The sequence below is a fragment of the Natrix helvetica genome (genome assembly GCF_964273705.1).
Source record: "Natrix helvetica genome assembly, chromosome: 2".
NCBI lineage: Eukaryota > Metazoa > Chordata > Lepidosauria > Squamata > Natricidae > Natrix > Natrix helvetica.
The window spans coordinates 113,720,880-113,933,426 of NC_138552.1; the positions used below are offsets into that span (position 1 = coordinate 113,720,880).

General features: G+C 42.8%; 2 protein-coding genes across 8 annotated transcripts; both read left to right on the forward strand.

Annotated features, from left to right (window-relative positions):
- The first annotated feature begins 14,320 nt into the window (after positions 1-14,320).
- Positions 14,321-67,089, forward strand: GPR156 (G protein-coupled receptor 156). Its single transcript, XM_081943851.1, has 10 exons — positions 14,321-14,431; positions 15,514-15,650; positions 17,043-17,178; positions 20,592-20,702; positions 36,293-36,423; positions 49,689-49,767; positions 51,462-51,560; positions 54,128-54,364; positions 55,915-56,076; positions 64,072-67,089. The coding sequence occupies exons 1-10, from the start codon at positions 14,336-14,338 to the stop codon at positions 65,299-65,301; spliced, it is 2,418 nt and encodes an 805-aa protein (XP_081799977.1). The 5' UTR covers positions 14,321-14,335; the 3' UTR covers positions 65,302-67,089.
- Positions 67,090-70,065: 2,976 nt separating this feature from the next.
- On the forward strand, positions 70,066-199,503 carry GSK3B (glycogen synthase kinase 3 beta). Of its 7 annotated transcripts, XM_081941664.1 has the most exons (14): positions 70,066-72,408; positions 100,335-100,528; positions 131,655-131,693; positions 131,871-131,954; positions 132,705-132,815; positions 137,618-137,748; positions 146,953-147,059; positions 154,813-154,910; positions 162,644-162,739; positions 175,328-175,366; positions 178,350-178,436; positions 179,811-179,997; positions 182,294-182,392; positions 195,337-199,503. In XM_081941664.1, exons 1-14 carry the CDS (start codon positions 72,321-72,323, stop codon positions 195,402-195,404), a joined length of 1,428 nt encoding a protein of 475 aa, XP_081797790.1. In that variant the 5' UTR covers positions 70,066-72,320; the 3' UTR covers positions 195,405-199,503. The 7 variants fall into 7 exon arrangements, with proteins under 7 accessions (XP_081797790.1, XP_081797792.1, XP_081797793.1 ...); XM_081941666.1 differs by lacking the exon at positions 175,328-175,366 and having other exon boundaries at positions 70,067-72,408; XM_081941667.1 differs by lacking the exon at positions 178,350-178,436 and having other exon boundaries at positions 70,071-72,408.
- Positions 199,504-212,547: the final 13,044 nt, after the last annotated feature.

The following is a 212,547-nucleotide window of genomic DNA, read 5'->3' on the forward strand; positions in this document are numbered from 1 at the left end:
GTGTGTCTGTCTCTGTCTCTCCCTCTGTCTCTCTCCCCTCCCTTCCTCTCTCTCTGTCACTCTGTGTATGTGGGTGTGTCTGTCTCTCACTCATTCACTTAATCACTCACTCTGTGTGTGTCTCTATCTTTCTCTCCCTCCCTCCCCCTCTCTGTCTCTGTGTGTGTGTGTGTGTGTGTGTCTGTCAGTCTCTCTGATTCCCTCCCTCACTCCCTCTCTCTGTCTGTCTGTCTGTCTCACTCACACACACACACTGTGGTCACCTTGTTGAGTGTTCCAATCACATTTGAAACACTCAACAACTGGCTTGCATTTATGGTATTTTGCAGCATTCTGCAGTCATAGGACCAAAATATATGCTTTTAACCATATATTTTGGTCCTATGACTGCAGAATGCTGCAAAATACCATAAATGCAGGCCAGTTGTTGAGTGTTTCAAATGTGATTGGAACACTCAACAAGGTGACCACAGTGTGTGTGTGTGTGTGTGAGTGAGACAGACAGACAGAGAGAGAGAGGAACAGAGAGGGAGTGAGAGAGGGAATCAGAGAGAGACTGACAGAGTCTGACAGAATCAGAGAGGTACTTTTAACTACCTGGCAGCGGCGTTTTTCCTTGGCTCCTCAGAACATCCTAAGACTTCGGAGGGAAGCCTCCAGCCCGGAGCAGGAGCAAAGCCCCTTTTCCAACTGGCCTTTCATCGCTTGGAGGGCTTTGGAGGGAAGCTTCTGCATAAGCCCGGCCGAGTGACAACAAGTTCCCACCGTTACGAAGCCTCGGAGGCTGTAATTTTCTGAGCTGTGCGCGCCTGCCTGTTTTCCACGGCGTGGAGCAGCAGCGAGGTTTGTGTGGCCGGCAATCACTCCAAATGCCATCCGGGAAGACGAGGAACGTGAGGGGGGACCGTTGACGGCCTCCGCAATCATCGCTCGCCTGCAGAGCCTCGCTGCTGCTCCACGCCGTGGAAAACAGGCGCGCGCGCACAGCTCAGAAAATTACAGCCTCCGAGACTTCGTAACGGTGGGAACTTGTTGTCACTCGGCCGGGCTTATGCAGAAGCTTCCCTCCGAAGCGTTCTGAGCCTCGGAGGCTGTAATTTTCTGAGCTGTGCGCGCGCGCCTGTTTTCCACGGCGTGGAGCAGCAGCGAGGCTCTGCGAGGCGAGCGATGATTGCGGAGGCCGTCAACGGTCCCCCCTCGCGTTCCTCGTCTTCCCGGATGGCATCCTGAGTCATTGCCGGCCTCGCAGAGCCTCGCTGCTGCTCCACGCCGTGGAAAACAGGCGCGCGCGCACAGCTCAGAAAATTACAGCCTCCGAGACTTCGTAACGGTGGGAACTTGTTGTCACTCGGCCGGGCTTATGCAGAAGCTTCCCTCCGAAGCGTTCTGAGCCTCGGAGGCTGTAATTTTCTGAGCTGTGCGCGCGCGCCTGTTTTCCACGGCGTGGAGCAGCAGCGAGGCTCTGCGAGGCGAGCGATGATTGCGGAGGCCGTCAACGGTCCCCCCTCGCGTTCCTCGTCTTCCCGGATGGCATCCTGAGTCATTGCCGGCCTCGCAGAGCCTCGCTGCTGCTCCACGCCGTGGAAAACAGGCGCGCGCGCACAGCTCAGAAAATTACAGCCTCCGAGACTTCGTAACGGTGGGAACTTGTTGTCACTCGGCTGGGCTTATGCAGAAGCTTCCCTCCGAAGCGTTCTGAGCCTCGGAGGCTGTAATTTTCTGAGCTGTGCGCGCGCGCCTGTTTTCCACGGCGTGGAGCAGCAGCGAGGCTCTGCGAGGCGAGCGATGATTGCGGAGGCCGTCAACGGTCCCCCCTCGCGTTCCTCGTCTTCCCGGATGGCATCCTGAGTCATTGCCGGCCTCGCAGAGCCTCGCTGCTGCTCCACGCCGTGGAAAACAGGCGCGCGCGCACAGCTCAGAAAATTACAGCCTCCGAGACTTCGTAACGGCGGGAACTTGTTGTCACTCACCCGGGCTTCTGCAGAAGCTTCCCTCCAAAGCCCTCCAAGCGAGGAAAGGCCAGTTGGGAAACGGGCCAGAAGACAAGGAACAGCAGTGGCGGCGGGGAGTCAGCCCCGATGCAAAAAAAACGCCAAGGGGGCGGGGCCGGAAATTACTTCCGGGTTCATTCTTCAACCGGTTCGCACGATCCGGTGCGATCCGGTAGAAACCCACCACTGCTCTGGATCCTGGGGAGGGTGAACCCCCCCCCCATGCAAGGGCATTGTGCGCGCATGTTGGTGGGCACTCATGCGTGTGCTATCATGCGTGCGTGCGCAATTTTGGCACACCTTTACAATTTGTCATCACTGTTCTAGGCTGTTCTGTCATTGAAATCCTCAGGAGAAAAGGAATGCAGGAGAGATGAAAACTTGTACAAATTATAACTTCATAACTTCAAACAGGTTTTTAACAGAGTCCTAAGTGGAGAACTTCTATAAAGCAAATCGTTTGTGAGCATTTAGAAAACAATATATAGAAGATAATAATGAAAATAATGGATTTATGAAAAAATAAATCGTGCCTAACTAACCTGACCATTTTTGATGGAGAACAAACAATTTAGTTGACTGTGGGAATACAATAGGGATGAAGTGCCCATAGGTTTCCTTTGGTAAGAAAAAATCAAAGTGGCTCCATCTTAACCAATTCATTGATTAATGACACTATAGTATATAAGAGTCTGTAACCATTCCCCTTTTTCTTGCAATGGCTAATTGGGTTTATTTTCCAATATCCTGTAGACATTGGCCTGGTTCTGAATGTTCATCTATTTGCTTTGGCAGAACATTGCAGTCAGTTTCCATGTAGTGTCCTACTCCAATTTAAAAATCTGAACTTCTAAAAATGTGTAAATCCAAACTTTTAGAAGAATTTGATTTTTTAGGAGACCTCAAACATATGTCTGATTCCTGATTTGGAGGCAGATGCAGGGAGAGGAAAATGTCAGGAGAACAAGCATAACAGTTTAGCAAATCTGACTCTTCCAGGAAAGACCTTTTCAGCCCTTGTGTCATTAGCATGCTAATCTGAGCAGACCACATTTTGCAATGATTTTTCTGATTGGACTCAGAAAAAAGACAACTTGTCCTGGTAAATTAGCATTGTTTTGTACTTTTGATCTCTCTCTCTCTCTCTCTCTCTCTCTCTCTCTCTCTCTCTCTCTCTCTCTCTCTCTCTCTCTTTGGTGGTACCAGCAGAATTGTAGCTTCTTGGCTCAGGATTTGGTTGATTTTATTTATATTGCTATAAAAATAATAATACTTACTATTTTCATTATTATTTAAATGTATATGTCATCTGATTCCCAGTGACTGGACAGTTTAGAAATTGTTCAAAACATTTAAAAACAAGGAAGTAACATGACATCAACAACAAAAGAATAACGATGGCAGAAATGACAAAAATAGATCGGAACCCCCTCCAAAAAGGGGGTTCAATCACCCTCACCAAAGTTACATTCCAATATTAGGGGAAACCTCATTACGGAGGGCAGGTGCTGCTTCAGAGAAGGCACACTTCCACGGTCCTAAAATATAGCAATATTTAATAGAAAGAACCTGAGATTCTTCCAGCAGATGCTAGGCAGATACTATGGAAGACAGGCAGTCCCTCAAGTAACCAAGTCTGCCAGTTGGATTTTATATGTAGCAACCAGCATCTTGAATTACGACATGCTCATCACTACCTATACGACTGTATTCTGAACCAGTTGAAGCTTCTGAATGAACTTTAAGGGCAACCCCTTGTGCAATACATGGTAGCTGTCAACTATGAGGTGAGCAGAGTGTATATTTTCTTAAAGATGCCATTCCTGATTCATAATAAGCAAACTAATGTCTTAATACAAAAACCAGTGATTTAATAACAGCCTCATTAGGCATTCTTCATTAGGCAATATTTATTAGCAGCCATTTCTTTGCTCTCTTTGCTTCTGAACTTTTCCCGTTCCTTTCCTCTCCTCAGTCTGTGTCATAAATCACCTTACCCAATAGATACATCCATCTCAACCCAGCTACTGTAATCTGAGATCCAGCTCCGCCGACGGTATGCGTGAAATGTCACACGGAGAGTTGACATCCAGCTCCCCTCACTTCAAAAGCAATCTCTGTGAGCAAAAACAATTTGAGTACAAGTATAGGATTCAAGGCTACCTCCCCCCCCCCAGGCTTGTTTGCATTTTTTTCATGGAATCTTTCAATAAGGTGATCTGCCTGGATATTTCTACTCTTTACCCAAGATGCCTCTGACAAGGGGTAGCCCTTCCACTGGAGTACTGGAGTTGTCTCCTGTGCCACCTCGAATCAAGGATGCGTTGCACCTCATAATGGGTTTGGCCCCTTATGACCATAGGGCCTGGGGGCTCCCGGGGCAGTGGTCTCAGGGTGGATCTAACCACGGGTTTTAAGAGACTACTATGGAATACTGGGTGTATCTTCCCTAGCAGTCGGGGCAGTTTCAGTTGCACTGAGACTGGGTTGATGATCTTTACCATGGCGAATGGTCCCACAAACTTTGATCCCAGTTTCTTGCTAGGAGTCTTAACTCAAATATTTTGTGGAGAGGTAAACCTTCTCTCCCACCAGGAATGGTTGTTGCGGAGCTTAGTGTTTATCTGTCTTTCTTATAGGTTTGTGCTGCTTTAACTTGCACTTTTTTGACATTCTCCCAAGTTGCTTTTAGCATTGACATCCAGTCAGTCAAGCTGACTGAGGAAGAGGGATCCCTTGGATACTCAGGCATTGGGACGAAGTCCATGCCGCTCAATACTGTGAACGGTGTTAGTCCTGTGCTGCTGTGAACAGCGTTGTATGCGACCTCAGAGAAAGACAGAAAGTCTGCCCAATTGGACTGCTGATAGTTCACGTAGCACCTCAGGTACTGCTCCACCATAGCGTTCAGTCTCTCTGCCCCACCTATTGGTGCTTGGGTGAACAGCCAAGCTAAGGCCCTGGGATGACCCAATGGCCTGCAGGAACTTCCTCCAGAACTTAGCCGTGAACTGGGCCCCTCTGAGATAATTCTTTGAGGTACTCCATGCAGGCGGTAGATGTGCTTCAGGAAAAGTTTAGCCAGTTTGTGAGCTGAGGGTAGTCCTCTGCAGAGTATGAAGTACGCCTTTTTGGAGAACAGGTCTATTACAGTCCAAATCACCATGTATTGGTGATTATCATCACTTCTGAGTGCAGTGAATTCATTGTGCAACCATATATTATGTACCAGAACATTTTTTTCTAAACCGTTAAACTGTTTTTCTAATTATATGTTTGCCATATTATTAATTATAAAGAAAAATACTTTCCCAAAAAGTGTTTTGAATATTCTTCCTGATTTAATCTATGCATACTGAGACCCCATGATTCAAAATAATTTTGTTAACATTTATTTACTAAGGGCTGAGTAAAAACATTTTCTTGCTCTCATAGCAAACTTGAGTCATCCATTCATTCGTTAATAGGAAATGTAATAGTTTCCTTTCTGATCTCCTTAAGTGGCTAATCTATTGAAATATTTATTGGTCTGCTCTGCTCAGAACAAAGCAGAACAATAAGTTAATCTAGTCACATTATTTTAGAGCAACATGAAGGGTGCACCATGATTATTATTATTATTTCTATAGAATGTGCACCCTATTTAGATTGTAAAGTTTCTAATGTCTGCGATTGTGGCATTGGGATTTAGAGAATACAAATTTCACATTAGAGTATAGAAAGAGTAAGTTATATCCCTTCTATACCTGGTCCTCAGGCATTTGAAACTTTTATCAATGTGATGTTTGGCAAGTGTGTTGGCTTCCAATTCTTACAAAGCTCCATTACTGCTTTCAAGGAAATCGTCCTTTAGGAAAATAATTATAAAGCCTATACCAGTATTAAATTGAGCTAGAATTCATTAGACAATGTAAACAGCAGAAATCCCACTAGCTCATCAGTGTGCAAGAGTATCTCTATCCCACCAAACTATCACATTTCTATTAATAGTACATTTATTCTGACTCTTTTTTTCTCCTTTCAAAACCAGCCTCCAAGCACCTGATGAAGTGGAATGTGATCCATGAAAGCTGATAAATAATAAATTGGTTAATCTTCAAGTATCACAAGACTCTTTTTTTTTTTTTATTAATATCTGATTTGCTCTAGCAATTACCATAAGCACTTCCATGCAACATGATGCTGTATTCCAACAAGTAAAGAGGACTGGTTAAAATTTGATATGAGGAATTCAATATAAGTTTAATCACAGTTATTTATACATGATTGTTCCCCACATATTTAATAATTTCTTCTTTCTTTTACACTATAAACTCTAATTTAGCAGCAGCTGATGGAATCTGAGGATTCAAAGTTTTAATGAGCTCAGTCTCCACGGCCAGATGAATTGCATTCTAGACAAGTACTGAAGGAGCTAGCAAAATGATTGCAGAACTGCTCTCAGTAGTCTTCCAGAATTGCTAGCAAACTAGTGAGTTCCCACAAGACTGTAGATGAACAGTTGTTGTTCCTATCTTTAACAACTGGAGGGAGGGAAGGAGAAGATAGGTGATTATAGATCTATCAGCTTCATATCCTTGAACAGCATATTTGTGAGCACTTGGATAAGAATAACAAAAGCCAGCATGGATGATTTAAAAATAAATTATACCAGCCTAACCTTATCCCAAAAGCTGATTTGGTGTAATGGTTAAACAGAGGCTGTGAGTTTGTAGTCCCACATCAGGCACAAAGACAAGAGGGTGACCTTGGACCAGTCTCTCTCAGCCCTAGGAAGTCGGCAATGGCACAGCACTTCCAAAAATGCTGCCAAGAAAACTGCAGGGACCAGCCCAAGAAATTGTCAGCACTGACTGAAAGACACTAAAACACACAAACACACACACACACCCCCCCTCATATCTTAAAAGAGTTACTGGCTTAACATCAGAGGAGTTTCATGAATTCCAATGAAATCCTCATTAAAATGGTAAAATATGGCTAGATGATACAATTTCAAATGGACTCATAGCTGGCTGAATGAAATCCCTCAGAGTACTCATAAATAACTTCATAATCAGCTCTGAGAATCTGATTAAGTGAAGAACTACAGACTTTGTCATCAATTTTGGGCTATTTTTATTAATGACCTGGATGAAGGGGTAATGTTTTGGTATTCACAGAGTCTGGGAAGGAGGAGATAGTATGTAAATCAAAGAAAGTTTTAATTATGTATATTCCTCTTACCAGTGAGCTCTGTTCTGGACACCACAGCCTAAAAAGTACATTGACAGACTGAAGTGAGTTCCAAATTTGAAAGAGAGTTGCTAAAATGAGAGGTTTGGAAACCAAGTCCTCTATAGTACATATTTAAAGGAAGGGGATATGTTTAGCCTATAGAAAAGAAAACGGGAGAGAGAGCTGAGGGGAGATTGGAAGTCAGGAAAGCTAAGGCTCAAAATGAACTAAGATTTGCAACAAATGTCAAAAATAATAAAAAAGATTTTTCAACCTGTAATAAACAAGGAAAAAGTCAAGGAAATGATTGGTCCACAAATGGGACAAGATGGTAAAAAGGTGATGGGGAGCAGGGAGAAAGTAGAACTGCTTAATTCATTCTTTGTCTGTGTCTTTAGACAAAGAGAAAAACAGATCAACCTACCAAAAACAGTCCCACAGAAGACAGAATAGGAATACAAGTTAAAATAGGCAAGAAAATGGTAAGAGAACACCTGTCCACTCTAGGCGATCTCAAATAACCAGGACCAGATGGATTACAATCCAGAGTTCTGAAGGAGCTGGCAGACGTAATCTTGGAACCACTGAACCGTATCTTTCAAAGATCCTGGAGCACCAGGGAACTACCAGAACTGGAAAAGAGCTGATAAGGTCCCAATCTTCAAAGAGGGGGAAATGAATCCAGGAAACTACAAACCAGTCATCCTGACAACAATACCTGGGAAGATCTTGGCAAAGTTAATCAAGTAACTGATCTGTGAACACTTAGAAACAAGCAAGGCTATTAACTAGAAGCCAACATAGGTTTGTCAAAAACATCATGTCAGACAAAGCTTATTGCATTCTTTACAAAGTGACTAAATCAGTGAATCAGGGAAATACTGTGGACATAGCTTATTTAGACTTCAGTAAGGCATTTGACAAAGCAGACAACAATCTACTTCTTGATAAAATAGAAAAATGTGGAATTGACAGCATCACCACCAGATGGATTCGCAATTGGCTGACCAATCATGCTCAATGTGTAGTCCTTAGAAACAAGCAAGGCTATTAACTAGAAGCCAACATAGGTTTGTCAAAAACATCATGTCAGACAAAGCTTATTGCATTCTTTACAAAGTGACTAAATCAGTGAATCAGGGAAATACTGTGGACATAGCTTATTTAGACTTCAGTAAGGCATTTGACAAAGCAGACAACAATCTACTTCTTGATAAAATAGAAAAATGTGGAATTGACAGCATCACCACCAGATGGATTCGCAATTGGCTGACCAATCATGCTCAATGTGTAGTCCTCAATGGACAGAAGCACGCAGTAGAGTACCATAAATCTTGTCTTGGACTCAATACTCTTCAACATCTTCACAATCTGTTTAGATGAGGGGATAAAAGGAAAACTCATTAAATTTGCAGACAACATCATACTGGGGGGAATAGCCAACACCCTAGAAGATGAGTGAACTCCACTAGATAGTTGCATGATGCAAGTTTTTTAAGGACATCAGTTGTTTTTCTTTGGATTCTTTTTTACAATACCTGCTCAGAGTTATGGAAGTGAGATGAGTGGACGTCTCAATTATTTAACCAACCAACCACCATCATAGATCAGATCAAAAGTCTAGTAACTATTTAAATACTTGCACACAAAACAGGAAGGACCCGGGTTCCTGTTATTAGTCAGAAGGTGGTATTTAAGGCAAGTTGCTGTTTGGAATAGTGAAAGTTAACTAAGCCATCAAGTAGTTGCTATTGATTTTACTGCCCTTTATACTCTTAGTCTTTTAAAATTTACTAAAATTTATATTCCAATACATCTGAACTCTGATACTGTATATATTTACCAAACATATCAAACTGCTAAGCTTAACCAACTGGAAAATAAGCATGCATACAGATTATAACTGAATAAATCTAACTTTAATAAATGTTTGATACGGGATATAACCTGTAAAAGAAAAATAAGGCAAACAAAGCCATGGATGTGTAGATGACTAGGCTGAGGCTGAGGGAGTGGTCAAACACATCATAAGTCTTGAATCCCTTCACATCCACAAAACGGGTGGGTTTCAGCTGGCTTTACTGCTGGTTCGCTTGTGGCATGCTTTGCGCATGTGCAATTCAATTAAAATTGTTCTGCGCATGCTCAGAACCCAAAAAGAAGATGGCGGCAGCAACCGGGGTATCAGTTCAGGGACGTGGCAGGCTGGGTCGCTGCCGGTTCCAGCGACCCAGGCTGCCATACCACTACCAGATCGGCTGAACTGGGCTGAACTGGTAGGAACCCACCACTGCCACAAAGATCTAAGTTGAGTCCACCATGAAGTCCATTGACTCTTATCTACCATCAATTTCCTTTGACTATTAGTAATTCAGATTCTTGTAGAGAGCATAAGTTTGCAATAAACCTTTATATTCATGTCTTGACTTCTGATTTCCTGTGCTTAACAGAAAGTGCCCTCCATCCATTATAACTACAGTATATCCCTTTAATAGTCCCCAAGAATTTAATTGGATACAACAAACTCCAAACTTGTTAGCATTATTCTTGCACCTTGTGGAATTCTATGTCTCCCAAACCTATCTGAAACAAAAAAGAAACAAAACAGATTCAAAGCTAGGATTTTACAGGAATTTTAATATTAAACCATTTACGTAAATGTCTAGATCACTAGAGACAATTATTTTTGTACAGATGAATCAGGTGTCTGTAAGCTACAGTATCACCACTAATAACCATTTGTCAAGAAATATATTCACAGCTATTTACCTTAATTATGTATTAGTATCAAAGGAGAGGCAGATGGGCAACCTGGTGAGATGTTATTAACTTTTTTTTAAAGAGGAAGAAATGGAATGCAAGTCAGAAGAGTCTAGTGGGGACTGGGGAGTATATTTTGATCGTTGAAGGGGAAGAGAAAGACAGTAAAATATACTGGAATCATATAATTAACAACCACTGTGCTTATTTGTTTATTTGTTTATTTGTTTATTTGTTTATTTGTTTATTTGTTTATTTGTTTATTTGTTTATTTGTTTATTTGTTTATTTGTTTATTTGTTTATTTGTTTATTTGTTTATTTATTTATTTATTTATTTATTTATTTATTTATTTATTTATTTATTTATTATTTATTAAATTTGTCTACATCCTAAAACTATCTAAACTCTAGTCCAGTGATGGCCAACCTTTTTGTTGTTGGGTTCCAAAAATGCGAGGGGGCATGCACAATAGCATGCGCATGTGCCGGCACTCATAATGCAAAGTGCGTCCCACATGCGTATGTGCGCACAAGAAATGTTCCTTTCCATGGCTGTGCTGCAATTCTTGTGAAATAGAGGAACCAGTGGTGGGTTCCTACTGGTTCGTCCGAACTGATAGTGGTTTGGCGGCCTGGGTCGCTGGAACCGGCAGCAACTCAGGCCTGCCATGTCGCTGAACCGATTCTCTGGGCGGCGCCATAGAAACAGCCATCTTGTTTTTTGCTTCTGAGCATGCACAGAACAATTTATATTGCACTGTGCATGCGTGCAAAGCGTTCATGGTGCATGCACAAGCAAACCGGCAGTAGTGACTGCTGGAACCCACCCCTGAGAGGAACCAATAAGGTAATAACAAAGAAGTGGGACATGAGAGGGGGTGAATGCTTAGCAAGTTTGGGTGACAATAAGGGCTTGACTTAAAGATTTAGGGGTGATAGTAGCTTATAGGTGCTCAGAAAGCGTGTGACCAGCCTGGGCCTATCAACTCAGCCTGGAAAAGAAGGATGTGGTGTAAGTTTAGCTGAGGGATGGGTGGTAGAATGATTGTAAAAGTATGTTTTTTCATTATTTGGGTGTGATCTCTTACCCGTGTGTGTTGAGATCCACCAGATTTTGCAAAACTTCAATAAAATTGCTTTATATTCCAACAACTTTGAGTTTTGAGTTTGACTCCTTACAGTACTGAATAAAAGTTAATTAAAATAGCAATTCCAATTCACAATTCAGCTAATACTAGAAGCAATAGACTACAATTATGGAAAAAAGGATTGCCCAATACAGTTAAACATTCTCTTTCTAGGGAAATACAACCCCACCAAGACCAGAGATGGTAAAGACCTAGGGTGAGCACTTTTAAGGTATAACCCAGACATTGATGTTAGGGTATCCTTATAAAGGCCCTTATAAATCTGGAAGAACAGAGGTATGGTTTGGGTAAGTTTTGCTCAGGTTGTATTACCCACCCTTGTTTTATTAGTATTCCATAGCCATCTGTGCGGTACGTATTTTACAGGGAAAGAATGCCTGTTTTTTTAATCTATATTTAGGATTATAAATCCAGTATTTTATGGACAGTGACACAGACCACTCTTGCTGGATTTATCAGAGTTGTAGCTAAAAAATATTGAGTGGCCATATAAATCTAATTAATATATATTTTAGCCCTGAGTTTTTATATATTAATGTGACTTTTATATATGCAGTTTTATTGGATTATTGTATGCCCCCAGAGTCAACTATAGTGAGAAGAGCAGCCATATAAATCTGTAATACATTTGAAGGACATCCGATTAATGGGGTTAACGTTCATCTCAATGTGTTGCGCATCAAGCATTTGGCTAAATGTTATTTACTCCTAAAGTGTCTTGTAAGGAAAGAGCCCATAGAGGGATTTAAAGCATGATTTAATTAATTCCGAATTCCATTCAGTCTCATGCATTTGAATCACCACATGGGAAACAGAGGTGCTATTCAGCAGGTTCCGACCTGTTCTGGAGAACCTGTAGCGAAAATTTTGAGTAGTTTGGAGGAACGGTAAATACCACCTCAGACTGGCCCCGCTCCCATCTATTCTCTGCCTCCCAGGTTCCAGCTGATCGGGAGGGAATGGGGATTTTGCAATAACCTCCCTCCGGAGTGCGGAGGGAATGGAGATTTTACAGTATCCTTCCCTTGCCCCGCTCTTCCCGCCACGCCCCGCCCACAGAACCTGGAGTAAAAAAAATTGAATCCCAGAATGTACAAAACCAATCATTTTATTTTATTAGTCTAAACCGGGCAGCCATTAGTCCTAAAAATACACGAGAGGCAAACGCGACTCTAGGCCACGCATATCTCAGAATCTTCCATTCATTATTGAAGCTGCTCGTTTCTCTTCAAATAGCAACCCAGCTTCAGGCTTGATATTCCAATTCGAGTCTACCAGCCCCCATTTGAAGCCTTTGGTTTCCCCTAAAGAAGCGGTCAGCCGCTCCCGAGCAGTTTGAACCAAGCCCCTCTTGTTCAGTTGATGCCTCTGCCCGCAATATCGTCGCCTGACGGGATTGGCCGAAGCGCGCACGCAGCTTCGCTCACAGAAGGAACGAGGTGGACAGGCGGGGAATGCGGAGTCCCCGGGCTGGAAGAACCGGCGAAAAGATCAACGAGCCTGCGCGCCGGCTTGGTTAGATCGCGAGGATGAGAGGAATAGACTCAGCTCAGTCTTGCCCCTCCCGCCAGCATTATTCCCCCCCCTTTTTTTTTCCATTTAAAAAGACGAGTAAGAGATGTTCGTGTCCTTTCTGCTTTCTATCGATTCAATACAATATCAGACAGACGCAAAGCAGGAGGAACCAGGTTGTTAAAAGAGAAAGCTAATGCAAAGAGGCAATTCGGCAAAAAGGCGAGCGAAAGTTCCACGAAATCGTTGCAAATTTCAGGCAAGCGAATTAAAGACAATGAAACCGGGCGGAGTGGAGAAGAATGGAAGAAAGGTTTGACCGATGGGGGAGACACGTCTTTCCTGAGTTTTGCAAAGTTGCAGAGATCGTGCTCCTTCAAACCTGAAAATCTGGGTTAATTGGCAACAAATTCTCCCCCAGTGTTATAGTTCTCCATCGTACGTTTGTTTCAGAGATCATGCTGGACCTCTCAGCACTCTCTTTTGTTCTTTCTGCTAGCATGATATGAGTTACAGTACTTTGTCTGAATATCCTCCCCCCTCCATTCTCGCATAATATCAAGTCGGGGCAAATTAGCAGCAGGAAATAAAGATTATATCTGATACCACATCTACACTCATAATAAGCAACATTCTCAAGGTCAGCTATGTAATTGTAGGGACCAATAGGGACAGTTCTCCATTTTTGTTACACGCCCCTGCCCGGAGAAAGGCTGCTGCTGCTGCTGCTTTCCAGCGCAGGAGACTTTTTCGATGGCTGCAGGGTGAGGAAAGGGAGAAGGAGCGAGCTTGGCCAAACGCTGCCCTCCACCTGAGCTCTCCTGCCTTAGCCTTCAATTGCGGGACATACGTCGGCAGCAGGGAGCAGAGTTAAGGGTTACACGGGGAACCTCGCATGTCAGACAAGGGCTGCTGTGACCAAAACTTAACTGAACCCTAGAGTGAATACAGCTGCAGAAGGTAAACCAAGACTTTTCTTTTTATCTCTCTCATGCTGTGCTAGGTCAAATAATTTTTACAAATATGTTTACACAATTTCGTGTGTGTGTGTGAGAGAGGTCTCTTAACAATTTCTGTCACACTCATTTAATTTGGATTCCTGAGCCAGGCTGGAGTCCTGATTCCTAACTAATGAGATTGAGACCCTCTGGCATTACTCAGGCATCACTTTTGTTTTTTGTCATTTGATAGTACAGCAAATAAATACAGTTTTCAGTTTCAAAATACCTGATTTTTGTAGTTCACTTTTCATACTTTGCAAAAATCAGCATTTTAAAAGTAAATATGTACAATAGCTAGTTTTTTTGGATAAAGAATGAGAGAGCCATGTGGGTGAACAAAGACTTCATTCAGCTATTTTCAATTTTTTCTTATGCATTTGTTAAAATTTATAGATAGAAGATAGATAGATAGATAGATGATAGATAGATAGATAGATAGATAGATAGATAGATAGATAGATAGATAGATAGATACTAAATGAGAGGCTGAGTTAAATTGTTACAGTCTAATAATTTTGCTCATGATTTTTATTAGTGAACTCAGGACTTTTATAAAGATAGAGAAATTTCTATCAAGTAATTCTCAACTGTCACTGCATATATCTGAGTCTCAGTTTTTGAGATCAACCTTGTTTCCTATACCAGACCTAACTAAGCTCTGCTCAGATCATGTGGTTGAATCAAGGTTTAGAATGTGCTGTGGAGATGGAGTTAAATTATTCCAAGTTATATGGCAATAACGACTATGAGAGCCAAGAACAACAGAAACTGATTCTGAAGGATCTCTGTACTTCAACAATTGTAAGTATCTATGAATAATGAACTATAAAGCCAAACACACACACAAGGTACAGTTGGATCATTCAAATTGTGCATGTGTGTGCGTGTGTGCACAAATAATTTTCAGTACTCATAGAACAATAAAATGTTCTTGCAGACTCTTAAACTATATAGTCTGAAAATAACAGGAAAATATCAGCTGTATTGGCTGCCCTCTCTGGAGTTATAATACTGAAGGTTTTCTCTTCGGGCAGAAGCCATTTTTGATGGAATAGAATGGGCATTATATAAACTGTACCAAACATTAGCATCATTCAAAGAAGTTCAAAAATTGAACAGTTGAATTAGTGTATACTGTATAGACATACTCCGTAAAATGTAAGAACATTCAGAGAAAAGTGCAGCATGAAATGTGACAGTTTTCTGTTGTTGAAAAAGTTGTTAAACAGCATGGGCCAAATATGGAGCTTTTGGAGCATCTGTGTATTGTAATCTCCCAGCAAGAGAGGTCTGAAATCTATTGGGCCTCCTGCTTCTAGATAAAATAACCGATGCAGCTGAAATCTGCATTACACGTTGCCATTTGAGAATTTGTTTAATCTCTTCACAGGCATGTGGACTCTTATGTAGGGAAAGGAGATAAAGAATTAATATGCAGTATTTTTGCCATAATCAAGCCCTAAATACTTCAAAACATTAAGTCACTTAAAATCATGCTGCCTCAGTGTTTTTTGACCAGGTCAATTTAGGGAGTGGCTTAATTGTGTGGTGACATCATGTTTAGTCTACATTCTAAACAAATGCAAGAGTTGTGTGAAACACATCCAGTATTATAGAAATAATATGAGTTATTGACTCAGTTATAAAACTGATAATTTTTAAAAGTAGAAAATATAGGATTTTGCACAATGAAGTACCGGTATATTTTTTTCTCTTACCCAGAAAAGGCTATGACAAAGGCACTTCTGTTCTTGGTATAAGATATAAAATATTGCAATGGATTCACAGTGGAGGACAGTGGATTCTTGGGAGGCACTTTACTTTTTTTGGAGAGAAATTTCCAAAGCAGTTTTTACTCCTTTCATCTTACTTTTTTTCTTCAGCGTTTTGCAGAGACCGGCTGTAAGAATGCCTCTTCCTTTTCAGTGGCCCTCTTGGCAATTGTCTGGGCCTTTAACACCAGTGGAATTCTGCTCAGTTTTTTCTTAATTGTCTTCACAATTCACTTCAGAAAAAATAGGTAAGGCCAAGTCAATCCTATGTTTTTACTCTCTGGGCAAGATCTTCTGATTCTTTGTCATTGAAGAATTTCTCAAGAGAAGAATCTTGTTTTTGTTTACAGCAGTTCTATACATTTTAGTGTTTCAGGATCTGCAGTAAACGTGACTCTGGATTCCTTATTGTCACTCGTGAGAGTGAAGTCAAACTATCAAACACAACAAGAGGGCAATAAATGGGCCTTGGTAAGGCGCTGAAAGTTTTAAGTGCCAAATTTTCAATAAATGCTAACCTAATGAAAATTTAAAACTAAGGAAAGAGCGGGTTTTTACATTTATTTACTTATATAGGCAGTTGTATTATTCTGCCTAGTCTCCCTAGAGAAAATATTACAATATGTGTATTTCATTAATTCTTACATTTCTGAACTGCATATGTAGCAGAAAATAATTTCCTAGGTAGTCCCAAACAAAAAAATGGCTTGAAAGTTTCAGGAGCAACTATTACATGAAATAATTGAAAGCAGAATATGCCAATCACTCCACATGCCAAATGCTGAGTAGTAGCAGCAGGTGTTCAATGGTTTGAACTGTATCCTTACAACCTGGGTGTTGTGTTCAGATTTGAATGATAAGGTTGTCTCCTTACCAGTGGTGGGTTCCTACTGGTTTGGACCAGTTCAGCCGAACTGGTAGTGGTTTGGTGGCCTGGGTCTCTGAAACCCGCAGCGACCCAGGCCTGCCATGTCCCTGAACTGGTTCTCTGGGCAGCGCCATTGTTTTTTGCTTCTGTACATGCACAGAGCAATTTGCGAGTGAGGATTAGAACCTCCTATTTCCTCAAGTAGCAAAACATCTAACTTGTGGTTGGTGGGATGTTTTTTTCAATGATTAACATGGGCAACGTAAGTTTATACATTTTGCCCTTTAAAATGCCACCAAAATACAAAAAAAGTGCTGCATTTTTCCCTCTGTCCATTCTGGAATGAAAAAGCGCTGGTAGGCTGCACTAGGTTCACAGTTTTTGCATCGTTGCTTTAAAAGATAATTCAGGCTTGAAGAAACAACAACTAAGTATGATGGTCAATTATCCTAAATTTCTTGACAACTTTAGAAACCTCTGACAATAGGATCCTTCTGCACCAGAATTAGAGATGGGGATTAGGGAATTCCGTTCTTAGTGGAAGAAAATGTCATTTTTAAGATGATACTTCAGGGAATGTAATTAACTTGGAAGGAGAGAGCATTTCAGTTCTGGCTGATACTTTTTCAGTCAGGAAGAAAAGCAGAGTAGTGAAATCCAGGTACAGTGTCTCGAGAAACAAACTTTTGTAGCACATATTGAAAGGAAAGTCTAATGCACTTATTTCTTCCAATAACTCTTTTTCTCGTGTTGTCTCCTTTATCTTCTACAGGATTGTGAAAATGTCTAGTCCAAACTTGAATGTCGTGACTCTCCTGGGGAGTGGCTTGACTTACGGTACTGTATATCTCTTTGGAATTGAAAAACAAAATCCTTTGAGCAGACCATCCTTAGAGATGCTGATTCAAGTAGGTGAATGCACATTTTGAGAACAATCTTGAGATTTATTATGTATTGATTGTTGGAAGAAATGTCCATCTGGGTTCAGTTCCAAGTGGAGAGAAAGACACTGGAAACATGGAAGCTGCTTGGAAAGATGGTTTAATGGTGCACAGACCATATGGTTTGAGATCCTGGGCAAAAGAAAAAGCACATGGGTGGAAGAGAGAGATAAATTTGTACCCTCTCTTGGGCCCCGTCTTGAAGCTTCCTGTTCCTGTGTTAGACAAGTATTCTGAATGGTTGTCAGACTCCCATGGGGCCATGCAGGGGTAACTTTGTAGTGTCTTGAGTTCCAAGCTTGGTTGAATCTTGCTGGGTGATGTAATTTCCCCAGGTGCCTTGTAGTGATTCTGTTGCTAGATGGGTATGTCACGATGTTAAAAGGTTTGCTAGGCATGAACTGACATTCAAGAGTTAAACTAAGAAAGCTTTATTGCGCAGGTCATAAAACAAAAAGTTCTTATCTGAAAGTGATTTATTGCGCATGCGTTTACACATTCCAAAATTCCTTTCTTCTTTGTTCGGCTACCAACTTGGCAACCGGAGATTTTCATTATCAAAATGTAACAATTAGTTATTTTCTGTTTTATTTTATTATTAAAGTTTGTTTATTAATTAGAATACTTCTTAAAGGCTTTTATTTTATTTTTTTAATATCTCAAAAGATATGCGGAAGGGAATCAGCCTCGGTCCATTGATCTCAGATTTCCCCAGGGCATTTTTCCCCTGACAGGGTAGAGGGCTAATCCTACCTTTGTTGGATCTTGGGTGAGAGCATTTGCTTATGAATAGACCTAGCTATCTCTTTATCTCTTAAGTGCTGGTATCTGTTGTGGGCTATTGAGAAGGGTGAGGGCTATTAAGAGTGAGTCTGCTTCTTGCCTAAAAAACATGTTTCTCCCATTTCTCATCCAGGGAAATATAATATTCAGCCTTTTTAATATTTCCTAGAATATTTCATTCTTCTAGGAGAGGGGTGGGTGCTAACTTCCTACATGATCTTAGTGACATAGTTACACAGCAGATTACTGATATACAGAGGAATATGTGGAAATGAATAAAATTTTATTTTTCAATATTTTCCTTTCAGAAGCAACCTTTCCAAAGCCCTTCAAACATTTTTTAAAATTTCTAGCGTTTAGAATTCCATGTTCCTGTCAATAAGCACATAATGTAAAAAGAATTTTTTTTAAATGGAAGGAGAAAAAAAGAAAAGAAAAAAGCCTTTCCAAAAACTAAGTAGATTTGGGTGTACTTGAGTTAAGGTGAGAGACATTTGTAAAATACGCCTAATAGTAATCTGAGTAGTTTCTTACGTTTCTATCTGACAGCACATAATCACACCAACTGGGTAAAGAGCCACATTTGTGGGTATATAGAGAACCCTCCCTCCACCCCCATTTTCATCAGGCTCACCTATTGTTTTCTCTGTATTTGTTCCTGAGGAGTACTAGTGAGGTTTTGTTACACCAATAGACCCTTCCCAGTTTAGCTCCATTTAGTTTTCTGTATCTTCTGCTGCCATCTGGTGCTATGTGCAATGTTGCAGCTGAAGTATGGTAATCCTAAAAGTGGAAATTTTGTTATCCAGATCATAGTTGTCTCAAAGGTGCTTCTTCAAAAGGCAAATGGACTGTTTCTTTCCCAGAGGAGGAGGAAGAAGTTTCACTTCTCATCCAAGAAGCTTAATAAATTCTGGCTAGATGGTGGGGATGATGGAAGGATTAGTTCTGACAAGATGGGTGGGGGTCGAAGGATCATATTTCTTTGCAGTCATCTGATCATTAGCATTCTCCCTGAGAGCTCTTGGGGCCACTAGGGGGTTGATCTGTGCCCTCAGGGTCATCTGTTTCACAGTGCAAATGGGATGGGATCTTCTTGGAACTGCTGAAAGGAAAGCTCTGTAGACAGGAGGTGTGTCTTATCCTTCCCCCTCTGTTGAGCAACCCTGTTGAGACAAGGTTGCTCAGTGTTAACATAAATTACCTCTTTTACTCCTCTTTCAAATCAATGGCCCTCTCTATCCACAACGTGGGTAAATATATGGCAATATATGGCCATAACTATTCTCATATTTTTTTTGGTGCAGACATTTGTGAGAGAAGGGCAGAAAGCCTTCCGCGCCACCCATTGAAGAAATGGGTAACAAAGTCTGCAGATTTCATATAGCTTCAGGCTTTAAACAAAAAAGAGAATGTAAGATTCTCCCACTTGTGGGTTTGGGATGACATGAAGTAACTGCGACACAGCAGTAAAATAGTGTTGCTATGGTATGTTTATGCCATAGTCAGGAGCAGATGATGCACAAATTAAATCTTCATATACGTATACATGAACAGTTCATCATTAATGATCTTTTTGGAGACGGGGTTGGACAAGAATCAAACATACCACTTATATTTAATATGTATATCTCAGTTCTCCAAATTTGCAATACTGCATCTGCGTACTTCAAATTTGCATAAGTAAGGAGCAAAGTTCAGAGCAAGGTTTGATTGACTTCCACTCTGCCTGGGCAAGCCCCATCTGATTTTAAAAATATTGTAACCCTTTTGCTGAAATTGCTGGTGTTTCTCGGGAGGGAGTTCAAATCCATAGCTGGAGAACTCCTGTGCTAGCAAGTGATCAGAAGAAACAGGTTTATATTAGCATTACCATTTCTTGTGCCTGGTCATCTGCTAAATCATTGGCTAGGTTCAGATAATTTACTAGGCTACAACCAAACAAATTACCGTAAGTTTTGGTGTTACATAAATATAGCCACTATAGTCTGCAATGATAATTTATAACTGATGTGAATCCAGTCATTCTGGCTTTGTTCTGTAAATAACAGGGGTCTAGTACTTTGGGTGAATGTAGTTCAGTAGGTTCTTCATCCCAAATAAACTTTAGGAATAAACATTCAGACAGTCAGTTAATACAGAGATATATGTGCCAGGTATGAATTATGATGCAGCTCCTCACTTCATACTCAGGTTCTGATATTGCAGCCCTTCACCTCATACTTGTGTTCTGATGCAAATCACAGGCACTCACAGGCATTGTGGTTCTTGTTTTATCCCTTGTCCCATCCCTCCCTCGTAGATACTTAGGTGTACATGTTTTTAAGACAAGTTTTTAAATGTGACTTCCTCTATAACAGATTACAGTAACTATTGTCTATGCAGTTGTGGTTACAGCTTGAGTTTTAGGAACAACTTGGAGCTTTAATTATGAATTTGCTGGGTCAGTTATCTTTTGTTTGTATACTATACTTGCTCTTTTGAAAATGTGCTGTGTCTTCTAGAATAGGTTGCATATCACTCATCTAGGAATATTCCAAATCTCCCCTACCATGTAATTTTATATTTAGACTGATGGATCTTTCCCATTCCAACAGGTGAGAATTTGTATATTATACATAAGTGGTTCCTTTGTTTTGGGTCCTGTCCTGGGAAAGAGTTGGCGTTTATACAGAGTATTCACTCAAAAGGTTCCGGACAAAAGAGTGGTAAGTCTTGCACACAGAAAGAAGAGCAAAGCTGGACTTTTTGGTGATACAGTAGTTCTTGTTGTTACCATGCTGAAGTTTGTGGGCAGCTGCTTTTATTAAACTTGTTCTTGCTTGAGCATACTTCTGAGCACAAAGTTGATCAGTATCTACTGTAACCCAACTGTTTTCCGGTAGGCTCGAGGGAGGGGCGACTCCTAGGATATTCTCACAGCCTGAGATTGAGGGAAATCTCTTTTACTTCCTCCTTTCCCTGTTGGATCCCAGTTCCTCTCAGTCTTTTGGTCCAAGCACTGTGTTTTTTGGTTCCCAGAGAGTGAGTGAAATCTTTTAAAACAATTGTTTTTGATTTGATCCATTGGCTACTTTAAATTCCAACCTTTCTGAGCTGTAACCGTGTTTCTCTGAAAATACAACGTCCTGAAACTAAAGCCTTGCCACATTTTTCGGGTGGGCAAAAATATAAGCCCCCGGCCTGAAAATAAGCCCCCTGGACAACTCCCCCATCCGGCGAGGCAGAGCACCGCTCACCGACCTAGTGGTATCCCGAAGGTGCCAAGCCCCGGGAGCCAGGGGGGGGCGGAAGAAAGGCACTCACGTTGCTTGGTACCTTCGGGATACCGCTGGGGAGTGGCGTTCTGCCTGGCTGGAGGGGTGAGTTGCCGGGTGGCTGCCCCCTTGCGAGTGGGCTCCCCAAGAGTGGGGCACAGCCTCAGGGCAAAGCAACCACGAGGTGACCATGCTCACGAGCAGCCACCTGGCAAACCCCTTCTATAGCCGGGCAGAGCACCATTCACTGACCTAGGGAGTATCCCTAAGGCACCAAGCCATGTGGCACTCTGCCTGCCCCCCAGCTCCCGCGGCTTGGCACATTCGGGATATCCCCTAGGTTATTGCATGGAGCTCTGCCCAGCTGGAGAGAAGGGTTGCGCGAGTGCCTGCTCCGCCCCCAGCTCTCATGCCTTCCAGCCTCACCATGCCCTGGGCCAGCTGTCCTTGCAGCCACCGCTGAGCTCCGAGCAAAACTTCTTGTCCGGCTTCCAAACTCTGGAACTTGGCTTCTGATTCTTCCAGCAGTGGCTACTCTAGGAGTGTTTTCTATGGTTATGGGCAGGCTGCCAGAAGAAAACACTCCTAGAGTGGCCGCTGCAGAGCGCCACATGGCTTGGTGCCTTAGGTATAGTCCCTAGGTCAGTGAATGGTGCTCTACCTGGCTGGAGAAGGGGTTTACTGGGTGGCTGCTCGTGAGCATGGTCACCTCATGGCTGCTTCGCCCCTGAGGTTGTGCCTGGCTCTTCGGGAGCCGACTCGCAAGGGAGCAGCCGCCCGGCAACCCCAAAACAATAAGCCCTCCCCCTCTAATAAGCCCAAGGCCATATTTTGTGGGTCAAAAAATATAAGACCCTGTTGTATTTTCGGGGAAATATGGTACTTGAAGGAACAGGGTCCTCCGTCTCGCAGCAAGCCGGGGGGGGGGGGGAGGCTAATTGGCTTCATGCCTTTTTCCCCGAGTAGTTTGGAGTTCTGACCGATCCCTGGTACACTGGGGGTGTCAGGCTCCACTTCTGCAGCTTCCCGAGAAGGGCTGCCAGGGGAGATGCCGTTTGGGCGGTGGGGCGGCTTAATTAGCCTCAGGAAGCTGCGCCTGGGCGAAACCAGCCGCGGCAAGTATTTTCAAGCCACGGCTAAAGGAAAAAAGCCGTTTAAAACGCATGAACATCTCCGGGGGCCATTTTGAAAGCGTGTGAGTGGAGGTGGCCATTTTGGAAGCGCGCACATGGTGGCGGCCATTTTCTAGCTCCAATTTCACTTAATTGCACCGCGGCCACAGTCAGGCCGGCAAGCTCCAACCCAGGCAGCCCAATATTGACTCACACGAAGCCCTTGCGCAGGCTGGTGACTTGGGGCACTGAACCTTCTAAGGCATGTGAGTGGCACTGATGGAGAGCAGGCAGACCACTCCACAGGCCCAGGGGAGGGCTCAACTTGTAGCCGAGGAGGGGGAGATGGTTGGGCCTACAGCAAGGGCTGCAACAGCTAAACCTTCAGTGCCCCAACGCCCCTCCAGGGCAACCCAGAAAGATGAGAGCCGGCGTCAGAAGGCCCTGAGAAGAGGATCGCTAGGGCTGAACAACAAGCCCAGGCCAACAAGCCCTCTTCTCCTGCCAGGTCCAGGTCGCCTCTTAGGCATGAATCACATCATTCGGCCTCGCCCCCCCAGAGGGTTCAGCCCTTCCTCTCCCTCTGTCTCCCCCACAGGGGCATGCAGGCAATCTGGCCTGGAAGTTTCTCCTTCCCCTCCTGTTTCGCCCCATGGGCCCAGGGAGGTGGTCAGGGATCCTTTGGAGGGTTTTCCTTTGGAGGATTTTCTTTCCCCCTACTCCTGCCCCGGTTCATTCGGAGGATAAGTTTGAGGATCTTGAATCGCTCCCTGACAGCATCAAGAGACTGATTTCCTCAGCCTTTCAAAGGGTATTGTTTCTGCAGTTTCCTTGAGGGAACGTCAGTCTCCTAGGGTTTCTAGGTCCCAGGTTCCCCACCAGGCCAGGAGTTAATCTGACCGTGGACATCAAACTAGGCCTCCTTCCCCTTCAGTAGTCAGTGAGGGTTCAGTGTTAGGGGATGACCCCCGTCAGGATATGGGGTTCTCAGAGGACAAAGAGACTGTCCTCCCGGACCCCCCAGCCTTTCCTAACCTTTTTACTCCTCCATTGTTTAAGCCTTTGTTACACAAAGCCAGAAAGACTACTAAGGTCGGGACAGGGGATCCTGCCATTCCTCCTCCTCGAGACCCTAATTTGGTCATGTTCTCCAATACAGCAACCAACAAGGAGAAGGTTTCAGCCCCCCTTTTTTTCTAGAGGTGGTCAAAAATCATTGGGTTTGCCCTTCTACTTTCCCCAACCTGGGCAGCAACAACCGGTGTTTTTACAACATGGAGCAGGCCTTCTCTCAGGCGCTCCAATTGCCCAATGTAGACACACCAATAGCCACCCTAGCCAACGCCTCATCCGTTGTTTCAGGGGATGTGCCTGATAAGTTGAAATTGGAGGACAAGCGGGCGGAACTTATGTTACGTAAAAATTTCAGCGCCTCCGCGTGGGCTGTAATGTCTGCTGCAGCTGCCTCTTATTTCAACCGATCAGCGGTCATGCGGCTCCGTCAATTACAGGATCTCATCCCTGTTCAGGACGAGCGGCTTCACCAAGATATCACTAAGATAATTGCAGCCACGCAGTTTTCAGCTGATGCCACTCTTGATGCTGTGAAGTACTCGTCCCGAGCTTTAGCCACCTTGGTGACCTCCAGGCAGTTGCTATGGTTACGTAACTGGCAAATGGACAACAAGTCCAAGTGGAGCCTGGCAGCTGTCCCGTACACTGGGACTAACCTATTCGGGGGCTGCTTAGACCCAATTCTCGTAGAGAATAAGGATAAGAAGAAGGTCCTGCCTACCAACACCAAGAAGACAGACAACTGTCCGGCCTCTTACCGTAGGCAATCCTTTAGGGCCCCTGAACAGGAGTATCATCAACAGAGATACACCCCTTATAGATCTGCTAGGCAGTTCCAGAGACTTTACTACCAGGACAGGGGAAGGTACCAAGGTCAATCCATGCAGCCCTTTCGTGGGGGGGGGGGCAGGAGCGGCGGCTGCTTCTGCAAAGGGAAATTACTCCAACCCGGGATTTCCCATAGGCGGTAGCCTGGAACTCTTCACGGATCAGTGGGACCGCGTGACATCAGATGCCTGGGTAAGGACCACGGTCAGAAATGGACTCTGGCTGGAGTTCCTCTCCATGCCCCCGACCTTCTTCAGAACCTTTCCACCATCCTGGGATCCAGAACGCCGCCGTCTGATGTCATTAGCCATACAACATCTGCTAGACATCAGGGTGGTAGAACCGATGATGGAACGCGGGTTGGGTCACTATTCCAACCTGTTTGTTGTTCCGAAGAGCTCGGGGGGCTGGAGGGCGATTCTGGACCTCAAGCACCTCAATCGGTACCTAGTGTACAGGCGCTTCAAGATGTCACCCCTCAGGTCCATTCTGCAGGGCATCAGGTGGGGGGACTATCTAGCTTCAGTGGATCTGACAGAAGCTTACCTCCACATCCCCATCCTTCCTGCCCATTGCAGGTTCCTTCGTTTTTCCCACAACGGGCTCCATTTCCATTACAGGGCCCTTCCCTTTGGCTTAGCTTCAGACCCGCGCACATTCATGAAGGTTCTGGCAGCATTGGTGGCTCACCTCCGCTCAGTCCCTGTGAGACTACAATGCTACCTGGACGACGTGCTTGTGCAAGCTCAATTCCTAGTCCCGGCCCTTCATGACCTCAACCTCACAATTCGGACCCTACAGGCCTTGGGGTTTTCTGTCAACTTCCTCAAAAGTCATCTTTCACCCTCAACAAAGGTCCTTCACCTGGGGGCGATAATAGACTCCTTGGAAGGCAAGGTTCGACTATCCTCAGAGTGTCTTGTCAATCTGCAGGCCCTGGGAAGGCAAGTACGCACAAGGCGATCAGTTTCATTCCTGACCTTGTCTCGCTTTCTGGGCAAGATGATGTCATACATAAGAATCGTCCCTTGGGCACGACTTCATTCCCGAACTCTGCAGTGGGTCCTCATCCCATTCCATCGGAAACGCATGAGCAACTCCCCATAACTCATCCATCTATCGGCAGATTTGCATCTCTCCCTGCGGTGGTGGCTGTCCCCAGCTCTGCATCACAGTTTGGAGTTTTGGGAGCCGGATTGGGTGACCATCACTACGGATGCGAGCCTGTTTGGTGGGGGAGCACTCATGGGTGCCAGGATGGCACAGCGCTGGTGGACTCGGTTGGACCTTCGCCACAATATAAACTGGCTGGAGTTGAAGGCCGCCCGGCTGGCACTACAACTGTTCAAAGGTTCGATAGAGGGCTGCCACGTCTTTCTGATGACTGACAATGTGGCCACAAAAGCACATATAAACCGTCAAGCGGGGACTCATTCCAGAGCCCTTTGGCTGGAAGCACTGAAGCTCAGTTCCTGGGCTGAGAGACATCTTGCATCAGTGGTGTTGGAGCACGTCTTGGGCACGGCCAACCACCACGGCGATTGGTTAAGCCGCGTGACTGTGGACCACGGGTAGTGGCAGATTCTACCCGATATCTTCCAGAAGATTTGCCAGAAGTTCGGCGACCCGTTGGTGGACTTAGCGACTCCGGCAAATGCTCAACTCCTGAGATTCTTCTCTTGATTCCTGAACCGGGCCGCTCTCCAGAGCAAGTGGCCTCCTGGCCTATTTTATGCCTTTCCCCCGCTCCCTTTGATATCAGGGACCCTGAGGAAGGTAGTGGTAGAGAAGGCAGACATCATTCTGATAGCGCCTCACTGACCAGATGGCTGTGGTTTGCGGACCTCGTCCAGCTATCCATCTCTCTCCCTTGGAGAATTCCTCGCGAGGAGCTCTCTCTGCGCCAGGGGGTCTTGATCCATCCGGAGCCCCAGTGGCCCCACCTGACTGCCTGGTGCTTGAGTGGAGCCTCCTAAGGAGCACCAACTTGTCAGCCCAAGTTATAACCACCATCGAGGCTTCCAGACATCCCTCCACCACTTGGATATATAATTACACGTGGGCGGCATTTGTCAAATGGTTTCTCCAAAGGCTTCGGTGGCACAAATTCTGGATTTCCTCCAGAAGGGTCTGGGCAGGGGTCTTTCCCATAATACCTTGTGATGCCAAGTGGCCGTTCTGGCCTTGGTGCTTCCAGGGGAGAACCATTTGTCCCTCGCCCACCATTCCCTGATTAAGAGATTTTTGAGGGGAGCCGCTAATTTACACCACCCCCGATTCATAGATTCCCAATTTGGGACCTCCCCCTATAGGGCCTTGACGGGGGGCCCCTTTGAGTCTTTGCACACTGTCCACCTTATATTCCTATCTCTTAAGGTGGTGTTGCTTGTTGCCATAACTTCGGCCAGGCGCATTTCCGAGCTGGGGGCCCTGTCCTCCAAGGACGACCTCTGCCAATTTCACCAGGATAGGGTAGTCCTAAAGGATGGACCCTACCTTCCTTCCTAAGGTCAATTCGCCCTTCCATCGGGTGCAGGAGATCATCCTTCCCAATTTCTGCCCGGCTCCATCCCATGAGAGGGAGCGACTCTGCACTGGCTAGACGTTCATCGCGCCTTGCGCATTTATCTACGGCACATGTCTGCATTCCAAAGGTCTGAGGCCCTGTTCATTTCATTTCAGACTGGTTTTCTGGGGGCCAGGGTTTCCTCTGCCACCATTGGCAGGTGGTTACGACAGGCCATCTCTACGACCTATGAGTTTTTGGGCTGCCCCCCCCCTTTGGGGATCACGGCCCACTCCAAAAGGAGCACCGCTACTACAGCAGTGTGGGCCACGAGGGCTTCATTCAAAGACATTTGTCGGGCGGCTACTTGGTCATTCCCAACTCCGTTCATCCGCCACTACCGGCTGGATGCCTTTGCATCGGCCGAGGTGTCCTTTGGGCGTAGGGTGCTACAACAGGTTGCAACTGCTCCTCCCCCCGAAGCCTAGTGTTGTTCCCCCTCAGGGACTGAGCTTGGGTATGTCCCAGGAGTCGCCCCTCCCTCGAGCCTACCAGAAAAAGAACGTTGGTCCTTACCTGAACGTTTCTTTTTGGTAGGCGAGAGGGAGAGGCGACATCCCACCCCAGTTAGTGATAGAAGGTAGTCAATCGGGGTGAGGTGCGGGGTGGTGGTGGTTTGCCCTTGCTGTGTCTGTTTTTTTGGCAGTACGTTATAGTCATGAGACTTAGAGGAATTGTGAGCCAACAGGGAAAGGAGAAAGTTAAAAGAGATTTCCCTCAGTCTTTGGATCAATCAGGCTGTGAGAATATCCCTCCCTCATGCCCACCAAAAAGAAACATTCAGGTAAGGACCAACGTTCTTTCTGGGAAAAATGCACACAATTTTATTAGTAAATTTAACTGTAATTCTACATGGCTTATATTTAGACACAGAAACCAGATACAATTAGACTGTGGTTTTATTATTCATTTTTTGTCTCATCTTTCCTCCCAATCACTGGTTCAAGCAAGCCATTACTTTGCTCACCCTCATAAATAGGAAGGCTCTATTGTGTTCTTCAAAACTGGAGTAGTTGCAAAAAGGAAAAGGCGCCTGGTTGAAAGAAGCAAATATAGTGCTTTGCTCAGAAGAATGGTTCTTGTCATAATAAGAATTCATATTATGTTGACAAATGAACAGATACATGGACACGCAATATACTGAATAAGAATAGGGTTGTTAGCAATTTCTTTTAATTTTCTGTGGAAAGGAGGGGAGAAGTTTTGTTAGTTCAGGAGTTGGGGCATTTGCGAGAGCAAGATGCCCTGTGAAACTGACCTATAGAACGTTTCTACTGTCATCCTGAGGGAAAAGGGCGTTGGTCCTTACCTGATACACCTATTCTCATAGTGGGGGAGTAGCATCCAGACTGGGTTGACTTCATCTGCTCATTGATTGGACTGAGACTGACAAGACTGTTAAGCCACGCCCCTGTTGCTAGGCAGACCCAGCTTCCGGCGAAGGACTTCTATCAGACTCGATGTGTCATCTTCTCCAGACAAGTGTTCAGATCTCTAATATCATTTTTATTTTTGAAAAACAACTAGTAGCAGTAATTTAACAATCAAATAATACACTGCCAAATCCAGGGAGGGGCTGGATGCTACTCCCCCACTATGAGAATAGGTGTATCAGGTAAGGACCAACGCCCTTTCTCCATAGTGGGGGGAGTAGCATCCAGACTGGGACGTACCAAAGCCAAGGTGTCCCCCGGGAGGGCCTATACATGGTATATCAAGACCTACACGTGGTCTGCTGAATCAGGCGTCTATGAACAGACTGTAGCACCCTGTGTCCAAAGGCAGAGTTTGCAGAAGCAAAAGAGTCTAATTTATAATTCTTTATGAATGGTGAAGGAGATGTTCACGTAGCCACCCTACAAATCTCTGTCAAAGAAGCTTGGGTAGCCCAGGTGGCTGAAGTAGCCGCACTTCTTTTTTTTATTATTAAATATTTAATTGGTTTTTTAAAACATTTATGGGGAGAGGGTACAAAGGTACATAGAAAATTTTGGCAGCTCCCGTGCTAGTGGTAGAAATCCCTCCAAATCTCACAATTTTTTCAATTTGAAAACAACATACAAAAGATAAGCATAAACAGAATTCTTAAATTATATCAATCATGTGTTCAATCATCTCGTTCTTTGTCACTTTCTAGTATATCAACAATTACAATAATATTTCAAATACATTTATTTTTGTGATCTGAGCATTTTCGATATTGCTCCCTCCTCCCTGTCTCCAGATGGAGCCATGCCCCCCCTCCCCCATATCCTGTACATTGCTGCATTTTTCACCACCTCCCTTATTTTCATCCTCTAGGAGAGAAAAATGTTTTTTAGTGAAGGCTTCAGCCTCTTCCACTGTGTTAATTCTAATTCTGTTTCCCTCCCAGAAAATCAGCATTCCCTCTGGCAATAACCATCTGAACCAAACTCCTTTATTGTATAATTTCTTTGATAAGGAGGAATACTTCCTCCTCCTTTCTCTAATTTTTTTTCAGAATTTGCTTAAGAATGGTAATTTCTTCATCTTGGTATTTTAATGGTCCCTCCTTTGGGCCCCTAGCACCTCATCCCTCGTGGTCCTCCTAAGAAATTTAACATGTACCTCCCTTGGAACGTTATGGGTTCTAGCATATACTGAATTGATCCTATAGACCAGATCCATATCCCACCACAACTGTTCTTTATTTGTCTTGATATATTCTGCTAAAATTGTACTCATGATATCTTTAAGATTTTCATTCTCTGTTTCTGGTAGGTTCTGGAATCTGAGAAAAAAGGACATTCTTTCAAGTTCTATTTTTGCCATAAAGTTATCCAGTTCTAAATTTCCCTTCTGGACTGCCTTAACCTCCCTATCCAGCCCAGCCGCCCCCTCCTCCAACACCACAATTCTCTGTTTATTTTCTGTAATATGATGTTGTACCCCTCTGAGTTCGTCTTTGAGATCTGCCACCTCCTTCTTCAGCTTGTTTTGACTCCTCATAATTTCCTGAAACATTTGGTTGACAGATAATTCTTTTGAGCTCTCTCCAGCCCCTTCTTTTTGTAACAATGAAGTAGTTTTAGTCTTCTGCATGCTTGGACTGGAGGTTGCTGAGGCAGAAGCCGAGAATGTCTTGCCCGTTGGTGGCTTTTTAGGTCCCATTTGTCTGAATTCAGAGATGATAAGTCTTTTACAAAGAAAATGGCATCAGCGGAGTGCGCAGCCTGGCCGATCCAAGGTGGCAGGCAAATCCGAAAGTGAGAAGTTAGTTCTCCTTTACTGTTCCAAGGCACGGAGATACACCAAAAAGGGGAAAGTCAAATAATCAAAATCCAGAAAGACCACGCAATAGGAGAGGTCCAGAGCACCTTCAGGGGAGGTTTTAAGACAATACCAGAGATTTTTTTTTCCAAAGGTAGTTTCAAAAGGCAGAGTTCATTTATAAGTACAAAAACGAAGAAGGGGGGGAAGCCATCTTGACTCCTCCTTTCGCAGGGAGAAGAGCAAAAGTTTCCATTTTTTAAGAAAACAGCTCAGCAATCCCCTCTTGCAACTGTGATTTCGATCTTTCTCACATAGTTAATTCAAGTGGCAAGTCAGCCTTTGTTCTCTCTCCATTCCGATGTGGAGATAGTTTGAATGCCGCTTTGTCTGAGGGGGGGGGAATGAAAAACACCCCCCTCTAATCTTCGGTTTAAATAGATTGAACACGAATTTACAATAGTCTGCTGCTTATCTGTTAACGATAGTTAAGGAGATTGGGAAGGATCCTCCACCACCAACATTTCGGCTACTCTTCCCCTGCTTGACTCATTTCTCCCGGAGCCCATTCGGCGAAGGGGCAAACATGCTCCCCCTTTTCGCTCCCTGGCTCCTGGGGTGAAGCTGGAAACACCCCCACTGGCTGCCGCTGACTCTGGGGGGTTCCGGCAAGCCGCCCTGCGGCAGGAGACCCCTCCAAGGTTCCCTGTGCTCCTGAACGGAGCCCACCGAAAAGATGAGCGGCGGACAAGACGTCCGTTGCCTACGGGAACCAGAAGTCAGATCGGAACCGGAAGTCGGATCAAGTAGCCGCACTTCTTGTAGAGTGGGTGGTAATTGTCCCTAGTACACGGGCCCCCTTTGATATGCAGCCGCATACAGGCCCGCAACCATCTGCCTATGGTGGTAGATGTCACCTTGTTCCCCAGGGATCCCGGCTGGAAAGAAACAAATAATGCTTTGGACTTACTAGTTGACAATGTTCTCTTAAGATAAATTCTTAGGGCCCCCCTCACATCCAAGGTGTGCCATTTCTCCTCTAAAGGATGAGAAGCATCCGGACAGAAATTAGGCAGGACCAATTCCTGAGATTGATGAAAACAGGAGCATACTTTGGGTATGAAAGAGGGATCCAGCCTCAAAACCACTCTGTCATAATGAAAAATACATAAATTATCCCTGGTAGACAATGCCTGTAGCTCAGATATCCTCCTAGCGGAGGTGATGGCCATAAAAAGTGTTAGAAACCTGAGATACCTTCCGTAACGGTTCAAAGGGGGCACCCGTAAGAGCGTCCAGCACCTTGTGTAAATCCCAAGAAGGGTATCTATGTATTGTGGGTGGCTTAAGGTTAGAAGCCCCCTTTAGAAACCGTCTGACCATAGGATGTTGAGTCAGTGATTGTGACCTCCCACAAAGTAACACAGAAAATATTGCCGATACTTGTCTCCTAATGGTATTAGCAGCTAGCCCTTTATCCAGTCCCGCTTGAAGAAAGTCCAAGACCTGTGGAATTGTGGCCCATATCGGGTCAAGGTTCTTGCCGGCACACCATGTGCAGAAGGAACACCAGGTAGAGCTGTAGATGCGCTCCGTGGACGATCTGCAGGCAGCCTGAATAGTCTGTAAGACCCTGGAGGAATATTTGTTCTCCCTCAGAATGCTCCGCTCAAGCGCCAAGCGGTCAACTGGAGCCATTGAGGGTCCGGATGCTCCAGCGACCCCAAGCTGAGGGAAATCATTTCCTGAGGGATCCTCCAGGGTCTGTCCGCCAATAAAGACCGGAGATCGGTGAACCAAGGCCTCCGGGGCCAATGGGGAGCAATCATCACCACTTCCGCCCCCTCCCCTATGATCTTCTGTATGATCCTGGGAATCCGGGGCAATGGGGGGAAGGAGTCCCGGGGGCCATTTGTAACAGAGAGTGTCTACCCCTTTCATGTTCGGTGAGGCCCAGTCTCTTGGCCTCCACCATGAGGGACTTTGACCTGGTCCCACCCTGCCTGTTTATATGCGCCGTGGTGGCTATATTGTCGGTAAGGATAAGTACGTGTCTGCCACTGACAGAATGGCAAAACTGTTTGAGAACCAGGCGGACCGCCTTGAGTTCCAACCAATTGATGTTGTGAGCTAGCTCCATTGTCCCTGTGCCATCTGCTCCTGTAGATGGGCCCCCCATCTGAACAGACTGGCATCCATTGTGACTGTCACCTGGTCTGGAGTCCTGAAGTATTCCCCCTTGAAGACCACTGGGGACTTCCACCATATTAGGGAACGGGATACTTCCCCTGGCAAGGTGACCTTGGCCTGGGAGCAGATCATGAGCCTTCACTAAAATGGTAAAAGAAACCATTGAAGGTCTCTGGTGTGCAGACGTGCCCAAGGGTCAATGCCAATGGCTGATACCAGAGTACCTAACAACTTGGACAATGTGGCCAAGGACACCCGTCTCTCCCTGATGTCCTGGGAAGCCAACTCCCTAAGATTTTGCTACCTCTCAGTCAACAGAAAATCAGTGCCTGACACTGTGTCTATCAAGGACCCTAGATGAACCAGCCTTGTGGTAGGTTGCAAGTGGCTTTTCACTATATTTATAGAAAAGCCATGGGCTCTTAAGGTTGACATGGTAATGTCCAGATCTCTCCTAGCATCCTTGACAGAGGCGGATTGTAACAATATATCATCTAAATAGCACTGGAGCTGTATTGGTACCTGTCTCAGGTATGCTTCCAGTGCTGCCAGTACCTTTGTAAAGGCCCTAGTACAGATGACAATCCGAATGGTAATGCCCTGTACTGAAAGTGGTGCTCTAGGCAACAAAACCTAAGATACTGTCTGTGTTTAGGTGTTATAGGTATATGCAGGTAGGCTTCAGAAAGATCTATAGAAGTGAGGAAATCCCCCTGCCTTATACCCCCAAGGATAGAATGCAATGAATGCATTTTAAACCTCTGATAGCGTACAAAGCGGTTTAGGTGCTTGACGTCGAGAATAGCTCTCCAGCCGCCCGATGCCTTTGGGATCACGAAAAGAATAGAATAATAACCTTGACCCTGTTCTGGAGGCACAGGATGGATAGCCCTAATATCCAATAGGTGTTGAATGGCTTCTTGCATAAGCTGCCTCCTGGTCGGGTTATTTGACACTGGACAAATCTGGAAAAACCTCGGAGGGCTGGAGAGGAATTCAAGGGAGAGCCCTGATCTAATAGTGGATTGAACCCATGCATCTGAGGAGGATAAACCCCAACGATCGGCGAAATACGCCAAGGGTCCCCTGATGGGTGGGGAGCTGGGCCTAGACCTAGTTTCTGCAGTAGGAGCGGCCTCCCCCCCCTCGAAAGGGACGCTTCTGCTGTCTACCTTTCTGCTGTCAATCTGGCTGGTATTTCTGCCTGAAACTGTCTGAACCCTGAGTACCCAAACTTGGCATCCCGAAAGGAAGACCCATAATCCTGACCCTGAAAGGAGGACCTGTAATCTTGAGCATGAAAGGAAGACTGCCAGGGATACGGTGCAGCCCAGAAATTGCTCTTTCTAGGTGCGGTGGGAAGCACCTTCTGCTTGTCCTTGTTCTCTACTAAGAAGGGATCAAGAGCAGAACCAAAAAGGGACCCCCTAGCAAAGGGCGCTGACGCCAGAGGCCATTTATGATGTACGTCCGCTTGCCACTGACGTAACCATAGCAATATGCAAGATGCTACAGAGGATGCAATTGCCCTAGAGGCAAACCTGGCTGCGGCCAAGGTAGCATCTGAGGAGAATTGAATGGCTGCCACCAACTTGTTGATGTCCTGGTGGGATCTGACATCTGCTATCGTGATTCGTTGTTGGAGATCTGCAACCAAAGCAAAGAAGATCAATTAAAGAAAGAAGCGGTCGTGACCGCTCTCACTGGCCAGGCCGCTGCCTGATGATCTCTCTGTAAAGTGAAGTCCGCCTTTTGTCCTCAGGTTTTAGGGCATCCTCTGGTGCCCCAGGCCTATTTGCAGAGGTATGCAAGGCAGTCACCGGTCCATCAATAGTAGGTTGCAATAGTACCTGGGCCATGTCTTTGTCAACATTGAAAAATGTCTTGTCATTCGAGGTGGGAATGGGGCCCGAAGTGGGAGACAGGCCAGAAAAGGTAGGTTTGGACGGAGGTATGCCTTCTTATAAATACGTTCAAGCGCCCTGTCCTTTTGGCACTCGAACTTGGAACTGGGCTTGGAGGCTTTTTTTCTGTGGGGAGAATTGGAGAGGTGCTTGGTCTTTTTGCTTGCCTTTTGCCCCCTCCCCCTTTGAGTTTTCTCTGGCAATTGGCCAGATGCCAGTTTGGGGACTTCTGCAGTCTCCTTGGGACTATTAGCCACATCTACGAGGACCTGGTACCCCTCAGTGTCCGTGCTGCTATTTGCGGCCGCCATTTTAAAACGCAGCTTGAAACTTGCAAAACGGCGATTCGCGCCAAAACAAACTGAAGGCAGCAGCGCACGATTGTCTTAACTACCCCAAACGGCCCTTTTCAATGGAAGGTGCTCAGGTATTTCTCTGCCTCTCTGTCAGCCTTCCCAGATGAATTAGAAGAAGCACGGGCACTCGGCGGCATTTTTGACAGCTGCGGTTTGTCGCTCGATCTTTCTTTTAAAAAGGGAACAGCAGAGCGCTCCAGCGCTAATCTCTGCTGTCAAAGGCACCTTCCAGGCAGGCTATGAAGCCTAGTCCAGAGATCTGTCCAACTGGTCAGCGTCTCCTCAGAATGACAGTTGTCTGAGGGAGCTCCGCAATACCCACAAAGGGCTAAAGACACAATTGACACCCCCCCACAATTGGGGCTTGTGGTGAGATCCCTGGTCTACTCACAACGTGTTGAAATTAATTTCCAATAATATTCTATTTAGCCTCTATATTCAAGTTTTAAGTAGAATCCTTCTGGAGCTGTAAATGACACATCCATCCTCATTGAAGAAAAGAGTTGGAAGCTGGGTCTGCTTAGCAACAGAGGTGTGGCTTAACAGTCTTGTCAGACTCAGTCCAATCAATGAGCGGATGAAGTCAATCCAGTCTGGATGCTACTCCCCCCACTATGGAGAAACTGTTGGTTAGCACTGTGTTGAATCATAGACTTTGAAGCATCTTAATGGTGAATTCCAATTTACCTCAGTGACAATATTTGCAGTCTACATCAAATGCCAGCTAACTCCCGAAAAGTTACTTCAATGTCTAAGCAGTATGGTTCTTTGTTAGATTTCATCTGTTTTATATCTTACAACATTATGATCTGATTAGAATTAATTTCTATATTTATTTATTTTAATTATACCCCATTTTATTCATATATGTGTGATTATCATCAGCATTTCCAGCAAAAGTCATGACTGACTAGGTCCTCATTATATAATTTTTGCATAAAGTGGAAAAATGCAATTATAATTTGTAGTTTTGATTAGAAAAAATGGGATAATGGAAAAAGTTAGCTTTCTTTTGTGATCATAGAGTAAGAGTTAATTTAATAATTGTGCTTATGTTTGCTGGAAAGGCAATTCAAAGTTTTATCTTCCTATTTCTTTTTGTTCTTCCTTTCTGCACTTCTGTATTTTCTTTTCTTTTCTGGTTTTTCTTTTAATTTGTTTGTGATGGTTTTTATGTTCTATGTAATATTTTTAATAAAAATTATTTAAAAAATATTTCCAGTAAAAATCAACCAGTTGTTTCTTACAATCTAATTTTAGATAGATGTTTCATTTCTGTCTATTTTGGACATATCTTGTTTCAATCTAGTTTGTATAATTGTGAGCCTGTCTAAGCAAATTTCCTATTTTTCCTTTCCTTTCCTGTTTTTTTTTTTTTTTTTTGCAAAGGCTTGCTTGACTTAACAAGTTTTATTGCTATACTTTATAATTCCCTTAGAAGAGAGTAATTATGCTTGCATCAGTTTTTGCTATTGTTATTAATTCTATATATTGTATGTGTTACTTATACTTTATCCCACTATACTAAATCACTCTATATTTCTAACTTCTATAATTCTGTGGAGAAAGCAAGTGCCATCATCAGATTATTGACCTTGAGGGATTGGATTTGAAAGGAGGGCTTCAGAGGTGAACAATCCACATTGGTCCTTTAGCAGACTGATTTACTAAAGAAACAATCAGACTGATAATTACAAAATCTAAAGAAAAATGCTGCATTTTTTGTAAAGAAATTATGAATACCGCATGAAATGGGCATATTGAATTATTTGCATTTCAGATTATCAAAGATTTTCAGCTGCTGGTGATGTTATCCCTGTTAGTTCTGGCTGATATTATCCTGCTCTTAATATGGATCTCCTTGGACTCAGTCCAGTGTCTCCAAAATCTTAATGTAGATGTGAAGGTAAGGTAAAGATTCAAATTAGAGGATTGAATATCAAATAATAAATGTTATCCTTTTTGTTTTGAATCATGATAGAAAATGTACACATTGTCTATTATTATAAAAATGGGATATTTTTGCTCTCCATGTGTATGTGAAGCATCTCTGAACATAATTAATGCAAGATATTAATGGATAATTTCTGAGTTAAAAATTGACAAGGCAAACCAGCGATTATACATATACATAGAGTTAAGAATATACTACATTTTATTTATTTTATGTATTAGCTAACACCAGGCTTGTATTCTGCTTAAAATCTTTAGTAACCTCTGATATTCAGTTTCTAAAATCATCACTTTTGTTTTAATTTGCAATACTAGAATAGCCAAAATAAGACTCTTTCCCGGGAGAAGTTGTTAATTTTTACAATAAATTCCAAAACTTTAGAGTTGAACTATCCCAAATGTATCTGGACCCTTAATCCATTTCTAACTTTCCTAGACCAAAAACATCATGTAGGTTTTTGTTGTTTATTTTAAATTCTTTTAAGTTTGCAAGCTTAATTTTATTTTTATTTTTTTGTTCGGGGTTGAAGATAAATTCATCTAATGATGGCTTTTCAAACTTACCATTCGAAAGGTCTCTGATAGCTTTAATATAATCAATAGGCAATTTCCAAAAGTGATGACAGAACTATAAGTTCATCAGAATTCTCTTTTAAGTAGTATAAAAGGCACTGAGATTTTAAAAAGGCACGTAGATAATTACTAATCTCAGGGGGAAAAAACATTTTTTTTGCAAGAAATTTTTATTTTTATTAAACAAACAACACAAAAAATCATCATCTTACATTACATCTTGTAGAAAGTGTGTCAATTGGTTACAATTAGCTTTCGTGCATCTCTTCCACAGTCATTACTTATATTCATATCAGATGTCAAAGATTCTTAATAAATCTTACTATCAACATAGCATAGTTCTCATTTGACTGAAGTTGTTTTAGTGTCCTTTTGCCTAAAATAATCCATAGTTAAAAACACAACCAGCTGATGGCATTTCATTAGTTATTACAAAAATCATCCAAAACCTTAAGCCTTTATAACTCTATGGTGGGCCGGCTGCTGGAAGACACTCTTTCCGGAAGACTCTCTGTGCAGAAGACTCTGTCCGGAAGACTCTCTGTCCGGCAGCCGGCCCACCATAGAGAGCACTCCTAGAGCGGCCGATGCTGGAAGATTCGGCAGCCGAGTTTTGGAGTTTGGAAGTTATGCTAGGAGTGTGTAAATAATCCATAATGACAATAAGGTACACATATGTGTTAGCTTGATGAGAAGAAAGTGGATATGAACAGTAAAGGATTTTCATAAATGATTTTGTTAACAAATATTAATGACAACAATAATAATGAAATGATAAGAGATATAGTTAATGATATATATATGTACTGGTTTAACGTAAGGAATTTGGATATAAATTGCAAACAGTGACTTGGGGAAAAAAGGGCTTAGAAATTATGTTAATTAATTATTATTTTGAATATGTTATAAAGGTGTAATGTTATTGGATATATGAAAGTTGATAACAAAAAATTAACTAAGTTTTATAATTAGTAAGTAATAATTTAGTAACTTTTAGATTGTTATGTTAAATAAATAATCGATAATGGCAATAAGGTAGACATATTGGTTTGAAGAAAATGGATATAAACAGTAAAGGATCTTCTGTTAACCAATATTAACTATAACAACTAATAATGGAATGATAATTATAAGGGATACAGTTAATGATATATATATGTAATATCATAACAAAAGGAACCTGGACATAAATTGTAAACAGTGACTTGGAAAAAAAAGGCTTAGAAACTTTGTGAACTAATCTTTATTTAGAATATGTTATAAAGGCTTAAGGTTATTGGATGATTTTTGTAATAACTAATGAAATGCCATCAGGTGGTTGTGTTTTTAACTATGGATTATTTTAGGTAAAAGGACACTAAAACAACTTCAGTCAAATGAGAACTATGCTATGTTGAGAGTAAGACTCATTAAGAATCTTTGACATTTGATATGAATATAAGTAATGACTGTGGAAGAGATGCACGAAAGCTAATTGTAACCAATTGACACACTTTCTATAAGATGTAATGTAAGATGATGATTTTTTTGTGTTGTTCGTTTAATAAAAACAAAAATTTCTTGCAAAAAATGTTTTTCCCCCTGAGATTAGTAATTATCTACGTGCCTTTTTAAAATCTCAGTGCCTTTTATACTACTTAAAGAGAATCTGATGAACTTATAGTTCTCTCATCACTTTTGGAAATTGCCTATTGATTATGCCTATTGATTATATTAAAGCTATCAGAGACCTTTTGAATGGTAAGTTTGAAAAGTCGTCATTAGATGAATTTATCTTCAACCCCGAACCCCCCCCCCCAAAAAAAACTAAAATTAAGCTTGCAAACTTAAAAGAATTTAAAATAAACAACAAAAACCTACATGATGTTTTTGGTCTAGGAAAGTTAGAAATGGATTAAGGGTCCAAATACATTTGGGATAGTTTTACTCTAAAGTTTTGGAATTTAAAGTTTTGGAACCTAGCGGTATCCCGAAAGCGGCAAGCAACGTGAGCGCCTTTTCCTCCCCCTCCCAGCTCCTGCGGCTTGGTGCCTTCGGGATACCGCTAGGTCAGTGAGCGGTACTCTGCCTGGCTGGGATGGGTGGGTTGTCCAGGTGGTTTATTTTCAGGGATGGGCTTATATTTTTGCCCACGCGAAAAATGTGGCAAGGAGTTAACTTCGGGACAGGTTGTATTTTTGGAGAAACACGGTATTACTTACTAATTATAAGATTTAGTTAATTTTTTGTCATCAACTTTCATATATCCAATAACATTACACCTTTATAACATATTCAAAATAAGAATTAATTAACAAAATTTCTAAGCCTTTTTTCCAAGTCACTGTTTGCAATTTATATCCAAATTCCTTATGTTAGACCAGTACACATATATATCATTAACTATATCTCTTACCATTTCATTATTGTTGTTATCATTAATATTTGTTAACAAAATCATTTACTACTTATATCCAACTTCCTCATCTCCAGCCAACATAAATATGTTACTATTTATTTAACAAAGCAATCTAAAAATTACTACTTACTAATCACCAACCTTAGCTACTTTTTTATTATCAACTTTCAAATATCAACCTGTATCCTTCCAGAAGGCATATAGTCTTATTTCATTTTCCATTTGTGGAATTAGTCTTCTGTTTATTTCCTTAATAAAGTTTTTATGAACATCTCTCCGCACCTTGTTACTTGTTGCATCTCTCAGGTAGTCTCGGCACCCTCCATTTGCTACTTTAATTAATTTATCTTTGGTTGTCGATTGTGCTTCTGGTAAGGTTTCTCTCCTTAAAACCATCATTTTCCCCCTTTTTTCTTCTTCTGTACCTTTAAATTTGGGGTAGAGCTCCAGTCCTTCAAATTCCCTTTTCCATACTCCCATTTTTTCGCTTTCAACCACTTTCACTCCACAAATCAAATCAAATCAAATCAAATCAAATCAGGCCCTACTGAAGATCACTTCCTCTTTAACCAGTAGAGGGATGCGATGGCTCAGTGGCTAAGATGCTGAACTTGTTGGTCAGAAAGGTAGGAGGAGCTTCCGGGGAAATGGCTGCTGACTTCTGAGCTCCGTACTACCACGGAGCTCTCTGACGGGGGAGGGGCGCCCCCGGCCCTCTTTCCATCGTGAGGGTCGGGAATTAAGAGCAGCGACCACCCTGGCTTTCCATAGAGCCTTAATTGGCCCTCCAGGGTGGTCAAACAGCCAGGAGAGATGAGGAGATAGCCCCAGCTGGAGCCGAAATGAGAGTTGGAGGTGGAGTCGGTATTGGAGCTTCAGCTGGAGGTCGGCGATGGCGACGGCGACTGCGGAGATAGAGGTAGAGGCAGGACGAACGGGTGGCGGCAGTGGCGTCATCCCAGCGACCCGGGCGGCGCGACGACGACATCGGCGATGCAAGCAAGGCCGAATTGGAGGGTGAGGACCGTTGGAAGGCCGATCGGGGGTTGCACGAGGCTCGAGACGCTGGAGGCCGAAAGAAGGCCTGCGGGAGAGCCGTAGGCTGGCCGGAGCAGCACTCGGGCCAGGACTAACAGCGGGGGGGGGGGGGCGCTGAAGCAGGGGGAGGCAGGCTACGATGGGTCTAGTCCTTAAAGATCTATGCTGGAGCCTGGCAGAAGGAGAGAGACCTGTGGCACCAGGGGCAGGACGGGTTTGTGCCCAGGAGACCGGCAGGAGGCTTCCATTGGCAGGAGGTTTAGTGCCAGGAAGAGAAAGGATTTATCAACCCCTGCCATCTGCCATCTACCTGCCTTGGCTATCTATAACTACCTGCCCACTTGTTATTTCGACTATCTATAACCACTGACTACTGTGCGTTCCTGCGTGACTAACCCCCACCATCTTTCACCCGTTTACCATCAAATTTACCATCAATTTTACCATCAAACTTCATCAAATATCTACTTAGACTGTCTGCCCACCCACACCACAGATTGCCTCCTGGCCTCCACCATTTACCATCTACTTTCCACCTATTCACTATCTATCTACCATCCACTTATCATCCACGTACTGACTTACCATCTGATGTGGAACCTGGCTTGCTGACTCAATTTAACATCTACAGCACCCTGGCCCTTGCTGCAGCTCCCCCCAGTATATACTCGAGGTCAGACTTGCTCCTGCTGCGGGAGTCCCCCCTCTCGCAGACATGGCCCTTTGCCCTTTCAAGGGCCCATCTTAATGACGGGTTTGTTAACCCCGAGAGGTGGAGGAAGCGAAGACTTAGGGGGTTTTTAACCAGATGTTTTTATCCATTTTAGGGGGCACCAGGGTGGGTGGGAGGGATAATCAGGCCAGGAGGGGGACTTTTGCCAGGCGAACAGGTAAGGTCAAGGGGGAAGTGAGCGGAGTGGGGGGGGAAGGGAAAATGACATTCCTATAGAGGGTTGTTTTATTCCAACGGTCGTGGGGAGGGGTGGGTGCGAGGACGGAAGAAAATCTCGCAGTCGGTTGGGAGACCGTGGCTGCTGGACACGCCCGGTCGCTCGTACCAACCCCCGCAGCCTAGGTGGCCAGGGCCTACAGAGCCAGGGCCTGAGGCTGATGCTCTGCAATGCAAGGTCCGCTGTTAACAAGGCCCCCCTCATTAATGAGTTGATCTCAGAGGGGAACCGGACCTTGCAGGGATAACGGAGACCTGGTTGGGCCACGAGGGTGGTTTACCTCTCGTGGAGATGTGCCCGCCAGGCTACCGTGCATTCCATCAGCCGCGGGCCCTGGGTAAGGGTGGTGGGGTGGCGGTAATTATACAGGAGAGTCTGGAACCGAGAGAGTTCACTGTGCCGCAGATATCCGGTTGTGAGTCCCTTGGTGTGAAATGGGGCCCCGGGAGGCAGTTGGGCTTGCTGATTGTATACTTGGCTCCTTGCTATACATCAGCGGCCCTGCCTGAGCTCCTCGAGCTGATCGCGGAGACGGCGGTTGATACCCCCAAACTTGTGGTTATGGGGGATTTCAACCTGCTGTCGACGGGTGAAGCATCCGAGGTGGCTTGGGAGTTCATGGCTTCCATGACAGCCATGGACCTGACCCAATTAATTCAGGGCCCCACACACGAAGGTGGGCACACACTGGACCTTGTTTTTGTCTCTGGACAGTGGACGAGTGATCTGGGAATAGGGGATTTGGTTATTACACCCCTGTCATGGTCAGATCACTCATTTCTCCGGCTCGACTTCCCCGGTGCTACCCCCCACCACGGGGAGGCGGAACCTGACTGTCCCAGATGGTTCCGCCCCAGGCGACTGATGGAACCTGACAGGTTCCAGACGGAGCTTGGGCCACTTCCTGTAGCCCTGACCCACTCCCGGATGGAGGATCTAGTGGCCGCTTGGAATAGGGCGGCTGCTGGGGCCTTGGACCGGGTAGTGCCTTTGCGGCCTCTCCTGCGGCAACGAACCACCCTGGCTCCTTGGTTTACCGAGGAGCTGAGGGTGATGAAACACCACAAGAGATGCCTAGAAAGCAAGTGGAGGTCCTCACGCTCCGAATCTGACCGAACATAGGTAAGATCCTATTTACGGACCTACCTTGTGGCACTGAGAGCGGCCAAACGTAGACACTCTTATTGCGTCCGCAGATAACCGCCCTGCCGCCCTGTTTCGGGCGACCAGCTCCCTCTTATCACAGAGGCCGCGGGAAGCCCCTTTGCAGGGTAGAGCAGAGGAGTTTGGGGAATATCTGCAGGACAAAATCGCTCAGCTCCGGAGTGGATGGGCCCCCTTCAGTGGCCCAGGGGAGACATCGGAAGCAAGTCTTTTTTTTTTTAATTAAAAGAGTTTTGTACAAACAGATTTTCCCCCTTTTCACCCCCCCCGCCATACAATGTAAATCTCATACAAATGCTATGCCCCCCCCCAACCCCCCGCAAAAATTCTCATTCAAATATTATACCAAATACTTTGCCCCCTCCCCTCCCCCGTCTTAAAGTAAATTACTCATATTGTATCCCCTCTCCTCCCAACAAACACAATATAAATTTCTCTTAGATTAATAATAGCACATTGATCCCATCTTCTAAGCTAATTTAACATATATAACTCTTAATATAAATTTCTCCTAAAATAACATTGTTTCGTTAATCCCATCTTCTAATTTATTCATACATATATAATGCCCCGCCCTCCACCCTAACCCTCCCCCACCTCCCACAGAAACCCACCCCCCTGACTTCCGCTGTATACCACTCTAACAATTCCAAACATCCCATATATTATTTACTCTGATCATCTATCAATCTAAACATTCTTACCTAAAGGCTACATAATAACTCCTAGTCTGGTATTTATTCTCTATATAATCAATCCATTTTACCCATTCCTGTGTATAATCCTCCTGTTTCTGAGCTTTTAAGAAAGCTGAAATTTTTGCCATTTCGGCGAACCCCGCCACCTTCTGAATCCATTGATCAATTGTCGGTAAAAAATCTTTTTTCCAATGTTGCGCAATCAACAACCTAGCTGCTGTAACCATATGCAAGGCCAATTTTGTTTCCCCTTTGGTGAAATCCTTAACTATACCTAGTAAAAACATTTGCGGAGTGAAGCAAGTCTTGAGGCACCACGCTGGGAGGAGTTTGACTCTGTTGCCCCTGAGGATTTGGACAGGTTACGTGGGCAACTGCGAGCCACTACATGTTTATTGGACCCGTGTCCCTCCTGGCTTGTACTGGCATCCTGGGAGTTTACACGAGGCTGGCTCCTGGGTCTTATGAACGCTTCATTGGAGGAGGGGTCCTTGCCGGTCGCCTTGAAAGAGGCGGTGGTGAGGCCCCTACTCAAGGGGCCTTCCCTGGACCTGGTGGAGCTAGCTAATTATCGTCCCGTCTCCAACCTTCCCTTTTTAGCGAAGGTTGTAGAGAGTGTGGTGGCACAACAGTTCCCACGTCACCTGGAGGAAACCGACTATCTAGACCCACGCCAGTCCGGCTTCCGGCCCGGTCACAGCACGGAGACGGCCATGTTGGGGTTGATGGATGATCTCTGGAGGGCCAGAGATAGGGGTTGTTCCTCTATCCTGGTCCTATTAGATCTATCAGCGGCCTTTGATACCATCGACCATGGTATCCTATTGCGCCGGCTGGAGGGGATGGGAGTAGGGGGCACCGTTTTGTGGTGGTTCTGCTCCTACCTCTCCGACCGGACGCAATGTGCGTTGGCAGGGGAGCAGAGGTCGACCCTGAGGCCACTCACTTGTGGGGTGCCGCAGGGGTCGGTCCTCTCGCCCCTCCTGTTCAACACATACATGAAGCCGCTGGGTGAGATCATCCGTGGTTTTGGGTTTGGATACCATCTGTACGCTGATGACACACAGCTGTACATTTCCACCCCAAACCACCCCAACGAGGCCGTCGAAATGATGTCCCGGTGCTTGGAAGCCGTTCGGGTCTGGATGGGGGACAACAGACTCAGACTCAACCCCTCCAAGACTGAGTGGCTGTGGCTACCAGCACCCCGGTTCAACCAGTGGATTCCATCGCTGGCCATAGGGGGCGAACAACTGCCCCCCGTGGAACGGGCGCACAATTTGGGCGTCCTCCTTGATGCCCGGCTGTCGATGGATGACCATGTGGCAGCCGTGGCAAGGGGGGCGTTCCACCAGGTTCGCCTGGTGCGCCAATTGCGCCCCTTATTGGATCGGGACGCCTTACGCACGGTCACTCATGCGCTGGTGACGTCTCGCCTGGACTACTGCAACGCTCTCTACATGGGGCTCCCCTTGAGATGCACCCGAAGACTATAGCTAGTTCAGAATGCGGCCGCGCGGGCCATCATGGGGGGACAAGATACTCCCATATAACACCACTCCTGCGTGAGCTGCACTGGCTGCCTGTGGTTTTTCGGGTGCGTTTCAAGGTGTTGGTTACTATCTTCAAAGCGCTCCATGGCACGGGACCTAGTTACCTGCGGGATCGCATCTCACCTCATACATCCCTACGACCAATCCGCTCTCACAGGGAGGGACTCCTCCGGGTGCCGTCCACTAAGCAGTGTCAACGGGCGGCGCCCAGGAGCAGAGCCTTCTCTGCGATGGGCCCAACCCTCTGGAATGACCCCCCCCCGATATTAGAACTACCACCGACCTCCGCTCCTTCCGACAGAAGCTTAAGACCCACCCAATTAGCTGGCTTAACTGATTTATAGTCCCATTTTAACCTCCTGGCAAACATCTTATTGGGTAGTTTTTAAGGGTATTTAAATGTTTATTTGTATTTTAATTTAAATACTGTACAGTCCACATCCTACCTCCTCCGCGTACCTATTTGTATATTTAATTTATATCTATATTTTGTATTCATACTGTTTTAATATGACTGTACACCACCCCGAGTCCTGTTTAGGAAAGGGTGCGGTTTATAAATTAAAGTTTATTATTTATTATTATTATTAGTTTTCTTATCTTTGTATTCATTTTTTCTTCAATTTTTGGTGCTCCATCTCCATCATTTTTTTCTAGTAAAAACTCTTATCTTCTTCAGTTACCTCCAGTAAATTTTGAATTCCATGCCAAATATTTTGCAAAATTAAAGTTTCCTCTTCTGAAAATTGATCCATATTTCTAAATTATAAATTGCTGCCACTCTAGCTTTCCAGACTTTTTTTTTATATTTAACTTAAACGCAAGATCATTTGTAATCTTCACAAGAAAGAGGTTCCATTATTTTCCCCCTCTTCCAGTGCCGATAAGGCTCTCAAAGGACACCTGTGTAAACACTTCGTGCCCTTGGCTCTTATCACTTTTAATTACGGAACTTTGAAGTACAGAGTCAGTGAAATCAAAGGAGAAACAGGAATGAATGCGTAGTTTCAGAAACTCTAGCCTCCCAGTGGCAATATTGCTTCCTTTCACTCTCTGATATTGTCTCAGACTTAAGGGAAACAAAGTTCTTAAATGGAGTTTAATAGCAAATAATAAATTTTTTTGTTAGAGTAGAGAAGGGGATTTTAATCCTTAAATTAAAAAGTAAAGCAAGAAAAAGTCAAAGAAAACCGGTCCGTTCACTTTAAGAAGAGGAGAGAGAAAAAAAGTTGCGAGCATTTCAATCCACAAAGTGTAATTACAAAAGACAAAAAAGCATACTATCCAAAACAATCTAATACAGGTCAATTTCGCCGCTTACTTCTTCTGCTTAAGGATTTATTTTAGCATAAAAAAAGATTTTTGGGGGCAGTCTTTTTCAAAACAGAAAGGATTCCTCACCAGATGGACACACTTACTCTTTCCGTTTCCTTCCATTCTGGAGCCGTCCCAACTTCATCAGCCTAGTTTGCCTTTTGTTGCCAGCTTGAAAACCTTCTCTTGGATCAATCAGGGACTTTGCGGGTCCTTGAGATCAGCAAGACGTAGTCTTCCTGTTCCGTCTCTTCGGGACGGTTTAGGTCCGATTGGACCACCCAGCAGCAAAAGTATCAGCGGCGGTCTCGGAGCATCGAGACTGCACGTCTGTACCGTCGCGATGTTGGCTCCTCCCAGGAAAAATAAAACATTTGAAATAGGACAGGTAGGGTTACAGACTATAGGAGGTGAGAAATATGAATCTTTTGGATCACGTATCCCTATTTTGAAAATACCCTTCCCCAGAACAATTACAAAACCAGTTAACCATCAAATTCCACATGTGCCGGGAAGCAAACATATAAGTTTGTCCCATTAAATGTTCAAGGAGGAAGGTCGAACTAGGTTTACTTTTAATGATGATTCCTGCATTCTTAAGCTTGGGATTGTGAAGAAATTCAATTGCTAGGAATGAATGTTGGTATATGTATAGTAAACTGAATGCCTCTGCACATGTCCAGAATAAATTAATTATTATGAAATATAGTTTCTCTCAACTGTAAGCCAAGATTTGCAGAACAGAAGGATTCGTCGGAGCCATGAGAAAAATAATTTAAATGTTAAGTTGGAATTTTAGAATCTGTGAAGCAGTTGTATAAGAAAATGCCCAGGAAACTTTCTGGATCTTAATATTTACATCGATTTTTCTGTCATTGCTGAGTTCATGGAGAATATCTATGCGATTACTAAGAGTTAAACCTGACCTGATAGTACGTAATCACTATTGCATAATCCCAGGGAATCCCTTCCAACTGCAAGAATAATTTGTGCTGTGCTCTACTTGAACTAAGTTCAAAAAAACTCAGTAGCAGCCATATGAACTTGCTTGATGAGGGAATCATTGAACTAGTTGCATTCTTGAATGTAGTGAGGAGGAATCAAAGGAATGCGCTTAGATCTCTGTTTCTGTGCTAAGAATTGTTAAATCACAAAATCTTTTTGTGAGATTTTCCAGTAGCAGACAGAAAGCACCCCCAAAAAAAGTTTTTCCCCTTTTCCAGTTCTGAGCTTTGTAAAATCCAATGATTTTAACAACATTAGATAACTATTAAAGATAATTGGCCTAGAAAAGACACAATACTTCCTCCTTAGAATGCTTTATTTTGAAATGAAAGTGCAGCACTAGTTTTGTTTTTCTCTGCCTGTGCATTTAATAATAAATTACAGAAATCACTAGCACATAGTAAGAGAAGTAAATGATAAGGTGTATGAATGAAAAATAGGGTTCGTGGATCTAAAAGAAAGGGAGAGAATATAATAGAGCTGTATGTAGGTAGTCGGGTCTTGTGGAAGGAGGTTGAATACATGTAGTAAACAGTAGGTTTAGCTTTAATTATGAACGAAAGGGCTAAACATATACTTGAAATAATAAATTGGTGTCACCTAGATTCTTGTGAGTATTAGAAAGAAGGAATCCTTTGGTAGGTCATAGTTGCATTGTTGTACTCCAGTGAATGATAATGAAAGAACCAAAAAGTACTCAGAAGATATGAATGGATGCTATGACAAAACTAGGTAATATAAAAAAAAGCAAGTCATTATGCCATTTGTAGACCCAAGAATGAATGAGAATTGTGACTGGGAAATGAGAAAAAGGACTTTGGGGTTTGAATGTATGATTTAAACAAAAATCTGTTCATTCATCTATGTAGAAAAGGAATGAAGTGGAAAGTATTATTGGCTGGCTTCAACACCCCCCCCCCCCACACACACACTTTAAAATGTTGGCAGACTAGCAGCTTCTTTAGCTAGCTATGGATATATTTTCATTTTATTCAGCTTCTGTTATTGTTTTCTTATTCTTGAAATCCTATTTTATCTTATTTGAATTTCTCTTAAGATTTTATCTATTTTATAAATTTAAACTCCTGCCCTGTAACTTATAGGCATCTGACACTATGGATAAGAAAACAACAACAGCACAGAACCAGCTCTGGACCTTTGAAACCAGTCAAAGTAACAAAACAACTGTAGATTAATGAACTCTTCATTTCAAAAGTTTTCTACTGAGGATAATCTCCAGTAAGCAGTTACAAAGTACTCTCCCAGCAATCGGATTAAATGTCTAATTTTCTTCTCTGTAATGAAAATTATGGATCCTTTGCACACTGGCTATTCTGAAGAATATATTGCCTTTTAACTATTTGATTATTTCTGTAAAAAGTGGGAATCTGAAGAAAACCTTTGATGTCTTTAGAGGATTCTCTCAAGAAAAACACAAATTATTCCCAACCCTCTAATTAATAAGCAACTAGTAAACACCAAATGTTGTGTCCCTTCAAGCTCATAAAAGGAATCTGATATATTAATATGAACATTTAATAATTTATTACATTTCTATAAAGCCCCATCTCACTTAAATGAGTTTACAACACTATAATAAAATAAATTCTGGCCTTTTGTAATAACAGTATAACTGTGGGAAGATGAATTTCCATAGACTGTCCCTTTTTTCTAAGCTAACTACTTCATAGCCATTGACCTTTGTGCATATTAAATTGAACTATAATTGCCAGACAGTGATTCAGGGGTTTTGCTTTTTTTAGCAAACCAACAATAACAAAATGTGAGAACCTTTCTAAATAACATTACATCAGCTCATACACTCCAAATTGCTTCATCTACCTTGGACAGTGGCCAGGTTTCTTCTGCTTTATCTCTGACCTTGACACCAGGAAGTGTAGATAAATGTTTTACCAACACAAAGAAAATATTGCTTGGTCCTTTTGAAAGGGAACCGGTTATCTCTTACAGTATGATGACTAAAGAAGAACAGATATTATTCAAAATTGAAGGGCTTGCCCAAGCCATGAAACTGGTCCAAGGGAAAGTAAAGCAGGAAATCTAGTTTCCTAGAGCCCCCAGAATTACAAGGTTTATAAATGGATACTGTTAATGCTGTCCCTGGTGTGTCAATTCCAGGTAGACCAAATTAAAACTACGGACCAGATGAGCTAATTCTATTTTAATGTAAGGCTGCAATAACAGAATCTTGTAAGCCCGAAAGTACACATCTCCTGCCATCTCCTTTACTGCCTGAAAACTTCTGAGCTTCTTAATCTGCCCGTTATATAACTGCAGACTATGCCCTATCTTATCTGACCACCCCCTAGACAGAATCTCTTCTCCTGTGTTCCAAAGTCATTTCCACATACCATTACAAGTGCCACAAGTGACCATGCATCTGTACACTCATATCACTTTTGAACCTGATCATATAATTGGAGTCATGTGAATAGCTATCAATAGCTTCTAGAGTCAGTTGACTCAGGCATGGTGTTTTAATTATAAATGTCTAACTTTCCTCTCACAGATTGCTTTCTGGATGGGACAAACTGGAGAATTATCTGTCCCAATTTATTTGGAATTATCCTAACACTGGTTTTACATTGGTAAGCAGTTTAAAAGCCTGATTTGGCACTAGTGAGAGGTTTACTATACAAGGTTCTATCTAGTACACTTTAATTTCATACAATGTTTTTAGTCTACTAACTTCTTTAAAATTAGATTGTTGCTGGATAAGGATCATTTGTCACTGTCTCTTCACGTGGATATTCCCATCGAAGTTTGGGACAGTGACACTGGGCCCAGACATTCTTAGCTTAGATGGCCTGAAGAAACTGCGAGGCAACTGCTTCTTGCCTTTGAGCTCTATGGGCTTGAGAGATCAAATTCTTCAGGAGCATTAGCCAATATAATGTTCTGATATACAACCTCTGGAGTTCATTATTAACACATTTGCACTTTGTGAGCTTTTGTTTTAGGCAGACACCCTAGGCTAGAACTGCATGCAAGCTATGGTAGATCTGATGATAACTTTCAAATGTTACAAATTCAGTAACTGTCCCATTCAGGAATCAGCTATTTGATCTTAAAAGAGGTTATAAAACCGAATAAAAAGAATCATTTTTTTACACATGCTACATATATACAGCTAGGAAAAACTTTTTCCAGCTACAAAAAATAGAAATGCACCTTTTCTGGAAGATAATTTCAAGCACTTCAATCAACCTGATGGCTCAGCCAGAAACTAAAATTCTGCCTAAAATGGAAAGAATTCTATAACATGCTACGCAAGTTCTCCTCTACTAGCCCTCTGTCTCAATATATGCTCAGTAGTTCAGTACTTAGTACACAACATGTCAATCTTATATTCACAAAATAGCTTTAATATTTAGATTTCTTAGTATTGTACTGTCTTCATGTATAGTGTTATGGTATTAATACATTTATTTTTATAGATTTTACTCCTTTCTAAGATTGCTTTTTAATCAGTATTTTGTAACATCTTACAGCAATTTTACAAAATGTTGATCATGGCTGGAATAGTTTCAATTTGATTATGATTTTAAAATGAGTGAATGAAAGAAAGAGATACATTTGTATCCAAAAGAATGCATGGAAGAACAATGAAAGAGGATATGAAAGCTGCTTGGCAACGAGTGAAACGAATGTTACAACTTGTTACAAAAGCCTGTAGTTTACATAGACAGGTAAAAGTTGAACCTTGTAAAGTAGGGATTAGTTATTTTCAGATTAGACAGAACTGTTAGGTAAACATGAAGCAAGGTGAATTCAATACTCAACAGGACAAGAATGACCAAGAGTCCATTGATGTGAAAGAGAAGCAGGAAAGGATTAGACAAATTTGGGCTGACAACTTAATTACTATGCCAAAATTTATATGTTGCTTCCTTTTCTGATTCTAGGTAGTTTACAACATATGAAATAAAATAATATTATAAAAGCCATCCATAAAATCCAATATAAAGCAACATTATTAAAAGTATAAGTAAATGTCCCTTCAAACAAGCCCAATTGTTCTGTTCAAGAAGTGTTTTCATAACATTCTGAAACCTTATCAGAAAAATGCACTTAACATTGGTGGACAAGCTATTGAGGGGCTACTATTGATACTCGCTGAGTAACTCCCCACCACCACCTCCGTTCCTTTTCAAGTTTTTAATTTCTTTCTTTTAATAGTATCTTAGAATTATATTCTATGATAGGAAAATGGAAATAAAGTGTTAGAATTTTCAACATTTTGCAAACTAAGAGATTCTTAGCTATATATTTTAATTTTCAGCATGTCATTGACAAAGGCTTGAACTGCATACTGAGATATGGATACATCTGTAAATCTCTCTATTCTGAATTTTGGTTTATTCTTCTTCTGGGATTTAAGGTATGTAATTTATTCCAATATCTCATTGGTAAGAGCTTAAGCTCCATTGTCTGTTATGCCTAGATACTTTAAAGATTAAGTTTATTTAATTTAGGCACCGTTTTTTGTACAAATATTCATAGATTCATTATGCAAAGTTGAAAAAAATATTTTTTAAAACATCACATTTTTTAGCCAAAACTCTCAGAAATGCATTCATCTGTTGCATGGAAGTTAGCTGGATAGAACCCTGATTGATGGGTGTTGCTTCCTCAAGACAAGGAACATTTCTTATATCTTCATTCCCTCTACTTCTATAAGGACATTGAATTCAAAGCAACTTGTAATAAATCCTAAAACTTTATAAGACAAGCTTAAAATAATTGCTACCACCTACCTTTTTCATTCAACCATAATGCATCTTATAAAAGGGCAGGGGAATAATAGGTTACCAAAGCCCTCCAAATTGTACCACCAAAATTTGGGGACAAAACTCTGTGTTTTGTTCACTAATATGGACTTGATGTTCACCAGCATCAACCAAAATCCTGGACCTTCAGCAGTTTGGCTTCTTGGTCCTTGAAATAGGTTCAGCAGGTAACCAGCAGCCAACTGAAGGTAGCCTTTCCCTTGGAATGACCGATCTTTTTCTGGTAAAATAGCATTTGTAATGCAAAAGGATTAAGTTAAGGGATTGTAGTGTAATTTCCTTCCCAATCTGCTCTCTACCACCCAAGTAAAGTACCAATGTTCCATCATCAAACTGGAGAGTTACTTCACATCTCATGGTTGTCGGAGGAGAGTATCTTACTATTTTTGCATTAAGAATGCTGTTTTAACACACCCACCCCCACACCCAGACAAAAGGGTCATTCCAATGGAAAGACTACCTTCAGTTGGCTGCTAGTTATCCGCTGAACCTATTCCAAGGGTCAGGTAGCCAGAATGCTGAAGGCCCTGGATTTTTGTTGATGCTAATAAATGTCAAGTCCATATTAGTGAACAAATGGATCTAGCATGTATTACTAAAACCTGGTTCAGCAACTAACAAAATCACCCTTTCTGAAATCTTGCTCACATTTGAGTTTACATCTGCTTTGAATGCCAAGATAGGGGAGGTTTGGTGGTTTGGTGGAGGTTTGGAATACTGTGGTGCAATGTTCCCTCTAATTTTTTTTCAGTGTGAGCAGAAAAGTATAGTGTTTGAGTGGCACATTTTTATGCCTGAGCACCTGAATTTTTTTCACAAATGTCACCTAAGACAACAACGAAATCAGTATTATTTGAAACTCAAAGTTATGTTTCTTCAAGGTACTCGCTTAATTAAAAGTGTTATATAATGTCAGTATCACTTAACAACGCTCCTGCTTAGCAACCAAAATGTTTGCTCAGGAACTCTGGCATTTGAAGCACGCAAGTCTTAAAGCTGTCAAGTTACAAGACCCTTGCACCCCTAACCCTTTAGGAAAAAAAACCCCAGGGGTCTTCAAACCTGACAGCTTTAAGACTTGTGGACTTCAACTCCCAGAATTCCTCATCCAGTCATGTTGGCTCAGGAACTCTGGCATTGAAGTGTGCAAGTCTTAAAGCTGTCAAGTTGCAAGACCCTTGCACCCCTAACCCTTTAGAAAAAAAATACCCAGGGTCTTCAAACCTGACAGCTTGAAGACTTGTGGACTTCAACTCCCAGAATTCCTTCTCCAGTCATGTTGCGGCGACGTCATCTGCGTGGATCCATCTTCGGTTTTTTTCACAGGGGGCAGGGCTGCTGCTGAAGATGCCGACGAGCCCCTGCCGCCACCAGAATAACAGCTGCCTCCTCCTCCTCCTCCAACAGCACCACTACATTTGGAGTGAAGCCGCCAAAGCTCCCACTGGGGCCCCCTCCCCTCGGAGGACCGCGTTACCCCTGCTGCCTTTTCCGCCGCCGCCATGCTTTTGAGAAGCCATGAGGCCTTTTTCCCCTGCTCCTTCCACAACTCTGGAGGGGATTCTGGGGTCAACAAGGAACACTGGGAAATAAAAGGGATGAAGAGATTAGAGCATTGATGGAGAAAGATTAGAAGTAAACTTGATCAAACTTGCATATAAGTGCCTATATGGAGCCAATGAAGGCAGAGATGCATTCTTACTTCATCCTTATAGCAACTTTCTTTTTGGGGGGACTGAGAGTTAGCAAGATCTGCCCACAGGCTCTTATGAAAATTTGGTCAATATTTGGTCACAACATGGCTCAAATTTACATAAGTCCTGGCTCTGTATGGGTAGTTTGTATGAACCAGACAGAAGTAGAATCTTGCAAAGTGATCTGGAAGTCATTCTATGTGGCAGACTTCAGTGAAGAGAATAGGGCGTTGGGCAGCATGAGCTCCATCACAGGTGAACTGGATGCCTATCCCTCCTAATATTATCCAGGGGTGAATATTAGACTATGGCTATTGTTCCATCATAGCATTTTCATTTTGCACCAAGTGAGCAGCAAGGATATTTCATGAAATTTTATCAATGTATGATTAGATTAACAGAATGGAAGTTTAGACTTAACTCATATTTGAACCTACTAATTTTTTTTTCTTGTTATTTTTCAGGGAATCCTACTGATGTATGGAATTTATCTTGCGGGTTTAACAGATAATCTCAGTTGCCCGCCAGTTAATCAGTCCCTGACACTCATAAGTGCGGTAGCCATTATTTTCCTCTTTATTGGAATTATGCTGGTGGTCAATAATTTTTTCTACTTGTGGCACAATCTGGTGTATGGATTAACTTCAGGAGGAATCTTTGTCTGTATGACTTCAATAAATTGTTTGATCTTTATCCCACAGGTAAGAAAGCAGATGAGTGGTATTGCAAATTACTTTTCCCCAGAGTCTTGCATATAAATGGAATTCCTGACATAAAGTGAATATACAAATTAATTAAAAATGGTTAATTGTATATCCTCAGCTCATAATAAATGTATTCTGTTTCCTGTAAGCTCATGACAGGACTCTCATACTGGGACTTGCAAATATATTTTTCTTAGCTGTGCTGAACAGTGATTCAAGGATTTATGTAGTTGGGTGCCATACCACATATCCTACTTTAGCACTACATAGATAGTTGTAGAATTGTAAAATGATAAGAGGAGGAATAATAAAAAACCTCATAGTATACACTTCCTTAATTTTAATGTTAGAATTTCATTAAAATGTATTTAAAAATTGAAATACTATAGGAGAAATGCATTAATTAGTTTAAATGTAGTTCTTGTTCCTTTATATAATTGTACCCATTTTTGAAGTAAGATTTCTCCAAAGGTGAAGTATCTCTTTTAGTCTGAAAAAAATGCAAGTACAATTTAAATGAGGAGGACATAAACACACTTTCCCTCTTGTGAGCAACTGCCATTGATTTGTAAGATCAGGATAGACGACAGAAAGAGAAATAAATAACATGCCAATTGAATTGGACTGTGGACTCACAGTATCCTCCTCCTGTTTAGGCACCATAGGTTCCACACTGTAAAGGAAATAAGGCTGAACCAATTTTGCAAAAGCAAAGTTCAGGTCAGCCAGGATATCAATGGTAAAAATCTAGAGTTTTGCTAATAATTAAAAATCATTTAAAATCTGAAATCTGTCCTATGAAATTCAACAGTCATGGTTTTACAACCCAGCAGTCTGTGCCTCCTTGTAACATCAGAATTCCTTGAATGCTACTTGTGAGTGCTAATAGTTGACCTTTATAAAATGTGACATTACTTGCTTAAGAGCAACTAAATTGCACTGAGCTTTGGTAGCAAAAACGTTCAATTCCAAGTCACTGTCTAATAACCTCATGGAAACCGTGGGCTCTCCTCAGTTGATTTCAGTATAGTTGTTCATATATTTTAGTGTGGCCTATTTATTTGAATATGTCTTAAATATTTGGCTTTATCTCCCGTTGTCTGTAAAATGCAATAAAATTTGAGAGATAGGTTGTTGTTTAATATGGATGAATTCTCAGGTATTCGTTAGAGTTTATTTCATATATGTGATTCAAACATTTTGTACACTACTGTGAAACATTTTGATGCTATAGCTGCCAAGTGACCTGCTCCATTGCTTTGTTGCCTTTCTTTAAATAGTGAAAAGGCTTGCAGTAAAATACTTTGTCCCAGAAAAGTATGTGTGTGTGTGTGTGTGTGTGTGTGTGTGTGTGACCTTCCAAATGAAAAGTGTGCACGTGTACAAGGGAGTGAGATCTTTACCTATAGGGACAAAACGACTCAGCAGTTTCAAGAGTCCCCCCCCCCTTTTCTCCATAGCTTTCACTTTTTGACTACTGTACTCTCTGTATCTTGATTCTTACTTCTGATTTGGTTGAGCTTTAATTCTATTGTAATGTTCAGCAGATCAGACAGTGGAAGACTTTTGAAAAACAAGAAATTGATACCAGCAACCTGGCCAAATATTTTACAGGTTCCAACAAAAATTTCCACTCTACAATGTACAGCGATGAAGAGATATACCAGCTGCTTGGGGAAAAAAATACCATGATACAGCAGCTTGCAGAGGTGGGAAATATTTACATACTGTAATTAGTAAAAAGAATGAAAATACAGCATCTCATCACTCTGCAACCATTCTCACATGCTATATGAACATAATTAAAATATAGAATAAAAACTGAGCTCCAGATCTGAAAATAAGATAAAATAGGACAAAAACAAGAAAAAGGATTAAACTGATTTAAAAGGTAAAGGTTTCCCTGTCAGTCATGTCAGACTCTAGGTCATGGTGCTTATCTCTGTTTCTTGGCTGAGGAAGCCAATGTTGTCTGAAGACCATTTCTGTGGTCATGTGGCCCGCATGGCTATTTACCAAAGGCGCAGGGAACACTGTTACCTTCTCACCCAAGTGGCACCAATTTACTTGCATTTGCATGGTTTAAAACTGCTAAGTGGGCAGAAGCTGGGGCAAGTAACAGGAGTGATAAATACAGCAGACTTGGGGAGGGGGGAAACTATTATAGCCCATGGTATTTTTTCCATGCCAGACATTTTAGAATGGTCAGAAAAATGTACAGGTGATCAGGAATCTATATTAAAAAACTCTTTGCTATCTAGACACTTGCAACATCATAAATCATAAAAGAACATGCTCATCTCAAAGAGGATATAGATACAAATTGCTGAATAAAAAATTGTGCGAGAAGGCAGCTGCTGCACATACCTATCTCTGCATGGAGATAGACTATATTCATATTTCTCAATACTTATTTAGTGAAGGATAATTTGAGAAAGAGCGTTGGTCCTTACCTGAACGCTTATTTTCGGTGGTGAAGGTGGGAGGGACTACGACTGGGTTTGATACAGCCTGATTGGTCCAAAGACTGAGGGATTTTTCTTTAAGTGTCCTCCTTTCCCTCCTGGCCCCCAGTTCCCGAGGTTGCATGGAAAAGCTGATATTTATATGTAAGGAAATAACCGTGGAAAACAACACACAGAACACAACAGCAATAGCAATAAACCATAATTAACAACCCCCCCCGACCCCTCTATACTTTGGGCGGGAAAGTAGTCCCTCCCACCTTCACCACCGAAAATAAGCGTTCAGGTAAGGACCAACGCTCTTTTTCCGGTGGTTTCGGTGGGAGGGACTACGACTGGGACATACCCAAGCTACGTCCCAGGGTGGGTAGAACTCAACGTGGGAGGGGGGTTCGCCACTTGTTGGAGTACTCTACGGCCGAAGGCCGCATCCCCCGAGGTGAAATGATCGAGGCGGTAGTGCCTGACGAAGGGAGAGGGCGAGGCCCAGGTGGCCGCCCTACAAATATCCTCCAGTGGAGCCCTAGTCGCCCAGGCGGCAGTGGTGGGCGCGCTCCTAGTAGAGTGTGCCGTTATACCCTGAGGGGGAGTCAGGTGCAAGGCCTGGTATGCTTCCGAAATTGCCTGCCGGACCCACCTGCCAATGGTGGCAGAGGATACCCTAGCCCCCAGGGTCCCTGGTAGGAAGGACAGAAATAAGGCTTCCGACCGTCTAAAAGAGGAGGTGCGCCTGAGATAAATGCGGAGAGCCCTCCTGACATCCAAACGATGCCAACTGACCTCCTTCTCGTGGACAGGAGCCGGACAAAAATTAGGTAATATGATCTCTTGAGATCGATGGAAAACAGAATTGACTTTTGGCAGGAAGACCGGGTCCAGTCTGAGGACGACCCTATCTTGGTGAAACTGACACAAGTCCTCCTTGGATGACAAGGCGCCCAGCTCGGAAATGCGTCTGGCCGAAGTAACGGCCACTAGAAAAACTACCTTTAAGGTAAGGAATCTGAGATGTACTGTCCTCAGGGGCTCGAAGGGGGCCCCAGTCATTGCCCTAAGGACTAGCGCCAAGTCCCAGGTGGGGAACCTATGTACCGGGGGGGACATAGATTAGCAGCGCCCTTGAGGTACCTCTTAACCAACGCTGACTGAGGCAGAGAACCCGTCCCCACCCCCGAAAGAATGGAAGACAGGGCCGCTGTCTGCCTCTTTAATGTATTGTGGGACAGCCCGCGATCTAGCCCGTGTTGTAGGAATTCCAGGACCTCCGCGACCGAGGCCGAGGTCGGGTCAATGTTAAACCTCCCACACCAGGTAGCAAAGGTCGACCACGTTGAGTTGTAAATACGCGTGGTCGAGGGGTGTCTAGAAGCCTCGATGGTAGATATTACTTTGGCTGAAAGATTAACGCCCCTTAGGAGGCTCCGCTCAATAGCCAAGCGGTCAGCTGGAGCCACTCGGGCTCCGGATGGCAAAGAACCCCTTGGAATAAGGTTACCTCCCCCTGTGGAATCCGCCAATGGGGAGCTACGGACAGTTGGATAAGGTCCGCGAACCACGGGCGTCTCGGCCAAAACGGAGCTATCAGAATGACTAGGGCCTTCTCCAAAACAATTTTCCTCAGGGTGCCCTGAATCAAGGGAATGGGAGGAAAGGCATAAAGGAGGCCGGGAGGCCACGGGCACCGCAGAGCGTCCGTGTTCTCCGCATGTCGAGCTGGGAAGCGGGAAAAGAAGCGTGGGAGCTGAGCGTTGCTCGGACTGGCAAAAAGGTCCACCAGAGGAGTCCCGAATCGGTGGCATATCTTGTGAAATATGGTCGGGTCGAGCTGCCACTCGCCGTGATCCACGGTCGCTCGACTCAGCCAGTCCGCCTGGTGGTTGGCAATGCCCGAAATGTGTTCTGAGATGATCGAGGCCAGATTCTTCTCCACCCACCTGCCTAGTTTTCGAGCCTCCAACCATAGACTTTTGGAGTGTGTCACCCCCTTGACGATTTATGTGCGCTTTCGCTGCCACATTGTCCGTCAAGAGAAGGACGTGACGGTTGTGAATATGGACCCGGAAATGAAGAAGGGCCAGGCGAGCCGCCTTGAGTTCTAGCCAATTGATGTTGTGGCACAGGTCGGATTTGGACCAACGTCCCTGTGCCAGGCTGGACTCCATCACCGCGCCCCAGCCGAAGAGGCTCGCGTCTGTTGTTATGGTGACTCTGTCCGGTTCCCAGAACTCGGCCCCGCGATTCAAGATTGGTTTCAACCACCACTTCAGAGACCACCGGAGATCCGGCGGAATCCGAATGGGTCGCGGAGAGTTGCTGAGCAATTGTCTCTGGAATGGGATTAGAGTCCACTGCAGCGTTCTGGAATGGAGGCGGGCCCACGGAACGATTCCGATGCAGGACACCATCTTGCCTAACAGTTGTGCCAGGGTCAAGATGGAAACGGACCGTCTTGAGTGAACGAGTCGGGCGAGTTTCTGAAGGCTTGAAAGCCGGTCTGGAGAGAGTCGGACCAGACCCGCCCTTGAGTCTATTACTGTGCCTAAGTGAAGTATGGTCGTTGAAGGAGACAGGTGGCTCTTGGGAAAGTTTATGGAAAAACCTAGGTTTTGAAGGAATTGAAAGGTGACCTGAACATCCCTCGCTGCTTGAGACTGGGACTGGGTGAGGACGAGAACGTCGTCGAGGTAGCAATTGAGTCTCAACGGTCTCGAGCGAAGGTGAGCCGCCATTGCCGCCAGGACCTTCGTGAAGGTACGGGGAGCTGATGCTAACCCGAAGGGGAGGGCCCTGTACTGGAAGTGTTGCTCCCCGTGTAAGAACCGGAGAAATTTTCGATGGGATTGCCGATTTGGGATATGTAAGTATGCTTCGGTTAAATCTATGGATGCCATGAAATCCCCTCGTCTGATGCTGAGGAGGATTGACTTGAGCGAAGACATCTTGAAGCGCCGGTATACTATGTAAGAGTTGAGGCGCTTCAAGTCTAAGATCGCTCTCCATCCCCCGGAGCTCTTCGGGACCACGAATAGGTTGGAGTACACTCCTTGGCCCCGCTCCCCCTGAGGAACCGGTTCGACAGCTCGAATTTCGAGAAGGTGCTGAATTGCGAGAAGCGTGAGGCGTCGTTTCTCCGGGTCCCTGGGGAGGGGGAAGGTTCTGAAGAGCGTCGGGGGAGGGACCAGGAACTCCAGCCGGAGTCCTTCCCTGACAGTCGATCTGACCCAGGCATCTGAGGTGATCCGATCCCACTGGTCCGCGAAGGACGCCAGGCGGCCGCCTATGGGCAGATTTGAGTCATTTGCCCCTGCGGAAGGGACGGCCGCCCCCTCCGCGAAAGGGCCGTTTGGATTGACCCTGATACCTGTTCCTGTCCTGGTAATAATTCCGTTGATACTGCCTATCATACCTGTAGGGGGTGAATCTGTTTTGACGGAAATCCTGATCTGAAGCCCTATAGGAGGATGACCTACGGAAGGTTGAAGGGCGGTTATCTGTCTTTTTTGTGTTGGACGGAAGGACCTTTTTCTTGTCCTTGTTCTCGACAAGAATAGGATCCAGCGAGGATCCAAAAAGGTTGGGGCCTGTGAATGGTGCCCCCGCCAGACTCCATTTGGACTTATTGTCCATTTGCCAATTTCGGAGCCATAAAAGCCTCCGCGTAGTCACAGAGGTGGCTAGGGCTCTGGACGAAAATTTAATGGAGTCGAGGGTAGCGTCCGCCGAGAACTGGGCGGCTGAAATGATTTTGGCAATGTCCTGATGAAGGCGCTCGTCTTCTAGAGGAATGCGGTCTTGCAGTTGCCTAAGCCACATGACTGATGTACGATTAAAATAAGAAGCTGCTGCGGCTGCCTTAATAGCCCATGCCGAAGCATTAAAGTTTTTGCGTAGGGCAAGTTCTGCTCTCTTATCCTCCGGTTTTAATTTATGGGCCACATCGCCCGTGACCACGGAGGAAGCGTTGGCTAACAAGGCCACTGGGGCATCTACTGTGGGCAGTTGAAGAGCCTGTGTGAAGGCCTTCTCCATATTGTAGTAGCTTTTGTCGCTACTGCTGGGATTAGGAAGAGAAGAAGGCTTAGCCCACTGATCCTGAACTACCTCCAGAACAAGGGGAGGTGCAGGTACCTCTTCCTTCTCCGTGTTGGGATTGATAAACATGGCCAAATTGGGGTCCTTACGCTGGTAAGCCGGAGGGGGCCCCGTGCCAATTTGAGTGGTCTTTTTTGCTTTGCGCAGCATAGGTTTAAATGCCAGAGGAGGGAAAAGACCTGGAAAGCCTGGTGTTTCTGGGGTGTCCTCCTCATCTTCAGAAAATCCTAGAGTGACATGCGCAGGTTCCCCCAAAAAGGAGCCCTCGCTGACCACAGAAGGGGAAGCTGCCCTAGACCTCTCCAGACTTCTATCAGCAATCTGAGGTCTGCTACTTGTAGCAGTCACAGGGTGAGGCCTACCCTGGGGAGGATCCCTGTGAGCCAGGCCTGAGGAAATGCCCTTATAAATTGCAGTAGAAATAAGTCTTTTAATATTGGGAGGCAAGTTCTCCAATTCCTCCAGATCCTCCTCTGAAGGACCCCGGGAGGGATCCTGTGGAGCCAACTGAGCTGGTGGTAAATAGTCTCCAGATCCCCCTTCTCTTGGATCCTCCATTCTTCTTCTGGGGGAAATGGATGGGGAGGGAGAGGTCACTTCCCTCCTGGGCCTGGCAGGGGAGACTGAAGGGGATGAAGGATGTAGCCCCTGGTAGGAGAGTCTGAGGCCTGAGACCGTGCCCCCATAGGAGATCTAGATCTAATAGGGGAGTCATGCCTAGAAGCCAGCGCTCGCTTCTCAGCCCTGGCCACCTGTTTTTCCAGGGCCCTTTGTCTTCTAGACTCGTCCCTGGCAGTTGCTCTGGAAGGACGTTGCTCTGCAGAGGGCTTGGGGCCTGCTGTTCTGGGCCTAAGCCTGCCCTGGCTCTCCTCCACCCTTTCGCTGGCTTGTGTATCAGAAATAGTGGAAGCCATGCCTCACTCACGTGTCCAGTAGAGTTGTGCTTCGGTCTCAGGTCAAGAAACCTCGTTGCAGCCGCTCACGAGGCTCAGCGTGCCTTTCCCTTGTCCTGCAGGCCTGCTTGCTCAGATAGCTGTACGCGGGAATGAGGCCACCGCCCACGAGGTCGCACCAAAATGGCCGCCGCGCCTCGTGGGTGAAGAAGTTAAGCTGCCCAGCTTGATGGAAAAGGCTCTGAGGGAATTAGCCTCACTACGAGCTAAAACGCAGCCTGGGAGAGCTTCAGCTGCCTCGCTGGCTGCGAGCAGCGCTTAAACTGACCTCTTTTTTTCTTTTTTTCCTTTCGCTCTGTAAACAGACCGGGAAGCTCTTTGAAGCCGCGGCAAGCCGCGCGGCAGCTCTTTGAAGTAGCGGTGAGCTGATCGGCTTGATAAGCGCCGATTTGCAAGCTCCCAACCGCCGGAGAGATTTACAATAGTTTAAACAGCGATCTGAGGCTTTCCCTGACTAAGGGGTTGAAGCCTCAAGTCAAGCCTCGCTCTTTTTCGGCGCCGCTGTAATGGCACTCTTAAAGAGCCCCCACCCTCAGGAATTTCCTGAGAGTGCAATTTGAACCTCGCAACTTTAAGGCAGAGGATCAAGATAATTTTATTTTTAAATCTCCAATTGTATATCAATTAAATAGTCAACCTCATAGGAGCCAAACTAGCTTGGACCAAAGACTGAGGGAACTGGGGGCCAGGAGGGAAAGGAGGACACTTAAAGAAAAATCCCTCAGTCTTTGGACCAATCAGGCTGTATCAAACCCAGTCGTAGTCCCTCCCACCGAAACCACCGGAAAAGTTAGCCTTTTATAGGATTTTTCAATGCATACCAAAAAAATAGTTCATTGTCATTCCAGTAGTATGTGAGGAATTCAGCAAATACTCTACCGTCATGGATTTTTGCTCCCGTGATGGAAATGGTTTAAATATAGCCACTTCTCTGGCAGATGTGGCATATAATCAACTCATTGAAAATTTTACCATCTATCTTCACTTAGCAAACAAGATAGAAAATCCTTGGAATAAAGGGAGCCGCAAGATACTTTTTACAGCAACATTTCCAAGAGTAGAGCCCTAGGTAAAATAGGTAGTTCTCCTGAGCAAGTAGAACCAATCTTAGAATATGCTTTTTGGCTTCATTTGGTTGCAACATGTCAGAAGAACACATTATCTATGGAGATTCTGAATCTTTCAGGTCATGGTTATCCCAAAGGTGCTTTTTCAAAAGGCAACTGGAGTTTTATTTTTCCTTGAAGATCTTTTGCTTCTCCTCCAAGAAGCTTCATCAGTTTCAATTCTGAACTGAAGGAGCGTCTTGGATGAGAAGCGAAATGTTTACAAGAAAAAACGAAGTCCAGTTGCCTTTCAAAAAGCACCTTTGGGACAATTGAGTAGATAAGTCTTTGAATACATAATCAATGCTTACTGTATGTCATTTTAATCAAGCAAATCTAAGTGGCTTATGAAATAAATGAAGCACTTCATAAAAAGGAATCATAGCCCCACATATTAAGTGGAGATTTTAGCATTTGATTTGTCATTTAGTCCATTGTATGGCATTTCAGATTAGGTTCGGATGAAAGGAATACATTCTCCAGTATATTCCAAATATTTGAAGACTGATGTTAAAATGGAAAATGAGCAAGTGCCGTGGGTACCTTGGTACTCAACTACTTTGAAACTCATCAAATTTGGTATTCAATGCATTTTGATGGAAATTTTTGTCCTAATAATTATTCGTTTGGTATTCAATGCATAAGTTACAACTTGTTGATGTCAGCTGCCTTGTGACTCACTATATTATTACTTATGGGAAAAAATGTTTAGTACTCATTTTTGGTACTCCTCCTGCCTCCCAGAACCAAGGTACCACTGTATCTTGTTTATAGTTGCATTTCATTAACAAAATAGTGCACACAAGGTTAGTGCTTTGTGTTTGCCAAAGGCCTTTAATATAAGATTGATAAGCAATATTCTGTTTTTCTCCTCCTGTGTTTCTTGTTTGTTATGTACATTTATTATGTGTATCATTATTAGCCAACATGATAATTTTTGTTGAAGTATAACGTTTATTTTTTTATGCTGGCTCATTCTTTTGCATAGCAGGCCTGTCTTAATTTTTTGAAACACTCGTTTTATGTGAACTATAATTGTGTTTTGGTGCATTTAAATCAAAATATTTATCATAGTTTATTTAAAACAGAAAGATACAGCAATTGCAAATCTTCAAGAGCAAATGAACAGTGTTAAGGAGAAGTTGATGAAACTGGTGGCTATAGAGGATAACCAAAGTGTTGCTGGTTCTCCATTACTTTCAACCTCCTTTTTATTGCCTTCTCACTCGACAGCTAATTTTTCTTCAATGGCAACTGAAAATCTACCCTTTTCACTTAGCCAGGAGCTGAAACCATGGCAGAATTCTAAGCTCTCAAATTCACAATATGTAGCAGGATTAGTTACTGAAAAAAGATCTATGGATGACTCAGAACATACAGATCGAGATAACATATCATTAGACATTACTGCTAAGTGCCAACTAGTGAATAAGAAGCATTCAGGTGCTAAGTATGATGAAGAGCAATGGTTTTCCCAGTCCAGCACTTTACGTGCTAGAGAGAGGCTACATGAACACAGTTTCAGCACATTGAGCAAAGGAGCAAGGCAACCACATTTTTCAGCACTGAAGCAAAAGCAAAGCCCCGACGTAAGTTCTGAGAGCAAAACAAAATTTCAAGAAAACTTGCAGGATCTGAGCGTGAATCACATTACTACAATGCAGCCATCTTCCAAGGGACCCAAGTACAATTATGAAAGGAGAATGAGGTTGCAACCAAAGGAGATTCAGAAGAAAGTCCCCTTCAACGTTTCTGGTTCCATGGCCTCCGGTATTCAGTGTGGTGTGAATAAATCAGCCAACAGAAGGCAAAGAATGAGCAGATTAATAGAATATCCTTGGCTAGCACCAAGAAGCACCATGGATGGAGATTATTTGCATCAGCCTCCACCTTTGCCATCATTGGTGCTCAAGAACCCACTTGAAACTAAGCCTGACAGTGGGTTTCAATCATCATACAATCAAGGCTCTTGCTTGCTGCTAGACAATCATCCAGTAGGGAACTCTGCATCTACATTTTATCCCAAAAACTTGAGGGATGTTCATTATCAGCAGAAAGATTTTCTGACAAGAGCTATTCCAGGCCTGTCTCCCTTCCAGCATTTTTACTTTGATTCTAGCAGCAGTTCTTCCGGGGAGAGAACGTATTGCCATCAAACACAGGCTTGTGAAGTTTGCCACTGCAGTCTCTCCTCTTCTAGTGACAGCTGCATGATTGACACAGATCCTGAATGCAGTATGTTAGATTATGCAAAACTTTACAGCAAAACTAAACAAATTGTGAATTTTAATGAAGATTTGGAACCCACTTACGTATAAAAATAAAATTTGAATTTACCATTCATTTCTGCTTTTGGAGTAAATGAGAATATCCTCAAAAGCATGGCTTCTCCTGTAAATTGTTTGAGCCTATAAAAATTAGTCACATAGAAGCTCAGTTAACACCTAAAGAATAATACCAATTTCAGTTGATTTGCTAGACCTCTTCTAAAAAGTTCAGTATCCATCTAGCCATTCATTCATTCATTGCTTTTTTCTAGCACTTGTGCAAAAGGAAGAAAAGAAACATGAAGAAAAGATCTTAATTACCAGAAACCAGCATAGTTTATCAAGAACTCTTTCCTGACTAATTAAGAGACAGGTATCAAATGAGCGGCCATAAGGAACATTTCTAGATCTACTTTTCAGTCTTTTGATTAAAGATTTGGACGAAGGGGCAGAATTATTATTAAAGTTGCAGATACAAAATTGAAAGGGAGAATCAGTACCATGGAAGACTGAAATACAATTCAAAATTACCAAATTTGAGAAATACATTGATAGCATCAAAATGAAATTTAACACAGGGAAGTGCAGTGTTCCTTACTTAGGAAACAAAAATCCAAGGAATTTCTAAATCCTAAGGAATATCTAGTTTGGTTGTGAAAAGTATCTTGGAGTAGTAACGTCTTGTAAGCTGAGGATGAGTCATCAGTATGATATGGCTATATAAAATAATTACAGGCTGAAGTCTATATTTAGCACTATGGAAGACTGACATGGAGATAGTGACGTGGTCCCTTTTTTCTCTACACACGTATAACATATCTGTGTAGAAGGGATTACTCAGCCAGGTGAGACCATTTCTTTGTCATTATTTTTTACTTAGCAAGCTTTCCAAATTGCGTTACAGAATTATAAATTCTCTGAAAATTTTTAGCTGTGTTGCTACTCGGAACAACTGATAGTAAGAGTTCTCTAATCTTACATCTGCATAACGGGAAATAATGATGTATCTACATATATATTTGGCAGAAAATTAGTTATGTGGGTACACAAATTAATTGGGATATATAATCACACTATTTCTAGGTGTCCTCTGCTAGGAATCCTGTATCCTTGGCAATGGGTCAACTATCTGAATGATGACCAATGATGTCAAAAGCCCCCCCCCCCATGCTGAATCTTGGCCTAGCCTAGACCCAGAAAGAAAAGTATTGTGCATCTGCTAGCTCAAGGGAGTCCATCTTCTGCTGTTTCTTTGGAGTCCCCGCCAAGCTGAAGGAACATGGATTGATATATTCATTAGATTGTTTAAATTGTTTTTTATTACATAATTCAAGGCAGCAAACATTCTATTTTCCTCGCAACAATCTTGTGAGGTAGGTTGAGCTGAGGAAGAGTGACTGATGCAGTCACCCAGCCAACTTTTCATATGAAGGTGGGATTAGAACTTAACTATTCTGGTTGCTACATTAGCACCTTAACTACTATTTTTTCTTCATAATTGTATATTGTTTATTTTTGTATTTAACAAAAATAAACTATCCATTTGATAGAAAATTTCTTTTGTTTAAAGGAAGTTGTTGCATCTCAGAAATACAAATTGCTTGACTATGAACTAGTAGATGATTTTCTCAATGGGAAATGCTCCAGTCATATGAAAAGCTTTTACAGAATCAGGTTTGCCACCAAAAGGTTTTAAAATCAGGTGAAACTCACTTAACCAACTTACTTAACAATAGAAATTCTGATCCCCATCTTAGTTATAAGTTGAGAACTACCTGCATGTGAAAAAAATGCATGTGAAGAATTAAGTCTAGTACCGGTATTTAAAAATTACCTGAGATAAACTAAATTCAGATCTAACTACGTTAACAGTGCTAAATTTATTTCCTTCAAGATGAGATCTGTGCATGGAAGGTTACACTGTTACCTTTCAAGTTTGCATGCACCACTTTTTTTTACTTATAAATCTATTGTCCACTGGGCCAATACAGCAGAAGCATTTTCTTTATCCAAAAGTATTACTTAATGTTTTCTATAACATTAAGAGTTGGTTGAACTGATACTCTCAGAGCTTCCGTCATTTCCATTCACAGGTTCTCATTTGATTCAGTCACTCTCCCACGGTGTATCATCTAACAGCATGGTTTAAGAAATCAAGTCTATTTACATAGTCTGCATTTGCAGAATTTTCTTTTCTTTCTTCCTTGGACTGGAAAAAGGGGTGAAAAAGCTACTAAGGCCTTCAGAGTTTTGAAATTCTTTCTTCAAAGTGGAGGAAGAAAGACTATGGTAATAGGGTTGGGGTGTTCTTTGCAATGTCATTATTCCTACCTAAATTTAACAGGAAGGGAAATTGTCACTACCTGGTAAGCCTTGGAAATAGTTCTGTCACGTCCTTACTCAAGGCAGACAATGTGCATCACAAGCTCATTGGTCCAGTACATTTCTTTTGATTCCCTGTAGCAGCAAATTGCCAACTACCAAACTTGTACTGTATCTTCCTGTCTTGCATAGTATAACTAATCTTGCAAGGACTTCTAATGTCTGTGATTGCTTATCAGATTCAGGTAAATCGTAAATTAATTAAACAATGAGCCACAATTTATTTGTAAGGCAAAACTTACCCAATTCAGTCTGAATTAAAGCAGATTTCTTACGGTGAATTGGTTTCAAAAGATAAGGCAAGCATTGTTAGTAAATACCACTTCATAGTGCTTTACAATCCTCTCTCAGTGGTTTACGAATGTCAGCATATTGCCGCCAACAAATTGGTCCTCATTTTACTGATCTCGGAAGGTTGGAAGGCTGAGTCAATCTTGAACCAGTCAGGATCAAACTCCTGGCAGTCAGCAGAGTTAGCCTGCAATACTGCATTTTAACTACTGCACCACCATGGCTAAAGATGATGGTAAGGATGAAAAATTCCTGGAGACCAATAGAGCATTCCAATCAGAGTTCAAAGGACAAGGCAGAAATACAGATAAGATGAATAAAATGATTAAGGAACCAGAAGAATAATGTAGCCTGAGGCATACATGTATGGGTTGTAACACGATGTAACTCCAGCAGCCATTGAAACATTCTAAGCCTTTGCCTAAACATGGCCAATTCTTTCCAGATGTAATTAACTTACACTTCAAGCTATATGTGATTTATGAGCCACGACACTCATATGCATTCCTTTCTATCTTCTATCTGAAAACTAACAAAGGGATTGACATAAGTTCAACATGGTCTGTGGGAGCAGAGGCAGGAGTGTTTGAAACAATCCTTTTAGTGCCCAAACTTGAGTTCTCCGCTTCTGTTTGGCTAACCTCTCCCTTTGCCTGTCTGAATAACTGATTCTAGCAGACCATTTCATATATAAACTCACAGCTTAAAATGAGAGAATTAATTGTACGAGATAACGATTAACCCAATCAAATTTGATCTCTTTTTACAATACAGCAATTGATAACTCTTAAGGGAATATTTACCTTCTAGTTTGCCATGGGCACTAATGCTGACTATTACAAGACAATACGCTCCAATCTATTATGTCTATTCATTTAAGTTTATTCATTTTCTGCTATCTGTCTTGTTACCCCTTGTATTATCCTTCATTCCAATGTAATAATCCCCTTCTTCACTGTCAGGCTGTAGAAGAGAACAGTGTTTTAATCAATATCTTCATAAATGACTTAGATGGGGGAATAGAAGGGGAACTCATCAAATTTGCAGATGACACTAGACTGGCAGGAATAGCCAACACCCCTGGAGACAAGCTCAGGATCCAAAAAGATCTTGATAAACTTGAACAATGGGTCCTATCCAACAAAATGAATTTTAATGTGGAGAAAAGCGAAGTTTTACATTTAGGAAGGAAAAACCAAAGTTATAAGTACAGATTAGGTGAGATTTGGCTCAAAAACAGAGGCATAGATTCAAGATCTCGTGAAGTATTAGTACCACTTTATAAAAACCCTAGGAAGTCCACACCTGGATACTGCAACCAATTTTGGTCACCATGCTACTACAAAAAAGATGTTGAGACTTTGGGAAAAGTTTAAAGAGCAGAGCAACTAAGATGATCAAAGGCCTGGAGACTAGAAGATATGAAGAACAGCTGCAGGATTTAGGTTTGGCTAGTCTAAAGAAAAGAACAATCAGGTGGCATGATAACAGTATTCCAGTATTGGAGGGGCTGCCACAAAGAAGAGGGGGTCAAATTATTCTACAAAGCACTGGTGGGCAGAACAAGAAACAATAGTTGGAAACTAATCAAAGAGAGAAGCAACCTGGAATGAAGGAGAAACTTCCTAACAGTGAGGATAATTAACCAGTGGAACAGCTTGCCTTCAGAAATCGTTGGTGCTCCATCACTGGAGATTTTTAAGAAGAGACTAGACAGTCATTTATCTGAAATAATATAGGTTCTCCTGCTTGGGCAGGGGGCTGGACTAGACGACCTCCAAAGTCCCTTCCAGCTCTATTCTATTTTATAAAAGATGATCTGGGCTGAAAAAGAGTGACTGGTACAAAGTCACCAATCAACTCTCATGCTTAAGGAGGCGCTATAATCGGCTCCATGTTTCTAGACGGTGCCTTACCTCATTTCTTACAGAGCTTAGTTTAGAATTGCTTGACTAACAATTCTAAACTGTTGCCATTCTGTAAACTTGTTCTACTATGCTGAATAGTAGAAAGATTTCTACAAGGCATGATATGATCAATGCAAAACATAGGGTAAACTCTTGATGATTTCCAATTACTGGTATATTTGTGTTAATGCAGTATAAAATTACAGTTCATTTGCAGTAATGTTCTACCATTGACTGAATCAAATTCTGGTCAACCACAATTCCAAGCTTTATCCCATTCAATTTTGTGTTATGTATTTCACAGCCATTCTTTCACCTCTCATTGATAAAAATATGAATGGAACAACACACCACTCCGTATCTCCTTTCAGTTTGATGAACTAAAGTTCAAAGTCTTTATTGTCATTGTACATCATGTATGCAACGAAATTGGTTCTAATGAACGCTTTTCAAGAGTGTTGAGCCAACAACAGTATTCACCTCATCAAAGCCATTATTATGTATTTTACTAATCTCAGCTTCTGAGGTGGTGGTAGATGTCATGCCCTTGATCAAAAATGAGGTAAGGTTAGCCTCCCAAGACTTGTTCTTGGCAAACCAACTCTGACCTGGCATGAGAAGTTTCTGGACAATGCACAAAATCTCTTAGACGGTGCAGCTACTTGGTATGGTCTTCTCAAGAGTTAACGCATCAACACTTGTGATTTATAAGGTTAACATTTAGAGGCATCGTACCCTCGAGGCAAGGCAAGTGCAGAGGTAAAGCATAGAAGAGAGCTGGTGTCCACATTCCTCCTTCGGCAGCATCGGCCAAGAAATCGTGGAAAGCAAAGTGCTTAGCTAAGCAGACCCACCTTGAGTCATGGTGGAACTTCCCTTCTCCCCTCAAACCGCGGCATGACTAAGACTAACTCGGTTATCAGCACGAAGGGCGACAATTGCACTTTACTGCGTCCCCTAAAGCGATACCGATACATTTGCACTCAGTCGACGCCCCCACCGGAGCAGGCGACACACGGCCATCAATACACCGCAAGTGCCACCAAGAGAAAACCCGAGTGACAGCTTTGCTTTCGGGGCGACGGAAGGACTCCGTCCGGCCTGCGGCGCCTACCAGACGATGCCTCCAATAGGCGCCGTAGATCTGCCGAAAAGTTCCCGTTGAAGCCCCGCCCATTTCGCATCAGCCTCCTCTCCGGGTTCGTCCAAATGCCGTGGGAAGTATCCGTGGGTTCCATTGGTTCTGCAGCGGTGATAATTCAGGCTCCGGCGTTCCTCATTGGTTCCCAGAAAGGAAAGAATGCGCGGCCCGATTATTTTCGTAGCCGTTCTGTCATTGGCTGATTATATAGCGCGGATGCTTCCTTTCCACCGGCGGCGATTGGTCCCGATGTAGTGCTAGAAGGGAGGGCTCTGTGCGTTCACTTTCTCCTGATTGGATTTTCCTCCGAAGCTGTTCGGGTCAGAGACCGTTCGGGTGTTCGGCTCGGCATCCACGGAAGACGCTTAGCAAGGCTGCGTAACTCGGCTTTGAGGGGAACGCGTGCGTAACACCGACGAGAACGAAGGAAAGGAAGCCGAGCGAAGGGGTGGCGGAGGCGGGGCCAGCGCCAGCAACGCCGCAGCCGGCTGAGTCGGGAAGATCTGCCGCTTTCAGCCGCCGCCGCAGCACCATGGACCACCCCGCCGTCCTCCAACTGCACTGCAGCGCCGTCCGCCTGAGCCGCCCCTCCGGACGCGATTTGCCCGCCCCACGGGCGCTATGAGAACTCCGGAGACATTCGGCCCCCGCGTTGTCGAGCGAGAGACGGAGTGACGAGGCAGGTAGGCAGGAAGGAAGGAACCCGCTCCTCAAGCCACCCCTCCCCCGCGCCCTTCCTGCCCCCGCCGCCTCTCCTCATACGGCCCCGGCGGTTTGGCCGCCACTCTGCCAGATTCTTTTTGCTAGCGGACGCGCCGTTCCTCGCGTCATATTCCTCCGCCGGGAAATAGTCCGTCCCTTCTCTGTGTCTCCCCAGCGCCCCCACCCCGAGGAGGGGGAAAAAAAGAAAGGACTTCTCCTGGCCGTCGCCTTCTCACGTGACTGACTCGCTAGCTAGGAAGGAAGGAAGGCGAGCGAGGAAGGAAGGAAGAAAGGCGTAGCATCGAAAAGCCGAGCGGTGCTGCTTCTATTTCCTGCCCCTCGAATCAGAAAGGGGCGGGGAGTGACTGGATTGTAGGGCTGGGCGGAGGCGGCCGCGAGCCCAGGCGCTGCCGCTGCTACTGCTGCTAGGAATGAAGAGGATGGTGGCCTGCTTGCGATAAAGCGAAGCGGAAAAGGGGCTGGGAGAGACTCAAAGGGGGGGCGCCCTCCTTCCAGGGTGGGGCCCCCGATCTTTACACTCTGCTTTTCTTCTCTTCGCTGAGAGGACGAAACGGGGCGGAGAAAAGGAAGAGAAACCCGGAGGAGAAAGTCGATCCGATAGGGAGGAAAACTAACCGCTAACAACCATGTCAGGGCGCCCGAGAACCACCTCCTTTGCAGAAAGCTGCAAACCGGTGCAGCAGCCTTCAGCCTTTGGCAGCATGAAAGTTAGCAGTGAGTATTGTTTTCCATCTTCTGGCCTTTTTACATCAGCTCTCCCAGAAGGAAGCATGTGGTTTTTATATTTACGAATATTTCATTTTTTTGTTTCTCTGCGTTCAGAATTGTCAGATCCTTAATGTCTTTTCAGCAGCTCCCTTCTGTTTCCCCATCCACCGACCCATACCTTGATTAGGCCTATCCTTCCATCTAGGAAGAAAAAAAGGTCTTTTCTTGCTTTTCCAGTATATTTTATCTGTATTCCATGGTATGTTACCACAGGTTTTTATCTTACAGAAGTGGCAGTGGCCTCATTCTGTACACATTTTGTGTAATTTTTAAAGATTGGATTATGCAGAGGTATCTGGAATTATGTATTTGATTCATGTCACAAGCTTTTAAATGATTAGGCAATGAATACATTATTTTCTTCGATTCTATTTCATGTATGGTAAGTAAGAAAAATATGTACAGTTTAAAGATTTTGCATGTAGAATATAAATTTGGTGGTGCAATACTTTTCAAAGTTAAGGCCTGTGTTCCACTTGTTTTGAGATCTCACTGTTTCATACTTGACAAATAATTGGGATTTTGTGGTAAATCAACTTTAAAGTGTATTAATCATGATGTGTATGGCAATGAATACTTTACTGATCTTTATATAATTCTATTTTTCCTATTGTCAGAAAACTGGATAAAACTTTTTAAAAATACTGTGGTATGGCTAGTTCTATTTCAAAGCAGTGATGTGCAACAACACTTTAAACAGGCTACTTCCTTTCTTTTGAGAGTGCCTCCGCAATGCAATGATTACCAACATAATTCTAGACATCCTATTTTATTAGAATAAATGACCTTAGTACTTGCTATTAAAGATTGTTACTTTTGAAAAAAATGCAAATATTATTTTCTGAGAAATCTTATTTTTGTTTGAAGAGGCTGACCTGCAAAAAACTAAATATGTAACACTGCAAGTCAGACAATCAATGAACTAAAATGTGTGACAGCCCCCTCTTCGTTTTTGAAGTTTCATGGAGTAGGTAGAACATGTTTATGAAGCCTCCGGTAAACTGTTGACTTGGTGAATTACTAGTTACACAGGTTTGAATTAAAGATTAAATTCTACTCCTAATTTAAAATCTAGATTGTATTTCAGTTTTTTAAAAGCACTGCTGACAATTAACATGTTTTGTAGAGAAATCATACAATCTTTGATACTTTTAAATCATAGAATATTGTATATATTACTACTTATTCCATGTGAATATTAGATGTGAGCCCTTAAGGAATTACATTTTCATTCTCAAAACTTTACATCATCATCTTAATAGCATAATATATCAGTTTGCAATTCTGAAAGTGTCCAACCAATTTATTGATGGGAGAAAGTTAAAGCTGACCACAAAAAATGTAAAATTGTACCTTTTTCTGTCAATTATAATAGAGAAATGTGACATTGGTTTTTATGGTAATTTCTTCGTTTGAAATAACAGTTGCATGACACACAACCTGTTATTCAGAAACAGCCTCTATTGACTTAAACCAGCGGTTCTCAACCTGTGGGTTGGGACCCCTTTGGGGGTCGAACAAGCCTTTCACAGGGGTTGCCTAAGACCATCGGAAAACACATATTTTTGATGGTCATAGGAACCGAGACACCAATTTTATGGTTGGGGTTCACCACAACATGAGGAACTGGATTAAAGGGTCGCGGCATTGGGAAGGTTGAGAACCACTGACTTAAACTATAATCTGTGTAGTAGTTTATGCAGATTGTGAATATAGTGAGTATCTGACCTTTCTCAGTCCAGAGATTTTTAGTCATGAGGTGACTCGTTAAGGAATTTCCCAGCCAGAATGGTAATTTTTGGGAATGCTGGTATTTCAAATCGGTACATTTCAAGGGTGCTATGGTTGCCTGTTGGAGAATCATATGTAGAAGTGAAACCTAAGTCAGATAATGCCCGAATTTACAATTTGCAACAAGTCTGGTTTTCTTTTTTAAAAAATTGTTAATATTGTATCTGATTTGCATCCGAAACTAAGCCATAATGGATAAATTCATTTTTCATGCTGAAGCCAAAATCAAACAAGTCACACTGTGACATAATGCTTTGGTTCACACACTGCTTTTAAAAATGTTTGAATTAAATATGAGTGGGTCACATACAGTACAGCATCCAGAGAAGTCCAAGATTGTGATACTGCAGTTACAGCAATGCAGTTCAGCCCATTAAAAAAGGGAGTTTGCAACAACAAAAACACCCTGTATAATGAAACAGGTGTGTTATTAAAACAGTATTCCTATTTTTAGTACCATCTAAGGAAAAAGAACCTCAAGGAGGGATTTCTGCACAATCTTTAGTGATTATCACACACCTTATAGCATTTGGAGATGAAAAATATCAAATGTGGCACTTGGTCATAAAAGAGATTGGCCATTCTTTAATTTAACTGGTTACAATAATAAAGCACAGTTTTGATCAAACTATATCATAGCAAACCTCATGTTTCCATAGGGAATTAATTTGGATCAGGATATGTATACAGGATATTTTCAGGAAGTAATTGAGTGAAAGGGGATATTTAATTCTCTCCACCAATAGCTTTGGATCTGTTGTGGTTGAATAGAGATATTTTTGTCCTGCCTCACTTTGATGAATAAATCTTCTGGCATAACTTGCAGTTTTTATTTTTAAGCAACCAAGTACTTTAATTTTGAATTGTGATGAAGCAAAGGATCTCAATCTAATTTTTTTTCAATAAAATATTTAGAATTTAAAAAATATATATCCATAGTAATTTCTGTTAATAATAAGGAAATTATTTAGCATTTACATACATGTATGTTATCCAATATTATACATACCTGCCCATTATGTTGTTTCTTTCATAAGCATAAAATATTTTAAGAAAAAAATGAAAGTTTATTAATAGTAGGGCTTCAGCCTATTTAAATACATTTTCAGTGAGAAATACCAATATATCATTTCTGACTAACTTATTGAAATATTAATAAATTAAATATAAGTAATACATTTGAAATCAGCATACTTGATAAGTCAATATGTGCATCATCATTTCTCATTTGTGAGAAATGGAAGAATGCCAACTGCAGTTTGTATATTCACAGGTCTTAAGATAAATAAAATATGTTTTCCAATTAGTCTATGGTGATGTTTCATTCAGTGTTCTTTTAACTGATTAGTAAAACAGATGCATCCACTAAATCTTACACATGTAATATTTTGATGTAAAACTGCATGTGTTGCATCTTTTGGAATCGAATAGAATCAGACAGTTTTACTCTAAAGGCAGTGATGCTTTAGACCAGGGGTCCCAACCCCCAGGCTGGATTTTGGCAGATTTAAACACCGACAGCACGATCTAGCTCCCATGCATGTGCAAATGAAGCTTCATGTGCTTGCCTACAGCTTGCACAGACTGATTCCCTATGGGCCATGGACCATTATCAATACATAAAGTTTGCATCTTTTTCTGATAAAGTGGGGTCCCCAAACCTTGGCCCACAGCCCGATACCAGTCTGTGGCCTTTTGGGGACCAGTCTGCAAAGTGGTGGGCAACCTTTGTTTGCACATATGCGGGAGCTATGTTTCACACATGAAACCATCTCTTCTTCCCTACTGCCATCGCCACTATCATTCTATGGAGCAAGATAGGTTGGGAACCGCTACTTTAGACTATTAATCCTTAGCTCTGCTTAGTGTAGTTTATAGAATTTTTAGTCCAGAAAATAGAGCCTTTCCCAATTTGGGCGCTAGCAATATCAGTTTCGAGTAGAGAATTCTAGAGATGGAAGTGTGTCTTGAGTTGGAGAAGGCTGTTGGAAGTATTAGATTGGTTATCCTAATCTCAACTTCATTTCTTTTGCATTTTAAACAATTGTGTTATATCCTTTAATACTTTTTAAAAGAAAATCTGGGATAACTAAATTTATATATACACAGGTGTATAAATGCCTGCCCACACACACATATTTCTCAACTTGAGGTCATGCTGTTGATGTTTAAATCTGCCAGAATCCATTGTGCATTTTACAGTTAGCATATGAACTCAGTTGATTTGGAGTGTGAAATAGTAGTTATGCACTAGTGGTTTCACAGTCAGATAAATGGAGTATCACAGGTTTTAGGTAAAGTGAAGTGAATGAACTTTTGAAATAAATACTTTTAAATCATATGAGGCATAATTCCTATATATTTAGTAACCATTTGCTTATTGATGAAGTATAGCATGATTCAAACTTTCACTTAATATTTCAAGTTATGTGGAGTTAGTGCTCTCTAAGAAATGTACCATTTTTGTATCATCATTTAGTTCTTTATCAATTTTCTTGTGATGCCCGTGTTTCCCTGAAAATAATATGGGGTGTTATTTTCTTTTGGGTCACAAAATAAACACTAGGGCTTATTTTGGGGGGGGGGTTTCTTCCCCCCCCCCCAAATGTACGGGAGGCCCACCTCTTCTGTTTGTTCGTGGCAAAGCAGGAGGCCTCATAGTATACTAGTGCCACTGCTGCCAGGCAGAGTGGTGGAGCAGGTGGAGGTAAGCTGGTATGGAGCACCTCCACCCCCCTGCTTACTTTGTGGCTGCGAGTAACCAGACAGCGAGTAACCAGACAGAATGGTTGGCCTGCTGGCTGCTCTTAAGTAGCGCTTCTTATGTGGGTAGGGCTTATATTAGGTGCATTCATAAAAATATGTTACTGCTTATTTTCAGGATAGGTCTTGTTTTCAGGGAAACAGGGTAGATTTAATTTATTTTAATCTCACCTTTATTATTTTTATAAATAACTCAAGGTGGTAAATATGCCTAATATTCCTTCCTCCTATTTTTCCCAAACAACAATCCTGTTAGGTAGGTTGGGCTGAGAAACAGCAACTGGCTCAAAGTCACCCAGCTAGCTTTTTTGACATATATTTTTTGACATTTATGCAGCAAGAAATTGTTCTGTGTGTAAAGCTGATCTATACATTATACAGGTTTTTTGAATCCTGGCATGAAGTGTGTGATTATACATTTTCCTTATTACTACAGTGGAATGTAAGAATGAATTTATCAGATGGTGGGAGATTTGTACTTTCAAATTTGAAAGATTCTCTTAATGTATCCTTACAATACGGTATCTTAGAATCATAAGGTTAGAAAGGAATTTGGATGTCTTCTAGTCAACCCACAGGAGTCCTCATACTATTCCAGGCAAACTGTTGTCCCATCTTTTCATGTAAATCTCCAAAGCTGGTGCATCCACAATTCTGGGAGCTATTTCATTGATTAATTGTTTTCACTGTCAGGAAATTCCTCCTTATTTTTGGTTGGATCTCCTCCGATGAGCTTCCACCCATGAGCTTCCACCCATTGCTTCTTATCCTTCCCTCAGGGGCTATGGAGAATACATAGATACCTTCTGTGGCAGCTTTTCAAGTACTAGAAGACTGCTATCCTGTCTTCCCTCAATCTTCTCTTTGTTAATTAAACATACCTAGTAAGCTAAACATACCCAAGTGGAAGTAATTCATCTTGCTGTGTTTCTTGTCTGTTTTGCTTGAGCGGCTGACAATTACAATGTACAAAATAATTTTATCACTCGTGTGATAAATTAGAAGTACCGTATTTTTCAGAGTATTTCCTCAAAAAAGAGGCTGAAAATCTGGGTGCATCTTATACACTGAATACAGCATATTTTGCCTCCTGAAACTCTGCCCCCTTCACCAAAAATGGCTGTGCATAGCTTGTAGGAGACTTTCAGAATGCTCCTGGAGGCTGAGGAGGGCAGAAACGAGCAAAAAAGGGCAGTTTTTGCTCAATTTTGACCCCCCAGCCCCCAGGAACACTATAAGCTTTCTAAAGGCTATCCATGCCCTTTTTAAAATGAAAAATGGGCTGTTTTTTGCTTGTTTTGGGGGGGGGCCACTCCCCAGGAGCACTCTATAAACCTCCTTCATGCCCCACCCCCCCTTTTTTAAAAAAAGCAGGCCGTTTTTGGGAGGTTTGCAGAGTGCAAAAACTTTTTAAAAAACATTTTCCTCTTGAAAACCTTGCTGCGTCTTATACTCCGGTGCTTCTTATACTCCGAAAAATACAGTAAGATTCTTTCCTTCTTTTTCTTTCTTACTTTTACATATTATTGTATTTATCAATATGATTTAAAATTAGCATTATTAAAGTTGGGTATTTTGTGGAAACTTACACAAATTTCTTAGGTATCTTTTAGGCTTTGACCATTCAAACCAGATAATGGGCTGATTTGTTTGATCAGGTTGCCCTAGGTCTGGTATTGACCAATGAGCATTTCCTAGGGCAGGATCGATGACAACATCCTATATATGCTCCCAGCCCACCGGGAAGGCAGCCTTAATCCTACTGTAGGTGCTACTGCCCAGCTACAACTTCTTTGTCTCTGGTTGGGTACTAGTAATATTGCAAAAATATGTCTTCCCTGCCACACCGCACAGATACAAGTTGCTGCTCTTCATGGTTACTTTATCCTTGGCTGCTGGATCAGGTCTTTTGAAAAGATTCACTGAAAAGCTGGAGTTTTTTTTCCTTTTTTTTTCCTTTTACAAATTCATTGCTGGAAAGGTCCAAAGGTACATCTTTCTTTTCTCTTCTTAAAACCAGACAAAGTTCTGCTAATTTCTTGTTTTTAGTTCAAATGATTACAATAACGGTAAAACTGGTATTTTCTTTACTATTATTATATTGAAACCATGCAGGAGGCTGTCAAATCTGAGGGTGAGCATGTGGAGGGAGATTCATAGAAAAAGTATAAAAGTGAAAACATGCATCCTCAAAGATGTATCTATGGAAAGGAAAGTGATTAGTGTATAGATTCCAATCATGATTGGACGAGTAAGGAACTAGAAAAGTCACCTGTTGGGGACCAAAATAAGCCATGTTCCAGATAATAGCAGACTGTCACTACAGCCAAAATGAAAGAAGGATTGAAATCTGGAGGGGTATTGTTTAAGTTGATTTTCTTTCTAGATGGTTTACATGTATGAGTCAAGTAGCCTAAGGCTCCTGTAAAAAGCCCTACAACAGATAGTTTTACAGAATGAACAATGAGGTTAATTGTTTTGGATAGAAAATCAATTATATATTTATAATACTAATTAATTGTTTAAAATGTATGTTCTATGTAGAATTTTGGTTAGTGAAATTTTTGGCCAAGTTTAAAAAAATGAAGATGGCTAGTACATTTGATTAAGTTTAATTGTAGACTTAAAGAGTTTATGAGTTTAAGTTTTATCATAGGTACTGTATAAAGGCCAATTCAAATGTAAAAATTGTGGTTACATATAAACTTGAAAGATCTTAGATGTAGGTTTCCAGATCACAAGAAATAATCTCAAAAATTTAAAAACATCAATTAAAATAAAATGCAAACTATGTAATCAGAATAGTTTATGAAACTTGTGAATTTTATCGATTGGTTTTCTCAAAAATCTGGAATACCAGCAAATTGTATACTGTAGTAGCAGGTGTATATATACATTGCATATATATTCTCAGATCAAGATAAAATCTGTTTTTTTCTTTGCTCACATTTGTAATGACTTGGATCTGTACTGTCTGTACTGTACAGTATTGTGATGGAGAGTAGTATAGAAAACTTAAATTCATATAAATGAGGAATGAGTGTGTTTGTGTGTGTAATATGTTAAATGGTAGAAAAATGTCAGTCACTCGTCTGCAGTTTTTTGCCAAGGTTTTAAAAATGGCTTCCATTGCTTCCTTCCTAAGGCTGAACGAAAGTGACTGGCTCAGGGTCACTCAGTTGGCTCAATGACTAAGGGCGCGTCTAGAATCATGGTCTCCTGGCAGACTGACAGGGTTCCTGCCAGTTCTAACCTCTTTTGTAGAAGAGGTTCCACAAATCTACAGTTCCGTTTAGAACCGGTTCCAACTCCCTCCCCCCGCCTGTCCACACATCATCAAGATGCAGGGTGAGAGGAGGAATTTGGGGAGTTGAAGTCCACAAGTCTTAAAGTTGTCATGTTTGAACACCCCTGGGATTTTTTTTCTAAAGGGTTAGGGGTGCAGGGGTCTTGTAACTTGACAGCTTTAAGACTTGCGTGCTTCAATGCCAGAGTTCCTGAGCCAACATGATTGGAGGAGGAATTCTGGGAGTTGAAGTCCACAAGTCTTAAAGCTGTCAAGTTTGAACACCCCTGGGGTTTTTTTCTAAAGGGTTAGGGGTGCAAGGGTCTTATAACTTGACAGCTTTAAGACTTGCGTGCTTCAAATGCCAGAGTTTCTGAGCCAACATTTTGGTTGCTAAGCAAGAGCGTTGTTAAGTGAGTTTCACCACATTTTACAAGCTGGCCATGCCCACCCAGTCACATGACTGCCAAGCCACTCCCACCCAATCTCATGGCTGGCAAGCCACTCCCACCCAGTCACATGGCCGGCAAGCCATTCCCACAAAGCAGGCCACACCTACAGAAGAGGTTCTAAAAAATTTGAAACCCACCAGTGTCTCCTGGTGTCCAGTCTGCTACCTTAACTACTACGCAAGACTGGCTCTCATATTCATTTAGACTACAGGGATTTGTGCTTAGTATATACCTTACAACAATTCTATAATTGTGTTTTCACAGTCAACCAATTAAATCTCTGGGTCTTAGTATATTCCATAGTAAAAGATAAGCAGTACTCTGGATATGGATATTGGCTATTTAGAGTGTCAATATGCTGCAATTTTTCTGTTGCCTACATTGTATGATTGAATGGAAACACTTAATTTCTACACATTACCTAGGGTCAGTACCACTATTTATGCAGTCACAAGTTTCCTATTAGGGATGGATGATTATATCAGTTTTCTTTTCTCATTGCAAATATTTTGGTCCTCTTTCCATATCAGTTTGTTGATATCAGAAAAAAATCATATAGAGGACAACTTCCGGTCCCCGAAGGTGACGGACATGTGCGTCCGCCGCTCGTCTCTTCGGTGGGCTCCTTTTAGGAGCACAGGGGGCCTTGGAGGGGCTCCCTGCCGCAGAGCGGCTTGTTGGGACCCCCTGGATCGGCGGCAGCCGCAGGGGGGTTTCCAGCCTCGCCCCAGGAGCTGGGGAGCATGGGGGGTGCATGGTGGCGTTTTCCGCTGTCGCTGTGCGCCTTCGCTGATCGGATTCCGGAAGGAAAGAATCAATTAGATGTTACAGCTGAAGAGCGGTGAGGTGAGAGGTTTCCCTCAATCTCCTGTAAATCTATTTAACTGATGAACAGCAGCTTCTCCAAATTGTGGATTCAATCTTTTGAAGTGTTAAGATTGGAGGTGGGGATTTTCAACCACCCCCTCGGAAAAAGCGGCACTTGGAATATCTCTCTCTCAGAGGAGAGAGAGAGAGTTAAAAGCTAACTTTCACTTCCTCTAACAACGGGAGAATGATTTTTGCTACAATTGCAAGGGATGACTGCTGAGTTGTTTTTTATAAACTATCTTATGAAAACTTTGGACATGTTGCTCCCTGGTCCCCTGTGAAGGTGGAGCCAAGATGGCCAACTTCCTCCTCCTTCTTTGCTTTTACGAATGAAGTTTCCCCTTTGAAAGAATTTCTGGCTTTATATTATTCTACACCCTGGAGATCTCCTGGAACCTCTCTTCTTATGTGGCTTGTTTGCCTCCACGATCTCTCCCAGCTGTGTATTCTACCATTTCTTTTGCATAAGACTTATAGCTATCTCTGAACTTACTATGGGACCTAAAAAAGCCACCGCCTGGTAAGGCATCTTCGGCCCCGACATCTTCTACGTCTAGTCCGATTACACAACAGACACAAATGGCTTCAGTTCTACAACCTAAAACAACTGAAGAGAGTTCAACGGACTTATCTGTTGCCCAAATGTTTCAAACTATTTTGAAGGGACAGGACGAACTGAAAAAACAATTGGCAGATTTAAATGAACAGCTCAGAGAAACGCAACAACAAGCAACACAAAACAAACAGAGAATAGGTGTGTTGGAGGAAGACACGACTGGGTTGAGGGAGGAGGTTAAGACCGTCCAGAAGGAGAATAGAGAATTTGAAAATCATATGATAAAGGTGGAATTTGAAAGAATGTCTTTTTTTCTTAGATTTCAAAACTTACCAGAGACAGAAAATGAAGACCTTAAGGAGATTATGACCACAATTTTATCAGAATATATTAAAAGAGACAAACAACAGCTATGGTGGGATATTGATTTGATTTATAGGATCAATTCAGCATATGCTAGAACACACAACGTTCCAAGGGAAGTACGTTAAATTTCTTAGAAAGACTACAAGAGGGGGGGGGGGAAACCATTAAAATATAAAGACAAAGAAATAGCCATTCTTAAACAAATTCCGAAGAAAGTAAGAGATAAGAGGAAGAAATATTCCTCTTTATCAAAGAAATTATATGATAAAGGAGTTTGGTTTAGATGGTTATTGCCAGAAGGCATGTTGATCTTTTGGGAGGGCAATAGAATTAGAATCAACACAGTTGTGGAGGCAGAGGCCTTCATTAAAAAATACATTGCCTTTCTAGATGGAACAGGGGACAGTACACAAGATATGAAGGAGGGAGGGGTCGTGGCTCTGCCAGAGGACAGGGGGGAGGAAGCAACATCGAGAACACTCAGGTCACAAAAATAAGTTTGAAATATTATTGCAATTGTTGTTATAATGTAATTGTTGGAAGTCACATATAAGATGATTGAATATATTGTTGATATAATGTAAAATAAAAAGCTGCCAATGTTTATCTTTTAATTTTTTATCTTTATTTTTTTTTCTGTAAAAGTTGTGAGATTTGGGGGGGGGATTTCTACCTTTCGCACGATGTAGCTGTCAAAATTATGTATACCTACCTACCCCTTCCTATAAATATTTGTAAAAACCAATAAATTCTTTAAAAAAGAAAAAGAAAAAAATCATATATTTGTTTCAATGCATTATTTTAAAGACACGTTTTTATACATGCTTTTCCTTTTGAAATACTATTTATCTCTCCATCCCACTATAAAATAGGAAAACTAGTGCAGTTTTTAAATAGATTTAATATGTAGATTACTGTTGTGAAATATACCAAAAAAATCAGGCTAGGATTGGCAGAAAAAAAAGACTCGTTTATTCTTGCCCAGATATTGCAAAATGCAGTGGCTAGGTTGTTAGCAGCTGTAGCCAGAGGGAATCATATTACACTGCTCATGAGGGAGCTGCAGTGCTTGCCAGTTTACTTCTGGGCCCATTTCAAGATATCGTACTGACTTTGACCTTTAAAGCCCTCAACAACTCAGGAGTTCATAGTGACAGGGAACACCTACTTGATTTTGTTTTAAGATCTTGCTGGAGAGATGCTTCTTGAATTTTATATATTCTAATAGCAAAACTTCCCTGAATGTATATCCCGTTTATGAAATTAGAATTCAATTACAACTATTTAATTTAGGTTGTGTTATACACTGTAGATTTTATAATTTTCTTTTGTTTCATCACATATGTTGATTACCTTTTTGGTGGCTTATCTGCTTGTATATGTATTTAATGATCTTTTGGTATCTTAACTTTGTAGGCTATCCTGGTGCATTTTGATTAGTAATTTTAAAATCAAATCTGGTGCTGAAGGAGAAATCACTTATCTATTTCTCCTCTTAAATCCTCCATAGAAGAAATTGTGTGGGTGTTGATGGAAGGGAGTGTCTTCAGTTTGAATGAAAATGTTTACAACACAGGGTTGCTATCTCCTATGCTATCTCCTGCTATCTTAACTATTCATTAGTTGTATTCCCAATCATGATTATTCTTTCCCATTATATATCATATGTTGTTTCTTCTGTCCTGGCTTTGTCTTCTTTGTATTCATGACATTAAAACTATGAAAATATTAGGCGACCCCTGTGAAAGGGTCATTCGACCCCCAAAGGGGTCCCGACCCACAGGTTGAGAACCACTGGTTTAAGTGCTATTGCTATATTTATTTATGCATTTTTCCTTTGTAGCTGTTCTTTTCCAGGTTCATTAAAAAATTAAGTGGAGCTTTTACTCAAGCTTCCAACATTAAAAAAAATAACACAGATGTAATACTGTCTTAATTTATAAGGTCTCATTTTGTCTTTTCTGACAAGAACAGATAACTGAGCCATTCTATTATATGTTGCTTACTGACAAATGTGTTTCTCCAACTACCAACTATCAAATCATATTAAGCATTGGAATGAAGTTGAAGACTATTGACTTAGATAATCAAGATCTTTCCAACTTCGTTGTTGGTTAAGATAGTGTGGTTGCCTTGCATTCCATTAATATGGGGGCAAAATCAGGTGGCAGACAAACCATCCTGATGGAATTCGTTCCATGTTTCACTGTCAATGTACATACAAAAGGATGGAGTTGTTTCAAAACTGGTCTGCAATCTTGCTGATTTTGACTTCCCAGCATGGATATCACTGTAGTCATTTTACTAGGCATTTTCCAAGTAATGCAAATATCTTTCACATTTATGAAAATCTATTTGTATAACTAGCAGAAGGTAGCTGTGATTTTCAAAAGTTATTTGTTATCATTTGAGAAAAACAATGGTGTGTTTGCAATCAAGGTCTGAGTTTTGTAGCACGATAAGACACTGCTTGAGGTATGATACTTTTTCTCACTTTCTCAAATGGCATCTTATACATGCTCTTTTGTTTAAATGAGAAATTAACTCATTTATCAAAATTAAGTAGTAGAGACAGCAAGTTCAATCTTCACGCTTTTAATTGTAGTATTTAATAGTCAAAGATATCTCTTGATTTTTATAATATTTCTAACAACAAGGGAGCCAAAGGTAGGCTATCTCTCTATACTTCCTCTCTCACACAAATAAAGAAATAAGAGAATGCAATGGGATCAGTTTTTGGTGGCCACCATTGCAGTAGAAGTTCACAGATGTCCTCTATATATTTTAATTGGACTATTGTCAGTTGTTGTGGGATTGACAAATTGATTTAGAAGCAGAATTTTCCATCTTGATGAAGTCTACTCTATGCTGATAAATTAATACATTTATCCCACATCATCTTGAGACCCAAGTCACACTTACATGGTCTGCTTGGACCTGACATAAGGTACTATCAGCTTATCTTGTGTTACTGAAGTTGATGTCTAAAACTTTTAACTAAATAATTTTTCAATCCAGTTTCTAATTCCTTGTCAATTATAGTGTCGCACCTCTTGAATATCAGATAGATCAGTGATGGCGAACCATTTTTGGCACACGTGCCACAAGTGGGGGGAGCGCAGGGGGGTCAAGTGCGGGTGTGACGCACCCATAATGCAATGCGCGACCCCCCCAGTGCGCATGCGCGCAAAACGCGCAACCCCTCCATTTTTACATGGTTTTTTTGCCCTCCCCATGCTCCAGGGGCTTTATAGGAGCCTGGGGAGGGCGAAAAGAGCCTCCCCCGACCCCCCGGAGGCCCTCCGGAGGCTTCAGGGACTGTCCAGAGGCTTCCCTGAAGCCTTCGGAGCGCTTAAAACCACCCTCCGAGCAAACCGGAAGTCGCGTGCCATAGGTTCGCCATCACGGAGATAGATCTTTGGCTTCTACTGGTAAGAGTACCTGTTTTGTACTTGAATAAGAAGAAAGCAGAGGAATTCCAGGATTGGAGACTAGTCAAGAAAGTAAAAAAAGAAACACTGTTAAAGAAGGCAGTGGAAACCTACTTCTGTATCATATTCTTTTGCATCGTAAACTGCATGGATGGTTTATGATATCAAACTCAAATGACACTTTATTTTTTACCTTTACTTTACTCTAAAAGTATTTTTTTTACCCAGAAGAACCGATTTTGAACCGATAAAACAATTGTCAATGCCAACATCTAATAATGGCTTATATCACATGATTAATTTGTGTTGTTAACAAATTATAATTTTTCTTATATAATCTTAATAACTAAGGCAATTCTTTTAATATATATTTATACTTTTGTTATATTTATAATAATTAAGTCATTTAAAAATATATATATAATCTCCATTCTTAAATTGTTTGTGAACTCTTGGGGTATATATGTCATCACAGTTTGAGGACTCATGCTCCAGTCCTTCTATTCTGAAGCTCCTTAGTTTTGGCAGAAGGACCCACTGGAACTCCTTTTCAGCTAGCATCCTGCGCATTAATCTGCAGCTTCAGTTTCTTGAGAAAAAGCAGGAATTCTAGGTCTTGATTCTCTATCTCTATGATTTTAAATAGTAAGCATGTTTGACAACTTGAAATTTAAGTTGGCAGTATTATCTGATTTCTTGGCAGTAATTAATGATATCAAAGTTGAGCAATAGCTTGTAGAGAATTTGATAACTTCACAGTTAATACTTTTTTGTTTAGTTTATTAGTAACAAAGTGCAGAATCTGAATCTGATCACTTTCCTAAACAATAACTGTGGAACTATATTTGCAAGATACAACAAGAAGAAACAATTTTTATGTAGCCATTCCATATATATGTATTATTTTAATAGAATTTTTTTATTGTAGTAATAAAATCTAATGCAAACTAAAGGAAAGAAAAGAGATTATAAAAAAGAAATAATAAATGCAAGTAAAAAAGAGAATATCAGGAAAGAGAAAATTAATATATAAAGAAGTTACATCCAACCTTCATCACAAGTATAAACAGATTTAGTCAGTCTTCATTGCCTCAAAAGTTACAAATATTTAACTCTTCAGTATCTCAACTCTTACCTATAAACATCTACAAAATATTATCTTTTCAGTCCTGGTGTCAGCAAAAGTCTACAAGTTGCCAGAGATAACAGTGTGTCTTGTTTTAACCTTGATCAAATCAACCCACTTTATATTACTTCATTTTAGTCTTATTCTTTAGTTCATTCAAATATTGTCATAAGATTTGATTTCATTTCTTCCTCTCTCATTCCAGAGTTCTTCAAGACTTTAACAAGACACTTCTATAAATCCAGTAGGAAAAAAAAAAGATCCCAGTCACTATTGGTTTGACATTTGTATTTCCCTTTTAAATTTTAAAGCCTTCTTTTGTAAATGTGAAACATCCTTTTTTCCATTGTGGGAGGGGGAGTGGTCACCTGTGGGTATTCTCATAGCCTGATTGGTCCAAAAGACTGAGAGCAAACGCTTAAATACTCCTGGCTTTCCTTTCCTTCCAGTTCCTCTCAGTCTTTTTGGTCCAATCACTGAGAATCTAGTATAGGTAGGAAAATTATTGGATATTTACTTTGATTTGGTCTGTTTTGGCTAATTGGGCATTTTAAATTGTTTCCTAACAACTTTAAATTTGCAGCTGTGGCCCAAAGGGACAGCGTCTGCCCCTAAACGTTGGGGGGGGACCTCTTGGGGGCTCCTGCCTCCCTTCTGTGGGCGCAGAGCCTAGCCCGACTCCCGGGGCTGCGGGGGTGCCGGCTCTAGCCAGCTGCAGCCGCGCCGAGGCTTTTCTTTTAAAAACTGAGCTTTCGGCGCCACGTGGACTCAGCAGCGGCTGGAGAAGCCGCTGCTTGCCGGAATGAGCGATTTTTCGCTCGGGGAGGCTTTTTGACTTCTGCGGTGTGCAGGCGAGTGGGGGGAGTGCGTGCGGGCCTGCCGCGAGGCCCCTGGGTGCCGCTGAGCTTGTATTGTTGCAGCTGGAGGCCGGAGAGTTGAAAGTGAGCTTTTTGGCCGTTTTCTTTGCCGCGTTTGTTCCGGCGGCCATTTTGAATCGCGCCACGTGCGCGCAGCTCCCATTGAGCTTGGGGAGCATTGAGGCCTAGGCACAGGCGGGCAGCCTGATAGAGGCCTTGCTGCAACAAAGGTCCAGGCTCCGAAAGGGCCTACAGCGGCCTTCTGATCGCGATTTCCAGTCTCCTGGACACGTGAGTAGGCGATGGAAAAGGGCGCGATTCTTCCCCAGGACCAGGCCGGGGGCCCGGCAGGAGGGGGGCAAAGGCAGGAGGCCGGGGATCCCTTGGGTGCCCCAGGGACGGCCCAGAGACCATCCAGGGCCTCCACCAGGGAGGAGGCAAGGAGGCCTAGGGCATTGGAAAAGACCTTTGCCAGGGCCGAAAGGCAGGCCAGGTCTACAGGGCGGGCCTCAGCCAGCAGGTCTCGTTCGCTCATCAGGCCTAGATCGTGCCAATCCTCTCCTAGAGGATTCAGCCCCTCATCTCCCTCTGTGTCTCCACCCAGGTCCCACAGAGATTCCAGGCGGAGGGAGTCTCCCTCTCCTTCCCACTCTATCTCACCAAGGTTGGCGAGGGGGGAGGAGGAGGATCCCTTGGAGGGAACTTCCAGGGGACCTGTTTCCTCACGTAGGTTGGCCCCCCAAGGACCTAGCTCTTCTTATGGAGGGGGGGAGGATTTGGAGCATCTCCCAGAGAACATTAAAAGGCTTATTTCGACTGCTATTACTAGGGGCATTGCACAGAGAGACAGGGGCTCCTTCTCTGCTAGGTCTCAGTACAGGGCATCGTCTCCGTCTATGGTAAGCGAGGCCTCAGCCCTGGGAGAGGAGACTCCCCATGGTATGGGGTTCTCTGAGGATGAGGAGACTGCTAGGCCCGAGAGTCCTCCGCCCAAAGGTCTTTTTCACCCGGCCATGTTCAAGATCCTTCTAAGCAAGGCTAGGAAGACCACCAAGGTGGGCACAGGTGACCCCACGGTTCCTCCTCCAAGGGACCCGGATATGGCCATGTTTTCAAACACGGCCACTAACAAGGCTGAGATTCCGGCACCCCCTTTGTTCATGGAGGTTCTGACCAATCAGTGGTCTTGCCCTTCCAATTTCCCTAACCCCGGGAGCAATGACCGTCGCTTCTATAATGTGGAGCAGACCTTTACGAAGGCCATTCAGCTGCCCTCCATTGACGCCCCGGTGGCCACCCTAGTGTCTTCTTCCCCAGTGGTGTCTGGGGACGCGGCGGATAAGTTGAAGCCCGAGGACAAACGGGCAGAACTTACCTTGCGGAAAATTTTTAACGCCACAGCGTGGGCCATTAAGGCGGCAGCTGCTGCGTCTTACTTCAACAGGGCTACGGTCATGTGGCTACACCAACTCCAGGATCGCATCCCGATCCAGGACGAACGGTTGCACCAAGATCTGTTCAAGATCGTTGCGGCTGCCGAATTTTCTGCTGATGCGACTTTGGACGCAGTGAAGTTCACATCCAGCGCCCTGGCCACTTTGGTGACCTCTCGCCATCTCCTGTGGCTGCATAATTGGCAGATAGATAATAAGGCTAAATGGGATCTGGCGGCCGCCCCTTTCAAGGGCCCCACCCTCTTTGGGGAGGCTCTCGACCCGATCCTTGTCAAAAATAAGGACAAGAAAAAGGTCCTCCCATCTTCTACCAAAAAGTCAGAGAATAGGGCTCATCCTTACCGCAGGCAGTCTTATAGAGCATCTGAGTTTGATCACCAACAAAAGCTTTTCTTCTTTCAGGTCGGACAGACAGTTTTCGCGACAGCCCTATCAGGACAGGAATAGGTTCCAGCATCAGTCCCGGCGGCCCTTTCGGGGGGGCGGCGGTCGCCCGTACCGTAGGGGGAAGTGACTCGAACCCGAGTCGTCCCATAGGCGGCCGCCTGTTCCTCTACGCGGATCATTGGGACGACATCACGTCAGACGCATGGGTGAGGTCCACAGTTCGCCAAGGACTCAGGTTAGAATTTCTCTCCACACCCCCGAACTCATTCAGGTCGTTCCCTCCGTCCCGGAGCCTGGAGCGCCGCCGCCTGATGGAGCAGGCAATCAAACATCTCCTGGACATTCAGGTGGTGGAATTAGTCCCCCGTTTGGAGAGGGGGCTGGGCCACTACTCCAACCTATTCGTGGTTCCGAAGAGTTCGGGGGGTTGGCGAGCAATTCTGGACCTCAAACGTCTGAACCGTTTCCTAGTGTACAGACGTTTCAAAATGTCATCACTCAAGTCTATTCTTCAGGGCATCAGGAAAGGGGACTTCCTGGCATCGGTAGACCTCACAGAGGCCTATCTTCACATCCCAATCTTCCCGTGTCACCGCAGGTTCTTACGGTTCTCACACGGGAACCAACATTATCAGTACAGGGCTCTTCCGTTTGGCCTGGCCTCGGCCCCCCGCACTTTACGAAGGTGCTGGCGGCAATGGCAGCGCACCTTCGGGCTGTCCCAGTCAGATTACAATGTTACCTGGACGATGTTTTGGTCCAGGCGGGGTCCCTTCCGCGGGCGATTTCAGACCTCAAGCTCACCATCCGGACTCTTCAGTCCCTGGGGTTCTCGGTGAACTTCCCCAAGAGCCATCTGTCTCCCTCCACTCGCATCCTTCATCTGGGGACGGTGATAGACTTGGAGGAGGGGGTGGTGCGTCTGTCTCAGGACCGTCAGGACGGGTTGCACCAGCTGGCGGAAAAGGTCCGCGTAAGTCGGTCCATTTCTGTCCTCACGTTATCACAGTTGCTGGGCAAGATGGTGTCGTGCATTGGGATAGTTCCGTGGGCCAGGCTCCACCTCCGTCCTCTGCAGTGGGAGCTCATTCCGTTCCAGAGGGACCGGATGAGCAACTCACTTCGCACCCTTCGTCTTCCGGCGGGGGTGCGCGCTTCCCTTCGGTGGTGGACGTCACCGGCCATCCAGTTGGGCTGTCCCTTCTGGGAACCGGACAGGGTGACAGTCACCACGGACGCGAGCTTGTTCGGGTGGGGAGCTCTGGTGGGTTCCCGCCTGGCTCAGGGCAGGTGGACCCAGACAGACCTCCGACACAATATAAATTGGTTAGAACTGAAGGCGGCCAGGCTCGCCCTCCAACACTTCCGGTCCTCGGTGGAGGGCTGGCACGTGCTCCTTCTGACGGACAATGTGGCCACCAAGGCCCACATCAATCGTCAGGGGGGGACGCGGTCTCGAGCACTCTGGCTGGAGGCTCTGAGGCTGGGCGCCTGGGGAGAGAAACACCTCTTGTCCTTGGTCTCGGAACACATCTCCGACCTCTCGAACCATCAGGCGGATTGGCTGAGTCGAGCCACTCTGGACAATGGCGAGTGGCAGATCCACCCGGACCTGTTCCGGAGGATTTGCCAGCGGTTTGGCGCGCCCCTGGTGGATCTTTTCGCGTCTCCGACGAACGCACATCTGCCCCGGTTCTTCACTCGCTTTCAGTCCCGGGGGGCGGAGGGGACGGACGCTCTCAGGAGCAGGTGGCCAGCGGGTCTCCTGTACCCCTTTCCCCCTATTCCGCTCATCCTGGGGGTTATCAGGAAGGTGGTGGCGGAGAAAGCTCTGGTCATAGTGGTGGCCCCCTATTGGCCCAGGCGGCCTTGGTTTGCGGATCTCACCCAGCTATCGGTGGCTCCTTCGTGGAGGATTCCACGAGAGGAGGTGATCTTGCGCCAGGGGGTCCTGATCCATCCGGAGCCCCAGTGGCTTCATCTAACCGCATGGTTGTTGAACGGGGATTGCTGAGGGCGGCTCAACTGTCCTCGGGGGTCATCCGCACCATTGAGGCTTCCAGGCGTCCGTCCACAAATCGTATCTACAACTCGACTTGGGATGCGTTCGTGAAGTGGTGCTCCCACAATCAGGTCTCCTCGACTAGGGCCACCATTCCTAATGTTTTAGATTTCTTGCAGAAGGGCTTAGAGAGCGGTCTGTCTCACAACACCTTGCGGCGCCAAGTGGCTGCTCTATCGTCAGTTCTGGGGGGAGTGGGTTCCTCTTCGCTAGCTCATCTTCCCCTTATCAAGAGGTTTCTCAAGGGGGCGGCTAATCTCCGGCCTCCCCCTATCCACAGGTTCCCCACGTGGGACCTGCCCCTGGTCCTCAAAGCCTTAACGGGGGCCCCGTTCGAGCCACTTAGGTCGGTTCATCTCAGGTTCTTGTCCCTTAAGATAGTTTTCCTTGTGGCGATTACGTCCGCCCGGCGTATCTCGGAGTTGGGCGCTTTATCATCCAAAGATGACCTCTGCCATTTTCATTCGGATGGGGTGGTGCTTCGGCTTGACCCTACCTTTCTTCCGAAGGTAAACACTCCGTTTCACAAGGCCCAGGAGATTGTTCTGCCGGACTTTTGCCCGGGTCCGTCTTCGGATAGGGAACGGCTCTGGCATCGTCTTGATGTTCGTCGAGCCTTGCGCATTTACCTCCGGTGGACGGCTGAGTTCCGCAGGTCGGAGGCCTTATTTGTGTCCTTTCAACCCAGGACCTTGGGCGCTAGGGTGTCTTCGGCCACTATTGGCCGTTGGCTGCGTCAGGCCATTCAGGAGGTGTATGCGGCAGCAGGGCGTCCCGTTCCCTCGGGGATAACGGCCCACTCCACTAGAAGTGCCGCGACTACGGTGGCGTGGGCCACTAGGGCCCCCCTTGAGGACATCTGCCGGGCCGCCACTTGGGCGTCCCCGACACCGTTTATCAGACATTATCGTCTGGATTTGTTCGCTTCGGCGGATGCTGCCTTTGGGAGAAGTGTGTTACAGAGGGTGGTAGCAGACACACCCCTTGGGCCATAGTTGTTGGTTAAGTATCCCTCCCTTGGGACTGGGCTTTGGTATGTCCCACAGGTGACCACTCCCCCTCCCACAATGGAAAAAGAACGTTGGTCTTACCTGAACATGTCTTTTCATTGTGGTAGGGGGAGTGGTCACGACCCGCCCTGTTTGAGGTTGGGGCCAAGGGGAGCCCGGGGTCCCTCCGGGGAGGGTGGTTGTGTTGTTTGTGTTTATTGTTTCAGTTCGACTATTCGCCTTCGAGGAACTGGGAAGGAAAGGAAAGCCAGGAGTATTTAAGCGTATGCTCTCAGTCTTTTGGACCAATCAGGCTATGAGAATACCTACAGGTGACCACTCCCCCTACCACAATGAAAAGACACGTTCAGGTAAGACCAACGTTCTTTCTGAGACATTCTCTTGACCTATCAGTTATAAATCTATTACCGTATTTCCCCAAAAGTAAGCCCTGCCCCCAAAATAAACCCTAGCCTGATTTTAAGTGTGTGCCAAAAATAAGCCCTAGTGAAGGGGGGGTAGACATGGCCAGTACAGGAGGTGGCCTGTGTGACTAGATGAATGGTGTCTGGCTGAAGCTGCACAGCTCGCGCAGCACAGGTGAATTGATTACCTGTGAATTGATTACCTGTGCAGCAGGCAGAGGCAGGGGGTGAGGCACACAATCCAGACACGCAGCGCAGGCTGCAGGAAAGCCGAGATTCATTAGGCTGGAGGGGGTGGAGGGCTCGTCTTCACGTCCCTTGGTTTGCTTATGGCCCGAGCAGTGCATCGGGATCGCCTGCCTTCCGCCCCCACCTCTGCCTCCATTTGCTGCGGAAGCTGCCATGTGAAGATGAACCTCCTGCAGCTGGCCCACCTGCTCCAGCCCACAGACTCAACTTTCCTGTGGCCCATGTAGTGTGGATGAATTGCCTGCCTCCCCCCGTGTGTCTGCCTCAGTCTGCTGTTTGGACAGGGAATCAGAGTGTGCTGACCAGGGGATTGGCAAGCTGCCGCCGCTGCCGGATAGAGTCAGTCCCTGCACCGTTTGCTACCTCTTTGGGGTACCTGGGGGTGGTAGGACGCCCAGCCGGGCTGATAACCCTGAAATTGTGTTTACCAGAAAATAAACCCTAGTGCTGTGATTGCGAGCCTATGGCAGGTGTGCCACAGGTGGCATACAGAGCCCTCTCTCCGGGCATGCGAGCCATCACCCCAACTCAGCTCCACCACCATGCACAAGCCTCCCGCCAGCCACCTGATTTTTAGGTCTCTGTTGCACATGGGGGGGGGCAGGGCCCATGTGGGAGACGTGCACACAGGTGGGGGTGGTGGCCCCCTGCAGCCTGTTTTTGGTCCAAAGAGGCTGAAGGGAGGCCAGTTAGTCCCAAAACGGGGTGCAGGTGAGTCATGCGCGCATTCGTGGGAGGGACAGGAGCATGGGGGGGTCACGCTTGCATTGCATTAGGGGTGTGGGCACGTGTGGTGCGCACTGTCATGCGCACACGGTACTTTTGGCACGCAGTGACAAAAAGGTTAGCCATCACTGCCCTAGTGCTTATTTTGCAGACCAAATAATATATGACTCAGTCTTATTTTAGGGGAGATATGGTATTCATCCCGTCTATATCTTGTCAACTAAAATACGCTCTACAGGTGTCATTTCTTCAGTAATATCTTTTGGACATAGTCTCTTTTTTTTAATTCAGTAATTTTATTTAATGGGATTTTAAATTGTGTTTTTTAAATTGTCTTTCACTTATGAGTCTACCTCCTCCATGCACATGTATATGTCTCTGTTCTTTATGTATGTATGTTTGTCTTTATTTGTTTTTTATCTGTTTTGATTGTACGCCGCCCCGAGTCCTTCGGGAGAGGGTTGCGGCTTATCAAATAAAATTATTATTATTATTATTATTATTATTATTATTATTATTATTATTATTATTATTATTATTATTATTATTATTATTATTATTATTATTATTATTATTATTATTATTATTATAGAAGCAAACATCATTAATGACATTTTTGATACCACGACTACTATTTTCTGATTTCAGACTTCAAAAATCTCCTTTAGTATTTTATTGTATTTTAGTCCCCTCGAGCGTCCAATTTTTGAAATAATGAAATTAATTAACTTTCTTTTGTCTTGTAAAAAGCGAAGACAATCTATTTCTCATGAGAAGCTGCTTATGCTTTGTAATTAATTTCAGTATGTATAAAATGTAAAAAAATTAGCAAACTTAGTGGGGATTGAAGATCCATTGCTAGGTGAAGCAGGTTTTAAGCAAAACATCCCAATTGCAGTCATTAGGCCAGGACACATGCTTCTCCTGCCTTGCCATGCTTGCCTCTGCTTCAACTCTCCCACCTGTCCATTCCCCCCCCCCCTACTTTTTTTGGTTGCCTTGCCTGATGGCCAGCCCTGGCTATTTCTGCCAGTCACCCCCTGACCTTTACTATCTACTTCCATCTCTTCAGCCCATGTACTCTGTCAGTGGTGGGCTTGCTGCCACTGCCACCCATCAGATTCCTGATGTGCCTGCCCTACTTCAGCAATCTCAGCCCACCATACATTCCCCTTTGCGGGCTTAGGCTGCCTGCCTCACACTGTAGACAGCTCGCTGCCTTTTTCCTCTTATAAAGTCTCATTAAGGACCAGCAACTTCCAACATGCTGAAGCCCACCGACTACCGTATTTTTCGGAGTATAAGATGTACCGGAGTATAAGACGCACCAAGATTTTGAAGAGGTAAATTAAAAAAAAAGTTTTTGCCCTCCCTTAGTTTTTGCCCTCCCAGTACTCTGCAGGCCTCCCAAACCTTTTGAAAACTGAGGCATGCAGAGAGTTTGGGAGGCCTGCAGAGTGCTTCTGGAGGCAGGGGAGGGCAAAAACGTGATGTGTGGGGGCTCGATCATCCTAAAGGGTAATGCTTTTATCGATCTCAAATCTGCTTTTCTCTACCCCTCCCTACGGCAGGGCAGGACTAAACATATCTCTCTGCGCTTAATTTTTTCCCCCTCTGACCGGCAACTACTCAGAGCTGCTGGGCCCAAGGAGCGGCAGTCGGCTCGCTTCTTCCCTTCAGTGAGGAGAGAAAGACTGGGGGCTGCTGAACGGCCACTGCTGCGCTCGACTGGGAACGGCCCGTTGGGCGAGGAGAGGTGGGGATCCCTTCCACTTGGATTAATGGTTCCTCGTGGTGGTGCCTGAGCGGCAAAAGGGAAACCCAAAGAATACGACCTGGCAAGGCTGCCTCCTTGAAAAACCGGGCTTGTTCACAGCCCTCTTCGCAACCCCAATTCCTTAGTCTTGGTGGAGAAGCAGGTGCCAGGCTCCCAACTACCATATCTTTGCTGCATGACAGATCCAGTCGATTGGAGGTGGGGGTGGAGGAAGAGTAGAGGAACAGCCTCCTCTCCACAAAGGCTTTTCTAAGGGCCCCAGATTGGGAAGTTAAAAACCTGGAATGGGATACAATCAAGCTCCTGAGATTGCTTCGCTGCCACCCCAAAATGCTGTTACTGCGATCTCTGCCACCTGGAACTGCCTGAGAAAGGGCAGGTGAAGTGGGCTCTGCAGAGATCGCTGTAACAGCATTTTTGGGTGGCAACACAGCGATCCAAAGCCTTTCAGTCAAGTTTGATTGTACTCCATTCCAGGTTTTTAACTTCCTGATCTAGTGTCCAGAGGGCAGCATAAACAAAAGCCTCTGAGTAACTGGGGAAAAAACCTGTGCTTTTCGGGCGGCAGTTTTCGGCAGATTCCAAGCGCGGCTTTCTTTCCCAGTTAACTCAGAGGCTTTTGTAGATGCTGCCCTCCTCCTCCTCCTGCAAATGAGAGGTGCCTCAGAGGCGCTAGATTTCTCTGGACGCTAGATCGGGAAATTAAAAACCTGGAATGGGGTACAATCAAGCTTGATTCAAAGCCTTCTTTGAACTCCTGAGCTGAGCCTCCTGAGCTGCGGGAAGCGGCTGCCAGCGATGCCCTCAGGGCGATGACGTTGCGAGCGGAGAAGGCTCAACAGTCTCAGGAGCCGCCAAGCCCTTGCCACTCTTCTGACACTCATGAGGATCGTGGAGGAAAGCATTTTCAGGCGGCGGATCCCCTCCCCGATTCCAAAAAGGGTGTGTGCGGAAGGAGCTGCCACCTGAAAGCTGTTTCCTCCATGATCCTCATGTTTCAGGTGGTGAATCTGGCCAGGGGAAAAGAGAAGGCACGTCTGTGGTGGGAGGAGGTTCAGCAGGTGTCAGAGGGGCAGCAAGCACTTGGCGGCTCCTGAGGGGGCCTTCAAAAGGCTTTCAATGCAATTCCCTGGGCCACTTCAGGAATCAGGCTCCATGTGGAAGTGAAGATCCCCGCTGCCTGGAACCACCCAAAAATTCAATACGCGGACCAAGTGGGCGGAGCTACATTCAGAATATAAGACGCACCCAGATTTTCACCCTCTCTTTGGGGATAAAAAGGTGCGTCTTATACTCCGAAAAATATGGTAGTTCTCTGAGGAGCACTTCTAGCACTTGCAATGTATCTCATGCTGGAAGTGTTTCTGGGGAGCTGGTCAGTGGGCTTCATTGAGGGATAGAGGCAACCCAGCCCTGACAGAATCTATTTGCAGATCTTCTGCATGCTCTGAGCCTAGCCTTCCCCTACAAAGTCTCGTAAAGGGTCAGTAGCTTCCAACATGCTGAAGCCTGCAGACCGGTTCTTCAGAAGTGGTTCTGGCATGCTCTGGACAGCAGATATTGGATGTGCTCTTGGAGAACTGGCCTGTAGGTTTCAGCAGTGGGTGGAGGCAAGCATAGTACTGACAGACCCTCTGCTTACTCTCATAGCAGTGTGGTGCAAAGCTGAAGCGATCCTAGCCACCCCTAACAGTATGGCACTAAGCTGCAGCCATCCCATCCCAGCAGCAAGGTATTCTCCAGTCTGGAGGTCACCCTCATTGCCCTGTACTCCAAGGCTTCTGCTCTCTTCCATCCAAGCTGACTTTTGCAAATTTCTTGCTCCCTCTGCTTGCCTGATATGGCCCTTTTTGAGGCAGCTGCTTGCCACGCAAGACCTCTCCCGCCAAAAACTGCTATGCACACCTTGAGGGAAGAAGGCCTGGCTTGGTCATCAACTGCCTTTCCTTTCCTGGCCTTTCATATCCTCTTTAACTCCTCCTCCCACTAATTCCCTTCTGCCCTCAATTTTTGCCCTTTTAGCTGCCCTGAACTCTACTGGTTTTGTCTTCCTCCCAAGTTCTTGGAAGGAAAGTAGCCGCTTCATGAAGGGCCAGGCTGGGAGGTTTTTTCAGTAGTGGGAGCAAAGGCATTTGAGGGCAGTAGAGGGCACGACAGTAGAGGCAGCAGAGTGCAGGGTTTCCAAAGGGGCAGAGAAGAGGGAGATAGGTGGGTGTGAGGAGTTGAAACTCCTCTGTGGTTGCAACTTCAGGGCTGCTTGCCAAGTGCCTGATTTTTATCATGTGATTGCAGGGGTGCTCCAAAAAGTATAACTTGGGAGACTGGACACAACTACCATTAGTACCAGCACCATAACTTTGAATTGTTGCTGAATTAAGGGTCGTTAAGTAAGTTCAGATTTCCAAATATGCAAGTGCCTTTTGCAACTGCAATGTGCAATGCATTTTTTTGTCTTTGAATCCAAAGGTTTGCACAGTTTCAATGGTCAACAGCTTTCTGCTATGGAAACAACTACAAACTAAATACTCTACCATAAGAGATGTTCTGATCAGGAATTAACAGGGTGGGGAATTGTCCCCTATTGTCAGGCAGATTGCAGCAGGAAAGCCTCATTTGGTAGAAAAAAAACTACACAAGTAAATCAGCCTTTGAAGATGTTCTGCTTATCATTCATTGTTGCTTTCTATATTTAGAGACTAAATTATGATTTCTAATTATGGTTTGTTGCTGGGAAATACAGTTTGATGTAAGGATCAGATAAAGGTACAGTGACAAGCACAGGTTTTTGTTGTGTGCTGATTTTCCAGGACCAGGAGGCCTTGCTCAGGTGCTCGTGCCTTAGTCATCCTCCGTTGGGTTATTGCAGTATGCTCTACATGGGGCTGACCACTCAGATGTTGCAACTATCCAGCATGCAGCATTGCACACCGTTCTGGGTGTTTCATGATTTTCCCAAGTTACATTGCTGTTGCACAAGCTGCATTGGCTTCCAGTTCCTTCCAGATGCAAAACCCATCTTTTCCATGGGTGTCCTTTTCCTTTTTGGAATAGCCTCTACTCAGACGGCTCCCACCCTTTTAACCTTGTGGGAGGGTTGTGAAAACCTGCCTCTTTACCCAAGAACTGGGCTGGGTTGGAAATGATTTCAGCAAATGTAGAGTTGGTAGGATATTGTGGTGCTGTGGTTGTAAATGTGATGTATTTTGGGAGAATGTTATATTTTTTGTTTTTCTGGACAATTGATATGAGCTGCCTAGAATTATCATGCATAAAATAAGTGGCCACATAAATTTTGCAAATATATAAATGAGCTACGATCTGCGTTACTTATGAACTATACTTTCCCTCTTTTTATGATAAACTAAATTTTACACTGGGAGTGAATAATCTTTGGAACATTTTTATATTATATTTTACACTCAACATTATATATAAATAAATGAATAAAATTTTTGTGTGGGTTGAAGATTACAAAATTTGTGTCATTACATGACATATGGGAGTCACTAGCTTTGTGGAATAGGAATGTGGTTTTTTTTAGACAAAGTACGGTGTAGAATGCAAGAATTGGACCCATCCCTATATGTGCATATCCCACAAGCACATATCCTTTTAATTATTCATCTTCCTTAGTTTTTCTTTCCCTTAGACATCAACTGTGAATTACTATGGGAAATTAACAATCTGGTTCTCTGTTAGTTGACAATCAGTAGCTAATGAGGTTAAAATGCTAGATTTTCTATTTTTAATAGTGGCAAGAAAGAGTGATCAGTTAATGAAGCTCATGTAAAATCTATTGGTCTGGGGTAAAATTTGATTGGGGGACTTTGGAGGGCATACCTTTTGTGTCTAAGGTTAAAATTATCCTTTCATAGTTTAAACATTAAAAATATGATTTTCATAACAATTATTAATAAAGAATATGTTATTGGCCAAATCTGATTGGACACAGAAGGAATTTGTCTCCGGTGCCTAAAGTCTATATACAAACAACAAAATGATAATCATAAAATACCAATAGGAGAAGTAATATGAAAGATGAGAAGGATAATATTAATACAGCCCTACTACATGGGTAAATATGTTCAGCTCCAGATTGTTCAAGCTGCACCACAGAGCCAGTTGTTCAACCTCCTATTGGTTGCAGACTCATCACCATCTCGAATGAGGCCAATAACTATTGTTTCATTGATATGTCCAATATATTATGTCCATTCATATGATCAATGTATTAAATTATGTCTTGGAAATTCTTCTTCTCCAGCATAGATTTAACAGTATCTCATCTTTTTCTTGTTGTTCCAGGAGACAAAGATGGCAGTAAAGTGACTACAGTAGTAGCAACTCCCGGACAAGGTCCAGATAGGCCTCAAGAAGTTAGTTATACAGACACTAAAGTGATCGGGAATGGATCTTTTGGTGTTGTTTATCAAGCCAAACTCTGTGACTCAGGAGAGCTGGTTGCCATTAAAAAAGTTCTGCAAGACAAGAGATTTAAGGTAAAGGGATAAAAAACATTCGTAAGAATAACCGCTGTCCTTCTCTTTCATTCTTTTCTGATTGATTTTTTCCCCAAAGAGCATATTATATGCAATGACATCCCAATATTTCAAATATAGTCTGGTGCGAAACAGAAATGTTGTGCTGAAATATAATGTATTTTTAATGAGCTGATAGATGGACAATAAGGAAAGAAAAAGAAAAATTGACTGATTTAGTGGTTTTATTTTATTCATAAAGATGAGGGTTTTTTCCTCCCCCAAACCTGAATTTGGTTGCTTAGGGAAACTAAATTAATAGGATGATTCTAATTAATTTTACAACAAGCTTTCAATTACTATTTTATAGAGATCACTAGATCACAGTTTATTTTCACTGTGGACTGTTAAATAATAATTGGTTGAGTTATTTAGTGCTTTGAGTTCTAAATCATAGTTTACAAAGTACAGTGGCTGAGTTGTGCAATACTTGAAACTTGTACATATTAAATCATATTATAAATAGCTAATATGTTAGGTCTGTGATGGTGAACCTGTGGCACGCAGAGCCCTCTCTGCGGGCACGCCAGCCGTCACCCCAGCCCAGCTCCACCGCACACGTGACACGACTCCTGCCGGCCAGCTGGTCTTTGGGTCTCTGTGGGGGTGATGGTGTGAGGTGCATGTGGGGGATGCGCGCACACATGCGTGGGGTGCATGGGCATGCGGTCCTTGCATTGCATTTTGGGCCTCATGCAGCGCCCCCCCACCCCCGGTTTTGGGCCTGGAAGGCCTCCTTCACCAAAGCCAAAACAAGTTGCCAGGGTGCTGCGCGAAGGCTCCCCTGCGCCTTGTTTTGGGCCTGGAAAGCCTGCACCAACTTGGAAGCCAAAAAGGGTCATTGGGGCACCGCACAAGGGCTCTCCTGCGCCCTGTCTTGGGCCTGGGACACACCTCCTGCGCCAACCTGGAAGCAAAAAATGGGCAAGTGGGAGATCGCAAGCACATGCACAGGGGCTGGGCACACATGCGGGGGTCGTTTGTGCATTGCATTATTGGTGCGGGCATGCAGGCATGTTGTCGCAGGGACACACACAAGCTTTTGGCACATGACAACAAAAAGGTTAACTATCACTGTATTAGGTGTTTGCAATTTTATATACTGTTTTAATTGGATATGGCTTTTTTAAAACTTAATTTTCTGTTCTTGGTTTATATCCAGCTAGAATGCTATTAGTTTACAAACACCAAAGTTAAGTCACATTTTTATTTGTGTACCTGAATTTTTGTATCTCATTCTACAAATGCTGAGATAGTGAAGTTTCAATAGAATTGCCCAGTAGTTAATTTTTCAAAAAAGAAAACCTGGCATGATTTTTTTTTTTAAATAAAGGTTTGGATATTTGGTTATTTAAGCTTTGGTTGATTTATTAATTTATATTTGGTTATTTTTGAGTAAGAATCTTTAAGTTTAACATTCTAAAAAGAAATTACATAGGTATGTACAGCTGTGTGAAAAAGTCCTGCACGCTTTACGGTTTATGGCTTATGACATTTTTTGGATAGGCCATTGATTTTATGATATTTTATGCTAACCGCTATGCAAATATTGTTATATTTAAATAAACACTGGTGGTTTTTAAGTGAAACGCATAAGCTTTTTACAATTTGGTGCTGTTTGGATGGAGATTGTGAATTTTCTTGCATGCTTTTAGAGAGCTCCTGGGGGCTGGGGAGGGCAGAAATGAGCAAAAACCCCGTTTTTTGCTCAGTTTTACCCCCTCAGCTCCCAGGAGCACTCTATAAGCTTCCTAAAGGCTATTCATGCCCTTTTTTGTACGAAAAATGGGCCATCTTTTGCTCACTTTTGCCCTCCCTCCAGGAGCACTCTGCAAGCCCTCTAAAGGCTATTTGTGCCTTTTTGGGGGGGGGGGAATGGGCCCGCTTTTGCAAAAAACTGGTCATTTTTGGGAGGTTTGCAGAGTGCAAAAGCTTTCTTTTTATTTGCCTCTTCAAAACATTGGTGTGTCTTATACTCCGGTTGTGTAACTAATGCATACCCAGTGGCATACATATTGCAATTACTAACGCCGATGCTAGTGTTTTGTTAACATTTTTATTGTTTGTGGCCCTGAAAAGGACCGTTTAGGTAACCAAATATGGTTACTAATATGAAATTGGCCAGCCCTTATTGCTTATCACCAGGTGGCATCTCTTCGGCATAGACTGTATAAGCCTTTGCATGTGATCTTTGGTGACAATGTGGCACCAGGCTGCAATAATGGATTCAATCAGCTCCTGCTTGATCTTGGGATGCTTCTTGCTTATTTCGTAACTAATCTTGGCCCACAAGTTCTCAATTGGGTTCAAATCAGGGCTCTGAGCTGGCCAATCCAGGAGTCAAACACCATGCTTCTTCATCTACTGCTGGATGGACTTGGCTCGATGACAAGGAGCATTGTCATCTTGGAAGTAAAAGTCCTTCCCTACAAGTTGCTGAGCTGAAGGAAGCATGGTCTTTTCCAGGACTTCAACATACTGCTTGGAATTCATGATTCTCTACACGATTTGTATCCAACCAATACCAGAAGCAGCGATACAGCCTCAGATCATCACGTGTAATGGATGCTTCACAGATAGATTCAGGCAGTACGGCTTAAATTCTTCAGCTGGGAATCTTCTGACATACTTATTGCACTCATTCCCAGTCAAGTAGAAATTGCTCTTGTCACTGAAGATGACCTTGGCCCACTGTTCGTTAGTCCACTTGGCATACTTCTTGGCCATGCACGTTGATGAGAGTGGTGAGCATCTGTGAGCAAAGGTTTACTTCAAGCCCTGCAGCCTTTGAGCCCTCTGGCAAGCAGTCTGCAACGCACTGTGCTTGTGCACACTTTTACATCACATGTTTCACCGCAAGTTCTTGTAATCTGAGGTGAGGTGAGCTTCCTGTCAGCCATCGAAATGCATTGCAGAGCCCAATCTTGCAGTTTTGTTGACTTTCTTGGTCTTCCAGAGCGGAGCTTGTCATCAACTGAACCAGTTATTTGGTATTTTTCAACCATTCTGCTCACTGGGGTGCGTTGGCATTTCACTCTCTTGGCTATTTCTGTACAGGAGTAACCCTCTTCATGAAGCACAATGATGTGATGCCGCTGCTCAGTACTGGTGAAAGCAAAGGCCTTCATCCTTGCCCGCAGCCAGAGCTAAGTTAAATTTCTCGATGCTTTTGATGCCTATTTATAGTCAGAGAGTATGACAACATTGATTGGCTCATAGATTTAGCCTCTGTGCATTTTGATTGGTCAGCCAAAGCTCACTGCTGATTGGCTACTTTCGATCCTAGCGTTCTCGAAAATTCAAGTTGTGTTTGTTTTAGCACATAAACTCACTCAAAACCTTAAAAAGACTTTGGTTATATTAATAAAATTTATGCATCTCAATCCGACTATAGAAATTTTCATCAAAGTACTAATTTTGCGTGGTTTCTATGAATGAAAAGTTGATTAAACATGTAAATACAGCTTAAAACTGAAAGCATGCAGGACTTTTTCACACAGCTGTACATAACCGGATAAGTCATTTTGGCCAGTGAATTCAGCCTGATGCTATATGGCGAGTTCCAAATGAAAGCATTCCCAGAATTGTCTCTGTTCCTTGTTAAAACACAATCAGTGAAAAGGAGCTTGTCTCCTCTGTAGTTAATTAAAATCATTGTTGGACTGCCCTTATTGTTACAATATTTTCCTTAACATTCTGCCAGTATTTTACTTCCTTTAATTAAAATTTATTGATCCGAAATGGTACGGAACAAGTTTTGAGCGTCTTCTGATGACATTGTTTTAGATACATGAAGGATATTTACTCCTCTGTTCTCAAAGCTGTTATTCCCAAACGTTACTCAAAAGTATTGTTGCCAAGCCAGGTCTCCCCACAAAAACCTTTTCATTTCTTTTTCCTGAGTGAAGAAATTTGTATTTGTCTTGGTTGAATCTTGATCTATTATTTTTGTTTGTAGAACCATAATGTTTTAAGGAATCTTAAACCTTATCTTCTTCAATTTCCATTCATTGCAGGATCTATTAATCATCTTTGACAGATGACCATTCAGGTTCTGTTTGAAGAGCTATATAGCAAAGTAGAACTCACCATTTTAAGTGGCACCTGTTCTACATGCTGACAGCTTATATAATCAGGAAGTTCCTATTTAACTTGAATCTATTCCTCTGCATTTTCAGTCTGTTGGTTCTGTCTTTCCTTTTGAGGCAACAGTAAATGCTCACTTTCTCTCCTATGTGACAACCTCTGAACATATTGAAGATTGCTATCAGATCTCCCCTTGGTTGTATCTTCTATGGGCTGTACATGGTAGATTCTTTGGCTCGTCTTCATCAGGTTTGTTTACAGACCTCTCAGTTTCCTGGTAGCCTTCTGAACCTGCTCCAGTTTGCTACTCTTATTTTTTTGATCATGGTGCCCAGAATTGGACTCTAATAGGAGTTTGAATAAGGCAGAGTGGATCACTTTAGATTCTGCATTTCTGTTAATGCTTCCCAAGTTGACATTTGCCCTATGTGTAGTTCCATAGTGCTGTTGCCTTTTGTTCAACATATAATTGACAAGGACATCCAGATTCTTTTCACATATATTACTGCTACTAGGTCTCACACATCCTTATACCTATGCCTTTCGTTTTTCTTACCCAAATTTGGAACTTTATATTTTAGACATTCATTTCAGCTCATTGCTCAAGGCTCTCTCCATCTTTTAAAATTTCCCTCTCTCTAATCATCCATCCCAGTGTTGCTTCATAAACTTGCTGGGTGACTTTCAACCCCCTTATCCAAGTCATTGTGCTTTGTTTATATTATAGTAAGCTAACTACCCAACTTTTTGTGTCACAAGAAAATTTGATAAAACATTTCTTTTACTTCATTCAAATAACGAAAAAGAGTTCAAGATTATACATCGTAGACAAAACTTTGATCTTCCCTAAAGGAACCATTGTCTGCTTGATTGTTTGAGCTAACTATTGAGCTCACTTAATTGTCATGGCATGCTATTATAATTAACAAGTCAGATGATGTGATGAATTCCTACAATTCCTACAATTTATTAAGGATAAAAAAATGAAACAAAGTTGATACGATGAATTTGTTTTTGACAAATCCTTACTGTCTTACGATAATTGTGCACTGTTGTTAAGTTGCTTCGATTTTTTTTAATTTTCTGATCATCTATGGAATATTCCAGATATAAGTATCGCATTCAGTGATGTGCTTTGTGAATCTTGCCCCCTTTCTGTCATCTGGTACTTCGCCTATTCTATTCCTATTCCACCAAAATGTATACCCTTTTTGTTTATCATCTTACTAAAGTTAGAACTGTTCTATTAGTAAAATAGCAGAATCTTGGTAGTTAAAACAAAAATATAAATTGTATTATACCCGGGGTGTCAAACTCAAGTCCCGGAGGCCAGATCCAACCACAGGGGTACTTAGATCCGGCCCACAGGGCCGCCCTGGAAACAGTGAAGGACTGGCCTGTGGTGCCTCTGCCAGTGAAAACGGAACTCGGGATGGCCACCCACAGCCCTCCCCCCCATGGGCTCTGTTTTCACTGGCAGAGGGCTAACAAAACAGACCAAAAACAAAAGGAGAAATGTTTCCCCTATTGGATTTGAGTATCCAAGAAAGGACAGGAAAGGAGAAAGGGAAAGAGGAAATACAAAGAAAAAGATGGGAAGAGAGCGAGGGAAAAAAAGAGGAAAGAGGGGAAGGAAGAAGAAGAAAAAGGAGAGAAGGAAGGAGGGAGGAAGATTATAACAAGAGGCAGAGAGGGTCTGAGGGAAGTCCTGCCTTAGCACCTGGCCACCACAGGTGCCCCCGACATGAGTGATGTTGAACTGGCCATGCCCCCCCCCCCCGGTCAAAAACAACCCTGATGCGGCACTCAATGAAATCGAGTTTGATACCCCAGTATTATACTCTCAGCATTTTCCAGATTAAAGCCTGTTGCTATGATTGTCCTAATTTTCAAATGGGGAGATACAGCATACACAGATCTGGAATACTGTCTAGAATCCCCGGGGATTCTAGACAGTCCAAGTCATACACGGTTCATTAATTCAGTTATCAAAATAGTCAGTCTAACACACAAAGTATAGCTAAACAGTAGCAAACCACAATACCTCAAAATACACCAACCAGCTTCTAACAAAACAGAGAGCTAACAGCCATTCTGGCTCCCTCTTATAGCTGGTTGAGGTAACAAACCAATTACATGTCTTAAGCATTTAAAGCAACAGTAAAGTAATCATAGCTTATATACATTGCCAAGCCAAGCCCAGGGTTACATCCCTAACACTATCCATATAGTTGTTTTATTTAGATGTTGCATAACATCTGCTGGTATTGGCATTATTATCATATAGTAATGTTGGTAACAGGCTCTGGTTATTATTCTGAGTCCTATGGCTGGCCCGTTCTTCCCTGGCCATTGCTAGCTGCTGCTTCAGTGGTAATTGTTAGATTGGAATGCTTTACCTTCCAACTATTATGTCAGACAACCTGGGAGAGTTGCCCAGGTTCAGCTACAGTCTTTTTGGCATGATTTTGCTAGTAGTCTGGGGAGGGAGATAGATGAGATTTTGGGTAAGTGTGATGAGCAGATGCTGGTGACCCACTTCAGTAGGCCTTCCGCCAGATTGCTGAATGCTAGAGGTAAGGGACAGCTTATGAATATTGGTGCTGGGGAGGCACTAGATATGAGTATGGAGTGTGTTGCCCAGTTCTAGATGGGCATTGAGATGGGCAGAAAAAAACTGGGAAGGGAAGAGGGCAAGTAATTCCATCATTGTTGTGACCAAGGAGGGCAATATGGTGGGAGGCTGAGGATAGATCACTCAAAGGGGCAGCAGGACCAGTGTTTTCAGACCTCAATCTTCATCCTGGAAGCCAGGTCATTGGATCCTTGGGGGCCCCGGACTCCAGCAGCTGCTTCTGATTACCAGACCGGTATGTAAAGACCTTCTTCATCCATGACTTAAATATGGATGATGCAGCTGACCTGGCATGTATAACTGAGACCTGGGTGAGCATACAGCAGGGGTGCCCCCTTAGAGATATGCCCATCTGGATTTGGAATCTGGCTTCAGCTGTCACTCTAGTAAAGGAAGATTGCTAGTTGTTATCCATGAAGCCTTGATGTCTTCATATGTTCCGGTCTGCATATAGTTGGATACGAGTCTCTGATTGAAGATAATTTTAGGAAGCAATTGGGTTTGTTATTGCTATATTGGCCTCTCTGCCTTGCAAGAACATTCTTGCCTGAGTTGCTAGATTCTGTTGCTAGCTTGGTGGTGGAATCCCCAGGGGTTTCTTGGGCCTTGGGGTTTTAATATCCCCCTAGGTGACATTAAATCATAGGCAACCCAGGAGTTCACATGCACCATGGTGACTAAGGATCTGACTCAAATAATGGAAAGTTCAATTTATTGGGGATCGCACACTAGTTGTGGCATTTATCTTGGAGCTGTTGCAACATGAACTGCATATGGAAAATATCATAATTTGTCATCATAGACATCTCTGATTCTTTAGAATCCATATTATCCCCCCCCCCCCCCCCGGGAGGTGGGAGCTATTGGATTGGTGTATCTAATAGACTTACAGTGTTCCAGAAAGAGGTTTTCTCCCCACAAGGGTAATTTAGCTGAGGTTGTGGTGATGGCTTGAAATTGACAATTGACAAGGGCCTTAGGCTGTAACTGGAAATGATAGTAAGAACATTGTTGTCATTTGTAGGTGCAGACAAAATTTGAAAGTGATTTTCTTGTACTCTGCTTGGAGAGTCCAAGCAAGGAGTTAAATTCTGCCCTTTTGCCCAATGGTCTGGATTGAAATTCTGACCACGCCTTCTGGTCTCCTGGTACATTCAGTTTTTCAATTCAGTTCATTGCCCATTAGGATGCTTTTTATAGTCTCTCTAGAGACTTTCTTCTTTTTATTACCTATATCCTTTTAAAAAATTAAGTTTCTTTCTCTACCTTTGTTTTCCCTTGCCTAGATATTTACTTGCTAGCCAGCATTTGATTCCTTTCAGGCTTCATTGACTTCTTTGCATTACGACAGAGAGGTTTGGCTCTCCAGGCATCCCGGGATTAGCCGGGCACTGGGAGACGTGAGCCGGCTGGCTCTCTACTACCGGGGTTGGTCCGTCAGGCGACCCGCACGGCGAGACGCCAAAGACTTCATTGGAGGCTAACTTTACCATTGGAGCAGCAGCTGGTTCTTTCCTTTGCAGCGAAGACAACGTGTTTCTCTGGGTGCAGCCATTTTGTGCCGCCCCCTTCTGGCGGCCATTTTCGAGCGCCAAAGTTTCCCTCCATTTACGCAAATTGCCCCATCTTCTCAGTGGCGGCTTGAGAGCGGCAGGACAGCGATCGGAACACTCTCCAGGTGGCGAAATTAAAGGCTATTTTGGAGGTTTCTCTGGCTGCGGCCACCCTCTCTAGCCTTTCGATCCCTGGCGCATTTCATCACAATCCTTTCCCATGGCAGTGTTTTTGTGTGTCCTTTTGGCGCACGTGTGCCCTGCTTCCGACAGATTGCCAGCAATCACTCCATTTACCAGACCTCTGCTCGGTGAACGCAGGAGCTGACTTACCACCATGGCAGATGAAATCTCTGTGGATCTCCTTCCAGCAGGCCAGTCTTCTAATCTGATGGGCCCTCTCTTAGGAAGGCGGGCGGGGCTGCTAGGGAAGCCATTGGGGGGACCAGTGCCGGCAAGCCTTACTCCATGAAGCCCACCAAGGTGCAGGTGAAGGATGCAACCAGACTCCAGAAGGCCCTGGAGAAGGAATTCGCAAAGGCCCAAAGGCAGATAGTGGCACAAGTCCATCAGCCAGGAAGTCCTATTGGTCAGGACCCAGTTGGGCCCCATCCTCCTCCTCCTTCTATCTCTGAAAGTGGTTTTTTCCAGAGATGTTTTCTTCTCGGGGCAGGGGTTCAGATCCCCTTCCCCCTCCTTGGGGGGAAGGTGCAAACCTATTTGAGTGTGACCTGGTTTCGTCTTGCCAAGTCTTCCTGTCACCAGACCATGTCGAAAGTCTCCGAGAACGTGTCCAATGAGTTCGCCTCTCCCCCAGCGCTTGTATTATCACCTTGTCGCAGTTGCTGGGGAAGATGATCTCGTGTCTCTCAATCATTCCTTGGGTGAGACTTCACACGAGAGATCTACAATGGTTTCTCCTGCCAATGCAGAGGGCGAAGACCAGCAATTCACCAGTCAAGGTACGTCTACTTGCCAAAGTTCCGGTGGTAGCTGTCCCCAGCCCTTCTGAAAGGGACTTGCTTCAAAGAGCCACCCAGACTGACCGTCACAACCGACACCAGCCTCTTCGGCTGGGGAGCTCACCTGAACACCTAGTGGTTCAAGGACAGTGGTCAGCTCACAACCTCTCGCACAACATCAATTGGTTGGTGCTGAGGGCGGTCAGGCTAGCGCTTCGGAGGTTCCAGCACAACATTCAGAATCACCATGTCCTTGTCCTCACCGACAATGTGGCAATGAAGGTGCACATAAATCGCCAAGGGATACCAGGTCCTGGTCCCTCATGACCGAGGCAGTGGCGATTAGCCGGTGGGCGGAATGTCACCTATAATCCATTCGGGCGGAGCACATCTCCGGGGTGAACAATGTACAGGTGGATTGGCTGAGCAGCACCATCCTAGACAACTTGGTGTGGCGCCTTCATCTGCGCCTCTTCCACCAATTGTCTCAAAGATTCGGTCATCTCCTGATCAACCTGTTTGCCACTCCGGAGAACACTCAGCTCCCCCAATTTTTCACCAGGTTCCAATGTCCTCAGGCGGAAGGGGCAACTCTCTCCAATGCCCCTGGCCCCCGGGACTACTTTACACCTTTCCTCCACTGGTGCTCATTCCCAGACTGATCAGGAAGATTCTGGAGGACCAGGCAGAGGTCCTTGTGGTGGCTCCATATTGGTCCCGGCGGACATGGTTTGCCGATCTGACTTGCCTTTCCATCGCACATCCCTGGAGGATACCTCAGGAGTCGATATCTCTCAGCCAGGGAGCGGTTACGCATCCGGAGCCCCAGTGGCTCAACCTAACTGTATGGCACTTGAGAGGGACCTCCTGAGGAGAGCCAAGTATTCTACCAAAGTCATCAACACCATGCAAGCCTTCAGATGACTCTCCACCACACGAATCTATGACGCCACCTGGGCCACCTTTGCTAGTTGGTGCACGAAACGCCATCTTCAACCAACAGCCGCTTCCCTTCCTCAAACTCTGGAGTTTCTACAGGAGGGCCTTGATAGAGGACTAGCCGCCAACACCCTACAACACCAAGTAGCTGCCTTGTCCACCATGCTCTCACATGGCAACAATCAACTGCTCAGCAGGCAACCAGAGGTATGTAGTTTCCTGCGTGAAGCCTCAAACCTGAGTCCCCCGGTCGTCCATCGTTACCCTTCCCGGGACCTTTCCACTGTGCTCAGGGCGCTTACCTTTCCCCCCTTTGAGCCACTACGTCATTTGTCCTTACAACACCTGACTCTTAAAACAGCCTTCCTTGTTGCAATTACCTCAGCCCACAGAGTCTCGGAAATTGCGGCCCTGTCGGTCTGAGATGATTTGTGTACCATTCACTCAGACAAGAGTTTTTCTCCATCTCGATCCTTCATTCTTACCGAAGGTTAATTCATATTTTCACCGTGCCCAGGAAGTTGTCCTTCCAGACTTTTGTCCATGCCCGACTCACCCAAGGAAGCATCATTGGCATTCCCTCGATGTTCAGAGGGCAGTTAAGAGATACATCAAACGCACAGCCCCCTTTCGTCGGTCGGAGGCCTTGTTTGTCGCCTTTAAACCGACCTCCTTGGATCGCAAGGTCGCCTCATCTACCATTGGGAGTGGGATCAAGGCTTGCATCTCTTTTGCCTACGAACAGCAGGGCAGACCCATTCCTTCTCAAGTGACTGCACACTCCACACATAGTGGGCCATTCAAGTGTCGGTGGAGGAGATCTGCAAAGCGGCGACTTGGGTGTCCCCATCATTATTTGTCAGACACTACAAATTGGACAAGTTTACATCCGCAGAAGCAGCCTTTGGCAGGAGAGTGTTGCAGGCCGTTGTTTCTGAGAGACATTAGGGTTGGGTTGTTGTTCTTTTTGTTCCTGCCCTTGGACATATTTTGCTTGAGTATGTTCCTTGCTTGGACTCTCCAAGCAGCGCACAAGAAAAAGACCATTGGCTTACCTAAAGGGTCTTTTTCTGTGCGCTGCAGAAGAATCATTCCAGTGTAATCTATTTGTGTAGAAACCCTGATTGAAGTCCTATAATTCATAGGAAGAATATTAGGACATGTTCCCACAACTGGCTGAGAGGATGGGTGGGAGTAGCAACATTCTTGTACATAGCAAGGTTATGTGCAGGCATTAGTACAAGTAGCCCTAGACTTACAATAGTTCACAGTGACCATTCAAAGTTACAACAGAACTAAAAAAATGATTTATGACCATTTTTTACACTTATGATCTTTACAGCATCCTTATGTCATGTGATCAAAATTCAGATGCTTGGCAACTGACTCACATTTATGATGGTTGCAGTGCCCAGGGTAATGCAAACACTTTTCGCAACCTTCTGACAAGCAAAGTCAATGGGGACGCCAGAGTCACTTAACAAACGTGTTGCTAATTTAATAACTGCAGTGATTCACTTAAAAAACTGTGGCAAGACAGTTTGTTAAATGGGGCAAAATTCACGTAACAAATGTCTCGTTTAGGAACAGAAATTTTGGGCTCAATTATGGTTGTAAGTCGAGGGCTACCGGTATGGAGTGGGAAGGAAGATCTAGAAGTATATACAGTTGTAAAGCATCTTGTCAGCTCTGGCTGCCATTCGGGGAGGACAACTGGGCCAGCTGCCAAGACGCGTGCTTAGCAGATGGAGATTTCCCTCCTCCACAAGCAGTCCAGCTGAGAACTCCACAAAGCTCTTCATGATTGACTGCTGCGAGGTTTTCACTGAGAACATTCCAGAACTGATAACTGCCTGCGAACAATCCATGATTGATTGCCGGGTGGTTTTCACTCTGAGTCATGAGGTGATGGATGTGCACGCACGCGGGGGTGGGGTTTAGCCTAATTACCAAGTAACTATAAAATGTGGTGAGGAGCACCGGGTGTCAGCTCTGACAATTTATTCAATGCCTAAGTGCTTTGTTGGTCAGTTCGTGCCGGAAGAAGAAGATAAACTCAATTTTCAAACCGTCTCCATGTTTGGCTCTTTTCATTAACCCTTCAGAACCTGACAGTTTTTTCAAAGGTCCCACCAGAGCTTACACCATAGCTCACACTATGGCTGAAGGTGCTTGGGTTGGAGGCTGTGGACTTGGAGGAGTCTGCTGTGGCAACTGATACATCTGCTGGAGGCTGTGTCACGACCAGCAGGAGAGGCACCATTGGATGGAAGGTCTAAGGATCACTTGGTGGCATGGAAACCTACAGCAGAACCTCTAGAGGCCAATGTGGGGCAGGCCCATGCAGGAATGACAGGTGATTGGTGTCTGGGTTCACCAGCGGCTCACGACCACAGAGGCTTTCCACTCCATTCTCCCCCGCTCACCCCTTCTGGAACCCATTTCACCCAATGGCGTGAAAGGCGCAGCTCAGATGATGATTGGAGTTACTCCACCGCAGTGGGCAGCCAAGCCCTATAGATGCTACAGGAAATGTTTGGGGCAGTGGGCTTCTAAGATAGTGGACGTGGCAGTGGTTGGAGAGATATTGCAGCAGGGTCCGTGGAACATGGATCCCAACAGACAGGGAGAGTCATTGGACAGTCCAGGACAACCAGTCCAGAATGGTATGGTGCCCAAGGGGCCGCAAGAGTAGGAGATTAGCAGCCCAGACTAGGGGTACTCCAAGCTGCCCGGGACACCTGCGGGGGATGAGCGATGCGAGAGCGATGCACCCCACCCTCTCCTTACCCAGAGGCAGTCTCCAGCTGTTTATGGGCCCGGAGTGATGGGATACTGGGGCCCACCGGCAGTACAGGCTACTTTTGACGGTAGCCTGGGAAGAGTGGCCCTTTTCTTAGGCCAGGTGTTACATTACATGGATCATTATGGCCATATGTATACATCGCAGTGGTACATGGTGATGGACAGAGAGGCTGCCGACTGGGTGGCTGATTTGTATGGGAATTATGCTGTGGAACTCGGGGACATTGATCTGTTCCTGATGGCACTGCAGGAAAGGTTCGAAAATACCACCAGGATCCAGCGGGCGGAAGCGGAATTGCTGGCTGTAAGACAATGAGGGAAGCCAGTAGCTGAATATATCAGAGAGTTCTGGCGTCTGGCCGGCAAAGTGAGGATGTGGCCATAGAAGTTGGTGGTGCATTACTTAAATCCCTGTCTTGACTGAACACTACGCCGAGCCAGCGTCTACAGAGGGTTGTCACCTAGACTGACTGCATGGTTCCAGGCTGCCACAGAATTAGCTATAGAGTTCTGCAAGGCTAAGCCAGATGCAGCCTATCGTCAGCCCCAAGGACGTTTACAAAGATCCTGTCTGCGGTCGCTGCCCACTTAAGAACACTTTGTACACTTTGTACACAAGGACAAAGACTGCCACAGATGCAGCCTATCGGAGTTGCCTCGAAAACCCGCAACCCACAGCAGTCTCCATGGTGAAACCTCCTTCCCCGATGGCAGCTGGACTGACAACACCCGGCCACCCATAACATGTTTTTGATGTAGGAGGGCGGGGAAGAGAGCGGCAGTGTGCCATGAGACTGGTCCTTGGTGAGCACACCAAGAAAAAAAAGGGACAGCCAAGAAGAGCGTGAGAGGCAGCCAGGAGAAGTCACATGGTATGAGTCAACCAGGTCCTACAACAGTTGACTCCAGCCCATCGGGTGATATGATCAATATTGGTGGAAATGACGGGGAGGAGGGTTTCGACCCGATAACTGAGCCCATCAAACTTAGCCCAGGTAGTGTGGAAGGGGCCAGGCAACGACAATATACAGCCCTGATTGATTCAGGGTGCACTCGTTGGTTAATGAACATCACAGTTACTGATAGTCTAGGGGTGGGCCTCAGGAAGCTGGCTAGGCTGATCTGTTTCAAAAAGATGGGCGGGTCGTTATTGGAGGGGGGCAACCAGCCACCCATGTAACTAATCAGGTGGTATTGCAGATAGGGCCCCATCGGGAGGTCTTCCATTTTGTAGTTGTTCCAAACATTATAGAGGAGATTGTACTAGGCCTGGCATGGTTGGACAAATGGGGACCCATGATATGGAGAGGTGGTGGTAATAGGCATCTCAAGCTAGGCCTCAATCCTGACTCCTCATGAGGCGCAAACCACGGCCCAGGGTCCGGTGAGATTCTGAGTTACCGTGCCATCGGCACATAACAGCTGGGGAGGAGCGATTCCTTCAGGTATATGCAGACTTAAGATGTATGCAACAGGAATGTGATACTTTGTCCCCTCACTGCCCCACGGATTGTGCTGTGGAATACTCCCTGGGGCTAAACTGCCAAAGCCCCAAATGTATTCTATTACCCTGCAAGAGCTAGCAGAAATGAGGGCATAATAGAAAAGAATTTAAAAGGGGGCTTTATTCAGCCAGCTATATCAAGGGTAGCTGCCCCCGTTCTTTTGCGGGTGAAAAATGATGGCGCCTTACACCTCTGTGTCGACTTCCGGGGCATTAATGCCATTTGGGTGGAACATCTGTACCCTCTCCCTTTAATGAAGGACATGCTGGCTAGGATAGCGGAGAGATGCATATTCACGAAATTAGATCTCAGGGAGGCATACTATAGGGTACACATTTGGACTGGTGATGAATGGAAGACAGCCTTCAATTGTCTTCTAGGCAGTTACCAGTTCCGGGTTATGCCCTTTGGACTGCAAGGAGCCCCAGCAGTGTTCATGCAGCTAATTAATGAGGTGATGCATGAGCATCTGTATCAAGGGGTACTCGTCTATTTAGATAATATCCTTATATATACCAAGACCATGGAGGAACATGTAACTCTTGTATGTCAAGTGCTTAAAAAGCTGCTGGACGCACATTTATACATCAAATTGTCTAAGTGTGAATTCCACAGGACGCAACCGGATTACCTTGGGTTTCGTATTTCACCTAAAGGGGTAGAGATGGACCCCGCAAAGGTAAAGGCAGTGTTGGACTGGCAGGTTCCTACAACCCACAAGCAGTTGCAGAGTTCTTTAGGGTTTGCCAATTTTTATCACCAGTTCATCCTGTCCTTTGCCCAAGTGGCCCTTCCGCTAACCGACCTCTTACGTACAAAACATCTCATGACAAACCTTCGACCGGGAAGCCCGGTTGTGTGGACAACAATGTGTCAGCAAGCGTTTGAACGTCTGAAGTCCTTATTTGCACAAGAGCCAGTACTGAAGCATCCAGATCCCACTAAACCATTTGTGGTTCAGGCAGACGCCAGTGATGTGGTGGTGGTTGTAGTCCTTTTACAAAGGAACAATGAAAGAGTCCTATAGCTGTGTGCCTATACCGCGAGGAAGTTAACAGGGACCGAACGCAACTGGCCCATTTGGGAGAAGGAGGCGTTCGCTGTCCGGTGGACCCTGTTGACGTGGCGGCATTTACTAGAAGGGGAAGAATACCCTTTGAAGTCTGGATGGACCATAAGAATTTGGAGGCCCTCCAGACCCTGCGAACATTGTCGCCAAAACAAGTTAGATGGGCCCTATATTTTCAGATATCAACTACCAATTAAAATGGCAAGAACTTCTTAGCCGATGCCCTCTCCCACAAATCACAATATCACAATAAAAGGGAAGATCTAGTGCAGGCTATCATTCTGACCTCACAGTCTAGGGTGTTAGCCACTCAACAGGCCCCACTGGCACCAAACCTGTATCCCCAGGTGGAGGACCTCCCCGGAGCAATCCAAGCAGCACTCCCAATGGACCAGTGCTTTCAGGAAAATCATAGCGAGAGAGCTTTGCCTGGAAGGGGTTGAAGTTACATGTACCAAGTATGGTGTAGGTGGCCGTGCTGCGGTGCTACCACGACGTTCGCTCAGCTGGACATTTTGGGTTTCTCAAGACTTTGTATTTAGTAAATCGCCAGTTCTGGTGGCCTCACATGAATAGGGACATAGAGGAATATGTAAAGTGTTGTGTTGTTTGCACTACCATGAAGGCTCGGCCTGGTTGGCCACCTGGTCTTTTACAGCAGGTGGCAGATCCGATTTGGCCATGGGAACAGATAGCCATGGACTTCATCATGGATTTACTGGACAGCCAAGGGAACAAGGTCATTTGGATGATAATAGTCCTGTTCTCCAAGCAAGCTCATTTTGTAGCATGTACCGGCCTTCCATCTGCTAGGAAGATGGCCAAACTGTTTATTGCCCATGTCTATAGACTCCAGGGCATCCCCCAAAGGATAATTTCAGACAGGGGAGTGCAATTCACTGCCCGGTTCTGGGGCAGATTTGTGGTGATGGCGGGGTCTTCACAGGGACTTAATACGGCCTTCCATCCCGCGATTGGTGCCGTGGAGAGGGCAAACGCGATTGTGGAGCACTACTTAAGGTGTTACATTCAGTACCAACAGACCAATTGGGATGAACTCCTCCCCTTTGCAGAAGTTGCATATAACAATGCAGTGCACAAAGGTACGGGGCTTACCCCATTTCATGTGGCTACAGGGGGGGAGTTCGGAGTGTCCTCAAGTGCGCCCAGATGACACAACCTCGCAAGAATGCATAGCCCGGATGCAAAAAGTTTGGATAGTGGTTAGGGATGCGTTATGTCACTCTTTTGCCACGTATAAAAAGAATGCCGACAAAAGGCGGAAAGCGCAAGGACCTTTCCTTGTGGGCTAGAGGGTATACCTCTCCACTAAATATCTCAGGCTGCCGTTGCCATGTAAGAAACTTGGGCCCAAATTCATTGGGCCCAATCGTGCGAGTTATTAACCCTGTCACAGTGCAACTAAGGCTTCCCCCTCTACTGGATAGTGGTGAGGGATGCGTTATGTCACTCTTTTGCCACATATAAAAAGAATGCCAACAAAAGGCGGAAAGCGCAAGGACCTTTCCATGTGGGCCAGAGGGTATACCTCTCCACTAAATATCTCAGGCTGCCATTGCCATGTAAGAAACTTGGGCCCAAATTCATTGGGCCCAATCGTGCGAGTTATTAACCCTGTCACCGTGCAGCTAAGGCTTCCCCCACTACTGGGGAAAGCACATCCAGTCTTCCACTGAAGCCTGCTTCGATCAATTCAGCCATCTGATACCAGAGGAGACCTGGTATGGCCGCCAGCCCCAGTTACTGTAGATGGGGAACAGCACTATGTAGTGCAAAGTGGCACAGAGGGCGGTTACAATACCTTGTTTTATGGAAAGGTTATCCCCTGTCAGAAGCATCATGGGTTCAAAGTACGGACTGTAGAGCGCCCCACCTGGTAGTGAGATTCCACCGGAGATATCCCTCAAAAGCGGGGGAGGGGGGAAGGGGTCCTTCGACTCCTAACTGACTGTAATTTTTTAGCTCCCCAGATGCTGTCTCCGTGGTAGAGGAGCCGCATGTCAGCTCCGGCTGCCATTCGGAGGGGACAACTGGGCCAGCTGCCAAGACTCGTGCTTACCAAATGGAGATTTCCCTCCTCCACAAGCAGTCCAGCTGAGAATTCTACAAAGCTCTTCATGATTGACTGCCAGGAGGTTTCCACTGAGAACATTCCAGAACTGATAACTGACTGCGAACAATCCATGATTGATTGCCGGGTGGTTTTCACTCTGGGTCATGAGGTGATGGGTGTGCGCACACGGGGGGGGGGTAGCCTAATTACCAAGTAACTATAAAAGGTGTGGGGAGCACTGAGTGTCAGCTCTGACAATTTATTCATTGCCTTAGTGCTTTGTTGGTCAGTTTGTGCCAGAGGAAGATGAACTGCATTTTCAAACCGTCTCTGTGTTTGGCTGTTTTCATTAACCCTTCGGAGCCTGTCAGATCTCACATATTGGTTCAGCTTCCATTTTATAAGTAAATTGAATTGAAACCTTGCCATTAAGATTTCTGGATTACTGATGTTGCTGTTCAGTGTTAAGTCACTTCACAATAAAACATGGTTTATCTGTAATTTGACTGTAGATGACACTATAGCTGCTAATGACCCAGAGTCAAAACAGTCATTGCTCCCATTTTCTATTTGTTTCTTGACAATAAGGATAAAATATTTGAAAAAAAGTGGCACTAGATTCACCTAGTGCTAATGCATGTGACTAATGGTAGTCCTACCATGCCTTCTAGCTACAAGAGGTGGAGTTATATACTTCCAGTCATGTCCATAATTTGATGTTTGTACCTATCTTGCAACCCAGTGACATTCCTAATTACACAGGTGGTTTGAAAAATTTCAAGATGTTATTCATAGCAGTTTTAACATTCATGCTGAGGATATCCTGATAAGAGGCAAATTGGACTTAATTGCTTCCAAGACTACCATGGAGTACTTCCAAGATATTATGTGATATTGCATGGTTCATGATATGCTCTTGATTTAGTTTTTGCCTCAGCTTCTGTTGATCTCTACATTGAGGGAAATAAAGAAATAGCAGTCTCAAAATCAGAGTTAGTAACAGTTGGTCTTATTGTAACAGTCCCTGCAATCTACCCAAGTAGGAGAATATTCAGTCTATCCATAGAGACTTAAGGAATTCAGTGAATTATTCAGTATTGTATGTGAGTGAATCTATAGTAATTGGAGGTGGCAATTCTGCTATTTTCATGTTCTCGTTATGTAATGCTTCAGTTTGTTAAGTGAGTGACAGGATTCATTCGTTTTTCATAATAGATCATATGCTACCCACTGTCTTCTAACAGCTTTTGAATGTCTTAAATGTTTTTACTCTTCCATCTTTGGTAAATATTCCATCCAGCTACACACATATTTAGAATAATAGAGTTGGAAGGGACCTTGGAGGTCTTCTAGTCCAATACTCTCCTTAGGCAGGAAATCCTACACCACTTCAGACAAATGGCTATCCAACATCTTCTTAAAAACTTCCAGTGTTGGAGCATTCACAACTTCTGGAGGCAAGTTGTTCCACTGATTAATTGTTCTGACTGTCAGGAAATTTCTCCTTAGTTCTAAGCTGCTTCTCTCCTTGATTACTTTCCACCCATTGCTTCTTGTTCTACCCTCAGGTGCCTAGAGAATAGCTTGACTCCCTCTTCTTTGTAGCAGCCCCTGAGATACTGGAACACTGCTATCATGTCTCCCCTAGTCCTTTTTTCTCTTAAGCTAAACATACCCAGTTCCTGCAACCGTTCTTCATATGTTTTAGCCTCCAGCAGTCCCCTAATCATCTTTCTTGCTCTTCTCTGCACTCTTTCTAGAGTCTTAATATCTTTTTTACATCGTGGCGACCAGAACTGAATGCAGTATTCCCAGTGTGGCCTTACCAAGACATTATAAAGTGGTATTAACATTTCATGTGATCTTGATTCTATCCTTCTGTTTATGCAGCCTAGAACTGTGTTGGCTTTTTTGCAGCTGCTGCACACTGCTGGCTCATATTTAAATGGTTGTCCACTAGGACTCCAAGTTCTCCTGTGCTCTGCTTGGAGAGTCCAAGCATGGGTTATTTTCTGTCTATTTGACCAGAGACTAAGAAGTAAAAACTTTGGCCATCCTGTTCCTCTCAGCTGAGCCCAGTTTTTTTCTTCTCAGTCTGGCTCGGAGACACGTTTAGTCATTCTCCATGCTTGGATTCTTCCAATTAGGGATATAAAAGCTCAAGACAACAACAGGAGGGCTAATTTGAACTGGAGGCTTCTTCCCCCATCAAGATACAGCGCAGCAGCATTAGAATTGATCACCGCGGCGTGAGTGACTTTGGAGGCGTTCTAATGGCTTGGAGGGAGCGCCAATGCCTTTTTTTCACACCACGAGGGAGCGGCAGCTTATTTCAAGCTTAACTCCACTCTTTGGGTTTTCAAGCGCCCGCAGCCTGCCCCTTCAGTTGCAGGCATCTCTACGCTTCCTAGGATTGTCGCCTTCAGCATTCAAGACCGAGGCTTCAGATCCTGCTCCAGGTTTCAGATTTCCTGCGGTGCTTGCAAGCCATGTTGCCGGTTTCGCACCATTTTTCTGTTGCTGGCATTTGCAGTAGGTTTTTGCAGTCCCTTTGTTTTATGAGGTACAGGCAAAATTAATTTAGGATTTACTAGCCAGCTTTGCATTGAGGGGGATCTTCCCAGGCTTGGGATTTGCCCCAATTTTGAATTATTACTAGAGTGGGAAAATTCAGGAGTACTAACGGTTGGATCGTTTTCAAAATGGCAGACCATTCCTTTCTTGCAAGCAGCAGCTTGGCTGAATCTTCCCCCCAGGCAGCAGAGGTCATCTTCAGGCAAGTCCCAGGTCCTAGATTCAAGGAGGGCCTCATCAGCTTCTGAAAAGGATGCAAAGATGAGGCAAAGAGCACTGGAAAAACAATTCTCTAAGGCCCAGAGGCAGGCAGAAGCAGACAGGGCCTCCAGAATTCCTGGAGCACGCCTGAGGTTTCCCACCCTTTGGAGACAGAACTGTCCTCGCAGATTCTGGAAGATAGTCAATTGAATTGGTCACCTAATGATACCAATGAGATGCATCCCTTTCAGACAGCCTCTTAAGAGGAGAATTTTGCTCCTCTCTCCTGCTTAGTATCTGCAGCTTCGGAGCCTGCTTCTGTTACTAGGCCTTCTGCTCCAGCTGCTCCCTTTACTCCCACAGCAGCAGGACTCTCCTCTGGGGAGGATCAGGGCCCTGGTCTCTCTCAGGAATGGTGTAACATTATTGCTGAGACCATAATGCAGGGGCTAGAGTCAGCACTGCTCCAGAGAGGCTTTCCGAGCCATCCTCCACCAGGACTCCCTCAATTATCAGGCCTGCAATCCCAGCCTCAAATTGGTGTGACTTACATGCAGGATCCCCATTCTCCTCCCCCCCTCCCTCCACAGTGAAGTTTTGATCATGGGGGAAGAGGATCCATGGGAACTGAGGATGAAGGCTGACAGATACTGTTCCAGTCCCTCAGGATACTAATGCTCTTCTGTTCACAGAGCCAATGACAGAACAGGTCATTCCTTCCCCCAAAATATTTATAGACGTCATCCAGTGACAGTGGCACCAACTTGGCGCCATCGTTGCCCCAGTGGGATCTATAGGAGGATGTATGGGGTGGATCAGGACTTCGAGGAGCTCCTTAAAGTTCCAACTGTGGGTGCTCCTCTGGTCTCTTCGGCCATCCTCCCTTCCGACATAGTGGAAGGCTTGAAGGTGGAGGATAGGAAGGCGGAGATGTCTTCTTGCAAGACAAACAAGGCGGCCGCCTGGGTGATTAGATCAGCTACAGCGGCTTCCTTCTTTAATAGAGCATCCTTGCTCTGGCTCCATTAGATGTGGGCCAGAACCTCTCCCGAGGACAGCAGGCTGCAGCAGGCTATCAACAAACTGATAGCAGACACTGAATATTCAGCAGACGCCATCCTCAACGTGGGTAAGTTTGCTTCCAAGGCCATGGCGTCCAATGTCACCTCTCATTACCTCCTGTGGCTATGCCACTGGCAAGCGGACATGAAATATAAGTGGCAGTTAGCTTCAGCCCCCTTTAAGGGTGGCAAAATCTTCGGGGAGGCAATAGACCCTATCCTAGTTGAAGGTAAGCATAAGAGGAAGACTCTTCCTCATATGTATAGGAGGGTGGAGCGAAGGACCACTTCCTACTATCGTGGGCAGTCCTTTCAGAACCCGGAGACAAGGTTCAACTCCCCTTCGTATCAAAGACCATACCCCCAGAATGTTGACCAACCTCACTACAGGTCAATCTTTAGAGATTGGGTCAGACAGCCTCAGACCAGGCAACCCTTTTGAGGGTCTAACAACCAGCCCCTTCGCTAGTCTAAGTGACTTTTAATCTGGTCACCCCATTGGCGGTCGATTAGCAGTGTTCTCCAGCCAATGGCAAGAGGCCACTACAGATGCCTGGGTTCGGCAAACAGTAAGGCTTGGCCTCAATCTAGAATTTTGTTCCATTCCCCTGAAACACTTCATTCGATGTCATTCCCAGGGACAACGTCAAAAGGACGCAGATAGAAGCAGAGATCCAACACTTGCTGGACATCCAGGCCATAGAGCCGGTGCCCAAGGACCATCAGGGACTAGGATTTTACTCTATCCTCTTCCTGGTCCCGAAGACCTCGGGTGGATGGAGAGTCATTCTATTTTGGAAATGGCTCAATGTCCATTTAGTGTACAAACCCTTCAAGATGCAAACCCTTTAATCCATCCTGGGTTGCATCAGACAGGGAAATCTCTTAATTTCTATAGATCCCAAGGAGGCTTATCTCCACGTCCCCATTCGGCCCTCCCACAGGCAGTTCCTCAGGTTTTCTTACGGAGGACTCCACTTCCAATACAGGGCCATGCCCTTCAGCCTTTCATTGGTCCCCAGAACTTTCACCAAGCTATTAGCAGTGATGGCGATCCACCTTCGAGAAAAGCCTGTAGGAACTCAATGTTACCTGGACAACATCCTTATCCAGTAGTCGTCCTCGCTTCAGGCAGGTCAGGATTTCCAACTCACGGTCCGGATCTTCCAGAGTCATGGGTTTTCCATAAACATAGAAAAAATTCATATGGTACCCACCACCAAGTTTCTTCATCTGGAAGCAGTGATAAACACGGAGACCTGCGAAGTTCATCTCTCCCAGGAATGCCATGCCAACATACGATCTATCGTGGACCGAGTCAGAACACGTTGCATGGTGTAAGTGCTTTTTCTTTCACAATTGTTGGGAAAGATGATTTCTTGCATAGCAATCGTTCCTTGGGCTCCTCTACACGCATGGACCCTTCAATGGTTCCTCCTCCCGCATCAGAGGTCCGGGAGCAGCAGCTCCAATGCCAAGGTCCCTTTGAGAGTGAGTCATTCCCTGGAGTAGTGGACGTCATCAGCCATGGAAAGAGGATGCCTGTTAAAGGAACCAAGTCGTGTGAGCATAACATCCAATGCCCATCTGTAGTCCTTGGTGACTTAGGGTCGGTGGTCACCGGAGGACCTGCAACAACATCAACTCACTGGAACTGAGAGCAGCACATTTGGCGCTCCGCCACTTCCAGGGACAGGTATCCAGCTGACATGTTATGTTGCTCACAGACAACATGGCAGCCAAGGTGCATGTAAACCAGCAGGGGGGCACCCATTCCAGGGTACTAATGCAGGAAACAGAGCAGATGGACCTCTGGGCAGAGAAGCACATCCCCTCCCTACGGGCGGAGCACATTTCGGGAGCCGCCAACTTACATGCGGACTGGTTGAGCAGAACCATCATCAACCAGTCCAAATGATGCCTGCATCTGGACCTCTTCCAACATCTGTCCAAGAGGTTCAGCCACGCCACAGTGGACCTGTTTGCCAGTCTGGAGAACACCCACCTGCTGAGGTTCTTCTCCCGGTTCTCATCCTTAGCGGCCGAAGGAACCAATGCTCTCCAATGCCTGTGACCTCCAGGCGTCTGCACGCCTTCCCTCCCCTTCCCCTCACCCTCAGGATGAGAGTCCTATGACCATATGACACTTGAGAGGGAGATCCTGACAGCGGATCATCTGTCCAACAAGGTGATTCGCACCATACAAGCCTCCAGACGATCTTCCATGAACCACATCTACAATGCAACCTGGGCTGCATTTTGCCAATAGTGCACCAAGAGGCAGATAGCTCCATCCTCAGCGTCAGTCCCGCAAATTTTGGACTTCCTTCAGGAGGGTCTCGACGGAACTATCCCCCAACACTCTCCGCAGGCAAGTTGCCTCTTTGTCCACAATTTTGAAGTTTGACGAATTACAGTTCCTTGCCCACCATCCGATGGTTCACATTTTTCTGAGGGGGATAACTAAGCTGAAGCCTCCTACGTTACAGAGATATCCCACTTGGGACCATTCACTGGTTCTACAGGCCCTCACTTCTCCCCTTTTTGAGCCATTGAAGTCCACCAGTCTCCGGCTACTAACCTTTAAAGTCGCCTTCCTCGTGGTTATCATCTCTGCCAGGAGGATTTCTGAACTGGTGGCCCTCTCTGTGAGGGAGGACCTTTGTATTTTCTACCAAAAGAGTCATTTTGCGGTTGGATCCAGCCTTCATCCCCAAAGTCAACTCCTGGTTCCACAGAGCCCAGGAGGTCATCTTGCCCGATTTTTGCCTGAGACCTAGTCATCCTTGGGAACAGCGATGGCATACCTTGGATGTGAGATGAGTTCTCCTTAGATACATCAGGAGAACCGCCTCCTTCATATGGACGGAATCTCTATTCATTTCCTTTCAGCCAACATCCATGGGGAAGAAGGTAACATCATTCACCATAGGTCGCTGGTTACAAGCCTGCATTGCAAAGGCCTACAAACATCAGGTCAGGCTCATGCCAGGCTGCATTACAGCTCATTCAACCAGAAGCGCAGCCACTACAGCCACTTGGACTACACAAGCGTCAATCGAGGAGATTTGCAGGGAGGCAAGCTGGGCTTCTCCTTCATCAGAAATTACAAGCTGGACATGTTTGCCTCAGCTGTGGCTTCGTTTGGGAGATGTGTGCTACAAAAGTTTCACACTGATGTGGGGACCCTGGACCAGCCAGTTTCCCTCCCTTGAGACATTTTGCTTGTGTATGTCCCATGCTTGGACTTTCCAAGCAGCGCACAGGAGAAGGGCTGTTGTCTTACCTGAACGGTCATTCTATGTGCACTACGGGACAGTCCAACCTCACCCTGTGGTCTTCTGGTCCAACGTCCGGAGGTGGTCGATTCATCTGAGGCAACGTGGCCAAAGCTTTTACTTCTCAGCCTCTGGCAAAATAGACAGAAGATAACCCATGCTTGGACTCTCCCACAGTGCACATAGAACAACCGTTCAGGTAAGACGAAAGGTCGATCCCTCTCATAGTTTCTACTATTGAGCAAGGTACCACCTATACTGTACCTGTGCATTTTTGTTTTTCTTGCCTAAATGTAGAACCTTACTTTTTTCACCATTGAATTTCATTTTATTAGATAGCTGCCAATGTTCAAGTCTGTCAAGATCTTTCTGTATCTTAAGCCTATCTTCTGGAGTGTTGGCTATTCTTGCCAGCTTGATGTCATCTGCAGATTTGATGAGTTCCCCATCTATCCCCTCATCCAAGTCATTGATGAAGATGTTGAAGAGTACTGGGCCTAAAACAGAGCCTTGGGGTACTCCGCTGCATACTTCTCTCCATGTAGATGCAGTTCTACTGAGGACTACATGTTGAGTGCGGTTGGTCAGCCAGTTACGAATCCATCTGGTGGTGATGCTGTTTAACCCACATTTTTCTACTTTATATCTAGTATTATGGTCTACTTTATCAAATGCCTTACTGAAGACAACACATGTTTATCACTAATTTTTTGTTCCAGTTTTCCTCTCAAACCCATCTACTTTGGTCTTGATATAGTAATTTTCAGGTTGCTAGTCCTCGTGGCATCATGTAATCTATCTCATTTGCTGATATTATTTGGGTTCTCAGTTAGAAGCATCTCCTTCATGTGCCTAACCAACAGACTTGTATCTTCACCAGAGCATTCCTTATATTATTATAGGTCAGTGATGGCTAACTTCGCGCCCATAATATAATGCGTGCACGAACCCTAATATAAGCCCTACCCAAAATTAAGCCCTAGTGAAGGGGGTGGGTGTAGCCAGCAGAGGAGGCAGCGAGCACACAGGGCCGATGGTGGCCTGGAGCATTTGCAGCATAGACAGCGCAAGTGAGTTGATTATCTGTCCAGGCAGAGGGCGACACGCGATGAAGTGCACTGTGAGCCGCAACAAAGCTGAGAGTTGGTACGCTGGAGTGCTGGGCAGCCGCGGGAGGCTCATCTTCATGTTGCAATGGCAGCAGATGGAGGCAGAGGTGCAGGGGGGAAGATAGGAGATCTGGAAGCACCGTGTGGGCCACAGAAAGCCGGGAGTTGTTGGGCTGGAGCGAGTGGCCAGGTGCTACAGTTGTTGCCATGCGAAGACCAGCCTCTCATGGCTGGCTGCCCATTCCTGTCCACCAACTCTCAGGTTTCCTGTTGCCCGCACAGGGCGTCTGGATTGCCTGCCTCTCCCCCACACACACTCTCCACACATACTTCTGCCTCCGTCTACTGCTTTGACCAGGAAGCCGAGTAGCCCCAGTGCGCACCAAATGACCAGCGGACTATAGCTGCTGCAGGATACTGTTGGTCCCTGCACGTTTGTGGCCTTTTGTGGGCTTGTCAGGGTGGGGCTAGCCAGGCTGATTCCCCTTGCCCTTCTCGGAACTTGTTTTAATTTGTTTATTGTTCTTAAAGTTGGAGTGCAGAACTGGACACAGAGCTTGAAGTAGAGTTTTACCAAAGTAAAAATAATTTACATGTATGTCTTTATTCAAATATGTATGTGACACATGAGGGTGTGTGTTTCTGCCTATAACTTTTCTCAGGTTTTCCATTTGAGGCTTTCTGTGTATTATACCTTCTGACCACCAGATGTCCTTACTTAACAAAGATCAAATTTCTAATCTAATAAAAAAAAATTCAAACTACAGAAAATGTATTATTTCTTTTAACCTCCAGATGTCAGTTGTTGGCAGAAATAGTTTTCAAAGAGATGAATTTATTTTCAGTGACCTCCCCAATTGTTTCAGTTTTCTCCAAACTTCAAACAATTAAGTTGCAGCTGCTTCATGTCTGTTTTCCAATGTTCTTGATATTTTGCCTTTTCCTTCATAATTTGATAAGAACAGCTTATTTTATTTTATTTTTATTTTGAGACCACTCCCCCGTAGATCCTGTGCAATCAACAATAAAACAGCAACACTATAAACAACTAATACTTCAAAATTCTTATTGAAAAAAAAATTGAACCCTGATGAAACTTGGGGCAAAAACGCAATGAAATAAAACCATTCTAAGTTGTTTAAGAAAGACTAGGAAGGTGAGAGTGGGCCGTACTTCTCAGGCAAGAGTCCCATAAAGGAAAGGCTATTAATGAGGCTTGCCACCTTATCCATGCCCTGTGTAACTTAGAAAAATAGAAAGAAGGAATGAGTAAAACTTCTCATATGCTTATTTCCTCTAAGGGAGTGCAAGCTTTCAAAATCTGAAACTGACAATTTCAATCTTCATAACCCAAAACAAAGTCTTTATCCTCTGAGAGTTTGTCATAAAATCAAAGCTAAATCTAAGTTTAAAACAAGACAATTTTTAAACAAATGATTCCAAAGTTCTAGTAATCATTTTACTGTCCTTAAAATACTGATTTACTTGGATTTTAGAAGAATTTCTGTAGTATTTGCAAACACTAAGCCTATTTTCTGCTCCTTTGCCCGAGGGATGAGAGAGGAGCATACTGAAAGTATAAAAGCCCTGCTGCATCAAACCATAGGACCATATAGTGTCACATATAGTAGCCATCTGGCTGCATTTGGAAGTGGGTGAGAGAAGCTGCCATTTTTAAAACCATGCGTTCAGACTGAAACTGGCAGCTTTGGACTATCTACTATGGAATACAAATGGAGAAGTTAGAGTGAAATTTAGTTCATGAGTCGTCTTTGTTGTCCCCCTCTTAGTATTTAGTGTTTTCTTCTTTTGCAAGCTCTACTACACTTGGTTATTACTCATGTTAATGTTTTTGATTGAGGTTCTGGTTGTACTATTTGCTGAGTTATTTTACTGAGAATATTACTATGCCAATTAAATATAAAAACATGCAAACTGCTGCTACTCACAGTTTTCTTTGGGGGCAAAAAATACGTGTGCCAAGCAAGTAGTATTTGCTGCAAGCAATGAAAGTTCATAATAGAAAACCTATTTGTTCATATGTATTATGAAGAAACATATTTCAAATCTATAGCCAGAGAAGTAGAAGTACTTTTTTCTTATTGCAGTTCTTTTTTAAGTGTTATTGCACTGAATTGCGATATCCAAATCTTTCCCCAGTCAATAATCTACTACTGCAAAGTCCCCAAGAGATGGCCATCCATCTTCTATTTAAACATTTCAAGAAAGGAGAGCCTACCGTTTTCCAAGGCAGTCTTTGCCATTGTTGAACAGCGCTATTAGTAATCCTAACTTAAAATGAATTTTACCAAGAATTCATAGTTCATTGTGAGCACAGGTACAGTATATGTGGTACCTTGCTCAATAGTAGTTGGAGTCCTAGTGGACAACCATTTAAATATGAGCCAGCACTGTGCAGCAGCTGCCAAAAAAGCCAACACAGATCTAGGCTGCGTAAACAGAAGGATAGAATCAAGATCACATGAAATGTTATTACCACTTTATAATGCCTTGGTAAGGTCATACTTGACACTCTAGAAAGAGTACAGAGAAGAGCAACAAAGATGATTAGGGGACTAGAGACTAAAACATATGAAGAACAGTTGCAGGAACTGGGTATGTCTACTTTAATGAAAAGAAGGACTAGAGGAGACATGATAGCAGTGTTTCAATATCTCAGGGGCTGCCACAAAGAAGAGGGAGTCAAGCTATTCTCCAAAGCACCTGAGGGCAGAACAAGAAGCAATGGGTGGAAACTAATCAAGGAGAAAAGCAACTTAGAACTAAGGAGAAATTTCCTGACAGTCAGAACAATTAATCAGTGGAACTATTTTCTTCAAGTCCTAGATGAGCACTTGATATTGATTGAACACACAGCTTCATCATTTGATGATTACTGTCCCCTACTCACGTCTTACCAGTTATCTACTATCATGTTTAAGTTGATCTCTTTTGCTTCTACCACTCTCCAGAAAACAATTACCTGGAAGGATCTGTTGCTTTAAGTTATGGATTTTTCTTAAAATAGCCCCAATCACACGAATTCTCATATGAAAATAGAGCATGCAAGAGTTAGCTATGTCATGGGATTTTGGCAGTGTTTAATTTATGGAAGCTATTTTTCTATGTATATATAATCAGTCAGAAACTAACCAATACTTATAAATACATTAGCATTCCCTCATTTTGCATACTGTATTACGACTCATGTAAATATTGTGTTGGTAGGGCTCTTCAAGATCATTTCAGAAGAGAGCCAGTTTAGTGTAGTGGTTAAGATGCTGGTCTGGAAACCAGGTTACTCTGAGTTCTGTAGTTCCGCCTTAGGCATGAAAGCTGATTGGGTGATTTGGGGCCAGTCACTCACCCTCAGCCCCCAAGAGATTAGCAAAAATAGGAGAAAAGAGTGTTAGGTATATTCACCACTTTGAATTACTTACAAAGTAATAAAAGCGGGATAGATCTTGATGGGAAAGTTTGAACAATTGGAGCCCTAGATAAACAAGGGTTTGTTAGTTCAAAAGAAGGCAGCTCTTGGCAGAAGGTAACAGTGGAAGCAACGTTCAATAAAAAGGACAGACAAGCAGAAGACAAGCCAGTAGATGGGAAGCAGACAGGAAGTAAAGCATATAGGGAATGCTCTGTTCTGCTGGGTGTCAGAAACACATGATGACAATTCAACACACCTACAGATTCTGTCATTGTAAAAAGTTGATCCCATATAAGCTGTTAGTCTGCTTTGGCTCCCAACCACCCACACAGGGCCTCTGGCATTTCTTTACACCTGAAAGTTACATGAAGAGAGGCAGCCTCTGCTACTTCCATCCTGCCTTGCTTCTGAGTAAAGTATCCCCTACTGAGCAGTTGCATTTAACTTATGCTTCCAGAAACAGGATTTTTACAAGCCAGCAGAAAAAATTCCAAAGTATATACAGGTAGCCCTCAGTTACCTATATATACTACAGGTACTACAACAGTTCATTTAGTGACCATTAAAAGTTACAAGGCACTGAAAAAAGTGACTTATAACTGTTTTTCACACTTATGACCACTGCAGCATCTCCTTGGTCATGAGATTAAAATTTGGAGGTTTTGCAACTGGTTCATATTTATGATTGTTGCAATGTCGTAAAACTCACTTAACAAATGTCTCATTTAACAACATAAATTTTGTGCTCAATTGTTGCAAGTCGAGGACTACCTGTACTTGTGACTCGCTGCCTTGCTGATTCTTGCAGAGAAATATAGCATATCATGATTGAATGATTAAAACTTGAGTGCTTGAACTTTTAAGCTCTAGAGTTAAAAGAAAAGAAAGAAAAAACCCCAAGCAATCTCAAACAGTCCTAGAAATTGGGGCAACCTAAAATAGTAAGGAATAATTTACAAAGACAAATGCAGGAACTCACTGAGGCAGCTCCACTCCTCACTGAAGATATATTTGTATTGACTTTGGTATGATCAGTTACAGGCAAACTTACAAAATGTAATTTATTTTGCAGTTGTGATTCTTCTATACAAACCTTTCTATTGGTTTGTATAATATTTACAGTAATTTGTTAATTTCTGTAAAGGGCAGTAGGATTGCATTGTAATATTTGATTACTCTCAATTAAAAATTAGATATTTTATCATGGTAGTATTTGTATTTTCTTTTCAGGAGGGTCTGGACTTTTTTGGATTTAATCCAAATACGGTATCGATCACTGTGGCATATGCTTTTTTTTCTTTCTTGCACAGTTTACATATTTATAGTCTCAAATAGCAATGAAAATCACGGAAAACAATTATTCTATCTTATTCTACTTTAGTGAGACTTCCATTCAAAAATAGTTCTCAGTTCTATATCCTACTCTAAGAAGAATTTAGAGAACTTGGGGCAGGCTCAGAGATGAGAAGTTTTAATGATAATTGGGAAATTAGTAATGAAATTTTTATGAAGAGGATTTTAGATATCACTGATAAGTAAATATTGAAGGGGTACCCAAAAGATAAAAATATGATATAGAAGAAAGTAAAGTCCTATTTTGTATAATCTCGGGGTGTAAAAAGAGGATTCCAGCTGAATGTTGGAAAAACTTAATGTAGAAGCAATTGCCCAAAATGATAAGAGTTCTATTTGTTGATTCATGAGATAGCTAGACAATCATGCTAGATGGATGCTTTAATTTAGATTCAATAGTTCTGTAACTATTCTTTGCAGGCATCTAATATACTGTAACATATATTTTCCTAGGAATTGAGAAATACTACCATGAACCTCCCAATTTTTCTGGTAATTTGTATTTTATTTGAACCTATTCTGTTAACATATTATATACTTTAAATGATTTTAAATACTGAACATACTGTCTAAGTGCACTAAAAATATTCATACAGCATATATATCAAATCATATGAAGTGATGAGATTTTAGAAAATGACATTTAAATAATATTGTTTCTTTTTTTAGAATCGAGAGCTTCAAATCATGAGAAAGCTTGATCATTGTAACATTGTCAGATTACGTTATTTCTTTTACTCCAGTGGAGAGAAGGTGAGTTGGAAAAAAAAAGATATTTTAGAATGTCAACAGATGTGTAGGACAAATACAAGCAACAGACAAAGCTTTAGTGTGAATCATCTCCTTATCATTTTGAAAATTCATTATCTGACAACAAAAGTAGGGGATGGCTGAATGCATACACATAATGCATACGAAGCAGTGTGTATTTTCAAGGAATGTATAAGGAATGTATAAAAGGCAGGATATTTGAAGCAGTATTTGCAGTCTGGCTCATTTTGGTGGAACAAATATGTAGTTGAACAGCAACAAATATAGTTCTCATTCTTGTGTAACTTCAGGGGGTAGAATCTGTTTTTAGGTTACATTTTGAATGTTTAAAATGTTAGGATTTTTTAATAGCACGCTTATAATATATTTCACTATCTAGTTCCCCTTGAGTTCTTTTGTCACTGTCCCTCTTTTTTCTTATTCTTTCCCCTAATGTAATAGATGAATTTACTTCATAATATTCATATTTCTATACCTCTGTTTCAAATAAACTTCATATGATAAGTTGGTATTGAAATAGGATTTAATTTTATTGCATTCCTTATATAACCTTATTTGCATAAGTGGTAGCCTTTGCATAAATGACATTTGTCAGATAACAAATTTTAACAAGTTTATAAAAATGTGTATATGTGCTTGAAAAACCATACTATGCTATAATAGTAATGAGTATTATGATATGGATATCTTATTACAGCTTTTCTTTTTTCTTTTTCTTTTCTTCCTTTCCAGAAAGATGAGGTATATCTTAATTTGGTGTTGGACTATGTTCCTGAGACAGTATACAGAGTGGCAAGGCATTATAGTAGAGCCAAACAGACACTCCCTATGATATTTGTGAAGGTAAGTGAAAAGAATTGAGAAACTGAATAATTCTTGGTTATGTTATTTGTCTGTATTTGTACCACTCAGAAAGTTTTGGAACTGAAATTTATTTAGTAGGAAATCCATCCCTTTTTCTTTGGAGTCAATATGCTCTAAAGTTGTAACTCCTATTATTTCTCCTTACTCCTTATTTGATAGCAGAATATCCTCCACCTCCATAATGGTATTCAAAGCCATATGCTATCACATTTTATTTGAATTGCTTGTTGTTTCCCTTTCTTTTGTTTTCTTCTTTCCATTTTGCAATTTGTTTTGTTGGAATTGATCTGACTGTGGTTGATTGACTTTTTACCTCCTGGAAGATTTGTGGAACTTGGGCCTCTATTTTCAAAGTGTACTCCATAGAGCAGACTACTTTTGATGGACAGCCATTATCTCTTCCTGTTCTGTTTCTGGAGGGAAACAGTAAATGTTGTTTCCCTTTCCATTTAACACTCCTCTACTTCAATTTTGTTGTGGAAATGGTTGCTAAACTTTCATGCTAAAATGCTGTTGGTGCTGTTTTATGGGACTTGTATGAATTTAATGGCTTGGTACTAAAAATCACCAACAGATGGCAGTATTAACATCTGTTCTTCCATTTGATGGAAATTCCTTTGAACAAAAATTGTATGGCTATTGTTTGTAAAGTTGAAACCTGTCATTAGGTTTTAAACAATGTGATGTGAGTAAATTTTTGATTGCCAGCCACATCCAAAATTGAAATTCATTGCCAGATGCAGTTTAGGACACTGGTTGTGAATACTGTGTCATTAGGGAAGTATGCAGTGGAGTACCCCAGGGCTCTGTTTTAGGCCCAGTACTCTTCAACATCTTCATTAATGATTTGGATGAGGGAACAAATGGGGAACTCATCAAATTTGCAGATGACACCAAGCTGGCAGGAATAATCAATACTCCAGAAGACAGGCTTAAGATACAGAAGGATCTTGACAAACTTGAACATTGGGCACTATCTAATAAAATGAAATTCAATGGTGAAAAGAGTAAGGTTCTACATTTAGGCAAGAAAAACAAAATGCACAGATACAGTATAGGTGGTACCTTGCTCAACAGTAGTAACTCTGAGAGGGATCTTGGGAGTCCTAGTGGACAACCATTTAAATATTCCACAATGTAGAAAAGATGTGGAAACTCTAGAAAGAGTGCAGAGAAGAGCAACAAAGATGATCAGGGAACTGGAGACTAAAACATATGAAGAACGGTTGCAGGAACTGGGTATGTCTAGTTTAATGAAAAGAAGGACATGGGGAGACATGATAGCCGTGTTCCAATATCTCAGGGGTTGCCACAAAGAAGAGGGAGTTAAACTATTTTCCAAGGCACCTGAGGGCAGGACAAGAAACAATGGATGGAAACTAATCAAGGAGAAAAGCAACTTAGAACTGAGGAGAAACATCCTGGCAGTTAGAACAATTAATCAGTGGAACAGCTTGCCTCCAGAAGTTGTGAATGCCCCAACACTGGAAGTCTTTAAGAAGATGTTGGATAGCCATTTGTCTGAAACGGTATAGGGTTACCTGCCTAGGCAGGGGGTTGGACTAGAAGACCTCCAAGGTCCCTTCCAACTCTGCTATTGTATGTATTGTATGTATATGTATTAGGTCAAAAAATGGAAAGATGGCGAACAATCTGTTTCTGTAATCAAGTGTAATCATGTCTGTGATAACCTCTTGAGTTTTACATGAGAAAAGTTGAATAACTGATTAAAGACAGCAGATCATTTAGAGCTAAATTATCAAGCTTGTCAATGTGTGTGAAGTTTGTAATAGTTTCTTAGAATGCTAATGGCAGAGATGAAAGTTTCAAGAGCTGAAACTTATCAATTTTTGTCACACCAAGACAATGAAAGTGAGTAATTTCTTCAGAGCATTATGACAATACATGTAATGTGGACTCATCGTTATGATCCAGAAAGGAAGCATCAGTGCATGGAATATCACAAAGCTTTACCTGCAGGGGGTAAAATAAAACAAAACTTAGGCTTCAGCAGGAAAATTCATGGTTACGTTTGGAGTGAGGAATGCAGATGAAAGTATTCATATGGATTTCCTTGAATTAGCTATCAACAAAAAGTACAACATTGCTACAGTTACAACTTTTAAACAACTGAGCAAGCTTGGAGACACAAGGCAATGCTTTATATCTCCAGCCATCCAAGAGACAATTGCAAAGTTGGATCTCACAATTTTACCACATTCTAATGCAGTCCAGACCTGGTGATGTGCACCTTTTATCTTCTCCCAAATTGAAAGAATCGGAATGGGACTTTTCAGCTCCTACCCATAGTCATGCCGCCTTCTCCACAAGGGTTCCTCATATGGGGATTCACTTCTAGCTTTTCTCCTTGGCTGACATGCCCCCACCCATTCGCTCTGGCCAATGGGCCACGGCCCCTCCGTCCCATGCACTTCGGCGTATCCCATTCGCCAAAGCAGGGTTTGTCCTGGGCTTTCTGCCACCCAGGACAATTAGCCATCACTCAATCGGCTAGCTGCCAATGCCGGCAGCCAGAAGCCACGGTGCGATTTGTGCCTTCTGGCTGCCAGTGTTGGGGTTTGAGGGATGTGCTGCTGCCAAATGGCTTTAGGAAAGCCAAACGCTTGTTAGGAGAAGGAAGGGGAGGGGTGGAAGCTCCCCTGTACCTGATCTTCTGTCCCTGATAATCAACCGGAAGGACAGAGCGGGCGGGGGAGTACGCCAGCTTCATCCAAAGGGAAGGGGCAGAGAGGAGAGAGAGAGAGAGAAGAGAGAGAGGGAGGGAGGAGACAAAGAAAGAAAGTAAGGGTGGGAAGGGAGAAAGAAAGAGAGAAAGAAGGGAAGAGAAAGAAAGAGGGAAGAGAAAATGAATGAGATATGGAGGGAAGGAGGGAGAGAAAAAGGAGAGGAAAGAAGGACCACAAACCCTGGCAGTAGACACAGTTTCAGAGGATGCTTTGAAACAGCACAGCAATCCATGGCTGGAAGGAATCTCGGAGGTCATCTAGTCCAACCCCCTGCTCCAGCAGGAAACCTTATATCAGTGATGGCGAACCTTTTCGGCACCGAGTGCCAGAAAGGGAGCATTTCGCATGTGCACATGCCCGTCTGTGCCACGAACAGGAAGAGGAGCTGCCCAGGGGGCATGCGCGTGTCGGAAAATGAACTTCCGGTTTCTGGCATGGGCATGCACGCTGGCCAGCAAGTTTTCCGGTTACTTCTGCACATGCGCATACGCCGATCGTCTGGCCGGGACGTATTCTCACGCCAGAAAATGGAAGACATTTCTGGCACTACCACACACACAATGGCCAGCTGATTGTCGCTTGCGCATGCGCAGCAGTAACCGGAAGAGGAACAGGTGATGCTGTGTGTGCCAGGCAACATGGCTCTGCATGCCACTTCAGGCATATGTGCCATAGGTTCGCCATCACAACCTTATATCATCTGGGTTGGCCCGTTGGCCAGGGAAAAAGGATGGGGATGTGTCAGCTGAGGAGAAAAGCTAGAGGTGAATCCCCTGGAGGAGGAGCCCTGGCGGAGCAGGAGGTGTGGCCAAGGGTAGGAGCTGAAAAGTTCTAGATCTGAAAGAATAACTTTGTGGCCCCCTGTGTGATTCAAATGAAGAGATCTATGTCAGGACCTGATTGAAAAGGCAGTATGTGGAGTTTCATAAACCTGTCCAACAGGCTTGATATGTTTGTCCAACGTTGGCAGATGTATCTAGCAAATGATATTGACTATATACAGAAGTAAATACAAACAATAAAAGAGCTCATTTCAAAGATTTTACTTATTTTATGAATTTTTATAATCCCCCATGCAACCAAGTGATTCTTTTTCCCTTTTTCTTTTATTAAAAATTCCCGATTTAAACTTAAGCTATGGAAACTACTAGGAAAGTGGCGCTACTTTTCATTAAACCCTTATAGGTGTAAAAGCCATTGGAGAATGTTGTTGCCGGTGAGACTCTGGTGATGGTAACCCTGGAATTAATTGCTCTCAGTATTTCACAGAATATGCCTAATATTCTGGATTGAGGAAACTTTGTGTTTCTCTGTTGCATCTGTAGGAATTAATAGATAATTACATTAATAAATAATTACACGTGTGAGCATCCTGTCCGATGTTTTTGTTTCATCTGTTTATCTTCACCTGTTGAAGCAAACAGAAGATGAGAAACCTCTACTTGGTGCAAATATGTCTTTCTGCAAATTTGAATGCTTATCTTCTATTGAAGGGCAGTTGGCAGAAAAAAAAATAAGAAAAGACTGTGGCAGATGCCATTACTTGTGTGTTTAAGACGCATGTCTCATATTCATTTAAGCTTCAATTTGATGTTCTCCTTTGGAATTTGTAAATACAATTCATGATCCATTCCCAAAGTGATTATAAGCCATTCTGGTTTGGAGACCTCAGACTATGAGACTTCCACCATCATGCTTCATATTTGGGATGAGACTAATCAATTAATTTGGGACCCAACTAACTCTTGCCAGCTTACCAAATGTAGACAATAGCAGTATAGAGAATAGCAAATTTGAAACATCCATGGTAACATTAAAATGAAGGATAACAGCATACGTTCTGTAATGTAGTGGTACCTTCTGTGCCAAAAGAAATGTGAAAAAATGTTTTGTAAGATGTGTAAGTGTGTATGTTATGAAGAAAACATGCATTGAGATAGTGTTTCAAGTATTATAAAAATCTGATAAAATTTTCTATTTGCAAATGTTTTGATATGGAAACTTTGATCACAATATTTATTTTTTATATTACAGTTGTATATGTATCAATTATTCCGAAGTTTAGCCTATATCCATTCCTTTGGAATATGTCATCGGGATATAAAACCACAGAATCTTTTGTTGGACCCTGACACAGCTGTTCTAAAACTTTGTGATTTTGGAAGGTAAATATTTTCAGGACTCTTCATCATTTCTCAGTTCCCATTTTAATTATAACTATCAGTTATTCCTACTTATGGTGAGAATGGAGCAAAACAGGATAAATAGGATACAGTTACCATAGGTAACAGTTAAACTTCAACATTTGCTTTATTTCATAGTTATCAGGAATAGCTACTTATTCCTGCAGTAGCTTGAAGGGAAAAATTATTTCAGTTATCTGATTCATTTATGAATGCTTTCAGTTCACAGCTAGAATCTTTCATTTTAATAAAGGAGTAGTTGGAAAATTAGGCTGAGAAATTGGGACATGGATCCAGGAACTTAAAGGACTTTATATATTTATCTCTTCCTTGGGGCCATGTTAATTAGCAATATAAAGTTTTATGTGAACAAGATTTTTTTTTAAAAAAATATATTGAAACAAATTTTACTGATCCTTTGAGAGAAAATAGTATGTTCTATATAGAATTACTTCAACCAAATCCACCTTTGCTGGAATCATGGTTGTTTAATTGCTGAGAAGAGCTATGATCAGTCTTCTTTATCTAATTTATTTTCCAGCAGCAAAAAAGCAAAATAATTACTTTTATGCCAGAAATGAGCCAGAACTCATAGATGTTATTGTGTTAAATCTGTCCCACTTGTTTTAAATCTCCTAACCATAAATAGATAAAGCCAAAGAAAGACCAATCAGGATTTCAGATACCGAGTTACAAGGCTGTTCCATTCCATAAGAATAAGTTTAGATTTTCTCTAATGGATTAACTGAATTAACTTTTATCCAAGCTAACCCGAACCTTTATCCAAGGTCTGTTGCAGACATGCTTTGCCACCCTTACTTTGCCAGTACAAAAGACAGATTAAAGATTCTTTCAATTTTGCAACAATTGTACCATGTATTCTAGAAGAAAGATAATCAATTAAGTGTATTATCTGAAAATGTGTTATATAACTTTCTAACAAGATAGCACTTATTTAGCAAAATGATAGGCTGATCAAGTTTTCTAAGGAACTGAAAGAGGTAATGCCATTGAAAAGTGGTTTAGAATGATTGTGGCAGAATACTCAAATACTTAGTTAAGTATTTTAGTATTTCAATACTACACTAGATTAGCTTCAGAACTATTTAATAGTTAAACATTTATTACAGTTTGTGCCATCTCATGATTTAAATATGCTCCGATACTCCAGTAGTTACCTACTGTTTCCCTTCTTTGTATAATTTTTCAGCTACCTTTATCCCACTCCCATTTCCCCCTCTAATATTGTAACTGAATTATACCATCTGGTCCTTGACCATAATAAAGGATTTGATTGATCAATATAATTAATAATAATTTAATATATAACTTGCCTACTTTATCTGGAAATCTTTGGAGGATTGATGCTATATGTTACTTCTCCTGTGCGCTGCTTGGAGAGTCCAGTTTTGCTTTTCCTTGTTGTTCTTTCACAGAGAGCAGGTCTGGTGAGCATTCCTTGTCTTATTCTATCGTCAGTAACTTTGCCGACGTGTCCTGGGCTCAGCTCGGGCGCGCGCGGTCATCCGGGTGGCAAAAGGCGACATGAGTGGCTTCTGCCGGCACCCTTGCGATCAAGCCCAGCTTCTAGCGCAGCGGTTAGCGGTGTGAGGACCCAGCCGCTCACATCATTGTCTCGTTCCCCAGCTTCTAGCACTGAACTTCGCTTTCCCTTTCACTGCGGGGACTGGATTGTTGTGGCAGCCATTTTAAACTGCAATTCTCCCGTGCTTTTCAGCACGGTGGCCGTTTTTACATAGCATTTGACATGGCGGCAATTTTAGACGCTGCCTTCTTCCGTGCTGCTCATCGGAGCTGCCCGACGAACGTTGCTCTCTCCAGATCGCTGCATGGAGCCTCTGTCTGTCTAGGCAGCGGATTAACTCCAAAGGCCAGTAGAGAGGTCTATCGTCCTCAGAGTTGCGGCAGCGGAGTTTGTGGCTGTCCTATGGTAATACTCCAGTTGGTGATATCTACAGGGCGCTGATTGCGCCACACAGTCATTGATTGCCAGCACCAGTTCATCAATTTCAGGACACTCTGCATAGCAGCCACCATGATATCTGCCATACCATCTTGGTGGTGAGTGGGGTTTCAACTGCCTGCTGCGGATTTTACCAACAATTCCACAATGGCAGAGGCAGCTGAGGACTCAGAACAGCCAAGGCCCTCAACCAGCAGGGGATTTACTAGGCAGGAATTTTCCTCCGATGCCTCATTGGTTTCTGCAGGCTTTCCTAGGCCATCCACAGTGGACAATACAGATTTATTTCATTGCCCGTTGGAAGCCGAGGAGGATGCCCTGCCAGTTCTGCCCCTGGCGCCCCAGCAGCCCTTACCTCAGCCCCATGTAGAGGATCAGGGCCCTGCTCTATCCCTGGAAATGCAGGAGGCCAGGGGGCATTTCTCAAGGCATTACAGAAGATCTTAAACAACGATCTAAACTCCCACGCAGGTCTAGTTCCAATAGAGTTTCCAAGTGGAAATTGGCCTTTGCTCCCTTCAAGGGAGGGAAACTTTTTGGGAAGGCCTTGGACCCGGTCCTCATTGAAAATAAAGATAAAAATAAGGTCATGCCTTCTGTAACCAAGAAGGCGGAGCGTAGAGGTTCCGGGTTTTTCAGGAAGCATCCTTTCGTGCCTCTGAACCATCTACTAGCACTGGACAGTATCACTGTCCATATGTGCAGGACCGTCAGACATTTCGGTATAGGGGCCGTCAGCAGCCCTTTACCAAGCGGCCCTTTTGTGGTGGATCAGGTTCCAGGCCTTTCTGTCGCTACAAGTGACGACCAGCAGATGGCTCCCATCGGAGGCCGCTTGCAGCTATTCCAGGACCGATGGGAGCAGACCACGTCAGAGCAGTGGGTACTCCAAATGATTCGACTGGGTCTGATCCTGGACTTTGTCTCTCCTCCCCCTCCCCACTTTATCCGCTGTCCCACCCCCTCCTCCCCGGCCAAAAGATCCCTAATGGAGCAGGAGATCCAACATCTTCAGGAGATACGGGCCATAGAACCAGTGCCAGCAGGACAAGAGGGGTCAGGTTTCTACTCCATCCTATTCCTGATCCCAAAGACCTCGGGAGGATGGAGAGGAATCTTAGCTCTAAAGAAATTAGATTACCACCTAGTATACAAACGCTTCAAAATGCAGTCCCTCCAGTCAATATTGGGCTGCATCAGACCAGGAGATCTGCTAACGTCAATAGATCTCAGAGAAGCATATCTCCACATCCCAGTTCACAGGGCTCACCGCAGGTTCCTGAGATTTTATTACGCAGGCCACCTAACTCCCACCACCAGGTTGCTGCATTTCAGGGCGATAATAGACACTGTTAATTGCCAAGTCTTTCTATTCAGGAATGGATATCTAGCCTCAGATGCCTGGTACCCCAAGTTCAATCTTCACCAAGGGTGACCATTGCCCTGCTGTCGAAACTCCTGGGCAAATTGATATCTTGCCTGTCAATTGTGCCATGGACAAGATTGCACGCTCAATAGCTACAATAGTGCCTCCAGCCCCACCAAAGGGCCAAGGCCAACAACTCTCCTGACTTGATTCCTGTCCCCCACAAGGTTCGACAATCCCTGCAGTGGTGGCAGTCTCCTGCGCTGGCCAAAGGCAGTCTCTTCCACGAGCCAGATCATCTGATCATCACGACAGACACCAGCCTGTTTGGTGGGGAGCCCATCTCAGCAATCAAGTTGTGCAGGGCAGGTGGTCCGCCAGCGATCTCAAGCACAGCATAAACTGGCTGGAGTTAAAAGCGGCAATTCTAGCTCTTCTATACTTCCAGCTGACCATTCAGGATCAGCATGTAATGCTACTCACAGACAATGTAGCCACCAAGGTGCATGTCAACTGCGAGGGGGGCACCCGATCCAAATCGCTGATGGCGGAGGAAGTGGGTGGAGAAGCATCTGTCATCGCTTCGAGCGGAGCCCATCTCCAGGGTGAGCAACGTTCAGGCGGACTGGCTGAGCCACTCAGTGGCGCCTGCACCCGGACCTGTTCTTCAAGATAACACAGAGGTTTGGCCATCCGTCAGTTGTCACCCCGGAAAACACGCAACTCCCTCACTTCTTCTCCAGATTCCACTCCCCATGAGCAGAAGGAGTCAACACCTTCTTTGCCACTGGCCACCCGGCCTGCTCTACGCATTCCTGCCATTGCCTCCTCTTCCTGGGTGATTCGTAAGATCCTCTCGGAACAAGTGATTCTGATAGCGCCATTTTGGCCCAGACGGGCATGGTTTGCCGAGCTCGTCAGCCTGTCAATACCCAAGTCGTGGAGAATCTTGTCAGAAGAGGTCTCCCTAAGCCAGAGGGCCCTATCCCATCCGGAGCCTCAGTGGCTCCAATTGGCTGTCTGGCACTTGAGAGTGACCTCCTAGAGAGGGACAGGTTCTCCACTAAGGTCATCCAAACCATTCAGGCATTGTGTCAACCATCGACTACCAGAATTTATGATTCCATCTGGTCAGCCTTCGCCAAGTGGTGCATGAAAAAGCAGATTGATCCCGTTTCTGCTTCCATACCGCAAATTTTGGACTTTTTGCAGGAGGGATTGGACCAAGGGTTGGCGGCCAACATGCTTCGTCGCCAGGTTGTGGCGCTGACCACCGTCCTGACCTCCAGCGAGCACCTCACCCTGGCACGTCATCCCAAGGTCCGCAGTTTCCTGAAGGGAGCCACCAACCTGAGGCCCCTGGTCATCCTTAGATACCCGACTTGGGAGTTGAACACTGTACTCAGGGCACTGGTCGGTCCACCGTTTGAGCCACTCCGATCCTGTGATTTAAAACACCTGACTTTCAAAACGGCCTTTCTGACCGCTATCACTTCTGCATGAAGGATCTCAGAGATGGTGGCCCTGTCAGTCAGGGAGGACCTATGTCTCATGCACCCAGACAGGGTTGTCTCCATTTAGACCCTTCGTTCCTTCCTAAGGTCAACTGGCTCCATCGGAGCCAGGAGGTCATCCTTCTGGACTTCTGTCCTCATCCGAGACATCCTAGAGAACACAGATGGCACAAGCTTGACGTGCGCAGAGCCATTCGCAAGTATAACAATATGGGAAAGAGTGAAAGGGAAACACTATTTAGAAATACCAATGTGGCTTTCAACACTGGAAGCATTGACACATCCAAATATCAGTAGTACGAAAAATATCATTAGATACAAAGATATTTAACAGAAAGGGGGGAATTAAAACAAAAACAAGGGATTGATATAGGATGTTTTTCACAATTGCAAATACAATCAAGATATGAAAAGGATAAAAGGGCTTTATCCTAGGTTTTAACTTAGGAAGTTCGGAGTTGGATAAGATATTTATGGGAACGGAAGAAAAAATAATTAAGAAACTATATATTAAGAACTAGCTTAGAAGAAGTGGTTAAAGATACAATGTTAACTTGGGCAAAGAATTTTGGCCACATGATCAATCGAGCTAGAAAAGTGGCAACAACTATGGGAAAGGAACTATAAATTAACCATGTCAACAGCTTACAAAGAAAACTTATACAAAATGTTTTATAGATGGCACATGTCATCGGAAAATTAGCAAAGATGTTTAAAGACAAATCAGCGAAATGTTGGAAGTGTCAACAAGCAGTGGGCTCGTATTATGTGATGGACATGTGCAGAAGCAAGGGAATATTGGACTACGATAAGAGTATGGTTAAAGAAAATGTTACAACAAGAAATAGAATTTAGACCAGAGATATTTTTACTAAGTATTATCCCAGAGAAATTCAAGAAAGAGGATAATTATTTGATTATACATGTAACTACAGCAGCAAGAATTGTATTTGCCCAAAATTGGAAATTAAATAAGCTACCAACAGATGAAGAGATAATAAAAAAGATATTAGATTGTGCAGAGATGAATGACAATGAAAATAAAGAATAAAGAGGAATCGGAGTACTTCAAGACATGGCAAAGATTTTATGATTGGCTAGAGAAAGGAAACTAGAAAAGAAAATAGGGAGAAGATATAGAACCCAGACGATGCACTATTAAATAGAAAAAAAAAAGGGGGGGGGAGAAGTGGAAAACAGAAAAGAAAATATATAATATATATCCAAAAGCAAGATATAAAGGGGGGGATATAGGATAGATTAGCAAAGGTAAGGGAATAAGAAATGATATCAAATTATATTTGGGCTTGCGGAAATACCATCCCAAGGAAACATAAACTGAGATCTGAAAGAGAAACCTACAATAATAGAAAAGAGAGAGAGGAGGAGAGAATGAAAGGAAGATGGGGGAAAGAAGAAAGAGGTAAGGAGAAGAGGATGGAAGGGAGAGGAAGAGAAGGAAAGAGGGTAGGAAGGGGAAGAGGAAGAGTAGGAGTAGGAGAAAGGGAAGGGAAGAAGGAAGGGGAAGGAGAGGAGGAAGGAAGGAAGAAAGTAGAGAAGGGAGGGAGGGAGAAAAGAAAGGGAAAATAAAGTGGTGTTACAACAGGCGGAAGGGATGGTAAATAGAGCAACCCAAACTGTATATTATAACCTATTAAATGAAATAATAAATGTATAAGAATGATAAATGTAAAGAAGAATAACAATTATGTGAATGTATACTTAAGATGCTATGTAAGAGAACAAAAAAATTTAAAAAAATTCTGGGGGAGAAAAGCAAATAACTTTAAATAGACTTCCTCCTTGGATTTCTGGGGTAAACTTTAAATTGAAAATATTTTCTCACCCAGATCACAATCCATTTGCAGTTAATGGGGCTAGCTGTTGTATTTATGTCTACGTGGAGATTGGAATTTGCAGCAAATGGCACAAAACCAGAATGGCAGACTTGTTTTGGTTGGTGATATCTGTATACTACAAAAATTCTTGTCATGATCTTTAACTAGGTGAAATGATGCATCAGAGGGTAACACCGTTTTTAACTAAGTACCTCAAATTTACAGAATGTATAAAAAGTCCAGGACTCATGACTTCCAAGGGAATGAATGTGGGAAAGCTGGCCATACTTCAGTGCTATGGGTTGCTGCTGCAATCTTGTGATATTCATTTTCAACAATCAGACAATTTCCCAGCCATTTACAATCCCTCATTTTCTCCCTCATCCAGCAGCAGCCACTTACTTACCTGTCTGCTGGAAGGAAAAGAGAAGGGGGAAAGAAGCAAGGGACAGGGAGGAAGGAACCCCTGCACACACCCTTCCTGGCTGATGCTACTCCCTCCAAAACGTTCCCTGACCTGTCCCACCCCATATGCCTTTCTGGAAGGTTGCAGCATGTCTTGTGCACCCTGCCCGATATGCACCACACCCATGAGCTTTTCCTAACTATGTGCTGCATCTCCACACAATACCCATATCTCCCCCACATGAAGTCCCTGACCAGCATAGCACCTCTTGCATACTCCCAAGCACTTCTAGGTACCCTTCCTAACCCATGTCACCTGCCCCCTGACATGCCTCCCCAATTGGCTGGACACTTCTCACACACACATGCAACCCCCATACATAACTATTTATGTCCTTCGCTATAGCTGATTGATCATAGAAATGAACTTTTATTTAAATTCTGTTTCCAATAATGGATTCAACAACATTTATATGCCATTGTCAAATGCTTTAAAGTGTCCAAAGATAAGACAGTAGGTAGAATTCTGGAATATTTTGTATACAGTAGTAGTCTAACTGAATTGGACAGGAAATATACAATTATTTAAAGATGTTTATCCTACTTAACAGTAATGTAGTAGGTATTTATTAAAATTCTTAATTTTTAAAGTAATTATCATGTCTAGCTACATCTTTTGGCATCCTTGCATGGTTTAGAAATAATCAGAAGCTAATTTGGTTTCTAGGAATCAAGAATGTGGGGGCTTTTGTGCATGTTAAAGATATTATTTCTCTTAAAATAACCTTAATACTTCAAAAGAAACCAGGCATTTTAAAATGTATTATAAGTATGAAATTTCCTTGTTTTCCTTTAGGATAATATTCTTGTTCATTTTGTTTATTGATTACTGTAAAAAGTTAAATTGGATTATTCAGTGTGTAAATCCTCAACAGGGTCTTTATGTTTACTCTTTACTTTTAAAAATATATTTATCTTTTTAAATAAATATGTCTGATCCTTTGGGATCAATTAAAAATTTCCTGGAAAACTGATAGATTTGTGCTACTAATATTTGAAGAGTTAGATTTTGTACTAAAAATTTATATGTTATCCATGGAGATTTGGACAAAAATATTTCTGTATTTTTGATGTTATCTGCAGATATATTTAATCTTGCTTTTTCCTGTTTGCCCAAAATATCACTTAGCCAGAGTACCCAGCTCATTAACATGGAATAATAAAAACGGTTTATCTACCATATTTTCCCAAAAATAAGACCTATTCAAAAATAAGCCCTAGCTTGCTTAATATAAGCCCTACCCTAAAATAAGTCCTGGTTACGTCCCTGCCTACTCGTCCCACCGTCGGGTTGCATGAAGTGGGGCAAGGTGCATGCGTAAAAATGAAGCTGCTGATGATAGGGGAGTGGAACTGCCCCGTGCACCTGTTTACATTAGGACCGCCGCAACTAGGCCTCCCACATGTCATGCTCCTGCGATTTCTTCTGCAATTGGTTGCAGCTAGACACCACATGGTGCATCGTGCCGGTGCAACTACTTGCAGCAGGATGCCACATGGTATGTTGAGCTGGTGCTGTCGCTCATGGCAGGAGGCAGTATGGCAGGTCAGGCTGGTGCTGCTGCTTGTGGCCAGATGCCATGTGGCTCATGCCGGTGCCAGTGCTCACGGTAGGATGCCATGTAGCATGTTGCACCAGTGCCACCACTCGTGTGCTGAACAGCACAACAAGCTGTGTGGCCTCCTGCCCCTAGCGGTTGCACCGGCATAACTTGCCACATGGCGTCTGGCTGCTCACGGCTGCAGAAGAAATCAGGCAGGAGCATGACATGTGTCAGGGTGTGGGAGGCCTGATAGCGATGCTCCTAAGATAAGCGGGTAAGACATCCCCTGAAAATAAGACCAGGTCTTATTTTTAGGGAAACACGGTATTAAATAAATAATAAATTTGCATTTTGATATTTATCTTAAATACTTACATAAATTTTAGAGGAAGTACATATACTTTAAATATTATTTTACTGAAAATTGTATATTTTGTATATACCACTAAGCTTTATATTATAATTTCTTTTCCAGTGCAAAGCAGCTAGTTCGTGGAGAGCCTAACGTCTCTTACATCTGCTCTCGATATTACAGAGCACCGGAGTTAATTTTTGGAGCCACAGATTATACTTCTAGTATAGGTATGTATTTGTTTTTTTCATTTTTAAACTGAAGTGATCAGTATATTGGAATGGAGAACAAAAGGTTACATACAGCATTACATAAACATATTGTTTTGCTCCAGCCTTAGCGGAAGCAAGAAACAGACTCCTTGTCACCAAAAATCCCTTGTTATTTACATTTTGTGAATTAATCGCTGTCAGGCGTGCCTCCTTCAGTATCCAAGAAAGAAAACCCCCAATCCATTTGAGTAGAAATAAAGATACTTTTACTAGATATGAAATGAAAGCAGCAATAGAAAAGCAAGTTCTGAGACAAAAAGGCTGAAACGTTTACCCAGGACCCTCCCTCCAGTTACCCCAACCCAATGTCCAAACTGCAAATCCCAAAGGTGTCATGTGGAGTGCATCTTCAATTGACCTCATTCAGTTGGTATGTAGAGACTGTTGACCTTGACCAAACCTAAACAGAAGCCATCAGCATGCGCAGAAGATCATAAGAACAAACTCCCTTCATGATACTCCTCCAGCACAAGAAATTCCCCTCCCAAATACCACAAGCCCCAACCCTCCCCGTTACTATGGCAGCCGATAGCAAGCAAGCAAAGTAGAGGCTGACAATTGTATTCACCCACTGAAAAGTCCAGGCAATAGTCCTCCAAAGAGTTAACTGCAGTAACAGACCTTATCAGTTTCTTGTGATAATTGCAAGGCCATGAGCTCCCAGCCGAAAGTTGCAAATTAAGTTCTGGCAAGCAGTCTTTGTGGCACGAAACACAATGAGCAAAATCTTCAGAAATACGAACTGTTGTCTCCTATGACAACCACTCCCCTTTCCTTCTATTTATTCCCTAGCCAGGGAGGGGCCATTCAGCATCCATGTGTTCTTTGCTTCCTGAGTCGACTTCTTGTCCTCCGTTATTCATCTCTTCCAACTGCTCTGTGCATGCGTGCATCTAGAACAGGTCCTAGCTCTTCTTCCATCTCACTCATATCAGCCTCCAAAGGCAGCTGCCTTTCCAGTGGTTGGGAAATGTTGGATGGCTCTGGCTCTGTCTTTCGGTCCAACACAGAGCATCCATCAGAACCTTCCCCAGACTCCAGAACTGGCCCAAGTTCCTCCCCAACCTCCTCATCGCCGAGTCTGCCGCCAGCTCTGGTGGCAGCTGGTGGGCCACAACACATATTTCTTCTCATTAATGAATGAAAGAAAATAGAGGAAATCCATTCAGTTGGTAATTTCCTTTTTTCCTCTTTTATATGAACCACCACGAGTCTCTAGGACAGGGATGTCAAACTGATGAGCCAGATGTGTCATGTGCAGGCCACACCCATCCCAGCTCTGCGAATGAGAAAAATGTCGCGAAATGTCACGTGATAGTAACGTGACACGGCAAGTTTGAAATCTGTGCTCTAGAGTCCTCAAAAGTAGATACTAAGACAGTATCTAATTTATCAATTCAGAACAGGCCCAGACTTGGAAAAACTCAGTTTCTTCCTCTATCAACATAAGTGTGACATCATGAAGTCACAAGAAGAAATGGATTTTCATATTTTTAAAGGGATTGGAGTTTTATATTGTTTTTAATAAAGCAGGTATGTTAAGGCAACTGGAAGGTTTTAAAAATGCCCCTTGAGTAAAAGTTGATTCTTAGTATACCATAGGCATAACAATATACATTTCTTGGTAACAATCCATATGGAGTTTGCCATTGCATTTTTTTCCCTCCTCAATCTACAATCCAGCCTCAGATTCGTGGTATTAATCAGGCCTGATCCTGTTTATTTTTTCAAGATTGGATGTATTTAGCTAGGTCAGCGATGGTGAACCTTTTTTTGGCTCACGTGCCATAAGGGGGGGAGCGCAAGGGGGTCATGTGCGGGCGTACTGCACCTATAATGCAATGCACAACCCCCCCAGTGCGCATGCGTGCACTATAGACGGGACCACCCATTTTTTGCATGCTTTTTTCGCCCTCCCCAGGCTTCAGGGGCTTTATAGGAGCCTGGGGAGGGCGAAAACAGCCTCCCCCGCCCCCCAGAGGCCCTCCGGAGATTATTGAAATAATCTGTGGGGGCTGTAGAATGGTGGCCAGTAAAATCTGAGTTTCTGGATTAGTGGATGAGTACTATCAGATATTACAACTGGCGTGTTTTGGGGGTTTGGGTGTGTGTGTGTGTGTAAAAATAGTACACTGTACTCATGAAGAACATACAGTACCTGCAGTTTGGATATTACTTCACTGTCATTTTCTTAATTTTAATATTGCTGTTTCCCAAAGTTGATTCAGATAATGACTAATGCAAAACCATATTTAAAATTGATTCCCTCCCACGCCATGCTTTATTAAATTTACATTGCATTTTAAAATTATTTATCCCTTAAGTTAGTTTCCATTTTTAAATGCAATTTAAAATAATTTTTCTTTGAAATCTATTCCTTTTTCATCTTTAGACACTTTAGAAGAATTTAATAATTGTTATGCAGAGCTCACTTTCTGTCAAGGAACTTCATACTGGGCTTCTTTTTTTCTCTCAGGGGTCTTGGCTCTGCTGAAGAGAATAGTTGGAAATTTAGATTTCTGAGGAGAGAGGATTAAAGCCACTTCCCACTTATCTAGCCACTCCTAAATTATCACTATTGCAGTTACTGCTTCTTTTACTGAAGCTTCTAAAAGCTCCCATGCTTACTATTGCCACAAGGCCCATCAGCCATAAGTCTTCTTATTAAAAAAGCAATCTAATAGTTATTAAGGCACCACATAGAAAGTGGGAGACCATGCATTCTAGTCCCACCTTAGCCATGAAATCCAGTTGGGTGACTTTGGGCCACTCTCTCAGCCCAACTCCCTTCATAGGGTTTATAGAGAAAGCAGGAGGAGGAAGTGTGTTGGATAAGTTTACTGCCTTGAGGTATTTGTAAACAAAGGCAGGGTATAAATAAATGTTTCCAGAATTAATTTTTCTTCATTATCTTATCGCTTTCTGAACATGGCTAATATCATATGATGGGGATTGGCAACATGCCACATAAAACTTCTTTGATGTTACTGACCTTTCAGAATGATACATTTTAGATAAAATTGCATGAAAATTGTTTCCTTTCTTCTCAACACCTACAAACTTCCATTAGGATACCTACTACTCGAAAAGATTGCTGATTCCTCAATTGTGTTGTGATTCTCCTTGAATATATCATTCTAGTCATTATATCTTAAGGATAAGGCAGAGAAAACTATAGGAATGATGTGCTGGAGCAGCTGAGCTACAAGAAAATACTAGATTTATGCCTTTTTAACTTCAAGAGAAATTTATTAGTATGTCTAGCATGAAAAAAGTGTCTTTTTTCTATTTCAAAATATTAGAACTTCAGTCAGTTCATTGAAATTTAATATGGAGAGATTCCATGACAGTAAAAAGGCACACAATACTTAAAAATGCTTATTTAAATACTGTTAGGGATGTAACCCTAGGCTTGGCTTGGCAATGTATATAAGCTATGATTCCTTTACTGTTACTTTAAATGCTAGAGCAGTGGTTCTCAAATAGTGGGGTGCGCCCCCCAGGGGGGGCGCGAGGCTCCGTAAAGGGGGGCGCGAAGGCTTCCTTTCCATCTGGGTGCAACGGCGGCGGCAACAGCGCAGCGGCGGCGGCGGACTGGAGTTTCCCGCCAAGGTTGCCTGTCCGACCAGCCCCCGCTGGCTCCTGGCTGAGGGAGGAGCTGCCGCTCCACCTTCTCCGAGCGGGATCCACGCCCTGCAACTGGCCGTGAGGGGAAGGTTTTGGCCAAAAAACGGGCCATTTTTGCCCATTTGTTGCCAGTAGAATGCTTCTGGGGGTGGGGGAGGTGAAAAATGGGGTGCACAGATGCCCCAGGAGGCACAAAAAATGGGCCCCTTTTCAACCCTCCCCACCTTCAGAAGATGATAGAGAAAGAGAGAGCTAGTGAGAGGGAGGGAGGGAGAAGTGAGACAGAAAGAGATAGACAGAGAGAGAGACACACACACAGAGAGAGACAGAGAGAGACAGAAGGAGAAAGAGGGACAGAAAGAGAGAGAGAGGAGAGAGAGACCGAGAAAGACAGAGAGAGACAGAGAAAGACAGAGAGAGAGAAGAGAGAGACAGAAAGAGAGAGTGAGACACAGAGAGACAGAAAGAGACAGAGAGAGAGGAGACAAAGAGAGAGAGACAGAAAGAGACAGGGAGAGTGAGAGAGAGACAGAGAAAGACAGAGAGAGAGAAAGAGAGAGGGAGACAGAAAGACAGACAGAAATAGAAGGAGAGACAGAAAGAGAAAGGCAGAGAGAGAGAGAGAGGGAGAGAGACAAGGGAGAGAGAGAGACAGAGGGAGAGACCACTTGGACTGTCTTCGCATCTGGGATGCATGGGTCTTTCCCATTGAGACGAGCAGGTGTTGTTTCTAGAAATCACTGCATGCAGGAAATATATGTGTGTGTTTGTGTGTGTATGTTACGGTGAAAGACCGAAATTGGTGAATGTCGACATTCACCAGTGAATGTCGACATTCACCAATCTCGCTTGGTGAATGTCCGAAATATTTGCTAAATGCCCTTATTTCTGACTTACACCGGTGAATGTCGACATTCACCAAGTACGTTTCCCCCTCTCTTTGGGGAGGAGGAGAGCCAGAGGGTCGCCTCTCTTTGGGGAGGAAAGTACGTTTCCCCCTCTCTTTGGGGAGGAGGAGAGCCAGAGGATCGCCTCTCTTTGGGGAGGAGGAGAGCCAGAGGATCGCCTCTCTTTGGGGAGGAAAGTACGTTTCCCCCTCTCTTTGGGGAGGAGGAGAGCCAGAGGATCGCCTCTCTTTGGGGAGGAGGAGAGCCAGAGGATCGCCTCTCTTTGGGGAGGAAAGTACGTTTTCCCCTCTCTTTGGGGAGGAGGAGAGCCAGAGGATCGCCTCTCTTTGGGGAGGAAAGTACGTTTCCCCCCTCTCTTTGGGGAGGAGGAGAGCCAGAGGATCGCCTCTCTTTGGGGAGGAGGAGAGCCAGAGGATCGCCTCTCTTTGGGGAGGAAAGTACGTTTCCCCCTCTCTTTGGGGAGGAGGAGAGCCAGAGGATCGCCTCAAAGGATGCCCCAAAGAGAGGCAAAACGTACTTTCCTCCCCAAAGAGAGGCGATCCTCTGGCTCTCCTCCTCCCCAAAGAGAGGCGATCCTCTGGCTCTCCTCCTCCCCAAAGAGAGGGGGAAACGTACTTTCCTCCCCAAAGAGAGGCGATCCTCTGGCTCTCCTCCTCCCCAAAGAGAGGGGGAAACGTACTTTCCTCCCCAAAGAGAGGCGATCCTCTGGCTCTCCTCCTCCCCAAAGAGAGGGGAAAACGTACTTTCCTCCCCAAAGAGAGGCGATCCTCTGGCTCTCCTCCTCCCCAAAGAGAGGGGAAAACGTACTTGGTGAATGTCGACATTCACCGGTGTAAGTCAGAAATAAGGGCATTTAGCAAATATTTCGGACATTCACCAAGCGAGATTGGTGAATGTCGACATTCACCGGGTGAATGTCGACATTCACCAGATTTCGGACTTTCACCGTAACATGTATACATGCACATACAAGTGTCATTTCTTCAGTGTTATCACAGAAGTGAGTACACCCCTTAACATTTTGTAAATATTTAAGTATACTCTATATATAAATATATGTATATATATGTTCTAGCTGTGCTCCTTTAAATCTTTTCTGCTACAGTTAATAAAGCTATTCTTTGTTGTAAATTGATCCACATTTTTCTTTTTTTATTCTCTTATACGTTAATAAGGATACAGTGTTATGCAGAGGTGTACTTATAACAATTTTATAGACAAATGATACTATTTACAGTCACGCGGGGGGGCGCGAAATGTTTTCTTCTTCCTAGGGGGGGCATGACAGAAAATAATTGAGAAGCACTGTGCTAGAGGAATGTAATTGGCTTGTTACCTCAAGCAGCCATAAGAGGCAGCCAGAATGGCTGTTATCTCTCTGTATTGTTAGACGCTGGTCAGTGTATTTTTGAGGTATTGTGGTTTGCTACTGTTTAGCTATACTTTGTGGTGTTAGACTGAATATTGATAACTGAATTACTGAACCGTGTATGACTTGGACTGTTAACCGGACTCTGAATACCTCTATATTTCTACATAGTAAACTACTATATTTTTATACTATTCAGTGTCTCTGTATACTGGTTTGTGCATGCTCTACCATATCACTCTCATTACGCTTCTCTGCATACTCGCTCTCCCAACGGGGAGCTTAATTACTTAACAAATATACACTAAACTGTTGTATACAGAGAACTGTGTTAGCCTATGAAGTCAAAATCTACTGTTTAACTTTGCAACATTCTGCTGCCAAATGTATTAATGGCCACACGTTTTAAAAGAGGATGTGTTAGCAAAAAGTTACTAATCTTCATGTTCTTATTCTGTAAAATGTAAATGACACATTCTGAAATCAATTTTTAGGGAGAAAACAGTGTTCTGCTTGTAAATTGTTCTGTAAATTAGTTAGCAGTTTTGTGACACCCAGTGGTGGGCTAGATATTGTGCATGACAAAATTGGTGGACCAGAGAAATGCTGTGGCTATAATTTACTTGGACTTTTGGTATTTGGAATTTGGTAAAGTAGACCACAACCTACTACTTAATAAGATAGAAAAATATGGGTTAGATAGCATCACCACCAGATGGATTTGTAACTGGCTGGCCAACCGCATTCAACGTGCAGATCTCAATGGAACTATGTATACATAGAAGGAAGTATGCAGTGGGGTACCCCAAGGCTCTGTCCTAGGCCCAGTACTCTTCAATATCTTCATTAATGATTTAGATGAGAGGATAGATAGGGAACTCATCAAATTTGCAAATGACATCAAGCTGGCAGGAATAGTCGACACTCAGAAGATAGGCTTTAGATACAGAAGGATCTTGACAGACATGAACATTGGGCCCAACTAACAAAATAAAATTCAATGGTGGAAAAAGCTTTTACATTTAGGCAAGAAAAACCAAATGCACATATATTGTGTAGGTGCTACCTGACTCAATAGTAGTAATTGTGAGAGAGATCTTGGACACTCACTTAAATATGAGGTAGTGGTGTGCAACAGCTGGTAAAAAAGCCAACACAGTTCTAAGCTGCATTAACAGAGGGATAGAATCAAAATCAGGTGAAGGGTTAATACCACTCTATAATGCCTTGGTAAGATCACATTTGCATCAGTTTTGGTCACTACAATGTAAAAAAGATATGGAGACATTAATGGAAGGATTTGCCTCCAGAAGTTGTGGATGCTCCAACACTGGAAATTTTAAGGAGAGATTGAACAACCATTTGTCTGAAATAGTATAGTGCTTCCTGCCTATGCAGGATGTTGGACTAGAAGACCTCCAAGGTCCCTTTCAATTCTATTATTGTGTTCTGTTATATAAGATATTGGACTAGGAATGGGGAGAGAGCCATATTGAAATCTAACCTCCTAGCTATGAATACTCATTGTGAACCCAGCCTCCCTCAAAGATAGTGGGTGAAAACATTCTAGATTCTCTATCCTGAGTTTATAAAGAAAAGGCAGGATATCGATTTGGAAATTAACTAAATAACAATACACTGATTGCAGAAATGAGAGTATTGGAATATAAAGGCCCTGAACGCTGCATATACCCAATGGTCTCCAGATATATTTGCTTATGTTTGTGATGTAGATGTAGTCATATTGGATACACAATTCTTGTAATGGTTCCCTATGTTTTCTTTTTCTCTCCTTCTCTCTCTCTAGATGTTTGGTCGGCGGGTTGTGTGTTGGCAGAATTGTTATTAGGACAGCCAATTTTCCCAGGAGATAGTGGTGTAGATCAGTTGGTGGAAATAATTAAGGTAAGAGGGTTTTTTATTATCTGAACATCATTTTAAAATACAAAACAAACTTTTCTAAATTCTTCTTTCTAGTTAAAACTAACTGTGATAACTTTTAAAATAAGGAGCAGGTATTGTAGAGATAACCAACCCTAATTGTGGTGTCTTAACTGATTTTCCAAAGACGAGGAAGTTAATTTTCCATATTCTAAAAGATTGCTCAAGCCAAATAAAATAAAGCAAACAAAAAAATTAAATATCAACAACAAATAAAAGGTTGAAAAATCCTTAAACTAAGGAGAAATTTATTCTAACCTGGTTACCATTTCTTACCTATATTTACAGTGTTTTTCTTGTGTGATCTTTGTGATTCACATGTAAAGAGGTTATGTACCTATTCAGAGCCTTTGGAATCTTCTAGCAATAATAGATTTGGAGATGGGGGAAGTCCTTTCCTTTTTCTTTACGTAGTAAAGTAGGTGCACATAAGTAGGTGCAGTGCCCACTAATCTCCTCAAGTTTGTTTTGCACTACAATGACCAGAACAATCTTTTGAAGTTTCATCATTCAAGTGTTTTGAGAATTTATTCATTTGATTTAGCATATTTGCCCCTCCATGTTGGATACAGCACCAATGATCCAGTGGTGGGTTTCAATAATTTTTAGAACCTCTTCTGTAGGTGTGCAATGTTTTGTGGGAGTGGCTTGGAGGTCATGTGACTGGGTGGGAGTGGCTCAGCGGTCATGTGACTGGGTGGGCATGGCCAGTTTGGAAAATATGGTGAAACTCACTTAACAACGCTCTTGCTTAGCAACCAAAATTTTGGGCTCATTTGTGGTCATAAGTTCTTTCTTTCTTTCTTTCTTTCTTTCTTTCTTTCTTTCTTTCTTTCTTTCTTTCTTTCTTTCCTTCATCTCTCTCTCCCACTTTCTTTTTCTTTCTTTTTTTCTTTCTCTTTCTCTTTTTCTTTCTGTGTCTCACTCTCTGTCTGTCTGTCTCTCTCTGTGGCTCTTTGTCTCTCTCTCTCTCTCTCTCCCTCCCTTCCTCCCTCTCTGTCTCTCTCTGTCATTATCTCTCTGTGTCTGTATGTCTCTCTGTCTCTCTCTCTCTCTCTCTCTCTCTCTCTCCTCCCTGCCCCCATTTCTGTCACTCTCTCTGTGTGTCTCTGTCTGTCTCTCCCCCTCTCTTTCTGTCTCTCTCCCCTCCCTTCCTATCTCTCTGTCACTCTGTGTGTGTGTGTGTGTCTGTCTGTCTCTTACTCATTCACTTAATCACTCACTCTGTGTGTGTGTCTCTCTCTGTGTGTCTTTCTCTCTCTGTCTCTCTCCCCTCCCTTCCTCTCTCTCTGTCACCCTGTGTGTGTCTGTCAGTCTCTCTGGTTCCCTCCCTCCCTCCCTCCCCCCCCCCTCTCTCTCTCTCTGCCTCTGTCTTTCTGTCTCTCTCACTCACACACAGACACAAACATACTGTGGTCACCTTATTTAGTGTTCCAATCACATTTGAAACACTCAACAACTGGCCTGTATTTATGGTTTTTTGCAGCATTCTGCAGTCATAGGACCAAAATATATGGTTAAAAGTACCCAGTAGCGGCATTTTTCCCTGGGGGACTCCACAGAACATCCCAAGACCGATGCCACCACATCTCCCCTCTTCGGGGACAGGTCCTCTTCAGAAGGACGAGACCTCCATGATCTCCCTCGCTTTCCTCGTCTTCTGGCCGTGGCCCCATGCCATGGAAAAGATAGGCACGGGCGCACACATGCACAATTGCAGGCCCTGAGAGGGAAGCCTCTGCATAAGCCAGGGCGAGTGAGAACAAGTTCCCGCCATTACGAAGACTCCGGAATGAGGGATGGAATCTTTGCCACAGGACAGTATAGCTCTGTCCCCAGAGGCACCAGGACCAAAGCCCCTCTCCCAACTGGCCCCTCCTCCCTCTGAGAGCAAGGGACCTGGCTGCCCTGCTGCCTCTGGCTTCCCTCCAAGAGTCTCCACTCTCCGGGGCTGTAATTGTGCAGTGTGTGTGTGCGCGCGCGCCTATGTTTCCCACAGTGTGGAGCGACTCTGAGCCCATCTGCGACCCCCTCCCCGTAGAAAACATAGGTGCGCGCGCACACACTGCACAATCTCCCCTCCCCATCATGCTTTGATTTTGCTTGATATGAGGGAGAAAGATTGGAAGCAGGCAGGGTGAAGAAAGTGATCTCCGGGTTGGAAGGGGGATGTTTCCTGCCGATCTTCCTTTCAAAGAGAAGTCTTGCACAGCCGCACATCCAAACTGCTCCCTCTTGGCTTCGAAGCCTCCAGTCTTGCAATCCTGTGGAGGGAAGGTGGAGGTTTGCTCTGAAGCTGCGGCAGAGCATTGCATTGGGAGGCCTCCACGGGTGAGATTCAGTTGCATCTCTTGCTCCAGCGAGAGGGGTGCAGGCCAGGGGTTTGGTCAGGGAAGGTGGGCTTTTGGGGTGGAAAGGAAAAAGGGGTGATTCCCCCTCCCTCCTCCGTCCTCCTGCAGAGCCGCCATGGAGCTCACTCAGAGCTGTGCGACCGCTGGCGAAGGGGAATCCTGGCAAGCTGGTGGCGGGCATGGTGTGTCGGAAATCATAGATCTGAGCCAAATTGCCTCACGCCAGGCAAGAGCAGCCCAGGAGGACTGCTGAGAGCACCATAGCCAGGAGGGAGAAGAGCCCCTATGAGGCCAGCTTCAGCAGGCCCACCAGCCAGGCAGAGGTAGGCGGGGTGGAGCCGATTCCTACAGGGTGCATGGCTTTCTGCCTCATCGTAGCAGCAGCCTCAACAACACCCAAGCTCCAGGCCTGGTGGAGCACAAACTGTGATTGCTGCCTGCTCCAGAGCCACAAGATGAGCTGCGGAAGAGAGGGACCCTCGGCTGCAAGGTTGTGTGGTGCCGTGGGCAGGGCTGGGGCTAGCAAGAGTGTGCCGGAAACATCTCCAGGTGCCCAGAGAGACAGAACTTCCAGCCCTCACTGGCTCAGTTGATTAAGGGGCTGAGCAGCCATGCTCGCCATCTACTGCACCTCAAAAAAATTAACACCCCCCAAAAAGAAGCCCTAGCCATTTTGGGGGGGAGTCAAAAGAAAATAAGACCTGGTCTTATTTTGGGGGGAACATGGTAGTGTCCTTTGAAAGGTGCTGATTGTGGCTATTCCCATTGTCTTCAGTACTCAAAATGTTCCAGAGACTCCTGTTTTGTGATCTCTTCACAAGGAGCAACTATTTAGAACACATGTGAGTAGTCTTTCGTTCTCTCCTTGTCTGAGGAGGTTCTAAAGAGTTGGTTTACTCAACAGCTCTTTTTTGTAGTTGTTGATACTTCTTTTTAGTTGACCATTTCTATCCAGTTCTCAAGAAGTCAAATGGAAATTTGAAACTGTCTTACATAGTTCACCTGGATACAAGAAGAATTTTTTAAATTAAAAATAATTTAACCGCTTCTTTTAAGTAGATGGAACTCATTCCACACTTAATTACCCACTCACCCCTCTGAGGCTTTCTGGGTGATAAGTGAGAATAAAGGTGAAACAGGCATGTTGTGGCCTACATCTCTATATCTCATGAAAAAGAATTTACAGTTATATAAAAAAGTAAGTTCTTTCATTTTTATGATTTTATGTATTGGGACATAATAAAAAAAATCATCTGGTCCTTAGCAATTCTTAAAAGTAGGTAGCTACAACTTCAAATGAATAACAACACATAACATATTACACTATGTCATCTCCAGCACTGATGTGTGTGTTAACACAATGCCAAAGACTAAAGACATCAGCAATGATCTTAGAGAAGTAATTGTTACTGCCCATCAATCTAGTTATATGGCCATTTCCAAATAATTTAGTCCATCATTCTACAGTGAAGAAGATTATTTACTATGGAACGTGGTGTTGCCCTAGAAGTCTATTTAGAAGCTGTAGCTAGTCTAGAACAGTGTTTTTCAACCACTGTTCCGCGGCACACTAGTGTGCCGCGAGATATTGCCTGGTGTGCCGTGGGAAAAATTGAAAAATTCAAAAAATTCCACTTTTCTGATGTCTGGGCTGTGATTGGTCCAGACTCCAGCCTTCCTTCCCGCCCGAGCACAGTGTGCGACGTCGCGACTCAAGTCACCAGGAGCACCGGAGCAGGAGGAGACGGAGTAAATATAAAAGTAATAATAAAAGTAAGGGCTTGCCTCTTGCACACGGGCGTTCCGATCAGATCCGCCTGGCGGGGACGAGAAGCGAGGAGGCAGAAAAAGAAACGGGAGGCTAAGGAGCTTCCCCCCCCCCGCCTCCTCCCAGCAAAAATTTGCTAATTTGCTACTGCCCGCCGGCTCCCTGATAAGATTTTTGCGGGGGGGGGGGGGAGAAGCTCCTTGCCTCCGTCTCTTTTTCTCCCTCCTTGCTTCTTGGGGCAAGGTCCCTTCCAACTCTGTTATTAGGTCGTTGCAAATTTGATGCAGGAGAAGTTTCTGACAAGTGGAATGACGAGAAGCGAGGAGGCAGAAAAAGAAACGGGAGGCTAAGGAGCTTCCCCCTCCCCCGCCTCCTCCCACCAAAAATTTGCTAATTTGCTACTGCCCGCCAGCTCCCTGATAAGATTTTTGCCGGGGGGGGGGAAGCTCCTTGCCTCCGTCTCTTTTTCTCCCTCCTCGCTTCTTGGGGCTCCACCAATGGGGGAACAAGGCCCGCCCAGCGCCAGGCTTTGGGCTAACACAGAGGTCTGCAAAGGTGGCTGTTTTAAGACTGGTGGACTTCAACTCTCAGAATTCTGGGAGTTGAAGTCCACCAGTCTTAAGAGCCAATTTTGCAGATCCCTGCCTGGGCTAATATGATTGATCCCCTTGGTGGACTTCAACTCTCAGAATTCTGGGAGTTGAAGTCCACCAGTCTTAAGAGCCAATTTTGCAGATCCCTGCCTGGGCTAATATGATTGATCCCCTTGGTGGACTTCAACTCTCAGAATTCTGGGAGTTGAAGTCCACCAGTCTTAAGAGCCAATTTTGCCCAGGTTGCGCACTGAATAAAGTATTTTATAATTTTTCATATTTCTGTTTACTTACTATTTCATAATAAAGTAATTATAAAATACTTTCTTTGTGTTTATTTGATTCCTATTCAAGAGAATTACTTTATATATAGTCAATATAGGCACAGAGTTAATTTTTTTAACATTTTCTAATGGTGGTGTGCCTCGTGATTTTTTTCATGAAACAAGTGTGCCTTTGCCCAAAAAAGGTTGAAAAACACTGGTCTAGATTATGGTAGCTCATATGATGATGAGTGCTCCTCCAATTATCCATGAAATACATTTATTCCAAGAATTGTACTGGTTGCTATTTGGCTTCTGGGTACAATTCTGGATTCATGATTCCTGCTTGAAGAGTAGGTGGCAATCCTGCTTGGCAGAATTTTTGTGCAACTTTGTGTTGTATATCAGTTGTACCCTTCCCTGTATTGTGAAGTCTAGCACTTAGTCACTCATGCCCCATCATCGCTTGGTTGGAATGCTGCAATGTGGTCTACATGGGGCTACTCTTGAAAAGTATTAGAAACTACAACTGGTACAGAGTGCAGTAATGTGGGCAGTTCTGGAGGCTCCTAGGGTGGTACATGTAACACTGCTGTTAAAAGAGCTGCACTGGTTGCCACTTTGTGTTTAGGTTCAATAGAAAGTCTTGGTTAGGCCCTCCTCACTCACAGCAGTAGAAGAGGCTTTCCTCAGACTTTATCGGATTAGGAATTTCAGCTAGTGGGGCCAAGAAGAATTACCTTCTCTGCTGTGGCTCCATACCCTCTGGAACATCTTGCCTCCAGGGATGAAATCTGCCTTTACACTTCTGGCGTTCTGGAAGGACCTTAAAACCTGGTACTGTCAGTTGACTTGGGATCCTGATGGGGGCATGCTATGCTGGAGGTGACTGAGTGAGAGACATCCCGTCTGTGCTCTTGGTTTTAACCTTTTATTTAATTGTTAATTATAATGCTTATATTTATGCTTTTATGCTAATGTAAACCACCCTGAGTCCCTCTGGACAGTGAAATGGGTGGCACAGGGTGGCATATGCATTTTATAAATAAATACATTCAAATGTTGCTTATTATCTTTAAAGTCCTTCATGTTCAGAGCCTGGTATCTCTGAGTCCATCTTATTCCCTGTCCCTCCTTATAGGCTCTAGCAGGGCAGGGTTTATCTATCCCCTGATAGTATTTATCTAAAGTGTAATCTGCCCTTTTCCTTCTGGCCTTTAGGAAGTTGATGAAAACTTGGATGTTTCTTCAAACCAGGAGCTGCCTTGTTACAATAACCTCATTTGTCAAAATAGCTCTCTGTTATTACTAATTTTATTAGTTACAATTCCAACCTCACGGGAATATTGCTGTTTTTAACTGTATGCTTTTAACCCTGATGATGTATTCAGCAAGTATATGCTGATATATTTTATCTGTAGATAATTATCACAGCATACCTCCCAACTGTTTTGGCTTCCCTTCCCCATGATCTTGTAGGGGAAAAAATGCTTCATATTATAGAAAAGTATATTTTGTTTGTTCACATCCAAAGTATTTTTTCGGTACTAAATCCACCATAGCAGATCAACAGACTGAAAAATTAATTCAAGCATTTGAGGACATTCCCAAAGTCAAACTCTGGAATGTATTGGGCAATGCTATGGTTAATTGGTATATAAACCAATTAACCCCAAATGCACCCCTCTTTCACTCTGCAAATACAGCATTTGTGTTTTCATGTAATTATTTTGTATTCATTGGTGTTTACATTCAGTTTTTATTCTGGCAAGTTCCCATGACACAGCAGTGACAATCAATATATCTGGAGCAACTCAAGATTGTCTGTTTGCATTTTGGGGGAAATAACTACATGTTTGTATTCAGGGGCAGAATATATATCCAGGTTCCAGACAACATTGTCTTAGTTTGTACATAGGCTTCCACTGATCCCCCTCTGCTGAAAATAGTCTTTGCAAATATGCCTCTTGCTTATTTAGTAGTCGCCATAATAGCCATGTGTTGCTACACTATTATAACTGGCTTACATGATTATCATCACCTATTGAAACATCCTGAGTTAATATTCCTCAATCAGAAGCAGATATAATGCCTAGAACTTCTTTGGAGGATTCAGTCCTATTTTTCCTTAGGAGTAAGGTAGATGGGGTTCCTATAATCTGTCAGAAGCCCTCTAAAACTCTTATTCTGCTAAATTTAGTATTTAAGCTAAATATTCAGCTAAATCCAGTCCTATCAAGACTAAAAGCCAAGCATTTTGACCACTTTGAGTTTCAGGTTCATGATGTTTTGGCACCATAACTTTCATAAAGATGCTTTTTGTAGCTATCTCTCTGTTTTTCTAATTCACATTTTATAAAATATTTGGTCCTTTTTAGTCACCTACATTGTTACTAGTCCCAGCTCAATTTTTTATGATCCTATTTGATTGTCAAAGCTTTGGTGGTGTCTAATGCTCACATTCATCTTGCAGATGACTGTAATTTTTTTTGGGGGGGGGTGTTGGTTAGTTGGCTTGATTTATTTTGAAAACCAGTTTCTGCCTTTTGTTTTGGGTCAAAAAATTCTGATATTTCACACAGGCTCAAGAAATCTAAAATGCACACCATGTTGTATTGCAATCTATACATTTGTATTTTTTGCAGTAAATTTACTATATGTTAAGGGTAGTGATCCCTTTCTTGAAAAATATTGTAATAGTTCATCTTTTTTTATTTTCCAGGTCCTTGGAACTCCCACAAGAGAACAAATTAGAGAAATGAATCCAAACTATACAGAATTTAAATTTCCTCAGATTAAAGCACATCCATGGACTAAGGTGAGTTTCTTTGAAATGGTTGTGTATATGTGTGTCGGGGGCATATTCAACACTGAGGTCTGTATGTTTATTTTTACAGAACCATGACACTATATCATATAATAGTCCTACAAATTCCTAATCTTATTATTTATCTGTGTTCAGAGTAATTTTGTTGATGTGTCTGAAACGTACAAATTTTTCTTCTCATCTGCAATCCTCCATATTTCTACAAAGTTATTTTGAAGATTTTATGAGAATTACCAATGGCAATTTGGGATGGGTATGCTGCCATACATATTGGAGAAAAGGGAAATAGAATTCTTCTGCATAGAAAATGCCTTTTGCTTATGTGATTTAAAATAAAAAGCTTTTAGAGTAGGTCTTTTTTGAATAGCATCGCTTCTTCTGTGTGAAAAGAGTGCCAAATAGATTGTGACTGAAACGGAGTAACAGCAAGAAAGAAATCTTTACCGAGATAGCACAATTTGGGAGGGTGGGGGGAGAAATGGGTGGAAAGGAACCAGAAGGCACAATTTCTGGCCCCAAATAAAATAAGAGTCCAGTGAAGCTAAAATATATTAAATGGCAATCAAAATGAAATGGAATGGAGATGGCCAGTCCACAGAGTACACTTCCATCTTGGTTTTTGAAAATCCACTTCAGTGCTATTTGATGTTTTCACTGAGATTTTGCAAAAATAATAGTTACAATTTTAAGCCCATTTTTGTTCCTTAATGTTCCCAAACTCTTCCTAAAAAATGAAAACATTTAAGATTTCAGCCACACTACCTATATTCGTCAGAGGTTAAACATGCATTTTAGAGTAAAATTATGGCCTAAAGGTTTACAAAAATTTACAGTTATCTCCAGTTAAAAGCATAATACAGAGTTATGTTTCTTCCATATAACAGTTAAATCAGACTGTTCTTTTTTACAAGAATGAGAAACTAATCTTGTTGAAGTTTGTTTCTTTCTCGTTGAAAAAGTGGGCAAGGCCTTCCCTTTCACAGAGGGTTTTTCCACATGGGTGAAGTTTGCAGTTTCACAGTAGCTTTTACTCTGATTAAAGACTCTTACTTGCAGGTTGAGGACACCTTGTAAAATTTACTTTTGCTGGCAAGGGATATAGTGTAAAGATTGTAGAAGCTATAGAATGACACAAGATCAATCAACTAGGTGAAAAAACACTCCAGCCATTAATCACTAGCTATGAAAGTTCATTCTTGCTCATTTTATTTCTATTTCAATTATCAGTGTAGACAGTAGTTTTGCTGAACCTCAGTCAAGCTCTGTGGTATGTAGCCTGTTGAAAGGAACAGATGGAACATTAATAGAAGAGCTTATTTTCTTGACCTAACAGTTTGGAAGCAATATTTCTGAATCCCCAAAGGATCCTGCCAGTGATTTAACATTTGTCAGTTTGAGTCTCTTTCTTACTGACTTTTAGGAATAAAGAAGTTTAAATTTTAGTACTTATTTTACATTAGACTGGATCTTGATGATTATACTAATTACCTCATTTTCTGCACATGAGATCTTATAATGATATATTTTTTAATATAACCATTAGATTATTTTGAGAAATCAGAAGCCTAAGGCACAACATCACAGCCAGAAACACATTCATGCACTTTTTATTAATTGATTTTTAGTGATGGAAAAAGAAAGGAAAAGAAACGAACTTTCTTAACTCATACATACACTGTGTGCACAATTATTAGGCAAATTGTATTTTGGAGGATTCATTTTATTATTGAACAACTACAATGCTCTCAGTCAATCCAAAATGTTAATAAACCTCAAACCCTGTGATGGGTTGCAGGCAGTTCGTCCCGGTACAGGCGTACCGGATCCTGCCCGGAACACTGGGTACCGTTCCGGTACGGTGCTTCGGAGGGCCTGCCCGCCCACACTCCTTACCTGTGCTTTAAGTTTTTGGCGCTTCCCTGCACAAGCATGGCGCATACGGCACCTGCGCGATGCTCCACAGAGCAGCTGGAGCGTCACAGAGGCTTGCGGACACTACAATGCATGCGCACGCTGTGGATGTGGGTGACTCTGGGGCCGTTCCAACCATACCAGTTGAATGGAATCCGGAACCCACCACAGCTCAAACCTGTATTTAAGAAAGTAAAAGTGAGGTTTTGACTTTCTTAGGAAAATATCTATATGTGTACAATTATTGGGCAACTACTAGTGTGCAGAGTTAGAATGCAACTAAATGAAAAATGAAAATTTGCCCATCTCACTTATTTATCTGCATCTGTTAAAGTGAGAATAATAAACAAACAACTTAAAATGTATAAATAAATATTTCTGATATTTAAAAAAAAATCAATGACCAATATAGCTACCCTTCTTTTTAATAACAGTCATAGGTTTTCCATTCATGGAGTCTTGTCAGTTTCTTGATCTATTGACGATCAACTTTTTGTGCAGCAGCAACCACAGCCTCCCAGACACTGTTCAGAGATGTGCACTGTTTTCCTTCACCGTAAATCTCTTGTTTAAGAAAGGCCCACAAATTGTCAATAGAGGTGAAGAGGGGGGCCAGGTCAGGTGAAGAAGGGGGCCAGATCTTTATTCTGTTATCTTTAAGGCCTGTACTGGTTAGCCACACAGTGGAATACTTTGATGCATGCGATGGAGCATTGTCCTGCATAAAAATCATGGTCTTCTTGAAAGATGCAGACTTTTTCCTGTACCACTGCTTGAAGAAAGTGTCTTCTAAAAACTGACAGTAGGTTTGGGAGTTGATTTTGAGTCCATCTTCAACCCGAAAGGGTCCAACTAGCTCATCTTTAATAATACTAGCCCATACCAGTATCCCACCTAGCTCATGTCTGCGTCAAAGTGGAGCTCTGTGCCTGTTACTGATCCAGCCACAGGCCCATCCATCTGATCCGTCAAGAGTCACTCTCATCAGACCATAAAACCTTTGAAAAAATCTGTCTTCAAGAATTCCTTGGCCCAGTCTTGCAGTTTCAATTTACGTGTGGCTAGGTTTCAGCCTTCCTTACCTTGGCCACGCCTCTGAGCACTGAACACCTTGTACTTCTGGGCACTCCAGGTAGGTTGCAGTTCTGGAATATGACAGCACTGGAGGATAATGGTTCCTGGTAGCTTCACATTTGATTCTTCTCAAATCTTTGGCAGTTAATGTCTTCTTTCTCAACACGTTTCTTGCGACCCTGATGATTATTTGCAACAAACTGTTTTGTTCTGTGATTATGCCCCAGTATCTTAGCAATTTCAAGAATGCTACATCCCTCTGAAAGACGTCATAACATTTTTGACTTTTCAGTTAAATCTCTCATTTAGCCCATTTGCCCCGGGGAAAAAAAGCTGCCTAATGATTATGCACACTTTGATATAAGATGTTGCTCTCCTTAGGCCACACCCTCCCTCATTACACAAATGCACATCACCTGATATGCTTATATCCACTAAGCATTCAAGATTATACAGCTTGGGGGTTGGAAATATGCATAAAAATGATGATAGAGCTTTATATATGGTAATAATGCAAAAATGTTGGTATGTTTGGGAAATGATAGGGTAAGTTGAATTAAGGGTTGTATTGGAGTGCCTGGTGAACCTAATCTTGAAGATTGTAAAAAAAAGATGACTTTGGGGTTTAGAAGTGTTAACATGCTAGCATAATATATATGCTATATATAGCATACTGTATATAGATACACACACACACACACACACACATAGATACAAATTTAAAATTATATATAAATTTATAAAATTAAATCCAAATATTAACAAAATAAAATTACTTTACTCCTGTTTCCCCAAAATTACGACATGTCCTGATAATAAGACCATGCCATATTTTTCCTGTGGGCAAAAATATACGCCCTCCCCCAATAATAAGCCCCCTGAACAACCCCCCCTCCAGCCAGGCAGAGCGCCACTCACCAACCTAGTGATATCCCGAAGGCGCAAAGCTGCAGGAGCCGGGGGAGGGGGGCAAAGTCGCTCACATTGCTTGACGCCTTTGGGATACCGCTAGGTTGATGGCTGGCGCTGTGTCCAGCTGGAGCGGGGGGTTGCCGGGCAGCTGCTTTCATGAGCAGCCACCGGCAACACCCCTTTCCAGCCAGGCAGAGTGCCACTCACCGACCCAGCCGCATGACACACTGCCCAGCTGGAAAGAGAGGTTGCGCGAGCACTTGTTCTGCCTCCAGCTTGTGTGCCTCCCTGCCTCACCATGCTGCAGGGAGAGTTGGGCATGGTGAGGCAGGGAGGCACACAAGCTGGAAGCAGAACAAGTGCTCGCGCAACCTCTCTTTCCAGCAGGACAGAGCACCACGCGGCTTAGCACCTTTGGGATATTGCTGGGTCAGTGAGTGGCGCTCTGCCCGGCTGGAAAGGGGCGTTGCCGGGAGGCTGCTCATGAGCGTGGTCATCTCATGACGGCTTTGTTGTGCTGCTGCGACAGTGCAACACAGCCATTTGCCCCATAGGCTGTGCCTGGCTCTTCGGGCGCCCGCTCACAAGAGAGCAGCCACCCTGCAACCAAACCAATAACCCCCCCCCCCCCCCGATAATAAGTCCCAAGCAAAATTTGGGGGAGGAGTCAAAAGAAAATAAGACCCTGTCTTATTTTCGGGGAAACACGGTATGAAGTCCAGATGTACCTTTTAATACTTTACCTGCTCCTTTTTGCAGTGGTTACTAGTCTATTTGCCACTGTTGTATTTTCCCAGGAACAACAGAAACAAAAATGAGCTTGGCCTAGAGAAAAATTACAGATTTTTTATTAAAAGAGTTTTGTACAATCAAATTTTCCCCCTTTTCACCCCCCCTCCACACAATATAAATCTCATACAAATGCTATACCCCCCCAACCCCCCCGCAAAAATTCACATTCAAATATTATACCAAACACTTTACCCCCTCCCCTCCCCCCATCTTAAAATAGATTACTCATAACCCCTCTCCTCCCAACAAACACTATATAAATTTCTCTTAAATTAATAATAACACATTGATCATTTTCTAAGCTAATTTAACATCTATAACTCTTAATATAAATTTCTCCTAGCCTAACAATGTTTCATTAGTCCCATCTTCTAATTTATTCATACATATATATTGCCCCACCCTCCACCCTAACCCTCCCCCACCTCCCACACAAACCCACCCCCCTGGCTTCCGCTGTATACCACTCTAACAATTCCAAACATCCCATATACTATTTACTCTGATCATCTATCGGTCTAAACATTCTTACCTAAAGGCTAGATAATAACTCCTAGTCTGGTATTTATTCTGTATATAATCAATCCATTTTGCCCATTCCTGTGTGTAATCCTCCTGTTTCTGAGCTTTTAAGAAAGCTGAAATTTTTGCCATTTCAGCGAACCCCGCCACCTTCTGAATCCATTGATCAATTGTCGGCAAAAAATCTTTTTTCCAATGTTGCGCAATCAACAACCTAGCTGCTGTAACCATATACAAGGCCAATTTTGTTTCCCCTTTGGTAAAATCCTTAACTATACCCAATAAAAACATTTGTGGAGTGAATTGTATTCTTTTCTTAAATACATTCTGCATAACCCACCATATTTTTATCCAAAAAGCTTTAACCTTGTTACAAGTCCACCATACATGAAAAAAGGTAGCATCTAGACACCCGCATCTCCAACATTTTGGTTGAACATTTGGGTACATGCATGATAATTTTTTAGGATCTAAATACCATCTGTAAAACATTTTATAGAAATTCTCCCTTAAATTCTGTGACTGTGTAAATTTAACATTCTGAACCCATATTTTTTCCCACGTTTCCAACATAACCACTTCACCAAAATTCTGAGCCCATTTAATCATACAATCCTTAACCAATTCACTTTCTGAGTCTCTTTCTAACAGTACATTATATATTCTTTTAACTTGTTTTGGACCAGTCTCTTTTATCTGCTTAATCAGTTCCACTTCTTTATCCATAAAGCCGACCCTGCGATCTTCTTCCCATCTCTTCTGAAGCTGTATGTAATGTAACCAATTTAAAGTAATTCCTTCTTCCAACAGCTGTTCCAAAGTTTTTAACTTCCATTCGCCCCCATCAGCAATAAGCACATCTTTATATAAACAACCCCCGAGTGACTTAATATTCATAATCCCCATGGTGTCTGCAAGATCCAACCAAAGCGGTATTTTATAATCCCAATTGGGCCGGTGCTTCTTCCATATTCTCATCAAGGCACTACGGAGAACATGGTTGTTGAACACTTTATCCACCCTGTCTTCATAAAAAAGATATGCATGCCATCCCAGAACAAGATCATGGCCTTCTATATTGAGCAATTCCATTTTTGTTTTCCCGAACCAATCTGCTACATGCGTTAATACCGCAGCTTCATAATACAATCGAAGGTTTGGGAGTCTGAGGCCGCCTCTTTCACGTGTATCTTGCATAATCTTCATCTTTACTCTCGGTTTTTTCTCCTTCCAAACAAATTTATTTAATGTTGTTTGCCAATTTAACAAGGTTTTATCTGACTTAAGCACCGGAATCATCTGGAATAGAAAGATAAATCTAGGTAGAATGTTCATTTTAATTGCTGAGATCCTTCCAAACAAAGACAATTGTAACTTTTTCCACGCTTCAAGATCTTTCTGTATCTTTTGCCACAACACTTCATAGTTATTTGAGAAAAGTTTTGTGTTTGATTCTGAAATTTGTATTCCTAAATATTTAACTTTAGAAACTATTTCAAAACCTGCTAAACTTACAAGTCTCTTTCTTTGAGTCTCTGTCATGTTTTTAACCATCATTTTCGTTTTGTTTTGATTTAGTCTAAACCCAGACACCATGCCAAATTCTATTATGATATTTTTCATCTGGATTATTGATTTCAAAGGATGTGAAAGGGTAACAACCAGATCATCGGCGAATGCTCTAGTTCTGTATTCCTTTTGCCTGATAGCTATGCCATCTAAGGATTTTGAGTCCCGAATTGCGTTCAACAAGACTTCCAAAGTTAAAATAAATAACAATGGGGATAATGGGCAACCTTATCTTGTGCCTTTTTGTATCTCGAAAGTTGTTGACAAATTTCCATTAATAATAAGTTGTGCATTTTGTTGCTGATAAATTGCTCCAATCGCCTGCCGCAATCGTGGTCCCATATCCATCTTTTTCAAAGTCTTGGTTAGAAAGTTCCAATTCACTCGATCGAAGGCCTTCTCTGCATCCAAGAAAACCAGCACTGCAGAGATCTGCTTATTCTTATCAAGATAGTCAATTAAATCTATGAGTTGCCTTACATTCTCCTTCATATGTCTGCCTTCAATAAATCCTGCTTGATCATGATGAATAATCTCTTGAATAACCGGCATCAATCTGTTACCTTAGCAAATATTTTATAATCTGTGTTCAGAAGAGATATCGGCCTGTAATCCTCTGGTTTCTTAGGGCCCTCTTTATCTTTAGGTATCAATGAGATAAAAGCCGCTTTCCATGAGAGAGGTATTTTACCTCCTTGTTGTATATTACAAAATAGTTGTGTAAGATATTCAATCATTTCCAGTTGTAAAGTTTTATAATACATTGCAGTCAAACCATCAGTCCCTGGAGCCTTAGCTAATTTAAGTTGATTTATAACTAAAGTGATCTCATCAGCGGTTATAAGACGTTCCAAATTTGCCTTTTGAAGCACAGAAATTTTTGCAACCCTTTTTCCTTCCAAAAAATCATCTATTAACTTGTTCTGTATATATCCTGTACATATAGCTTAGTATAATAGTCCACAAATGATTTTTTAATCAACTCTTGTTGATATACCATCTTCCCTCGAAACTCAATTTTATCAATAATTCTGTCATTCATATTCCTTCTCAAAGTATATGCTAACCATCTACCAGGTTTATTAGCGTTGGCAAAGGTGTTATGTTTAGCAAATTGCAAATTGGTTGCTGTTTGTTCTGCTATAAGCATCTGAAATTGATCTTTCAACAGCTTTAGCGCCATCTGGAGCGCTAAAATTACAGATTTTAAATTCAAACATTTGCAAGGATTATTAATATAAACAACAGTATATTAAATTGTTAAAATTATATTTTTAATATTTGAAATCTGTTCAATCATAAGTGATACATGTATTTATGTATTATATTCATATTTATTATACAATAATAGCAAAGAGTTTTGGCCAAAATAAGCAATACTGCATGGATAACAGTTATGAATTCTTTAAGACGCTTTGCCTAATACAAATATACTTGCAAACTTTTAAAAATAATTTATCAGGCATGTTCTGCCCTTTCTTTATGTTCTGTAGTTGCATATGTATACTTTACCAATTGGAGGTTATGTTCTTATCATGCTATTCAATACGTAACAAGATGACGATTTAGAGGCATAAAGGTTCTTCAGGATGATATTTTAGACTTTTATTTGGTTTTATTTGTTCTCTGACAGTATTTATGAATGTGTCCCAAATTAGCTAGCTTGTTCATGGGTTGGTTACAGTGAATTCATATTTCAAAAATCAATATGACTTCTATCTCTGGGAGTACATCATGGAATATAAAGTGGAGTCTAAAATGGTTATCATGCATCAACTCTCAGCATTGCAGGTCTGCTTTACATACGTATGTGCATGCGTAAATTTGTTGTGGTCTAGGGTCAGTTGAAGTCAGGCAGCGCCTAAACTGAATTAATTAACTGAACAAATTTGACAGGGTGCGATGAGGGACTGATGACTATTTTATAAAATAAAAGCAGTTTTTCAAAGTGCACTGGGAAGTGCAGGGTTTAGCAGCTGATTCTCAGAAGCTCGCTCTCCCCAGGTAAGGCAGCTATGCGTATGATGATTCATCACTCAAGAGGCAAGCAACAGGATTTTCATTTTTTTAAAAAAAAAAACTGTGTCACTATTCTTGGCTCCATTTCATTGGCATCTGATTGGAGACAAACGAAGTGAAGACCTTCCATTTCACAAGGATAGTTTATATAGCAGTAAAACTAATGCTACTTGGATAGAGTTCAAAACCTTTGATCAACAGCCCACAAATGGGACCTGTAGCATTTTATTTATTTTCTTCGCACTACCACTCATGGGTTTGTTGACACTTGTTTTCTCAGTGGAAAGCACTTAGTGGTAAGATTTTATTCTTATGTATCTTACTTTCTTGATCCATTGAAGTGAGCTTAATATGTTTTATGCTGTACCAGAGTTTTAGCTTGATTCACAACAGTTTTCTTTTTTGTTTGTTATGGTTAAGAAAAAGCATACACAATGGACTAATAATGTATTCCTTTTTTATTGGAGATTTGAGTTCCAACTTTTAATGAAAGGAATTAATGTTCTGATGTATTATAGTGAATAGTTATGTTAACGCAAACTGAAAAACAAATACATACCATGAAAAAAACCCAAGAAAAAAATCAAAATAAATGAGTCAAATTAGTTTTGAAGAGTTTGCAAGTGTATTTATATCAACAAGTAGCCAATTCAAGCATTTGTAATAACTGATTTTCAGTTATTTTAATTCATTGATTTAAAATTCAGTACCTTGTTCATTATATGCATGCATATTAAAATATACAGTAGCTTTAAGCTATAGTACAGTATATTTAAAAACTATAGAATCTGAGATATGATTGCCTGAAAAGATTTAAAATGTATGTCAACACTAAATAAATAAAGTAAATGATGTCATATACTAATGGCAGGATAAAGACATTGTAAAATGAATTTAGGATTGGGCTGCCAAGAACTTTATGAAACTGTTCTGTGAAAAGCAAGTATATATAGTTTATAAAAGTATTCAATAGTTGCACAGTTGGAGGGAATAAAATCATTAAAATTCTTATTTTGGCTCCTTTTCATAAATATGTAATATCACTAGTACATTTTCTACATGTCCTTGTTAAAAAAATCACTTTTATTAACCCCCCTCCCCAAATAAAACAAATTTTAAGACAAGAGAAATACCTTTAGCTAATCTTGTTTTGCCACTTTTTGAACTCGTGGTTTGAAAATGTCACTTTTTTATAAATGAAAGTTAGAATTCTCAACCACTTGCTGAATGCAATACAGTTCCATGATAGAACATTGTGAGTAGGGCTGGATTCATGCAGAACGTATGTAGCTTTGTTCTCTATTTCTTGACTTGATTCATTGCCTCTCTCCTTTTTCTCTTTTATGTTAAGACGACTATGTTGAGGTATATAGCTGCCGTTTTCTGTCATATTGCATATTGAATAGGCCACGTCTGCAATATTTCTCAGCATCATATTGTAGCCTCATTCATAGCCTCAGTTAACTACATTTCAACACAGCAGCTAGGATTTTCCAGCAGTGCTTCAGAGAAGAACGTTTGAGTGGCTAGAACTGTTCCATGCCTTTAATGAGCAGTTCCAGAAGTCCTGTTTCACTCAAAAAACACCTGCAAAGCATTATTGCTGAATACAATATTTCTATTACAGCCAAGTAAAATTCTATAATACTTGTTCTCCAGTGTGCTGTGTTCTTAACTGTAGGTGGTAGAGCATGTGGAACAAAGTTATAGAAATTTATATTGAACTTGGAAAATGTGTCACTTTTAAAAATCTTATTGATGCTCACTAATATTTTGCCTCCAAGATAGTACACAGTGCTAAATCATGTCCAAATAAAATCATGAATATAATTCCTAAATTTTAATGGACAAAAATTATTACATCAGATTTTTTGAAATAAATTGAAATAACCATTATTTCTGGTTAAAAACCTTATTGTGATCTTATAAACTTATTGACAAGACAAAATTTCCCATAAAATAAAAAGATGCTACCAATACTATCAAATCTTAAGGTTTCAAGAACTATAAAAATCTTTAGCCGAAAGAAGTGATGGGCAAAAAATCCTAAAACAGTACTAGGTTTAATGTACTAAATATGTAAAGATATTAATATGGGAATTAGAATAGCTAGGCAGAAATGGAACATACTGTAAGTGAGGAGAGATAGAACTCTCCTCTCCATAACAGTGCAGTGTGAATTGAACATATTTAGGGGCTACAAAATGGTAATTCCTATGTTGCTGCAGAGGAAAATGAAATGGCATATCCTGGAGAAAGTTGGAACTTTCAACAGAGGTATATTACATGGCTATATTCATGATAGGTTTTTTCCCAGGATGGCATTTTATGTCATTTAACATACTATGTTAATAAGTAAACTCTGAAAATTAAATAATATAATATCTGTGATTATAGTAAAATATAATTTGCAATATATAATTGAAATCATATAGTTCTAGTCAGCATTCACATGTGTCACTTTAATTTTAGTTTTCTGCTTGTGGCTTTCCTGTGCATTTACTTGGCCGTATTTAGTCTGCATACTAAAGGTTAGTCTGCCCACTTGCATTATTCTTTGTGTTGTCAGCTTCTCTTTTCCTTGGTCAAGATTGCTTCAGATTTCAATAGATTTCATTGCGACGGGCCGGCTTTTAGACCCAAGTGCTAAGTTTTAGTCCGCAGACTAAAAACTAATCCGCGGATTATTTATGCAAGCAATTCTCTCACTGAAAACTACATGAAAAACAGTAACTATTCTCTTCAAAACATAATAGTGAGGGCAGTTCACAGCTAACACTGAACTTTACAAGATGTCCTTTGACACCTATGCACAATAGAATGCTGAAAACATCCCTTGTTTTGGTAGCCCCATTGTGCTTAAGTGTTGGCAAAGTGTATTATTGACTGCTTGACCTGTAACTGTGACAGTCCCTTGCTTTTAATGTTGGTTGTTTGTATGTGGTTAAGTAGTTCTTAGTGGGTGAATAAAGCATTAGAACAGATTGGGGTGAGAAGAGTTAAAGAATGCAGTGTCTTTCTGTCATCATCAGTTGTTCTTAAAAAAAAAAAAGAATCCCCTGCACTTATAAAGGACTAAGGGCATAAGGGAGGAAACCACAATAAAGGGGAAAGTAAGTTAGATCCTACCATCACTCCTGAAGTGTCATGTCCAGTTCCTGAAGCATCCTAATGAAATATCAGCTAAAAATCTAAATGCTAAAAAATCCATTGGCGGGGAAGTCAATCCAAGATGAAGAATAATCCGCGGTGGCCTGGTGTAGTTTATAGACATTTAAAGTGATCATCTTAGAAATGAGAAACTTAATGATTCTCTCTCTTAGAAGTGTTATATCAGAACACTTTTCAGTTGTGCTTTTAGGAAAAATAAACAGGAATAAATGAGTCTGTGCATGATTGCATGTCTCATGCTCCTTCCTGTGTCTATCTCTCTCCAAGATAGGGAGGAGATCTATAGCTTAGTTTTGAAAATTCAGTATAATCTTACTTTTATACAAACATTTGATTTCATATTTTTGTTACTTTTTAGTAAAACCACTGGCATTGGAACATGCATTAAAATAAAATGTTTCTATATTATGCCTCAGCTTTGCAAAAATATTATTAATTTTTTGAGTTTGGACTTGCTGCTGATGTTTAAAATTTCTAATTGTATTAAACATTTAATATTTCCCCGTCACTTTGGATTTCTTATAATATTGGATATATTTTTCCTTGCTGGACTATTCTTTTGGATTGACTCCCCCTCTTTGGATTATTTCACTGCATTATCATCCTTAGGACTCGTCAGGAACAGGACACTTCACCTCAGGAGTACGGGTATGTATATAATTTTTTTTCCATATCACCAGGTTAATTGCCAGGGAAATAGAAAATTAAAACTGAAAACTTTACACCAAGTTATTAGACTCCAAGGAGCAGTCAGTTAAATTCTCTTCCTAGTGTAAAGTTAGACGTTTGGGAATAGAAGTAACATTTACATTTGTCAACATTTATGCAAACATCTCATGACTCATTTCAAGTTTCCAAAGAAAAATAACTCCCTGATAGTGCTTGCAATTATATTGGCTGCTTTAATTTTAATTTATGGAACATGAGGAGATATATGAGAATAATGTCTGCTAGCTTATTAATGAATGCTGTATTAATCGTTTCCCTCAAAATAAAGAAAAGCAAATTAAATATTGTCATAATTAGAGATGATAAGACTTATATTCTAAAAGATCCGGCGGATACAAGATTAAGTATGTTTCTTTGCAAATATCCCCTTTGTCTGTAATCAGTAGATTGAATTGCACTTGGAATTTCATATTGGGACAGAGATACTATGTGGGTAATGTGTTTATGAGTGAACATTGTATAAATCACAAAAAGATGTGGAAATATTATGTCAAAAGAAATATGGCATAAGGTAAGAAAAGGGAATATAGCTAAAACTAATTCTCCATAGTCTTCCATTCATTTCTGTCCTCATACAAAGCATCCTTGCTTCCATCACATCCATTGCCTTTTGTTTGTATCACCTTTGGAGATTGAACAAAATCTAGTAATCATGTACTGAAATGTCATTCAGAATAATTATCTGACTAAGAGGTTTGTTTTCCCTTGAGGAAAAAAAATTGTCAATCTTACTACACAAACTCCCAACAAGAATTTGAAACATACAGATTTCACTTTTTGATGAGATTTCAAAAAGCAACAATTGCATCCTCAGTAGAAAATTCCCAAATTCATATATTCTGTTTCAAAGAAAGATCATACAATTCACCCAGGACTTGTAGTGAAAAAATACTTTAAATTTCCTTGTTCTGTAGTATTTGTGTTTTCCCATAACAGAAAAGCAATGAAACTTTCTCAAGAACAAGTTTAAATAAGGAAATAGAGTGTAAAACAGGAAGCTGAGTTTCTTTTTAATGACCAGGAGCTTTGATGGCCCAGCGATTAGAATGCAGTATTATAAGCTAATTCTGCCCACAGTCTTGAGTTTGATCGTGACGGGGTTTAAGATTGAATCAGCTTTCTATCCTTCTGAGGTTTGTAAAACAAGGATCTAAATTATTGGGGGCAATATGCTGATATTGTAAACCACCCAGCGAATGCTTTAAAGCACTATGGAGTGGTATATAAATCTAAATGCTATTGGTATTAAAATAATACCGTGTTTCCCCGAAATTACGACATGTCCTGATAATAAGGCCATGCCACATTTTTCTGGTGGGCAAAAATATAAGCCCTTCCCCGCAAATAAGCCCCCTGGACAACCCCCCACCTCCAGCCAGGCAGAGCGCTGCTCACCAACCTAGCAGCATCCCAAAGGTGCCAAGCCGCGAGAACCGGGAGGGGGGAGGCAAAGGTGATTGCGTTGCTTAGAGCCTTCGGGATACCGCTAGGTTGGTGAGCGGCTCTGCGCCCAGCTGAAGAGGAGGGTTGCCGGGCGGCTGCTCTCTTGCGAATGGGCTCCCAAAGAGCTGGGCGCAGCCTCATGGGTGAATGGCTGTGTTGTGCTGTCGCAGCAGTGCAGCACAGCAGCCATGAAGCGACCACACTCACGCACAGCCACCCAGCAAACCCCCTTTCCAGCTGGGCCCACGCCATTCACTGACCTAGGGGTATTGCCAAGCTGTGTGAGTGCCTGTTCGGCTCCCGCGGCTTGGCGCCTTCGAAATGGCAGTGAATGGCGCTCTGCATGGCTGGAGGGGGGTTGCCCGAGCGGCTATTCCGCTCTCGCTCACGTGCCTGCCAGCCTCACAATGCCGTGGCCCAGCTTCTCTCCACAGAGCCAGGGCACCTCCGCCGCCGCATGGCTTTTTCTGCGGCTTCCAAACCAAGTCTTCCACAGTGTCCGCTCTGGGCATATGCTCTATGATTGCACGCTCTACCGGCAGCTGGCCCACAACTATAGAGCGTATGGCCAGAGCGGCCACTGCTGGAAGTCTCGGTTTGGAAGCTGCAGAAAAAGCCATGTAGCGGCAGCGGAGGTGCCCTGACTCTGCGGAGAGAGCTGGGCCAGGGCATCGTGAGGCTGGCAGGCGCGTGAGCGACAGCGGAACAGCTATCGCGCAACCCCCCTCCAGCCATGCAGAACGCCATTCACTGCCATTTTGAAGGCGCCAAGCTGCGGGAGCCGGGCGGCGGCGAACAGGCACGCAGCTTGGCGATACCCCTAGGTCAGTGAATGGCGCTGTGCCGGCTGGAAAAGGGGTTTGTCGGGTGGCTGCTCATGAGTGTGGTCACTTCATGGCTGCTGTGTTGCACTGCTGCGACAGCTCAACACAGCCATTTGCCCATGAGGCTGTGCCCAGCTCTTTGGGAGCCCACTCGCAAGAGAGCAGCCATCTGACAACCCCAAAACAATAAACCCTCCCCTCATGATAAGGCCCAAGCCATATTTTGTGTGTAAAAAGAAAATAAGACCCTGTCTTATTTTTGGGGAAACACGGTAGTAATGTGACATAAATGTCTATATCATTTTAATACATCTCAAAATTACCTAAGAATCATAAAACTATGCACATCTAATGAATCAGTGAAAACACTTCAGAATAAAAATCCAAATTAGTTTCCAAATTGGATATCTAAAGGAAAAGTTTGGACTAATGCATTGATTTCTTTGCTCTTAAATTCTATCCCCCACTGTTCATCTCATCATATGTTATTACATGTGTAAGACTATTTTTCAATCTCTTATCCATTCACATTCAAAATGTGTGCCCAAGCACAATTACTACTGTATTGTGTTTTCTATTCAGAAGCTGCTATTGCAATAGTTCCCCTCATATTATTTTCATCTGAAAATTATCAGGTCTATAAAGCAATTGCCGCTCTTGGAATGAAAGAATTAGGAGAACAGCTGAGAGTGCCTCATCACTCTCCTGGCTTAAGTTATAAGGTAAGGCAAGGCTAAAGTGAGATGAAACAACATTCCCAGGATTTCAAATCCTGCTTTTTCAAGTCCATTTACAGAGGGGAAATTGTCTAGTGTACAGATTGGGAGCATCTTCCCTTTCACACAGTTTTCTCCTACAAATCAAAAACTGGATTTCAGTGCAATTAGAAGAAAGGAGCTATATGAGGATGGTTGTTTAAGTATATGAGTGAGTGAGAGGTGTTTCCAGTGATGGATTGGAGTAGGAAGAGTTATGCTCTCCTCTCATCATCCCATCACTCTGTTACATCAAAGGTGCCTTGTCAAAAAATGCAAACTTGCTTCAACATTAGTTTGGGATTTTTATATAGTGGTTAAAATTGATTATGTTTTGCTTCTTTTGGTTTTCATTTACTCTAAATTCTATTCTGTTTTGTTTTAATCTGGTGTTTGGGACTCTCCCTCACAAGTTTTGATTACTTTGTAAAAACTCATCATTTTTTTAGTAGTATATAAAATTAGGCTTAGTCTCCCCCTGTCTAAATTAGAGGCTAGAATAACTTTGAAGCACTTTCCATGTTCTTTAAGTTAATGCGTCTTTTAAAAATGTATTTATGCAGATCTGCATTTGATTTTGCATCTGGTCTATATGCTATTGTGTTCATTTTGTAGAACTGTGAATTCAGTTTATCGCAATACATTAAGGTTTAACCATTGTTTATCCTCCCGAGACCTATAGGGCACATTCCACATAAGTGAAAAAACAGTTTAGAACTAGAATACAATCTATGGAGTCAACCTATTCCACTGATTAATTGTTTCCATTGTCAGGAAGTTTAACATTTAAGGCAGTCCTGAATCTCCAAGAAAATATGCAGTGCAAAAGTGATGATTGCATGTTGAGAATACACAATATTTTAATTAATTCCTTGCCAAGTAATTTAAAAGAGCCACTAAAACTACTAACAAATTAGCTAGTGTAAACCAGTTTGATAAATCCAAATCTATATTTTGGATTTAGTTCTAATTAAATGGGATTATATAACACTCAATCCTCAAAATATCCCATCACTTGCTTTTTTCCTCTTTTCCAGCCCATCTGCATAACCTAGCGGCATCATTTATGTTTTTAAAGGTATTATTTCCTTTGATCCTAAATTTCCTCAGATTGGTGCTGGATGTCCGTCATGTCCTCAGGGATTTTGTAAATTCAACTTTATTCAGTATAGCTCCTTGCCAATAAGCATTTTTGCCTTAGCCAGTTGGTAAAAATCTGATGTTAGCTTTTTAAAAAACAAAAAACAAAATAATACCTACACCAGCATAATTGTTCAGGCTCATAGTCTGTCAGTAAGATTAAAACAAAATGGTCAGCCTGCCCTTTTTTTTTCCCCATAGGTCTTCCGACCCCGCACTCCACCAGAAGCAATAGCTCTATGTAGCCGTCTGTTGGAATATACCCCAACTGCCCGCCTGACTCCACTGGAAGCATGTGCACATTCTTTCTTTGATGAATTACGGGACCCAAACATCAAATTGCCAAGTGGTCGAGAGAAACCTGCACTCTTTAACTTCACTACTCAAGGTAATTTCGAAACATACCAGAATATGGCATCCTCTCAAGTGAAGTTAGAATGAATAATGGATAAAGTGTTGGGCACTTCAAAAGAAAGTACTCTTTCCTTAGCATAGACTAGAGGGTTGGAACAGAAGGAAACATTTGCACATTTTGTGTCTGTGTTTGTGTGTGCGTGTAACCAGTTCATTCTTGATAGAGACAAATGATGTAAAAAGTAATTGAATCCATAATCTAAATGATCTCTATCATAGTTGGCAAGTCATTTCCTAAATGAATTATTAATAAATGAATGTAGATGAGGTTATAGTCCATAGTGCAATAATTAAATGAATAAGTAAGAACACCAAATAGTCAATTTTTAAATGTAGATTATTTCTAAAATATAAAATAGCAAGCATATATATATATACACACAGTGGGATTGAACATATTTTCAAAAAGTGCTAAATATTGTTAAACAGTCATGGTGGCTCAGTGGTTAGAATGCAGTATTGCAGGCTACTTCTGCTGACTGCCAGCTGACTGCAATTTGGCAGTTCAAATCTCACTAGGCTCAAGATTGACTCAGCCGTCTATCCTTCCAAGGTTGGTAAAATGAGGACTCAGACCAGTGGTGGGTTCCTGCCGAATCGCACCGGATCGCGCGCTCCCTTTCGGCGCTAAACCCGGAAGTACGGTCTTGCCCCGCCCCTGGCGACGCGACAACGCTTGCCTGCGCTCCACCAGCTCGGCTGGGAACGGAGACGTTTCCTCAGCGGAGCGGAGCGCCTGAAAGGGACGCAGGCTCAGCCTGCCAGGCTGCCACCACTCCACTGAAGACATTGCTGGGCAGAGAAACGTCTCCGTTCCCAGCCGAGCTGGTGGAGCGCAGGCAAGCGTCGTTGCGTCGCCAGGGGCGGGGCAAGACCGTACTTCCGGGTTTAGTGCCGAAAGGGAGCGCGTGATCCGGTGCGATCCGGCAGGAACCCACCACTGACTCAGACTGATGGGGATAATATGCTGAATCTGTAAACGGCTTAGAGAGGGCAATGAAGCACTGTGAAGCGATATGTAAGTCTAAATGCTATTGATATTGCTAAATGGAATCATTATTTGGTTTTGTATTTTTGGGGATCATGTTTGTAGCCCAAACTTGCTGAAGACACAAAGTAACCAACTAAATAGTTTCTTTGTTGCTATCATAGGAAACATTTTAAAAGTAGTGTCTTCTTCTCAGCACTATAAGGGAGACTACCCCTTTTCAGACTATTTTTCCTGCCTACATTTTGTAGTGAAAATAATACTTTTTCTAAAAGCAATGCTTTTTTATTAGAAATGTTTTGATATATTAATGTAGGAAAATCATTTTAAAAATCCTATGTAGCTGGGAATAAGTTGCATCTGAATAGGTATACATTTGATCTTAGCCAAAAGGTCAAGAATCCTCTTAATAGATATGTGTAGGACTTTACTATTATTAATGCAGTTCCATTTGGAAGAATAATTATTTGTACAAAAAGTTAAAGTAATTCTTCACACCTGAGCAGTTTTCATTATAGTCCCCTCCAAATATATACCAAAATGTGTATATTTTTTAGATGATGCCCCGTAGCACTTGAACTGCACAGCTGCTTTTTAAGAATCTATCATGCTAAGTTAGATCATTGATTTGTCTGTGTCAGAATTATCCATGCAGCTTGTCAGTGGCTCTCCAGACAGATTTTACTCTAGTGGAATTCACATTTAGCTTGGAATATAGTTTGGCCGCTTGAAGCTTCTTGAGCACAGCTCTGACTAGTTTTACGTGTTCCCGCATTGTGTCAGAATAGATTAAAATGTCATCCAGGTAAACTCCCTTTTTCAGGTGTTCATGCAGCACTTCATTTATTAGCTGCATAAACACAGCAGGGACCCCTTGCAGTCCAAAAGGGAGGACCCGGAACTGGAAGCATCCTAAGGGGCAATTGAAATCTTTTTTCTACTCATCCCCTGTTTTAGTCTCTTGCTTATGAATGGATTGTCTGCTTTAGTTTTTTGAAAAAAAAGATTGTGGCACATGATCTACAGTTTTGATAGAAAAAGGGTTTTTAAAGTGTTAGAAACAGTATTGGCATTCTTCTGTCCTTCCCATATGCCTCACAGCAGTGTGCTTGTCAGCACTGGTGGGATTTAACCTTATTCCTCTATTTTTCCATGGCAGTAATGATTATCATATAACTTTTCATAGATCTTCCTTACATTCCTGGCTTCATCAGGAGATCTGCTAAATTAGATAATTGAATTGTGCTTTGTTATAAATGATCTTTCTTCAACTTCCTTCTAGAATTGTCAAGCAATCCAGCTCTGGCTGCAATCCTCATACCTGCTCATGCTCGAAATCAAGCCGCTGTTTCAACTTCTACCAATACTCCAGCAGCCTCAGGTGAGATCATATTTATATCTACCATATTTTTTCTTGGTGTGCAGTTCTTCCACCCACAATCTTCAGTGACACAATGCTGACCATCCCAGTGTTATTACCACTATTTAATCTTGAATCAATATATTTTATAGATTTATCATAAATCTTTTAATATAAAGGTTTAGAAAATTACATAAAGATTTAGTGTTGTTTGCCCAGCATCATAGATGAAGACCTCAGCACCATTAGTTACATTACAACTAAGTGTGATGTGTCCAGAAATGACTGGTCAGGCCAATTTGGGCATGGAATGTCCTGCCACATGTTGGACAGTCAGGTAGACACTGTAATTGTTGGCCCTAATAGCTCTAGACTTGCACAGCTAGCAAGATGTAGGTCAACAACCTTAGTTACTAAGTCTTCAGCCAGTGCTGAAGCCATGCTGGGGTTCTTCAAGCTAACTAGATTAATTGTTTTCATAGCCTTGTTTTCTTTTGGTCATCTTTTGAGTCCGATGTGGAGCTTCATTTTAGAGACAATGAACCTGCGACATGTCCAACAGTCAGCACCACACGTCCTTAATTACTCTGACATCCTGCCTTGCTTTTCTTCTGACAATGACATAATCAATAAAATGCCAAACCTAGAGCAAAGGGGTATCCAAAGAGGTCTTGTTATGGTAGGCAGACAGAAAGTTGTTACTGGTGATGAAGAGATATATTTGCATTAAAGTTGCCAAACAAACTGAGAGTTGGGCATCTAATTCTTCACAGAACCTTTTGTTTCTCAGGGTTAATCATTGTGAGACACACAGGCACTGATCAGAGTAGCTATAGTGGTAACGGCAGTGTTTCCAAACAAAATGAGTTCCATCAACCACTTCCAACCCAACTCCAGCATCAAAACACTCATCACTGTCATGACTGCAGAAAAAAGTATATAGCCAGCTGACCTTTGTTGAGAAGAAGAATCTTACTCAGGGCTGCAGTGTATCTTGCAAGCTCTCTTGCAACTAAAGCTGTTCTCCTAGTGTTGTCCAAAAGCATGAACATGTTCAAGTGACAATGGTGAGAGGTATCTTATGTTTGTTCAACCACCGATGGGATCCCCACTAGTTGTGGTGAACTGACCAGCGTATAGTGAAGCAGGGAAAGTTTGGGGCACCTATTATAGTTCCATCTTCATACTGTGGAGGTGAGCAGTGCATTCCTAAAAAAGACTGCTAACTCACCTAGGCAAATATTGGGTTTCAATGCAGCTTTGGTCAATTAAAAGTGACTATTAGACCTGAATTGCTTGTGTGCAGGTCCCTGACTACAGCTCCCAGTGTATTTGTGCTTTGTCACTCACTCATTGCTTCAGGACTTCTTTATTTTTACTCTTTTGAAGAGCAGTCATGATGATGATATTGAGACTGGTGCATAATTCTGATTTAAGTGAAGGAGAAGTACACAGTGTCAGCCTCACTTTCTATTCCTAGTTCCCATCTGAGTCGAAACAATCAGACATAGGACTAAGCACAATGGATGACCAGAACATCTTCTGTGCCTTGTTGTGCTTTTCATAAGAAACAAGGAAATTTTATCTAAATCAAGTGGCAACAACCAACTATCTTTACATCCTCTCTCTCTCTCTTTCCCCACCCTCTCTCGTGATTTGTTTAGTGATCATTTTGCCCAAATCAATTGTGGTTCTTAAACAAAGGACTTCCTAGTGTATCTTACCTTGCTAGATTCCACCCTAAAGTGACAAATCTTGTGTTCTCAGCACTGCCTGCTTTGAGGCCTGCTAACATTGAACTGAAGCAGAGTTTGTGGGTTCTAGATATCCAAAATGACAGAGCCAAAGTCTCCTATCCTTTTATAGGATGGATTGTTCCTTCTCCCTGGACTGTCCCTAGATACTTATTTAATATTTTATATCCTCCACATCAGAGACTATTTACTTTCATTCGTAACCTATTAGAACAACTACTAGTAGATATATAAACCTCCCATATAAAAACAAAACATGATGTTCAGGCTTGACAAAGATAGACTCTATCTCACAAGTGCTTTTAACGCATTCATTGTATACCCAGTGGTGATCAAGTTTAATATTTCCAGTTGTTAACAATTCTTAGTTGCCATTGCTACCAAAAAGTCATTACCCTTCTCCTGGATGCAGTTTTTTAAATATGGTCTTACTAAGGCTTTATAGAGTGGTATTAGTACCGCACTTGATCTTGATTGTATCTCTCTGTTAATGCAATTTAGGATTGTGTTGGCTTTTTTGGCTGCTGCCGTACATTGCTGGCTCATATTTAACTGGTTGTTGACTAAAACTCCAAGATCCCTCTCACAGTTACTGCTATTAAGCCTGGTTTCACCCAGTCTGTATGTGTACTTTTTTCTTGCCTAAATGTAAGACTTTTCTTTTGTCTACATTGAATTTCATTTTGTTAGATAGGGTCCAGTGTTCAAGTCGATCAAGATGCATCTGGATCTTGAGACTATCTTTTGGGGCAGTGTTGGCAAACCTTTTCGGCACCGAGTGCCGAAATGGGAGCACATGCCCGTGTGTGTTCCAGAAACTGGAAGAGCATCAGAAGATGATGTTCTGCTTTCCAGCACATGCATGCGCACCGGCCAGCTGGTCTTTGGACATACATGTGCACTGGGAGGCTGCTGTTCCGGTTTCCGGTGCTCCCACCCGTGTGAAGACCAGCTGCATAGCGCTTTGGAACCTGGAAGAGCAACGGGCGACAGCTCGCATGCCCAGAGAGATGGCTCTGCATGTCACTTCCAGCACATGTGCCATAGGTTTGCCATCACGGTTCTAGGGTGTTAGCTATTCCTGCCAGCTTAGTACTATCTTCAAATTTGGTAAGTTCCCCTTCTATTCCCTCATCTAAGTCGTTTATGAAGATATTGTACTGGCCCTAAGACAGAACCTTGTGGTACCCCACTGCTTACTTCATGTGGACGTCAACCCGTTAAGGACTACTCATTGAGTACGGTTTGTCAACCAATTACAAATCCATTTGATGGTGATGCTATCTATTCCACTTTTTTATAGCTTACCAAGAAGTAGGTTATGGTCTACTTTGTTGAATGCCTTGTTAAAGTCTAAATATACTATGTTCTCAGCATTTCGCTGGTCTACTAATTTAGTCATTATGTTGAAGAATGAAATAAGATTAGTTTGACATGATCGTTTTTTAACAAACTCATGCTGACTGCAAGTTATTATTTTACTCGTTTCTAGATGTTGACAGATCTGTTTTTTTATTATCTTTTCCAGTATCTTCCCAGGTATTGATGTTAGGCTGATTGATCTGCAGTTTCCTGGGTCTGTCCCCCCCCACACTTTTTTTAAAAAAGATGGGAATCACATCAGCTGTTTTCCAGTCCTCTGGTACTTCCCTGGTGCTCCAGGATTTTTGAAAGATGTGGTACAATGGTTCTGAGATGACATCTGCCAACTCCTTTAGAACTCTGGGATGTAATCCATCAGGGCCTGGTGATTTGTATTAATCAATATCAGACAGGTGTTCTCTTACTATTTTTTTGCTTATTTTAACTTTTATTTCTAGTCTGTCTTTTACAGTTATGTTTTTAGTAGGTTGGACTATAGTTTCTTTTTGCGTGAAAACCAATGCAAAGAATGGTTAAGCATCTCTGCTGTCTCTATTGCCTGTTACTTCCTTGCTGTCTTGTGTCTTTAGTGGACCAACTGTTTCCTTGATTTTTTTCTTGTTATTTATACGTTGGAAGAAACTTTTAAAATTAACTTTGACTTTTGTTGCAAGTCTTTGTTCATTCTGAGCCTTTGCTTTTCTGACTTTGTCTTTGCAGATTCTGGTTATCTGCTGATATTCTGCCTTAGTTGTGTGTCCTTCTTTCATTTTTTGTACTCGTCCTTTTTGTCTTTCAATTTGTCAGAGTGATCTTTGTTCAACTATGCTGGTTTCTTCTTGGATTTCTTGTTTTTCTTTCTCAGTATTGGGCTTGTCTGGGCTTTTATGATCATATTTTTAAGAGTTTACCAAGATTCTTGAGTTGTTTTCCCCTTTAGGATTTTTATCCAAGAACCTAATTGGATTTGGAGATATATAGATTGTTTGAAGAATGTGTTAGCAATAAAGAAACAATTGGATTGGCAGAAACTGATAAACCCTTTTCATGCTTCATTTTTGTTTCCTAGGCCATACGGCCTAATTAATAATAATAATAATAATAAATTTTTATTTGTTAGCCGCACCCTCTCCCGAAGGACTCGGGGCGGCGTACAATAAAAACACATACAATATACAAATGAAGAATACATACACAGATAAAAATAAACACATACACGTACATACACATATACATATACATGGAGGAGCTATCAAATATATAAAATAGAGTTTAAAATAGACAATTTAAAACACCCGCGATTAAATTACAAAATTTAAAAAAACCGTCAGGAGCGATAAGGTAGGACTATGGTTGAGCCAGGCCAGCTAATTGGAAGAGGTGGGTCTTGAGCTTTGCACGGAAGGAGCGGAGGTCAGAGGTAGCCCTGATATCAGGGGGGAGGTCATTCCACAGGGTTTATTATAGACTCCCCCTTCAAACTTCAGCATTTATAGTGGAATCTCGAGCTAGAGTGGGAAGAGGTGGGAAGAGGGGGCTGAGCTTAGAATCCTTGCGTAGAAGGAAGCAGCAGCAGATCTTATCTCCCCTAAATCCCTGAAACCTTGATCGTTCCCAAGAGAATGCAGTCAGTCTAGCAATATTCTCATAAACAGGCAGGCAACAGATAAAGAAGTAACTTTGATCAGCTCACAGTGTCTTGGTTCTTTGCCTGAAAGCATTGTAGTCGCAAACCACAGGCAAGTTATCTTACTTGCAGGTTCTGTTGATTTCAAATTGAACTTGAACATTAAATTTATCATCCCCTTCTTTCTAAATGATTGGAGCAAAAATGTGTATAACCATTATATCGAAGGATTGTCCACTAAACTGATATCATTTGATCAATTACTTCTTCTAAAATCAATTTCAATTCACTGATGTATAAGGTGTTCTTGCGTAGTCAATTTTATCATTCATCATGAATTGAACTTTTCCATTTTCCTGCTTCTTATGGGGTCTGGGTGCTTCAGCATCAACTTCTCTGTGAACAAGCGCTTAAGCTTTTAGAATGCAGCCCAGCATTCCATAGTCAATTTAAGCGGCTGGTTGGTTTGGGTTTACCCTACCCGTTTGTCTTCAGTAGGTTGGTGATGGGGAGGACTATCTGGGCAAACGAGAATGAACTGGTGATATAATTGACAAATCCCGAGGAGGTTTTATAGTTGCTTCCAGGTGCAGGGAAAAGTCCACTCTAGCACTGCCTGCACCTTTTTGGGGTCCATTTCTATCACCTCATGGGAGATACGATAGAAAGTCAATTTTACTGTAGTAGAATTTGCATTTGGATAGCTTGGCCTTTTGAAGCTTCTTGAGCAAAGCTCTAACTAGTTTTACATGTTGTGGCATTGTGTCAGTATAGATAAAAATGTCATCCAGATAAACTAACACTTCCTTTTACAGGTGTTCATGCAGCACTTTGTTTATTAGTTGCATAAACTCAGCAACGTGTTGCAGTCCAAAAGGGAGGACCCGGAACTGGAAGCATCCTAAGGGGCAATTGAAATCTGTTTTCCACTCATCCCCTGCTTTGTTCCTTACTTGGTAGTCCACCTCCCACAAATCCAACTTGGTGAAGATCTTTCCCTTCGCCATATAGCAGGCATGTCCAAAGTGCGGCCCGGGGGCCAAACGTGGCCCTTTTCCAAATTTCAAGCGGCCCGCAGCCTCTTCTCCCCACTGGAGTTATTTGTTTAGTCTTTCATAAAATACTGTATTTTTCGAAGTATAAAGATGCATCTTTTCCCCTCAAAAAAGAGGCTAAAAATCTGGGTGCATCTTATACACTGAATACAGCATTTTTTGCCTCCCAAAACTCTGCCCCCTTCACCAAAATGGCTGTGCATAGCCTTTAGGAGGTTTTCAGAGTGCTCCTGGGGGCTGTGGAGGGCATAAATGAGCAAAAAACGGGCCATTTTTTGCTCAACTTTGCCCCCCCCCCCAGCCCCCAGGAGCACTCTAGAAGCCTCTTAAAGGCTATTCATTCACTTTAAAAAATAGGCCCATTTTCGTGGGAGAGTGCAAAAACTTTTTTTTTAATTTGCCTCTTCAAAATCTAGGTGTGTCTTATACTCCGAAAAATACGGTACTTAATTCGCATTTAATGTTAAGGGTTCAAAGAATGTCAGGCTGAATGATAGGCCCCACACATTTTCACCTCACCAAATCTGGCCCTCCTCACAAAAAGTTTGGACACCCCTGCCATATAGGTTAGCATGTCCTTCATGAGGGGGAGTGAGTAAACGTTTTCCACACACATCGCGTTGAGCCCATGGTAGTTCACGCATAGACAAAGGGACCCATCCTTTTCCCTAAAAAGTACTGGGGCAGCCACCCTGCATCTGGCAGTGTCAGGCGTGCCTCCCTCAGTAACCAAGAAATAAACCTCTCAACTCCATTGTTTGTGGAATTAAAAGTACTTTTACTAGTTATGAATAGATAGCAGCGAAGTAAAGCAAGGTCTGAGTCAGAAAAACACGAAATCATACATATCAAACATTTGCCCAGCACCCTCCCTCCAACAACCCCCACCCCATTGCCCAATCTGCAACTCCCTAAGGTGCCATGTGGGTTGCATCTCCAAGAAGCATCATCAGGTTGGTATGCAGGATGGTTGGCCTTGACCAGGTCCAAACATCGGCCACCAGCATGCTCAGAAGATGGTGAGAACAAAACTCCCTTTATGACTATCACTCCTGTACCAATTATTCGCATCCCAAATACCACGCCCCCCCCCCGTTGCAATGGCAGCCAAAAGCAAGTAAGTGAAACAGAGGCTGACATCCGGCCCTCCTTCAGAAAGAGATATCACGCCTGCAGAAAAAGAGAGAGAGAAAAACAATACAAAATAACAATATAGTATACACATCTATCCTAATATCAAGGCTTATCAGGATAATTGGTGTAGAACTTCTGCAAAATTCTGGGAGCCTTAATATGAGACTTGTCGACCCATTCAGCCTGGGAGGGGGGAAAATGTTTCCAGGAGACCAAATAGTGAATGCAACCTATATGTTTTCTGGAGTCTAAGATTTTTTTAACTTCAAAATGTTGCTCTCCCTCAATAAGAAGAGGGACCGGAGGTGAAGGTTGAGGTGGACGAAAGGAAGAAGTGTGCTCTGTTTCAACAAGTTCACATGAAATACAGGATAAATTCTTCTAAGGTTCTTTGGCAACTCCAACTTCACCGATACAGGATTTATGATTTTTACAATGGGGAACGGACCTACATACTTCGGCTCCAGCTTCTTCGATTTTTGGGTGGTTTGCAGAAACCTGGTGGACAAAAACACCCTATCCCCAACTTGGTACTCTTTTGACTTAGCCCTTTTCTTATCCGCATGTTTTTTGTGAACTTGGTGGGCCGCATCCAATGCTTTGCGGGTCATGGGCCAAAACTGCCGAAGTTGATCACTTCAATCAGACAAGGATAACATTTGCGGTTTCTCTTGAGGCAGTTCAGGAATTGGCACAAAGTCCTGACCAAACACAACTTTAAAAGGATCATGCCGGTACTGCTGTGTACAGAATTATTGTACGCCATCTCTGCATGTGGTAACAGTTCAGCCCAATTATCCTGTTGATAATTGATGAAACATCAGAGGTGCTGCTCCAAAACTGAGCTAGTCCATTCACAAGCCTCATTAGTCCGAGAATGGTGGGTGGAGCTTAGTCCCTGGGCAGAGAGCCAAGCAATTTCAGGAACTCTTTCCAAAAGGGGGAGGTGAATTGGAAACCCCCCCCCATCCGAAATAATGCATTCAGGCACTCCATGTAACCTATATACATGTAAAATAAACAATTTAGCCAACGACTTCGCTGATAGGATCTTGGAGCAAGGCACAAAATGAACCTGTTTAGAAAACAGATCAGTGATAACCCAAATAACGGTATTCCCCAGACTTTCTGGTAACTCGACAATAAAGTCCATCGATATCTCCTTCCATAGGGCCCCAGGACTGGCAACACTTTGGATGAGATCTTGGGGCTTCCCCGGTGGTCTTTTTGCGGCCACACAGATGGGACAACCGACTATGTAGGATTCAATATCTTTTTTCAATGAAGGCCACCAAAATTGCCTCTTAATCAAATGTAAAGTCTTTACAGATCCAAAATGGCTCGCCATTCTCAAATCGTGGGCCCGTTGAAGAACAACAGGTTTCAGGTTAGCAGGAACATACAGTTTAGCTCCTACCCAAGCCAGTCCATCCTTCATGGTGCATTCATCAGAATGATTCTTGAACCAGTCGTCGAATTCAAGGCCCTCTTTGAGTTTGTTCATTAGGTCCGTAGTCACATCCAAGTCCACTGGACCTTGGCTCCTAGTAATCATTGGGGCAGCCAGATTTTTAGCTGGGATGAATAGATGAACCACGCTCAACCTAGAGCTGTTGTACTGGGGAAGCCTGGACAAGGCATCAGCCATAACGTTCTTCCCCCAGGGAATGTATTTGAGGGTAAAATTGAAACAGTTGACTAACGCACTTGTTTAGGTCACAGCTTACGCGGGGTCTTCAACACTTCTATATTCTTATGATCAGTGCATACCTCAAAAGGGTGTTTCGCTCCCTCTAGGAAGTGTCGCCAGGTCATCAAAGCCCATCCGACAGCAAAAGCTTCCTTTTCCCATATGGCACACCTCCTTTCTGTCTCTGTAAGCTTACATGAGGTGTAAGCGCACGGTTGCAATTTACCCTCGGTGTTTTTTTGAAGTAATACTGCCCCAACCGCCACGTCACTGGCATCAGCTTGTACCAAGAATGGCGCATCCATATCGGGGTGTTTCAAAACTGGTTCCTCTGCAAAGAGTCGCTTTAATTTCTCAAAAGCGGCTTGACATTCCATAGTCCAGTTCAAAGGCTTGCCCGGCCTAGGTTTGGTTTCTTCCTTTGATTTTAGGAGATTTGTAATGGGCAGTGCAATGCTAGTGAACGAGGGAATAAATTGATGATAAAAATTTGCAAATCCCAGAAAACTTTGCAATTGCTTGCGGGTGCGAGGAGGTGCCCAATCAGTGACAGCCTGGACTTTTTCTGGGTCCATCTCGCTGCCTTTGTGGGAGATACGGTATCCTAGGTAATCAATCTTTTCCTGATAAAATTCACATTTAGATAATTTGGCATAAACTTCAGCGGCCCAGAATTTTTTGAGTACTGAGAGCACCAAAGTCACGTGTTCATCACATGTTTCTGTGTAGATAAGGATGTTGTCAAGGTAGATTAACACGCCCTTGTACAGGTGCTTATGCAAAACTCCATTTATTAATTGCATGGAAACTGCTGGCGCCCCCTGCAGTCCAAATGGGAGTACTCTGAACTGGAAGCATCCCAAAGGACAATTGAAAGCAGTTTTCCACTCATTCCCCTCTTTGATTCTGACTCTGTAGTAGGCCTCCCTTAGGTCCAACTTCATGAAAAATTTTCCCATCCCCAACTGGGCTAACATATCCTTCATGAGTGGTAGAGGGTATACATTTTCCACGCAAATCCCATTTAAATTTTTGTAATTAACGCATAAATGAAAGGAGCCATCTTTCTTTTCTCTGAACAATACAGGTGCGGCCACCCGTGGCCTAGCCGGTTGTATGAAACCCCATGGCATGCCATGGCAGCCGAAAGCAAGTAAGCAAAACAGAGACTGACAGGCAGGTTGGATGAATCCACACTTCAGCTTTCTGTCTATAAAAGTCTGCAATTCCCTAGGGGTCATGGAATACAGTTTAGGTTTGGATAGTTAGTAGGATTACTATTGGCTGGTGGGGTGGGAGTGTGTTGGATGCCTTTTCACTGAATGGGTCCAGTAAGTCTCAATACTCGTTGAGGATCTGAGGGTCACCCTGAGACTGATCTTTGGCAGCTACTCCCATCTCCCTTTGCAGTTTCACCTACTGCAACTTTGGGGTAGGTTTTTGATGGGCCTTTTCCCCTCCCCCTTCACAGCTGGCTTACCGGATCTTTACCAACCACTTCCTTCTTTTCACATAGGAACTCCGTTTCTGGAACGAAGCCAGTCCTTTCCATTCCAGGGGCTACAATGAAACTAAGTTCTCTGTGTGTGCATCCATCCTCATCTCTATTGGTTCAGTAACAAATATCAGTGGGAGGCTTCGCTGCTGAGCCATCATCTGGCAAAAAGCAGTGGGGATTTTAAGCTGTTTGAGTCTCACACCCAGTTTCTTGACAAGGGCAGGGTTGTCCAGGCATCTGGTGCACCCCGAGTCCAGGAGAACTACAAGGCTCCCTTTTTGATCTAAGGACTAAACCATGAGTTCTATGGGGATTGTCACTGGGTTAACTGGGTGATTTACCAAGAGATCATCTTGTAGTCTGACTAGCTTTTCACTGGGCTGCTCACCGGGTCAGTGCGAGTACTCCTGCCTTCATTGGTGGAAGGGGTGAACTCTATGACCTACTCCCTTCATGGTGGTTTCAAGAGCTGTTAATGGCTTTGCTGGTTTTTGGACAGGAGCCTAAGTCGCCTTCTGGGCTAGGTATGCAGCTTGGCAGTCGACAGGTCAGTGCTCCTCCATCCCACACCTGAAGCAGCCAGTGAATTGATGCCCCTCCTTCCCACACCTGAAGCAGCCAGTGAAGCCAGCGGCATGGGCACTAGTTTTGGGGCCTCTTTCTTTTCAGGAGAAAATCCACAGCTCGACCAGTATTTGGATTGAGCCAGGTTGATTTCCACTTCCTCTGATAGCACATACCAGCCATGGGGGTAGGAGACACTGTAGAAATGCAGGTGTTGTAGACCTCATCAGTTACCCCATCTTGGAAACATCCAATCAAGATGTTTTCTACCCAGTTGGCAGGCTAGGTCACGAAACTCCTGGGTGTACTCTGCCACCTTGCTGTGCCCTTAGCTGATAACATTTATGCAATCTCTGGCTTTGCCATTGGCTAGAAGGTGTTCAAAGCACTTCTGAAGTGCAGCCATGAAGTGGTTGAATTTCTCAGCTCCAAGATGTCATTGTTGTGGAGGTGATGATCCATTCAGCTGTTACCCCACTTAACGCCATGATCACGCATCACACCTTAGTCCCTTCATTGGCTCCTGCAGCCGATGCAGGCTGAGCTGTGGGGCCAGGCGCTGGGATGGTTGCAGTTGCTGAGAATCTCGCTGCTGCTGCCGCTATTGCAGTGGCATAGGTAGTTGCCCCTCGCTTGCCGGGACTGGAGTTGGCTGGTCAGCAGGATGTGGCCCCAGGGCTAGGGCTTCTCGAGCTTTGAGTACCAAAAGAACATCTCAGGAACCTACGGCTTGCTCCAGCATCCAGTCCTCTCACTCCTGTTTGCATGTACTTGATTCTTCATCCGGTTCCTCCAGCTCCTCTTGGGTCTCTTGCCATCGGCTGCCATGACCCCCATGGGTGAATGTCATTCCCATGGGTTTCTCTTCTCATTCTTTCTTTTTCCCGACCCCAAGGGATCATTAGGGTCTTGGTGGGTTGTCCTCTACCAGCTATCCAGATAGATCCAGCCCTCCAGTAGGGGATTTTGAGGATGCTTTTTCCTCAATTCCTGGTTGCTCCTTTGAGCCTATTTTGTTTACATGGTCCCCACAGTAGAGGTGGTTTCCTCTTCAGGTTGACAATCAGGATATTTCTCAGGGTGCCTGGCTGTGGGGTACTTGTACAAGCAGAATCTGACTGCTCCAGTCCTTATCTCCTGTCATCCCCCCTCCTGATTTCCTATCACATACATACAAAGCTTTATTGTCCCTTCATCCTTTCCCCTTTCATCCTCCCCCTCCCTCCTCCTCCTTTCATCCCCCTCCCTTTCTTCTTTTAATGGCAGAATGCCTTTGCGGTGTCAAGCCAAACCAGGCAGGGCTGATCTCTATTAATACTCCAATAGATTTTCAACTGTTCTCACTAACATGTTAAGTATCATCCAGTCTGAGGAGCTGTCAGCTTTGCCAGGGAGGCCAGTCAGGAAACACAACCAGATGACCTAATTGTACTTTATGGTAAAAAGCTACATTAAAAAAAAAACTTTGCAAGTGTGAAAGGACAGATCTCCCATTGTCTCCTTTATAGCCTGAGAAGCTGGGGAATCTCTTTCTCCACCCATTATGCATCTGTTGGCGATTCCCTCTCTTATCTGACCATTCATCATGCAGCAGTTTTCTATTCTGTCTCTTCAGGTCTTTTTCATATATCATTACAGGAGCCAGTCAAGATGCTCTGTATCACCATCACATTTTCTGGTGTATTAATATGGTTTTCATAGCAAAATACAGGAATGACTTTCTTCCATGCAATATGAAGGATGCCTTTGCCATTGATACTCAAGTGATATCCCTGTACATAATTTTTCTAAATTCCTAAAAGAGCCCGTGTAGGACTCGGCAGTTATAAAGAATGGATTTTATAATTGGCTCCTAAAAACCCACGTAAATGAGCAAACATTTATTTTACCAATGCTATCTAACATTTCTCCTCTACATCTGACAATATTACCTTCATTTGTAGAATTAAATCATCCTCTCATTAGGCAGATTACAGACAAAATCTTTAACAACTCATGGTATATTATGTGAAGTAACTAGAACTGTATATATGAAGAATGTGTGTGTGTGTGTATCTGCCTCTCCCTCTCAACAGCAGATGAAAAACATTCTGAACTATAACCTCTGTTTGCCAAAGATGCCATTCCCTCTGGAATGCACTATTTCTAGGTGACAAATTTGGGACTTTCCTTAGTTCATTTATCCTTCCTGGGACAAAAAGCAGAATAGAAGCTTGTCCATAAAACTTCGTATTATTGACATGTAACCATCTCTTTCATATTTTTTTTCTGATATTTGCAGATGCCAGTGCAGGTGATCGAGTTCAGACCAATAATGTAGCTTCAACATCAGCTTCCAACTCCACCTGAACTGATCTCAAGCAGCAGCTTGTACAGGAACAATCACCAGTAATTTTGAGTCTTACTCAGCAACACTGGTTACATTTGGAAAGAAAATGTAAAAAGAAGGGGAAAAACTGTTCATTTTAGTGTTGGATTTTTAAAAATTGTTGTTCTTATTTAACCTTGTAAAAAACCAGTTTCATTGTATGCTCACTCTGCAGGCTCTTTGGGGCAGGGGAATAAGTGGGGTGGGAAAAGGGAAATGGATGGTTAGAACACCAATTTCTCTTCCCATGACAATCTTCTAATTTCAGATAATTGCTGTTGTGTACTTTAGAATCAGGAATCTTATCTGACGCCCTCCAACAATCACCGCCAATACCAGAAAAAAGGAAAGAAAGAAACCCCTCATTCTGCTGAAGCCTTGTATTTTTAAGTGACGTTTCAGTTTTTGGTGTAGTGCACAACTTGAATTTGGTTAGGAGTTTAACAGAAGTTGCTCATCTTGAGTATTATTTGCTGGAATTAAATGTCTTGGTGTTAAGTGAGGAGGAAGAACAAGATGAGGTGCTACAATATGCTGAGTCGCCAAAGGGAATTATGAAGGAGGAGGGAAGTAACAGTGTGAAAAAAAAAGCTTGAAAAAATAAGGAACAAATCACCTTAAATTTCATTTGCCGCTGAAGAATTCTGCAGACACACACTATTGGCTTGAATATACCTATCCCAATGTTTTAGGAGTTGGATATTAAAAAAAATCTGGAAAGCATAGAAGAAAGCATGACTAATCATATCCACACCTCAGTAGATGGGAGTAGGTGTGCATATCTCCATGTGCAGAAAATAGAAAAAATCCTCATGCATTCTGTTCATTCATTTTGATTCTAAGTTGATTTCTTTCTTGAAGAAGAACACTGGGGAAAAGATACAAGAATATAATGTGAATGGACACACTATTTTCATAGCATACAGTGTTTTAAGTTGTTAGATTTATTTAACAAGTAGGTTGAAATCCTGGTTTATATTTAAATTCATCTTTTTCAGCCTCTTTTTTTCTAACTTTTGTTTACTGGTTTTCAGAAGTTGTTTTTGTCACAATGGAGAATATTAAATCTCTTGACAAATAGATTACTTGCTCCAGGTGTCGTGTGTGTGTGTGTATTGTGTTATATATATGTACACACATGCATATACATAGTGCTACCTTTTATATTTTACATCCAGAAGCAGAAATGCCTGTTTCCTATGTCTTTGTTCTGGACAATTAAATTGTGGCCAAAGGTCTCTGTGACATGAAAGCAATATGCCTTGAAACAGTTTGAGAAAGAATGTCATTACTAATGCATGAAGCACTAATGGGTTCATATGACTAGCTTCCTTTTTGATTCGATAGCTGTACTTATTTAGCTTTACATCAGATTACACACACTTTACCTTGCAATATCTTTCATTGGTAAACCTTTTGAAATTAGATTTGGACCAAGGAGAGCAAGTAGTTTACATTCATTTTTTAGGTGTGAAGTCATTGAGAGAAGAGAAGTAGTGTCTCAAATGGAGAATGGGGCATGCCCAGAAAAAATGGTGGCTTCTCTAAAAAAAATCAGAGGACTTTAAAGACCACATAAATCATAATTTAAACTATTTTTAAGAGCCATGAGAGGGGAAGCTGTCTTTCAAAAAACTAGACTAGAAAAGAATCCATAATGGATGGGAGACCTGGAAGACTCTCTTGCTGAACGGCTTGAGCCCACTGGCATCTTCCATATTGACTGTGCGGCCATCATAGTCAAAGCTCAGTTTTGTGGTCTGAATTCAGAAAGAGGAGATCTTAGGAGATTTTGTATTATTTTCATTGGTTTAAATAATAGAAGAGAATAATTAAAAGCTTTAACACTTTTTTTAAATGTGTGTGTGTGTGTGTGTGTGTGTAAAAACTAGGATCCTGGCCTTTTTTCCCCTAAGGATCATGGCAGAACTGCAAGCAAAATTTTATATAAATCTAGATCCAGGTGTTTCAGTATCATTTTTTGTAAATAAACTGACAAAAGCTCCTCACCAAATTCAAGTTTGTACATTAGTTCTTAAACTTTTAAGTTGTATTGCTTTATATGTAAATAAGTGGACACAGGAACTGTTATTAATGAACAAATGTTACCATTCAGGGCAGTTAATTTGTTTTAATAATCAGACAAAATGTAGACAAGCTTTTTAAAGCCATATAATTCTAACTATGTACAGTAGATAACTGGCCTGTATTATTGTAACAATAACTCTAGCAATGTATAGTGTATCTATATAGTTTGGAGTGCCTTTGCTTCCATGATTTTTTTTTCTTCTTTTTGTAACAGATGCCTCATATGTGCAGATAACGTTTTCCTTTTTTCAGCCATTTCATGGGCAGTAGCAGAGTTAAAAGAAAATGTGTCCAAACATCCATGGCTGTGCTCGTCCTGCTGAATCGATAGCAACGAGTTATGGCTCAGCAGGATCAGGATAGCCAGCATTTTTGCTGTCTTATTTAAACATATCCCCACTGTAACCGGTTTCATTATTTAGATAACATCTTGGTATCTAAAATGACAGCTTTATCTTTTACAGATTATTGCCCAATATGTTCTTCAGTAGGTCTTGTTGGATCACTGTTGCTTAAAGCTTTTGCTTGGCCATGTTGTTCATTCAGAGACAGAATTGGAGACTGTAAAATAAGTAAGCAACTGTAACTGGGGAGGGAAGAACTGGGATCACATATATACACCTGTATATTTTAGATCTAAAAATCTTGCAAGCCTTTTTGGACAGAAAGAAAGTTGTGGTATTAAGTGTCTGTTAACGTAGAGTAGCACCTCCGTTCTCATTTACTTGCCAATTTTTTTATGAACGTTAATTTTTGTGCTCAGCACAAGGGCCTTGATTTTAAAACTCTGCTCATATATATTCAACTTGTTAATATTCTACATGAGGTTTTTTTAATGGCAAAATGCTGAACTTTTTATCAAACCAAAGGTTGCTTTTTAAAAAGCTTTTTGTAACCATCTTCTGTTCATTCCAGTAAGACAGAGGATGCCATTTTTCTGGTGACATAAAGGTCAGTGAAAGTATTTTGTTTCTGACAGTCCACTTGGAATTTAAATTTTATGGTTTGTTTAAAATGAAGTACCGTATACAGTCTCTTAGTCTACGTTGCAGTTGTGTATAATCCTAAAATGGCATTAATGATATTTTCTATCATTGACTGAAAAATCAGAAAAAAGGCACTGGTAATCTTAATTTTGCAGTATGTTATTTCAAACAATGTTATGGATTTTTAAAAACAGATTATTTTAATGTCATCTAGCTGGTGGTTGAACAAGGTTCTTTCTATGAATAAGCCAAGAAATAGTTGATGTCTGTAATTGGTGTTAATTTGAAACAATCCCAAATTAAAAATGTTATCAGCATTTTTCTCCATTAAATATCTTAGCCTCTAGAGATCAAAGCCAGTAATAAAAAGCACAGTTTGTTGTCTAGCCCAGGACTGATATTTTTCAGATGTGCTCATCAGAACTCCTTTTAATTCCTAATATTTCTACAGGAACTAATTCCTTGCTTCATTTTGCAACAAGGCAATAAAGCAAAATGACTGGTACCTAAAGGGTTAGCTTGAGATATGTCTCTTCCTAGTGTTGTTTGTTATTGGTTTTTTGGGAAAAAACACAAAAAACCATTTATATATATAAATAATATGCTTGCTTGTAAAATTTGCATTTGTACTATGTTGCTGATCACTTGGGCTTGTACACACAATTAACGTGATCACTTTCATCTTAAAAGCAGAGTTCTAAATATATATATAATGGACTGTGGGTTGTATACAAACTGTTGCATACACACGCAAAGCTGTCTTGATTCAAAGAAGCAAAACATGTATAACGTTATTACTACTTGAATGCCTCTGTGACTGATTACTTTTTCATTTTAAGTATAAACTTTTTGTGGTATGTATGCTTAATGTTCATTATTTTATCTCCTCCCTTTGGCTCCTTTGTAAATACATTATGTTCTGTGTGACTTGGTTCAGAAATAGTTAACTGGTACTGTAATTTGCATTAAATAAAACGTAGGTTAGCCTGGTCATGAAATTTAAAAATTATAGTGTGTGGTCTTTATTTCAAAATATTTCCTGTCTATTACCTGGACTCTTTGGTGTGGCATCTTTTCTAGACCTTTCTCTCTTCTCCATCACAGAAGATGGGTTGGAGGGACTATAATAATGAAAAGACTTGGAATTGACATCTTTTCTTTATGTTATGATATTATTAGAAGCCAAAACAGGTACCATGTTGTGTTTTTGTTGAGAAACAAGGGAAGTATTTCACAGAAATCATAAATATGCCTCTGCTGAACAGTTCACCCAGAGGGTTGGCTTTAAGGGCTTTTCTAAAGCATTTCCTTAGATCAGGTGCTGGTTCTAAGAGGGCACCCTCTCGTATCAGGCAGATCTGTTCCTTTGACATTATCAGCACATTATCTTTGAACTGATCTTTGGTCCTTGATAATGTATTATCAAATATGATGTTGATTTGCACAAGCAAAAAATTTAGGTCAGATGAACACTGAAATTTATTCTGTCAATGTTCTAGAAAGCTAGATGCACAAATCGTGTGACTTCAATAAAATATATATATTGCCAGAGACTCTTCATTTGTTATTGATCATAAAATCACTTGCTAGTGGGAGTAAGACAAAATGGGATCGGAACATACAGGAAGTGGACTGAAACAAGCATAGAAGCTTCATTTTCAGATTCTTGCCATCTCTTCATCTAGCTAAAATGGATTGGAACCAGAAGTACATCCATCCTTTATTGCTTGCTTGTTTACAGACAATGTTTTCTCTCCTCCCACCCTGCTTTTCTATATCATCAGCACTTGCTTGCTGCCTTTTATTTTGCTTCTCCTAAAATGATTTCTCGTTTTAATTTCTCTTAACTTACTTAGATATGCTGTCTTTTTCTCTTCTCTTCCTGTGTCCTGGTTTTCATGTGAGAGACCCTTTTTCCTTTATATTTTTCTTAGTTTCACATTTTGACTGCAAATGTGTTTATATACATTCTTCTCAATGCTTATTTTTCTATACCTCAGAAGTGTTTTAATCCATAGTAAGGATTTTTTTTAAAAAAAGTTACTCCATTTCCACTTTACCCTTCAACTTTTTAGATTGTGACTTGGCTCTGTCAGGAAAAATTTGGTTGTTCTAAATTTTCCATTTTGTGGAATAGTCTTCCAAAATCTTGCCAGCTTTGCCAGCCTTACCCAAGTTAGTGATAGATTCCAATCACCAGGAATAAGTGCTGTTCTCCATGGTGGTGGAGGTATCATCCAGACTGGGTTGACATCATCTGCTCACTGATAGGACTGAGTCTGATAACAAGTGTTAAGCCACGCCCCTGTTGCTAGACAGACCCAGCTTTCAACTCAGTCCCTCAGTGAGCACAGATGCATTACCCAGTTGCTCCAAGGTCCCTTCCAAATCTACTATTGTATTGTATTGTATTATTGTATTGTATATACATTTGTCTGATATTGGTGATTTGATCTGAGGCCTGAGCCTTCTTGGAGGTGGCCATTTCTGCCTGCAGCCCCTAGGGAGTGGCGTAGGCCTGCGAAGCTGTAGGAGGACAAGCTAAAAACTTTCTCACTGCCTGGTAGAGCTCCACACTTTAAAGAAGGCATTAACAGCATTTTTTAAAATCCTGCTGAGGCTTGAAAAGGCTTGAGACTTTCTGGGCTTGTCAGGGCTTTGGATCCACTTTTAAACGATCGCACAAGTGATCTGTGGCTAGCCCCTTTGCCTCAGCTCATTGCGGAGCTTCAGGAGCCGTTAAAAAAGGCAGGAAGCACCATTTTGTTATCCAGGCTTCACTGAAATTCAAAATGGCGGCTACAAGAGCTTCAAGTCTGAAGACCTCACTGAACCCTTATCTGAACAGGAGGGTAGCCCGCAGAGGGTGACAGGGGACCCTGAAGCTAATCAGGAAATCTCTAATTCTGTTTCCTCCAGAGTAGGGACAAGCAAGTCCCACAGGAAGGGTGACAATTTAGGTGTGCTCCTAAATTTTCTATGTCTCAAAAGACCTCCAAGTCTGCCTCCAGGTATAAAAAACAGAGATAAGGCACTGGAAAAATTATACAATAAGCCTCTAGCCAGAAAACCCCTGCTTCATTGTCTCCTGCTAGGAGGCTCTGTTCCTCATCAAGATTACAACTGCAATTGTCACCTGCAGGCAGAGAGGATAGGGAAGCCTCCCTTGATCTTAGGCTACCCATTGACACCACTGGAACCTGGGGGTCTTTACAGGACCTACGTGATTCACCACACCAAGGGAACTTTGACTTACCTTTGGGGCCAGATAGGCCAGAGTATGCCCTACCTTCTACATCACAGGCCTTGCACCCTAGTTCTATGGCACCAATGTACATGCCCATGTGCACGCCAGATATGCAAGCTATAATAGCAAATGCCATTGAGAAAGGCATAGCAGCAGGATTGGAGCAGAGAGAGGGTGCCCTGGCACGTCTTCCATGCATGCAACATTGGGCACTGCACCTAATCCTGCAAGTGGGTCCTCCACACGCACAGCGGGGGTGATGGACACCACACCTGAACCTGGCTCCATGTCACCTGCTTCTGTCCAAGATGACGTTGCATCGATACCGAAGGAAGGTGAGATTAGGGAGGCTGATCTCTCCGAGGATGGCATGACCCCCAACCAGCCTGCCTTCTCGGGGCTCTTTTAGCCTTCCCTCTTCAAATTCCTTTTGCTTAAAGCCAAAGCTTTGGCCAAATTTGGGGCAAAGGCGACCACAGCACCTCTATGTAGTCAGACTGTCAGCTGAGACTTTTTTTGCAGAGACCACTGTTGAGGTTGATACCGTACCTACACCCAAAATATTTGTGGACTTAGTCCAGCCAAAGTGGGCCTCTCCCATGTCTGGCGCCATAGCGAATTCCACTGACAAGAAATTCTTTAATGTAGATAAAGATCTGGCTCAGATCCTACAGCCCCCGACTGTAGATACCCGGGTACAACATTGTATACCTCAGCTAAGCTTCTAGGGGCCCCAGAGGATGCTCTAAAACCTGAGGATAAAAGAGGACCTTACAACGGGGTCACCAGGCTGCTGCTTGGGCCATCAGAGCATCTACCACAGCATGCTTTTTTACCAGATCCTGCTTGCTTTGGCTGCAAGATCTACAACAATGCATTCCAATTGCAAACGTCGGGGCCCACCAGGATTTAAATAAAGTGGTAGTGGCAATCCAATTTACGTTGGACACCACCTTGATCTTAGCCAGATTTGCTGCCAGGGCCATGTCTTCATCAGCAGCCACCCGCCGATTGCTCTGGTTGTACTAATGGCATGAAGATGTGCGCCATAAGTGGCTCCTGGCATCGGCACCTTTCAAGGGTGGTTCACTGTTTGGGGAGTCGCTTGATCCATTTTTGATTGAAAATAGACAAAAGGTGCTCCCCACAGCCACCAGGAAAGGGTTTTCCTGGATGGCCCCGTAACCAAGACACCCTGCCTTTCGTAACCAGGACTTCAACTCGTCCTTTCAGAACCTGGAATATGGTTTGTCCTTTCGGGGTTCCGACTACAGATCATCTGGGTTTAGACAGCAGGGCGGGTATACCCCTAGGCAGAGACAACAGTTTAACTGTTGAGTTAAACAGTTGACTGTTTAACATTGAGGAAGGAAGGCCAAGTGACCGTTCCGCGGCAGCGGAGGTTGCTCCTACGGCCGTAACTAGATTTCAGGAGGCGGACCCCCACATTGGAGGCCCGCTGGCCTTTTTTTGCAGACCAATGGGATGTCATTACATCTGATGAGTGGGTCAGGCAAATGATCAGGAATGGACTTTTCCTTGAATTTCTCTCCAGCCCCCTCCCCCCCCCAGGTTTTTCAGGACTTGCCCAGTCTCCAGAAACCCGGCTAAACAGGCCCTCATGCAGGAGGCAATCAAGCACCTGCTGGACATCAGGGCTATGCAACCGGTACCTAAACAACAACAGGGTCTGGGTTTTATTCTTTAATGTTTGTAATCCTTAAATCCTCTGGGGGCTGGAGAGCCATTCTTGATTTGAAAAGTTTGAACCGTTTCGTAAAATATAGGAGGTTCAAGATGCATTCCTTACAATCAATATTGGGAGGCATCAGGCAAGGTGATTATCTCACCTCCATTGATTTAACAGAAGCCTACCTTCATATACCGATTTCTCATTTTCACAGACTTTTATTACCTCTGCCTTGCCCTTTGGGCTTTCTTCTGCACCTAGGGTCTTTACAAAAATCTTGGCGGCACTGGCAGTGTATCTTAGAGAGATACCCGTAAGGCTGCAGTGTAATTAGACGATATTTTCTTACAATCTAGGTCTGAATATCAGAATTCCAGGAATCTGGAAGTCACTATACAAGCGTTGCAGAACCATGGGTTTTCGATAAACATTCCCAAGACCCATTTAACACCTACCACCAGGCTAGTTCATCCAGGGTACCTGATTGACACTTGCCAATGCAGAGTATTCCTATCTACAGAGAGAAAAGCTACCCTAAGGGAGTTAGTTGGAGAGGTAGCCAGGGAATGTTGGGTATCACTGGCAAAATTGTCCCGTTTACTAGGTACTATGGTGTCTGCCATAGGCATTGTGCCCTGGACGTGGTTGCACACCAGGGATCTGTAATGATGTCTTGGTTACGGGGCCATCTGGGGAGAGGGGGCAGTCTAGAAATCTAATTAAATAAATAAATAAATAATACCCTTTCAGAGAAAATCATTGAGCTGTTCCCTGGCCAAAATCAACCTTCCCGTGGAGGTCATACGCTCCTTCCTCTGGTGGAGATCCCCTGCCATCTCCAGGGGAGTTTGCTTCAAGGCACTGGACAGACTGGCACTACAGATGCCAGCCTACTAGGCTGGGGGACCCACCTCCAATTACAGATGGCGCAGGGCCTTTGGAGCCAGGAGGACCGGGTGCACAGTATAAACTGGTTGGAGTTGCGAGTGGTCCACCTGGCTCTGCGACAGTTTCACCGTACTGTGGCTGGCAAACATATTCTGGTCCTAACGGACAACATATCCACAAAAGCCCACATAAATAGGCGGGGGGGGGGGGCAGGTCCAAATCCCTAATTCAGGAAGCCAGCAAATTAGTCCGAGAGGAACCTATTATCCATAACCATGGAGCACATCTCAGGGGTGGTGAATGTGCTGGCTGGTTGGCTCAGCCGGACTTTTGTGGATAATGCAGTGGTGCCTGCACCCCTCGATTTTCCAGGACATTGTGGACTGGTTCAGCCTTCCGATAATCAACCTGTTCGCCACCCCTTACAACTCTCAGCTCCCGCAGTTTTACTCAAGGTTCCCATCGTGATAGGTGGAGGGGGTCGATGCTCTCTGCTGCAGTTGGCCTCAGGGTCTCTTATATGCTTTCCCCCTCTTCCCATCCTGCTGAGGGTGATCCAAAAGTTCTTGGACAAAGAAGAAGAGGTTGTGCTGATAGCCCCCCCCCATTGGCCCCGTTGGCCCTGGTTCGCTAACCTGCGAACTCAGGGGACAGGCCCTGGAGGATCCCTCGGGAAAGGATCTCCCTCAGCCAAGGGTCGCTGGAGCATCCAGAACCTCAGTGGCTTCAGCTGACCACCTGGCGCTTGAGCGGAGCGTTCTAAGGGAGGACAGATTCTCCTCCAGGGTCATCTGGACAATTCAAGCTGCTAGAAGGCCATCCATGGAGTGAATATATGACTCGACCTGGGGCATGTTCTGCGCCTGGTGCAACAGTAAGAGCATTCAACCTCAGGATGACTATTGCACAGGTCCTGGACTTTCTCCAGGATGGTCTGGACAGGGGGTTGTCTCCTAATACCTTGAGGAGGCAAGTAGCAGCTATCTCTTCGGTGCTGACTTGCAAAAGACACCAATCTTTAACACAGCATCTGTCAGACAATTTCTAAGAGGGGCGACTAACCTTAAGCCACCACAGGTACATAGGTATCCCCCATGGGATCTCCCTAAAGTTCTTGACACATTCACTACTAGTCCATTCGAGCCTTTACGCACAGTGTCCTTAAGGTTTCTTACACTGAAGGTAACTTTTCTGATAGCCATTACTTCTGCTAGGCGCATATCAGAACTGCAAGCCCTCTCATCCCGAGAGGATCTTTGTATATTTCACCAGGACCAGGTGGTGCTCCAGCTGGATCCCTCCTTCATCCCCAAGGTGTGCTCCTGTTTTCACAGGGCTCACGAAATTGTTCTTCCAAACTTCTGTCCAGAGCTTGTTTGTCCGCTGGAGAGAAAGTGGCACACTTTGGATGTGAGGAGGGCTCTAAAGATCTATTTGAAAAGAACTTCTTCTCTGGCACTATTGATATCGTTCCAGCCGGCTTCTATGGGGCACAAGGTTACTGCCCCCACAATTGGAAGGTGGTTGAGGGACTGCATTGCCACAGCATGCCAAGCCCAATCTATAGTGCCTCTATAACTGCTCACTCTACCAGGAGTGCGGCAACTACTGCAGCTTGGGCCACGCAGGCATCTTTGGCTGAGATCTGCAGAGCCGCTACTTGGACTCCCCCGTCTCCTTTTATAAGAAATTATAAGATAGACTCCTTTGCATCGGCAGACGCGGCCTTTGGTCGCAGGGTATTACAGGCGGTACATAGAGCAGGGTCATCTTTGGACCAGTTTTAACCCCCCCCCCAGGGGACAATTCCAGCCAGCCTGGATGATACCTCCACCACTATGGAGAAAGGGCATTGGTACTTACCTGATACGCCTCTTCTCATAGGGTAGAGGTATCATCCAGCCCTCCCAAGATACACTGGTCCTCGGAATTGACAATTTACTTGACTAACTATGACTTTAGACATTTTAGTCGACTTTCATCAAGAGTATGGTGTTGGGACGATGACGGGAACTTCGTTGAAGGGTAACGCATCGAGTCTGACAGAATTCCTTTGCCAAAAGCTTGATCTGCCTAGCAATAGGGGCATGGTTTAATACTTGTCATCAGACTCAGTCCTATCAGTGAGTGGATGATGTCAACCCAGCCTGGATGATACTTCCACCCTATGAGAAGAGGCGTATCAGGTAAGTACCCATGCCCTTTTCATCAGTATTCGTAAAGACCGTGGCTAAACTGATGACTTATCATGCAATTCCAACAGTTCATTTTGAAATTAGGTTATCTCATCCAGGGCACTTGCCACATTTTAATTGTGCAATCAATTAATAAAAAGGGTTGATCAGGGCCTAATTTATTAATGGAATTTGAAGTCAGGAGTGCACCTTACATCCTATTGAACTAAGTCCTTTTCACCCATATTGCATACTTTACATTTTGTCCTATGAATTCTTTACTGTTATTCACTGTGATACTACCTAATTGTTCATTTATTCTGTTAAAGTTAGCTGATTCCAGTTCTGTGTCAATTTCCTTTTCTTTCTTAATAGCTCCTTGCATTGCTCTTTTAGCAGTCCTGACTCTCCACACTTACCACACCAGAAGGAACTGATTTATTACACTACTTTCTACTACACCATGGTAAAATACAAAGATCAAGTCTGCTGATCCACTTGGCCAAGATGAATCAATGAAATGACATATTTTGTAGATTGATGGCCCAGTTCTGATTCCATCCCTTGGATTAGGAATCTCACTCTAAAAATACCATATTTTTCGGAGTATAAGACGCAATTACATTTATCAATGTAATTCTCATCAGTCAGTTAAAGAGCTTTCCAAAAGGAAAAAAAAGTTTTTGCTCTGCAAAACCTTCCCAAAACAGCCCGTTTTTCACAAAAACGGGCCGTTTTTTTTAAAAAGGCATGAATAGCCTTGGGGGGAGGGCTTGCAGAGTGCTCCTTGGGGGGGAAGAAAAAAGCAAAAAGCGGCCTGTTTTCACAAAAACTGGCCCGTTTTTTTGTCCAAAAAATTGCATGCATAGCCTTATGGAGGCTTATAGAGTGCGGCTGGGGCTGGGGGTGGGGGCAAAAAACGGCCCTTTTTTTGCTCATTTCTGCCTTCCCCAGCCCTTAGGAGCTCTCTGAAAGCCTCCATAAGGCTATGCACGGCCATTTTGGTGAAGGGGGCGGGGCTTCGGGAGGCAAAAAATGCTCTATTCGATGTATAAGACGCACCCTGATTTTCAGCCTCTCTTTTGAGAAAAAAAGGTGTATCTTATACTCCAAAAAATATGGTATTATGTATGCAGTTATTTGATTTTTTTCCATTAAAATATCTTCTGAAATTACCAATGTGTACAGACATATACACACAGGCCTTTTAAGTCAGTGTTGATTGATTTCCTTCATAATATGTTTGATGTATGCATTTCATTTTATTTTGCATTTATTTTAGTTTATTTGTATGCATATTTCTGACAAGTCCATAGATTTCACTAGGCTCAAAGGGATCCATGCCAAAACGAGATTTTTTTAATTCCTGAACTGAAGATGACACTTAATGCAGACTCTTTAGAAATTGCAGCACATGCCAATAACTAAGGAAGATGGTACAATCATAGGACAAGACATTCACTCCTGGAGCAACTCCTTTAATTTAAAATGTATTTTAGTGAATTGAATGAAATTATGTGGGTGGTAAGAACTTGTCTAAACTTTTAAGCAGCTTGCTAAATATTCATAGGATTTTTAAAAAGTTCTGTTAAGAATTGCTGCATGTTATCTTCCTGTTTTCTCTCAAAATCATAGTAAACTGATGATGCATGGATGCTGATGCTGCAAAACAAACAGACCAAATCAGGACTTACAGAACAATCCTTGGGACCCCAAGGACAAACACCGAGGGTGGAAAAGGCTGTGCTAAACAATATGAAAAAGAAAAAAGTCTTATTAGTTACATTTATCCTCTGCTGCAATCCAACTGATTTCTAACACACGCACGCACGCACACACACGCACCAATATCAATAGTTGTACAGTAAAATTTTGTGTGTGTATATAAAAAATGAAATGAAAAAATGATCCATCCTGAACCAGAGCATCCTACTCATCAGTTCTTTTGATTATTGCACTGTAGCCACTCAGATGTGGAAAAATGGGCAATATAGCTATACTACTAGACAAATATGACACCATCTTATACAAGCTCTTCCACTTGAAATTATGCCTATAAATACACTTGCTACCTATGCTTTAGATCTCTGCCATCTCTTGTCATCTTAACTAGCCTTAAGTACTAATCCTGAAAAGCTAGATAGGTACAACTGTGGAAATATGGGCACTGTTCTCAGATTTAGAGTATGGAAAATAAGCCATGCTAGCTAACTGATGCTGCAGACACGCAGTATTCAATTCATGCTCTAACTTCAGAGTATTTCAAATAAATGTTTGCCCAGGCCCAGTCATATTGTGATTTGAATTAATTTTTACTTTCTCACCTTCTGGAAATGGTTCTTTTGTAAGATCTTAAATTTTGTTATGTCCTATTGAAAAAGTTTGTTGAATGCGTTTTATTGCCAATTTTAAAGCATAAAACAGGACGAGCAACATACTATATACAGTATTTAAAGATATTATATCAGTTCCTAAATTCTAATAATAATCTTTCTAATTACCATAAAATCAAACTTTGCTTCCTATATTAAGAATTTTAGCTCATTTTGATTGTTTCTCATTTGATTAGTATTGTTATCTAAGTGGCGGTGGTCACAAATGTCATGGATCAGTATCCTCCTATTTTTTCAAAGTGGTTTAATGATAGGATTGTCCAAAAGTAGTCTTCAACTTACAAGCACAATTGAGTCCAAAATTTCTGTGGCTAGGTGAAACATTTGTTAAGTGAGTTTTGCCCCATTTTGTGACTTTTCTTGCCAGGTAAATAAATCATTAGTTGGTAAATTAGTAACATGGTTGTTAAGTGAAACTGCTTTCCCTATTGACTTTGCTTGTCAGGAGGTCACAAAAGGTAGTATCAACTGAAAGTAGAAAGTTCATTTCTTCCTGATCCCTCAGAGACAAATTATTACCTGCCTTTCTACTCAAACGCTTAAGATGGCTCAGAGGGAAAAGTATGTTAAAATTTTAAATTTTTCTCCTTTAGTTAACATTTATGACAAAAACATTTTTCTTGCCTTATTTCCTCATTCAGCAAGTATATACAGCTAATACTAGCTGTTGTAATGCCCTGTGTAAATAACTGCTTATTTGCAAGAAGCAAGAATCCAATCATACAAAATGAGCTCTCAACAATAAAGGCATCTCTCTGGCAATCAGTAATGGCGCTACACCAGGGGTGTCCAAACTTGGGAAGTTCCCAAGTTTGGACACCCCTGCTCTACACACTTAAGTATGTACAACATTGGGGTTTTTTTTCCTAGCCACTCTAGTTCTTGCCTTTTGCTTCCATATTTTTGCAGCTCTAATTCAACATCAGTGGTTGGATTTTTGCAACTAGCAGGGGTGAGAGGGTACTAGGAATGCCTCCTGGTGGCAGGTGACCCATCACTGTGGGCCAGAGAAGCCATTCCCAGATTGTTCCAATTCACTTGTAAGGCTGCCCTAAAACTCAAATGGGGTGCAAGTGGAGACAAGATTGAAGGGGTTTGCCCCAACCCGTGTGTGCGAGGCAAGCCAACCTCATGCCACCATCCCACAGAGCCCATGATACTTCTTGTTATCTGAGCATTGTTAGGCATCCTGGCTCCTCTGTGATGTTCCCATCTACTGGTGACAGCAGTTCCTATCTGCTCACCCTGTTTGTGTACTAGTACTGACACCAGAAATTGAAATCATAAAGTGAACTGGTTCAGCAATCGCCCTCAAATTACCTGGTGAAGAGGGAATTTCTCTTAGGATCCAGCTCTTCTAGTCATGATATAAATCAATTATGGTCACTAGTGTTGGAAAAAGAGGTTTTCTACCTCTGCATTCAATATCTGGGGGCCCAAGCCTCTCCTTGCCATTTTCCATCAAGGCAGTTGACATCATTAGTGTTTGCTATTTATCCGTGTTTATCTCCTCAGTTGGTAGGCTGGATTGAGAAGAGGAAAGTAGGGAAGAAAGCCCTGGGACCCAATGACAGCAACTTAATTAGCAGACATCTTACTCAGTTAAACATAGCTCATGTTAGGAACCTCTTCCTGCCCTGCTCTACAAGGAAGTACTTTAGAGTGAACAGATGATAAAACATCTATTCTAAAGCAATTCCCAAAACAATACTGGTTCTAGTAGATTCCTCACTACTATTATGTCAGTAAAATCCAAAAACAAGAATATATGCAACAAGTTAGGATATTCCTAAATGAAAATATATACATGCTATTTGAACAGCTTTTCTTTCCAGAGAAAAATCTGCCGCTATGACACATGCAGTCTTCAGAATAATTGATTTGAAGTCTTAAATTATCCCCCCCCCCATACACACACTTTTTAAAAGAAGGTTGTTGAGAAAATAGACATGAAATAGTGTCAGAACATCATGGATAAAGAAGGTTACCTGCTTTAGGTTATCTGATTCAGGTTTCAGACCTGGACATGAAAGTGAAACAGCAGTGGTTAATCCTTGCTCTTGTTTGACTTCCTAGTGGCCTTCAATGCATCAATACCAGTAGGTGGCACTGGTTGTGCTGGCTGTCTTTCTCTGGAGTAAGTTGCAATCAGTGTTATTGGCAAAAAGCTCCTTTTCTAGGCCTCTACTTTGTGGGATCCCATGAAGTTTAGTATTCTCTCTGATTCTGTTCTAACGTCTACAAGAAGCTGATGGATGAGATTATCTGACACGAGGAAGACCAGTTGGCATTGTGGCAAGAACAGCTGCAAATAGTGGACTTCTGCTGAGCTCTGTGAAAAACAACCGGTATCTGCTGACTGGGAGACCCTACGGGGTCAAAGCCGCCTTGGAGGGGTGGTGAAGAAAGGAGAGGCGTTTGTCGACCAGTAGTAATTTGCAATTTTCTCGTTAGGTCCGAAGAAAGCTCTCCTAAATGGCAGCAGAGACGATGGCCATTTTTGGTAAGTCACAAACTGTGACAACTGGGACAATAAGATTTGTGCTGCAGTGGTTTGTGGACAGAGCAGTGAAACTGGGTGAGATAACTTCCAACTTTTATTATAGAGACTTAACCCAAGTAAAAGAATTTCAAAAATAATCTCCAAGAGTTAAGAAAGCAGCGATTAGATACATGGAGAAAGACTAAAGATTAAGAGGGGAAAGACATGCCCAATGGAAGCTTTGAAATATAGAAAGTCTGGAAAAGAGCTAAAAATAATTGGAAAGGTGATTATTGGGAGAAACTGCTTTTCTTATTTTTATTTTTAAACCCGGATTTATTTGACAATCAGCTGTTGGAGAACACTGTTTAAGAACACTGTGGAAATTTGGAGCAGGGGAGCCATCTACTGGCAGAAGGAGAGCACTACAGCATGGGAAACTAGTGAAAGTGAGAATTGTTTAATACACATAAAGGAAGGAGAGGGACTGAACAACATCTAGAAGGCGACTTGACCTTGACTCTATTCCAGAAGGCGTTTTGGATGTTTGGAAATACTTAGTGAGTTTTTTTGAAGATCCTTAAGACAAATTAAATTGCAAAGCACTAAAATTCTACTGAAACTGTTTAATGGATGGTGGATTTGAAAGATCTGAGGAAATGTGGTGGACCAATTTGGACTTGAATTATTAGGGTTATTTGACAGAACATTATACAAGACAAAAGAAGAAAGGTGATAGAAGAAAAGAGAAAGCTAAATAAGACTTTAAAATTTGGACAATTGGGAAGATGAACAACTGGAACACTATAAAGACTGTAAACTACTAAAGAGCTCCAAGGACTATAAATTTAAGAGAAGTACAACCATAGGACTGATTAAAATTTGTTAATAATTGGCTTTGTTGGAGTTTTTAGATATTGGGATATTGGAACATCAGAGATATATTGAGTATTTTTAATATATCAAATAATTATAAAATGACTCAACTGGATAATAGAAGCGTATGAAGAAATGTTATTGATGTTTAAAAGTATACATGAAACAATAAACTACAATAAGGAGATAAGGGAACTGTCCAAAGATAAGGAAGTGAATGTAGAAGACCTTCAACAAACGGGGAAAAGAAAAAGATAAACATAATATTCAGAAAACAGATGAGAAACCAGAAGAAGTTGG

Bases quoted from the DNA above. Each gene is read 5' to 3' on its own strand.
- GPR156 (XM_081943851.1), top strand. From the start codon at position 14,336: ATGGAGTTAAATTATTCCAAGTTATATGGCAATAACGACTATGAGAGC. The intron at 17,179-20,591 runs GTAGGTGAATGC...CCATTCCAACAG, and splicing joins CCTTAGAGATGCTGATTCAA to GTGAGAATTTGTATATTATA. The intron at 51,561-54,127 runs GTATGTAATTTA...GTTATTTTTCAG, and splicing joins TTCTTCTTCTGGGATTTAAG to GGAATCCTACTGATGTATGG.
- GSK3B (XM_081941664.1), top strand. From the start codon at position 72,321: ATGTCAGGGCGCCCGAGAACCACCTCCTTTGCAGAAAGCTGCAAACCG. The intron at 100,529-131,654 runs GTAAAGGGATAA...ATATTTTCCTAG, and splicing joins TGCAAGACAAGAGATTTAAG to GAATTGAGAAATACTACCAT. The intron at 175,367-178,349 runs GTATGTATATAA...GAAAATTATCAG, and splicing joins ACTTCACCTCAGGAGTACGG to GTCTATAAAGCAATTGCCGC.